A 288,358-nucleotide genomic window follows, 5' to 3' on the forward strand; every position below is an offset into this window, starting at 1 on the left:
TTTGCACCTGATAATATTAATTCAATTCAATGTATCATATTAAGAATATCTGTTTACTTTTGAATGAATGAGGCATTTATTTATGAAGCATTTCAATACTGTGTCCAATGTAAAATCTGAGTCCTGAAAACCAGTTGAGAAAAACTGCTAAACCACAAGAACAAACCTTATAGCGTGTGACACCGGATTTCCGTCATTGCATGAACGAGAAGACAGTGCTTCCACATGTCATGTTGTGTCATCTTCTCATCTCCGAGGTACATGTACAGAGGATTTAATTAATAAAAATCATTCCCTCCCATAACAGAGAGATTACTGTTATCCCACAGAGTATCGCAATACATAGACAGATAGATAGATAGATAGATAGATAGATAGATAGATAGATAGATAGATAGATAGATAGATAGATAGATAGATAGATAGATAGATAGATAGATAGATAGATAGATAGATAGATAGATAGATAGATAGATATGTGTCTGGAACTGAGCTCAAAAGCCAGACCAAACTCATCATTTTTATGGAGCCATTTCTTGTCCTTTGGAAGAGAGATCTGTTGCCATAATTTGAAGCTGTAACACTTTCATTCACATCTGCACTGCCATCATAAGTCAGTCCAGCATTACGATGTCATTTAGCACTGCACGGGTCACACAAGCGTCTCAGGTCGGGAGATGGCTTTACACACCTTACACACCACTGACATGAAATTTATACACACTCTTAAACAACTCCCAAGAGACCATGTGTGTGTGTGTGTGTGTGTGTGTGTGTGTGTGTGTGTGTGTGTGTGTGTGTGTGTGTGTGTGTGTGTGTAATGATGTATTGTTTCAGACAGAGGGGGATTTCTCCAGAGAAACGTAGCAGTCAGTGTCACACATACTAAACATTGGGACGGCAGAATACAGATGCTGAATTCAAATACTTGGGAATAAATATAAATACTGAAAAAAGACCAAGTCTCCATATATTCCAATAAATATGTATATAAATATAGTGAGCACTACCTGACATGAATCTGAACTACATGAAAATAATCTCAGTTGTTTCTAGATATCAACAAGATTAAATGGAAATCAATTAGAGACTTTTGCAAAGTCTCCTGCTTCTCAAACTATTGTCCTAAAAATTATCCTAAGTAATAATCTCATATGTGTCTCTTCTAGTGTTTCAGACTAAATCTCAAAGTCTCCAACTGAGCACAGACTGGCCAATATCTGCAATCAAAATTAAGATATCTCAACATTATGAACTTATAATATCTCTCTTTCTTTTTTTAATTGTTAGTAAAAAAAACCCCAGCTGAAATAAAGTATAAATATTAGATGTAAACTTAAAAACTTAAATGAAAAAAGTTGTCTTGGCAAATTACTTAAATGAAATAAGTTGAAGTACTAAAATAAATAATATTTATAATAAATAAATTAAAGCTAAATAGAAAAACACTAAAAATGACTCAAATGTAAACTATAATATAAAAGTATATAATATACTTAATCATTATAATACTAAAAATTCAAAATATTACTAAGTACTATAATAGCATAAAAATAAATAATTCATAGCTCTATACTTTTACTTTTTTCTCATTGAGCCTCCAAAGGAATAACTTAGAATAACAAGCAATTTGGAATTATCGAGACAGTTGATGATTATCAGAAACTTAACAGAGCATTAAATATTCCTCTAAACAGGTATGCAAATGAATTATTCATCAGTTTACTGTCTTACATTATCTGGCCCTGTATTATTTCGTATTGCATAGTGACTCAGAAGAACATTATTATATCCAAAAACAATCATTTTTAGGACTGGCTTAGTTGTATACTGTACTTAAAAGAAAATAAAGCCAGTGTTGAATGAAAAATGTTGTTCTTCAAAATGTTCTTTATAACACCTCTCCCCCCAGGGCACATTTAGAGATGAAGTGACCTTAAAAAACGAGCAGAAAAACAATTCGTTTGGCCCTTTTGACCTTCCACCTTTAAGCTTGGGCAGAGGGATTTGGAATGATTTAAATCAAGCAGACAGATGGAAACACACACTCCCAAAACAAAGCCACACACAAACAGGAACTTGAATGGTTTAAGTGCTAGAGACTGCAGCGTAATGATCGGGGATGGCCAAATATTTTCATTTCAGAGTTTGCGCACACTTGCATGCTAAAATCATGACATTACAAGGACGCATCAAGAAAAATGGAAATGTGACATGACACAAAAACAAACATAATTAGCCTCACTGCTCTGTTTATAATAAGTAGATCTCATCTAACACTCTCATGTGCAGGGGTTTACACACAAACTCCCACAGATAACCGACAATAAGTTGTCAAACAAGCATCTGGTCACACAATCAGTACAATCACCAAGGGACACATGCATGCCTCACACTACTGAGGTCGATTTCTCATTTTAGCTGAGCAGGAAATGACACGCTGATTCATAGAGGGAATCGAAGACATCATCTGTCAGGATAGGGGAGCCATCTAGTGGGACGCGAGTAATTCATTTGGCTCGTTCTGTGGGTTTTTCATTTGCATCAGTAATTGGTGCTCTCCTAAATGATATTGTCCTGGTTCTAGATTGAGACAAATGGATTCAATCAGCTCACGACCACTAACCATAAACAAATCCAGCTGCTTCTCAGTTTCAATTTTCTTGCATCGCAAGTATCTACTGCACACTAAAAATGCATACTACAAAAAGTATATACTTATGCAGTTTCATAAGGCTTTTTACCACATCAAAATAGCATTTTCAGAATACTTGTTTACATATTCCTCTGAATCTATCTAAATATATATATATTTAATAAATTATTAATTAATTGTATTATTATTGTAGTATATTAAAATTAATTAATATATACATTGTGTCATTAAACACGCACGCGCACACACACACACACGTTTCCTTACTGGAAATTATGTAATTTCTGAAGAAATAAACATAAAACGCACAAGCCAATATAATGACATGCAATAAAAGATTTGAAAAGACAAACTGATTCTTTATTATATGTTGGAAATTGAGTAATCACTGTCCCAATGTGTAGTGAGCCATGGTCCTTACCGGTGCCCTGATTCGTATACACCAGGGATAGGCAACTCCGGTCCTGGAGGGCCACTGTCCTGCAGAGTTTAGCTCCAACCCTAATTAAACACACCTGAACAAGGCAATCAATGTTTTCAGGATTACTAGATGGATACAGGCAGGTGAGTTGTTATCAGGACTGAAGCTAAACTCTGCAGGACAGTGGCCATTCCAAGACCGAAGTTGCCTATCCCTGGTATACACAATATTCATGAGCTCATTGAGATGCAACCATGGTCAAGATGATCTGCTAAAGTTCACACTGAGCATCAGACTGAGGGAAGAAAAGGGATTTAAGTGACAAGTTTGAACGTGGCATGGTTGATGGTGCTAGACGGGCTGGTCTGAGTATTGCAGAAACTGCTGATCTACTGGGATTTTTACACACAGCCATCTCTAGGGTTTACAGAGAATGGTCTGAAATAAAATCCAGTGAGCAGCAGTTCTGTGGGCAAAAATGCCTTGTTGATGCCAGAGATCAGAGGAGAATGGCCAGACTGGTTTGAGCTGATAGAAAGTCAACAGTAACTCAAAAACATTCAGATGGGAGGGTCAGACTTTGGCATAAACGGCATGAAAACATGGTTTCCATCCTGCCTTGAATAAGCGGTTCAGGCTGGTGTTGGTGTTGTAATGGTGTGTGGGATATTTTCTTGGCAAACTTTGGGCCCATTAACCACAGCCTACCTAAGTATTATTTCTTACACATCTTCTGATGGCTACTTCCAGCAGGATAACGCGCCCTGTCACAAAGCTCAAATCATCTCTAACTGGTTTCTTGAACATGACAATGAGTTCACATGGCATCCACAGTCACCAGATCTCAATCTAATAGAGCACCTTTGCAATGTGACGGAACTGGAGATTCACATCATGGATGTGCAGCTGATAAATCGGTTTCATGTCAATATAGATAGACCAAAATCTCTGAGGAATGTTTCACCTTGTTGAATCAACACACACATAAACATAACATGTAAAGTGTTAAAAGAAAACAGTCTAAAACTTACATTTCATCATATAATGCATGGAAAAGTATAGCAGCCAAGCATATTTTTCACGCTTTTTTCAGCATACTATGATTTCAGGTGCATACTAATAATCCAAATCCTTTCTATTAATTCCAGGAATAATGGATAGTATGCAAAATCAATTGAATGCAGCCTATCATCTTTTCAAGCACATAGTATGCATGTGTTATGCTCTAGCTCCCTCTAGTGGAGAAACACATTCTATGGACTTTATGCATCATTCTTTTTTATCAAAGATTTTCAATCGTACTCTCATAAAGCTGACAGCTCAATCTACAGGCAATCTTGTTGAACTTTAAGTCTGTCTCTAAGGACAGCATATTTTCAGTGTTGAGGAGAATTATTTGCCATGTCTTGCTTTTCTGCTTCAGATCGTTTTGAGATTTCTGGGACCACAAGATGCCACATAAATCTAGACAAAGGTGAAGCCATCTTGTCCTTACTACAATTCTACACAAGAAAGAAAGTCAGAGGTTTGAAATAACATGAGGGTGAATAAATGATAAGATAATTTTCATGTCATGCTGGATGACATGGATGGATCATCAGGTTTTACACAAACTTTGTTTATGCCGGCTGTCATTTTCAGGAAAAGAAGGGCATACTAAATACTAGCACATTTGGAAATCCACATTAATTATAACTCTTCACTCAAACTGCTAACACGAGCCATCACAACAACATCTGACAACATGAGCCATAGTATCACATTTTATATTCTGTAAATGGATCTCCTGTCAGAAAATCAGTATTTTCCCAACATGTTGTGACAGTCAGTTCCCTGTCAGAAACTGGACCGTCAATCAGATTTTGAATCGTAGACTGACCTGCTGTTGAAACTGTGTATATTTTACATTCACTCCCAGTGCTGCATCATTAGGATGGTGTCAGATTCAGCTCACTTTGACTGACACAAAAAGCCCCAGCAGGAAGTGTGCATCACTAAATACCTCCCACTCTATGCAAACACTCCATGACTATTCATCCTGCCCATATCCGGAAATTTCAAATTCCATCAGATTACACCAAACTTAATATTTAAACACTGCCACATAAACACGCAGAAATGCCAGACATCAAATGCATCGAGTGTAACTAATATATTATTTTGTAATCAGCTCTGCTGCGCGGTATTTGCTGTGATGCATACAGATGCACAACAAAAGCAGATAAAACATGAATCCTCTAATCTAGAACATGACATGCAGGTAAATAATACAATTTGTAGCATTTAATTGATGGTATTAAGATGTGTTCCCCATATTGACACCCAATATAAACATAACATGATTTGGTGCGCTTAGCACCTTCCCTTGGTACCGCAGCATGGGTTTTCAGTTACTGACATCTGTTGGGTCTGTGAGGCAGATGGATTCATGCACACACACTCAGCGGCATGGCGCTATCTCCACTAATGCAAATCCCCTGCTACTGGAGCAGAACCTTCCAGAACAACCCCTCTTCCCCAATACTCACCGGACCACGGCATAGCTATACTGTCAGAGCCTTGTACTTGCTCATATCTTTTACCCTGTACTAAACATCAAGGAAACAAACTGTAATGATTGCACTCAGACATTGTTTACATGACTAAATGGGTGGTTATTTTATGTATGTGATTTAATTTTTAATGATTTAAAAAATATATAGTCATTAAAAAATCGTGCAGCTTATGAAAACCTTTTCATAATATTCTAACTTTGAATTTGGGGTTTTCATAAGCTGTAAGCCATAATCATCAAAATTATAACAAATAAAGGCTTGAAATATCTCACTTTGCATGTAATGAGTCTATATAATATATTAGTTTCACCTTTTAAGTTGAATTACTGAAATAAATTAACTTTGATATTCAAATTTTTTCGAGTTTCACCTTACGTATAGGCCATTAGCAATAGGCCAAACGACACTAGCATACAATTAGCCAATCATTTTATGTATTGCATACATTACATAGCAAATCTGCTTATTTTGGATTCTTGTTTTAATAATTTCAAATTAAACCTAATGCACTGTAAAAAAAAATGTTTTCATGATTTCGCATAACTTTTTTTCTTTTGTCAATTCAACTCAATCATTGTATTAACTCAGTTTTAATTTCAATGAACTATGAATTTTAAGACAACCAGATAACTTACTTTAAGTAAACCAACAATACTTTTTACAGTGTGGAGGAAATGTCCTGTTTTAATCTGAATTATGATTAATTTATACCGTTTACAGCATTTTTTTTTTTTTTTTTTGTTTTTTTGGTAACTTATTCTCTGCTTAAAGAAAACAAAGCATTTTATACATCTACATGCAACATATGTTTGATTGTTACGTGAATGCTTGAGGTCCGAATTGATTTCTCCTCATGTCAGAGGGCTCAGGCAAAACGTGTCGGATGTTCAGTACATTGCAGTGAGGGAGTTTCAAAAGTTGTCTGAAAATATCCAAGTCAATCGCCCACTTCGAATCCCCCCTGGGTTTGGCGCGATCTGTGTTTTCATGTGTAGGCAGACTAGTGGGTGTCTGAAATGGATTGAGGCTGTATTTACTGATTACCGAATTTTCCTTTCTATGTTTCTTTCCTTTCACACACACTTGCTTATTTTCATTTTACAGAGCACACTTTACTACGACGCACACGTACACATTCAATTTCTCTCTACTGTCTGTCAGGGTTGATTATGGGTTGTTGGCGTCTGAAAGGAGACCAGACGAAATGGCAAAAAATCCCCAAAGACCTTCGGTGCCACATTGTGTCTGTGCATCTGTGTGTGTGTGTGTTTGTGTGGCTCACATGTCTTAGTGAAGATCATATCTCATTATACAGGTTTTAATTGGCCCCTTATGATCAGACCTTCTTTGTGTGCCAGGCTAAAGTGATAACCTTGAGCCCTGCCATTAGTCAAGCATGAAACAGCCCACAAAGAAATGACACTCTCTCACAAACACACAACAAGACACAGAAATACCATAACGGTATTAATATGTATAGGATTAACCACAGAAAAAACACATGTGCACAAACACCAGAAGTACTCCATTAATTCATGAGGCTCGAGTCATTCAGTGTACGTCAAAAAACGTCAAAGCTACTCCCACGGGATTTAACTAACAGGCTAGAGTCAGTCTGTTTCCTTTCCACTTGTCATCTATAGGGACTGCAGACCTCTTACAATGGCACAAACTGCAATCATTACTAATAACTAGTGTCCTAATCACATCCTCTATGTACTGAGAGCTCCCCTTAAAGGGATAGTTCACCCAATAATGACAATTCTGTATAATTTGTTTATTCATCAACACATCATTCAAAATGTATCATTCAAAAATGTTCACACTGTTCTTGTCCATACAGTAAAATCATAAGACTGAAGCAGATAATGAAGAATGCCTTGCTTAAACCAGAGCCCATTAATTCAAAGATGTAGAGAAATAATGAAATATACAGCATATATATATATATATATATATATATATATATATATATATATATATATATATTTTGCAGTTCAGTGTGTCTGCGTGTGTGTTGCTGTTGCTTTATTTTATCTCTAAGTCAGCATATAGAGTCAGAATAATCCATTCAATTACGTTTGCTATTATTTCTTGCTGACTGTGCTGAAATTGTGACTCTGGATACACAGAAAAAGTTCAAGGCTGTCTGATCAGAATGCATTATTCTAGTACTAACACCTTGTCCATAATAATAAACCCTATAAATAAACTCTGTCCCGTTTGGCTGATCTGATCTAATCTTTCTCTCGGCCAGCGCTGTGAGTCATGGATATTAACCTTTCTCTTCTTTTCTATCTCGGATGCAATTTCTCCTCTCCCTTGCACTTTCTCATGTGTATGTACTGTACATACCCAATGATATTTTTTCAGAGTAGACAGTGGAGGTAACAAAACAAATACAGTTGTGGTCAGAATTATTGGCATCCCTGGTAAATATGATCAAAGATGTCTGTAAAAATAAATCTGCATTGTTTATCCTTTTGATCTTTCATTCAAACAATTAACAAAAATCAAACCTTTCATTGAAGAAATATAATTGAAAGTGTGGTGTGGGGTAATAAGTATGGCCACACGTTGGCCATAATTATTAGCACCCTTTTATTAAATACTTTATGCAAACTCCTTACACCAAGATAACATCTCTGAGTTTTCTCCTAGCCTAATGCTTGATGAGTTTGGAGAACAACTGACAAGAGATCAGAGACCATTCCTCCATACAGATTCCCAGATCCATGTTGGTGCTTCAGTTCACCCCACTCATTTAACAACTCGCGTCTCCCAGCCTGTAGAATTCAACCAATCAGAAGACGACTTCGAAACTCCTGAAGCGTTTCCAATTTTGTGTGCCATACGCATCAGACGTTCAGCCAATGATCCGTCGGTGTGATGTCTGAGGCTGAGACTATAGTGTTGGTAATATTATTAGTTGCTTGTCGATAGTGTAGATTAAATGGTGTTCCATAAGCCTTTGGCTTGTAAACATCAACTGAAACTGCAACATGAATTTACACTGGACTGAAAATTCACAGAGGGTACTTTGCTTAACCATTTCAAAAGTCCACCACTCCATTGGCTCTACTCAGATCTGTTTGGTATTAAAAAAAGAGTCATTCCGAATGCCCTACTAACCTATCCTATTAACATGTCTCTGAATTTGTTTGTTCTTTCATAATGTAAGGAAAGAGGTAATAAAAAAGTCTGTTTCTACTGCAGAACTCTTAACTTTAAATTTGAACTGCTTCCACAAATATGCATAAACACACACAGTCTGCTCCTGCACCTCTCCGTTTAGGGCTCTGATCAGCGGGAAGATGAGGTGAGATGGATCTGCAGCATTAAGCAAAAACAGTGTGTTGTGTTGTTGCTTTTTGCACAGTTGGTGTGAACGCTCAAAGAGCTCGCCGGCAGATGGGATTTATAATTATCTGTGGCGCTCAAACGTTTGGGGGTCCAGGATTTTTGCAAACACTCATGGTTGTAGATACACACTGGCACATGAGAATATACACAACACACATGTAAAAAAAAATAAGGTGTGTTGTATTGAATACAGGCAAAAACCAACTGGAAGTGGAATATCTTCTATACCCACAAGCAATAAGAACGCTGAACACAACCTAATCCACATAAACAGTTTAAACGGAGAGATGCGCTGTTGCTTTTTAAGCGGCTGGATTTAGGATTTTCACCAGGTGCATGAAAATGTATACTTTCATTGAAGGGGGGAATTGAGCCATATCTAGAGACTAAAAGACACATACTGTATACTTGGTTTCCATCCAACTATTTGTCTGCAAAATTTACATTTTTGCTTGGGAAATTGAGAATGGATATGCTTGGTGTGTGCATTAACTCAAAAACTTATTACGTTTTGCAAAGAATTGTCTCAAAAACCTTTTTACAAAAAAAGAGAGAAAAAGACATGGGTTAAACATTTGGGCACTGATGAGAAATGACAGCTTTATAATAATTAATCTAAAAAAAAACAAAAAAACATGTTTAACCCAAAGCTACTTTCGCACAATCCACCAGAAATGTTTTGAGCACTGGTAGCGTTCATTACGTAAGCTATTTCACTCATTCTGTGCATTTAAAAACACTACAAAGAAATGCTTCAGTATTGCAAATTCAGCTCTCTCTGAATAAAGGAGGTCATTTCAGATGCTCCAGTGACACAATAAAAGGGTTTGGCATTACCTTTATTTGGAAGGAACCCTAACCTTAATCAATCCAATCGAGAATTGGGTCGGAACCATCTAAAGACAAAGCTTTCTCGTGGCCATTTGATTGAATTATAAACAAAACAAAAAAAAGAAGAAGAAAAAAAGAATACAAAATAACAAATAAATATATTTTTTTAAATGCATAATAATAATAATAATCTTTCTCATATAAATTTTTTGACAGGAATGAAAATGAGGCTGTGAGGGACAGAATACAGTGTGTTCAATGGATTGTATTGTTGTTTAACAACACCGATTTTTCACGAAACGTCTTTCAAGAAAAAGTTCTATTCCTCATTTGTAAGCCACTTTGGGCAAAACGATCTGCTACGTGAATAAATGTAAATTCAACCTAGCAAACACCAAAAAAACCTAGTAATGCCTCAGCAGCCGCATAACAATAACCGATTGTGGTGTCACTGTGGCAGTCAAGTTATTAATTTAATCATTTACATTTTTACAAAAATAATGCATTTAATTTCACAAGTGCTGTGTATTTGACAAATAAAACAAATACAAGTTTTATATATTCCCAAATCAGTATCAACCTCTAACATTTCCAACAACATAAACACACTCTATCCATTCCTCTTCCTTTCTTTGCCACATTAACTCGCCATCTTCCCTCCAACACACAAACACAGTAGGACAGGACAAACCGCCGCATGAGGTGAGGGGTTGAGCTCCGCAGTGCAGGGAGGAAATCTATAAGGTGTATAAATATAGAGTCACAGGAAACAGCACCCCATTGATCATCTCAATTACGGACAGTGATATTTAATCCACAGTCTCTGCTGCTTCATGCACACAGATTAATATTGATCATTCCTCAGAGATCAACAGCCTCTAGCGATCCTGCAGCAATATCATAACCTCCGTTTTATTGAAAAGTGGCACATCCTGGATGGATTTGCTAGCGGGATATGAGCTGACGACTGAATATAGAGATTGGCAGGTTTATTACAGGGCAAAATCATTAATTATATGCACACACTGTATACATTTTAATGAGGAGGAAGTTTTATTTGGTTCACAGCAGCATGGGGTCTCACAGCAGTCTTGTAGCTGTGTGTGTGTGTGTGTGTGTGTGTGTGTGTGTGTGTGTGTGTGTGTGGGGGGGGGGTCTACTTCTCAATACTGTTATAAATCACCATCTCTCTCGCTGTCTGTCTCTCTCTCTCTCTCTCGCTCTCCCTCTCTATCTCTCCACTTAGACCCTCTGCATGATGTCATTCTGCAGAATATCAAGTATTACACACACACACCCAGGTCAGGACCAGGACTCTCAGAATACACCAGAAGCATGTGCAGTTGTCTATTTCTACTTGATCTGATCACTAAAAAAATACTTTTAAATTATTTGTGCTTCTAATGTTTTTTTATTAAAGCCCTTAATGTTTATCAACATGTTAGATCATCATTCTTGTCACACTTAAAATCATTTCGGAGCTGCAAGCTACTCTAAAAATAACGTGATGTGACAGACGTAATGTCACTGGTAACCTAATATTGTCACACTGATTTAGTCATATATTTAAAGGGATAGGTCACCCAAAAATTTTTTTTTTTCAGTGGAAAACAAAGTAAGTTATTGTCATGGATTTTCAACTTTACAATTAATATGACCAGCAATGGAGGCTGTCGAGAAAACTTACAAAGTACCATAAAAGTGACTCATTTGACTTGCAGTGTTATATAATATTATCGTGTATATATATTTTTTTATTTTGAATTAGCTTTTATTTTTAGCTTATATTTTTCAGGTTTTATTTTAAATTTTGTTTCTTTTTTTTTGTCATTTTTATTTAGCTACCGAGGTAAAATGTCTCAAGTAAGTTTTTCATCTAATATTTATATTTTATTTGACTTCATCTTCAATTCAATAACTGAAAATTAATTTGATTAGTTTTAGCTTTAGTTAACAATAACAACACTTATGACTTGTGTGTCTTAAGTCTTTTAAAGCTATACGCTTTGACCAATAAAAAAATATTTTTTAGATTGTTATTAGCTAAAAAACTGTGTACATTAACATTTAATGCCATTTTTTTAATGTATTATGAATTAGATTTGAGAACAACAGTTTGATCATTACAAACTGTTTGTATGACTGGGAATGTAGAGCATGAACCGTATAGACCAGAATACACATTTTTGGGTAAACTATACATTTAAATCATTTTATCAACTTGAATAAAAGCAGTTACTTGGATATTACCATATGAAATATTTTTTTTAGGTTGACCGACAAAACATTTCACACTCACAGTGTAGACCAGACCAGCTGCAGTCGGACCAACAGGATTTTACATACATTATATACTCTCTCTCCTCTCTTGGTGAAGTACAGTGATGGATGTCCTGTTTGAGAGGTGTTGTGCTTCACTGACCTCAATATATCAGATATGTGTGAACACACACACACACACACACACTCACAGGGGTGACATCATCGATAAAGCCAAACAACGGAAGGACAGCGCAGTAATAAGCTCTAACATGATTAAAAGTGAACGTGGCAGAGACATCTGGTGTGTATGTGCGGCTCTGATCTCGCATGTGTGCATCTCAAACCTAATTTTTCCATTCATGTCCCGTATGCAGCCAGTTTAATGAGGTTAGTGCAGATTCAAGGGCTGTTCTTTTGGAGCGAGAGAGAGATGATCCATTCCTCTCCATTAGCTCAGTGTGTGAGCAGACTGCATACTGCTAAAATGAAGATGCAGAGCTCTGTGCTGCTTGCATTTAATGTACTATGTGTAATGTACAACATACCTAATGCACAGGTGACATCATCAGAGAGATAGCAAGTAAAAGTGTAAAGGTAAAAAAATGGTACGTATAATATTGCAGTCAACATAAAAATGTTCAAAACCCATTTAAATTCCGTAATCAAATGTATTTCAGAGTAAAATAGGATATTACATGTATTACAATAGACAGGGACTTGATTTTATGCAATGGGAATAGACTGGACTGAAATAGTTATGATGTTTCAAAATGGAGATAAATGGTCGGAAAGGAGAGCTTGAAAAATGAGATGGACTGGTGACGTCAGCCAAAAAGCACATTTGTTTCAGGTGGTCAAGAAACTTGATTTTAAAAATTGACACTTTGTTTTTTTTTACAATATATTATATTTCAATATGAAAAAAAAATAGCCTTAATAGCCCAACTTGGAAAGATGTCATTGTTCTCACAATGATTAGGTTGATTCTGTTGCAGAACGCATTTGATTAAAAAAAATAAAAAATTGATTCCCAGACTCCAAAAAAACAAAACAAGACTTTGTAAAAGGAATAATAGGACCCCTTTAAAACAACTTTGTTTCCAGATAGAATGATACAAAACCAATCAGAGAGTCAACCGATCAGAATCAGAGCTGGCGAGTTCATCGAGCTCTGGGCATTGTTGTGTTCTGTGAAAGGACTGTTACGGTAGGCGGTCAGTGGGCGTGCTGTCTGAAGCTGACACTAGCTTTACAGCTTCTGAAAAATTATAAAGTTAGAACGTCTCCAAAGCAAGGGCGTCCTTTACACTCACAAGAGACACTTTGAGAAAGTGCTGTTATAGAGCGGCTGACACACTTTCTCTTGTAGAAATGTTTCAGTGAAGGATGGCGTCTCTCAAGCACTGCACTAAAGCCGGTAAGACAGAAAAGAGGTTATAAAATAATAAACACAGGAGAAAAAAGTAAATGCTCGCTCATCCTAACAGCTCCCTGTGGACTATATAACTGTTTCTCTCAGAAGAGTCTCAACAGACAGCGCTCAAGCCCACAGTGTCCAAACATCTGAGCAGGTAGAGCAAGTTTTTACTGTATACCTTTTACAATGGACACTAGATTCTGCCAAAACAATTACTGTTACTACAGATATTTATCTATACCCAATTAAAATTGAGTGAACTTTTCAACTGACAAATATACAGTCAAAAAAAATGTATTCAGACACCAGATATATATTTTTTTTACTAGTGGGTAAAGGACATTTATGTTAGTGTTCATTTATAGATCATTTATAGAAATGAGGATAGCAAAATAAAGTAAACTTCGACATATTATACCCAAAAATTACTGGACTGCCAGTAAAGATTGTAAAAATTTGGGTCCAAAAATTATTCAGACACTTTGACCTGACAATGTTTTTCTTTAATTGCTAATGCAACCTTTTTACACCACAGACTGAACAAAAGTAAGCATTGCTTGGTAATTTGTTGACCTAAATTGGTATTATCTAATTGTGTACTTAAATTTAACAGCGGACAGCTATTGAACCTGATTCATTTGTGAGACAGTCTAACAGAAGGATGGCCAAAACCAGTGAAATATCAACTGATTTGATAACTCGGAGTTCTTGTCATATTTTATTACCATTTTCTAAACTATAGTGAATAAACTGTGATAATATGAGAAATGTTGAAGGTGTCTGAATGCATGAATACAAAACGCTGTTGAATTTGCAAAATTTTCAAGCTAAAAGCCCATGTTTAAATAATTAACATTTTATGGGAATCTTTTCAACACAAGAAATCTTTTCATTGGCAGAATTTGCTTATCTCATCACCTTTGCCACTGCACTTCTGGGCCAAATATGCAAAATGCTACTCAAGGCCAAGAAACTGTCTAGTCCTTTTAAAAGGTGAAATACACCCAGCATCCTCTGTTGGACAGCAAACAAAACTCTCCAATGAAATGTGGTATGCAGCTGATCTTTTATGACAGAAGGCTAGAGAGAGGAAATGAAAGAATGGGGAAAAATATTTTTTATATATCCTGAGAGGTTCCCTGCTACATTTATGACCATTTTTAACTGTCCAAAATCCATATTTAGGCAGCTTCAACTACCTTTAAGAAAAATTCCATAAAGAATAATTTATAAACAAAGCTAAAAAATGAAACACTTGTTTTAGACAAAAGATCATAAGACATTTTATAGACACAGACAAAATTAACTTCTTGTAGATAATCTGATAAAAGTATTCAATTATTTTACCAGCTCTCCGATTATGCCATTTCACTGCTACTTTGAACAATTCACTCACATTTACATTACTTTTATCAAAAGTGACTCAAAGCTCAAGCTATACATTTCTTTTTTCAGTTCATCCACATGACCTTGAAGTTGCTAGCGCCATGTGCTACTGTTTAAGCTACAGGAACGCTAGTCACACAACACAAATAAAAATGCCAGCCCAATACCAGAATGCATTTAAAACCACTATCTGCCGCCGTAATGAGATTCTGTTGGTCGCAGAGCTGTGCTGAACATCCCAGAGGACCTCAGACAGATAAGGCTATTGATCTAGACACAAATAGTACAGAGCAAGAGATATGGGTTGATGATGGAGCACAGTGCACGCAGATGCCGATTGCAGTTCCCATAAGGAACAGATTTTACCAGAATGAAAGCTTGCATTGTTAGGCAGCATACACTGCGCTGGTGATAACATGATAAGACAGCAGGATACTGAAACTAATAAAGTATTCATCAGAAGAGAGAGACGTGTGATGATGAGTAATTGTCAGAGCCATTGTAAAAGTGTGTAAACAATAAATAAAATATTTTGACAAAGCAGACGATATGAGCCTATTAAGTGAACATCTTCAGTCACACAGGCTGTTTCTGTAAATTGATTTAGTTTGATGGCAAGATGGCTAAGGAGGAGCTGATAGGTGGGGTCGTACACCATTTTGTAACCATGGTAATCGAACAGATGGGTTAATACAGGAAGCGCATGCTGTGTGGGTGTGTCACCATCTGAGACATTGTGTCATAAATCCATGAATTCTGCATTATCACATGCAGGTGAAATGCTAAGTGCTATTGTTATTTATATTCGATTGTTTAAGACGAACAGATGCCAATTAGATGTTAATGTTGTCCCAAAAAATGTATTCACAGTATTACAGAAATTAATACTTTTATTCAGTAAGGATGCATTCAATTGATCAAAATTGATTGTAAAGATGTTTATAATGTTACAAAAGATTTCCATTTTAAATGCGGTTGTCTCTATTCTTTAAAGAATCATGAAAAAAAAATCTATCACGGCGTTACAAAAATATAAAGCAACTGTTGTCAACAATAAAAAATGTTTCTTGAGCAGAAAATCAGTATATTAGAATGATTTCTGAAAGATCATGTGACACTGAAGACTGGAGTGATGATGCTGAGAATTCAGCTTTAAGGAATAAATTACAGGAATACATTATATTTTTAAATATATTACAATTAAAAAGTTATATTAAATTAATATTTTCAAATGTTACTGTTTTATTTTTTATTTCATCATTTCATAAATGCAGCATTGGTGAGACTAATCAAGCTTTCCAGCAGATTAATTAATTCATAAACATTCAGCAACCCCAATCTCTCTCTGTGTGTGTGTGTGTGTGTGTGTGTGTGTGTGTGTGTGTGTGTGTGTGTGTGTGTGTGTGTGTGTGTGTGTGTGTGTGTGTGTGTGTGTGTGTGTGTGGAATCACCCAAAAAATGTCCCATGATGTATTCAAATTATAAACGACAAATAAAAGAATCCAGTTTACTGCTCAGATCGAGTGCCACGTCCTGGGGGGAAAAAACTGCTAAATATGTTCAGTTTTACCTTTTTTATTTATGCATTCTACAGTATTCTACAGTACCACAGTCCCATGATGCATGCAAATCGTAAACAGCGAAAAAAGAGGCAGTTTTCGGGTTAATACCGTGTGCATAATTTGCAGCATCCCCCCCAGATCAACCGATAACTTTGAAGCACAAAAACCTAGACGGTAAAATATGATCAAAGGAAACCGATGTGTGCAGTGATGTCACCGTGACATTGAATCATGTCTGAGTGTCTCAGAGAAATGCAGGAGATGAATGAAAATATGAAGTGTTTACTGCTTTTATTGGAAGACTAATGAGAGCGAGAGGAAGGAGGCCTGGTTGGCAGGCATTTACCCTCAGATGTCTCCCTCAGAGTGAGAAAGAATGAGAATGACACAGCCATAGTGTTTCCCGTGGATTCATGCTTTGGTTTTATTGTGGTTTCTTGCCTCTTACAAATGTCAAGCATCTTAATTAACGTTCTGACTGAAATATTAATGCTCACTGCAGATACATCATTAATATTCATCCAAAAGCAGCCCAAAACCATGTTAATATTTCACGTGTTTCCAAAGATTAAACATGATAAAGTGTGTACTTGAATGTGCACTCTGGCTTTATAAAAACATACAGCCACTGAGGCAGTATAATGAATAAATGCAATCATCTCTGCCTAAAAACAAGGAGCGATGAAGAGCCTTTAGGAATACTCAACACGTTCAGCTGTCTATATTTGGAATGGGGTTTATATGTAAACGCATGTGCGAATGTGTATGTGTGAATCATCTGACCGTCCTGGCAACATTTCTGAACGATGAGAAACAGAGAGAGAGAATTTCACAAGGACAAGGAGAACAGAAGATATACTGTATAAACATCTTGATTTTTAGAGATAGATAGATAGATAGATAGATAGATAGATAGATAGATAGATAGCCCTAACTAAAAGCTAAAATCAATAATTTTAAATACTACAAGTGAATTTAGGCATAACAACATTCTAATGTAACGCCAAAGGTCATTTAAATAAAACAAATCCAGGAAATTTTCATGGACAATTATCTAATTTCATAAAAAGATGAATTATTATAAATAATTAATTTATAATTAATAAGGTATGGATATATCGTTAAGATTTTTCTGTTCAAACAACAAACTATGCCGGCATACAAAAATAGTTATCCGCAGTTATCCACAATTCTTATTATTTATTTTTTTACTGTATATAGATTTTTAATTATAGTGTGCACAATGCGTTTTAAAACGACAAACAAAACAGTACTTAAAGGGATAGTTTTCGCAAAAATGAAAATTGTGTCAACATTTACTCACCCTCAAGTTGTACCAAACCTGGTATGAATTTCTTTCTTCTGTTGAACACTGATGATATTTTGAAGAATGTCGTTACTCAAACAGTCGATGGACCCCATTGCCTTCCATAGTATGTTTTTTCCTACTATGGAAGTCAATGGCTACTGTCAACTGTTTGAGTAACGACATTCTTCAAAATATCTTCTTTTTTGTTCAACAGAAGAAAGAAACGAACACAGGTTTGGTACAACTTGAGGGTTGTACATTTTTGGGTGAAGTGAACTGTCCCTTTAAGCTTTTTGTGCATTTCATATCAGTAACAGCCCAAATTCCTATATCACTGCAACCCTGGATGGATCTTCTGAAGCAATTGTGGATTTGGATTTGATTCCGAGGTATTCTGAACTCCAGTGTCAGAGGTGATAGAAGCAGATAAAAGAAAATGAGAAATAGAAGATGAAAGCTTATTTGCAGAGCACTTTGCTCTCTCGTTCTCTCTCTCTCTCCCTGTCTCTCTCACCGTGGCCTATCACCATGGAGACAGACAGCTGTTACAGGTAGGGCAGAGGGGTGAGGCGAGTGACATGCGTTCTCCTTGTCTTTCCAGAGGTGATCCTACACCAGTCTACGCCACACCCCCTCTCTCTTTCAGCTTCACAACCTTTCTCCACACCTTTCAAAAGCACAATAGACAAACTCAACGGTGTTGAAACAGGTGCACACGATCAATAATCATCATCCACCTGATTTCACACAATTCCCAGATTTTAAAAAAAGAAAGAGGCCAAACACCTTATTCAGCCAAACAGGTTGAGCGCGCACACGTACACAAAGTCAGCGAAACAAAAATCAGCACTAATAAAAAGAAGCCCATCGTGCAGTAATAAGACCCCAGTGTTTGAAAAGCACACTCTGCAAATGTGCGTCTGCTGAACTCCAGATTTCTCTCAAAGCAGAGGTAGTTGTACAAGAGACGACATACGGCGAGGGTTTGTTCCTAGATGCTGATGTCAGGGCACCTGTCAGAGGTTTTTCACTGCAATGTTAGTGTGGCGTGCTGCAATTCGGTGCTGCAGAGTGCACGTGCTACTGCTTTTGTGTGTGTGTGTGTGTGCAAGTAAAAAAAAAGAAAAGAAGAAAGACTGAGCAGCAGTCAAACCCATAAGGTCAAATGTGACAGATAGTTCATAAAACTAAATCCCGAGGGTGTGTTTAAGTGTGTGCACGTGTTTAGAGTTGGCTCAAAGAGCACCGTACTCACCATAAGCAGGCAGACTGCAGATTCGGGCATCAGTTGCACAGCCATGATGTCTATACTGCAAACAAGCGTTTAAGTAATGTTCAAGTAGCGTGACGAAACCCTAAAGGCAATCGTCACGCTCTACAACACCACCAAAATTGTCCAGGCAATGTTTAGTTAACGCTCAAGAAATGTATTGTATACTCTTTCACAGGAAACTGTACAATAGTTTCCCGTTCCCGTACGCTCCCTACTTCCTCAACGTCTTCCCCTACGTTCAGAAATCCCAAAGCACTGTTCAAGCTCCGTCCTTCATCCAAATGAAACGTCTCTTCTTTGATCTCCAACAGCCTGTTAGACTCCCTCCTCCCTGAGGACGGACACACACGCACACACATACGGTCCGAGAGGAGGCAGAGACTCCCGTTTCAAAATGACCAAGCAGCACTGCAGACACACATGCGCTCTCACGTTCACAAATCCGACTGATACAACCAAACACGGCAATGAGAGAGAGAGAGAGAGAGAGAGAGAGAGAGAGAGAGAGAGAGAGAGAGAGAGAGAGAGCCTAGAGCCCACCCATCAATGAACACCGAAATCATATCAAGTACCATGAGGCCACTTAGGATACAAGCAAACACACACACCTTCCCTTTCTCTAAAAGGATTGATTTGTAAGTGCCAGTAGACAGTTATAACATCACTTTGCCTAAATTAAAAGAAAAAAAATGAATAATGCAGAAGAAGAATGAGTGCTTGCTACTGCATTACTATTGTTTATACTTAATGTAAAGGATTTGAACAAACCATTTAACTCAACACATTTTATTTGTGCTTTAAATCGGGGTATGGTAGTTTTCTATGCGATCAGACTGAGGCATATCTAGACTAAATAGACTTTTGAGCCTTTAAGCAACCCCTTAGTAACCACCCAGAACAACCTAGCAACTACATAACAATATGCAAAAAACTCATCAGATTATCTTAGCAACTGCATAGTAACACACTGCCAACCACCTAAAACACCATAGCATCATAGTAGTGACTTTTCCACAGGAAAGCTATCTATCTATCTATCTATCTATCTATCTATCTATCTATCTATCTATCTATCTATCTATCTATCTATCTATCTATATCTATGCAAGCATCACATTTTCTTCAGAAACCGTAAAAATCTAGTTCTAATCTGTGCTTTTGTTCTTGGTCCAATGAATGAATGAGAAAGAAAAGAAAGAAAGAGCGATAGTGAGAGAAGCCTCAGGGGACCTAACATACTTTCCCCAATCCCCAAACATATGATTAGATATAGCAACTCTCCCTCCCGCCTTTTTCACACATATACACAATCCACAAGGTGAGAAGGCAGCAGTTTTTTAGAGTCTGCTTTTCCTTATGGGATCTCGTCCCAAATGACACTACCTCAAAAGGGTTAAAAGCACTATCCCTTTGAAAGGATTTGCGTTGTGTAGTTTTACAGAAGCTCACACACCTGGGTCTCCCTCTCTCTCTCTCTCTCTCTCCACACACATGCACACGCGTTTTTTTCCTTGGCTGGTTCTTCCAACCCACACAGGACTAATTATCCCTCCAGAGCAGCAGTGGACTAACAAAGATAAATGAAGTCACACTCGCGGTCTGACTGACTGACTCGAGACGGTCTCGAGACTCAGGGTAGGGGGCGTTCGGGTGTGGCAGAGGGTCTGTGTTGCCAGGACAGAATCAAAACCCATGTACATTTTTTTTTTTTAAATAACTGTTTAATGCCAAAACAGTGCATGCTGAGATTTAATTCATGTGACTGTGGTACTGTGGTCAAGATACACCATTAGGAATACAATTGTCCTTGTTCTTTTGAAATAAAAGGATTCAATGCACTACCTAGTTCCAGTCTAGTGCAAAAACTATCAAATGCTAACTGCTAAGCTATCTACTGCATGTCTCCTTATTTTTTTACTTTCTATGCTCATCTCTCTTACTTTTTGGGCAATAAGCACGATATTTGAAGAGCTTGTGCAGTCCATCCTGTATTGACTATCTTTTAAAAAGCATACCAAAAAGATTACTTTACACTACTGTCAGTCAGTAAGATTTCTAAATGTGATCTCTTATGTTTGATCTCGTATGTTCTATCTCTTATGTTCACCAAGGCTGCATTTATTTACAGAAGTTATAAGCAAATATATATTTTTTTAATATCTCCTGATCACACTAGGTGGCACTGTGCCGAAACTGAGCAGGTACCCTGAGGTCATGGTTGTCATAACACACACCAAGTTTGGTCTGAATACGCTAAAGTGTTGCAGAGATATACCTCACGTTCACTTTTGCATGGTCTTCGTAGAATTCGTTCGCAAGTTATTTGAGAACGGTTTGACTAATCAACTTGAATTCCATGTTTTTTTGTCGCCATGGTCTGAAGATGATCTGGTTTGATTTAGGAGATGGTCTATAGGCGTTCGAAAAAGTAGTTTAAGGAAAATTGTAAATGGCGGAAAAAAAATTATTACGAAAATTATGTCATGCAAATCGAATCATCTTGAGCCAAGGAATCTGAGAAAAAAAGTTGTTTCAAGCTCATATGGTTTAAAAGTTATTAGCATAAACATGAGTGCAAATTCGGACAGTTGGTGGTGCTACAGGGATTGAGTTAGAGACTCCAAAATTGTCCAGAAATGTTCAGACTGTCCTCTATCTGTGTGCCAAATTTGACTACTTTTACGTTTTATGGGCTGCCATTGACTCAAGAGGAAGAAGAAAAAGAAGAAGAAGAAGAATTACAAGACGACAACTAACGATTGCAATAGGTGCTTACTTTGCTTAGCCCCTAAATAACTGTATTTTTTATTTTAAATGTAATTTATCCCTGTGATGGCAAAGCTGAGTTTTCAGAAGCCATTACTCCAGTGTTACATGTCACTCTTGTTAGGCTCTTACTGGGGACTTACAGTGTGTAGTTCAGGTAAGAGATATCCTGTTGAAGACCTCTGGGAATGTTCTGTCCTTTTGCCTTCATCTCTCCTCTCTGTGGGGGTGTTAAATGTCAGATGAAGAAAAGATCAAAAATCCCAACCAGAAGAGGGCAAAGGCCAATCTTGATACGCTTGAAGTCAAATCCTGCTGCCGTTTTAAACTGTCTGGAAAATAAACAAGATGTGTCACATACATGAGTGGAAAAGGTCTCATTTACATAAACGATGCAGCTTATATAAACACATTTTGGCATCTGATTTTATTAGACTATAGCTAAACTCACCATAGATGTATGCTACCTGAATGACACCTCTCAGGTTGTACTATTACTTTTTATTTTATTTTATGATTTTGGACGAGTTTTATGCAAACAAAAATGTAGCTGCTTTTTAAATTGTACAGTGATTACACACAGATTGTGGGTACATAGTACTACATTGTAAAAATAGCTGTAATAGCACATAGATTTGGGCAAAAATCCTATCTGTGAAAAGCAATAAAGCAAAATGCATGTCAGCTGCTGGTAAAATAATTTGTATACAGTATGTAAAACATCTTCAGTGATGATATATAAGACTAGCATACAATCACCGCACCAAGCAAATAAATAACTAAAATTCAAGTATATACTTAAATTAAATCAACCTAAACCAGCTCAGAATATAAAGCATCTCCCATGGGATCTGTAAAGACTACAAGTGGGAGGAAAATCAATACCGTCTAGGACTGCAAAACGATTTTAAGACAATACCGAATCAATACACAGACGCCAAGTATTGATTTTAATTATTATTTTTGTTTGCCAAATTATGATTTTTATTGTTAATATAATGCAAATCCGCTACATAACTTAATTAGATAAGTGAAATGTGTTATGGTTTGCCAAATGAGTCATACTGAAGTCAAATATAACAAGATTCATTAATGGCAATGCATTGCAATTTAAAGGATTTAGACTATAGCAATAGAATACATTAAAAGAATGCAATATGCAATATGTTCTCATAGTGTCAGCTATGAGAGAAGAGCATTTAAAGGTCCATCATGTAGCCATTTGTAGCCAGATCTGTATTGATCTTGTCACAAGACAAATAAATCATTCACACCTAGCCGCATAATAGCATGTTTGAACTGTGTTATATATATATATATATGTATGTTTCAGAGAAAAACTGTGAAGTTGGGCATGCTTATTTAGAATGATTCATGCTTTAACATTCTCCATGCTTGGGAAAAAATATTGAAAGTCCAATTCAGATTGTATAAAATGAATACTTGAAAGGTAGAGTGTTTATGTGTTTCTCCCTGATACATTTATTGTAAAAACTGTGGGCTTCTATGAACAGAGAAACTTCAGCCCTAAAATCACTTTAACACGATAGAGTGATAGAGGAAGAAATAACCCTGTGCTAGAGTGATTTGCTTTCTGTGCCATATTGATTTAATAAAGCATGCAGCGCTCAAGTGAGAATTCAATAATAATATCACACAATAAAGTTGAATTGAATTGAGTCTCAAAGCGCTTTTATTTTGAGTGGCTGCTAAAGGACATGCTTTTCAAAACTCTGTCTGTGCAAAGTGGAACCTTGTGCATTTTAATAGCAATAATGCATGACCTTATCTTAAAAATTCAGGATTTAAAAAAACTACATTATTTAATCTCAAATCAGACTGATCACCTTGACATGTTACAATTGTATAATTGATAGCTAACATCATCATCATCATCATAAATAATTATAAACTATTACTGATTTTATTACTATTATACAAATGGAGTTTTCTAAAGTATATACAGACACAAATAATAATTTTCTATTATTGTTGTTAATAATTGTTATTAATAATAATATTCATGTTTTTTTTATATATAGATGGGCAAAGTTCAGATACAAACACACCAGGAAATGAAAAAAACAAACAAGGATACTGTGTACTGTATGTTTTGTATAATGTTAACTAGCCTACAAATGCATGCATTTTTTAAATAAATTTTGCTGCATTTTGTTATATTTTTGTAATTTTGTAATCTAATCTAAAACGATTGATGAAACAATAAAACAAAAAAGATCCCTTTTCTCTAATTTCCTTTAAGTGGAATTCTATTATTTTAGAGAATACCGGTAATACTGGAATACATTAAAAGGCAGGCAGATTCTACAAATCAACACAACAGTGCCATCTGCTGGAATTGAATAAATTAAATCTCACACACTAACCTACTGTAACTGCAGTGAGTGGCCAGGTAAATCTCTTTATTCACAGCCATTCACACAAAGCTAAGCAGTAAAGAAAGGCATAGCATAATTACAGGCAATATTCACATATACAGGCACTAATAAGCAAGCAGTAAAAAGGTTACTAGAAAAGAGCTTCGAGTACCATTACAACATACGGTCAATTCCAGAACTCAATCCCGTCTTTCCCAGACCAGTCCTTAAAGAACATTTAAAATAAGTCACAACAATTTCCACGACGCATTAATGACTAGCGACATTCAAACCGATGCCCATAATTTGCCTGGTTACAATAACCAAATGCTGGTTTGCAAATTCCAGGTAGGCCCTGTAGCATCCACCACACCTGCTACAAGTAGTAGGCTACAAGTTGTGCACACTGTCAAAAGCATATTATCTCAAAAAGTCACGTAACACAACATTAGTTAGACAAGCTACAGTACTATACTGAAATATTACCAGTATTATTATTAAAAAGGTAGTCCAAATGTACTTTAAAAAGGTAGCCTACATTTCAAAAGGTCCAAAACAACAACATGGTTTTACAGGTTGAAAAATGCTTTAGCCTAAGTTAACTGCAGTAGGCCTATTCATTCCCAAGTTGCACGTGCAGGTGTCGAATGTATAACGACAGTTTTCATCGCTGACAGATGATACAAGCTTTTAAGGTTTTGTTTCAATTGACTAAATATCCACTTAATCCAGCCCTCTTATTGATTTATGTGCTATGCGTCTCTCGCGCTACTTTTCTGGGGCCTCATTTATAAAACTGTGCGTAGTTTTATAAATATGAAATATGAAATACGGATGTGCCATTTAGTAGCCTATCCTTGCCTTGTTTTTGAATAAATCAAATAGTGTAAAATACATTTCAGAGAAAGTTTTTCTCAATCTTTTCCACTGACCAAATAGTATTTTTAATTTATTTATATTTTTAATGGAAACAAATAGACCTTGTTGTGCATTATATTTTCACAATCTGCTATTATCATAAGCAGCAATTATCTCTGTAGCTAAAACAATAAAACACAGTATGCCCGAGGAAAAGTGTTTAAAAGCATTGCATCCACAACAAATATTTATAGGCTATATTTATTGAATATACTTTTTTTTTTTTTTTTTACTTTTCAGTAAATTTCATGTAGTTTAAGTGTTTAACTCAATTAATGAGATTAATCTAAATGTTTATATCAGAAGTAAAACATAGTTTAAATCATTATTTTATTTAAACTGTTATTGTGAACATGCAATGTATTTATGATTGGGACTCATGATGAAGATTTACGGTTTTACTTCATCTGCCGTTAGATAGGATATGAGTCAGTTTCACTAAACGGCCCAACGCGCTCGCTGAAGAAGGAGTCCTATCGGGCCTGGTTGGCTTGTGGGACTCCTGAGGCAGCTGACGGGTACCGGCAGGTCAAGCGAACTGCAGCCCGGGTGGGTGTGGAGGCAAAAACTCAGGCCTGGGAGGAGTTCGGTGAGGCCATGGAAAAGGACTATCGGCTGGCCTCGAAGAGATTCTGGCAAACCGTCCGCCGCCTCAGGAGAGGGAAGCAGTGCCCTACCACCGCTGTCTACAGTGGAGGTGGGCAGCTGTTGACCTCAACTGGGGATGTCGTTGGACGGTGGAAGGAATACTTCGAGGATCTCCTCAATCCCGCCGTCACGTCTTCCATTGAGGAAGCAGAGGCTGAGGGCTCAGAGGTGGACTCGTCCATCACCCAAGCTGAAGTCACCGAGGTAGTCAAGAAACTCCTCAGTGGTAAGGCACCGGGGGTGGATGAGATCCGCCCTGAGTACCTCAAGTCTCTGGATGTTGTGGGGCTGTCTTGGCTGACACGCCTCTGCAGCATCGCGTGGCAGTCGGGGACAGTGCCTCTGGGATGGCAGACCGGGGTGGTGGTCCCTCTTTTTAAAAAGGGGGACCGGAGGGTGTGTTCCAACTACAGGGGGATCACACTTCTCAGCCTCCCTGGCAAAGTCTATGCCAGGGTACTGGAGAGGAGAATACAGCCGATAGTAGAACCTTGGATTCAGGAGGAACAGTGCGGTTTTCGTCCGGGCCGTGGAACACTGGACCAGCTCTATACCCTCTACAGGGTGCTGGAGGGTTCATGGGAGTTTGCCCAACCAATCCACATGTGCTTTGTGGATTTGGAGAAGGCATTCGACTGTGTCCCTCATGGCAGCCTGTGGTGGGTGCTCCGGGAATATGGGGTCCGGGGTCCTTTGCTAAGGGCTGTCCGGTCCCTGTACGACCGAAGCAGGAGCTTGGTTCGCATTGCCGGCAGTAAGTCAGACTTCTTCCCGGTGTCAGCAAGTTGGACTCCGGCAGGGCTGCCATTTGTCGCCGGTTCTGTTCATAATTTTTATGGACAGAATTTCTAGGCGCAGCCAGGGGCCGGAGGGTGTCGGGTATGGGAACAACATGATTTTGTTGTCCTCTTCAGACAGGACCTTCAGCATGCATTGGGACGGTTTGCAGCCGAGTGTGAAGCGGCTGGGATGAGAATCAGCACCTCCAAATCCGAGGCCATGGTCCTCAGTCAGAAAAAAATGGCTTGCCTACTTCAGGTTGGTGGAGAGTTCCTGCCTCAAGTGGAGGAGTTTACAGTAAGTATCTTGGGGTCTTGTTCACGAGTGAGGGAAGGATGGAACGGGAGATTGACAGACGGATCGGTGCAGCTGCTGCAGTAATGCGGTCGATGTACCGGTCTGTCGTGGTGAAGAAAGAGCTGAGTCGCAAGGCGAAGCTCTCGATTTACCGGTCAATCTACGTTCCTACTCTCACCTATGGTCATGAGCTTTGGGTCATGACCGAAAGGACAAGATCCCGGATACAGGTGGCCGAAATTAGCTTTCTCCACAGGGTGGCTGGGCGATCCCTTAGAGATAGTGTGAGAAGCTCGGTCACTCGGGAGGAGCTCAGAGTAGAGCCGCTGCTCCTCCACATCGAGAGGAGTCAGCTGAGGTGGCTCGGGCATCTGTTCCAGATGCCTCTTGGACACCTTCCCGGGAAGACTATGTCTCCCGGCTGGCCTGGGAACGCCTCGGTGTCCCCCCGGAAGAGCTAGAGGAAGTGGCTAGGGAGAGGGAAGTCTGGGCATCTTTGCTTAGACTGCTGCCCCCGCGAGCCGGCCCCAGATAAGTGGAAAAAGATGGATGGATGGATGGATGGATGGATGGACAATAGGACGGTTATTGAGTGAACATGAATGACAGAAGATAACACTGAACTCGTTTATTTTTATTTTTATAATATGCAAAGTTTAACCATCATAGAGTGAAAGTTTATAATTTGCATGCGTTTTAAGTTCTGTCAGTTTAAACATCAAGCGTAAGAAGTGATCTATCCAGTGATGAAATGTTTTCTAACTGCGGGATAATCACACAACGTGTGCCGTGGTCCGTTAATGACACGTCCGATTCGCGAACGAATGACCTTTGAACCGATTCACTGTAATTAATGGTTAAAATAATTTATCTGTCCAACACTGAACTCACGAGACATAACAAATCGGTAACACTTTACAACAAGGTTATATTTATTAAACTTTTAACTACATTAGTTCACTATGATGTATGCTTGCAAGTTTTGCATTTGAGACAGTAGAGATTCCGTAGCTATAGTGCTGGGAATGGTAATGGGAAATGTTCGGGGGTTCAAAGACAGACATTCCGTCTCACGTGTATTCCTTTGAATAGATACATCACAAACATTAACTATTAATAGTTTCTATGCAGATTTGCTCCATTACAAAATCACCTCAGTCATTCAGATGATTCATTCTTTCCAAAGAGAGCTATTCAAGTCATCTGGTGAAATTGTTTTCATATCGCAATATATATTGCAGAAAAATAAAATATTGCAATGTAATTTTTTCCCAACATCGTGCAGCCCTAGTGTGGTCGTTGTAACGTAAATATAATAACAGGTGTCAACTCAGCTGATATTGAATCAAGATCGGAATCAAACCACAAAAATGTAATTGAAATTGTAAAATTTGTATCAAAGAAATAATAAAAGCAATAGCCTAACGTTACCAGTCATTGCACCATGTAAACATGGTAATATGCTGTCACTCACTAAACTTAATGAAATTGTTTAGTTAGGCTACCAAATGTTTTGAGTTTTGACAATCAATACATGCCTACACTTATTGTGATGCAATTTCATGAGGATGTAATGTGTTCTTATGTCTGTCTTATGTCTGTCAATGTGCCATTAATGCCATCACAGTGATCTAAAAAAAAAAAAAAGTGTGCCTTTGTCTGTCTTTTAGGGACTGTTATCATGTTTATGTGGTTCTTAACATTTGTGACCCTTATGAAAATTCCATGTATTATTCAATGTATTATCAGAAATCTTGTTTTTTTATGAAGTCCTTAATCTTCACCGGAGCATTTGCATTGAAGACACTCAGGTATGAACATGCCTTCATTGTCTTTTACTCTATAGTGTAATATTAATTATCTATTATGGCTTTACCTTTCTAAAATATGGTTAAAAATTGATACAATGCATTCCTGTTTCTGTTTCTGAAAAGGATTATTTCAGGTCTTGGTTTGTTCCTGATGTGGTTGCATTGCTGGTCGACTGTGTCCATTTTACTGTGGTAATTGTATTCATCAGTAATATCACTCAAACTGATCAAATTGAAGAGATTCTTCTTACACTATACAACCAATTCACCACAGGGGCATGTTGGCGCTAGCATTAGGCTACTTCACTGGTGGTGGCTTCGAAGTTGGTGCGGATAGTCATGCTTGTGAGGATTCTCAGTTTGATCTGTTGTAAAGCTTCTGAGATTCTGCTTTGAATTGGGAAAGTGTAAGTTTCAGCACAACTCACCATCATGCAAGATATGATCAATGGCAATATGTAGACACAATTTGTTATGAAACTTTCACATATGGGATTGAAGATAGTATTTACAGTAGCACTTTACATTGTTTCAAAGCTTGACTTTATAAAAAATTAAAAATAAAGGCTCCAATAAAAAGGCTGTCATATTAAAACTTAAACAAAGAAGGACTTGTTATTCTCTAATTTTTAACCATCTATGATCTGATCATTTAAAGGGATAGTTCACTCAAAAAGTAAACTTTGTCATAATTTACTCACCATCATGTTTCCCCCCGGGTGAGTTTCTTTTTTCTGTTGAACAGAGAAGAAGATTATAACGGCTCCTGAATGTTTTCTCCAGACCAGAAAAACTACGCTTCAACTGATGTCTTCCTCTCAAGAATCAGGACAATCAACATCACAAACATCAAATGGACACAATGGAAAAAACTGAAAATAAACCAAAATTACAATCAAATTCGTGATGAAGTGATTTTGCCATGACGTCGTTCATTTAGCTTATTAAACTGAAATCAATACACACAGTATAGGCTACCTTAAATTAGTGATGGCAATTTCAAAAAACTGCTTCATGAAGCTTCGAAGCCTTTACGAATCTTTTGTTCCGAATCAGTGGTTCGGGACGTGTATCAAACAGCATGAGTCACGTGATTTCAGTAAACGAGGCTTCATTATGTCATTACTGTCTCGAAACACTTGTAAATTTCAATGGTTCACCACTGGGGGCGATGATCTCTGTCAACCCATGAATCATGAGGAGTCATGAGAACCAATGAACGGTTTTACCTGATCTCTGATCAGTTTTATACATTTGTAGACGTTTTAATTAGACATTAGTAGGCCTATAAATAAAATTAATAATGGTAGCTAGTTAGAGTCTTATTGGCCTGTTTAGCTGAGCCATTCATATAACAAACAAAACAAACCATGGCAATTGATAAAATAACATACACTTGATAATCTTATAAGATGATCTGATAATTCCAATTGAAAGATTTTACTTTCAATAATTTTTTTTGCAATAGAGTTGTAAAAAAATGTTTTTGTGCATGTTTGGCCCGGGTTTTTGTTGCATTTACACTGTTCTGGCCACTAGGGGTCGCCGTAGAGACGTGCGTGTGTGTGTTTTGAATCCTCGACACAATATGGCACATTTGCTTCAACTGTTTTAGTGTTTCACGAAGCCTCGATCTGCCCACCACCCCCACCTTAAATTATAAATAAATGATAACCAAGATATATGCAAACATACCGTGTGTCTTCCAATCAGGATTCGGGAGACATTAGGAGACATTTTTTTTGATCAAACACTTCTCAATTTTACACCTCTCAATTCGTGTGACACCTCGTGTTTCTCTGTTTTTTCGGTGTTCACGCAAATAAAAAAATCACATGACCAGTGTGTCTTATGTTACTCATATTCTCCAGTAGGTGTCACTGGCAAACTATCATGCAAATCAAATTCCCAAATAAGTATTCAAGTATTATACAACATTTATAAAACAAAACTTTCAAAAGGTGACACAAATGTTCAGCAAGAAAATACACTATCTGTGACAGCTACGGTACACTACCACCAAAATTACAAGGATTTGTGTCAGTAATATTTTGATCAAATCAAATAAATCCTTCAATTTTCCTATAAGCTGTTACTTAACTTTCATTCATCTTTCAACACCTTCACAACCAGTGTTATTTTACCTTTATTTGAATGACACTATTTTAGATGTCAAAACGAATTACCGGTAGTCCAATCCCATTTTGTGGTTTCACTCATAGTCAGAGGTGGGTAGTAACGAAGTACATTTACTTCGTTACATTTACTTGAGTATTTTTTGGGAAAAATTGTACTTTTAAGAGTAGATTTAAATGTGGGTACTTTTTACTTTTACTCGAGTACATTTCTAATAAAAAAACGGTACTTTTACTTCGTTACGTTGAGCGATGTTCCTCTCGTTACTTTATTTTAATGCAATACGTGTTGTTAAATGCGTAGTTTATTCCAAGCGCGCTGTATCTTTTTTCTGGGCATGAGCGATGCTCAATTCACAAATGAATCACTCTTTTGAGTCGATTCTGTTCAAAGACTTCATCAAACAAGTGGGCAGATCTGTCTAAATCGGTTCGCGAATCAGTTTGTATGATCTGTTCAGTTTCCTGCACGCACTGAATCGTCTGAAGCGCTTTCAATTCACACTCGACTCGGAGTCGTAACAGGAAGATTTAAGAACATCAAGAGCGTTGGATGAAGTGGCTGTGGACCTACAGTACAGTCAAGTGAACGCAAATCTGCAAATGCATAATTTTTGCCAGCGATGAAGATCTCTATTATCTTCGTATGCTGAGGACGATATCCTGTGGAATATCGTTCCACAGGACGATATTCGATTTAATTTCATTCAGGTAATACATTTTACAACCAAACAGATTATTACGATATGATAGCACTACTTCAAAGTATGACATTACCCGTTTTTTTTGGACACATTACTTTATACAATAAATAAGCTACCATTGTCCACATATGAAATGAACACCCGCCATCCCGCGGTAATGTGTGTGTATTGCGCAGTCGCGTGCGAACTCAACTTGAAAACGAATGCCTTTGCCTGCCTTAGACACTGTTGACCAGTTTAAACATGCTTGCAGAAATATACATTTGATTACATTTTGGAGAACAGACAGAAGAAGATCCGTCGATGTGCGTTTGATCGTCGTTTGTGTTCAGATGCTCATTAGCGGTCAGCTCGAGTACATGAAGAGTTTTAACTCTTTCTTCTCTGTGTCAATGTTTCCCTTTACATGCCTTTAAATGCAAAACTCTGCAGATACACTATATTTCGACATTGTCTAATAATCCAACTTGTATAAGTTACTATTATACAAACCAAAGGACAGGCAATGATTTTCGGGCTACAGATGGCAGAAATAATGCTCGTCTCTTCTGTTTTTGTGGCAAAGATAGCCTATCTAATTATGATAATAATAGTCATTTAAATAAAAAATATCTAAATAATATCATGTTTTATATATATATCATATATATCGGCCTATGATCCGAAGTAACTAGTAACTAACTACTTGAGTAGTTTTCTCATTGGATACTTTTTTACTCTTACTCAAGTAACTATTAAGATTGTTACTTTTACTTTTACTTTGAGTAAATATTTCTAGAAGTACTTGTACTTTTACTTGAGTACAGTTTTTGGATACTCTACCCACCTCTGCTCATAGTTTAAGAGTTGTTTTCAACTATTACTAATTGTTGGATTGGACGCTCCAAAAGGGATAGGCCTATGTGTGTCAATTGCTCACCCTTTTTTCCTAACTTACTTTGTCCCATTTGGAGTTTAACCTTTCGCACGAACCCATCATCGTCTGCAGTCTGCACTTGTCTCAACGACTCTAGCTAGCCAGAGAACATTGTCCTCTTTGAGAATTACTACATCTCCAACATGAACATTTCTTAGGCGTGTGCCACTTGTCTGAGGCTTACGTTGGCCAGGTATTCTTTGCGCCATCTGCTCCAAAACTGTTCCGACAAGTACAGTTGCACTTTCCTCCATCTTTTCCTAGCGTACAAATCTTCACGGACAAATTTGCCAGGAGGAGGAAGAGGCACTGAGGTCTTCATCGTGAGCAGATGATTAGCCGTCAAAGGCTCAACACTCTTTGGGTCATTTATTGTGTTAGTGTTAAGCGGCAGACTATTTACAATTGACATTGCCTCGTAGAAAAATGTCCTTAATGAAGTGTCATCCAGTCTTCCTTTAGCTTGTACCAGAACAGCGTTCATCACACTCCTAACAGTCCTTATTTGGCGTTCCCACACACCTCCCATGTGGCTTGCTTCAGGAACATCCATAAGGAAGTCACATTGTTTGCTTGCAAGATAGGTAGAGATCCTCTCTTGGTCCAGATCCTTCAAGCCTTTCTCCAGCTCATTCTTAGCCCCCACGAAATTCGTGCCTTGGTCGAATCTGATCTGATCTTCTAGCATCTCTAAATGTACAGCCCTGGAGCTCAAGCACGTAAGAGAGCAAGAGAAAGTTGCATTAATAAATATTCATGCTAAAGTGTTACTTGGTTAAATAAGTTCACACTGAGATCAGTTTTATCGAACTGTTTGATTCACTGTTTGAATGTGGAGCCTCCTCAGCTCACAGTCAGGCTCCTTTAGTCTGCAGTCTAGCTCTATAGGCTCCTTTAGTGTGCAGTCTAGCTCCATACACTCTAAAAAATGCTGGGTTGTTTTAACCCAATTTTGGCTCAAATATGGACAAACCCAAACGTTGGGTTAAAAATGTAATTTAAAAATGTAACCCAACGGCTGGGTTTGTCCATATTTGACCCAAAATTGGGTTAAAACAACCCAGCATTTTATAGATTGTAGGCTCCTTTAGTGTGCAGTCTAGCTCCAGAGGCACCTTTAGTGTGCAGTCTAGGTCCATAGGCTCCTTTAGTGTGCAGTCTAGTTCTATAGGCTCCTTAGACCCCTTTAGTGTGCAGTCTAGCTCCATAGGCTCTTTTAGTGTGCAGTCTAGCTCTATAGGCTCCTTAAGTGTGCAGTCTAGCTCCATAGGCTCCTTTAGTGTGCAGTCTAGTTCTATAGGCTCCTTTAGTGTGCAGTCTAGCTCCATAGGCTCCTTTAGTGTGCAGTCTAGTTCTATAGGCTCCTTTAGTGTGCAGTCTAGTTCTATAGGCTCCTTTAGTGTGCAGTCTAGTTCTATAGGCTCCTTTAGTGTGCAGTCTAGTTCTATAGGCTCCTTTAGTGTGCAGTCTAGTTCTATAGGCTGCTTTAGTGTGCAGTCTATGTCACGGTTCATGAATTCACTGTTTCCTTCTTGACCTTGTGTAGTTGTTGTTATGTGTGTGTAGGTGTGTGCGAGTGGGCGTTACCGCTCGTTCCAGATTATCAGCGATCCAGCTGATCTCACTACTACGCTTATAACTGTCCAGTAAAAGGCCAAGCCCAACAGTAAGTATGAGGCTACTGTCGGGTGGGATCTCCGCTGAGAAGACCTCATCAACCTCTATACGCTCCTCCCGGTAAGACAAAGATGGTCAGTTCACAATCACGACTGTCAAGCACTGGTGGATTCCAGGGCTGAAGGTAATTTTATGGCCCGTTAATTTGCACACAGATTTCAAGTTCCCCTCCTACCTCTCACCCGCAAGATTACTGTACATGCACTCAACGGTCACCGGACCCATCACACTCATCACGTCAGGCAACCACAATGAGACCCTTTCTTTTTACATACTGGACTCTCCACTTGCACCTATTGTTCTTGGACACCCCTGGCTCATCGATCACAACCCTAAAATAGACTGGCAGCAAAGATCAGTGTTGGAGTGGAGCAGTAAATGCCATGAGTCCTGTCTTGTGTCTGCCTGTTCGTCTGTTTCTGTCTCTGTGTTTCAGGAGGGGGCAGTGGATCTTTTTTGTGGGGAAGAAGGACGGATCTCTGCGACTTTGTACCGATTACAGAGGGTTGAACAGCATCACGGTAAAGAATACCTATCCTTTGCCGTTGATGTCTTCAGCTTTCGAGAGGTTGCAGGGAGCGTCTGTCTTCACTAAATTGGACTTGCGTAATGCTTATCATTTGGTCTGCATTAGGAAGGGGGATGAGTGGAAGACTGCTTTTAACACCCCTAGGGGGCACTTTGAATACTTGGTCATGCCTTTCGGGTTGTCCAACTCCCCAGCAGTCTTCCAGGCACTCGTCAATGATGTGCTGCGAGATATGGTCGACCAGTTCATATATGTCTACCTGGATGATATATTGATCTTTTTATCTTCTCTCCAGGAACACGTGCAGCACATCCGGCGAGTGCTTCAGAGGTTGCTAGAGAATGGGCTTTTTGTCAAGGCGGAGAAATGCGCTTTTCATGCACAGTCTGTTCCTTTCCTAGGATACATTGTGTCGACTGAGGGAATACGTATGGATCCCGAGAAAGGTTAAGCTGTGGTGGAATGGCCAAGTCCAGATTCCCTTAAGGCCCTACAGAGGTTTCTGGGATTCGCCAATTTCTACCGGCGGTTTATTCGCAACTAGCCTCACCTCTGCCTTGACCTCTCCCAGAACTACATTCAGGTGGTCAGACGCAGCTGAGGCTGCGTTTTCCAAACTGAAGGGCCGCTTTGTTTCAGCCCCCATCCTCATTGCCCCTGATACTTCACGTCAGTTCGTGGTAGAGGTCGACGTGTCAGAGGTGGGGGTAGGTGCAGTGATATCCCAGCGTTCTCCCACAGACGACAGGATGCATCCATGCGCGCTTTTGTCTCATCATTTGTCCCCTGCCGAATGGAATTATGACATTGGTAACAGAAAGTTGTTGACATTCAAGTTAGCGTTGGAAGAATGGCGTCACTGGTTAGAAGGGTCAGGGCAGGGGTACCTTTTATCGTTTGGACCGACCACAAGAATCTGGAATACATTAAAACCGCCAAAAGATTGAACTCCAGGCAGGCTCGGTGGGCACTTTTTTTCGGACGTTTTGATTTTACTCTCTTGTACCGCCCGGGTTCCAAGAACCCTATTCTTTATCGTGCATTTTTGACTGTTCCGAACGCCCGTCTACTCGCGAGTGCATTTTGCCCGAGACACTATTTATCTACACACTCGTATGGGAGGTCGAATCGAAGGTCAAGGCGGCCTTAGAAGAGGTAACGCCTCCGCCCGGTTGCCCAACAAACCGTTTATTTGTACCGGAGGGATTGCGGTCTGACGTCATTCAGTGGGGGCATTATTCCAACGTGGCTTGTCATCCAGGAGTTAGTCGCACCAAGTTTTTGGTCAAGCAACAATTCTGGTGGCCACTCATGGCTCGTGACGTCCACAGTTTTGTTTTGGCTTGCTCAATTTGTGCCACTGGTAAGACTTCCAATCGACCCCCAGATGGGTTACTTCAACCGCTGCCTGTCCCTTCAAGACCCTGGTCCCACATTGCGCTAGATTTTATCACTGCCCTCCCACCCTCTCAAGGTAACACGGTAGTTTTGACCGCGGTGGACCGGTTCCCCAAGGCGGCCCATTTCATTCCCTTGCCCAAATTACCCTCAGCCAAGGAGACAGTGTTGACCGTCGTTGATCACGTCTTTCGCTTACATGGCCTCCCGACAGACGTGGTTTCCGACAGAGGACCCCAATTTGTTTCCAAATTTTGGCAAGAGTTTTGTAAATTATTGGGAGCGACTGTCAGTCCTCAGGGTTCCATCCCCAGAGCAATCATCAAACTGAGAGAGCCAACCAAGATTTGGAGAGAATGTTTGCGATGTCTGGTCTCCAAGAATCCTTCCTCATGGAGCCAACAACTGTCAATGGTGGAGTACGCCCACAATACGTTACCAGTGTCGTCCACGAGCCTATCTCCGTTTGAGTGTAGTGTAGGGTACCAGCCACCAATTTTTCCTAGTCTGGAGTCTGACGTCGCGGTTCCCTCCGCTCAGCCTTCGTCCAGAGGTGTCATCGCACTTGGACTAGAGCCCGGGAGACTCTACTCCAAGTGGGAGCAAGCACCAAGGCCAAAGCCGATCGCCACCGGTCTAGGCGTCCCGTATACGTTGCTGGTCAAAAGGTGTGGCTTTCTACCAAGAACATTCCTCTCCGCTCCGTCTCTAATAAACTTGCTCCCAAATTTATCGGCCCGTTCACTGTCACCAAGATCATTAGCCCGGTGACAGTCCGCCTCAAACTCCCTCCAGTGTACAGGACGATTCATCCCGCCTTTCTTGTATCCAAAATAAAACCTGTGTTTCGTTCTCGTATTAATCCACCAGTCCCGGTTCCTCCCCCTCCGCGACTCGTAGAAGGGGAACCCACATATTTGGTTAATCGTTTTCTGGACTCAAGGCGGAGGGGACGCGGAGTCCAGTACTTGGTGGACTGGGAAGGTTACGGTCCGGTGGAAAGAAGTTTGATACCTGCTAGAGACATCCTGGATCACTCTCTTATTGATGATTACAATCAACAGGTAAGGGAGTCTAGGAACCCCAGGAGGCGTTCCTAGAAGGGGGGGGGGGGGGGGGGGGGGGGGGGGTTGGGTACTGTCACGGTTCATGAATTCACTGTTTTCTTCTTGTCTCGTGCAGTTGTTGTTATGTGTGTGTGGGTGTGTGCGAGTGGGCGTTACCGCTCGTTCCAGATTATCAGCGATCCAGCTGATCTCACTCCCCTCACCAGCTGCAGCCAATTCACTCACCTACGCTCTCCTCTCTTTGTCAGATCGTTGTTTGATGTCCTCCGTGTGTGTTGGTCCTGTTCCAGTCGGCGTTTCAGTTTCGTGCTCTTGTTCCTGTTCTTTGTTCATCTGGCTGACGTTCCTTGTCTGGACTTCATCACAATTCACCGACATCATCACCTCATCACTTCATCGACCGGTATTACTGACCATCTAGTCCCTGTGCCACCAGCCTTCCAGTGAACCTTGTCCTTCTCTACCATATTAATAAAGAGTTTACTTGCATCCTTGCTTCCGTCTTCTGACTGAGTCTGTTTCCACCTGAAACATAATTCCACCACAAACATGATAATTACAAGTTTTCTGGAGGCTAATCAAATCACAAAAAGTTCCTTGACTTCCTACAAACACAATACTGTAATTTATGTCAAGGGTTTTAAATCCTTACCTTGTTCACATTTCTTCTGAAGCCTATTGAGGTAGAGGCTGTGAAAGTTGTGGTTGAGGTTGTGAAAAATCCTACAATTAAAGAGATGTGTAAGGGCCAGTCCCTGTTTTATGCCACACATTCAAATGTTTGTCTTAATAAAAAGCCCATGCATTCACCTCAGCAACTGTCTCAGAACACAGACAGAGTGTCTTCATCATTTCCTCCACCCTAATAAATAAAAGTAGGCCAATATAAAGCATAACTGTTATAAAGTATGTTTCCGGTGTTCTGTATGCTGCATCCTGACCCCTGTGTGGGAGACTGTGTGCATGTGTGCTGGCTTCAACAGGGACACTGCATTTCCCTCTATTGCAGAACATACAGTCAGCCATATTTAAAACTTAAAATAGTAATGTATCGCACACGTACCCAGTGTTACTTGCTTAGAGGAGCCAGCACCAGGGTCAGATTGACTCAGATTGTACAGCACCTGTAATCCCATTACCGGCCGTCCCTTATTGCTACTCAGAGCCAACTCAGTGTATTCTGGAAGAGTGGCCCTCCACCGGTTTTCTGAATTTCACTCTTTTTTCGTGTGTTTGTGATCAAAAATAATAAAAGGTTGTGTGTAAATACTTACTACTGTGACGATGTTCGGCTGGATTGCCCTCGAGTGCCACGAGAGGGCGCTCCACCTCTTCACTGCCTTCCCTGGGACTGTTCACGCACACACCCTGGACTGATTTCTCACACACCTGTTTCCACTGATCACCCTCACACCTGCATCTAGTTCCACTCACAGCTCAACACACATTTATACCCCACTCTCACGATTACCAGAGCCCGTCTACGGAGAGCCTGTTCACTCCCTATTAAGTCCTATTGTACCGAATTTTGGTTGTAGTTCCACCAGAGTTCCACTGGGGGCGATCGTCCCCGAGTGCAAAATGAATGGGAGTCTATGGGGCTAGACGGCTAAATTTGTCCCTTTCAGCCGATTGCCGTTGAGAAATCTCAGATTTGATTGTAGGTTTGGCAAGTTCAACATGGGTTATAGGTCGAAAATTTAATGAACGAGTATTTATTTCTTTTCGATTTCTTACAGGTTTAGTTGTTGTTGCCCATAACACGCTAGCATTCTGCTAATGAACGCTGATTGGTCAGTGAAGGACTGGTTACGACCAGAGATACCGCTCGATGGCATCGTGGTATCTGAAGCGGGAACAGAATGTATTCTAGCAGAAACTCTTCTAGCCCGTGTGTTTACCTGTGTCAGCTGTGCTGGCGATGCCTCGAGAGAAAAGAAAGTGCAGAGCGCGAAAGCACCACAGTGACTGAAGGATTGCCGTAAAGCAGTATCTCTGGTCGTACGATGTGTATGACGTCATTGACATTTTGAAAGACTTTTTAAAGCAAATAAGTGACTCTAAAAAATCTAACACCCAGCAATGTGCAATTTCTTTGCATCTCCTTTCGAATACAACATTCAAATTACTAGACAAAAAATTATATCTTGAGAAAAGTGGATTTTGAGGGGTATAGCTCCATAGACCTCCATTCATTCTGCACTCGTCCTGTGAGCGCCCTCATATGGAATCAGAGTGGAACTGCAACCAGTCAGAAGCCGGAAGTATAGCGAGAGTGAACCTTCTCCCCTTATTAGACATTCTCTGCTATTACCCTTGGTGAAGTCTTGTTTTGTCACGCTGCATAAAAAAAGCTGGGGGGTGTGCGTGGACCCCATTTCCATAGCCGATCAGAAAAAAACTCATGAAGTGATATGTGTAAATTGAAAGGCCCCTATGTGTGTGTGCGGATTGGTCATCCCATGCAGATTGGTCATCCCATCAGGTGTTCAGGTCTGAATTACACTGCTTTTTTAACCAGAATATTTAGTCAACAAGCTGATGTTTCCATAGACCACACACATAGGCTACCACATTATTTAAGAGTTAATATGGCATGCTTACTGTATGTCAAAGTAACATAAAGATAATGTGAATAGATTAAAATATTGAATTGGAAGAGACGATTGAACAACAACATGATGTGATTTAAACCAGCATGACTTTTTTTTTAGATCAAGCTTTCCAGCAGATTAATTCATTCATAAACATTCAGCCAATCAGCAACCCCAATCTCTCTCTCTCTCTGTGTGTGTGTGTGTGTGTGTGTGTGTGTGTGTGTGTGTGTGTGTGTGTGTGTGTGTGTGTGTGTGTGTGTGTGTGTGTGTGTGTGTGTGTGTGTGTGTGTGTGTAACCTTGCAGTCTCTCGGAAGCATTGGGAAGCTGCAGACACTACCTATAAGAGGCTTTCCTACCGCAATCCCCTGCAACTGTCACAAGCACTCAGACTGTCACTAACAGATGAGACCTTTCATGAGAACCTTAATAAATAACACTGTCTCCTTGTTGATGTCAATGAGGGTATTCTGGGTTGGCTATACTTGTGAAGGTGAAATGTCCTGTCCTCACTAATATAGTGAAATATAAAAACCAACTTTAGTTAAAATGCTTGAAAAAAAATCAGCAAAGGTTAGGTTTAACAATGAATTAGTTTTTTTTTTCTTGGTTTCCAGTAAAATATCTATATGAGGTAAGAAAAATAGCTTATTTTAAATTGTTGCTCACTCAAAAACGACAAATATACTGTATATATATACCATTTTTTTCTATGGGACAGAAAGAATATCTATATAGTTACTTTTCAGTATAACGAAATGAGAAGATGGTTAAGCTCTAACATGATGAAAAAAAAGTTGCTTACATAATGAGAACTTCAGTTTTTGTCTGTTCTTTACACACAAATCTATTGTATGATTTCAGAAGACTTATAATATAACTTATGGAAATATGTGATGGAAAGTGGTCAGGATATTCCTAAAAATGCCATACAAAAATGAAAAAAATGTTTTTCCTAAAACCTAATGCCAGTCCTCAGGAAGTCTTATTCAGAACATACTGAATTATCATTTTTGGGTAAAACGTTCCTTTAAGATATAGGGCCCTATTTTAATAATCTCACATGGTCTAAGGCGCAAGTGCAATTAGGGCGTCTCCGAATCCACTTTTGCTAGTTTAACGGCAGGGGAAATGGTCGGAATGGTCTAAAAGGGTTGTCTCTATTCTCTTGATGAGTAATAGGTGTGTTTTGGGTGTAACGTGAAACAAACCAACCAGAGTCTTATCTCCCATTCCCTTTAAAAGCCAGGTGCGCTCGCGCCATGGTGGACTCGCTATTTTCATATGGAATTTGAAAACGGAGAAACTGAACGCGTCTGGAGAGCGCAAAAGGATCTCCTTGTGCGCGAGGTTAAAGCCCATAAAAGAGACAGATTAAAACACCAGATGTAAACGGTTATGTGTCTACCTCGTCTACTTCTGATCGATCAAAACGCATCTTAAAGGGGTGGTAAAATGCCCTTTTCACAAGATGTCAAATAAATCTCTGCTGTCCCAAGAGAGTGTGTGTGAAGTTTTAGCACAAAATACCCCACAGATATTTTTATATAGCATGTTAAAGTTGTCACTTTTTGAGCGTTTGCAAAAACGCACCGTTTTGTGCCTGGCCCTTTAAATGCAAATGAGCTGTGTGTGTTAGCAGCTGCAATTACCTCACGCAGACACACTAAAAGGACAGAAACTGTTCTGCCTTTAATGTTAAAAAGGAGTCGGACAAAGATGGAGAGACTCAAGAAGAAGTGACAACATTTAGAATGCAACAGGACGTCTCTGAATGGTTAGTTGATGAATTTATGTTGCTGATGTGGAGTTAACTACCTTCAATTAGGATAGGGTTGGTGATGTCACTAACCCGGGAGGAATGTCGTGTAGTCCATACCATCCGTTTGTTGTAGTCCTTTTCTTTAAAAGCAAATATCTTCCTTTGTTTGCTTTGAACTTTTGAGCGTTGTAACTTTGCAGATGTTGTTTATGCTCAAACAGCAACATTATGTCACAGGTCGAGGTGGGCCAAGTCAGACTGCACCCACCCCTGGACCAGGATCACCCTGAGGAGCGCGTCAAAGGAGGAGGCAGGAGACAGAAATAAAAGAATGACAACTTTATTTAATGTCTAAAAACAATTTGAAAATCCTATCTAAAATCCTCTTCCTTCCTCTTCCTTCCTCTTCCCAAGGATCCAAGGCAACGCCGTGGCAAGTTTATGGACAGGGCTCACTTCCTTCTGGCGCTGGTGCCAGACTCACAGTGGTGAGTGACGAACAAGGTGGGTATCCCCGGTGAGTAGACGGTCGGAGCTCACTTCCTTCTGGCGCTGGTGCCAGACTCACAGTGGTGAGTAACGAACAGGTGGGTATCCCAGGTGAGTAGACGGTCGGAGTTCACTTCCTTCTGGCGCTGGTGCCAGACTCACAGTGGTGAGTAACGAACAGGTGGGTATCCCAGGTGAGTAGACGGTCGGGGCTCACTTCCTTCTGGTACTGGTGCCAGACTCACAGTAGTGAGTGACGAACAGGTGGGTATCTCAGGTGAGTGGACGGTCGGAGCTCACTTCCTTCTGGCGCTGGTGCCAGACTCACAGTAGTGAGTGACGAACAGGTGGGTATCCCAGGTGAGTAGACGGTCGGAGTTCACTTCCTTCTGGCGCTGGTGCCAGACTCACAGTAGTGAGTGACGAACAGGTGGGTATCTCAGGTGAGTGGACGGTCGGAGCTCACTTCCTTCTGGCGCTGGTGCCAGGCTCACAGTGGTGAGTGACGAACAAGTGGGTATCCCAGGTGAGTAGACGGTCGGAGCTCACTTCCTTCTGGCGCTGGTGCCAGACTCACAGTGGTGAGTAACGAACAGGTGGATTGCAGAGCTACAACAGACTCAAGTCACAAGCTGAGCGGGGCTTTCGCTGGGGCAGACAGCATAACACTTCAAGCAGAGGTAAACCGTTCTCACGTGTGTTGCAGGGACAGAGTCACGAGCTGAGCGGGCCTTCACTGGAACAGACGGAATCACCACTTCAAATAGAGGTGAACAGCTCTCACATGGGTGGCAGGAGACAGGGTCACAAGCTGAGCAGGGCTTCCACTGGGACAGACAGCATAAAACTTCAAATAGAGGTGAAAAGCTCTCACATGGGTGGCAGGAGACAGCGTCACAAGCGGAGCAGGGCTTTCACTGGGACAGACAGCATAAAACTTCAAGCAGAGGTAAACAGTTCTCACGTGTGCTGCCGGGGGCAGAGTCACAAGCTGAGCAGGGCTTCCACTGGGACAGACAGCATAAAACTTCAAATAGAGGTGAACAGCTCTCACATGGGTGGCAGGAGACAGCGTCACAAGCTGAGCAGGGCTTCCACTAGAACAGACAGAATCAACACGGCAGATAGAGGTGAACAGCTCTTATGTGTAGTGTACACACGGGGGCTTTTCCTTCTGACATCCAACAGGTGACTACAATCGATCTCACTAGGCTCTTATGATGAACGGTAAACCAGCATGACACTTGGGGAGTGCACGGCGATTAAAAGATAAATCTTCCACACACACACGACAGTCTAACTCCAAACATGCAACGTGATGGGAAACGTCAATTCCAGCACTGCAAATCCACTCTTCAAAGTGCAAAATAAGGCCAACACTCACCCAGAGGTCTCGACCTGAAGAGCCGATGATAGTCAGAGTTGGGACAGATGTGGTAAATAATTTCCTCACCACTACAAGCAGGCTTCACTTCGCTGTTTGCAAAGGTCAAGGGAGAGGCTAGAGATCGACAAGGAATCAGTATATTTCACTCAGTGCGATGTATACAACGTGATCCGAGCACTCCAAACCAGTATCCAATTTAGTGTAGAAAACATGCGTTTATGAGATTCAATTTGTCAATCACTCATCTCACTCTTTTCCAGTCCAGGCGACGAATTCCACTCTTCAAAACTGCCCTCGGATCCCACAAGCGACACTCCTCTTCTTTCACGATAATCCTTCAGCTGCAACACTCTACAAACATTTGCCAACGGGAGAGAACCACACCAGATCGACGGGGGAAGACAAAGAAACAACAAGCCCACACGGCGAGAGAACACTCCAGATCAACGGAGGAGGAACCACCCCAGCCTTCTCTTCCCCTTGTGTTTTATCCTCTCAAAATGCTGGCGTGGCCTCAATCAGACACTCAAAGTGAAGTCTCCGCACCTGTTGCCAATCTGCCGTTTAGTTGTCATGACAACAGACACACACACACCGGCCCGGGGACAGTGTTACACTGAAAGCGCCCCGGCGGGAACACTTCTCTTGTGGAATTAGTTCCGGGGATTATTTGTCACCCCGTGACAATTACACGCTAACTAAAGTTAAAAAAGTGAAATCATACTCAACCACCCCTTTAATACCAAGCGTAAACAGGGCCTTTGTTCCTAAGTCAGATGGAACTTCACGCTTCTGCACAGATTATAGAAGAATCCCACAGAAATTGTGCAAGCCCGATAGTTTTAGTGCCTAAAACGGACGGCTCCTTACGATTCTGTTTGGATTATTGCAAGGTGAATGCTGTGTCGAAATTCGACAAATATCCAATGCATGGCAGCATAAGACTTGTTCACAGAATATTTTGCTGCTCGGACAAATGTATCTTGTTTTAAAAATGTTTAGAAAATGTTTTCCTGGCAAACAAGATATTGATTGTTGGCTGTTTTTCAGTGTACTTCAGGTGCCAAGACAAAACAGTAATAAAAATACAACAATTATACCTTGTTAAAAAATGCATGTGTCCAATTATACGCACCACATCATCAACACACCAGATGATCTGAACACACCAGATCATCAATCGTTAAAGCTACAATATGTATTTTTTTTCGCCGCTAGGGGTCGCTAACCTCTTACAATAACAGAGGTGTAGGTTATAAGCGTAATTATGGAACTTGTCGTCAAGCTGATGGATCTAATAATGTTTATGGATGAGTGAATACATTGATGTTTTTAACATGACTGTGGTATGAAGCAGGGCGCGATTGCTAATGAGAGACAGATATCAGCGCCACACGCGAGTCCCGCGGATATAAAGGAATGAGGACATTTGATTACTAACCGCAAGTGCTGAATTAATACTCACACAGGTCAGTTTATTCGACGAATGAAACTTGTGAGGTAACGCAGCGCTGTTTCACTTGGTCTGCACTATCACACTAAACAGCATTTGAGTGTGTTGAAAGTTATAATGTTATTCTGTGTGTTAGTTTGTTTGCTATATGAGACTAGAAGTAAGCTATAATCCAAAGAATAACATACAGATATTCTAACATTTCATCATGTTAAGCTATATAACATTGATTCGTTTTATACACATTTTCTCACCTGTCTAATGAAGTACATGCAAGAGCGGTATCCCTGTCAAGTCGTGACTCGTGAAGCTCTGTCAAGTCGAAGTTAATCGTGGACGTGGTGCTCTCGGCATCTCGATAACGCCACGCTGATATTGATCCTCGTTTTAGTTCTCCTGTTGTCCCAAAGTCTGCGTGCCATGGTCCATAATGTTTGAACGAAACAACAACAGCGTGAGCGTGCCGCTAGACATAACGCAGTTGTCCACGTCTGTCGCCATGGTTACTATGGCAGTACGAGCGGAAACCAGGGATAGCGTGGATATTACGCCATTGACAGGCGACAAGTGAACAGAGAGTCAAGGACGAGTCATTATTTAGAATGTGAATTTCTCTGAAATTAAAAATCATTGGGAACTTGTGGGATATAAGTACACAACTGCAGGAAATATATCACACTGTGCAAGTGATTTTTGGATATTTTGTTACAAAAATCGTACATATTGTATTTTTAATCAATTTCTACAAATACACACCCTGGCCTGTTCTGCTGGAGGTTTGCCAGACGGTGGCAGTGTAGGAACAATTGCCTTCCTTACATAAGTCTGTTAATTCTTCCTGCTTAGTGATGGAGAGACGCACACATACGTCAAGGAGATTTAAATACCTGGCTGACTTGTTGACAACATAACATTCTGTGAGACAAACACACTTGTCTACCCATAACCCATTTCTCCTCCTCCAAAACATTTCCACAACACACTGACATTCACAAACCCCTACACAACTTCAATCACAAGCTAATTGTATTTTCCTCGAAATAAATAGGTCGACACAAGTGTCTGATATAGGGAAAGATGCTTGTTTGCCTGTGCACACAAACAAGGGGACATGTTTGTTCAAGTCACAGTTTTGCCAGAGCTCTTCTTGTAGAGCGTCTGCATGTAATTAGTCCGTCAAGAGCAGTCTCTGCCATTTCTGTTGCTCTAACCTGAAGACTCTCCAGGGCTGAGCACTCTCCATCAATGCACACTGGGATTTGACTTTGTTTGTGAGAAAGCCGTTTCCAGGCTATCCATTCACATAGTGATAGAGGTGTGTGCGTGCACACACACAAAATAATGAATATGATACCCAAATAAACTGATAACACTTATTTTAATTAACACAAATGCATGCTTTTTATAGCCACACAAACTCTCAAATGTGCACTGCAATGTTATCTTTGGAGAAACGAGGTGGGGCATGTAAAACCCATCCCTTGCCCTTCACCCCATTGCTGAACACCATGCAAGCACTACAAGTTCCTCCCCCTGTTAAAGCACACACACAAACACACACATGCACACTTAATGCTGCAATCCTCTTTGTGAAAGTGACGCGCTTCTGTCAGAAACAGAGCTTAGCTGAAGTGAAACAGGGAGAGAGAGAAACAGGCTCATTCAATTTCTTCTTGACTGCCATCCGGTTAACTACTGTTTGGTCCTGTCTGAGTTTTTGTGATCTGGTTTTTCTTGAAGGTTGATCATTGGGACTACAAAAGACACAACCCACCAGAACTTTTCTGCCAGTCTTATCTCATCCTGGACATTTTCATTTTGGGATTGCCAACTATTGATCAGAATCTGTCCAACTTCTTTTGAATTGCTGCCTGCAGATAAACTACTTTGCACTCGCACCATTCTACAACTTCGGCATGTGGTTTGGAGGATGCTAATAGCTTATGCAAATTGGATACAAATCTAACTGAGGACACCCATATCAAGCTCTTATTATTATTTTATTTTGTATTATTTTAAACTTTGTGGAAGAGTTTAAATCTAAAGTACAACCTGGTGTATGAGCAAGCAGCAGAGACTGAGAGGTGGTCTCAGGTGAGGGGTGTGACTGTGAGACAAAAATTTGGTCTCCTTGGAAGGGTCAGTCGGGCTCAAACAGAGCCACGGTGGAGGACGACCCACTGGGTTTCGCTGATATGGACGGGTATGACCGCTATGGGGATGGGGACAGGGACAGCTACCAGATTGACTACAGGCGTATTGTGGGGGACATGGAGCCGGCCAGGCCACGGATGTCGTTACGAGACTCGGAACATCACTTTCATGGCCTTTTTACCCATAATACACTACATGGGCATGGGCATGAGACGGCTGCCCAGCGTTACAATGCCACCCGGATACAGGCAGGGTATGAACCAGAGAGGTGAGAACATAGTGCAAGTCTAAATGAATGAATGAATGAGCACGTCTTGGTTTCTTTTTCTCAAAATTATTTTTATTATTTTTTTTTATTAAAATTTACATTATTATTATTACAAGATTATTTGATCAAATACAATAGAGATGGACATACCGTATTAGAAACAAATATATATATATATCATGTTTATGCCCATTATATATACACTATGAATATATTTATTTATTTCAGGCAATAATTAAAAAATATTGACCACATTATATATATATATATAATAAATTATTACAATTATTTATAAATTATTATGAATAATTTATATTTGACCCATTAATAATTAATACCGTTTTGGGGATAACTAATGTTGATTTTGGTCCCCTTTTGTGTACGTATGTGAATTATTTATTTATATTTTAAATTTGTGTCGTGGTTAATATGTTGATGGAATAATAGAAAAATAACAGCTGTAAATAATTGAGAGAAGGAGGGGACAGCTCTGTTTTTTTCTATTTTGACCTGTATTTTGTCCAGTCAAGTGAAGATAGTCATTTATTATAGTTCACCTGTAAATGCAGAATAAATCAATATAATGATATATTAGTGAACAAATAAGCATTTTATTGAATCGTGGTTTATGATTATTATAGTGTGTATTACTGTAGACTTAAGCTGCACATGTATGAATGGCATTGCATTGCAGTGGTTCTGAAACTGTGAATAAAATAGACAAAAACATTAAATTAATCAACTCATAACAATTAATTACCTGACTGATGTTATAATAGTGTTTTGCAGCATAACAACATGACAGTTAAAGGGATAGTTTACACAAAAATGACAATTCTTTCATTAATTCCTCACCCTCGTGTCGTTCCAAACCCGCAAGACCTTTATTCATCTTCAGAACACAAATGAAGATGTTTTTGATGAAATCCGAGAGCTTTCTGACCCCCCATACACTGCAAAGTTATTACCACTTTCAAGGCCCAGAAATGTAGTAAAGTCATCGTTAAAAAGTCCATGTGTGACTACAGTGGTTTAACCTTAATTTTATGAAGTGACGAGCATACTTTTTGTGCTCAAAAACCAAACAAAAATAACAACAATTTATTCATCAATTTCTTCTCTTCCGTGTGAGTCTCCGACGTTGTCGACATGAGCACCAAGACGCATGCATGTGCTGCTGACGCAGGAGCCGGCCAATACGTAACCGTTCTAACGTAGAACCCGGAAGCGCTGCAATGTGTTAAGCAGCGTCGGAGACTGACAGGGAAGAGGAGAAAATTGTCTACAGTATATTACAGTATTATTGTTTCATAATTTTAATCCCATCAAAAGTGTGTTTGTGCTATCATTCATTAAAATAAATGCCACTGGATTGATATTTTGTTTCCTAATATAGTGACATTTGTGCATTTTTAAGTTCGATATACTGTACTTTTTGGTCTCACAACGATTTAATTTCAAACTAATAGTTGGGAATATCCACAGCAACATCATGTGATGTTGTTTTGACTCAGGATACTTTTTCAAAAACCCCATGTGTGTTCAGTTGGATCTGGCATCACAGTTTATTACCTCATCCCAGCCTTGACACTGACACCTGTAACTCAGGTGCTTCTCTGAGGGTCTCGTCTCCCCAATTCTCATTGTCACCTCTGCGGTTGACACCTCTGCCCTCAGAGGTTTACTAGTATTTATCTGCCACAGAACTGCAGATCTTTAGCTTAGCTTGGCCACAACAAGGAAAATATGACTTTTAGAATGTAAGACATGACCAAACAATCTACAGTGTGTCTGTATACACTATTCAAAGCACCTTTCACATCTTCTATGTTGTGCATCATCTGAAATATTCTCTACTAACTGTGTCATGAAGCTCAGATGTGAAACGTTGCTGTACAACAAATGAAATATAGATGTCGGCTCTTTTAACAGATGAGAAGAGAACTACTTTGGATTACATTGATAGAGCACTCTTTAGGTCTAATCTGCAGTATAAATCCCGTAAGGAAAGAACAGCATGTCTGTATATGTTGAGAGGGCAAGATTAAATGTCCATCAGGAATAAATTCAACTGTCGGCATAACCACTTAGAGTCATTTGGGTGTTAGACGCTGCCTATATGTTCAGAGAGCCTTTAATGGTCTTTAATGGTTCATGGTTCATGGTCTCTAAATCTCTACATCTCGATTAAAAGAAGCTTTGAGTATACTTTGAAGATGAAATAGCATTTCACTTTAAAGAACTTATTTAAAAAAAAGATTCAGTGTAATGACATAATACGTAATTGCATGTTTTACTGTTTCCTGACATTCTGCCGTAGTTCCAGGCAAGCGTAGATACTGTACATAACGTTGTTCATTACGGGGTTCCGATTTAGTTTTATAAATACGGTCATTGCATGTGCACCAATTAAGTTTTTGCAGACATGATTTTACAAAAAAAAGGTCATTTAGATGTTATATAATTATAATCCTTATATTCATTAAACTACAATTCAGACATGTTTAGAAATTAGCGGTTCAATCTCTGCGTCCTTATTTGCATACTATAGGCCTCTCCTAAATAGTAAGCCTATGTTAGATTTGAATAACTGTGTCCGAAAGCATATAGTAAGAGTAGCCTATTCCAAAAGTCCCTGCAGGGGATGATTCTCCATGGATGATTCTATTTCTGGTAGATTTTCAAAGTGTGGATCCATGCACACTCTAACAGCTAATATTGCCCACAACCCATTGCGCTTTGGAGGAGGATTCGGTTCAGAACTACACACACAAATAAAAAGTGTTAAAAAACTACAAACTAATATTGCCCACAACCCATTGCGCTTTGGAGGAGGATTCGGGTTTACACAAATAAAAATGTTTAAAAAACTACAAAAATGGAGGATGTAGGACAAGTTTAGAGAAAGGGGTTTGTTTGAGTGACTAATAATCAATCTGCAACAATGTTAACTTTTTAGAAAGAGTTTGGCAATTAACTTTTAAAGACATCATAGGCAAAAAATAAAAATAAAACACGCAATTTTTTGACTTGACAGTAAGCTATGTCCAAAACTCTATTGCTACACACTCAAAAGTATGTTTTTTTTTCCTTCACAAAAAGAGTACATTTGTGTGAGTAGGCGAATAGGGATGTATAGCATCCAAAACCGCTTGAATATGCAGTCCGATTCGGGAACGCATTGCTCAGATCCGTCTTGTAAATCGGTTTAATCGAAATTCGACTCAAAATAACGACTTGTTTACGAATCGTCTAGCAAGAAACCTGCGATGTCTGTCAGGAAGAAGGCTACTGAACATTTTATGCGTTGGACTTGGACTACAAAGTCGCTACAAAGTCACTACAAAAAGTGGCGTAGCCTATGAAAATTCGGTATGCAATTAAAAAAATAATAATAATAATAGCCTACATTTCTGACAAAAAAAACAAAAAACAAAAAACAAACAAACAAGGTTTGGGGAGTGTTCAACGAACCAACCTTTCCTCTTCCCTGAGTGTGTTCAGTTAGCATGTGACTTGTTCACACGGTTGAAGGTCTCTGGACACACGGGCGCGTCTCATGACACTCTCATCCAGAGCAGATTCATATTCACCCTCCTCAGAACGCTCCTGTACGGAACTAGAAACTGCTGTTCCCCGCGTTGATATGTAATGGACTTTAATATAACGTTAGCCGTCACCATGTGAGATACTGTTCTGTACACGAGGGTGAATATTCAGCAGAAAGAAAGGAAGTGTTTTCATAATTGGTCCGAAAGAGAAAGTACTCGAACCTGTAAGTGGATTCATATTTGTTTTTCTATCTAACGCGCTTTCTCGATGAGAATGAACGGCAAGTTGGTCATTTTTAATTCTTGCTTCTCATTTTGAATACATTTCCATTTAGTATTTTTGACTTTTATCTCGCTTAACTGTCAGCCAGGCATGGTTCCTGTTATTGTGCTTTATTTCCATCTATCTATCTGGTATTTTCCTCTATACTATTGCATGTTACACTGCAGGACACAATTATTTCTGCTTGACATGTCAGTTGTTGTATTGGTTTATGTAGGACGACGTTGTTGTCAGTGGAGTGGATGGTTGGCAGTGCAATGAGCTCACGACAAAGTTGAAATCAAATTTTATTTGCATGTGTCACAACCTCTCTTTTGTGTGTGTGTGTATGATTGTAGCATGGCTGATTACCTTATCAGCGGGGGAACTGGGTATGTGCCAGAGGATGGACTCACTGCCCAGCAGCTCTTTGCCATCGGTGATGGTCTCACATACAAGTAAGTCTAAAAGATGAGGATCATGTGCATAAAAATCCTTTAGATTCCCTGCTTTGTAATCAGCAGATGTATACGTACACACACGTACTGTCATACAATAAGTCAGATCGACAGGGACAGCGTAATGTCAAAGCAGGTCCTATCATGTGTAGTTTCACTTTCGCACACACATGCACTCTAGGTAGGCATCTCTCTGGACATCTGTCAGTGAGATGGCTCTCAGCTCCATGGCAACCCTCTGTGCATCTCCATAGCAACGGGGAGCTCAAGTGTTCGGTCCCAGCACATGCAGCCCATGTTTATGGGACGATGCAAAATCAGAGTGCATGTGTGGTCCTTTTTGTCTCTGTTTTTCTCTCTTACTCATAATCTAGATGTACTATCATGCTCATCGTGTGCTTTAATATCAATTACAAATACAGCATGGGATTTTATGAACATTAGTCCTTTTTATATGCTGTACGCCACTGCATTAAATGATCCTGTTTGTGTGTGAATACAGGCATGTGCTTTCCCAGCCTTTTAAAACCCCTGCTAACAGAGCAGTGGTCTCCGTGTCTATTTTTATCATGCTGGCTGGAGTGTTTAATCTGGTCTAATGGAGGTTTTATGAGCGTTAGGCCACATGGGACGAGACACTGAACTGTGCCTTCTTCTCACACATCCTCCCGAGACAGATAAATCCAGTCCCTATCAAAACATTATTGTGTTTTAAAGGGATGTTGTTTTAGCACTTTCTAATAATAGCCATGATACACAGTGCTTTTAACTGTTATATCTTAACAACATTAATAGCATGCTTTTGTATATCAAGTACCACTGGGTACCACTTCAGATTTGGGGTCAGTAAAGAATATTTTTATTTAGCAATGGTGTATTAAATTGACTGTAAAGTACTACTGTTTTTACTGTATTTTTGATCAAATAAGGCCTGGTGACTGGTGAGCATAAGAGACTTTCAAAAACAAAAAAGTATTACCAACCCTAAACTTTTGAATAGTGTCTCTGTAAAATTAAATTGTATCTCTTGTCTTTTTAGTTTGCCCTCACTTTTTCAGTACACGACTGCTGCTTTAGAAAGAGGCTACGTGTGTGTGCGTGTGACATTGGTGATACGGTTAAGAACATTAACAGGACGTCTCTGTACGCCTCACCTTAAGTAGATTATATAATTCCTCCTTGACAAGATCAGAGACGTACGCATACAAGTGCATCATTTGTGGCTGCTCAAAGTATTCATGCTACAGGCAAACACGAATATATTCATTTATATATTCATTGTGGAAACCATGATCATTTTTTTCATGATTCTTTGATGAACAAAAAAGTTGCAATATAAATCTATTATACATTATAAATGTCTTTACTGTCAACTTTGATCAATTTAATGCATCCTTGCTGAATAAAAGTGAATTTCTTTTAAAAAAGGAAAACATATTTACTGACACTATATTTTCAAAAGGTAGCGCATAGCAGTCATACACATTGCTGTCATGTTTGCATAAACTAGCAATAATTCTGAATTAACCTTGGTTTGTTTTATGCTTGTTTTATGCTGGTTTCACAGACAAGATTTCAAGGGATAGTTCACTTACTCACCCTCAGGTTGTTCCAAACCTGTATGAGTTTCTTTCTTCTGTTGAACACAAAATAATAAAGAATGTTGGTAATCAAAGAGTTGACGGTAGCCATTGACTTTCATAGTAGGAAAAAAATATATACTATGGAAGTCAATGGCTGCCGTCAGCTGTCTGGTTAGCAACATTCTTTAAAATATATTCTTTTGTGTTCAACAGAAGAAAGAAACTCTACAGGTTTGGAACAACCTGAGGGTGAGTGTAAGCCGGCTATTCGGCCCAATTTCCGGTTTCTCGAACAGCCTCGAACAGCGTGTTCAAGTCTTTCCAGCGTCTCAAAGGAATTTTGGTTAAATAAGACACATGTTCTCATATGCAATTATCTCGTTTTAATCTGACTCCATGAATTAAAAAAGGTTCAATGTGCAATAAGGTTATGTTTACACTTAAAATAGTTACAACATGATGCAAAGATAATTTAGACCATTTGTACCCAGCATAAATGTAAAATATTACCTGAGAGAGAAATAGAGAGAGAGAAAGAGAAAGAGAGAGAAAGAGAGAGAGAGAGAGAGAGAGAGAGAGAGAGAGAGAGAGAGAGAGAGAGAGAGAGAAGCAGAGAGCCTTTCTCTCGACACCGGCCCAGCATCCAGAGCAAAGAGCCCCGATAGAGCAAGCACACCTTCCTTTATACTGTTTGCCCAGGTGATATGGGGGATGGGGAAAGCCACCCTCAAATGGCTTTCCCAGTTTTCTCTAAACTTCTATCAACCTTATTACCTTTTATCTATCTGGATATGAGATATCTGTACCACTCACTTTGAGACCTTTCAAATGACACCAAAAACATAAGTTATTGATAAACATTCACATTAAACCATGTTCTTGTGTGAGTTCTTCGTTGTTTCTGAGAGGAAGTCAGGCTGTATGGGGGAAGTCGAATGTTAATTAGCTAGCAGGGCCATTTTGTCTCAGACCAGGGCCCCAACCAATATTTTCAGTCTTACAGTGAGTAAATGATGACAAATCATTTTGCAACTTGCACTGACATTTATCTCAAGATGCACACCAATAATGTTTTTTTTCTAAGGCACTTTTCGAAAAGGACTTACAGTGTAAATGTCCTAATTTAACTAATGCCTACTCCTGGCTTAATCTAAGTCCGGTCTGTGAAACCAGCTCTGTGTTTTCCCTTTTTTTGACACAGATTTGAGTGTTTGTATAAGCTTTCTGTAATTTTGATAATGTTCTGATTCATAAATTGCTGATCTAAAGGTCATTGTTGCCTAACTCTGCCATCTGCCCTTCCTCATTCAGTGATTTCCTGATACTGCCTGGCTTCATTGACTTCACATCCGATGAAGTGGTGAGTACCAATGCTTAGCAGAGGTTAATGACAAATTGCACTTGTATTAGTAGACAATTTAGTGCAAAGGGATCATTTTTGATCACTCTGTCGATGGAAAAAGAGCTGTTCAACTATCAATGAGGCGGAAGATCTGCAAAGGACAGTATGTGTTAACATGACTGTGTTAGCATCCATATAGTCCCTGGTGGGTTGGGCATGTTGTCACAGGCAGTGAAGCCCGGCGTGTGTGTGTGAGAGACAAGGACAAAACAAATATCAATCAATTCCCTTGGAGCCACAACTTTAAACACATTTTTAATTAAAGATGCAGCAAATTCACTTTCCAGCGATAGATTATTAGCAAATAAATTAGTTAAACTGGAAATCGCATCAATTTAATTGGGAATATTAATTGGGTTTGTTGAAAATGATTATAATTTTTTATAAGATCGGTTTAGGGTTTTATTAACGTATTTTTGTGTTTGCTTATGGCATGTGCGTGATGTTATTTTACATTTTTGTGATTGTGTAATTGGGAATTTAGGAGTCTAGTTAGTGTTTGGATATTTCCCAGTAGACCAGGTGGATTCGCTTCCTGCTGATGTAAACGCAGATACACAACGCTGTTTGTGATTTCTTTAAGCACTTCTGAGAATTCTGCTGAGCTACGGCTAATGATGGGACGCAGGTGTTAGCGAGGAAGAAAAATAAGACATGGCAGTGTCTACAATTCAAAGGAATCAATTGGCGGGACTCTCGGAGTCAGTGTTATTTATATATTATAGTGTAAATTAATATTTTGAATTAGCTTTTATTTTTTAAATGTTAGTTTTAGTTTAAGTTTTAATAATTTTGTGTGCGCATGCATTTTTATTCATTTTTATATTTCTATTTAGCTTTATTTTATTTTTTATTTCAGTTAAATTTTTTGTAATCTTAGTACTTCAACTTATTTAATTTCAGTTAGTTGCCAAGACAACATTTCTAATTTTAGTTTTTCATATAATATTTCAGCTTTATTTCAATTAAAGAAATATGTTTAATAGTTTCAGTGTTAGTTAACAATAACCACACTGCCCAGTTCCCTGTACTGTAAATGTTTAGTTTAAAGAAATTGTTCAACCAAAAATGGCATTTTGTCCTTATTTGCTCACTCTTACGCTGGTCCAAACCTATATAATTTTATTTCTCTCATGAAACACAAAAGGTCATTTTTAAATAAATCGAAGTAGTCACCTTTATTAATATATACTGTAGCTTTATGCAGTACAGATTGTTTCAAAGCAGCTCTGCAGTGATAAACAGGAAACAAATGATGCAAACAGAATTCAATTCTGCTGTAAAGCAGCTCTAAAAAGAGAATGGCGAACAGTGATTATTCAGCTGAATTTAGTTCAGTGTTGATTCAGTTCACGAACTGTGTAAAGTTAATTGATTATTGAATGAGTTCTGGGGAAAACAGTGATGTCATCATCCAGCTCAGTTCAGTTTCATCCAATAGTGTCAGTGCAGTCAAGTCAATATTGCCGAATATTAAGTGAGGAACCCAATTTCCCATTGGTGACAGAAATGGTGGAGAAAAAAATCAGGCACTGTCAGGGGGCCGGTTCTTGGGTCAGTTCTTAGTTCTATCATAAATTAGTTGAATTACTCTCATGTCTGTTTACATAGACACTTTGCCCCCTTAGATTTTTCGTAATGGTCATGTGTTATGATGTCAGGATTTGACCTCTGCTCTGACCCGGAAGATATCCCTGAAGACGCCACTCATTTCCTCTCCCATGGACACAGTCACAGAGTCCTCCATGGCCATCGCTATGGCTGTAAGTAACACTCACAGAAACTATATATTTAATCCAGTAAAGTTGCGATTGCTTTTCCATTTCATTCACTGCTTTGTCCTGTAGCTCATGGGTGGAATTGGAATCATTCATCACAACTGCACACCTGAGTTCCAGGCCAACGAGGTCCGGAAAGTCAAGGTCAGTCATTTGATTGTTGAGAGACGCACTTTTGGCGGAATTCAATACAAATGTAAAAGTTGTATTTTGTAAATCTGGTCAACTGTTGATGTAAAATTCACAGGCTTATTTGATTTTTTGGTTCAATATATACTTATAAATAGCAATAACTGAAATGGTTTGTATCTGTCATACTGGCAGAAATTTGAGCAGGGCTTCATTACGGACCCTGTAGTGATGAGTCCACGGCACACTGTCGGTGATGTGTTTGAAGCAAAGGTACGGCACGGTTTCTCCGGCATCCCGGTTACTGAAACCGGCAAGATGGGCAGCAAGCTGGTGGGCATCGTTACATCACGAGACATCGACTTCCTGTCAGAGAAAGATTACGACAGGCCACTGGAGGAGGTTTGTGATTCAAATTGTCTAATTTAGCTTTAATAATTTGAAATTGGATTCCAATTTAAGTGATGTTTCATAATCTAAGCGTTAATTTAACAGGCACATTTAAGTTAAACTGAATGTTGTGCAAAACTTGATCCATCAAGATTTGATTGAAGTTTTGGCCCACTACATTTTTTTTAAAGAAATTAATACAATTCTGAGATTTTCATTAATTGTATTAATTAAATAAAACTCAACTCACCAAATCATTTGACAAATAGTCATATCACTAACAGGCTAATATAGCATTACATTTCACTTTCCGTGCAACTAATTCATTACGATGACATAAAATAGTGTGATCAAACGTAAAGGTAATACAAAAACTAATTTATTAGCTGATATATAATTTATATGATTTGTGAATTCCATACCCTACATCTCTAGATGGTGAAAACAACATCTCCCATAGTTCCACTCTCCTTCATAGCGTCATCAAGCTTCGTCTTTGTTATTGTTTTGAAAATGCGACCTCTGGCGGCAAAAAAAATACAAATTGTATCTTTAAGAAAAATAAATTGGGTCAATTTTGAGTTCATGTTGACCTTAAACACTCATAATAGTCCTAAATGCTACTAATATCCGTGAATGATAATAGTTTCTGAATGATTCATCTTCAATCCTCCAGGCAATGACAAAACGAGAAGATTTAGTGGTTGCTCCAGCGGGTGTAACGTTAAAAGAGGCAAATGACATCTTACAGCGCAGTAAAAAAGGTATGAGCGTGAACTTCTATCCTGTCTGTGTTGTGATGTTTAGCACTTGCTGATCACATTCCTGTTTTCTCTTTCAGGTAAACTGCCTATAGTGAATGACAGCGATGAGCTCGTAGCTATAATAGCTCGTACCGATTTAAAGAAGAACAGAGACTATCCGCTAGCCTCCAAAGACTCTCGCAAACAGCTCCTGTGTGGCGCTGCCATCGGCACCCGAGAGGACGACAAGTACCGGCTAGACCTGCTCATGCAGGCTGGAGTGGATGTGATAGTTCTGGTGGGTACAAAGGTGAATGGAGTGACATTAAACTTGAGCAGTACTCAGTCCTATTTCTGGAGATTTAGCTTCCTGCAGCTCATTTGCTGCATTCCATTCAACTTGTGAACTTGAAATCAGAATTTCAATTTCTCATGCAAAAATCCATAATTTGTTCTGCCGAGATGCAAATTTAGCAACACCCAAGGAGATGAGAAACATTCACTTTTAAGTAAAATGCATCAGCGAGTCAAATTTCAAACATTAGATGACAAAAAAACTGTTTAGCACATGTTTGCAGATGCAGACAGATGTGTCAAACATGGTAAATGATAATCAAACACACACAGAGCAAATGCAGTGGAGACTTTGCTAATCAAACCTACAAAGCACTATACCATTGCCATTTTGTTTCTTTGTTCCATTTGTCAGGTAGGGGGACACAGCATGGACCAAAGGTATTTAGAATTATAAATAAATTAAATCAAGTGAACCAGAGATGCTTTCCTAATCAAGTTATTCTCACAAGGCTGCATTTGTTTCAATCAAAAATACAGTAATATTGTGAAAACGTAAAATGTTTTACTTTTTTTTTAAATTTTAAAATGTTATTTATTCCTGTGAGGTCAAAGCTGGCATTACTCCAGTCTTCAGTGTGACATAATCATCATAAATGTCTTTACTGTCACTTTTGATCAATTAAATGCATTGCATATGCTGAATAGACTAAATTACTGACCCTAAACTTTTGAATGGTAGTGTAACCATATACATCGCTTTTTTAAGTTTGCATACTTTGTATTGAGTCAAGGGTCAATTAATCATGCTTGTATTGGTCAAACAAATTTGCAGGTCAGACATCATACGCAGTAACAGGTGTTGTTGATGTGTTTGCCAAATATTGACCTAATTGTCTGAACGATGGATCTGATTTTATAGCTTGCAAATGAAAGTAAAAGGACAGACGTTATGGATGTAAAGTATCTGCAAAGCTGTAGCCAAAAGCTACTGTACTGTCACACCTCTTGGCTAGATCCGTAATCAAACATGCCTGAACAAGTTAATACATTGTTTGGCTTTACTAGAAAATGTATAAGCTGCAGGGTTGAAAGAAATCTTTTACAATTTCCAAAATGGATCTCAGACAGCAAAATTGTGTCAAAAATCGTACATAAATGCACACAGTGTTTGACCCCTTAGCTCTTAACACAACATGATATATCGTTTTTTCTGTTGTTCTGTCCCAGGACTCTTCTCAGGGTAACTCTGTGTTTCAAATCAGTATGATCAACTACATCAAACAGAAATACCCAGAACTACAAGTGGTGGGAGGAAACGGTGAGGCTTTTCTGCCCTTTGTGGTGCTTCGGTTTCTATAAACTGAGGGTAGCTTGAGTAGTGATATTAGACATATTGAAGATTGTGAATGGACTTGATTTTTCTTAATGAAGTTTCTCATTCTCTTGTCTGCAGTGGTGACTGCTGCTCAAGCAAAGAATCTTATAGATGCTGGTGTTGATGCTTTACGAGTGGGCATGGGCTGTGGATCCATCTGCATCACACAGGAAGGTGTGTGTGCACTTCTTACTGACTTAGGAGGACAAAACTCCTAAGTGCACAGAAGTTGGTTAAATATGGAAGAACTTTATGAGGACGTACTTTAAAGGAAAAATGGTGCCTTTATTCACTTCGAAAAATGGATTTATTTTATTATATTTTTTTATTTTATTAAAAAATTAATAAAAATAACATATTTATATAGCAATGCAAATGTGTATATGTGGACATACAAATAGTGCCTTTATTCATGTCTAAAAATGGCAAAAGTTTTATTTTAGGGTTTTTGGAATTGCAATTGTCATCTATTTTATATAGAAGCTCGTTTCCGCCACTGAATAAAACATTTTAAAAGATAATTGCGACTTTTTATCTCACAATTGTGAGAAAAAAAGTCAGAATTGCAATTTTTATATCTTGCAATTTTTATATCTTGTAATTCTGACTTTATAACACGCAATTGCAAATTTATATCTCGCAATTTTGACTTTTCTTAGAATTGTGAGATATAATCTCGCAATTGCTAGTTATAAAGCATATCTTGCCAAGAACAAGATAAATAAATGAGAATTTATTTAGCAATTTATGTGTGTGTGTCATTAGTGATGGCGTGTGGGAGACCGCAGGGCACGTCTGTGTATAAGGTGGCTGAGTACGCCCGGCGCTTCGGGGTTCCAGTCGTTGCAGATGGTGGCATTCAGACGGTTGGGCACGTTGTCAAAGCCCTGGCGCTGGGAGCATCCACAGGTGTGTTTTTATCTGAGTGATTTGCCTGAACGATCATTGTTATTATTGGCCGGGATTTGTTTGCCTAAATTTTAATGTCTATGACCATGCCCTTCCCTTTGGCCTGTTTTTAGTTATGATGGGGTCATTGTTAGCGGCAACCACAGAAGCACCCGGGGAGTATTTTTTCTCAGATGGTGTACGACTGAAGAAGTACCGTGGTATGGGCTCTTTGGATGCTATGGAGAAAAACAACAGCAGTCAGAAACGTTACTTCAGGTAAACCAGTCTTATGCTCAGATGTCTGCACGTGTACATTCTCTTCAATTATAAAAACAATACATTTTGGCTCTGTGCACAGTATTTGTTGTTGTTGTTGTACATTTAATTTTTTTCTCTGAAAGTAATGAATATTTTCACCAGTGTCATTTGCAGCACATCTCAAATGTGTTGAGCATCCTATGTGTTGAGCATAAATGTTTAACAGCATCCTCTGGTGGAAATGAGAGTGATGGAAATTAAATTACATTTTTAACTCCTTTGTCTTGCTAAGACTTATTTTATCGCTAGCATTTTAATTATCCTAAATACAAGCAATTAAATAAAATAAAAAAATAGAAAAATGAATATAATATTTTTATATTAATAAATATTTAAATGGTTCGTGATTATTTAACTCTTTGTTTTGGTCTTTGTGTGTCATATTTTATAGTAACAATTCATTTTAAAGTCTGAATAAATATAAATTATATTTACCTTGATTTTTCTTTATTTTCTTCGTATATCACATGCATCAAATTTCATTTTATTAGGGGCGATATATTTGTTGTGGATGAAATGATACCAAAGTAAATGGACAGGGCTGACTTTTGAAAGATTGTTATACTTGTTTTTCATGCAATAAAATATTGAATTGTATAGAGTTTAGGTCTGAAACTATACATAAATAGTAAAAATAATGATGAAATCATTATTTTAATGTGACCTTCATATAACAAAAATATATATTTTTTTACGGTAAAAGTGTATAGTAAAAATCATAAAAGTGCACGTATTTGAAACACCTCAATAATATACATATCATCTGTTATGTTTAAAACTTTTGTATTCTATGCATTATATAATGTGTGTGTATGTGTGTGTGTTTTCCAGTGAAGGTGATAAAGTGAAGGTAGCTCAGGGAGTCTCTGGCTCAGTTCAGGATAAAGGCTCGATACACAAGTTTGTTCCTTACCTCATCGCTGGAATTCAACATGGCTGTCAGGATATCGGTGCAAAGAGTCTGTCCATTCTGCGGTAAGAGTGGCTCTTTCTCTTATAGACATCTGACAAGCTTGACAAAAGTGACTTTTGTGTCTTTTAATTCATGTTTATTAGCTTTGAGGCCATCTATATGTGAGTATGTGCAGTATATTAGTCACTTTTAGGGATACTCTAGCAGATAGTAAACTAAATTAACTTTTAGCAAATATACACATACACAAGTCTGTCTTTTGTAGACCAAAATGGACACAATTTTTAGTAGATATACACATTTCAAAAGGTTTTTTTTTTTTCTGGAAAATTTTTACAAAAAATATTGATACTCATTCTGCACTAAAAAAAATTGTCCAGTAATATTCTCTGGAATGAGAACATCCCCTTCTTTTGAATTATAAATATCACCTACATCCAACTAGCAGTAGCTAGTATCAGCTGGTTCACTGTCTTCAGTCGTGCTAATATTTCTACAGCATTTTCTGTCTCAAATATCATTTCATTCTGAAACTGTCCTCATTGTTTTCATCCATGGTATCTGATTTTGCCAAGCTGCTGTACACTGTAAAAAATGATATGATCAATAATTTATGACAACATATAATTTTACATTGCGTTAACTCACCAAAATAAGTTAAGCAATTTTCCACACTGTACATTTTTTTATTTATCACGTTTTTTCTCTTGTCAAATCAACTTAGATAATTCATGTGGTTCAGATAACATAATATTTTGAGTTTCTGTTGATTAAACCAATCTCCTTCATTGTATGAACTCAATTTAAAATGTAAAATTTAAGGCAACCAGGTTACTTGCTTAAACCAACAATATTTGTTTACAGTGTTAAGTTGAAATGATTGTTGAAGTTGATTGTACTTAAAAATTTAAGGCGGAACCTAGTTTTTACAGTGAATGTTAACCAAAGGTTACTGTCTATCTATATAAAAAAAGACAAGCTCTTTAATATGTCTCGCCCCAAATTCCACAAACAAATTCCATATAATTCCGTATAATTTCTGTTTTTATGTATATCTGCTTAAGTCTCACCTTCGTTACATATAGATCGATGATGTACTCCGGAGAGCTGAAGTTTGAGAAGAGGACGATGTCTGCCCAGGTTGAGGGCGGAGTTCATGGACTGCATTCGTAAGTCTCCGCCCACTTACTTAGCCCCACCCACCTGACACACTATGTTCGTGTCTCTTTCCTCACAGCACATGCCCTTAAAAGAATGGCAGTAAACACATTTCCTGTCCTTAGAATTCTTATCATTAACATAAATCTAAACGTTTAGCAATTCCTCCCAGAGACCCTTAAACCATCCCTTCTTAAGTTGTCATGGAAAAGTAGAGTTTACATGTGAAAATGTCTTCTCTTCCTTTCTCTTATGCTGTCACCATAGATATTCTTTTGTGCCATGTAAGTACTCATCCCTCATGTCTCTTATAATAACGTTGAGTTCTGGTGGAGGGGATTGTGTTGTAAACACTGGTAAGGTCTGGACTCTTTAGTGGGCATAAAATGAGACCATTTAGTTTCCTTTTGCTGTTGCATCATAGAGACAAACCACTGTCCCAGTGTCCTTTTGTGGTTGTGTACTCGTAACACTCTCTGTGACTTGACTTTGAAAGGGAGATTATCTTAAAAAAATTCCACTCCTACTTTTAAAGGGATAGTTTACCCAAAAATAACAATTCTGTCATCATTTATCCACCCTCATGAGATCAAGAATTTTAGAACTTTTCTTTTCCATTCTATGGATGCATATGGTGGGTTGGCAAGCTTAAAAAAAGACCATGGAAAGTAAACTACCATTCAAAAGTTTGGGTTGGTAAGATTTATTTTTTAATGTTTTTGGAAGAAGTCTCATATGCTCACCACAGCTGCATTTTTTTTTTATCAGTATAAACCGTAACATTATTACAGATTTAAATAAGTGTAAAAAAACAAACAAAAAAACATTTTCAAGTATAATTTCTTAGTATTTTCACTGCTGAAAACCGTTGTGCTGCTTAATATTTTTGTGGAAACCATTGATGCATTTTTTCAGGATTCTTTGATGAATATACATTTGAAAAGAACACCATTTATTTTAAATATATTTTTTAAAACTTTATAAATGCCTTTATTGTCACTTGATCTTACTGACCCCAACATTTTCATTGTGTATTTTAGTCAGTGAATCAAAAACAAATAATCCAAATTACTTGTGCGCTATATTTAATATCTTCTGATACCTTATGATAAATTTGTGTGAAGAACAAACTGAAATTGAAATTGAATTGAAATTTGACGTGTATGAGGCGAGAACTCATGCGTCTCGAAAACCGATTGTGATATGCACATTTAAATATGTGGCTGAATAATCATTAATGATTTAAATTGAATCTGTTCCTTACTCAAATGAACTTTTATGACATGGTGCTTTTTATTTTAATTTTTGGGCAAACTTTTCCTTTAATTGGCTGTGCTAATATGTTAGTAAAAACCCTTAATTTGGACTATCACTTTGAATGTTTAGACAATATAACAACATTAATTAATGTTTCTTTTCTGTTTCTGGCAGTTATGAGAAGCGGTTATATTGAGCCGGGCAGCAGGGGGCACATGAGAGCAGGACCCAATGTCCCGTCACCAGCCGTCACCAAACTCAGCAGCTAAACGTCCTTTCTGTTATCCTCACCCCTGAGCTTTTTCCTGATGACTCTTGACTCTAGATCAACATTAACAAAATGTAATAAAACTGTCTGCTTGTTAAAAAAGCCAGCAACAGAATGTACTATGGACTGTTCTGATTCTCTTTATTTATTTATTTTCTTCGGTTCTCCCTGTAAGAAATTAAACTTGGCAATAGAGAGATTATTTTCAAAATCCTATGAATGTACTACACCATCTGAAATATGAGGATGCTACATGTGTGTATATGTGTGAGAGAGTGTCTATTGAGGTTTCTGATATGCGGTATATATGGTATGTTTTGTCAAACTGTCCTGTTCAAAACGTTCTAATTAAAATTGTCTGTTGGGTTATTAGCAATAATACTTGTCCTGGTATATGAGAAAATCTTGTGCATACCACATTGCCATTAGAGTGTTATGAGTTAAATGTAATCTGAGAAATGTATTTGTTTTCTCTTTTTTTTCCAGAAGGGCAAGTTTGCAGGCTGCTTGTGTCACAATGCTTTTCTGACTATCCAGTTAGTCACATAGCACTAGAGCTATTTATTTTATAGCTCAGATTATTAGTATCAGCCTTAAAATCAGGGATTGTGTACTGTTACTCGCCTTACACTAGTCAATAATTTAGACAGACATTACTCATTTTTTAAAGTTTATTTTCATAGTTTCACACATTTGCATCATTTAGATATATCAAACATTTTACAGTATATAAAAGTAAGCAATTGAGGTTTTACAAGGCCAGAAGTGAAGGACAGTAAAAAAGCATTTGCTGTGAAAGTGACACTTTAAAATGTGGGCTCCATTTTGTAGTTTGAAGACTGTTGTGTTGTCATTCTGAATATAATACAGTTTAAATAATAAAGAATGAGTTTTTTTAAACTGCGTTTCGTATTGTGTTCCTGTAGTATCAGTTTCAGTCTATAATACTTTGCTTAAATATTATGAATATGTTTAACAACATTTTTATATTTGAAATATTTAAATTACATACACTTTTATGAAGACAGAAGCATCATTTTAGGAGAAGCTGCCACTGGGTCATTTACGAAGCACACAGAGAAAAAGCATATCTTAAACATTTGCAAAAAATAAATAAAAAAGTCAACAGTGAGACGATCTTAGAGAACATAAGCTGCTCTGTCTTTTAGTCTTTTGCTTTTTATATTGAGCTCCTGCTGTCAATCACAAAGATGTGCACTAAAAAATACGGAAAAGGAATAAGCTGTCACAACTTCATGTTATTACACATCCACCACAGCCAGCAGAGGGCAGTGTCTTTGCACCAATATGTCTCAGGCATTATGGGTACAGTATATTTTGCACTTTATTTTGTAGAGACGGAGGCTGTGTTCAAAATGGACTACTAGCATATTGCTGCATACTGTGCAGTTTTTATATATGTGAAAGATATGCATTATACAACAAAATAAATTCTTTCTGTAGAAGGCTCTGCTCCATTGTTGTCACATGACCTTTATTATATGTATAGTACAGAAAATTCACATACTGCAGAAACAATGCATACCTTATACTAGCATGCTATTCCGAACATAGCCACAATATGCAATATGCTGCATGTGAATTTGCAGATAAACATTATTTCAATAAGATTATGTGACATGTACACGAAATAACTAATTGACATTTAGTATTTAAAATGAAACTGCAGGGATTTTTCTGTTTTTCATTGTTATCTTCACACTGCCTTTTGCTAATGACATCTTTCCCATAAGTCTATGCTCGAGCAGAACACGTAAGCCTCATTCCAGAACAAAATGTTACCCAAGTAACAAAGCTGCCACAAATAAGTGTGTTATGATAGTGCTGCAATGAAATGCAAATTAGTTCTATAAGGATGTGTCTCTATACAGTAGTAACGTTGCCAAATGAGTGTTTAGGGGATCCATGCTGCAATAGCAAAGCCAAAGACTCATCATAAAACATGTTCATAAGTGCTAGCTTTATTGCTGAAGGGTAAAGTCTTTTGATCAAGTCAAGCAATTTCAACAAGATTATATGTGATTTGTAAAATATGGGATGTGGGTTTCAGGGAGTTTCTCACATTGATAAAGAAAGAACATCGGTCTTTCAGTGGTTGCTGTTTGTCGTTTTGTCCGTGCCATGTCTCCTAAAACAGCAATTTCCTCTCAGCATCTACTGTATCTTAAGAAAAGTTCTGTAGGAGTAGTTAGGGCTGAAATGACTTAAGGGTGTTGGTTTAGTTGATTCAGAGACTTCTTCCCCTATAGGTCGATCGTATCACTGCTGATACTGAGTGCATCTATCTGCCTGCAGACGTTGATGAATTCGGCCTGAACGGCAAGCTCATCAACATGAGAAGTTGTCTCCACATCCACGCTCCCTCTGGAGGATGTAGATCCCAAGACTGTGTATCGTCTGTGGAGTTGCTGCCCAGACTGAGAGTCTCTGCGTAGGCTGCTCTGAGACTGCTGTGCTGAGTTTAACCCACTGCAGTGGACCGAGACCTGGGCTGGCCTTCCAGATATAGTGCTCCATTGCCTGGGTCGGTTGGGTACAGTAGCGGGGTCCACATCCCCACAGGAGGCAGTGCGGTATAGGCTGGGGTCAGTGGAGATTCCCCGACAGGGTTGTCCATCCGGGGGTCCGCGGGTGCTAAGAGAGAGCCTGGAAGAGCCGAACAGGCTATGCTGGAACAGGGCCTCGCTGTTCAAGGCCTCGTCGATGCTTCGTCGCAGGTCGATGGGTGAAGGGGGCCGAAGGTCTGCTGTGGAGTCCGCGTCCAAACTGGCAAAGGAGGACGCATGTGATTCTTTGCTCTTCTTTGCGGTGTGGGAAAGCGGCTGAGGGCTGCTGGGATAGTGGAGGTCTAAACCATCAGATTCGCTGTGCGGAAGCTCCACCAAGGTGTAGAGCGGCACGCTTTCGCTTTCTCGCCGTATTATTCCCTCACACAACCCCAGCTTCTCGGCGGGCCGTAGTGACCAGCCACACCGACTTGAGAAGATGGGTTTACCCAATGTGGTTCCTTCTGTAGGTTGCTTTTTGAAGAACCAGCTGCAGCCACCAGGTTTGGAACGGGGCACTCCGCAACACAGAAGGGGGTGAGTGATTACAAGAGCGAGGGTGAGACATACCCCTGTTTCACACACTCGGCAGCTGAGCTGGAATCCCCACCAGGGCCAGGGCATCAGGCCAACCATGACCCCACCGGTTAGCCCTCCTGCGTTGAGCATGGCATAGAGTCGGAGACTGCCACATGCTAAGAGAAAGAGGGCAGAGAACACCCCAGCCCTGGCTGCCCTTTCCCACATCTGTGCCTCTGTGAATGGACACCTACTTGCGTGGCACGATGGCCGCTCAGGAGAGCTCTCGTTCAGCCGGTAAATGTGCTTGATGTCTGGCCGGGCGCAGCAGTACAGAAGCAGGTACGTGAATGACAGGAGAGAGGACATCAAGACGAAAGCTGCAGGCGGTAATAGAGGCACAACTTGCAGGGTGGGAAAAAGTTGCAGTATTGCCATGGAAGCCAGCACTATCGCTATGTGCAGCAGCACTAGGGCAGCCAACAGGCAGGTGCTGCGCTGCAGGGTGTTCTGGGAAAGTAGCTGGGTACAAGAGCGAGCAGTTAGCAGTAGCAGCAGTAGGCCAAAAGATGCCGTTAAACAGGGATAGGCAGCTTCGTGAAGCAGTCGTGCCCAGACAACGGGAAGGCGCTCTTTTTGGCCGTATGGATCGTAGAGGAGCCACAGCGCTCGGCTGGAACCTGTCAGTAGCTGGAGAAGGTGGAGGAGGCTGAAATGGGCACATCCAGAGGGCCAGCGCAACGGCAAACACATCAGGCTGAGCACAGAAAGCACAGCCACAAGCGAGAACACGCAGCTGAGCCCGTATACCTGTAACTCCCAGGCCAGGCCCCACGTTGCCATTGCAGCATTCCAGTCAGTCAGTAGAGGGACTAACAGAGGCGGAGTCAGGGCTTCGAGAGCTGGAGGTATGACACCAGGGGGTGTGGTTTCATAAACAGGAGGTGGAGTGGACAGAGTTTTGTTAGTTGAAGCATGATTCTTCGAAGAGTCAGGTGACTGACAGATCCCAATGCCAAACAGGTTGCAGTCCGGAAGTGTGGAAGACTCACGCCAGTCGCCACCTGGAGATCCTGAAATACACCATAAAGTTTAGTTTAATTAGTGTTATTAGTGTATATTATATTTCAACTTTTCAAGTGACTTTTTAAAAAATGTAAAACAATATAGATAATACAATATTAATATTCTAGTTTACTTATGGTAAATAATTGAGTCTGACAATGTAATCCAGCTTTAAAGTCTTTTTATGTACATGAGGTTATATTCACAAAACACAAAATGTTCTCCACCAGCAGCTAATGCATTTTTTTTTTGTTTTATTTCTTATTTTTACCGCATATAAAAAAGTTACACTTGAAACAGCACAAGAGGTATTTAAACCACAGAGAAAACACATAACAAACCACACACTGATGTATCAAAGAGAATCCTGTATCTCGAAGCATACAAATCTAAAACAGATAAGTAATTTACGTGCTCCAGTATGAAAGGCTTTAAGCATTAATATAAGAAAATACACCATCAGCCATAAAGTATATAAAACAATGACTATGTTAATTAGCTAGGGGAGATGTGGAAGTAGGCTGTTGTAAATGGGTCGAACACTTCATCCCTGACACACATTCACATGAGGCACAGATAAGAGGGCATTGACCCTGTTGCCGTTCTCATGAGTGAGACTATTTAAAAACTAGAAACTGACACACTTTCATGACATTACATCTGATAAATATGCCTGCATGGAAGTGAGAAGAAGGGGCTTATCAAGTGTGTTTCTGAAAACTGCTTCTTTTTTTATAAATACAGTAGCATGCGCTTATTGTTGATCGAAAGGCACTATGTTGTTTATTGCAAGGTAAATTTATTAATATAGAATACCAGTCTTGTTTTCTTTTTTTTTAACATTAGTAATGATCCAGAATACACTGGGGCTGAAACTCTGAGTCAGCATTGGTCCAGCATTGGTGTGTTAATTAAGGTCAGAGGATCTGGCTTAACTTTCCCCTCTAAAGATTGAATGATTGACCTTTGTTCACAGGAAGATATTTTTGTAATTTTCTCATGATAATTTGTTTCAGTCACGTAAACAAATAGTAATTTAAGGCTTTATTTACCTAAAAAAAAAGCTAGTCAATGTCCATACCTAGTCAGTATAGACGGGTTTATCACAGAGATGCGTGTGCAGCGGCAGAAAGCAGCACTCTTTACAGCATTTCTAGCAGAAACAGAGATGACACGGAGATGTTGTGCTGTTGTGATGTTGAACTACACTAACTGCCAAAAATATGGATTAAAAATGTAAGAAATCAATACTTTTATTCATTAAGGATGAATTAAATTTATCAAAAGTTACAGTACATTTATAATGTTAAAAACGATTCTATTTCAAATATGCTGTTCTTTTGAACTTTCTATTCATCAAATAATCCTGAAAAAAAAAACATGTTTTATCAAATTATTTCTGAAGTGTGACACTGAAGACTGGATTAATGATGCTGAAAATGCAGAACTCGGCATAACTGTTAGCGGTTTTGCCTCTTGAATGTGCATGCGCGCATCCAGTATTGTTTGTATACAAGAAACCCGTCTACACAATTCTAAATATGAATGATAATTAATTGTATTATATGTATTCATTTTTTTTAAACATATTGTGAAACATTATTACAACTTTTTATTTATTTGAATATATTTTAAAATGTAATTTATTTCTTGTGAGAGTAATTAGCATTACTTCAGTCTTCAGTGTCACATAAACCTTCATAAATCATTCTAATATGCTGATTTGGTGCTCAAGAAACATTTCTTTATTATCAATGTTGAAATTAGTTTTTGCTGTTAATTATATTATATTATATTATATTATATTATATTATATTATATTATGAGAAAGCTGTGACTTTTCCTTGAAATTTTGTTTTGTTTTGATTCACCAAAAATAATTGCGTCATATGAGTAATTTGTGTGTGAATCGGACTACAAGTACCATGTTGTATGTTTGTTTTTGCGTGGTCTAAAAAGAATAGCATCATAAGAGGCTAAAAGGGGTTACATATGCAATAACGGGTTACATATGCAATAATAATGAACCCAAATAAAAGAGCATACAGAAGACCTTGAGAAGCTTTGTAAAGCACTGGAAAGCCATTGCGCTCTGCTCACCACCAGTAAAATATAATGTGTTAGAATAGAGGTCATTCTGACAATGAAGGCTTCAGTACCTGCTTTAGGATAGGTTTCAGTGACCTTGATCACTGTGGTGGTCGATTGGCTATTTTGTTCCTTTTCCATTTGGTCAAGACCCTCACGTTCTTCTCTTTCAGGGTCAGATCTTGTCATATTGAGAGTCAGCTTTGTCAGACTGTCTGAAAGAGAAAGAGAAGATTAGAAACCTGTTCTTTAAAAAGAGGAACAGAGAGCTAATGCTTGCTCAAAAAGTTACCTTACCATTTTTCATTTCATTTAACCTGCTGTTGTTCTCATTTTTTACCCATTAACCTCAGCTAAACTTTAATTTCAATAGCTGAAAAAAAAACTGTAAATTGCATTCAGTTTCCCAATGAGTCACTAGAGGGCTTGTATCCCACTCACATCTGCAGTGATGAACGGCTTGTTCGCTGCTGGAATACTGATATTTTCACTGCAGCTTGAGGAAAAAGTGGATGCACCATTAATGCAGACATTATACAGAAGTTTTTATGCCAATACAGCATTACCAAAGAAATGCAATAGAAGTGCAATGATACCGATATCCCTTTATTACAGACAGTCTATGCATTTGGCAGACAGTCTATGCATTTGGCAGACGCTTTTATCCAAAGCGACTTACATTGCGTTATCCTATACATTTATACATAGGTATGTGCAATCCCCTGGGATCGAACCCACAACCTTGCGTTATTAACGCAATGCTCTTACCACTGAGCTACAGGAAAGCTGTGGAAGAATTTCCACATTCTATTCAATTTAAAATGTGTCACAAACATTTTTCTGCAGCGCCGTTGATCCGCTAAGATATCATGCCTGAGTAAAAGTGAATTTACTGTCTTAATTAAATGTGATGCAGTAAAAAGACCATGTACGGTGTACCGCAAATAATGACAATATAAGTAATTGAAGACTGTCTGATTCACGCACAAATGACTCTGAAGAGCCAATTCTTTGTGGTGAATCAAAGGCTATCCCTGCGTCTCAATGTCCTAACAGTAGTTATGTGCTATTAAAGGGGTCATGACATGGTTTTTTTTATTTTTTTATTATGTTCCCTTAGGTGCAATTATAGTATTACTATAGTTTTTTTTACAAAAAACTTTTAAAATGTAGTGATTTATGACCTTTTCCCACCCTGTTTCTCATCATCTGATTCAAACAGTCTGTTTTGGGGGTATTTCCCCTTTAAGAGTTCAGTGTTAACGCCCACTGCTATGATTGGCTAACGTCAGTGCCTATGCATCAATTATTAACGCCCCCAGCCAGAAGGTTTGCGGATTCGGCGCAACTTTTTAATAGCGGGTGATGCATGCGAAGCGATGGCTCTTGCAATGATAAAACCTTATTATGTTTGAGCCGGAATCAGATGAGGAATCACCACAAAATGAAGCATCACCACAACAACGAAGACTGGATCAGTCCGTGTCCACATGGAAAGTGAAACTATTTTGAATTAATAAAAAAAAATGAACCCGAGACACTTGAAAACGGATTATTGTTGCATACTTATCCTATAGCTTAATTTGCTAACAGTTTAACATTATTTAACTAATTCCAATGAAATGATAGGGTGTACCACGGACAAAAATGCATGCACAGACAGGCCATCTTTGAAGATGCAGCATTGATAAAGGCAACATTTTTGATTTTCTATCACATGTAGGCCTACTAGAAAGGCGACATATTTTCAAGATTCTCTTATACAAATGTGTTTATATTAGCCATGGTAAAAAGTAAGTTTGCGTCGTCGTTATTGAGCCCAGAAGAGTCGGCACGGACTTATCTTTGAGCAACAGTTTTCTGGCAAAGCCATCATCAGGATTTTTTCCTCAAAACAGTCATCCTTAATGTATAGAACACTGCCGTGACTGGGACGTCCGCAAAAAATAAAGTGCATCCATTTTTCCCTGACGACTGGATCTTTCAGCGTATTTAAAAAGTAGTTTAAAGTTTTAAATACATTACTTACAGTTTGCGTCGTCGATGTTGAGCCCAGAATAGTCGGCACAGACTTATCTTTGAGCAACAGTTTTCTGGCAAAGCTCAAAACAGTCATCCTTAAAATGTATAGAACAAACGCTTAAACTAACACTGCCGTGACTGAGACGTCCGCAAAAAATAAAGTGCATCCATTTTTCCCTGACGACTGGATCTTTCTGCAGCGTATTCAAAGATGTTGTTTGTCCACAGCCAGGAACAGCACATCTGCGGCATCGTAATCTCCCTGTACACAGACCCACTCGCGCTGTCCGTCGACTGAACACTTGTGAGGCGCGCGGCGCGCGGGCGCGACAACGATAGGAAATGAGCGTAGTTGTCTTGCGCTTTAAGCGTAGTTGTCTTGTTCTGGAGGCGGTCATATGCAAACGCTGGTACGTCACTTCGTACCGTGACGTCACTTCTTACCATGGATCCAGAACGAGCTGTATTTAGAGCTTGATTAAATAAATGATTCGTTTATAATGGGGAGGACGTCTTAAGCTATGAAACTTGCAGGACGTTTTAATGACACAAAGACCTCTTATATACCAAAAGATCAAGGCAAATTTGGTTTCTCATGTCATGACCCCTTTAAAAGAAGTGTGTCCCAAAAGCATAGTAGCCTATGTTGAAAAGAGTAGGCTATGCTGCCAGAAGTCCCCGTATGGTCTACTATTTCCTGTCGATTTTCGAAGTGCGGATCCGTGCACTCTCTAAAGGCTAATATTGCCCACAACCCATTGCGCTTTGGAGGATACAAACACCAGACAAACACAGATAGTAAGAGACAAACCCCAGTAAAACGTTTAAAAAAAAATACAAAACATGGCGGATATGCGTGACCGACAGTGAGAGGTTTAGAAAGGTTTGAGTGACTACTGAAAGTTTAACCTGATAAAACAATATTTAGCCTATTTCATGTTATCCGTGTTATATTTCATCTGAAATAACAATGTGGACTTTTATAAAGATCCGTTTGACCATTAACTTTTAAATTAACTGAAGATCAACGTGCAACTGTATTTGTCTCGAGTATGGTGGGAAATTAAATTAAATGAAATGTGCCGTGGACGATTTTAACTGAGACAAGATAAATGACAGGCCAGTGTGACAGGATGCGACCAGATGGATGTGACAGAGAGCAACCGTTAAAGACGCAATTGTACGACGTGATAGTATTTGTCCAAAGCTTGTGTACTCTTTTAGCCTGGGAAAACCCAGACCACTTCCGGCAAATTTATATTTGCTCTGCAAGTGGGTCTGGCAAAGAACCCATTGAAACCATAAACAGTATATAAGATGGACACAGCGACCCCATAGATTTCAACGGAGAAAAGTGAAGCCCATTTGAACATAGACAGTATATAAACTGGACACAGCGACCCCATAGGTTTCAACGGAGAGCAGTGAAGTCAATTAGAAGCACTTACTTCCTGATCGCAAGGCGAACTGCGCAGGCTCAAACTGAGCTTGACGACGTAGATGTGACGTGAGCAACCTGTAGGTCTTCTAGTAGCTGTACCGAGAGAAATCTGAATCATTCCCTTCCGAATCTCGCAGAGACGGAGAGCGTGGGTATTTGCTGTCCATGAGCTAGCAACGGGAGCAACTTTATCACTGTCTATGGGCTTCTCCCTTGACTTTATGCCTCCACGTCCTCCCGATTGCTTGCGAGCTTCTCTGCCTGTCCATACGGTAATTTTTCGACTTGTGCGACAGAGTCGCGCGGGTATGACGCAATCGTTAGCCTGTTTTTACAAAAACTGCTTCTACGGGGCCATAACGTAAGATACAAGGTAATGGAGCCTTTTATACATTTTCGTGTTTCTTTAGAAATAAACAATGGACAAACGGTGTCTTTAAACGCCTCAGATGTAAAGTTATTCGCTGTCAAAGTGACGCCAAAATGAATGGGAGTCAATGGAATGCTAACAGCAGGTGGGGGTCCGCTAGCCAATGGCAGCGCCCAGGTCGGCTTCAATATCTTTCGGAACACTGCCCCCCTGCATTTGAAGCACTTACTTCCTGATCGCCAGGCGAACTGCGCAGACTCAAACTGAGCTTGACGACGTAGATGTGAAGTGGGTCTTCTAGTAGCTGTGCCGAGGGAAAACTGAATCATTCCCTTCCGAATCTCGCAGAGACGGAGAGCGTGATTATTAGTTGTCAATGAGCCAGCAGCATGAGCAACTTTATGAATCTCTATGGGCTTCTCCCTTGACTTTATGCCTCCACGTCCCCCCGATTGCTTGCGAGCTTCTACGCCGGTCTATACGGTAATTTCTCTACAGTGCGACAGAGAGTCGCGTGGGTATGATGCAATCGTTAGCCTATTTTTTTACAAAAACGGCTTCTACGAAGTCATAACGTAAGATACAAAGTAATGGAGCCTTTTATACATTGTCGTGTTTCTTTAGAAATAAATAATGGACAAATGGAGTCTTTGGATGCTTCAGATGTAAAGTTATTCGCTGTCAAAGTGACGCAAAATTGAATGGGAGTCAATGGAATGCTAACAGCAGGTGAAGTTCTGCTACAATGGCGGCTCCCGGGGAGGCTTCAGTTTCCGGCGGATGGATTACCCCCTTGATTGAAGCCCATTTCCAATCCGTCGAAATCGCGGCACCAATCAGAAACGTTGGGGCGGGCTTTACACGATGACGACAGAGCAGAGACGGTGACGCAGATTTTGTACATTACAAAGATGGATGCCGCCGTGGAACATCACAACATCACTCGTTCGAATCAGCTATCGCGTCTGTTTCAAGCGATTTAAAATGGTCATTTTGGTTAACACAAACAGAGAATGGCTGAGAGTCTCGAGATGTTTCTCCGTCGCTCTGCATACGTCATGTCATTCATCGCTCTGATTGGTTTTAGATCTATCCGACGTCCGTTGGTGACGCCCCTGTGGAAATGAATTGTCTATGGAGGTTTGCCAGACCCTTACTCAGTTACAACTGAGAGTGGTCTGGGTTTTCCCAGGCTAGTACTCTTTTGGTACTCACTCAAAATTATCTACTTTTTCTTCACAAAAAGAGTAGCCTACATACTTTTAGGGCGTAGTATAAGTAGGCGAATTGAGCCGCAGCAATAGCCGAACCAGTCCGATTCACAAACAAATGACTCTCATGAACCGGTTCTTTTTAGTGATTCCTAGCATGCAGCGCCACCAGAGTAGTCTGATTCACGAACACTCAAATGAGCCGGTTCTTTTTTGTGATTTGTGAATCAAATCATAAAGTGTTACAAGTATAGTGTAATTACCGAAAAATTACTCATATAAGCCGGTTTAATATGGCGAGGTACCGGTTCAAATCAGTCTGACAAATCCTTCACTGAACAGAATCCAACAGAATGCTGAATGAATCAACATCTGAGTCTGACTCACTGCAAGTTATTATTATTTTCAGCTATACTAAATTATATTTCAGCTTTACTTAAGCATTCTAGTTTCACACACACTTAAAGGATAATTCCGGTATTTAACACCTTGAGTCTATATTGTAGTTTGTTTTGGATGAACAAGAGTGGTGGACAACATTTTTTTTGACAATGGTTCCTCTCTCGAGTTTTTGACTATAAAAGAATTGGCCATGGACCCATTTAACATTGGAGTCAATGGGCATGTCCGAAAATGTCATTAAAACAACCTTTAACATTAGTTTTCAAAACTGTGCAACTCACCGAGTGATTAGTGATTTAGTTGATGTTCCAGAAACAAAAAGTGTTGCGAAATACAGCTTCTGTCGTGTTTTATTCGTCATTTTGTAAAATCCCATTGAATTCTGTTGAAGGACTGAGTGCTCGTTAATATAAATGCGCTACCGGAAACGGAAAGGGGGCTGTTTACATTTGGTCGATGTAGTCTTTTTGCTCGCTTCCGTTTCTCATAAGGCTAGCGAGCAGAGCAACTGTGCTCCGGGAGAGTAAGCGAAATAAACAAACAAAACAATAACCATATTGAAAGACGTGACCACTGACCAGTGCAATATGAAGTTGAACTCGACTGTGACCGTGAGTGTCCCGCGAGACATAAACATCGGTTATCGCCATCAAGTGGTCGGGAGTGTGCTAACGCTTCAGATTCAAATATTGAGCGGAAGTTACACGGTTGTGAAGTGTCTGAAAAAATAGTTCCACTATAGCAAAATAAACGGATTGGAATCATATATTGCGACGATATATTGTTTATAATCATCAATGAACACCACTAACCACTCGGTGAGTTTAACAGTTTTGTAAACGAACATTATTGGCTGTTTTAATGACATTTTCGGACATGCCCATTGACTCCAATGTTAAATGGGTCCATGGCCAATTCTATTATAGTCAAAAACTCGAGAGAGGAACCATTGTCAAAAAAAATTTTTTGTCCACCACTCTTGTTCATCCAAAACAAACTACAATATAGACTCAAGGTGTTAAATACCGGAATTATCCTTTAAGCATGGCTATGCTGTGTTATTGCACTAGACCAGCATGGACCAAGGCTACAACATAATGAAATTCATCATAAGTTGTTTTTTTTTTTAACAAAAAGAAAATCAGTTCATTGAAATACTCGCATTTATTTTATGAATAGATACTTTCACACGCTATCAAGTTCTGTCGTGACACGGAGAGTTGGCTTTGATGTATCATTAATTGGATTACCTGTTGGAGCATCTGTCAAATCCCTTGTTTCTTCAGATGGCCGCAGATAGTCTATCAGCCCTCTTGGCAAAGTGGTACCATCTAAGGTTCCTCTGGCATATGGTGTTTGGGTAGCACTTGAGGACTTCCACGGTGTCTGGTAGGTGCGGAATCTTGTTTCAGCTTGAGTCTGAGGTGTATTTGTCTCTGTATTCCAAGCATTTGGTGTCTTGGACTCTGTAGCCCAGGCCTGAGAATGAAAAGGCTGCAGTGTTACCAGCGCAGAAGATTTAAGTGACTGGTCAGTATTTCCTTGCTTACTAAAAATTGGCCAATCAGGTGATTCCGTTTCAGGTCCCTCTTCATCGTTCTGAATGTCTGAAGGAATTTCAGTCTTAGTTGAAGTCAAAGATTTGATCAGTGGTGTTCTTGTGGCTGGAAGTCTTGATAAACCACGATTCTCCATTGTGACATAGGGGTTTTGTTCAACTAAAGGGTCCACCTCAAGGTCTCTGCTAGACTTCTCTGATTGTAGTGCATTTGGGGATAAACTGAGGATGGTTGGAGTAGTCGTGTCCATTTGTCTCGGTAGGAACGTCCACAGTGAGCTGCTAGCTGGCTCTGGGTCAGTTCTGGTCCAAGCTTTTTCATTTCTATTTAAAGATACAGCATACAGACAACCACACAGCGAGAAACTGAAGAGCAGCAGTAGAGCTTCACTGTGAGGGGTCATGCTGACGCTCCTCTGAAGAAGTTACAACTCACAAAGTCACCAGGTTGTCTCCATTTGACTTTTACATTCTGCGCAAGTTCTGAAAATAAAAACAAAACAAAAAAACATTCGCACGATATAAACAGCTGGGTCACTGGATTCAACCGGAAAGTGATTTCAAATAGGTATGCACCAATATTAAAAATCTATACTTAATTTGAAAAATAAAGTAATAAAATAAAAATGTATAAATTAGCATACATCTATAATTTTCTAAATCCAATACTATTAAAATTAGGGATCCACAATAAAATGGTTATCAGTCTATACCTGTAATTTTATTAAATGTATGACATCATTTGATAATCAGTATGGTCCTGATATGTGATATGATATTGTTGTGAATCTCTAATGTCAAATAAATATCTTCACATGGAACTGAACATATTTTGTCCCCCAACAGCGGCACACAGCTAAACGTTGAGTGTGGCAAATTACAGCCAGAGCTCTGAATTTACACAGCATCAGATTATAACTCGATCCCCTCGAGTCATGTGACCCAATTCAGAAAATTGTACCTAGAAGAGGACGGCAACCAAACACACACAAACACTTTCTATATTAAACAATCCTCATTAGATTGCATGTTATGTTTGCAGTTTGCAATTAAATTAGATTTATGTCAAATGATCTGACAGCTGCTGCAGTGCTCACTGCTTCTTAACACAAACCTTTTCGTTTTCTTGCCTTTTTGCATTTTAACTCATTTCTCAAGACTCTTTTCTCTTATATCTGTCTCCTGGAGTGGATGCAGCATTTATCATTAATATCTGAGCAATAGAGAGAGAGAAAGAGGAGGATGCTATACATTCCCAACCAGTGCAGCACTGTTTAATGCATCTTCTCTTCAGCAGCAACATCCAGTGACACATTTCCACACCGAACAACTGAACTTACATACACATACATGCATAGACATAAACTTTAACTGTGCTAGAAGAATTGTGCTCACCACGGGACGCATGGATGAAGTGTCTTAAACGGGAGTAATCCCTCTCTCCCTGTCGTCCTGCTGCGGAAAGATTTGATTCTGTCGGTGCTTGCGGACGCCTGTGTGTTTTAGTGCTCTCTCTCTCTTTCTAACACACACACACACACACACACACACACACACACACACACACACACACACATCTCTCTGCTTTTCGCATGGACACACATGCTGCCTGACACACCCCCTTTAAGTATCCCATCCTCTCTCTCTCTCTCTCTCTCTCTCTCTCTCTCTCTCTCTCTTCTCTCTCTCTCTCTCTCTCTCTCTCTCTCTCTCTCTCTCTCTCTCTCTCTCTCTCTCTCTCTCTCTCTCTCTCTCTCTCTCTCGGTGTCTGATCCCTCTCTTCTGATTCAGTTAAGCTGCATCTCTAGTTTCCAGAGCTGGATTAGCCATGTTAGGTGTTTGACTTCCTTTCTCTTACATCACTGAGCACCAGAGCAGGTCATATATACTGCAGTGATGCTGCTAAATAGGAAAACTAATACATTTGTACAGTACGTTCACAGCTGTAAATACAAGAGGATGAGCCTCTCCTCCCAAATCAGTTAAGGCAATCAATATACAATATTGAACGCAATTTTCTGAATCCCACAGAGAGAGTCAGAGATCAATGTGCAGCAATAAATCAGAGCGCTAAAAGCACTGCTACTCAATTTTTCATCATGGTGGATTGAGATAAAGCATTATGCCAAGAAAAGCCCAACCAGGCTACTTAATCATTTAAACTGGCAAGACAACCTTGGACAACCAGCTTCACCCACAAAACAATGTGGCTAATGCTTCTGTCCACCAAGCTAGACCAGTACCAAATCAGAACGAAACCAGACAAATCATTACTGTATTTTCTAAATTGGACATTTCAACATGGATAGACCCTACAACTGAGGTTTACTTCAAGTGTAGCTACACATAGCATGTACCATTCAAAAGTTTTGGGATAGTAATATTTGTATTTATTTTTGAAAGAAAGAAAGAAAGAAAGAAAGAAAGAAAGAAAGAAAGAGTTTAAGCAAGGGTGCATTAAATTGATCAAAAGTCACAGTAAAGACATTTATAATTGTCTATTAATTGAAGAATCATGAAAAAAAACCTATTGTGATTTCCACAATAATATTAGCACACAACTGTTTTCAACATGGACAATAGTAAAAAAAAATTATTGGGCAGCAAATCAGTATATTATATTGATTTCTGAAGGATCATGTGACACTGAAGACTGGAGTAATGCTGCTGAAAATTCAGCTTTGTCATCACAGGAATAAATTACATTTGAAAATATTTTTCAGAATATTTTTACACTTTTAAAGTGTAGAATTTTTATTTTATAAACTGCATATTATATTTTTTACTGTAATACTATTTCACAATATTTCTGTTCAAATAAATGCCACCTTTGTGAGCATAAGATAGCTTCTTTCAAAAACATTTTTAAAAATCTTACTGACCCCAAATTTTTTTGATGGATTCATACAGTAAAATTCACATTTTAGTTAGCTCAGACGGCAGTTGTGTTTTTTTTTAAATAATGGCTACACATTTTCATTGGCTGATCCTGATGGCATACAAATCTATGTGGGTAAATGAGTGTGTAGCTGGGCAAACACTTTGCTTCCATATTCAGAGCATATAAACACTCAATACATATTTAAAGCCATTCCCCTTCAGTGAATCCAGGATGGATGGTCCATTGGGACGCACCAGTGTGTGTGGTCAGACAGAATGAGCAGGATGTAGATCAATCCTTATTAAAACAGACCCCGAGAGAACACAAACTGGGGCAGTCCCATAAAAAACTAGTTGTGAGAGGACTAGTTAGGGATCAGGGAATATAAATGGATGGATTAATATATCTGAGTAACACATTATGATATCTGGTGATCACACCAGTAGTAATACAATTAAAGTAATCATATGTCACAATTCATCAGAGGACATTTTAATTGATAATCAACCCTGAATCCACACAGTTTATTATAAATTATATGCTTTAGGAATTTTAATGTGTTTTCACATATTCACATGTACTATGCAAGCATTGCGCCCTGCATTTGCTTATAGTGTGTGTACAGGAAGGTACCAAATGAGCTGGAACTAAAAGGGGGTTTGGTTAGGAACAATGACCCAGATGAGCTGATCAAACATATGACATCAGCATGGCCCACAGCCAGTTCCCCCCAGGCTAGAGGATGCTTTTACTGCCCTACCAATCATCTGCATCAGTGCTGCTGAGAAGGGGGCTTGTTGGGGTGGACCCAGCAATGCTGACTTCTGCAAACAAGACAGCAGCAACAATTCACAGATTCTGCAGAAACAGTTCAAATGGATACTATGAAAGATTAAAGAAACAAATGAATATTTCTCGTGAAGGGACAAAACTGTCATTTCAAAAGGGAAATAGGCTGTTTAGCAAAAACAAATTGAAGGTCCAGAATGATCAAATGAAGACATAACCCCAAGCTTCAGACCCAACCCGGTCAGTCCAGAAAAAAAAGCAGCAAAAAATGCTGTTGTACTGAAACTAAACAATAAAGCTTTCACCTTATTTGCAATTCTAAAAAAAAAAAAAAAACATTTCATTTTCCTAATAAAAAGAAAAAGAAAACAAGGCACAAGTTTGCAAAATGTAAGGCACACTAAAAAAACACAATTTGTTTCATGTATTACCTTTTTATGCTGTCTTTTGAACATTCTATTCATCAAAGAATCATAAAAAATTAATTACGGTTTTGACAAAAATATTAAGCAACATAGCTGTTCATCCATCAACATAATCACTTACAGTAATATATTGTATACACTTCTACTGTCACTTCAGGAGGGTGACTGTCATGTATGATAGTGATTTCACTCCTGTGGTTAATTTCTAATTGTTTGATAGTGTTTGATACAATGTACAGTAGATAGGGATTTCTCTCCACATGGTTTGGACACACCTATTGATGGGTTCAGCTGCAGCGTGCAGGAAACTCATTGAAATGATGACAATAAACAGCCTTCTCAGCTAAAATGGGCCATGTTTTGGTAAATTACTTGTACCACCATCAAATAAGCTATATGCATGAGATCTAATGATATTTTTTTTTATAAATTAGCATGGATCTCTTAAATATATATATCTTTTTTTTATGTGAAAAAGTTTAATTGATTTAAAATTATGAGAGTATCAGCATACCTTCTTGCCACGGCACAACATTCAGGTAGGCCAGCTGTTCAGTTAAAATGGGCCAAAAAGAGAACAGCAGGTCATTTCTGCTGAAATCATTTTATTTTTAACAGTAAATTGACACTATTGTCTTTGTGCCATGTATTTCATTAAATAGAAAGTTGAACAAATATTTCATTAAAAATAAAAAATGAACTGAGCATGTTGTATAGGTGTGTGTTTCTGTACATTAGTGTCTTTTGTGTGCATGTACTGTATGTGTTGTCAAATATTTGTAAAACATTTTGTTAAAGATTAGAAATCTTTGACAATAAAATTGTGTTTAATGTGTTTCAGTCTAAACAGGACGACGGGATATCAGAATTACGTAGGTTAAAAATAGGGTTTTTTTTTCAGTCCAAATGAACCATTCCAAAGAACCGGTTTAGAGAAATGAATTGGACTTTCCCATACTGTCTATGGACTTTCCTGATCTTTCAAATCAGCTGGGTACAGCAGAAACGACAAGTCTCCTCCGCCACCTGTTGGTGGCGAAGAACATTACAGTGGGCACCTAATACCATTTTAAACTATATCACTTACTACTACACAAAGAGTAGCTACTGTGCACTAGCCTTATATGTAATTATATCAGTATATGCATGGTTTAGTCAATAGTGCCCTATTTTTTTGGGCTTTGCTTGAACTCGCCTGCCACAGATGTTCACGCGCAGAGCGTCACCGATCAACTGGTGCTCGTGCACTCCAGCATCTGCCCCAGCTGTCGAGTCTTGTCAGCATCAGGTAAGAAACGCCCTCATATACATGTATTTATATTCGTATTTGCACAAGTTTTATCAAACATAGTCCCATTTTTCCCTTTTGTTGTTGTTGGTTGCTTTGCTAGTTTGCTTGCACGCTCGTGTCTCATATTTCATAACAGATTGTCCCCGATCGCACGATCCCACGCCAGCATCTGCCTCAGCTCGCGAGTCCTGTCAGCAGCAGGTAAGAAACGCACTTATATCTGTGTTACTGACGTTTTTTGGGATACTGTCATTAAACGTAAAGTTTGTTTACACATAGACTGACCAGTAAAGATCTGCGACAGTTTACATACCCGCATATTTGTTTTGGTTTTATCCTTTAGTTTGGCGTTGCTAACATGACTGCTAGCCATGCCAACAAGTAAGTTAACGTTACTACTAACGTTAACAATCTCTTAAACTACAACAGGCTGCTCAAAATAACTCGATATGCACGGATAAAGTGAAGCAGAAGTCCAGGCTTATTTTCCAAACGTTTTCCTAAAATTGTGTTTTGACATTTATATATAAAAAAAGGGCTGTAATGCGGCTAATTATGTTAGCTGCTAGCATATTTGAATGAGTATGATTTCATGTATTTTTCTGCAGCGTCTTCATCATAAAGTAAAGTCATTATCATCAGACAGCAGTAGATGATCAGGCTTGATGATGATCTGGGTTTATTTTAAGACTGGAGTTTTGTTTTGAATAGCATGTTGACTTTGACCTTGGAGCTCACGCATAGTTTACATAGATTGGATTCAGGTACAGTATGTACCCTTTTCACAGTCTGTGATGACGCGTTTTGTTTTAACGGTCAACAACATGTGAAATGTGAAAAGGGTCAAATGACCAAGACAAGCAGCAAGAAAAGAGACAGTATCTGCTAATCTTTGTACCATAAGCAGTACAGTTTCGACATATGGCATAATGCAGACAGAGCCATTTATTGCACCTTTTGACCAATTCGAGTTGGCCTTTCTTGATTATTTTCAAGGACATTGACAAAGGCAAAGGGGAGGGGAACTTCAATATTGATTAATAAACAGTGGTGGAAAGAGTACTAACAAATTGTACTTAAGTAAAAGTATTGCTACTTAAGTAATAATTTACTTGAGTACAAGTAGAAGTACTGAAAAATAATATGACTCAAGTAAGAGTAAATAAGTAGTTAACTTAAAAACTACTCAAGTAACTACGTTACAAAGTACTTTAGTATTATTTTTCTATTTTTACCCAACATGGGGAGATTCTAGCGATATGGAGCGTTCTGTTTCATTCATACTGGAAGCCCAGTACTAATCAACATTGTAATTTGTATCATAGAATTTAAGAAAATAATATATTCTCACTCTGTGTTAAGAAGCAACATGAAACCACAGAAGTCATTTCAAACACGATTGACATGTATTTTGATTTTGGAGCAAAACATGACATTAAACTCATAAAATGTAGTGTTTGACGGTATGCTAAACAAACATACTAGCTTTCCCTGTTGTCAAGAGCAATTGTTTTATTACTAATTTTGAAAAGTAAGATAATTTGAATGTTTTAATTTAAATCATTTTATAATTGAAAGCAAAGAAGGTTAAGTGAGAGGTCAAAAAAGTGCCAGTAAAAAAAAAATTAAGTAAGGTATGGTTAACATATTATTATTATTTTTTTCGTTCTACCGAAAATGTGCTGGGAGCCCACTGTTGCTATAGTAACGAACTACACTTTTACATGCATCTGATTGACAGAAATAATAAATGCGATCTTATTTTACTGTTGTCGAGTTTTTATCAACTTTGTACAAAGTTTGCTTCGTATATTTAGTTTAACTGTATTGGTAAAGAGGGCGAGCTTTACCATTAAATTAAACTGTGTGCATTTAAGACACTTACATTGTTTTTCCTCCGTCCACGCAATAACTGCGTCCATGTTATGAGCCGAGTTTTTTACTTCAACTGCTCAATGCTCTGGTATTATCAATGGGATGACCCATTTCAGGAGTTGCCATAATTGAAATTTAAAATCAGAAAATGAGCATAGCTCAGTTACATTCACTGAAATATTGAAACGTTAGTGATATTACTGATTCAAAACACGAGCGCCAGTGATTGAATGTCAAAGCGCCCTCCAGCCGAACTGGAAGTTTTGACTGGTTTTGCACCCGAGTCAGACCTGTCAGTTATTGGCTGAACTGCTTCAGTTCTGTCAGTTATTGGCTGAAGCGCAGGGCTCCACCGCAGTGTCTGTCAATGTCAGCTCACCCTGTTGCTCCGTCGGCAGACTCGGCACCTTTGTCAGAGTACTTTGTACTTTTGGTGAAAAATAAATGTAGCGAAGTTGAATCCTTTATTTTTATTCTACTCAAGTAAGAGTAAAAGTACCACAATTTAATTATACTCAAGAAAGTAGAAAAAAATCGAAAAATCTACTCAAGTACTGTAACGAAAGTATTTGTAATTAGCTACTTTCCACCTCTGTTAATAAATATATTCAGTTTAGGGTATCTAGTACTGTTATTGACCCCATGGGAAGATATATTATTACAAGGTTTTATCTTATGTAATTGGAACACTGGACTTTCGTGAATATTTATGCACCAAATTTTGATGATTATTTATTTATGCAAAAAAAACAACAACCCAGTTTTCTGTTGATTGCTCAGGCACCAGGCTGATCTTAGTGGGTGGAAATATTTTTTTTTGTATGGATACAAAACTGGAAAGAGGATCCTCATCTTGACCACATCCCATCATCAAAGCTCTTCAAGATCTTTATGAAAGACTTCAAAATAATTGACATTTGAAGGCAGACCCAATCTAGTGACGGGGACTATTCGTTTTTATTTCCACCCACATAATACACATACAAGAATAGATTATATAAAACGGTTAGTTCCAGTCCTTGACTCTGATTGGGCTGTGTTTTATTCACGATAAAACACGGCAATGACCGCTTCACCCTTATGGAGTTTCCTTTGTGTCTTTATTATTCAATCAAACATACTGAGTTTGAGAGTAAAACTAATTATTTTGTAATTAAAAAAATTAAAAGATTGCAAAAAAGTCTTCTTAAGGCTCAAAAATAAAGAAGTTGATAACAAAAGTATTTGCAGTGCATGTAAATCTTTGAAAACCTTTATTTTTCTTTGTTCATTTCGAACACTTTTCATCACAAACGCACAAATTTTGCTCTCCTTTCTGTGGCCTTTTTTGCAGGTCTAAATCTTTTGCTTGCGAGTTGAAAAGTTTTGCATGCAAATTGAAAAGTTTTGCTTGCGAATAAAGCTGTGTCTCAGTGGGCGGTCTCTACCAACCAGGATGGAAGGCCCTTTTCTATTGGTCATCCTGGATCCAAGTGACAGGTTGACCACGCCCACTACGTTTTCCCGCTGCTGCCTGCCGAGCAGTGTCTGATGAGAGTTGCCAGGGTAGCGGTTTTCCCGCAAAATGTATCCGACGTTGGTTCGTTCATTATCAAGTTAGGCTGTTTTCACACATATTTCTAGACAGGTCTCCCTTGCAAAATAGGTTCTAACCCCAGGGGCTCTTCTCCTGGTTAAAGGGTATAATATAATAATAATAAATAATTAGTAGCCTAAAAACTTCCGTCTAGTTGTCATGGATACGCAACACTCCACTCTGTAAAGCGACTGCTTGGGTGCGGTGACAAAAAGCAGATGTGACTATGAATCTCCCCCCGGCGGTACATAGTGGCACGCAGCAATGGTGGTTATTACCACCGACTGCCCTTTGAAAAGTGAATCGGGTTTTTTTATGTTTAAGGTCCATTGCGAACGATTAAACTAACTTAACGCCGGTCCACTGATGTAAACAAGACGGCAACCGGAAACGAAGTACCCAATTTCCGCCCTCAAGCCGGAAGTTAGCATTTTTCTCGTGCACAGAGCGAATTGGGCTATTTTAAAAAAGGAGTTGCGGGAAAAATTACGGAGTTGCGTTTTTTTGGGCTACATTGTACCGTGGCTGCAAAAAAAATTAAATTAAAAGGGAACCTTTTATTAGTGGGTGTTGTTGACCCGGGAATGAATACTTGGCAACAACCACTGCTGCTCATGAGACGCGAGTAAGCGCGTCACATTTTGACTCAACATCACAAATCAAGCATCATCACGTCACTCACATGAGTGTAGAGAAGAGCGAGCGAGCGAACTTGTAACATGGCGAGCAACAGGTCCTTTACTGAGTAACTGATTTAATATCACTGTGGCGAGCAGGACGAGACCGGTGGTGTGATTACTGACGAGCGACACTTGCGCGACGTCTCATGTCTCTCACGGAGGAGCAGAAGCATAAGGGGAGGAGCGACGACAGTGAAGATGGAGAGGACACATTGTGTTTTGTTTTATATTATATGCTACAACAGTCGTCTGTGAGGGACTGCTGCCTTTACTTTCGTTTTGTATTTATTTATAAATTAAAGTCTTTGAACGTTCGCCGGTTTCCGCCTCTTCCTTCTCACAATGAATAACGAACTGTGTTACACAATCACAAACCCAGTGACAAGTGAATTATTCTCTTCTTATGGTCTCCCATTTAAATACTTAACGTTGTCTAAACCAGTCTGTAGTTCGTTTTACCGCTTAATAGATTGTATTAGCCAACACAACATGCAGAGCCACAGATACAAAAACTGGTTTATTCCAGACATGATTACGCTCGACTTCACTGCTTTAGCCAACGTTAATTATTTAAATGGTAGAGCATAACAAGAGAATAATTCAGTTCACTTGTCACTGGGTTTATGATATTAAATCAGTAAAGGACCTGTTGCTCGCCATGTTACAAGTTCGCTCGCTCGCTCTTCTCTCAGACACTGCGCGGCAGGCAGCAGCGGGAAAACGTAGTGGGCGTGGTCAACCTGTCACTTCGATCCAGGGTGACCAATAGGACCTTCCATCCTGGTTGGTAGAGACCGCCCACTGAGACACAGCTTTATTCGCAAGCAAACCTTTTCAATTTGCATGCAAAACTTTTCAACTCGCAAGCAAAAGATTTAGACCTGCAAAAAAGGCCACAGAAAGGAGAGCAAAATTTGTGCGTTTGTGATGAAAAGTGTTCGAAATGAACAAAGAAAAATTCATAGGTTTTTCAAAGATTTACATGCACTGCAAATACTTTTGTTATCAACTTCTTTATTTTTGAGCCTTAAGAAGACTTTTTTGCAATCTTTTAATTTTTTTTAATTACAAAATAATTAGTTTTACTCTCAAACTCAGTATGTTTGATTGAATAATAAAGACACAAAGGAAACTCCATACACCCTACGGTTCTATGTATCACTTGGTGGTGGTTGGGGAGAGATCCCCTGATGAACAGTAGTACTTATGGAAGCGCTATAAAAATGCCCTATATTCATAATAAGAAAATCTGTTTGAATGTCTGCTGCGATATATTGTCCTTTTAACAGTTAAAGGGATGGTTCGGAGTAATTTCAACCTAGGGTCCTTTGCAGCATGACCTCGAGCCAAACACCCCCCCAGAAGCTTTTTTTCCCTTGGTCGAACATTATTAAAGTTAGAGATATCAGCCGAATGGCTAGGCGCTAATGGTCCAAGGTTGTATCTCGTAAATTACTCCACTAATAATGCCTGGAATGGTACCAAACTTCTACAGTAGTGCAAATAGGTTTTGTACTCCTAAAACGAGGCATTGGAAAGTTTGTAAGTACATGCCGTTAGTACCATTTTATTATTACCCTGTGTCATCTATGCTATTGGCTTATAGATGAATAGGCTACCACACCTTTCCTCTCTGTCTAGTCCTGTTGTGTCTTTATCTTTGCCTTGTATAGTGTGATGTATAACTGTTCAAAGCTAAAAAAATAAATTAAAAAAAGTGGTATAAGGCACTGAAAATATTAATTGTTTACATTTTTGTACTGTACCAATTTTTGTTTAATGGAACCATGAACTTGACACAGATGAATTCATGACTGCAGACACAATGTTTTAGATACAGACAGGTTAATGAAGCATCATATCATTTAAGGTGGAATGAAAGGCGTCAATAGCTATAAGTAGCTGGATTAAGCCTTGTGAGAGCATGTGTTGAAAGGTCATGTCAGCTTGAATCATGGAACGAACACATGTTTGTTTTGACGTGCATCATAATCCACATCTGTGTTTGTTCTTTGACCTTTGATCACATTTCTCTAAAGATCTTTTCTCAATCCTACTGCTGGAGTCCCCCATTACTCACTTTTATGTCTGCTATGACGTGAGATTTTTTTTTTTAGATAGGAAAGAAATTCTCATTCATTAATTAAATATTAACAAAATGTGCATAAACATGGAAACATTAGAAACTGTATCTAAATGTAATAGTAAATAAATAAGTAGTAGTCAATGAACAACAAGCTTAAGAGAATGTATTTTTAACATAGCAGTCTTACATACTTCACCTTTATATGCAGGCCAGGGTTACATTTGAACTTGATAAAGTCTAATGGTGCAACACTTAAATATTTAGCGTTTCGTAAATTGAAGATTGCAGTCTCCCAGGAGAGGGTTTCTGCACCATGGCCTGAAATGGGTCTGCCAGATATGAAGATATAAAAATGAGCAGTTTTAGAGGAGCAGGGCTGTGAAACGCACTGTTTTAAACCGATTCAGACAAATGCAAGGATTCAGGCAATACAGCATGTCGTTCATCCAGAAGATTCGATTTTTCCTTAAGCGGCAGATTTCTAGAGTTCAGGTGTCTTTGAGCGGATTTCTGTGGCGGCCGAGGACACGTGAGTAAGTTGGAGCCAGCTTTGAAGTTTTGTAAAAATTAACTGCTGTTGTTTCCACTGTGTTCTTTCTTTAGCTCACCTGCTGTCATGCTTTCCAGAGCGGTCCCCGTGGCAGGGGTCACTGCGCACAAGATCAGTAAACACATCACCTACTTCGCCAGTGACGTCGATGGGACTCCTACGGCTAGCTTTCCACCTGGTTACCCTAAACCTATATTGCTGTTACTGCCGTGGCTGGGCTCCAGACCGCAAGCCATTGCCAAATACTGTGAGATTTACTTTCGCACAGGCTTTGATGTACTCGTAGTGGAAAGCGAAGTGAAGCAGTTCTTGTGGCCCCGTTGGGGGTTGGAGTACAGTGGCCGTGTGCTGGAATTATTAGAAAGCGAGCGCTTCTCACAGCGCCCCCTACTGGTCCATGCTTTCTCCATAGGGGGATATACGTTTTCTCAAGTGCTTGTTCATGTGGCCAAAGATACCCAGCGTCATCAAGGCCTGACAAACAGGATCAGGGGTCATATCTACGACAGCCTGGTCATAGGATCACTGGACCATATGGCCACCGGTATGTACAGAGATTTATATATAAACCTTGCAGTCTGTACTGCTAACACGGAAGCCGGGGACACACTCAACGACTAGCTGAAACATTCTATCAAATTACATTCATAATCGGCCTTACAGTCATTAAGTGTGCCCCCAGCTTTTGGGGTGGATGGTATGATCAGAATCTTGCATTATGGTATGACTATTTTTATATTATGTATATGAACATTTATATTATTTATGCTGTAAATTCAAGTGCTAATGTTTAACAATTGAACTCTACAGTTCTACGGGAAGACTTTCACTTCCTGATCTGCATTTTCACATTACCCCTTTTTTCTTTCTTGTGTAATAAATAACATAATAGCTACATTAATGCATGGTATCCATTACAATATTACAAATGTATTGCAATTTAAAATAACTGTTTGAATATATTTTAAAATGTCATTTATTCCTGTTAGGGATGCATCGATCCGATATTCAGTATCGGTATCGGCTCCGATACTGCCATTTTTGCCAGATCGGGTATCGGTCAGACGAGGCCGATCCAAATCCGATATTGTGCGTATACTATTCTGTGCTATTGTTAAGCCCCACAAAAGGCACACAAACATTATAAAGCACCATAAAGTTGTCCTGCACTATATTATAAGTGTTCGGAAGCCATTATATAGTATAATGTGAGATAGAAATGAATATTTAAGTCATTATATTCAAGATCACTTATCCCTCCGCTGCGGCTGTCAGTCATTCTCCATTCAGCATCAAACAGCGCGTCGCGTTCGGTTACGAGTCAACACGATGAAAAACTCTCTCCAAGATGATTCAAAGTTACTAGAATTATACTTGATCCGTAGATAAAGGTCTATGGTTTATCTTTATCTTGCTGAACTTTATAGCTGTACCTTAATCATGTTACTTTCTACCGGGTGTCTCTCACAACACTGGAGTCAGAGCATTATAATTGTTCTTCACGCGCACAGTAACTGACATTTAAAACTTTTAAAAGAAAATGCTCAATAAACTATTGCATAGATAGATACTGTATAATACACTACGCATCAATATGTCTTTCCTTTGTGATTTGAACTTTTTAATGCGGACTCGAAGCGCTGCGCGCTGTGACTCGTGTTGCTTCAAGCGCATCATTCTGCGCTCGGGATGCGCATAAGCGCTGTGTGCCGCACTGTATTGGGGACTTAAAGGGGTGGTTTACTGCTTTTTTTCTTTGCATGATTGTGTTTATGGGGTGCAATATAACATGTCTTCGTCTTTTTTTTTTTTTTTTAAGCCTTATTTTTCATAAATTTGACCTTTATTGTAAGCCGCTTTCTCCTCTGTCATTTGAACGACCGGTTGACTTCCTGATTCTATGAAACCACTCCCTCAGACACAGGCATGGGCTCAGATTGGTTAGCTGGGCCGGTGTGTTGTAATTGGCTAAACTGCGTAGTGCACGTTCTCCGGAAACTTCACGCCCATCACCTTTACGGGCGAAAGTTGCATGTGCTCCGGTCAAATGTAAATAATGGTGTCAATACTGCCGTACAGTTTGAGCCAGAGTCAGACCCAGAAAGCGGCAATGAAGAGTCAAGCAGAACCTCCCCAAACACAGCTCTTACAAAACGTTTCTGAATGGTATTTTTTTTATTAAATTATTATTCTATTATTATATAATAATTTCGATACGCTGTTACTTGAAAATGCCACTGCTGACACTTGTTAGCTTTTGAGATACAGTTTTCTCCTGATTAAACATTTAATATACCAGAATAAATGACTGAGTAATACCGCAGCTGAAGTGTGCTGTTGCGATTACATATATTTTTTTAAACTTTATACACGTTTGTCTAGACTTATACACACAAAATAGCATCGAACTAACTGGCTACTATAAACAAACAGCTTTGGCATTGGTTTACGTTCTTGATCAAATCGAAAAATTACTTCATAAAGTATACATGGAAAATACATTTACAAAATTAGTACATAATTACAAATTGCAGGTTCAAAATGTTTGTACGCGTTTGTCATAGACACGAGCATAACTAAGTGGCTAACGCGAGCGCTGGCATTTGTTTACGTCCTTGATAAACTTACGTCTGAAATTATACATGCAAACATTTAAAATGAGAGCTACGATTGTAATTTTCAGGAACATAATAAAACAGAAATTTTAGCCATTGTTGACGAACTACAGCGTCCATAGGAAGCCCGAACACCAAAGACATGACAGCTGGGTGAAAATAACACACTTTCGACGGCATGGCTACAGCTCTCCACTATAATTCTTCCTCTTCCACAACGCCGCAGAAATATGGCCACGCCCCCTTTTTTTTGCTTATTGCGGAGGGAGGGTTGATGTAAATGTATGGGTTAGCTACGTATAAAACCCGGGAAGTATCTCGTTGTAGTCCCATTCCAGTCGTTTTTGTAGGCATTAAACTTCCTGATTTTTAAAAGACTATATCTCTGCTTACGTTGAACTTTCAGCGCAGCAACTTTGCAGATACTGTTCATGCACCAACAGCAACATTACACACTATTTAAAATGAAAAAAGTGGAATCGCAATCAACCACCCCTTTAATATCATAATACAGTGACGCAATGAACGATTAATAATAGCCTTTCTAGTTCTATCTTAATGTCTTAGTTCTTAATGTATTTGAAATGTACTGTATTGTTATTTTGAGACAGCTTCAAGTATACTAAATGTTGCCTACTTTTATATGTATTCAAGTTAAATTAAGGTAATAGTAATATATTTTATTATACTTAATTGTTAAAATGGAACTATTTTAAGTACATTTAGTGTAAGTTAATAGCACTTTAAATTCTATTTTTAATACATTTTAAATTTACTTTAGAAAACTGGCCTTGGGTATATTTTAATCTTCACAATAATGTGTTCCCAGTATATTTTAAATTTAATATCAGCTTATTAATGTATTAGAACACTAAGACCCACTATTAGTATATTCAAAATATATTTTTACAAAACCATTCAGTATGAAAATAATATATTTTAATGTATTAAAAATAGTAAAAATTATAATTCAGTTAAACACAGTAAAAACATTTGTATAAAACACACACACTCTTTGATAGTAAACTTTAATGCACTACATTAGTACAGCAACATATGAAAACTAAACAAAATAACAATGCATTGATCTGCAGAGGTATTAAACAGAAAGAAAAAAAAACTAACAAGTAAAACAAAGTGAAATACAATAGCTGCAAACAGTCCTTCATCCTTCAAGTGAATTGAAGTGATTAGTCTTGGAGTTTGCCTCATTGTTGCATTTTCTTCTGATCAGTGCTCGCACCTCAGACAGTGTCGTGGTCGGAAACTGTTTGATCAAAGTATCTATGAAAAGGGAAAAAGATTATAATTTTTTTGAATATTAAAGCAAAAATAACATCTGTTTAAAAAAAGTCACTTTTACCCAAACTGAATAATTAAAACAAGTTTAAATGGGTACATTTTCTACAAATATTTTTGTGTTCATTTTCTTTTCTGATATCGCATATACTCCAGTTCTTGTTAAAACACACTAGACATGCAAATTCTGTGCATTTAGGGCACTTTTTGTGTGAAATCATATCTATTTTGTCCATCAAGCATGCTTTCACTTTAATTGAGCATGAGCAGCGCAACAAAAAAAGCGGCGCCGAAACCCGCGCTTCACTGCTCACGCAACTCACTGCCAGTCGCCGGTCATGGTCGATCACGTGAAAATCGGCCAATTCCGGTCAATCGGTGCATCTCTACTACTCTCTTCTTCGCTTGTCTCTGCACTCAGATTTCTGTGTTTCTTCTATAGCAGCTAGTCTGAAAAGACAAAAAAAAAAAGAGATTTATATACATACACACAAACATATAAGGCAGGCAAATTATGATGAATGATTAGTTTTGTTTTTAAGAATGACAGTATGCCGAGTACAATGTACTTGGTGGGTAATATAATCAAAACCCTTTAGACAGACTCAGCAGTTTCAGACGTATGCTCTCTTATAAGCATTCCTTTTAACAATTTAATCTTTTTACTTATTTGTAACTAGAAGTATATATATGAAAGTAATCAAAAAAGCAATAAGGTTGTCAAGCTTGAACAAATATAAACACCAATCAACACACACTACCCTAATTGGCTGGTCAGCTTATGTTCATAACATGTTTTTTTCAAACTTTTTAAAGATAATTTACATCATAACAATGAAGCCAAATTGTTCAGGAAATCAGAAATAAATACACAGCTTCATTTTGCAAATAAAAATGATATTAAATGTAATGTACATATTTTAACTAATTCAGTTTTTTGCAGATGCATTGGGCAATGTTTTAAAGTTGTTTTAAGACAGATAAATGTCTCCACATAGATTTTAAAAAGATTCATCAAAGACTTTAGACTTTGACAGCACAAGTTGCTAGAATTCAGTGTCAGCATCATGTTACAGCGGTTAACGTCAGTATTTCACGTGCAAGTCATATTAAGCCGCGTTTCCACCGAAATTACCCGGAACAATTTGTCCCAGGAACTTTTTTCCCAGGAACTTTTTTTGCCCCAGACCGGTTGCTTTCTGCGTTTACACCGCGGTCCAAAGTACCGGGAAGATTATAAACTGCGCGCGACTGCTCCTCCCAGTCTGCGACGCAAAGTAAACAGTTTTGAGCGCCATATTTATAATAAGTATGGAGGAGATTCAAACTGTGCTGTAGTTGTATTTGTGATGTATTGCGGACATTGAATGTAAGACGCATCAATATGTCTTTCCTTTGTGATTTGAACTTTTTAATGCGGACTCGAAGCGCTGCGCGCTGTGACTCGTGTTGCTTCAAGCGCATCATTCTGCGCTCGGGATGCGCATAAGCGCTGTGTGCCGCACTGTATTGGGGACTTAAAGGGGTGGTTTACTGCTTTTTTTCTTTGCATGATTGTGTTTATGGGGTGCAATATAACATGTCTTCGTCTTTTTTTTTTTTTTTTAAGCCTTATTTTTCATAAATTTGACCTTTATTGTAAGCCGCTTTCTCCTCTGTCATTTGAACGACCGGTTGACTTCCTGATTCTATGAAACCACTCCCTCAGACACAGGCATGGGCTCAGATTGGTTAGCTGGGCCGGTGTGTTGTAATTGGCTAAACTGCGTAGTGCACGTTCTCCGGAAACTTCACGCCCATCACCTTTACGGGCGAAAGTTGCATGTGCTCCGGTCAAATGTAAATAATGGTGTCAATACTGCCGTACAGTTTGAGCCAGAGTCAGACCCAGAAAGCGGCAATGAAGAGTCAAGCAGAACCTCCCCAAACACAGCTCTTACAAAACGTTTCTGAATGGTATTTTTTTTATTAAATTATTATTCTATTATTATATAATAATTTCGATACGCTGTTACTTGAAAATGCCACTGCTGACACTTGTTAGCTTTTGAGATACAGTTTTCTCCTGATTAAACATTTAATATACCAGAATAAATGACTGAGTAATACCGCAGCTGAAGTGTGCTGTTGCGATTACATATATTTTTTTAAACTTTATACACGTTTGTCTAGACTTATACACACAAAATAGCATCGAACTAACTGGCTACTATAAACAAACAGCTTTGGCATTGGTTTACGTTCTTGATCAAATCGAAAAATTACTTCATAAAGTATACATGGAAAATACATTTACAAAATTAGTACATAATTACAAATTGCAGGTTCAAAATGTTTGTACGCGTTTGTCATAGACACGAGCATAACTAAGTGGCTAACGCGAGCGCTGGCATTTGTTTACGTCCTTGATAAACTTACGTCTGAAATTATACATGCAAACATTTAAAATGAGAGCTACGATTGTAATTTTCAGGAACATAATAAAACAGAAATTTTAGCCATTGTTGACGAACTACAGCGTCCATAGGAAGCCCGAACACCAAAGACATGACAGCTGGGTGAAAATAACACACTTTCGACGGCATGGCTACAGCTCTCCACTATAATTCTTCCTCTTCCACAACGCCGCAGAAATATGGCCACGCCCCCTTTTTTTTGCTTATTGCGGAGGGAGGGTTGATGTAAATGTATGGGTTAGCTACGTATAAAACCCGGGAAGTATCTCGTTGTAGTCCCATTCCAGTCGTTTTTGTAGGCATTAAACTTCCTGATTTTTAAAAGACTATATCTCTGCTTACGTTGAACTTTCAGCGCAGCAACTTTGCAGATACTGTTCATGCACCAACAGCAACATTACACACTATTTAAAATGAAAAAAGTGGAATCGCAATCAACCACCCCTTTAATATCATAATACAGTGACGCAATGAACGATTAATAATAGCCTTTCTAGTTCTATCTTAATGTCTTAGTTCTTAATGTATTTGAAATGTACTGTATTGTTATTTTGAGACAGCTTCAAGTATACTAAATGTTGCCTACTTTTATATGTATTCAAGTTAAATTAAGGTAATAGTAATATATTTTATTATACTTAATTGTTAAAATGGAACTATTTTAAGTACATTTAGTGTAAGTTAATAGCACTTTAAATTCTATTTTTAATACATTTTAAATTTACTTTAGAAAACTGGCCTTGGGTATATTTTAATCTTCACAATAATGTGTTCCCAGTATATTTTAAATTTAATATCACCTTTTTAATGTATTAGAACACTAAGACCCACTATTAGTATATTCAAAATATATTTTTACAAAACCATTCAGTATGAAAATAATATATTTTAATGTATTAAAAATAGTAAAAATTATAATTCAGTTAAACACAGTAAAAACATTTGTATAAAACACACACACTCTTTGATAGTAAACTTTAATGCACTACATTAGTACAGCAACATATGAAAACTAAACAAAATAACAATGCATTGATCTGCAGAGGTATTAAACAGAAAGAAAAAAAAACTAACAAGTAAAACAAAGTGAAATACAATAGCTGCAAACAGTCCTTCATCCTTCAAGTGAATTGAAGTGATTAGTCTTGGAGTTTGCCTCATTGTTGCATTTTCTTCTGATCAGTGCTCGCACCTCAGACAGTGTCGTGGTCGGAAACTGTTTGATCAAAGTATCTATGAAAAGGGAAAAAGATTATAATTTTTTTGAATATTAAAGCAAAAATAACATCTGTTTAAAAAAGTCACTTTTACCCAAACTGAATAATTAAAACAAGTTTAAATGGGTAAATTTTCTACAAATATTTTTGTGTTCATTTTCTTTTCTGATATCGCATATACTCCAGTTCTTGTTAAAACACACTAGACATGCAAATTCTGTGCATTTAGGGCACTTTTTGTGTGAAATCATATCTATTTTGTCCATCAAGCATGCTTTCACTTTAATTGAGCATGAGCAGCGCAACAAAAAAAGCGGCGCCGAAACCCGCGCTTCACTGCTCACGCAACTCACTGCCAGTCGCCGGTCATGGTCGATCACGTGAAAATCGGCCAATTCCGGTCAATCGGTGCAGCTCTACTACTCTCTTCTTCGCTTGTCTCTGCACTCAGATTTCTGTGTTTCTTCTATAGCAGCTAGTCTGAAAAGACAAAAAAAAAAAAGAGATTTATATACATACACACAAACATATAAGGCAGGCAAATTATGATGAATGATTAGTTTTGTTTTTAAGAATGACAGTATGCCGAGTACAATGTACTTGGTGGGTAATATAATCAAAACCCTTTAGACAGACTCAGCAGTTTCAGACGTATGCTCTCTTATAAGCATTCCTTTTAACAATTTAATCTTTTTACTTATTTGTATCTAGAAGTATATATATATAAAAAGTAATCAAAAAGGCAATAAGGTTGTCAAGCTTGAACAAATATAAACACCAATCAACACACACTACCCTAATTGGCTGGTCAGCTTATGTTCATAACATGTTTTTTTCAAACTTTTTAAAGATAATTTACATCATAACAATGAAGCCAAATTGTTCAGGAAATCAGAAATAAATACACAGCTTCATTTTGCAAATAAAAATGATATTAAATGTAATGTACATATTTGAACTAATTCAGTTTTTTGCAGATGCATTGGGCAATGTTTTAAAGTTGTTTTAAGACAGATAAATGTCTCCACATAGATTTGAAAAAGATTCATCAAAGACTTTAGACTTTGACAGCACAAGTTGCTAGAATTCAGTGTCAGCATCATGTTACAGCGGTTAACGTCAGTATTTCACGTGCAAGTCATATTAGCAAATGCATAGCAGACCTATCCACCTAGGAAAACTAAACAGTGAGCTAGTTATTTAAATGCAAACAGCAACTAAAACTTACCAGTAACTTCTGAGGCAGTATCTTCATCTCTTCGAGTCTGCTTCGACTTTGACTTGAAAAGCTTGGCTCTGACCGCACGCACAGCAACTGAAGCTCCGAGTGAGCCGTTCAACGCCTCTGGAACCAATCAGGACTAGTCACGTGTGTTATGCGCATTGTTCAAATTTAAACAAGTACAACATCTTTTTGGAAATTAACATTTAAACATCTTTGGAAAATGTATCTAATGATGCTGAAATCCTTGTGGGAATTGCAGTTAAACATCTTTGGAAAATGTATCTAATGATGCTGAAATCCTTGTGGGAATTGCAGTAGTACACACATATCATGTAATGGACAACAGCTTTTTAAGTAGCCTTTTACATCAAACAAGTAAAAGTAAAAAACATACATTTTAAGCTTATTGCTGTCACAATACACTCCGGAACAGGTACGATGAACTCAGGGTTTATTTATAGACGAGATGCAAACTCAGGATATATCAGATAATAAAACAAATACTCAGATTAGAATGTCTCTCAGACGATATATAAGGAACCAGGAATCAGTGACGTGGTGACGATATCCCACCGTGAGCTGAAGTGAGACTGGGAATATATACAGTGAGTTGATCAGAGCTGATGAAGTGCAGGTGCAGGATAATCAGTGATCAGGGAAAGTGCATACAGGTGTGGATCCAGGGGAGAGCTGGGAGATGTAGTGCGGGACAAGACCAGGGGAAACCGTGACATTACTCCCCCCTCCTGGAAGGCGCAACCTCGCGCCTAATACGAAATGTGCCCCACGGCATAGAGCTGAGATGACCGAAGGCAGTGGTGAAGCCCGAGGGATGGCTGAGCGGGCCGTAGAAGAAGGGGTGGAGGGCTGGAGCGCAGCGGACGGTCCGTAAGATAGGCGTGGTGAGGACAGACTCAGGTGGAGCAGAGTGACAGAGGGAGGCTGGCGAGCTCGAATGGCTGAAGGTCCGCACTGGAAACGAGGGTGGGACGAGCGTAGGTGAGGGAGTCAGGGAGGCGGGACGAGGAGGAGTGAAGTCCGCCGAGGTTGTAGGTGGAGTAGATGGCGACGGCTCCCAGCTGACCCGTGAAGGATCCGAACGGCTGGACAGGGTGATGGATCCAAGGGAACGGTGGGAGACGAGTGGAGGAGAGGGAGGCTGGGTGGGAATTTTGAGCTCGGTTCGGTGATCAAGATGCTTACGGTCTCAGGCTCAGCTGCTTCGAAGAGATGTGCAAATTCGGTAGGACAGATGAGATACGTGTACTCAGCTGGGCATTCGAGCTCCGTAGGTTTGGCTGTGCAAACGACGTGCGTGGGTTCAGCTGGGCAGACGGGATGTGCTGGTTCGGCAAGCCAGGCGGGATGAGCTGAATAGATGGGATGTGCTGGTTCGGCTGGGCTGGTGTGGTGAGTAGGCTCGGTGGAACCAAAGCGGAAGGGCAGTTCGGAAGGGCGGGTGTGAGGAGTTGGTTTGGTGGATCCGAACTGATACGCCGGCTCGGCAGGGCGGAGACGGAGGATGAACTGGGTTGGGTTGACTTGCGGAGAAGGAAGAGGTGCTGGGGATCGTAGGGCTTGTAGAAAATCCAAAAGAACGGCGTGGAAAGAGTCTTGCATCGTGTGTGGTCGGATATTCTGTCACAATACACTCCGGAACAGGTACGATGAACTCAGGCTTTATTTATACTCGAGATGCAAACTCAGGATATATCAGATAATAAAACAAATACTCAGATTAGAATGTCTCTCAGACGATATACAAGGAATCAGTGACGTGGTGACGATATCCCACAGTGAACTACTTCTTCTTCTTCTTTTCGATTAATGGCAGATTGCAACCATGACTATAAGGTGCATACCGCCACCTACTGTACAGGAGTATGTAACATGAGCTATATTTGACTATATCAAAAAAAAAAAAAAAAACCTAAATCCTACTATATAACCCTATATTTTTAAAATATTGTACCACTGCTTCCGGAGTATCATTAACCCCATCTCCTATTGTTCCTATCAAACCTTCAATATACCATTCTCTTCCTGGCTGTCTCATTTTTAATTTTAGACTCCTTCTCTCCTCCCTATATTTCTTACAGTGTAGTAGGCCCCCGTGAACTGAACTGAGACTGGGGATATATACAGTGAGGTGATCAGAGCTGATGAAGTGCAGGATAATCAGTGATCAGGGAAAGTGCGTACAGGTGTGGATCCAGGGGAGAGCTGGGAGATGTAGTGCAGGACAAAACCAGGGGAAACCGTGACAATTGCAATGCTAATAATAGTTGACAAATGTTTTTAATACATTATAAGTTTGTACATTGTGTAATTTTTTTTCTTCAAAATATTAAAATGATAAATACTTGCAAAGTACTTGTACACTTTTTAGAAATATATTTAAAGTATGCTTGTAATTAGCATATTTATTAAAAGTATAATTAAGCATATATTTATTACCAATGCACTTCTAGTATATTTTTTATGAATATATTAAAATGCAATTCAATGTATTTTAAATTCACTTTAAATAAGCATGTTGGAAATACAAATGTATTGTAAACATACTATTTGAATTTCAAATATATTTTTAATACATTTAATACTACTTTTTTTTCACCTGGGGATGCATCGCTAATAAAATACTGAACATAATAAGAGTCATAATATGCTGACCAGACAATGGAAATCAAGGGTGCGAAGTCACAAAGATTGAGAATAACTGGAGACGACTTATGAGATCGGGTAAAGACAAAAAAGAAGGAAAAACGTACCATCCAGATCACAGATCACGAGCTTGGCGCTTGACGAATGATCGCGTTGAGATGCTAGGATATACTTGATAAAGCCACTAGATTTATGCATGAAATAAATGTGTTAGAAAACGCAGAATCTGCCGTTTGTTTAATAATTGTTTGCAGCAGTTTCAGTTTTCACACAATGTAACGCAGCTCACTTGGCTCCCGGTCGAAAAATCACTGGCGAATGCGTCACGTGTTTCTGTTCAGTGAATTGTAGTGTAGTGTATCATCCATGTTTAAAAATCTGTTCAGATTTTAAAAGCCGTTTAGTGTATTCAAGCCTTAAAGGAACACTCCACTTTTTTGGGAAATAGGCTCATTTTCCAACTCCCCATAGAATTAAACAGTTGAGTTTTACCGTTTTCGAAACCATTCAGCCGATCTCCGGGTCTGGCGGTAGCACTTTTAGCATAGCTTAGCAAAGATCATTTGAATCTGTTTTGATCGTTGAAAGTGGCGTGTTCCTTTAAGTAACCACATATCAACACTCTAGCAACCTTCTATCACATTTCTTTTCAAAGTATTCAAACTACACAAGGCCTAAAAGAATTCAGATATAAATGTATCCTGATTAACTAGAATTATCTAGTTGTCACTGAAATCTCTTGCTCAATTATTTTGGATTTGTTGTTTGTTTTCCAGGTCTTGGTAAAACCATATTTCCCCTGATGGAGGGTCTCGTGAAAACGGTTGGCCTTCTGTACTTCCGTGTCTTTAAACACCAGACGGTTGACTACTTGAACTCGGCGATTACCATTTTCTGGAACAGTCCTGTGAAGGCACCTGCTCTCTTCTTTTACTCTGAGAACGATGCAATGTGCGATTACAGGAGCTTGGAGAAGAATATGGAGTTATGGAGAAATCGAGGCATATCTGTCGAGATCAAGAAGTGGAAAGAGTCTATTCACGCAGGGCATCTGCGCACACATCCTCAGGAATACCTGTCCACCCTAGAGAACTTTGTGATGTCTCTCAACATGGTGCCTCTAAAGGCCAAAATGTGAACTCTGAACGGCCATCACCTGCCTCATCAAACATTAGAAATTGCCTGAAGTGCCTGGTTTGACTGTTATATAGACATTCTCTTTGGTTTTAGGTCGCAAAATATTATTGTTTCTCAAACCTGTTTAGTCTGTTGAATTATTTATGTGACTACATATTTAATGAAGATCATACCACTGGCGTGTTGAGAATGTGTAATACTACATACGATATATTGATATGTGACCGATTTGGTTTGTTGCAATACAATGTGAAGCTCCTGTACTTCGGACCTCAAAATGACTATCTTGAAATACACAACTGTGTATCATTATTTTGCTGTAGATATTTATGATAAACAGTAAAAGGTTTGAGAGACCTTGCATGTAATGAGTCGTAGCTTACATGGCAACTTGACTTAACTTTTAACAACAATAGTATGTTTATTTGAATACACTGACTGTCCATCTTGGATCATTGATCTGTTTGCTTTTGCTTTTCTTTGACTAATTATTTGTTTTCGAATTAAGAAATGACCTAGCTATATGAAATTTGCTACTAGCTATATAACATTTGAATTAAATGTATAATATACCATTTGACACAATCCTGGTAAACCTATGCATTGTTGTCTCTCTAGCAAAGACACGGGAACAATAGGTTGTGTTCAGGTGAAGATTGTCGGACACTTAGGTTTTTGTTAGCCTACATTATTTCTATACTTTTATTCTGTATAGTGTAATGGAGATATGTACCTATTTAAAATGATATTGTGCAGGCCTAAGCCATTTGGCATATTTTAAAGCAATGTCCATGACAAATCATCAAAATGTCCTACTTTACCTGTATTCACCTTGTTTATCAGTGCAATAATGAAGGTTTTTACTTTTTTGTTTAAAATCAAATAAATAATTCTGATTAATAATTAATTGTTTTGTTTAGTGTAGAAGTCTCACAAAAGGGTTGTTTAAGTTGAAACATAATACACAGGCTGCATCGTAAATCGCATACTTCAGTATGTGACAAAAAGTTACATAGTAATTCACAGTACTCAATCCGGTGAGTTTATGAAGTGTGCATGTTATGAGCCCATGGGAGAGGATTTATGAATGGCATTGAAGCGATGATTATTACTATGAAAATTTAGACCCATCTAACCTGACTAGTTAGAGCAGGGGTGTCCAATCTTGCTCCTGGAGTTCAGCTCCAACCCCAATTAAACACACCTGAACCTTAATCAAGGTCGCAGGTGTGTTGAGGCATGTTGCAGCTAAACTCTGCAGGACAGTGACCCTCAAGGAATTAGTTTGGACACTCCTAAATTAGAGAACCCATCTGGGCCACTAAGCCCCGTCTATTTCATTCATACTAATTGCCATTTTCACTTTATGAATTAAAATGGTAGATTTGCCAGTTACCCATCACATTTTCCTCTGTAATTTCCCATGACAAAATAACCTCATGACCATTTCCTCTAACAATGTTTTCCTATGTCCCATTAAAAGATCAAATATATGTAAAATAACTCCCTTTGTGCGGCTCAGGCCAGAGGCATGAGTGAATGTTCTGCATCTGGGGAAATGAGAAAGGCCTTTCAGGCACTGATCATGAGTGCAGGAGGTTGGGTGGTTCAGAGATGATCCGCTCCTCATGACCAGAATCCCTCTCAGTCCCACCAGCAACATGGAAGACTTCAGCACACGCACCAATGGCGCGGACAACACGCTGTTTGGAGAGACTTTAACGCGGGTGAGAGAAGCAGCGTTACTTTTTTTTTAAACGTTTTTTTTTTTACATTTTATAAAAGATAGGTTTTTATTGTTTACTTAAGTCAGACAATCATGAGCAGGTGTTACAAAGCAGATTAAAGGGATAAATGAGCATGCACAATATTAACTTGGATCGGCCTACGGAAAGATGTAGTAAAAATAAAGTTGTTAAATTGACAATTTAAGCGCCTGTATTTGTTCATGTCAACTTTTGTTTTCTTTAAGCACACAGTTCTTAACCTGGCTTTTGGTGGACTCGCTTCTCTGATAGTCCTAGTGAGTATTGGTGACACCCACACACACACACACACACACACACACACACACACACACACGTTTGTATGGCTATCTTTGTGAGGACATTCATGCAATCCCTTGCCTTAACCTTCACAAAGTGCTTAACCCTAAAACTAGCCCTTGTTAAAGTGGTGTCAGAGAGTGAAGACCGGCCAAACACTCACACTCTCTTATGTGGACTTTCCATAGACTTAATGGATTTTATACAAACTGTATTCGACCTTCTGCCCCATCACAGAAAACTTTTATTTATTTTTAAATGTTTTTGTGGTGTTGGCCCTACATATATCTGCAATATGACTGATTACTGATCACTTAAACTGCTAGTTGTTCTCTATTTTTCCTCTTTTTCAGGTAACTGTCATCAGTTCATTTGTCTTCCCTACTCCTCCTCCAACAACAGCATTAAATATCTTCTTTGTTGTCTGCATCATCATGATCTGTTCCTCTGTATTAGTGCTGGTAAGTTTATACAGTGTTTGTGTGTGTGTACTACAGCACTTTAGTACAAATGAATGTGTATATAATTTATTAAAAATAAGTGTCTCTGTTTGTTGCAGATTTTCTGGTATCGTCAAGGTGATCTGGATGCAAAGTTCCGTGGTCTGATTTATTATTCCACTGGTCTCATTATCATTCTCTGTCTGTGTGCCAATCTGTACTTCCATGATGTTGGAAGATGACATGATTCAGGCACACCACTCATACTGAGCACCACCTTAATTCTCTCAAGCACAATAGTTGTAAAATTAATATAAAAAAGGTAGTTTATCTGTCAGAAGGGATAGTTTTGATTGTGTACATACATAGGTGGTCTATCTATCAGTTTATTTGAACGGTCTACCTTGTGTTTATGCTGAATATTTGTGTTCATTATTTTCTGTTGCTGTCATGCTAAATGCTGCAGTTTTTCAGTAGTTACTTGTATAAAATATTGTGATTTTTGTTCTGTGAACAATGCTGGTGGTACTAAAGGACGGAGCCCTGACAATGAATAAAATATAGTAGGCTACACATGTACCATGGAAGTTAAATGTTTTGTGGGTTGGAGACCATGATGACATGAGTCTGGTTTTGCTCTTCAAGAAGATCAACTGTTGAATGATTATGCAAAAAACACTATGAACCATCAAACCAAGTTAGCATGCAATAATATTATTTAGATCCAAAAAAAATTTAACATCGGGATTTAAAGTAAATAATTATTTGATCGTTTAAGAAAAAGTATATATTTTAGGTGCTGTGACAAGTTATTAATGTGAGGTTAATAGTCTACTAATAGTCTATAAGATCATGGAAATAGCATATTTATACAATAATTATTAGAAAATGCCGTTTAAAATCATTTTAGATGCAGCATATTCCACATTACAGAGCACCAATTTCTTTAAAACGACTGCCATCTAGCGGTGTGCAGATAACAATAGCAAACTCTTTTAATGAATTTTAGTGAATGTAAAAGTAACTTGTTGAATATTCATCTTGTTATCAGAGTAGGCCTATTATAACAGATTTTTTATTAATGTATTTATACGGTGTGCGAATTATACAATGAATGTGATGGTCACCCTCAAAGTAGCCTATGCTGCATACAACAGGTGAGTAGAAATGTAGCCTAGGCTACTATTTGTAGGCTACTCGTTTGGGTCTAATTTAACACATGTGTGACGTCATTTCTAAGACTTCAAACCGGCTCCGTCAGATGACGTTATCTGTTGACGTCGCTATCTGATATGATGGGACTGTCCCGTCATTCCGTTCAGCAAGCGATGGAGCGCACGAGGAAAAACATCGTCCACCACCGAAGGCGTTTTAAACTGAACTGTACAGCATGGTTATGTTGTGTTTTAATCCTGAACTCGTCCACGGGGTCTTCCGCTCAACTGCGTCAGTGTACAGAGGTGAGAGACTCATGTTTTTGCAATACTTATGGCGTACATTTGCGTTTTATCAATTTGTCCGGTTCATCATGGATCTATTTTTGCACGTCTGTGGGTTTTTTAAAGCATTCGTGGTTGTTTGGCATTTGTACTTTTGGGATCAGTCTCTTTACTGATAGCCTATGTGCAGCAAGATATGTATTATCACACATTTTTAAACAAAGTAACAGGTGCATCATCAGATACACAGATTGAATGGCCGTAACCAATCAGAACTAGGCGGTTTTGTTTACATGAAAAGGGAAACATTTAAATGCTCAGTGGTAGTAGTTTAATTCGATTTCATCTGTCATGGAAAAGTCACACTGACAGGCAGAGCCTTGAATAATGTCTTTAGAAGTTCTTGGAATGGTTCCTCTCATTATCCTGTCATGAGAGAAAGGGCTTTTGAAGTTCCTTCATATTAGATATTTGAGGCATTTTTAGAGCTCACATTGAAGCTTTTTTGATATAGCCTATTGGAGCATTAAGTTGAATCTTCACTGGGTTTCTCATTAATCTATATCCATGTGTATGTTGGTGTTCTATTAACAACTTATTTGTGTGACACTTTTGGTATATTCTGGTAATTTTCTGCTGAGGATATGACCAAAATGAGGGCTTTTTTGTTGTCTAAATTATTTTTTATATGATTAGTGTTTTTTTCCCCCTTAAATAATACTTGGTTTTATTTGAAGCAGAATGTCTTTTTGGTTTTACAGCATATCTTTTAAAAATACAAAATGTGCATGCTTAATATGGATCTTTATTTGTTATTCATAATGGTAATTTTAGCTATCGCTATGGTAATTTTCCACAGATGCATGATCATGTGTAATTTGGGCCTGTTAATTGTTGGATTTTAATGTTGTTTGTTTTCGCGGTGGTGAACAAACTGCATTGCCATAAATGTGTACAGTCAGATTAGAGTCATTTAAGTGCTCAACAATTTAGGATATCAGATTATTCTTATGTCTTTTGTGTGTTTGATAGCCTACTAATGTATGTTTACTTGAACTTTTCAGCCTAAATATTGATTTAGAAGCTGATATGCTTTTTGTCTAGGTATATTGATTGGTGTCAGATTGCGTATTTTGGGATGGGCATCCCATTTTAAATATATCTCATCTCTGAAATGATGTGTTAGAAGAATCTAGCCAGAGTATGTGTTTTATCTCTTATGATAAAAGTGTTGTGCTGATGGATGAACAATTATACAGTGGAGTGCTAAGCTAAGATGATCAGCCCTGCGTGCCCATCTCAAGAGCCTGGTGATATGATGCTAAGAATAGCAAACCTCAAACCGCTTTCACAGAGAGCTCAGCAACTCGTCTGGCCTTATTCCATGGAAAAAATTACTGTTAAGATCTTTATGTGTCCCATAAACCAAATGATTGACTGCAGTTCTTGTCTATGAATACGAAACATTATCGCAGAATTGGGCGTGTTTGGCTTAAATGCATTTATAAAAATGAGAAGGTAGGCTAATTGTACACAGTTCCCGCAAAGACACATTAAACGTGTGTATATCCTTATTCAATGTGGATGTAAGACAAATTATTATATCTGTTATTCAATAATGTACTTAATTGCTTATAGGGGAATTACAGGCATTGGGAAGTGTGGGGTAACACATTTGATTCCTCATTAGACCAGATCTGATTACCAGTAACCTTAATTGCATAAGCACCGAAATATTACTCTTTTGTGATAAACTATAAGCAGAAAAGATGATTTTTTGCATTTTCTCATACTCATCATCATCAGTTGCACATTATTAATATAAATGTATATAGATATATAGCCTATTAGGCTACTGTCATGTGGAGCACAATAGGCTGATTATATGCATATGGCTTGTACGGGTTTTGTATGGTAATGTGTGTAATATCAGAGACTAGATCCTGTTTTCAGTGTCTGCACTACTGTATGTTGACCCACAGGGTTTTATTATCAGCTTCCTCCTGATGGCAAGTCTTTCCTTCCCAATCACTCACTCTGTGCTGGAGGACCTGTAGGAATGTGGTGGTAACAAGATGATTCATTGGTTTGGCTGAACAAAATGGTCACATCTTATCAAAAACAATAAATCAGTATATTAATGTGCAACACTTTTTGGGTTCGTTATTAACCTACGAATAGGCCTATCTTTTCTTATTTATACTATAATTGGTCTAAGCTGAGTTTTAGCAAAGTATTTTAAAGATTTAACCCTCAGACGGTCTTCGTTTCGGAGTCACCTCCTGGGCCTTCCCGGTCAGAAGTGACCGGACACCTAAAAATTCAATTTCCTCCATCCCAGTAAAACCAATGCAATTTATTTTTGTTCTATAATATTTTTTCTTTTTAATTTTGTATTTTGAGAGAATTTGATTGAATTTATTAATATTTATGCAATATTTATGGTCTATTTTTGCCATTGAAAATAATACACATTTTTTTTTTTTTTTTTTTTTTTAATGCAGTATTTTAGTTTAATATAGAGTCTAGGCCTTCAAAAAAAAAATGGTTGAAGCAGATTAGCGCCATCTGGTGAGAGTATGGAGAGAAAGCGTAGAACCATGTTGTAACCACTAGATGGCATAAACAGCACTCTATGGAGAGGCATGTGACTTCCCCAGCTGTTTAATGGACACATTTACTTTTTTTTTTTTTTTTGTGGATTTGAATATATATTTAAACAATCTCAAAAACTATTTCTTATCAAGTTTTTTTTTTTTTTTTTTTTAGAAATAGTGATTTAAAGTGTTAGTTTTTGCATTATGATTAGTCAAACCTAAACATTGTGTTAGAAAGCCTAGAAAAATTATCCTAGAGTGGAAATCACACAATCCACCTAATATGTCATCATGGCTTAGTGATATAATGATGTTTAATATAAATATAAATATATATTTTTTTAATATATATAAAAAAAATAAAAAAAATAATGAATTTTTTTTTTTTTTTTTTTTCTAGATGTTTTTTAGAGCGTCACCCCTTTAATGCTGTGTACTTAAAAAAAATGTAAAAAAAAAATTTTGGGTGAATTTTTGTGTTTTTGTCAATTTCCCATTCATTTCCTATGGGGGTCATTTTTGACCAAAGACCACAAGTGTAACTATTTTTTTTATGACCACTTAACATGCTCGGATCATGACCTCAATTTTGGCTGTGATTTTTAAAAATTACAAAAAATATGTTTTGAATTTTTAAAAATCACAGCCAAAATTGAGGTCATGATCCGAGCATGTTAAGTGGTCATAAAAAAAATGAGGTCATAGAAAAGGTCATAGAAAAATTCAAAAATTCTCCGCATTTTTGTGTGTACAATCCACAAATCGGATTGTACACACAAAAATGCGGAGAATTTTTGAATTTTTGTAAATTTCCCATTCATTTCCTATGGGTCGGTCATTTTTGACCGAAGACCACAAGTGTGACTATTTTTTTCACGACCACTTAACATGCTTGGATCATGACCTCAATTTTTTTTTGTATTCACATACCTAATGCCATAAAAGTCACCAAGTTTCATAACATTCCGATGAAGCTGTGATTTTTAGAAATTCAAAACAGAAAATTTTCCGGTCATAAATGACCGAAGACCGTCTGAGGTTAAAAAAGTAACTTCACCTTTCTTGTTTTCCTTCAAACCCATTATTCTGTGTTTTAAGTAGACTCTTGCTGTAAGATGCTGATTATTGGCTCTTTTTTTTTTATTCATCCCAGTCACTCTTTTGAATCTGAGGAGTTTCTGCAGGTTGTGCTTGTGTAGCCAGGTACAAGGGTATGTGAGTGTATTTTTGTGTATTATAAGTCATTCAATCACTGAAACAAGTAATTTTATCCTTTATGCACATTTAACATTTGTGTGCCTACTAATCTACTAGAAAGAACAAAATATCTCTTTTCATTCAGGAATGAGTTGTGTCTGAGTTTGTTTTAATGATGGCAAAAATGTTGTTCAATTTGTTCGGGAGCCAGAAGTCGCAGTTTATTCACAAATTATATCTGTGCAAATTCACAAAACACGATGTCCAAATCTGTTAACGAAAATGTCGTCCCAGTTCTTTCACCAATGACATATGTCAGTTCGCTCCAAAACGTCCCGGTTTGTTCAATTTGTTCAGAAATGAGAATTTGCAGTTTGTCCAGAATATTTTTCTCTTGTGTTGTTTGAGTTTAATTCAACATGCTTGTTCTGTAGGTCATTGCATACTGTAGATGTGATGAGAATTTGTTCAAACATTAAACGCCAGTGATGCTGATTTGTGGAAAGGAAAGGGTGCAGCCACAGCAGACTCAGGACAGATGACTCATGCATTTGTTACGACCTCCTCTGCATTGTCCACACAATACTCAAGTGTCCATGTGCTTTACTCTTTTACAGTCTAACTTCACACACCCACAAACACAAGCATTGTCAAGATCCTTGCTAAATTTAGACGTGTTGTTTGTTTTCACAGACGGACTACTACTTTCAGTACACGGAGTGTAACAGCACCGGGTCCAGATGGAGGGTGGCCATCCCTCTGAATCCAGGAGAGTGTACAGGACTGCCAGACCCTGTGAAGGGCACCGACTGCAGTGAGTTCACTCAGTGTGTTAGTCAGAGATGGATGTTTAATTTCTGGGAGGGTTGTGACTCAGATGGGTCTTTCGGAAATGGAAATTTATGTTTATTTGGATGTTCATACTTGAATGTGTACACTAATGTGATTCACTGCATTTTGAATGGCATGAGTGTGTGCGTTTAAACTGTTTTTGTCACCCCTTATCAGCCCAGAGGAAGTTCCTCTTAGATAGAATGTTCATTGACCCTGAATAATGATTCCCCAAACTTTACAAAGTCCTCGGTCAATGTATTCAGTTTTAGTCGAGTAGTTTGGAAGAACCCAGCAAAAGGCATGCTGAAATCAAAATTGACCCTTTTTACTTTATTAATAAATATAACCAATAAAAACAATTTGTCACAATTTTCAATGAGATTCCTGTGTAAAAATGTGTCTCGCCCACTACTTTATTTCTTGCTGAATATTCTTTCTCAATTGGAAATTAATTCAATGAAAAGTAATTTATTGTAAATTGATAATCACTCTGCAGTTGATATGCAACTATATGATATTAGTTAATTTTCCAGAGTAATGTTTGTTTGTTTAGATTTATTTGTTTGTTTAAAATGGCCAAAGATGCTGGCATCTTGGTAAAAAAAGCAGATTTTATTTATTTATTTGTTTTGTTTGCTAATTTATTGTTGTTCATCAAATGTCTGGATATTAGATCATTTTACACATAGACATGGTACACTGCCTTACTAAATACTTGGATTTGGTGATCGCTCTGGTCAATTTATTTTCCCAATGACATCTCATTAAACTGTATTGTACATTTGTTTACATCCTTGTCTGTCAGCATTCTCGTGCAAGGCGGGGGAGTTTCTAGAGATGTCTGCTCAGGAGTGCATAAAGTGTGCGGCTGGCACTTACTCCCTGGGCAGCGGCCTACGTTTCGATGAGTGGGACAACATCCCTTCCGGATTCAGCAGCCTAGCAACCTCCCCTAATGACTCACCCAACCGACAGCATGCATCCACCTGCAGGAGGTGAGTTACTTTGAGGTCTTCAAAACAATCTTTTATAAATCTTCTTCATTTGTTTAATTGGACTTCTCCAATTCTTTTTTTCTTTTCGTTGTAGTATATTTCATATTAATGCGGAAATTCGGTGTGGAACATATTGAAATGCTTGTTCTTTCTTTCTTTACTTTTTTCCTCACTTTATTTAGATTTTCTCCACATAAACAAAATGCATCACACAATTTCAGATACCATTTGAAATATCACATTTATGTATTTATAGTCCTTAAGTATAATAATTCCATCTCTCTTGTAAATAAAAAGGACCATGGAGCAAATAAGAGACAGAACAAGGTTAATTCTAAGTTAAGAAATAATAAAAAGGAGATATACCATTTTTGCTTTCTATATTTGGTGTGTTTAAAAGGTATTGAGAAGAATGCATTATCTTCATTGGTGGAACACTAAATAGAGTAATACTAAAATCCTAATGCACATACATAATGTAGGATATGCATATTATTTTCAGTTGTATTAATAGCTAGTCAGATGTGTCTAAAATGACTGTTCCCAATCAAAGTTCTCATTTTTTGGTTCTCATCAAAGCATTTGATTTTTGCCCCTTTATTTGTATCCCTTTATTTCATTTATTTAATATTAAATCAGCACACGTTCAGATTAAAGCATACACTAAGACTTATTTGTGCAGGCATGCACACACTTCCAGAGAGATGAAACAATAAAATAAAAAATAAAAAATCCCGTTATGCATCTGAAGACTAGTCACCGTTGTGTGTGTGCCTTGTGTATTTGTATGCTTTTAGTGCAAAGTGGGTTGCTCAGGGCTCGTATCTGGAGTCCAACAGGGATGAGTGTACCGTGTCTCTGATCTACACTGTTCACTTAAAGAAGCCGGGGTCAGTGTCCTTTGACTACCAGTATGTGGATAACAGCATCATCTTTGAATTCTTTGTAAGTTTGGATTCCATTACTACTGTGGAGACATGTTTGTTTGAAAGATATTTTAAGACATCAAAAGCAGCTATTCTGTATTGTTCAAATAAAAATATTTTTGGACAGATTCAGAACGACCAGTGTCAAGAGATGGACCAGGATTCAAATAAAAAATGGATCAAATTGACTACTCATGGAGAGTGGGGAACACATAGTGTAAGTCCGAAACTCACCACAACTTTTTTGCCAGCTGAACCTCTTTGACCTAATATATTTACTTGAAGTACACCTGCGATTTTAAGTTAATAAGTTCGGTCAATAATAAATATATATGTGTACAGTATATACATTTTAAGTTCACGATTCTCTAATGTTGGTTAATGGTCACATGACATGCAGGTAAACAAAGATTTTTTCTTTCTGTAAATGTTTTATTTTGATTTGTTTTTACATTTTTTAATTATTTAATTAAAAAAATTATGGTTTAATTACTTAATAACTTTCATTAAACTCACAAACCCCCTGTAGTTCCATCATGAACTCCAGTGAAACCCTGACATAATGTAATATATAATCCACTTCATGTTGTTAACAAAGAATTAAATATATTTTTTTTCTCTTTATATTTTTTTATCATTATGGTACCTAAGATTATCCTATTCAAATCAATGTGATAAATGAGTTCGGTCAAAAGTAATCTAAAAGTAGTCAGATTATATTACCGTAAATGTGTAATGTAATGTAACGGATTACGTTACTAACTACAATTTTTGTGATGTAATTTTGAATCAGTACCGGATTACAATTTGTAAGTAGTCTACCCAGCACTGTGTGTGTATGTAGTGTGTATGTGTGTATATATATATATATATCTCTGTATACACAAAGCAGAATTTTTCAGCATCATTCTTCAGTCACATGATCCTTCAGAAAGCATTCTAAAATGCTGATTTGCTGCTCAAGACATATTTATTATTATTATCAATATAGATATCTTGTCAAAACTGTATTGAAGTGTTTAATTCTTTGATCAATAGAAAGTTTAAAAGCATGTAACAGCATATATTTGAAATGGAAATCTTTTGTAACAATGTAAAAGTCTTTGTCATTTTTTTAAATCAATTTAATGTATCCTTGCTAAAAAGTATTAATTTCTAAATAAAAAGTTTACGTTATTGTACATACTGTAGTAATTTTCAGTATGCAATTTTATCATTGTTCAAAAACACTCAATGCCCAAATAAGTAATCTTTACTGTATTTAAGTAATATCTACACAGTATATGATATCTTCCTCATATGATCAGGTTAACCTGAATTCTGGCACTAATATCATGTACTGGAGAACTACTAGAGTCACACTCGGCTCTAAAGCAGTCAAACCAATACTCCTGAAGAACATACGGATAGAAGGTGAGGGTGCGCTACCTACGAGTGCATGTTTTTCATTTTAATTTGAAAAATGCTCCTTATTGAAAGATTGTATGACGTAATTTTCCTCTCTCAGGTGTGGCGTACACCTCAGAGTGTTTTCCATGTAAGCCTGGGACTTTCAGTCGCACTCCAGGCTCCTCCACCTGTGTGCCCTGTCCACGGGACACATATTCTGGCCGAGGGGCCAGCTCCTGCACAACTTGCAACACAAAAACACACTACGCCTGTAAGTGCATACAGGCATTTAAATACCATATAGGCTGGTTTCTAGAAAATGCAGATATATGTGGTTGTGGTAGGACTTAAAAAAAACAAAAAAAAACACATAAATTGAAAATATTATTGTGTGTGTGTATATATATATATATATATATATATATATATATATATATATATATATATATGAATGAATGTGTGTTATACACTGGGTATTCAAACAATTGTTATTTATTTTAATTTACGTATTTTTAAAGTGTTTTTTATAGTTATTATGTTTTTAAAATAAACAGTAAATATTTTACTAAAGAAGATAAAATATATATATTTTAAAATTAGCTGATCTCTACATTAATGCATATTATATTTTTTATGCACATATTTATGCAGAGAATGAGCCATTTGATTTTTAAAGGAATAGTACAATCAGAAATTTGATTTTTATGTGATCATATTATGTGAAATTCATATGAATATTTTTTCTTCTGCTAACACAAAAGCATGTTTAGACAAATTTACCTTCATGTTTTTTTTAGTTGTCTAAAGCACATTCAAATATTTAATTATTTCTGTTTGCATTAAAAATATTTATTGAATTGAAATCAAATTGTTTATCGAATCAAATTAAATTCTGATTGTACAAAAATCACTTTTGAATTAAACCTACATGAATTGTAAATCGAATACGTTAGCTATAAACCCAAAGATTCACATAGCTAATGTGGACTGAGTAATAACCACGGAATGAGGAAAAACTCTTTGAATGGTTTTGCTTGTGTTAAAGCCCGTTCTCACAAGTATGGATAACTATATTAGTATCCAGACCAGCATACAATATTATGTTTATTCCAAGCGTGCATTGTAGCATTGTTGTCTTCCGCTTTAAATGCTCGACATTCTGAAAGTTATGCCAACGATATTGAGAAACAATAAATATAATATAACTCTGCCGTTATCATTATAGTTGTGGTTTGGACTATTCTTTTATATTTAGAACAATATATTTATAGTTATCATCCTTGATGTAATGTGAGATATGATTCTTCTGTATCTTTAACAGCAGAAGGTTCTGCCATGTGCAAAAGTAAACCTCCATGCTCAAAGAAAGACTACATCCAGACCTACAGCACCTGTGATAAGGATGGAAAGGTACGTACACACTTACGCACGCACACACACGCACGCACAAAACAACTATCTGTGTAATAAATGGAAATTATTCTTTTCTTAATATTTAAAGTAAATAATTGAATGCATAAATGTCTCTTTCTCATAGACTCGGGTCCTGTATGAGTGGCTAGAGCCTCGGATTTGTTTGGAGGCTGCTGCAGGTGCAGTGAAACTGCCACCTTCTGGTCAGCGTAAGCCGTGTCCACCCTGTAATCCCGGTTTCTATAACAACCACACTGCCACCTGTTCTCCCTGCCCACCCGGGACTTACTCTGATGGAGTCAAAGGTGATAAATCGTCCAAACATCTTAAGAAGGACATATGAAACATGATCATCATCAAAAGCATGCACATCATTTTAATTACATAGCCAAAGATATTAAACATGGATTGTGTGGCATCTGTAGCATGCCAGTCTTGTCCAGCTGGCACGGAGCCTGTCCTCGGGTATGAGTACAAGTGGTGGAACGTGCTGCCTGCCAACATGAAGTCATCCTGCTTCAACGTGGCCAACAACAATTGCGATGGCTTGAATGGTGAGAGATTACACAAGAACGCTGTGGGATATGTCACAGCATATGGTTGTAATGCTTATTTTTTTCTGCTAGATGTCGCTGTTGCGTCACTGATAAATACAAATGGACTTTTCTGTACATTCTATATGTTCTTCACATTTGTGCATAATACCTTCATATCTTTTCTCTACTTTTTGTGTCTTTTAGGTTGGGAAGTAGCAGGTGATCACTTACAATCAGGATCAGGTCGTTCGGATAATGATTATCACATATTAACTCTTAGAGTGCCTGGATTCAAGTGAGTCTTCAAGTAGGCTACTTGTCCTCCTACTCGCAGCTACACTATTCAAGTGCCGCCCACAGCATGTTACGTTCATTATAGCTCATTAAAAACTTTAAACGGTGTACCTCTGCTGTGTGAGTTGATATTACAAGAAGTGTTTCCTTACATAACCTCGGTTCTCTGTGTAATAATGAGCCTGTATTGTTTCTATCAGGTTGCCCGTGTCTGTTCAAGGAACATCTGGCAGTGAGTACGGACGGATCACTTTTGAGTTTGAAACTAGCTGTTCAGCTGACTGTGAGTTTTACTTTATGACGGTAAGTGTGTTTATGATCTTTTTTTTTTGATAGATCATTTTAATCTGCTTTTAAATGTGCATAAAAACAATTTACATCTAAAGAATGGTAATTTTGACATCTACACAGTTTCATGGTGTTTTGTATTGTAAGACTTGGTATGAAATGAAGTCGTATGATGCTGTACAACCTGAATCAAACAAAACCTTAAAGGGTTAGTTCACCCAAAAGTTAAAATTCTGTCAGTAATTACTCCTCCTCATGTTGTTTCAACCCCGTAAGACTTTCGTTCATCTTCGGAACACAAATTAAGATATTTTTGATTAAATCTGAAAGCTGTCTCACTCCTCCATAGGCTTCTATGTTATTGAAACTGGCCCAGAAAGTCAGTAAAGAAGACAATGTTTAAAATAGTCCAAGTGACTACAGTGGCTCAACCATAAGTTTATCAAGCGACGAGAATACAGTCATGGTCAGAATTAATGGCACCCCTGGTAAATATGATCAAAACTGGCTGTAAAAAATAAATCTGCATTGTTTATCCTTTTGATCTTTCATTAAAAAAATTGCCAAAATTCGAACCTTTCATTGAAGCAAGAGAATTGAAAGTGGGGCTAAATCACATTATGAAATAAATGTTTTTCTCCAAAACACGTTGGCCACAATTATTGTCACCCTTTTATTAAATACTTTTTGCAACCTCCTTTTGCCAAGATAACAGCTCTGAGTTTTCTCCTATAATGCCTGATGAGTTTGGAGAACACCTGACAAGAGATCAGAGACCATTCCTCCATACAGAATCTCCTCAGATTCCCAGATCCATGTTGGCGCTGCTTCTCTTCAGTTCAGCCCACTCATTTTCTATAGGGTTCCGGCCAGGGACTGGGATGGCCATTGCAGATCTTGGTTTTGTGCTCAGTGACCCATTTTTGTTTTGATTTTGATATTTGTTTTTGGATCACTGTCCTGTTGGAAGATCCAAACATGGCCCGTTATAAGATTTCTAGCACAGTCTGTTAGGTTTCGATTTTTTATCTGTTGGTATTTGATCCAATCCATGATGCCATGTATCTGAACAAGATGTCCAGGACCTCTGGCAGGAAATTAGGCCCACAGCATTAAAGATACAGCAGAGTATTTCATTTTACACATGGGGTACTTTTTTATCCCTGTGTGCACCAAACCCATCTTAAGTGTTTGCTGCCAAAAAAGCTATTTTTTGGTTCCTCTGTCCATAGAACGTTTGAAAAGTACCTGACACTACTGGAACTTCAAACGGGACGGGTTCTATGGTCAGATGAAACAAAAAAAAATGCTTTTTTGGCAGCAAACACTTAAGATGGGTTTGGTGCACACAGGTATAAAAAAGTAATGTACGTAGTGTAAAAGCTAGAGATGCACCGATTAAAATTTTTGTAACTACTTTACAGCACACACAAATAAATCGGCATATATCGGCAAAAAATCGGCATATGTCAGACTGGTGACTTCCGGTCACCAGCCGATCATATGCTGGTCAAATGCACTCGGATGATGAACATTGACCAACATCAGCATCACAAGTTACGCACATGTAGGAAACCTTGTGAATTATGGCCGTTTCACACCACAAGCGTGAGCGGCGCGTATTTTTTTTCCGGTGTGAATGCACTCATTGATTAACATTCACGCTGAAAAAAATATGCGGGGCAGGAGCAGGAGCACAGCGAGAGTGACTTTTGGGTAAAAGTATATGGTGTTTTATAAAAAAAATATATATAGAAAATAAATATTTGTGTGTGCTGTAAAGTAGTTACAAAAATTTAAATCGGAATCGGCAAGTCAACTCAATGAAAAATCGGAATCGGCCTAGAAAATTGTAATCGGTGCATAAAAGCTCTGCGCTTCTGTGTTGTATGTCAGAACGTAGAACAATGTATCCTAAGGTGACTTACAAATGAGAATTGCAACAAGTGATCTTAAAGAGGCAATAATCACGAGAAGTGCTAATAATACAAAGTTTAAAAAATTGTCCTGAATAGTACAAGCTAGAACAAGGAAAGCTTACAAAAAGCTTAATTCCGTAACACAATTGTATTTCCCCCACACATTTACCCTTTTTGCCAAAATAAATAGGTAAAATATACATAACATTAGGTTTAGGTTCAAATTGTAACAGCTTAGATTTACTATTGCTATTTTGCTATAAATAATTAATTAATACAATTGATTACAATTTCTCACGAATCTGGCTAGAATGTTTTAAAATGTATGCTAAAAAGGATAAAAAAAATACTTGTAACACTTTACAATGTTTAATTTTTTTAACATTAGTAACTACATTAGTCTACATGAACAACCAAAGAACAATACTTCTACAGCATTTATTAATCTTAGTTAATGTTGATTGTCCAGTTCTTTACTAAGCTACCTGCTATAGCTCAATAAACTCCCCACTGGAAGGGTTTCAGGACAAGTACGGCGGATACAACTCGAGTCACTTTGAGCTTTTATTGCGCACACACATACACAATACTCATCCACAAACTAGGTAGCCTGCATGCTATCGCTACGTTAGCCTGTCAGTTGGATATTTTAGTGACGTTAGTTAGTTGGGTTAGGTTGTAAACCTGCAATGAAAACACAAACACCAGAATTACCTAATAAAATAACCCCAATTATGTGACATTAATTATTTATCTGAAATACTAGCAATGCTAGTTTATAGTCACTCACCGGCAAGGCATACCAGTCCTGAACATCAACTAAATGAAACTGAAACCTAAAGGCGGAGGCGCCTGCGCACTAACTAATTAAGCATACACAGACAAATAGCCTAGAAAAATAACCTGGCGACCAGTAATAATAATAAACAAACCTTTAACCTAGTAAGAAAATAACATAAACATCCATCACTTGTAATATATATTTATATTTAACACTAGTTATACCTGCTGGAAAGTTCTACACCTCCCACTTGGTCTACTGATTCTAGAATCCAAGTAGGCCACCATAACCAAAACAGTTAAACTTCTAGATATCAAATTATCCCCATGACCATGCAAATAACATTGCATACTTGGATATGAATGTACTATGTCACAACACGAATAACTATCTCTTCAAGTTAGCTTTAAATGTCCATAAACAATACACATTGTCCTTGATGACATTACAACCTCCTTTACCGAAACACACCACCAGCCTTTGGAAGGATGGTAGCGGGGAGAGTCTCGATCCTTCACCGAAACACACCATGGTGGGGATCCTTTACCAACCGAAACACACCATGGTGGGGATCCTTTACTGCTCCTCCACTGGAAGCAGAACCACCAACCTCCTAACGTCCCTGTGGAGGATGGTGGAGGGATAGTTCTCCATACCTTGGTTTTTCTTGAACCGTCCGCCGACAACTGGACAGCTTCGACATGTTCTCACTCTCACATCTCGTACTACGCCCTTCACATCAGGACACACCTCCACGACTCGACCCAGCCTGAACTGGCCCCTCAACGCGTTCTGATCAGCTAACCACACCAGGTCCCCCGCTGCAACATTTCTAGCAGGCGCGTGCCATTTCTGACGGATGTAGAGGCCCGGACCTGCCAGCTGGCTCCACCGCTTCCAGAACTTGTTAACCTCGATCTGGATTGCTCTTAGCCGCACGACGGGGTAAGTTGGATACTTAAACCCTCGGGAGTCCCCACTGGGTCCTGCTCGACCAAGCAGAAGAGAGTTGGGAGTGATGACTTCCACGGTCTCATCCTGTACCTGGGCTCTGGCACCGATTGGTCTCTCATTTGACAGGTTAGCAGCAAGGTACAGGAAGGTCTGGAACTCCAGTGCTGTCAGGTTATCTTCTTTACCAACACTGCTTAACGCTCTCTTGAGAACACGGACAGCTGCCTCAGCTGCCCCATTTCTGTGGGGAGAGTCCGCCGGGTGAAACACCCACATCCAGTCGGTTCCTACAGCTGCTGCCTTCTTCTGGACCTGATCCTTGTCAATGCCACTTAGGAACTCATAAAGCTCCTGTAATACTGGCCTGGCGCCCACAAAGTTTGTCCCTTGATCCGACCAGAGCTTCCTTGGGTGACCCCTGAGAGCTGTGAAGCGCTGGTATGCTTTCAGGAATCCTTCCGTCGACAGATCTTCCACAATGTCAGCATGTACTGCTCTCGAAGCCATACAACTGAACACTACACCCCAGATTTTCATCTTTGTTCTTCGTCTTATCGTATCTTTAACAACATATGGTCCGAAAAGGTCCAATGTCGTAAACTCGAAAGGTGCAGCTGGTTCAGTTCGTTCGAGGGGAAGCTCACTCATCACCTGTTTGCACATTCTCGCTTTGGTCTTTCGACAGTGCATACAGGAGTCAATGACCTTTCTGGCAATCCTTGGTCCCAGTACCACCCATGCTTTAGACCTCACACGGAGGAGTGTGCCAGCAACACCTTCGTGGTTAACCTTATGAGCCTCTCGAGTGAGAAGGGTGCTAATCCACGCATTGTAGGGGATCAGGGGCACACCGGTATCTCCCTGGGTAACGACCTGGACTCTACCATGGCATTTTAGGAGCCCTGAAGCCTCATCCCTGCTGACGACGAGTCTGTTTAGCGTCGTCACAGGAAACGTAACTCCCTTCTGGGCGGCTAGGCACAGGTCTTGGAATGCAGCTTTGCGTTCCTCTACTGTCAATACTGCCTCCCACTTTGCTGGTTTAGAGGCCCTGCCTACACGGGCCAACCACTTCTTCACAGCTCTGCGGACATAACCAACTACTCCACAAAGCTTAACTAGAGAACTGCACCTAGTTGGTTCCACTTGGTCTATGAGCATGGCTCCCCACAGTGTCTCTGTTTCTTTGGTCTCAGCTAAGGTCAGTTTCATCCCATTTTCTGAGGACGCTGAAACCCCGCTAACTCCATCTGTAGCTATTGGATCTTTACCACCAGGACTGTCAGGGTTCAACTGCTTCTTGGCTTGAGCTCTGGTGAGGACTGCCGAAAAGGCCTTTCTCTGGAGTTTACTCACCACCTCCCTAGCATCAGCTGCCACTTCTGAAGCGGACTTCATGGGCCAATCCTCGACTGGACTAGACAGGAACTCAGGACCTTCCTGCCACACAGAGTTCTCACCCAGCAATTCAGGAGAGCACCCCCTCGTGACTAGATCAGCGATGTTGACCTCGCCTGGTATCCACCACCAGTCAGTTACGGGTCCAGCCTTCTGAATCTCTCCGACTCGGTTCGCAAAGAACGTTTGGAATCCGTAGCTCTCTCTCTGGATAGCCCCCAGCACCGTCTGACTGTCAATGAAGTGGTACCACTTCTCCACGCCTACCCGTCCATGCTTCAATACGTATCCCTTTAGACGTGTGGCAAAGACAGCCCCACATACCTCAGCCTTGACTGCGTCACCTTTTTGGTTGAGGGGGGTTAACTTGGCCTTTGACTCTACCAGCCGGGTGACCACGCCATTTGACGTCTCCCACCGTAAATACAGTACAGCGCCATAGGACTCACAGCTCCCGTCAGAAAACGTGATTCCCCAGGGTTTACCCCTCCAGTCAGAGGGCTTGAGGCTTCTGTGGAACTTAATGCTACTCAAACGAGCGTACTCCTTGAACAGTTCAATTGCCTTTCCTCTGAGCTCGTCAGAAAGAGGTTCATCCCAGGTGTCTTTTGTAAGCTTGCCAGCTTCCTGGAAGGCTCTTCTCACAAGGATCACTCCTTTCTGTTTTACAGGTGTTACTAGACCGATCGGGTCATACAGCCCAGCGATCTGGCTCAGTAGAACACGACGAGTCAGTGGGTTTGGTGTCTTTACCTCCACTTCTTCTTCAGTGAGGTCATTCTCAGTTCTCATTTTCTTCTTCCTTCTGGAGAAGTTGATAGAGACCATCACAAAGAGTCTGTCCTCTTGCACGAGGTAACCAACCCCCAGGGCTTTGTTATCTTCCTCACTCAGCTGGTTGGGCAATATCAGAGTCATTGGTTTGGACACTGTCCCGTCCCGCCTCCCACTTTGACCGGACCGGACCCAAGGCTTGAGGAAGAAGCCTCCTGCTTTCAGTATTTTCTCTACTCCCTCTTGGATCTTGTCTAGACAGTGTGGGTCATCGTGGGATGTGAGGAGATCATCGACGTAGGAGTCTTCCTCGATGACTCTTCTTTCCTCCGTCATCTCAGAGAACTGGGGCAACTTTGCGGTCTCTCGCATGGCAACCTGTGCAATGCACCCTGCTGGTTTGTCCCCCATGTTCACCCTCACGACAGCATAATCCTCAATCTCATCCTCCGGCGAGTCTCTCCATAGGAACCGATGCACATGGACCTCTTGTTCCTCCAGCCAAACCGAATTGTACATCTTGGTGATGTCCCCGATGGCTGCATGTTTTCCTTCCCGGAATCTGAGGAGCACCGCCCTGATGGGATTTAGGACGTCTGGGCCTTTGAGCAAAATACTATTCATGCTCACCCCCCTGAATTCCTGGCTGCTATTCCAGACGAGGCGCACCGGCGTAGTCACTGAGTGTGGATTTGGAGCGGTTAAGTGGCTCACCCACCACACAGCACCTTTCCAGCCGTCCATCATGTCCTTAGTGAGCTTAACAGCAGCTCCCCTCCCCACCATCTCATGGACTTGCCTCATGTAAGCCTCTTTCCACAGGGGGTCTTTCACGAGCCGCTTCTCAGCTCTCAGGAACGTTGCTTCCACCGCTTTCCGGTTGTTGGGAAGAGAGGCTGGGTTTTCCTTCCAGGGGTACTTCGCATCCCAGTGTGGCTGGTCGCTGTGGGCGTCTCGCTCCCTGAAGGTTAGACCTGCCTTTATTATCTCCAGCTCTTTCTCATCAGCCAGGGACATCTCCTTTCCTCCCGGTGAGCACTTTCCACAGCGACACCCTCCACAGGTAGGGTCACAGGCAGCACCGATGCTGTCCCATTTTAGCCACTCAAGGATCTCTTTATTGGACACTGCTGTCGTTCGAACTCCTACACTGCCTTCTTGCTCCAAATGGCTTCCTGGCCTTCCCACAAAGTGTTCTTCAACTTTTAAGGCTACCGTCTTCATTGAGTGAGCGAAGTGCGTCTCTGACTGCCATGTGGTCACCTCCACTTCCTCGAAGAGGTTTGGATGCACACCGCTCACGATCTTGCCCAGAGGGCCATCCCACAACACCAGGTCGCCGACCCTTTGCAGCCTTTGGGGAGCTAATCGACCTTCTCGAGTACTAATCAATAGATCGATCTTCTCTGGGCGGGCCAGCTCTCCCGGCTTAGCTTCAGGGAAGAACTGCTCTAGCCGCTCTGATCTCACCACACGATCCACTTTGGCGATGTCTTCCATCCCGTAGCAGATCATCTCGTGAAACTTCAGGGTTCCTCGTGAGGTCCACACCTTTATTGTCACAAGATACCTTTTTGTATCAACTTTCACCTTCATTGTGCCGACACCAAACACGACGAGGGAGATTGGTTCACCTGTCAGCCCGAGCCTTTCTGCAGCTTGGTGTGTAATGTAATTTGTGTCAGAAGCGAGATCGACTAAGGCCCCAAGACTGTCTCCTCTCTTTGTCGTGACAGGTACGAGCATCATGAGGACTGGATGTTCCTTCAAGCCACTCTGTTCTATCAGGCCCTTGCCAGAACACACTGTCGATGTTGCCTTGTTAGTACAGGCTCTGCGGACAGCCTCCAACTGGTGGGGAGTCAGTCCCAACTCGGCGAACACAGCCTCTTGCTCCTCTGTCGGACCACGAGGTCCCCTCTTTTCCTCTTTGTTCTCCCTCTTAGCAGCATCCTTCTTTGTTGACGCCTTAGGGCAGAGGAAATAGTGGTGGTCCACTGGAGTGTCGCCTTTCTTACACTCCTCTTTACGACAGAGGAACTTAGGAGTGCAGCCACCATCGACCCCGTGGACATCCAGGCACTTTGTACATGCTTTTGCCTTTTTTACCAAAGATTTCTTCTCCGACAGACTGGCCTTCCTGAAAGTTTTACAGCGAAACAGTTTACCTCCATGTTCTTCATCACCACACGCAGCACATGGTAACTGCTTGGAGTCTCTTTTGACTTCACTTGCCGTAGTCTTAGTGAACGACTTCTTTTCTCTCCATCTGTCACCTGGTTTCTCCCGGTAGCTTGGCCTCTCAGGAACATTAGTAGGCCATGGCTTGCTGGGCAGCAACTGCTCCAACCTCACGAGCAATGACTTTTGGTCTTCCAGGAACAGCAAGAGTCTGTCGAAACGGTTTCCTGGATTCACGTTGTTGACAGGGTTTCTCACACACATAAGCCACTCTCTTTTCATAACATCAGGGAGTTTACTCTCCAAAGACCGAATCACCAGCTGATTCTGTACAGCGTCTGCGCACCCCAGGTCCGTGAGGTCCAATGCTGCCCTCTCTACCGCTAGGATTAACTCTAACGTCTCTCGTGGCTGGTGGTTCTTTACAGCAGGTCGTGATTGAAGCTCCATCACAATCTCTTCTGCCGTTTGTGCTTTGTCACCATAACGGTTCTCCAATTCCCTGAAGATATCATTTGCATCTCTGCAACGCAACAGTCTGAGTTCACTTTTCACAGACTCACCTATACTGTCTAGCAAGTGAAGTTTCTTGCATTCCCTCGACCCCGTTGGTTCCGCTTGCGCCTGGATACTCTCCCATTCAGCCTTCCAGCGCCAATAGTCCCTCCTGTCCCCAGAGAACTTAGGCAAACTTATAGGTGTGAGTCTTATTTTTGGACGGGCCCATTGAGAGCTGTTATCCCCACCAGCGTACGAACCAGGGTTGTTATATGGTGTGCTACTACCTTGTCCCAAGCTGTGATTGACAGGCGGAGCGGCACGAACACTCATCAGTTGTGGCGTGCTGGCATGGGTTGGAGGTTGGGCGAAACTAACACCAAGCCCACCATCAGACCGTCTTGACTGCAGGTTTGGCTGTAAAGTCTGTTGGGGTGTACCGTGTGTGGTAGCTGCTACATACCCGCTCTGAGGTCGACTAGTGACCGTAGCACCTTGAGCAGCACAGGAAGAGATGCTTGCTCTATCAGATAACATGAATGAAGGAGAGCTCGTACCATATACCGTTCCCTGCCTATCAGTGGGCGGATTGATGACAGCAGGCCAGGTGTCAACAGGTGGAGTAGCAATAGCAATGCTTACTGGTTGGGTAAAGGTGATGTTATCTGCGGCTGTAAGGTTGTCGATAGCTGTTGTGACAGGCCCACCGACCGCATCATCGCCTCCGACGTCCTCATCCTCCTCACCTCCATCTACATCATCTTTTTGTTCTGTACTGTTCCTCTTCATGACCTCATTATCACGTCGGCATGTCCACTCATCCATCAGTTGCTCCTTGTCCTCTTTCAATGATAAAAGGAGCATCCATTTATCCTTTCCATGTGGCCGATAGTCTCTCCAAGTGTACACAACCTCCCTGAGTTCATGGAGTTTCCTATCCAGTTTACCACTTTCGACCCCTTGCTGCGTCCATGGCACTACCTTACTTTTCCCGAGCGCCTCAGCCCGATCAAGAGCAGACTTGAACTGTGTTACAAGAGCGTCTATATCTGGCGCTGCATACTTGGACCAAAGTATTTCCATGATCTTGCTCTCAGTTTCAAGGAACCTTTGCTCACTGGCATCTCTCTTCGCCAGGGCATCCAGTGACTCACTGTCGTCACCCATAGGGTCTATCTGGCTCAGTGCATCAACATATTCATTACTGACATCGAGAAGTTTGTCATAATCATCCTTCAGTCTTGCTAACTCTTCTGACAACTCAACTTCACGCAAACGGCCAGCACTAACATTAAGGCGGTTTATTCGTGTTGTAAAGTTTCGTTGCGCATTTGAGCGTTTCCGCTTTAAGCTCTCCAGATCTGGCTTGTCATCTGCCATTTTGTCTTTTTATTTTTTATTGCTTCTTCTTTTTCCCCTTTTCTAGTGAACAGAATCTCTAAAATCACCTTTTAGCAAAATGACTCGTTCAAAAGAATCATCCAAAAGAATCGTTCAAACGAATCGTTCAAAAGAATCGTTCATCCGCGAACAGACGTCTTTGCCAGCTGTTATGGCTTGTAGCGGCGTTGTTTACAAAGTCACTATATCAGCCCGCGGCTGTCATCATTATCCACACAGTTTTACTCACGGTTGTGGAAGTTATTCAGCCCACAACGGTCCCGTTAGCCCTTGACTTCGGCTCTTCCGTTGTAGTGGTGTTGTTGACGACCGCTTCAGAATCTGATCTCCGATCCCGGCGCGGGTCATCAACAATGGCTCTCCTCCGCTCGGGAGTCCGTGTATTCTCTAGCACGGCTCCTACCGCGGTTTACAACTGTCCAGTTCTTTACTAAGCTACCTGCTATAGCTCAATAAACTCCCCACTGGAAGGGTTTCAGGACAAGTACGGCGGATACAACTCGAGTCACTTTGAGCTTTTATTGCGCACACACATACACAATACTCATCCACAAACTAGGTAGCCTGCATGCTATCGCTACGTTAGCCTGTCAGTTGGATATTTTAGTGACGTTAGTTAGTTGGGTTAGGTTGTAAACCTGCAATGAAAACACAAACACCAGAATTACCTAATAAAATAACCCCAATTATGTGACATTAATTATTTATCTGAAATACTAGCAATGCTAGTTTATAGTCACTCACCGGCAAGGCATACCAGTCCTGAACATCAACTAAATGAAACTGAAACCTAAAGGCGGAGGCGCCTGCGCACTAACTAATTAAGCATACACAGACAAATAGCCTAGAAAAATAACCTGGCGACCAGTAATAATAATAAACAAACCTTTAACCTAGTAAGAAAATAACATAAACATCCATCACTTGTAATATATATTTATATTTAACACTAGTTATACCTGCTGGAAAGTTCTACATTGATCTCAACATTTATTAATACGTTTTAAGATCAAAACTTGCATCTGTTATCCTTTCTTCACTGTGAACTAACGTGACATATATTTTTTATTAACAAAGGTTATAAATACTGTAAGAATATATTGTTCATTTTTAGTTCCTGTCAGTTAATGTATTAACTAATGCTGACAAATGATACCTCGTTGTAAAGTGTTACCAAAATACTTTGTGCACCTTTTTCCTTTTTGAAGTGTAATTGAGTTTGTTGTCGTTCCAGGATGTGAAAAAAAGAAGCACAAATGTAGTTGAATCATGGGATGGGAGTAAAACCAAACAGAGTTACACATACATCATGACTGAAAACTCTACTTTTGCGTTTACCTGGGCTTTCCAACGCACCAGTCAGGCTAGTGATGTCAGTAAAAATGCATATACACGCAGTGATAAATATGTTCATGTGTTTATAGAATGACTATAGTCATAATGGTCGTTGTCACTGTCCATCAGGTGCGTCGGTATGCAAATGACATGGTGAAGATTTACTCCGTGTCTGTCACCAATGCCGTGGACGGGGTGGCGTCAGCGTGCCGCGCGTGTGCCCTGAAGTCTAAGCAGGCTGGCTCCTCCTGTGTGCCATGTCCAGTTGGACACTACATTGATAAAAAGACCAACCGGTGCCAAAAGTGCCCTCCCAACACCGTCCTGTCTGGGCAGAACGTCTACGGCAAAGAAGCGTGCCAGCCGTGTGGGCCGGGCAGCAAAAGCAACAAGGTATTTCAGTTTTTCAGTTTTTTTTCTTCTTTTTTTTTTATGTAGTGTGTGTCATCCCTATATATGCATTTGGTAACAATAATTTATAATAATGTTAAATTAATTGTTTACTTTCAAGTTTTTATTTTATTTAATTTCCAATAAATAAATGTTGTTCATTTCAATTGCTAAAAAAATAGACAAATTTAAAAAGTGTTATGTTAATAATAACTGTAATAAGTGTCTGATGGTTCTCTCTTGAATGTTTAAATTTGTAGGAGCACAGTGTGTGTTTCAGCGACTGTTTGTTCAAATACACTCACCAGAATCAGATTCTTCAGTATGACTTCAGTGCTCTGACGTCGGCTGGGTCCATCATGAACGGGCCCAGCTTCACTGCGAAAGGCACAAAATACTACCATCTCTTCAATATCAGCCTGTGTGGAGCTGAGGTACAATACACACACCTGAAATGAGCAGAAATGACATCACATAATATTATTTATTCCATCATCTGTCTTTTGTCAGGGTCACAGGGCTGCAGTCTGCAGAGATAATATCACAGATCTGCCCAATGAGGATGCTAAAGGTGGTCAGCTGGGCAGTTCAGTGGAGGCCTTTCTCTGTCAGTCAACGATTATTCCTTCCGATGGGCGGGGCTTACGAACAGCTCTTTCCTCTCAGTCCATTAGCCTGGCCGACACTTTTCAGGGTGAGAGGAATCATTTCAAATTTCAAACACTTTTTTTTGTTGTTGTTGTTGACTTTTTGATAGTGTAGCAGATGTGATGTCCACATTTTATTCATTTGAAATGCTTACTAATAGGGATGCCAAAATTAATGTTGTATCTTATTAAATCAATTAATGTTTAACAGACTTTCCATGATCAGTAAATAATGGAGAAAAGTGTCCTTAATGGTTTATTTTATTATAAATTAAATTAATACTTTTAACTAAAGTAAAGTAATTTGCAGTTTAATCACCAAAGCTCAATAATATCAATAACGGGCAAAACACATTGTCAGTGCTGCTAACGTTAATGAGAAGACTACTAGGGGACTGTGGCAATTATAAAACATCTTGATGCATTATTTATTTCATTTAGTCTTTACTATCTGAGTGCATTATACACCTGTGATTTATATTATGAAAGGATAATTATACAAAATAATTTATGTATATTTAAAAAACGGGATGAAATACAGTGTTTTTCACACACTTTTGTGCATAAGTAATCATGTTACACCCCAACACTCCTGTCAGGAAACAATATATGATGTAATATTTTATGTTTATATTTTGATGTAATTAATTAAATGGGAAAGTATTATATTATATCATATTATAAAAATATATTTAGGTAACTATAATATAATATCTGAACTGGTTAGGTTTGTTGAGTGTCACATTTGACTGCATGTTAGAAATATGGCAAAGTCAAAAGAATGGTCCAAAAAATAGAGAAGATCTCATCACCCTTCACAAACAAGGAACAGGATTCAAAAATATAGCGAAGGCACTAAATGTTTCTAGAGACACAGTTGGAAGCATAGTTCGCAAGTTTTAAGTTAAAGGAAAAGTGGTTACACTACCTGGAAGGGGCAGATAAAGGAAGCTGAAGCTTGGGCGTCACTGGACCTTCCAACAGCACAATGATCCCAAGCATACCATCACAGTCACCTGGCTTGAACCCCATAGAAAATCTCTGGTGGGATTTGATTTGAAGAAGGCGGTTGCAACACGCAAACCCAACAATATTACTGAACTGGAGGCCATTTCTCATGAGGAATGGGCTAAGATTCCTCAGAAACGCTGCCAGAAGCTGGTGTCTGGTTATACATCTCATTTGCAGCAGGTCATGACAGCAAAAGGGTGTTCTACTAAGTACTAAAGATGCTTGCCAAGAAGGGGTTGAATAATTTTGAGTCTGCAGAACTCATTAAAAGTTGCATTTTCAGTTGAATTTGGGGAAACCACTTGAAACATTTGTTGTGTTGAGCTATTTCAATTACTTTTGTTTGATTTGTTCATTGCAAACAGCTGAAAGTCTGTACATTTTGCCAATAAACCTGATTTGCAATTGGGGTTGCATACACCTTTTACAACTGATTACAACTGTATGTTTTCCATTACAAATATGTTTTCAACATTTCAGTGAAGGGTTATCAGCACCTACATGGAATGCAGTATTTATATAAAAGCACTGGTTATATGTTCTTTTGTATGATTCAAAAGTGATCCAATTTTTTCATTAAAAGATCATAATGTCCTGACACTTGGAAAATTCACACTTCATAATCTATAATATTAGATAAGTATTAAATAAATTTGAATAACTTTAAAATAGAAAACACTACATAGAATTAAAGTGTTTTAATTCACACTCTTAGTTATACAACTCTGCATATCTAAAACACGCCTTTTGTTTAGTGATAAATATGATTAATTACTCAAAAAGGGTGGTCCTATTTACTAAGCACTTCCTGCTGTGCTGTCACCCACATGTGTCCTCTTAAGACTGGTTTGTGTGTTTGTGCCACAGGAGCCACAGTGGAGAAATCACTTAACGGAATAACCGCCAGACCAGAACTATTTCCATCTCCACCCAAGAGAATCCCAGATGTCCACTTCTTCTATCGGTACAGGCAGTTACGTCATCAAACTTAAGTGCCTCTCACAGATGGTTGTTTAGGGTTTTAGTTTTAGGGGTTTTGAAATAAGATATGTGGTTTGTTCTTTTCCCTCTATCATCCATTATGTGTTTAATGGTGTCTTTTATTTATAAAGATCTCCACAGGTCACAACCTCATGTAAGAAAGGCAGAAATGCAGTGGTTTCACTGCGCTGTAACCTGGAGAGAACTGCGAGGGGAGACATATCCGTGCCCAGGTGTGTACGTACGCGCACACGCACACTGCCAATTCAGTCTAAATTTGACACTGGGCATCTCTCACCATGACATATCAAATCACGTCACTGCAGGGCCACTGATGGGTTTCGTTTTATTATTATTGTTTAATCGCAAAGGTGTCACTTTTATAGTATTATATTAGAATTATTATCATATTTTCTAGACTATATTCATATTCTAGAAATAAAATTATATATATGATTAAAATATCATATATTATATATTTTTAATATCTTAACTATAATACAAATTATGAAGACACCTAACTTGAGAATTATTTTAGATTACTCTATTCTTATTTTAAAAAATTTTGCATTTTAAAAAATGCAATAAATACTAGGTGAAATTTTAATTTAAAGGGGTGATGAACTGAGAAATTACATTTTCCTCATACTATAAGAATATCCTATAAGTTTCAGAACTGAAAACATCCTTGTTTGTCCAACAAAAGCTTTTATTGACACCAGGCACAGCGAACGACAGGTTTTTCAATGTGGGGATCTATGACGTCAAAGGGTATCAAACACCGCCTCCGCAGAAGAAGATCAACGCCTACTTCAACACTGCCTGTTTAGCCCCGCCCACCGATTCACACATTACATGCAAAAGCTAAATAACATAGGCCTACGAGGTGATGATTGCTCAACCGGATCGAGCTACCAAGCAAGCAATAAACATGCCGTTTACGAAATATTGTGCAGTGCCTGGTTGTGGAAGAAGACAGTTGCTGCATAAGCTTCCTTCGTATTCCAATATTAGGAATGCATGGTTAAACCTTATTAAATCAGTCACAATTTCCGAATCCGACACAGGCGTTGCTGGCAGATCCTTGACGTAAAAGTCTGTTTGCAACGCCTGTGTTGGATTCGGAAATTTTGACTGATTTACTGCCACAAACATGTAAGGAATCATGTTTATTCAAATGCCTGATCTGTGATCAGTGATTTCCGATGTGTAATTATTCAAGTTCAGATAGATTATCTTTCTCTCAAAATCGTTCAATACTGTTTATGCATCAGTGACTAAACGATCAACTTCACATCGTTTCTCTTAGTAGGATGAAAATAATCTTATTTAAATTGTGGTTAAATTATATACAGAAGATGATCAAAAAACGCTCCCTTTTCCAAATCACCCAAGTTTTTCTGGACAATCAATGACGTTGTTACACTGCCCAAAGAAGCTCTTACTATATTTACATTGTGTTTGCATTGTTATTTGGTGAAGGCATTTGTGCAAAAATTGCAATAGATCATTATTCACGCGATCACGCTCAGTGCTCATCACTGCAACCTTTCATGTGATGAAATAGATTTCAATATAATGCTTTAAACAATACTTTTCACGATTTGTTAATCTCGATAGCTGTAATAGTAAAAACGTAGTAAAAGTTTGAGAGAGTTCCACATGTAATGCTATCTATTTCATATGCAATATGCAATATGTAAGCCAATCACAGCAGCGGGCGTTTATACTAAAGTCTCACAGCAGACACGCCCCTTAAAACAGAGCGTTCAAATTAGAGGCTAAAAATGGCGTTTCATTCTATATTATGACAATTTTTTTTATGTAAAAATCATACTAACATTATAAGGACATCCCAGGCAACACTATAAAATATTAAAACAATCCAGTTCATGACTCCTTTAAAAAGTGACTTAAGTGACTTCCTTGGAGGTCTTTTTTCTTTTTTTTTGGCTTTTAGATTCTATTATAACCGTTGATTTTAATTAACCTTTCGAACCAAATTCTTTCTTCTACAGTGTGATAGAGCATGCTAAGATGTGTTTAGTTTAACTTTTTCTGTCCTGTGTCAGTACGTGCCCTGCTGGGACCTGTGACGGATGCTCGTTCTACTTCCTGTGGGAGAGCTCCAGTGCGTGTCCACGCTGCACTAATGCCGACTACCACGCCATTGAAGGAGCCTGTAAGGGAGGAGTGCAGGTACTCTCTTTCATTAGTTCTAATAAATATATATATATATATATTATTGACTGAACAATGTGTTATAATAAATGTGTGTGTATGCAGGCACCAAATGTCATTAAAATCGGCTTAAGCAGGGAACTTCATTGTAATACATGGTTTAAATCAAATAGTAAGAATAATACCGGTAGTCTGATCCTCGCTGGTGTAAGTAATAAAAGCTATTCAAATCAATCTACTGAATTTATCATCAGAAATGTATCTAGGGTAAGTTTGTTTTCTCCAGAACTCCAATTGGATTATTCCTCACCTTAAGCCACCTAAACAAAAATTATAAACAAAATCATAGTGTGTGTTCACATATTTGTGGCAGGTGCAGTTTGAAAAATGAAGACTAGCTTGAATATGATGCTTTGAGTGACACAAATGACTTGCTCAGTTTTTTCCCTTTTATATTTGTAACAAACTAAGTACACTGCTGTTCAAATGCAGACTTGGTGAGCATAAGCGACTCTTTTATTATTATTATTTTATTATTATAAATTATTATTTATAATTATTTATAAAAACTATTAAAAAATGTTACCGACTCAACTTTTTAACCTTTTTGCTTTTAGTTTTGGTAAGAAATATTTGTCATTTTTATCAGTTCACTCTCCACTGACATCTGTGATTTAAATGACAATTTTGTATAAATAACGATGTGATTTTCATTTTAAGGACACGGTGTATATGTGGACTGAACCTCGGCTGTGTACTGGCGCACTGACTCTCCCGCTGAAGAGAACGTCTCCATGTGAGGTGGTTGATATCTGGCTGAAGGTGGTCACTGGGCTTGGGGTGTTCTGTGCTGCTCTGCTTGTTTCATTGACCTGCTACTTTTGGAAGAAAAACAAAAAGTATGGTTCCTGTGACTATTCAAGTTTTTGGAAACACAACATTTTCTCTTTATTTGTTAATAAGGCTCATGCTTCTTTGTCTTTGTGCTCTGATAGACTGGAGTATAAATATTCCAAACTCGTGATGACGGCCAATAAAGAGTGTGAGTTGCCGGTGGCGGACAGCTGCGCCATTATGGAAGGAGAAGGGGAGGAGAATGAGGAAGAGGATGTAGTGGTTTATGCCAACAAGACTTCTCTTTTGGCTAAGCTAAAAGCGATCACTACCAAGGTTAGCGAAACCACAGTAGGTGTTAATTATTTTCTTAAAATGAGCTTCACAAGTTAGTCGGGCTGCACGATTTGGGAAAAATATAGATTTTTTTTTCCTTTCTGTTGAAAATTGCATTTAAAATATGATTTAAAAAAAGAGATTTGCAAGGCAGCACAATTAGGCAATTATCTTTTGTATATCAATATGGCGATATAAGAATAAGAAATATCTAGCTGCAAGCAGCAGTTATCGGGGCCAAGCACAAAGAACACGATAAGTAATTTACATATAATAATTTAGCAGACGCTTTAATCCAAAGTGACTTACAAATGAGGAGAGCAATGAAGCAGTTATGCCAACTGTAATGGCTGGGAGTGTATGTAATATGATTTAATGGTTTATCACTTTCAACCAATAAGTGGCGCTGTTACAAAATTGGTGTGGTCAGAGTAAAGTGTCAATAACACATGCAAAGTTTGGTGTCAAAATAACAAAGCATTGCAGAGATATAGTCATTTTGGCATAATTCTATCAACTTTGTTGATGCGGTAAACTAAAACGTTTTCGTCTATCGACATGAAATCCATAATATTTTGCTGCCATGATTTGAAGATGATACGATTTGATTTTGGTGGAAATCTGACAAATGTCTAGGAGTTAGAAAAAGTAGGTTTTTAAAGAAAATCAAAATGGCAGACAGGAAGGTTGGCCAACTATGGCACAATTTTCTATGTTTTTGACATGACCCAATGAATCTATTAAGATTAGATTCCTTATTCATTACAATAGGTTAATTTAATCAAAAGTTATTAGCATTTTTGGAAATTTCATCCAAAATTTTGACCATAGCATTTTATGACAAAATTCAAAAGGGCCGTTGTGGGAAAATTGGGTATCGTTCGACTCTGCATGCTGCACCAAATCCAAAGAGATTTTTGAAATTTGGCTAAACGTTTCAGTAGTTAAAAGCAAAAATGTAAGTTTCATATCTCCTGACTACTAGGTGGCACTTTGCCAAAACTGTGCAGGTAACCTCAGGTCCGGTTTGCCGAGATATAGCTTCAAGTTCATTTTGCCGTGTTCTTTGTTGAATTTGTTGCGCGTTATTTGAAAACTACTTGAATTTCTATAATTTTTGGTCACCATGGTCTGAAGATGACCTGCTTAAATTAAGGTAAAAAGTAGTTTAAAAAAGTAGTTTTTTTGGAAAATTCAAATTGGCGGGAAATTTTTCTTGATGGAAAATGACGCCATAGGTCGAAATCGAATCGATCTTGAGCCAAGAAATCAGAGGAAATAAATGTTGTTTCTAGCCCTTATGGTTCAAAAGTTATTAGCACAAACGTAAGTGAAATTTTGGACAGTTGGTGGCGCTAGAGGGATTGAGTTAGAGACTCCAAAATTGCTATGGTAACTAGGGGTGTGCCGATCCGATAGTCTATCGGTATTGCTCCAATACTGCCATTTATTGCCGGATCGGGTATCGGCCATCTGAGATCAAAATCCGATATTATGCGCATCTAAGCGTTTCGTGCTGCTCTGTATTGGAGCCTTTCATATTACAATACTTTTGCTCAATAAAAGTTTATTGATAGCCTTTCTTGTTCTCTCATATTTATCATATGTTGCTGCTTTATTAAAAAGCTGCGCTTAAAATTTTAAAAGAAATGTCTGTATTTTATAGTATACATATTGTTTATCGTGAATGTGAGTCATACTACATGACCGTCGGTCTTCAGCCGTCAGTCTGAAGGTCTGGCTACACGAGACCATGAATGGAGTCGGCCTGATTCCTGTTTATTTTGAATGTCTACCAAGCTAGTGAAGCTATTTGTTTATTTACAGTTCCTGCACTGGTCCACAATTAATCAATAATTCACTACATTTTTGTCTTTATATTGTTTTACAAAGTTAGGAAAATGTTTAAGTCAAGCCTGATGCCTTTCACAAAAGAATAATCACAGTCTCTTCCCCACAGTGAGGCATACATACAGATACAGTTTATTAGGTAATTCAGCACTTTCAATTTGTTTTAATTGTTTTAGTATCGGAACGCTACTCTGTATCGGCCAATACTGAATCCCAGCTATCAGAATTGGTATCAGAGGCAAAAAAGCAGATCGTACCAGCCCAGTTCAGACTGTCCTCTAATAAGAATAAGAAAAAAATTAATTCCTTTTAATCGAATAGCATTATTATTGAGTGTATATAGTAAATATAATAATATTAGTTATTATTATTACTAAATAAAAATATAAAAATCTTGAGAACTCAACTGTATTTTTTTTTATGACTGGAAACTGTCTTCATTTTTTGAATCTTTCCTTAGTTTCTAGTGTCACTCTGTCTCTTTATTACACAAACATAGTAAAAAGAAAATAGCCAATTCTGAAACTTATGCATTATCACCACTGAACTTCATAGCCATACAGCTTTTTCAAAAAGGTGCAGTGTTATGTTTCTGTGCCACTAGCAGCACCAAGCAGAACTGCAAAAATAATGACTGTTATTTATTTAGTTTGAGCTTCCCTGTGGCTCGAACAGTAGTGCTTGCCACTAGCAAGGCCAAGGTCATGGGTTCAATTCCCAGGGAAAGCAAGAACCGATAAAATGAGTACCTTGAATGCTTTTTATAAAAGCGTCTGCCAAATGCATAAATGTATTTAGTGACCTCTACTGGTCATTCACAGAAGTATTTTAGAAAAAGTGCTTCAAGTTCTTAATAATTCTCCCTTTCACGGACTGCAGTTTCTTCATAGCCTTTCAGTTGAAATGACCTCAGCTCAACCCTCCCTGTACTGTTTATTTTTTTTCTTGCTTTGCTGTTTTTTCTTTGTTTTTCCCTCTAGCAGCGACTGCATTCAGAAATTTTAGCTGAGAGTTTGCTTGAGGGTGGGTGTGTGTATGCCTTTATGTTTAACTCGGGGCAGTTGAAGGAGCCGCTGAGGGACTTCTAGCAACATCTGTAAGATTAAAGACTGTTGAGCTGCATTGGCATATGTGGTGTGTCGCACTGTGTTCACAGCCAATTAGAAGGGAGTTTGAGAGGAAGAGCATTGTATTCAAGCGTCACTCTTCAGAATTTCCATTGTCACTTAAAGTCTCGAGCGTTTTCTCCAGGAAGATGCCGTACGAGGGATTCCCGTGGGAACGTGCTCAGATTTCCTGCGGTATATGGAATCAGTTTTGGTCCTGCAATTTTCAGGGAAGTTAATTAAGAGAATCCAAATTGAGAGGAATTAATCAATCATGTTCCTAGTGACTGGTTTGCTTTAGATAAACCCTGCTGAAGAATAATTAGAAAATGCTGGTGTCCCAGCCTGGTTTTAGAGGGGGCAGCCAGCTTACACACCAGCTTGGCCAGTTTGAGAAAACAGTTTAAACCAGCTATATATATATATACGTCTGAGGGGACATATGGGTACACGTGGTCTGGCACTGTAAGGACTATCAGCTGTCTTTCCCGTCTCCCTGTTGTGCTGTCTTACGCGTCTTACATTACAGACAGTGCAGTTTATTGCTTTGGCCACATCTGGAGTCATCATGCCTCCTGCCGCAGGACTATGGCATGTTCACACCGGGTGATCAGGGACCCTGGGCATCTTTCTTCTGGTGTTTTTCTAGAGTCCGTAGAAAGGTCTATTTCCTTATTGGAACTGTGACATTAATTTTCTTTCGCCTTTAAACTGTTAGTGTCTAAAGGACTGTTCCACAGGTGGATGTGTAATAATTGTATATGGTTCAGTGAACAAGCATGAAGCATTGTTTAAACACTTTCCAATAATGATTTGTAAAGACTTCCAAAATTATCTTTAAAATACAATATCCTCACAAAAAAATGGGACGTTTCTCTTTTATGCCATATGAACTTTGTAAAAAATAATAATAATTCAAATACATTTGTGAACTGAATTTGTTTAAAAAAAAAACTTTTACTTTGGGTTTTAAAAATAATGGTGAAATTTAGCAACCTTAAGTGCCCAGCATTGCAATTTTTCAGCGTTCTGTCTGGACCACTATACTATACTATACGATTGACAATTAGCATATAGTTTGGATTGGCGGTATGGTTCCGTTCTGGGAGAGAACTCCCTGCGCATACATGCAGCCTAGCATAATCAGGATTTTAAAGTACAACATAATTCGAGAATTTATTCTGATTCAAGGGGAATCAGAATGCCAAATCCTGACTGACGAGAGGAGGAGCTGGGGATGGAGGAGGGTATTTAGCTCCTGAGAAATGCGATAGCTGCTGATAATACTGAAGGAGCTTATATATGTATACAGTGATAGGCGTCGCATTCCTAGGTAGACGTGGATCAGCTGACAGTCAGCTGCTGCGAGCCTGACTAACGTGACCTGCCAGAACTAACGCTACACTTGATTTTTCCCAAATTATCCCTCAATTAAAATTTTGTCTAAGATAAAAAATTAAAATAAATTATGAATATAATAAAATGGGTGGTTTAAGTTTTTGTTTTGTTTTTTTCTTTCTGAAGGGAATTGTTAACACTTTTCACACAGCGATTAAAAAAATAAAAAAAGCCACCGCCAGTGTTTTTGATCATTTTTATAAAATTTTCATGGTCCTCATAATATTTTGTTGTATGAATATCTGAACATGCAATATATAAAAGAAGGAACAGACCCTCTGCTTTAGCTTCATGCTTTTATCAACACGTTAATGTGGGTGAGTTTCATTTAAAAAAAGCGCAACATTTTAAGCAAAACTGAGAAAATCATGTTTTTGTAAAACACTACATCTGGATCGGATTCAGAACGATGAACAAAAATGAGATGGAGTAAATCGAGTCCATCAACACCCCTAATGCCTGCAGTCATATAGCTCTTCCTGGGTCAACATTTCATTCAGTAACATTATAGGCAGTTTTGATTTATATGCTGATTAATGTTGATGATCACATTTTTTTTACATTTGCACATAAGCTTGTTTCTGCATCTTCTTCACATGTTTTGTTTGATCAGGAGATTCAGTACCCTTTCAAAAGATGTGTCATAGCTCCAGTGCTTAATTTGTAACGTGGGAGGTCCCGGAAAAAAAAATTACACTGCCTAGTGCTTCTCAATTTTTTTTCAATAATAATTTTATTTTTAGCCAAGAACCCCCTGACCGACCCCAATCATTTGAGATAGAAATAACTGATGTGCCATCATTATGAGATTTATTAAACAAATAAAAAACATTTGCAATAATAAACATTTGCAATAATAAACAATGTATCATTACCGATAACTGATCGTGCAGTTTAATTACCCCTTGACTGGCCCCAAACATGTTTGATAAAAGAAACAGGCTACAGTGTGTATATATATATATATATATATGCTGCGTTACATTTTAGCTCAAAAACAATTGTAATAAAAGATAGGATCATAAGATGTGCAATATATCGGGAAACATTTTACCACTTAAGTTTTGTTTTGTAAATCGCCAGACATGATTTTTACCACTTCATTAAGTTTTGCCATGTAAAAAGCATTTCTTTAAAGTTAATTTCGTTTTGTATAAATTGTATCTTAATTTTAATAAATGTTTCATCAACCAATTGCATGTATTTAATAAATAAAAAGCAAATATAGCAGATAATAACCGTGACATTGAGGCGCCGGCGCGTCGCGTTCACTTGCATTGTATTGTTAACTGGAGCGCATCTCATCATAAATGAATGAAACTCAGCGTAGGCCTATGCCTCATACATTATCATTAAATATCTTTGCTGCATCCTTTCTAGAACAGACAAGGGCTTTCTCGCGGCTCGCATCAGCAGAGCATTGTATCGTCCATATACCGCAAAACAATCAGCGAATGGTGGACGGGTGCGGCTTTGAAAATTGAATGTCAAAAAACTTTGGTGCGGATGATGAGTTTTGTGATGCGGTTGCGGATGAAATAATACCCCATCTGCGCCTCTCTATCGATAACAACATTGAGCACTACACAAATAATAATTCAATTTTTTTAATTTAGGTGATTAATTTTCCATAGTGACATAGGAACGGGCACCTTTTTTAGGTGCCGGATCCAATAAAAAAGGTTCCGGATCCAACACCGGAGGTGCCGGAACATGTTCCGGCGTGTTCTGGCTCAAATTAAGCCCTGCATAGCTCCCCCTACCGTATAATAGTGAAAACCCGGAAATTTGCGTCAATGGCGGGGAAGCGTTTTCCCACAAATTACAGAAATTTCTGTCAATGGCGGGGGAAAGAGTTAAAGTGAGTGTATTTGGTAGTGAAATCGTTTCGAGTTATTAAAGTTAGTACAATGTGTTTTTTTTTTTTGTGTGCAAATTTGGAATAGGCCTACATACAATTCTCATGAATAATTCACAGTAAGACCAGGATTGGAATGTGTATTCATAAAGTAAAAAAGGTAAATTTTGTAATTACGTTCGTTGACTAGAAGTTAGCATGTTGCTAAGCTAACAACACAATAATAAATAGACTTTTAAAAAATAGATACAGTCATGGCCAAAATTGTTGGCACCCCTGGTAAATATGATCAAAACTGGCTGTAAAAAATAAATCTGCGTTGTTTATCCTTTTGATCTTTCATTCAAAAAATTGCCAAAATTCTAACCTTTCATTGAAGCAAGAGAATTGAAAGTGGGGCTAAATCACAATATGAAATAAATGTTTTTCTCCAAAACACGTTGGCCACAATTATTGGCAAACTTTTTGCAACCTCCTTTTGCCAAGATAACAGCTCTGAGTTTTCTCCTATAATGCCTGATGAGTTTGGAGAACACCTGACAAGAGATCAGAGACCATTCCTCCATACAGAATCTCTCCAGATCCTTCAGATTCCCAGATCCATGTTGGTGCTTCTTCTCTTCAGTTCAGCCCACTCATTTTCTATAGGGTTCAGGCGAGGGACTGGGATGGCCATTGCAGATCTTGGTTTTGTGCTCAGTGACCCATTTTTGTTTTGATTTTGATATTTGTTTTTGGATCACTGTCCTGTTGGAAGATCCAAACATGGCCCGTTATAAGATTTCTAGCCCCGGCTGTTAGGTTTCGATTTTTTATCTGTTGGTATTTGATCCAATCCATGATGCCATGTATCTGAACAAGATGTCCAGGACCTCTGGCAGAAAATTAGGCCCACAGCAGTAAAGATACAGCAGAGTATTTAATTTTACACATGGGGTACTTTTTTTATCCCTGTGTGCACCAAACCCATCTAAAGTGTTTGCTGCCAAAAAAGCTAATTTTTTGTTTCATCTGACCATAGAACCTGTCCCGTTTGAAGTGCCAGTAGTGTCAGGTACTTTTCAAACATTCTATGGACAGAGGAACCAAAAAAATAGCTTTTTGGCAGCAAACACTTAAGATGGGTTTGGTGCACACAGGGATAAAAAAGTATACCCCATGTGTAAAATGAAATACTCTGCTGTATCTTTACTGCTGTGGGCCTAATTTTCTGCCAGAGGTCCTGGACATCTTGTTTGGATCTTCCAACAGGACAGTGATCCAAAAACAAATATCAAAATCAAAACAAAAATGGGTCACTGAGCACAAAACCAAGATCTGCAATGGCCATCCCAGTCCCTGGCCTGAACCCTATAGAAAATGAGTGGGCTGAACTGAAGAGAAGAAGCAGCAACATGGATCTGGGAATCTGAAGGATCTGGAGAGATTCTGTATGGAGGAATGGTCTCTGATCTCTTGTCAGGTGTTCTCCAAACTCATCAGGCATTATAGGAGAAAGCTCAGAGCTGTTATCTTGGCAAAAGGAGGTTGCAAAAAGTATTTAATAAAAGGGTGCCAATAATTGTGGCCAACGTGTTTTGGAGAAAAACATTTATTTCATATTGTGATTTAGCCCCACTTTCAATTCTCTTGCTTCAATGAAAGGTTAGAATTTTGGCAATTTTTTGAATGAAAGATCAAAAGGATAAACAATGCAGATTTATTTTTTACAGCCAGTTTTGATCATATTTACCAGGGGTGCCAACAATTTTGGCCATGACTGTATATATTAGGTAAAATAATGCAATTTAAACTTTTCATGGAAACATTTCATAAAATACAACATGTACATTTTTAATCTACATTTCTCTCAGCTCAAGTGATCCACCATCTCGAATCTTCACTCTGCTCGTCGCAATGCATTCTCTATGTTTGTTTTTGCCAAAAACAAGATGTCTTAAAGGCAAAATTATGTTGCTGGCTACCTTTTAGAGCAGCTTTTGCGTAGGGAGCGTGCCTATGATGCATTCAAATACGTTTTATGTAGGCAACTGAGGTTTTGTGACCAGGCTTCTGTGTGAATAACTGTTTCTTTAGCGTTCCTGAAATCCGTACCGAGGCAGTTGCAGGTCATTTGTCTTTCTGTTTAACAGGCCTAGCTTACCGCAACTCGCTGTTTGATTTGCACACTGGTTGTCCTAGCAACGTGCAGTGTCCGTGGACAGTCCTTGGCCTTCGCAGGGCAGGCTTTTCAAAGGGAGGCGACCTTGACGAGGAGTGCGATTCTGCACTCTGTTTGTGTACATTTGTCGCGCCTGCGTTCAGTGATTTGTTCCCGTTTTGGCTGCGTTTTCAAAACCGTGTTTCTGTTTCTAGGGCAACAAGAAGAGCGACGAAGCCGTCCAACTGAAATTCTCCAATACAGAGAAGTCTGTGTGGGGATAGAAGAGTGAAGAGGGGTACCGAAAAGAAAGGGATGAATGGAAGTTCCTTTCTCTTCGATATCACACGCAGTGGCCTTTTAAAAAAAAAGGAATAGGGTTAAACAAGCCTGCGACACCTCAGGAACTCGGACGGACATGCTCATTGAATATTTCTGTCATGATGTGTCACTATGCAGTTGTGTATGTGTGTGTTTTCCTATTGTAAATGTGTACCAATCCTCTCCCTCTCCAGTCCAGAAGCTTTTTGGAGCGTCAGCCACGACTTTACATGAGTCTTGCTTGTCAGAGCGAATGTAGCCAAGGGTCAGGGTGAACACACAAATACACTCAGACGTTAAGCTTCACTGACAGGCGCTTCCAATCCCAGCTAAACAGCGCTGGAAAGCCATGTAAAGTGTGTTGTGTTCAAGTATGTCCAAAATAGCCTTTTTTTTTTACTTAAGTAACCTATTTGACTGTGATGGTGACATTCCAAATGAAATATGACATGAATAAAGTCTATGAATAAAGAGATTACAGCAAAGCAGGAGTCATTTTTGTTCAGCTATTTTTATGTTTTTTTGACATACCTCTGCGTCATTCTGCTTGGCTTACAGTATTAAGACAAACACAGGAGATTAAGGAGAAACGGTATTCCTTCAGAACAGCGACGGCAGACTGAGGTGATTAAACTTTCACTAGATTTGCCATCTAATTAAAGAACTTAATGAACCGCCGGTGGGGTTTTATTCATGAAATTTTAAGACCCATCGACGTGAAATCTGGGTAAATGATCTGTTGAGAGTCCCATATTGATTCTGAATGAGGTGTAAACCTACAGTTACTGTGCTGCTGGGATTTAGTTGTTTTGTTTGGTCCACTGTTACTCTGAAGTGTTAGATGTTGGCAATATTATTCACATGAATAATTCTGTGATTTTTTTTCTCTCTCATTTTGTGTGCATGTTTACAAGGAAATAAACCTGTAACTGCGTTCAACTGATGTCAGTTATGTTTTTATTTATTTATATAATTTATAATAAACTATTGTTTGAATTTAAGCACAAAAACTCCCAATATGGTGAAAAAGTATGATGGATTTTTTATAACTAAGTCAGCATAGTCAGCAGTGTTATTTGAGTATTAGTCATCTAATATATATACTATGTATTAATATATCAAATGGGCTTTTATCTGTAGATCTTCAGTTTTTATTCTAATTTTAGTTTTAACTTTTAGTAATTTTTATATGATTTTTTATGAGTTATTTTAATATTTCTATTTAGCTTTTAGTCATTTTAGTTTTAATAATTTTAGTTTTATAGGCTTTATAGCTGTATTGAACTCTACATAGCAATTGAACCTAAATTAATCAACACTGAATTCCGCTGAATAATCACAGTTTGCATCATTGAATCATGTAATGTATCATATGTAATGCTGTATCGGTGCAGCAAACGCTTTGTACGTTCCTCATTAGTTCTCTCACTACAGTATATCTGAATGTCACATCTCACTTTCTTTCATTCTGACTCTCCCTCATTCCTGTGATTCGTCGTCTCCCAGGGCTTCAGAAATATTGTTGTAGGTGGAAGAGTTCGTGTCTAACCTGGAAAAGTGCAGCGGTTCTGATATCTCCCATAAAAGCCTTGACTCTGTGCCACAGCCATTAGAATTCCACAGAGGACAGAAGAAGGGTGATGTGTACAATTCACCAAAAAAACTCCCTCACTATCTCTATCCCTCAGCCATCACTTTACCTCCCGTTCTCACGCTCTCATTCATGCCGTTCTCTCTCTCTCTTTCTCTCTTTCTCTCACCTGTCCTCTCTCTCCTCAGGCGAACTTATGTGGCTGATAAAAGGAAGGGTTTTCAAAGGCTTCAGCACTTCAGCACTTCCGATGTATTATTCTGGCCAGAAAATCCCTGGCAAAAATTGCTTTCCATTTTCCCTACTCATAATCTCTTCTGCTTCATCCTCTTTAGAAAGCCAGAAGCCAGCTGATTGGATGTCAGCAGAATAATTTAGTAGAAGAGAGAACACGCGGGGACGTTTTTATTTTGTCAGTGAGGAAATGCTCGTCTTTGTGAGACATCTGAATCCATCACAGTCACTGAGACGTTGAGCGTTTAGAAGGTATGTCAACGGGTGTTTGTGTATGTCTGAAGTTTGATAAAGATTTACTGTCATCCCACAACCCCAAAATGAGGAAAAACAAAGACAATTCATCATTTAGTTGATTTATTGTGATGTCATAATGTCCTTTTTTATTGCACACTGCACCGTGGGTACTGTTCTATTGCTTTTGTGTTCAAACCGAAAAGTTCAGTGCCTTCCTAAAGTACGGTATACCTCTTTTACAGATCTGAAGGAGATTGTTTTTTTTTTGTGAGAAATCTTTTTAACCCTTACATACAACTTTGAAATCACCCCAAATTGTTCTTGATACATCCAATGAACATGCCGTTTCAGAAAAACTGTTTGAAAAAAGTATATGGGATTGAAAAATGTACTGTTATTACTAACATATTTGACTCTTAAATAACCTCTACATACAACAGAAAAGAAAAAAAAACTATCCCATTCTCAAACTCTCAGGCCCGCGTGAAAGCAGTTCCGTGGATTTTCACAGAATTGGAAACCCTGTCCTTCATAAAGTAATACGCACCCCTTCTGTGTTCATTCAATAAATATTTTGGCTAATTTGATGACACATTTTTAGCTTCCAATAAGACAGAATCCGTAATACAGCTCTGTATAACACAATTATGCAGATGTTCCTACCAAAAAAGTACAGAAAATATGGGAAAAGAATGTGCAGATACCATTGGGACCTGGCCTTGAGTCTTGCCTATAACCTTAGTGATAAATAACCATAGTAAACATCAAGACTTGTTTGTATTATGTATGTGTTATTTGAATTTAGGTTTTATTCTAAATATATTCTATATAAAATATTTTCACAACTACCCCCCCCCACACACACACACACACACACACACACACACACACACAAACACACACACACAATATCCTCCTATGCCCAGACACTGAAAGGAATAGTTCACTCAAAACAGTCATCATGTTCTCATCCTCATGACTTTCTATATTCTGCAAAACACAAAATAAGCTAATTTAGAGAATGTTGTGGGGCTGTTTTGAAAATATTTTCTTGTGTTTCACAGAAGAAAGATCATACAGGGTTGGAAAGACATGAGGGTGAGTAAATTATGACAGAATTTTCATTTTTGGGTGAACTATCCCTTCAACAGGCGTTTTGTAGCTCTCTGATCACATGCTACACTCGTCGCTAGTTACTGACTGTAGTTCTGCTCACACATCAACTGAACTTGCTCTGAAAATTCAGATGCGACTCCTGTAAGAGTCAAGTAGTCAATTTGGTTGCCTAACCTGATTTAACCAAAGTGCAACATGTTCCTGGATCAACATTACAATCAACCAATCAGATTTGAGGGACAAGTTTAGGCAGTTACAGTAAGGGTTTGATGCTTCTACATCAGTCTTATTCACCTGTGATTTTGGGGATAACTTAGGGGGTAGAGTTAGGTTTAGGGGTAGGGATATGGTTAGGACAAAATTTTCGGACAGGAATGTCAAAATATGTTGACAGGAATGCGTCTAACTCGACTGGTTATAGGTTGTCTGTTTCTTTCACAACCAAACAGGACTGACAAGCGTATTCTGCCGTGGTGTGTGCAGATTTATGTCAAACATGAACATTTCTATGAAAGTTTTCTTTAAACTTTTCCACACAGTGACTCGTTTAGACACAGCTGGCTGATTCTGCAGTAAGACTCTCGATCCCCACTCTGACTTGAATGAAATTGCTGCAGTGGGTGAGGGAGGCTCGCTCTCGATTTGTGTTTCTGCGCAGACTGCAGTCTCGCCTCCCTCCTAAACCGTTTCTAAGCCACTCAGATGAAACCGCCACATTTGACTTTTTCCCTCTTCTCTCAAAAACATTCTTAAAGAGACTAATGCTGGAATGAGGACCCCTAGCAACTTAACGTGTGGAAAGAGGATGTGTGCAGATTTTGGGGTGGTGTTGCCTAGCCACAAAAGCACAGAGTTGCTGAGTATCATGCTGGAGTTTATGGGGCAGCAAACTGCTTTACATAACTCCATGATGTTTTTCTCCTATACAGTCACTTACTTATTAACTTTCTTTGTTTGTTTTGTAGGAGCAAAGTATTGTAAGAATTTGTAAGACATTGCCTGTGTAAAAGTGACCACTATAGTACTGGTTTCCAGGGTGTTGCTATGCATTTGCTAAGGTGTTTTTTTTAGCATTTAACTTACTATGCAGGTTCTATGGTGTTAGGGTGGTTTTTAGAATGTCATTGTGCTAGGATGTTGTAGGTGGTTTCCAGGGTGTTGCTAAGGTTTTCTAAGTGGTTTTTAGCATGTTACTTACTATGCAGATGCTAGGGTGTTCTGGGGGCTTTTGGAATGTCATTGTGCTAGGATGTTGTAGGTGGTTTCCAGGGTGTTGCTATGCAGTTGCTAAGGTGTTCTACGTGTTTTTTTAGCATGTTGCTAAGCAGTTGCTTTTATTAACATTAACTCATGTTACTGTACCAATGCAAGGGTGTTCTTATCATTGTGGGTTTTATCATTACTCTGCAGTTGTTAGGATATTCTAATCAGTTTCCAGGGCATTGCTATGCAGTTGCTAAGGTGGTCTGAGCGTTGTTTACCATGTTACTAGGGTGTTTTGGCTGGTTTCTAAGGCTTTGCTGTCTAGGTAGTCCATATCTATCCTGATCCATATAGATATGGCTTTAATTCCTACTTCAATGCTAGTCCAATGGATGTTTACAAGATTTAATAATTTGTCAGGCACAAATTTTTAATTTTAATTACATAACATCATTTACTTTAGGATTAGGTTTGTTGAAATTTCTAAACCTTCTTTTCAGCAGTATTAATCACTAATTAGTGAGTGAAAAGGGGGAGAAAACTGAGGAGTGAGGAAGCATATATATAGTAGTCTATATATATGGGTTTGGCTGCATTTTGATTGTATTTGTGTTGGAAGACTAAATCTGTCATCGATTGGCTGTTTTTCTGTTATCTGATTTCTTTGCTCCTGCTGTGCATGTTCACCTCATGGTACAGTTAACTGACACACAAATGATTTCCTTTGCTGCCATACGGATGAATTATGAATGTTGAGAGCTTTAGCATTTCTAGGTTACTGTTACATATTTGTTTACTATATCTCTTCATGACAGGCCAAGAATGGATGATCCTTAAATTACATGATAGAATTTGACACTTGCATTAGGTAACGTGATATTTTACAGAATCCCTTGCGAGCAAAAAACATTAAAACTCTTAACATTTTAGTGCTCCATAAATCGTCAGCTTGTCGAAGAACCCGAGCGTCCCTCTTTCTTCCATACGAACCAACAGAAAACATAGAAATGTATAAAACTTCTGAAATGTAAAAAAAGATGTCTGTAAAAAAAATGGCCCGGTTCCCTCTCACCAAAAGGTTCCGAGGAACCTCTCGTATTAAAACTATAGGACAAATGATAAGGCACAACAAGCCGATATCGAACAACAGAATACATTTTACATTCACTGCATCACAAAGCATTTTCCACGTCAGAAACGTAACCGATCATTTATTTTTCCACTGAAATGGTGCCGGTGCCAGAGTTGGGTTAGCAACATAATAATAGGACATTTCTTGAGCAGCAAATCAGCATATTATAATGATTTCTGAAGGATCATGTGGCACTGAATACTGGAGTAATGATGCTGAAAATTCAGATTTGCCAGTACAGAGATAAATTACATTCAAATCAGTTCTTTCAAATGATTGTTGTTTTTACTGTATTTTTTATCAAATATGTATATTTTCAAATACAACACAGTTTATGTTTTTGATAACAGTTTTTGGAGAGGACATTAACCTATTGTTTGCCATTTGACAGTACTGTTTCCTGGTTTGTCACAAGCCGGTTTAAGGGGCTTTTCTTTGGCAAATCAACTTTTATCCAATCGAAAAGTGCAGGACGGCAACAGCACCATGATGGTAGAAAAGGGGTAAGTGTCAACTTTGTAAGATTCACTTTACCTCACATGCTCATCTTCCAGACTTCCCATCCCTGAAGGCTACTCGTCACAGGCAGTGTAAACATATATAAGGAGACTGCATATCTGTGCTGCAACATAAACATGCATCACAGCCATCTCAACGTAATGCTTATGAGATGCAGTTAATGTAATATGTTTTCAGATGTCATGACAGTTTACTAAAATGGTGTTGTAACCTCTGGTATCAAGCCACTGCCTGTAATGAGACGACGTGAAGTTTGAGGCGCGAGCGCCCACTCGATGGTTTTCCTGCTCTGGCCCTCATGACCAGCGTAATACTGTCGTCGTGTGCTGTTAAAACCATCGGTTAAGATTCTGTACAAAATGTACAACATAGAAATACATACAGTTTAGATTATTACAATGAGGCCTACAAAAGAAAACGACCACAAATTGTATCCAGTATTGCAGGCGGAGCCATTTCTGTCAGTCTCTACTGTGGCCCAATCAAAACTGGTTTGAGTTTTACATCATCACATCATGGCCGTTTACAACATACATAATAAAGCTATCAAAACAACAGTTTCCAAAATCTCTCTATAAAGGATTTTTTTGTTCTTTTGTTTCTCTACAACAATGTCAGTTAATATTTACAACGAGCCCTAAAAATAATTTAATAATAAATCATAATCATACACACTTTCTACACGTTGTAGGCAGACCTAGTTCTTGGGCAGAGCACAATGTGTGCTGATTGGCTAACAGTCGCTAAGGAGCAGGAGTCTGGAGGAGGGGGCGGGGTCACAGAGAGGAAGTGGTGGAGTCAACAATCTCTCTTCCGTTGCACACCGTCGGAACGAAGTTGGCGCTCACGGATGCTTAAGGAAGAAAGAGCGAAAGGAGAATTAGACAAATGCAAAGAAGGTAAGGATAAAGGGATGTACAAGCGGTCGGACATAATATGAAGTCATTTTTTATCATGGTAAAAGTATATACTAGTGGCCGTCAAACCATCAAAACATGAGGAAAACATTTCAAATATGAGGGAAGAACAAAACACTAAACTTGGTTACGGCATTTATCAAAATTATTTGGCAAAAAATAACATATTTTATTTTAATATGCAAAAACAGGAAAAAGCATACACTGACTACAACATAATCAGTTATACTATACTAATACTTTGTTGATTCTGACTTATTTATACATGCGTTTATAATTTAATTCTATGACAGCCAGGCCAAAATATAATAAATAAAACAATTAACTCCTAGCATAACTGTGTAATATGCTTACAAAACAATTTTTAAAATAGTATTTGAACAAAGGGTGAAGATGTAAATTTTCCTAGGCCGGACATCACTTTTTGCCACTACTGTGTAATATATCATAATGTAGTTATGTTTGCAAGAAATTGAATCCAAAAATGTTTTATATATTATATAACCATGCAGTAATGAATATTTTTTGATTAGCTAGTTCTTTTACATTTATTTATGTATTAATTTCTGTTATATACTGCACATTTTGACATATGGTAAGTAGTAGGTCATCACTTATCAAGGTATTCCATGCATAATTCATATTTGCATACTGTGTAGTGTGTGCATGCCATATACCGCAGCAAAAGTGATAGTATGTTAAAATGTGACTCTGCCACTGATGGCCAACTTCAAAAAGGCACCACAAACTTTTCACAAAGTTTACCGACAACTTTTCCCTCCATTTCATTCTCTCATCACCTCCCTCCCCCTCTTTTCCCTCCTAGCGTGTGACTGTATGTGATCTCTGCTCTGCACTCCGCAGCGTCTTCTCTTCTTTGCAGTGTCTGTCATGTTATTTATTAGATGAATAAAATGTAAATAAAGATGAAACTGTTTACCTGATCTGTTTTTGTGCTTGTGAATAATGCATCAGAGCAGAAGCTGTTGTCTGTGCACACATGGGCTTATTACCCACCATCAGGCGGCAGAACGGCCTCTCCCTACCGTACCTTTCCTCTGTGCTCTTACACAACCGCTCTGTGTGACAATGCTGACATTAAAATCCTCAGTGTAAATTGGCATATCAAAGGGCTGTAATCACTACAAACCGCCTGTGTAAGCACTGCAGAAAGTTCAACATTGACAACCAGTTGTATTTAGAGCACAACTAAATTGCTTTGCAGCATTTTCTCAATTTATGCCGTTTCTGTTTTTTTTTTGTGGGTCGTGTCATCATGGTTGCAATTCTGCATGCTTGTGTATGTTATACATTATCACATTAGGCACATAATGCGATAACCATGATGACAATATGCACAACAAGAAAACTGTGGTCTGAGAGGTTGCTATGGCATTGCTTGTGTGTTTTGAATTGTTGTTAGTGTTCTAAGCATAGATATGTAAACGCAGATGCTACATTCGACCGATCCAGACACGTCATTGGTCACATCTGCTGAAGTATATTGCAGATATTCATACATGGGTCCAAGTTTAGCAGCCCATAGACAGTCGCTAATGAGACATCCATGTTTATATATATATATATATATATATATATATATATATATATATATATATATATACATACATACAGGTGAAACTCAAAAAATTTCTATATTGTGCAAAAGTTAATTTATTCTCAGTTCAAGTTTGTTATAATTTTGATGATTATGGCTTACAGCTATATGAAAAACTTTTCACAATGTTCTAATTTTGAATTTGAGGTTTTCATAAGCTTTAAGCCATAATCATCCAAATTATAACAAATAAAGGCTTGAAATATCTCAATTTGCATGTAATGAGTCTATATACAGTAATATATTAGTTTCACCTTTTAAGTTGAATTACTGAAATAAATGAACTTTTGCATGATATTCAAATTTTTCGAGTTTCACCTGTATGTATGTATATATGTGTATATATGTATATATATATATATATGGTTCTAAGTGTTTAAGCCAGTGTCAGAATTGAACTATTTGTATAAATGAGCAATATTTGCTAGTTGCCAGGTGGAAACTGTCGTCTGATTGTTCAGAACAGTAAGTAGGTGGTATAAATAATAAACGGTCTCTCTGGAAAATCATTATGAAAAAGAGATAAGACAACTGATGATTGCAGTGAATTTTCTCTGAATAGTGGCATTATTTATACATAGTATTATCTGAAAGTTTTTGTATTTATTTTGTTATTATTTGGTAATACTTTAAGATGTTTTGTTCATTGTTAGCTCATGTTAGTTAATGCATTAACTAATGTTCACTAATGATGAAACCTTATTGTAATGTTAGTTAATAAAAATAGTCGTTCATTGCTTGTTCATTATAGTGCATTTACTAATGTTAACAAACAGTAATGTATTAGTAAATGTTGAATTAATTTAGATTAATAAATGCAGTTGAAGTATTATTCATTCTTAATTCATATTAACAAATGTAGATAACTAGTGAAACCTTATTGTAACGTGTTACCAATTATTTATTTATTTTTAATCAAAATTCCAATAAGAGACTCTGGGGGAAAAGAAAAGCATGGAGATCAATAAAGGAATGTATAAATGAACAGAAGATCTCTCCTCAGTAAAACCCTATTCAGATGGGATTAGTTTAACATGGAGAGGTGGGGTAAAGTAATTGTTACCAGAGCTTCTCAGTGATTTTAGTCCCGTTCGAATGTGCCGTCACAATAATCATTATGGACAATGTCAGTAAAGATTACGGCGACTTTTACCTTCTGTAAAGAGGTCCATAAAAATGACCTCAGGTAATACTAATCCTGTGCGAATAGACCCGCTGTAAATATGTACGTAAATGTTCCGTCATTTTCTGTTTAAAAGTAGTTTTCTGCGTTTTTTCAAGTATGGAGTTGCTTTAAAAGGCATTCAGTTGCGCTCTACACACCATTCAGATCAAAAAGAAGGTTGAAAGCACTTGTCAGAGGCATCTTTTAGTGTTAGGTAAGTACCTATTACCAACATAAACCTGAATTTAATTAATACATCGTTCGACCAGACCAGATTTAACAATCTACCCTTGTTAAGATAATCCCGTCCGAATAGGGCTTAAGTCACACAATTTGCTGTATTTGTGGCATAAATGTAAAGTAAAGGCAATACTTAGTCAATGTTCAAATGTTTCTATCTAATATACAGTATCTGTTTGTTTGCGTGTAGATCTCACCATGGGACGCGTAGCTTGTGGCCGGCCCGCTTACACTGAACCGGTTCATGTTTAACCGATGACTGGTGACGTTCTTCTGAGGCTGGAACATGATGATGTGGACTTTGGGGGCAAACATGCAGCCCAGCACCACAAATCCGCTCAGACTGACAGATATACACATGGTTGTGGTTTGGACCTGAAAGAGAGAGGACAAACACAATTTATTTCTCACCCAACATTGTCTCTACGGTGACTCATTTATTCCGATAATCAGAAGCTATTAGTTGTGACTATCAAGAACCCCTTGGCTAATAAAGAGGTAGAGCACGGGGGTATAATAACAGTGACATTTAGCAAAGTGCGGCGTAAATAGCATTTGATTAGACGTAGTTGAATGTCTCCCATTAGCAACAATTTTCTTCCCAGTTTTAGATCTTCGTGTTGTTCCCCGCAGTCCCCCGTCAAGGCGCACCGCTGTGAGTGAAGGGATAAGAGGGATCGGATATAACAGTAAACTGAACAGGGATCTCTCAACCCCAGGGGAACACAACGCTGTTCCGCTTAAGGAACAATTTCACAGGGAGCTAAATGAATGGTATGATCTGTTTCAGTTAGACCTTTATCTCAATATGAATTATCAGTGGGTTTAAATACCGCAAGTTCCCTATTCGCGTAAGTTCATGTCCTAAAAAAACGCGAACCGATTAGCTGTTCTATTAGTCTTGCTCATATTTTCTGCAGTGTTATCAGCGTGGGCCATCTACAAAGCTGTCCTTATTCTGTTGTGTTGTACTCGGGTTGATTGGTGGCTCTGATCATGCGGCTGCATGCATTTGCACTCGGGTTTCTATATCTTTCAACTATCCTGCGCTTCCACAGGCATCAGCATTGTGGGCGAGTAGTCTCTGAGGGCCATGTCTCTTGAGCAAAGAGCCTCTTTTCGCACTTCATTGACTGCGGCCTAGTAAGACCCATTTTTGTCCTGCTCCCTGCAAGAATTCCTCCTTGCGTCAGCAGGCCATCTACGTCTGGCAATGCTGTTTGGGTACTTCAAGTTTCTATTGGATTCACTCGGTGTGGTGAATGACAAGCTCAGTTATAGACCCGCTAAGACACTGTCACACTGAATCACTCTATATGTTATATATTTGTTGCATCAACGAGCTATTGAGAAGTTGTCTGTTGGGGCTACGTGTTTGCTGAGGATTTAAATTTGTCAACAGATTTCTATCTGACAGTTCTGCTTGCTTGGTGTAATTCCTAATACACGTAACAGCTATCTGAACAGCAGGCATTTTGCAGTCCCACAAGCACGGATACAAGACAACATTGTCTGTTTTGCATGTTAATGGATTTTTTTTCTGGTTCCGCTTTTCAGCTCAGATCAGTTTGATTCATTCTCACTAAATTAGATTAAATCTAGCTTTGTTCAGTTAGCTTCAGGTACTTTAATTTGATTTGAGCAGAGTTTCTGCTTATGTCAGACAGGACTGGGCAAAGTAAAGTTATGTTAGGAATTGGTTACTTTTAAATTCATGAGTTGGAATTTTAATTAATTTGGCCAGACCCCAAAGGAGAGATAAATTAATTTAGAATTGTACAGTAACAAATATGGTTGTAATTTAAGTGAAAAATTTAAGAACGAACCCCCAGAATTGGGGCAGAAGGTCTCAAATGGCATTTCATTGCTGGTGTTTTCATTAATATAATAATCTTTAACATTAATAGTCATTTTTTAATTACTCCAAGATTTAGATTTGGCATATGCTGTATAGAAAGATTTTTTTTTTAAATTTCCTTTGGGTTTCATAGAAGAAAATAAGGCCCTGTCCCAAATGGCACACTTCATATGCACGTCTTGTGGACTTACAATGGCTGCCGCATGCGCGTGTCCGTTATGGTAGGGCATCTCATTTGTCATTTTAGGTTGCAGAAGGGTGCTCACTAGTGCCCCCTTTGCGGTCAATATGCGCCCTCGTTTTTTGCCAAACCGCACTGATGCAAGCTCTTCTTCCCAACAGTCAAAGCGCGGTTACTTCACGAAAGTGCGGACTCAGAGGAATACCTCTAGTGTTTAGGGTGCTATTTGGGACAGGGCCAAAGTCATAGAAGTTTGACACAATGTGAGTAAAGGGTGACCGAATTAAACATTTTGGGTGTCTTGCCCTTTTAAAAGTCACACTTTTCTTTGAATTTCAGTTAATTAGAATTTTACAGAATGTTTGTCTCAGACGTACCCTGTAGTCACTGGAGGTGACGTAGAAGATGGGCAGAAAGGCCAGCCAGATGATGCAGGTGGTGTACATGGTGAATCCGATGAACTTGGCCTCATTGAAGTTCTCCGGACATTTGCGGGTCTTGAAGGCATAGACCGTGCAGAGGACCACCAGAACCACGTTGTAGCTTAGCGAGAGCAGCATGCTAGAGTCCCGTACGTTACACTTCAAAATGACAGTCTGACGTTTCTCCGGCGTGGTGAACCGCCGCGTGCCGGGAACTTCCACTAGTAGCCAGACGGACACTAACAAGAGCTGCACTGAGATCAGTGACAGACAGATGAACACCTGTGAGCTGGGACTGATGAAGCGTGGTCGCTGAGCCCCGCCCTCCTTCACGCCGCTGAAGATGCGAGCGATTCGATTGGTCTTCGTGAGCAAGGCGGAGTAGCACACTGCGAACGAGGTACCGAGGCCTAACCGCCGCAGCGTGCACACGATAGGCGACGGTTTCGCGATGAATATGAAAGTCATGACGTACGACATGAAGACACCAAGCAGCAGAATGTAACACAGCTCGCGACCTGACGCTTTGACCAGCGGTGTGTCGTTGTGCCGAATGAAAACGATGAAGACCATTATGGTACAGATGAAGCCAACGCATGCAATTGAGATGGGCCCGATGGCCCAAGCGTCCTCCCACATGATGTAGTCCTCAGGAAGGTCGTAGCATCCGATCAGGTCAGGACGGGGCCACTGGCCAGGTGCGCAGGGCATGCATGTGAACTCATCTGGCAGGTATTCATAGGGCTCGCAGGGAGTGCAAATCCAGCAGCAGTATTCACCCGCTTGCATCTTCTTCATCTCATTAGGAGCGCAAGGGTCGCTGCACTGAGACGTGGGTACGTCCGCTCCTCTTGGCCAGCCGATCAAGCCCTCGTTTAGAGAAAGAATCTCCGCCCACTCTCCGATCTGGATATAAGTGAACTTGTCGCTGCCTGGCACTCTCTGGTAGTTGAAGATGTTGTAGCGACCCATTCCGTCACCATATGCGTCAAATTTTACTTGATTCTCCAAGCCGACAGGGGAGAATGGAGCTAGAGAGGGAGTATGAGAAAGAGGGGGAGAAGTTATTTCACACATATTAAGTGGGATGAAACACATTAACTCAAGAACAGATAGTTCCCTTTATGACTGTCTTTGGTTATTATCAGTAAGTACGTAAACGGCTGCAGGCTCATGAAGCAGGCGAAGAGAAGTATCATCGAATCTCTAAACAAAATGACTACACGATGCCATCCGACTTCAAGCAGAGAACATATCAAGGGTTTGAGGAGGAATCGGGCTGTTTTTCTGTCAGGGTTTATGTGCTAGGTATTGGTTTTATCGCTCATATGAAGTCTCCCACACACCTCTGTAGTGTAGCTCGGGGCTCTGGGAGGAAGCGTCCTTGGTCAGCACATTGCAAAATAAGACATGGGCAAATGAGCACAGAGGAGCTGATGCTTCTGTCTCGAGTTTTAGCCTCAGGGAAAATGATATATTGTGAACCGAAAGAGAAGACAAGAAAAAAATGTCCCTCAAGGGATGATGGTGAAACTGTCACTACTGATTGTACAAGTGATTATTTTTCTATAGCGGCAAGAAAAAAAAAGAGAAGAGAATTGAAGTTATGGAGATCTGTCTATCTGTCTGTTTATTGTTTTATCTATCGTTCTATCTGTTGTTCTATTGATCTATCGTTCTACATGTATCTATCAATCTATTGTGTCCATCTAAAAAAATTATAGTAATACCATGTTATTTATTTACTTTTCTTTTCATTTTAATTATATGTAAACACACAAATAGTTGCCTACAGCCACACCTGGTGCAGAATGTTTTCTCTGCATGGTGTAATTGCTCAGAGGGTCTCTGGAAGCTTTCTGCTGGATGATGATTCATCAGATAAGGAAAACAGGTTAGAAGTTATGAACCCCATCATTCACAAAGATAACGTCAATATCAACTTCAACCCCCATGCACTCACAGACCCCCACATACGCATGCAGCTGAGGTGCGATGAAATCCACAAACATCTTGCTGTATTCGAGAACTTCATAGTGCGCTGGATCAAATTAACCTTCTGTGGCCCATAGTTCATTTCTTTGTTGCTCATCTGTTCATTCCACGATTTGATGGCAGGCGACTGACCTCGGTAATGTGTAATCATCCGTCACTGGCGGCAGATGCCGAGCACACCCCTGTATTAAATAATCAACATATGGTAACAGGATAACTATAATATAATTACCCGTTACAAACACTAATTGCAGTTAATTATCTTGCGCTGAGCCTCCAAGGATATGGACACCATTTGTGGAACAAATACATTTGATATAGGATTCATAGAGACAGTCTGATGAATGGATGGAGATAGGATCTATCTATCTATCTATCTATCTATCTATCTATCTATCTATCTATCTATCTATCTATCTATCTATCTATCTATCTATCTATCTATCTATCTATCTATCTATCTATCTATCTATCTATCTATCTATCTATCTATCTATCTATCTATCTATCTATCTATCTATCTATCTATCCATCCATCCATCCATCCATCCATCCATCCATCCATCCATCCATCCATCCATCCATCCATCCATCCATCCATCCATCCATCCATCCATCCATCCATCCATCCATCCATCCATCCATCCATCCATCCATCCATCCATCCATCCATCCATCCATCCATCCATCCATCCATCCATCCATCCATCCATCCAACCTAAAGTCCTGCCGTAGACAAAAAAAGAAAAAAAGTAGGGTATAATGTATGATCCATCATATTGTTTATCTGATACAACATTAAATACCTATGGCTCATAATCAGTGTCAATCACAATATATCTGTGCATCCCTGACAGATGTTTGCATGTTTTGTCATGGGATGACACAGATGCAGTAAATCCACAAATCAGGCTTGTAGTCTGATGCTCTCTTAAAATAGCTCAATTGATCTGAACAGGTTGCACAAGACCGGCAAGAGCAGTTTAACCTGCAGTTCTGTATTATTGCTTGACACAAACCACTCGGACTGCTCATGGAGCGTAGGGACATAAACTGACTGAGGATGAACATGAATTTATAATTTACATCTCTTTCACCGTAGGGAATTCACAAAGTTGTTTACATTTGTTTTGACACATTAAAAGGGTCATCGGATGCCCATTTTCCACAAGTTGGTATGATTCTTAGGGTCTTCATATAAAGTTTATAACATACTTTGCTTAAAATTCCTTTTTACCTCCTCAAAAACAGCTCTGTTCACAGCGACCCGTTTCAGTGCATGTCTCTCTAAATGATAATGAGCAACTGCTCACCCCACCCCTCTCTTCCATGGGGGGTGTCGACACAAGGCACGTAAAGTGCTGCCATGACAACCTGCCTTGGTGGACAGTATACAAATGGCTGAGGGCGGTAATATGCTAATACCGGACAGTCCGTCAGCAGTCGTGGGCGGAGCATGAGCAATATGACATCATATTGCTCAGAAAATCCAAACGGCTTGATTGTTGAGAGTATTTAGACGTTTTGAGGATTTAAAAAAAGAGTGAATTGTTTTTTTTATTGTATGGTGGTTGTGTCCACACTGAAAAGACACATTTATATGCAAACACCATATAAAAAATAATTTTGCATCCGATGACCCCTGTAAGGCATATAGATCATCATAGGCATAACATATGCCTGTATCAATCAATGTTGTTGAAATGAGTGTAGTTGATATCGGGTGTCATGCACTTATTTTTTGGAAGGAGAACAAATATTTTAATACCATAATACTGTAGTCCTATAAGACATTGTTCTGCTTGTCTGTGTTTGCGTGTTCCAGATGAATGGGGATTATTCAATGACTGTTTCTGCAGGTTATGCCAGTGGGTGGTGACAAGTGACTGTCTTTATGAGTGAATCATTAATTTAACACCTGTTTTGTTGGGGGTTTTTTTGTGCATTTTTGTCTTTGTTATGATGAGACAGTTAGTTGACAGGAAGCGAAGTTGGAGAGTGAGAGGGGGGCGGGATCGGGAAAGGTCCACAAGCCGGGACTCAAACTCGGGAGCCTGAAACACAAACTGTGCTATATGTCGGCACACTGCCCACGAGGCTATTGGCACCGACAGGCAACACCTTTTTGAAAATTTGATGGTAGAGGTAGATGAAATGAAAACAAAAGCTTCTAAGTAGTTGTACACACTAACATTACCTTTTTTGCTCACCAGCCACTGTCGCTATAGTGGTTTTCCAAAGTTACTAACCGCTCAGCATTTTCACTGGCCACAATTTTGACATCGATACCATGGGCAAAAACTATCACTAATTGACCCTTCGCTAAGCCCCGCCCTCCTTAGTTACTGTTGCTACGCCTGACAAGCTTTCGTGCCTGCCACGTCTATTACAGTATGTGCACCGGTGTCAGACATTCCCAAGGAGATAATTAGTCATTTTTGGCGAACAGGTGAAATATCTGAGAGAGTAAGACAAAAGGGACTGCAGTATGCATTCAAGGGATATATCCACGACATAATATGCAACTGATTAGAGAATAATTTCATCAAAATTGAAGCTAAAGCCTATAGGTCGCAGCGCAAGAAGCAGACGCCTCATACGCTGACCATTCAAATGGGAAACACACAAATTGAGGAACAGCTATGTACATGCACAGCAGAGTAAGGTCTGATTGGATTGGGGTAAAGTTACTTAGGGGTAGGCCGTCGATTAACAAAATGCTGAAATATATTTTAAAGTCCGTCAGTGAGCCTCCGTCTTGTCTTTAATCGTCTTATTTTACGTTCAAATATATGCATTATGAACAAAGAACCATTAATCCTGTCGACATTTAGTTGTGAATGGGGCGACCCACACTGCTTGATCCACGCCCAGCATTTCTCCCCTAAGTTTTTGGGTTTCGGGAAGGGAAAATATTCCACCCCACCGTACTTTTAGGATACCGTGTATCAGATTTGCACAATCCATACGCACAACGCTTTGGCATGTTTCTCTCGCTCAAGCGAAAGCTTGCCAGACCTCCAGCGACTAGTTACGGTTGCTAAGCCGCGATTGGCCAGTGACGGTTTTCGGGCGTGACTTAGCGAAGGGTCAATTTGGCAGCAGTTATATTAGGCTGTTGTCACTTTAATTAAGACCTGATGCATTTGGACCATTTTGACATTGTTTTGTGTGTTTGGCTGTTTAAGTACAAAAATATAAACTCAATTAAGTACTGATAGACGGCTTTATCTGCGCAAAATTATGGTGTAAGCACAAAATCAGCGGGAATGAGTCAAATGATGCGCAATACATGCAATACCACGATTGAATTTTTAAAATATATTATACATAAAATTCAACCCGCTAAAGTGGCTTGTAGGAGTAACTACACGCCACTGCTGAAGTCCACCAGCATTTGGCGGCTTAGTGAGTGTTCATTTCAAGACCTGCTAATAATGACACTTCACTGAATGGCAAATTTAATTTGTATTAAAATAATTAAAATAAATAATTTGTATTTAAATATTTCCCCCCACACAGAATTTAGCATTTTATTTTGATACATTTCAACTGAGGATTTTGCATTGTTATTTTAAATACATTTTCATGTATTTATGCCCATCTCTGATTGTATTCAACATAAAACTGCTGCTGGCTTCATTTTCTTTCATTGTAGCAGCTTGTGCTGTCTATTTCTGTCTCTCAGGTAATATACGCATGCCAGTTATTTTTTAAGCTCCATGGTAACGTTATTTTCCGTTTTGACAGAGACACAGAAAACTGGCAATGTGACATCACCACTGAGCATGATCCGCTTGACTCAGGTAACACAGCATGTCAGTCTGGCGTCTGAGACGTTTCCAAAATTCAGGGTTTAAAAACAACATATCTCTGCCATGCATACCTATGCAACTGACAGTCGCCATTCAGACACAGCATCCCTGGCGAGGACACAGACGCACATCCGCAGAGCTGAGTTTGACAGTTTGAAGAGCTTCTTCACAGAGAAAGAGAAAGCAGAAAGAAATGATAAAGAGGTGTGTTGTGAGTTGATAGCAATAGTGGAAGACTACAGTTATTTTATTCGAGTTGCACATTTAAGGATTTGTGACTAGCTTGACTAAATGAAGAAAATGACTTCGACCAATGACTCAGGACTCTACTTGAACTTGTAAATGACTCAATGTTATGAAAATAAAATATTTTGGAAAATGATAGTCACAGAACCACTAGCACCGCTCATCAGAGTCTGCAAAGTGCACAAACATGCAGAAGGTTGCCATTTATTGAGTTTCTTTTTCACTAACAATATCTGTATGTTTAACAAAATTAAATGTAAGACTTTTTAAATTCTTTTAAAATAATTTATTTTTATTTTTAACTCAACTCATGCATACAGAGTCCAAATGAAAAAGTGTTACCCATTAGTAACATTAAACCTTTGGTTCTTGTGTATACACGAGTTGATCAATAATTTCATTTGATTTGAGAGTGAATGACGACTAAATATCACTGTTCATTATACAAAGTTATCATATCACTACTTAAGATTTACATTAAACTGCTGGAAGTATGGATTGCTTTTATGCTACCTTTATGTCCTTTTTTGACCTGGAAAATGTTGAACATGATTGACTTTTATTGTGCAGACAAATTTATTGTACAGACAATTGTAGCCTTAACAAACGTGTGGTCCGAGACGATTTTTTAAATAATTTATGCTATAATACTCACCAAGACTGCATTTTAAAAATAAAAATACAGTAAAAACAGTAACATTGCAACCGATTATAATGTAAAATGTTTTCTGTTTTAATACATTTAAAAATGCAATTCATTCATGTGATGGCATTTATTATATAATATATATATATGTATATATATATATATATAAATATATATATATATAAATATATATATATATATATATATATATATATATATATATATATATATATATATAAAATATATATATTTGTAAATAAGTCTGTACTGTGACTTTTGATAATTTTAATACCTCCTTTTTTTGTTATTTTGGATTTCTTTGCATCATGAGTACTTTCAAAATGTTCTTTAATCTGAAGGGTTAAACATCAAAAAATTTTGTGATATACCGGTACTGCTTCCTTGTAACATTTATCTACAGCTGATAGAATCCGTTTTAGATGTAGATACATGTAAATATACAGTATGTACTGTAAATGTAAATATATTTTTCTTCTCAGATATTTATAATTCATAAATCAGAGATTTAATTTCCAGGAGGGAAATAATATAAGGCCCTTTTTTGAACGATAACATTACTTGATTCTTAGCAGGACAGATTGCACAAGGTGAGCCCCTGACTCGACATTTGTGTGAACTGTAGACTCAAGACTTGCTTATGGTTTAGTCAAAAACACATCCACAACTTTTTCCAGCTATATACTGTAAATGTACAGCAGTTTGGACACCGTGTTGTCAGTACAGAGATGCTATCCATGCTTTCACATCACTGTTTACATGACAATAAATCTTCCATAGAACAACAAATACACAAGCTCTTCTTTCTGTCGTGCCTGTTCAGTGTGTGTGTGTGCGTGCGTGTGTGTGTGTCTGTGTTAATGGTGGGTGGATGAGCGATGGCTTTGCTTCACAGTGTATTATGTTGTTGTTGTGTGTGTGTGTTAAGAATGTAAGCAAGGTAAAAACTCTTCTGTATCTTCTCAGTGTCAAATGATTTCGCTGCTCTGAAAATACACCATTGCTAAAATAATAATGTTGTGAGGCATGACAAATATTTACTCCAGATCTGTGAATTTGAGAGGCGGCTAATTAGTTGTAAGTGATCTAGTGGCTACAGATGGAGGTGATGGTTAAATCTCAGCATTGTGTGTGTGTGTGTGTGTATTTGTATGAGTTTGTGTGGTGATGGTGGGCGGACGAGCAATTGTTTTGTTTCATGGAGTGTGGGTTGAAAGTGTCTGAGAAAAGGAAAAACACAAATATCCGATCCTATTGTGTCTGTGTGTCTCTCAATAGCTCTTTTCCTAATTCTAGTGAGCTGCCTACCTACCTATACCTATACCTATACATCATTGGAGTTCCTGACAAGAAGACTGCTCCAAAAGGTTAGTAGCAGAATAATGCTGCCCTCTATATACCTGTGGTATTTTTTTCTTTTGAAATAAATAAATTGTCTTCATCACCAACATATTAAATTGATCAAAAGTGCAGTAAAGACGATTTCAATTTCCAATAAAAAAATCTTGTGTTCTTGTGAACTTTCTGTTCATCAAAGAAAAAATAATACTATATAAACACACCGAGTTGTGGTCAGAAGTATTAGCACCCCTGGTAAATATGATCAAAGATGGCTGTAAAAATAAATCTGTATTGTTTATCCTTTTGATCTTTCATTTAAAAAAAAAAATCACACTACTCTAACTTTTCATAGAAGTAAAAGAATTGAAAACATTGTGAAATGTTTTTCTCCAGAACACGTTGGCCGAGTATAATAATGAAATGGGTAATATAATAAATGGGTGCCAATAATTATGGCCAACCTGTTTTGGAGAAAAGCATTTTATTCATAATGTGATTTCAATTATTTTACTTCAATAAAAGTTTTTTTAAATGAAAGATCAAAATGATAAACGATACGGATTTATTTTTTACAGCCATCTTTGATCATATTTAGAACAAAATTTTGATCAAAATTTACATCCTCAGGGGTGCCAATAATTCCAACCACAACTGTACACATTTTTGCATCGCAGTGTTAGTGCTTTGTGCTTTCAAGAAATAGAAAGCCAGTATTCAAAATGGCTTACAGTAATACTATTAGCAATAGTGATTTTTAACTTACCCAGCAGAAAACAGCATATGCCAGTACTGCAAGCAGGTGTTGTGCAGCAGCGTTAGTACTGAACTCTTCAACATGTGACACTTTCAAAACTGCCATTTAAAAAAAAATTAAAAAAGTGTTCAAGAAGACAATATAAGCTAAATCTTAGTTTTGGTGATTTGACTGAACGGCTCACCAGTAGCCAGCACTATTTCTGTGGTACGTACAGTTTCCAGATATATCACTTATTAGATTCAATTTCGGATAGGATGTTACTTTAAAAGGTAGTAGAAACTTAGAAAGCAAGGCAGATCATGCGGTTTTGGAATAATCTAGAATAAGGCTAATATCTAGGCTTATACTTGTAGGCTAACATCTACAAGTGTGTGTTTGTGCTTAGTGTCTAAATGAGTGTGACTCAAATAGAAGCACTGCATCTCTCTATCTTGCTTTCTTTTTCTCTCTGTTGACAGAACACCCCCCTGTAACCCTACTGGATTACCTCACCACTTGATGCCATGTGGCGACCTAATTGCTATAGCAACGGCATGTTGCCACAGTGTGTTAGGGTATTCGAGGAGTCAGGCTCTTGGAGATGTGACAGGCTCCTCGCAGCACAGAAATGCTCTGACGCAGAGGGTGAGGTTTTTACACAACACCACTGACAAGAGGAGCTGTCTGTGAATAGCACTTTGTGACATCCAGCTAACCGTTTCTAACACTTTTAACATGCAATAAACCATAAACAGTTCCTGCTGGAGGAAGGTTCCAGAAGGTCGTGGAATATTCCTCTAGGTAAACCTGGTAATATTAACATCCATCTTTAGGTGATTCAATCACAAATTATCATATTTCACAAAATAGCATATTTTATGCTTCACAGTACAGTGTTTAATGTCATCATAGGTTTTTTTTTTTTTTTTTGAAATTCTAAATAATTTTAAAGTTGTAGTAATTTAGTTTTTGTCATTTTTATTCGTTTTTTAAATGACTATTATTACATTTTTATTTGTTTCAGTAATTTTAGTACATCCACTTAAACTAAATGTTTAACTAATATATATATATATATATATATAGTTATTATATATTTTATTATTATTAAATATATAATATCGTGAGATATTTTATTATTATTTCAGTTGTAGTTTTTTTATATTAATATATATATATATATATATATATATATATATATATATATATATATATATATATATATATTAATATAACAAACTACAACTGAAATAATAATAAAATGCATAGCACACACACATACTGAGTAAAATAATCATGTATAAATGGATTGTTTTACTCCATATTTGTGTGTGCTATGCATACTGATGCTTAAGAGAACAGTGACGTCAAAAAATATAATTTTTTGTTCCACTGAAGAAAGCCATACATGTTTACAATGACATAAATAAATGCGTAAGATATCCTTTTAAAGAACAGACTCTATTGCAAGCTCCCATATCAATAGGTTTTGGAACAGAGCAAATGTTAATATCAAGTGTAAACGGGCTGCCACTGGTCATACAAAATAGCAAAAGCATCCTAGCTCTGAAAACCAACCAAACCAATGACAAACAGAATCTGGGATGCACCAAAAGCTGTAGTGTGAAAGCACCCTCACTGACTCTCCAAAGGCAGAAAGAAAGCTAGAGAAGGGCCAGCTGTGTGAACTTTGTGAGTCAGAATGCTAGGAAGCGCAGAGGGACTTAATTCTTAACCATAGGGAGGAGAATGTGAACTGTAAATCCTTTTGGACTTCTCTCATCTCTTCCATCTTCCATCTGTCCATCCATACCAACATCCTTCTTTTGATTCCAAGCACATCTACAATCATTCTCACTCTTCCATTCTGTCTTTTCTCTCTCTCTCTCTCTCTCTCTCTCTCTCTCTCTCTCTCTCTCTCTCTCTCTCTCTCTCTCTCTCTCTCTCTCTCTCTCTCTCTCTCTCTCTCTCTCTCTCTCTCTCTCTCTCTCTCTCTCTCTCTCTCTCTCTCTCTCTCTCTCTCTCTCTCTCTACCTCCTTCTCCTTCTCCTATGTCTGCATGATGATGATGTTTTTTCCTCCTTTTCTCCTGCATGGCTTGCCTCCTGCCTCCCTCTCAATCGCCCCAGACAGCAAACCCCACACGTCTTTGATTCTGCGCTTGAAAAATGAAGATGGTGAACTTCAAAGAGAATGTTCTTCTGCTGATGCGTACCAGCCCACTCAACCTCTCTCCCGTCATTTTATCTGCCCGATCTTTCTCTCTCTCTCTCACTCACTCTTTCCATCTGTCTTTGTGTATTTCTCTCTGTTCTGTGTGTGAAACTAGCGCTACCTCCCTCTCTTGCTCTGCCTTTCATATATACACATGCACACATATGTACTGTACTTACAAAAAGTACAGTGGCGGTATATAGATAGTATCAGATGTTAATACCATGGTATTTTGATATATACTGTACCATGTAGGTTTTGTGGCACTATTTTTCATGTAGTTTTTTTTCTTCCCATTATTTTAGCATCCAACTCTTACTGAACTGCCTGAATAGAAGGACGTTGTCTGTTTGATTTGTGCGAAAATTAATGTGTTGGTGTGTGAGGTTCACTATATATATATATAAATCTACACAAGAATTTCAGTACAAAAATAAAACCCTTTTTATTCCATCAGGTATAGTTAAAGTACTACCATGATTGTACCAGGGTGCTACCACAGTTTTTTGAACATGGTACAATGAACTTAAGGAACATAATATTACCATCTGCTACTGTCATTGTACCATAGTAACGCCATTGTACTTTTTTGTAAGGGTATGCTCGGCTATATACCATGGTATACATCACGCAGCCTCTCTTTTCTCACATTATGCAATTTCAACTCAAATGAATATTTAATGTCCATTTATTTATTTGGTAAGTGTTTGTGTCATCAACAAAATTATGCACGGTCCGCTGGTAATTATTGCAAAATAACCCCCTTCATGATGATATAAGACCACTCCTTTTCAAGTGTGGGTCCTGATTACCCTATCAAGGTTTATTTTGCAGCTCTACATTATTGCGCTGCTTATGTATAATGCAATTGTGCTGTTGTACCTATTAGTTCCTATCTTCTCTGTTTGGCGTCATCAAATTCTCTGCATCTTTTCCTCCCCAAACTTCTAGCTACAATTTGCTCTCTCCCTCTGGGAGTTTGTCTTTAAATGTGTTTGTGCATAGCCACAGATAAGTGTGGCATAATCCCATCTATACTTGCCACGCCAACCTGAGCATGCTGAGCACTTTTACATAGTTTATTTTTACCTGCCTCTCTCTCCTTCAGCTGTCAGTCAAAGCCGAGCTCTCAGCCACGCTGACAGAAGACGCTCGACTCCTGCCTCATTCTCCCTGTCGCAATCAAGACACACACTGTCTCTAATTACAGAGCCTGTAAACCTGTCGTTTCAGAACCACAGTGTGACACAGATACGCGACGGATGTTGTAAACTCTTACAGTACTAGTCAGTGAGAAACCGCTAGGAGAAAAAAAGCAAAGCAGGTTACCTCTAAAGTTGACGTGAAGCAGAAAGTCCCGGTAGAGTTTCCTGCCATCGAGACTGCGCATGGCATCGCACAAGCGTGTGGTGTTGGCGCAAAGAGTACGTTGCATGCGGTGCAAGGCGTGCGCCATGGCGTACACGGCGTTTACGACAAACATAATCTTTGATTCTGGCTCAAAATTTGAGCTGTCCACAGCCAATTCTGGGTCACAAGGTGGCTTTTGGGTTCCCGCCCCAGCTGCCGAAACCCAACCCAATGAACACTGAAACTTTTGCTCCCAGAAGTCTTTGAACCATGGGTTGCGATGATTATTAAGGGGTGTAAGGGTCTGGAAGTAGCGGTTGAAATCTGGTAAAGGGTGAGCCGCAAGCTCCAGCGTGATCGCCCCATCCGCCGAGATTTCGTTCCCTTTGACGATGCTCTCTTGCGCCCCCCAGCCGTCGCTTGCTACCCAGAGGAAAGATGCATTGAGACGGCCGGCGGCTGCGATGAGTTCTCGAGCGTCGTCGCTACGCAGAAAAAGCACGGCCACACGGGCTGTGGGCTTCTGTAGGAGCTGACGAACCACCGCCTCGTAAGAAGACCGTTTCGCGCTTGATCGCCCCACTTTTTCCGAAGTAGCGATGCAGATGTTTCTCAAACGGGCTTGCTGCTCAAAGGCTTCGATCCCTGTCTCTCCGTAGTCACCCTCGGAGGCAACAGTGGAAACGTAAGTCCAGTTGAAGGCACGCAGGATCTCCGCCATGGCCTTGGCCTGGTAGAAGTCTGGAGGGACGGTGCGTGCAAAATAGTCGTAGCGGGTTTTGTCGCTGAGTTTGGCACTGGTACTGGCGTAGCTGATCTGAGGGATCTGAAATAGCCGGAGCAAGTTGGCAACCTGGGAGAAACACACACACACAAAAATACAGCATTGCATTACAAACCCTTTCGATCAATAAGTCAGCACCTTATGAATTAATTATCCAAAGTCTATGATACATAAAATATTCTTTTTTTAGTCATTTGATTGGATCAAGCCACATTAGCCCAATTAAGAGGATGCAGACAGTCTCAGCAGGGCTGAGCATCTTAGAAATGTTTTTCTTTGGTGAGACTCAGCTTGTCTCTTCCATATCACACTCTATGTTCTAAATGTGCAGAAATGCACAGGATAGTGTCTCCTTTCCTGCATAACACAGACACTGGCATGATTCAAAACCTTTACGTCAAAGCTAGAACATCAGTTGCCTTTAAGTCCTGCTGTATGCAATGAGTTTTTTTGTGTGTGTTTTGGGATGCTAACAGATATGTTCAACATTTGAACGTAATGAATATTTGCAAAATGCTCAAAAAAGAGTTGCTGTCACTTTGTTGATTTTCAGGTGTAAGTAGAGGTTAAAGTCAACATGAAATCCATATTGATGAATAAATTACGTTTTATGTCAGCATGATTAGAACATTCTTAATGCATGTTTTTGATCTTATTTTGAACAGTTCATCAGGGCATGTTATTCCAAAGAAAAAAATTTGTCTTAGTAATCTCAAATCAAATTGTAATAATTTATTTCATTGCTGACATCACTGTCATCAGTCCATGTGTGCTATTGGATAATCAGTGACCAGTAGCCAACTAGCTATTTAGGTATTGTTTTTAGCAAACTTGCATTCTGTCCGTCTTCAGTCTGGTATGTAACACCCAATTTACCAAATGAATAGGTTTTTTAAAAAATAGGACAGGACTTGTTTCAATGACACGCCCCTTTCACACAGAGATTCCAGAAAATACACGGATACGGGATCATTTGATTTTGGTTCATTCACACTGTGATTTTCCGGGATCTCTGAGTGCGTTCACACACATCCCGTTAAGATCCCGTAAAGACACGTGACGTCAGGATGAGACGTGTAACGTATGCGTCGAAAACATGTACACTAACGCATCGCGTACCGTTCCACAAAGCTGGCGAACGATCTCAGATTCAGCGGGAATAGTAAGGAGCTCCCTTGTCTCTGCTTCGTTCCAGCTTGCACACATTTTTTCGTTCTTTCTTTGTTGATGACGAACACAAACTTTCTTCTTAGAGCAACAGAGTCAAGCGATGGCACGTGAGTCATCACTAGGACACACCCCTTACGGCATTGAACCCGGCAATGTTACTAGGTCCCCAACCCAGGATCGATCCCGGCATCAATCCCGGGACGTGTTTGCATTCACACAGAAAGCACTCTGGAAATTTTGTGGCAATTTTGCGGGATCAATGCGCTGTGCGAAAGGGACTTCTGAAATACACAACCATATAATAGTTTGAAGTCTGTAAGATTTTGAAAGAAGTCTCGAAGACTCATCAAGGCAGCATTTATTCAAAAAAATTAGTAAAAGTAATATTGTGAACTGTTTTCTATTTGAATACATTTTAAAATTAAATTTATTCCTGTGATGGCAAAGCTGAATTTTTAGCATCATTACTTCAGTCTTCAGTGTCACATGGTTCTTCAGAAATCATTCTAATATGCTGATTTGCTGCGCAATAAACATTTCTCATTATTATCAATGTTGAAAACAGTTGTGCCGCATTAACAGCCGCATTAATTATTTTTGAACTGTTAATGCGTTATTTTCGCGTTAACTTGCCCTAAATTCGGCACGAGAGATTTTCTTCACACACAGAGTTGCAGTCTGAGACGTTTTTCCAAACCCTTTTGATTGACAGAATATAATCGACCTTGACCATCGGCTGTTTTTAAACAATCGGCCGATGCGATAGCTTTAACCGATACCGATTATTGGCCGATATATCGAGCATCAAAAAAATGTCATGGCCCCGATAATATTTTGTTGTATAAATATCTGAACATGCAATATATCAAAAGAAAGAACAGAGCCTCTGCTTTTAAAGCTTTATGCATTATTCTTCTAACCAGCACTTGAATTTGAGTAATTTTCATAAAAAGACAACATTTAAAAAAAAAAAAAAAAGCTGAGAAAATCGTGTTTTTTCAAAGACTACAATGTGCATAATCAATGCTTTATCGCTTGTTTCTGCTGCTTTTTTTTTTTTTTTTTTTTTGCATGTGCTTTGATGTGCTTCTCTTTCAGAAGATACATATTTGCACCGCCCACCGTATAACAGTGAAAACATGGAAAGCCGAAAAATTCCTTAAATGGTGGGGATTCGCTGTCTCATAAATGACAGAAAAATATCTCAATGGTGGAGAAAGAGTTAATGAGAAGAAAAGAAACAAAATATTTCAGGATGTAAAGAAAAAGCAATGTCTGAACTTAGTTTATTGTGAGGAATCCCCCCAAAAGAAAAAATGACACTGATTTTCAGTTAATTGGAAAGTAACCCTATTTTATCCCTTTGAACTCTAAAAAAATAATGTAACTTAAAAGAATATGGAGGAATAAGGAAGTGTATACAGAATCTCAAGAGAGAGAGTCTGCCAGAATGAGGGAGGCGGGATGTCAAACAACAGCCAGTGTCGTGAGAAAAAAACAATGCCCAGTCGTTGGCGATGAAAGGAGAGCAATGGATAACAATGGTTATCTAAAGAGAGACCACTGTGAGGTCACAATTCTCTTAGCTATTTGCCAGAAACAGAGCAATATCGCTAAATAAAACTGCAGGGAGATGGGGGGAAAAGAGTGACAGAGAACAAGAAAAAAACAGAGAGAGGGAACAAGAAGAAAGGAGGGTTAGACAGATTACGGATTTTGGAACTGATAGAGGAAGTCAGCATTTGCTGAGCCACAAATGGGGAGAGGGTTATGCAAAATTATGCAAATTCCCATGGCTCTGTCACCAGTGATACTAGAAAGCAACAACGCACAACACACACAATAGCATAGCTGCAGTGCTAATCCGTGCACGTACATGAGGAAAGGAAAGAGCAAACTGGATTTACAGGGGCGAAGAATGGAAACGGGGGTGGCACAGAGTTTTATTTGAGGGCGGCCCTTTAAATAATGGATTGGGTTCTTTATAGTTGGTCAGGAAAAAGAGCTGTGTTGTTTTGCCAAGTGGGTTTCTGGAGGGTAAAGAACAAATTTGTGATTCACAAAAGCTGAACCCGCAAATAATTCAGTAAAAGTAATGAATTCATCCAAACTTTACACAAATAAAAGAGATTTATTTAGGTGACTGTACTCAAAAAGTGAACTTGAAGATCTTAAGGGAGGTTATGCTACAAAGACTGGATTTTCTGTTTCTTGTTCAATTAAAATAAGCTAATGAAACATTTTGTTGCTATCATTTTAAATTTATAAAATGGAAATGTATTTAATCCATTTGTTTTGGGACTATATGGAAAGCAATATAAATCATTTTTAGAAACACATTTTTTTAATTAACTAACTAGATCATGATTTAAAAAGAACTGTTTGTTTTAATTCTATTTCAATTAAATTTAATATAAAAATAGAGTAGTATTTCTTGTTGAATTCCATAATGTATTTATTAAAGGAACAATTTATTATGTTTAATTCATTCAAGTACACTTTTAAGATTTTCAATTGTATAGTAAAATTCCATCAAATTGAATTGAATAATTCTTATATATTATTCATGTTATGGATTAAGAAGAATTTTAAGTGAGTAAACATGTTGTATACATTTTAATGGAACAACGGAATGGACCATTTAGTTTATGTGATTTGTATTCATAAAAAAAAAAAGTTTAAATTTATAAAATAATTATGAATGAGTTGAATCTTGTATAACTGCTAATTACTATCATTAAAGTAATGTAAAACATATGTTGTTGACTTTTTTTTTTTACAGTGCAGAAATTGTACAATTGTTAAGGTCTTATGTAGAAATATAGTAATATTTTTAATACCTTGTTAGAAAAGGCTGATGCATGTGGTCTGATAAGCATGTGCAAATACGTTCCAACAAATAATTGTTTTGGTTTAGTTAAATCTAGTAAAGCTTTTCTCATTACCTCATTAATTATTTGTAAATTTTTTGTGTATCATTCATGACTATTTTAGATCAAATTGACTGGTTCTAACCTGTATAGAGACGCTGCTAAAAGATCCCCCAATGACACCAGTTATGGCCAGCGGACTGTCTTCCTGAAGTGCGTAGGAACCATCGGGACAGATGAACTCTGTATCATCCACTTTTGTAAGCGAGGCCCTGACGAACTCCAGCGCCTGTTCCAGAGCGTAGGTGTCCCTCGAGCACGTGTCCAAGATGTGGACGCCCAAAGCCACGCCCGGCAGCAGACCTACGTCCTGGTTGATCTGATCTATGGCAAAGAGCATTGCCTCAAGCCGCTGGATGCCACGGTCTTCGTTGATCCGGCCACATTCGTCCATGCCCATGCCCTTCTCATGGATGGGGAAGAGGCCTCCCAGAACCAGGTCCCCATCAATCTTAATTTCCCTGCGGGGAGTGTCTCCGCTGGAAAGCAGGATCTCGGCACCCAGCATCACCAGGAGCAGAGCACGGACCGCGGACCACATCATTTAAGGGAAGAAGATTGAGGAGGTGTTACGGTCAGGTGGGGAGATAGAGGGTGAAAGGTGGGCGTCAAGGAACTGACAGAGGCATGAAGGGGCAGCAGGGAGCTCTGTCTGGTTACTCATGGAGATCCGCAGCACTGGGTTCAGCTTTTGAACTGCTGACAAACAGACAAAGAGAAGGAGACACTATCAGGCTGTGAGCATTGAAATATAAATATGAGAAATCATCATTTTCAATATGGCTGCTGTAGGACACCCCTTCTTTCATAAAAAAAAGGAAGTTGCTATTTTGAAAGTTTGTTTACTGAAAGCACATAAACTCGACCAGACAGGTGGAAAAAAATACAGGTGGTTGTTAGCCTAATTTGAGCTAAAGAAGCAAAATATGTAAGTGACGTAATCATGACAAACACTTTTGGAGATTTCAGTTATTTATTTATTCATTTATTTGGATTTTCGGATGGAAATCCAGAGGGAACCCGTGGGTGAAAAATGCTAATTCTCTACCTGTATAGAATATCAATCTGAGACGGAGACTTTAACGTTAGACATTTCAGGGCTCTCCTGTGCTTTGCAGGGTCAGTGACAGTAGTTCTCTGTAATCACAGTGTTCTGTTCTTATCTGCAAAACCAACTTGCCAACAGGCAACCAACAGGCGCGCTCGCACAAACGAACTTCAACAACACACAACGCCAACTCCTCCGCGTTTTCCGTACCCTTATGAACAGATTTGTCAAAACAGATTCTCAAGAATGGAAAACACATGAGAAACATAAATTAATCAGCACAGAAGCTCAGACAGAAGATGCAACTGTTGAGCTGATTGAAGAAAAAAACAAAAACATTCTGTTCACTGATAGTGCTATTTATTATTTCATTATTTAAATTGGTATAAAATTATATATTGTATATATATATCTATTCACTAAAGGAATTAACGCTACTCAGCTAATGATCAATATAATACATACACAGGTCTCTTTTGAACAGATTTCCAAATAGTAAATTACAGCCAAATAAAATATTTGCTGCTTGTTCAATTTACTTTATTAAAATGACCTAAAGCAACACAACTTTTTAACATTACTCTTAAATTAATACATTTAAATTAAACATAATGAAATTAAATTTACAAAAAGTTCAAAATAGTTTTGCTTAACAGTCAGATTAAATTTTATGTAATCTAAATCAATATATTTTTTCCCCCTTAGTTTCCCTGGATTAAGTTTGAATAAATCCATTCAACTATGCGGAATAATTTTATGACGTTTAAGACCAGCGCAGGTAGTGCCTGGTTCTGAATTTGTGAGCTGCCAGTAAATACAATTTAAACACAATAAAATAAAAACACAGCGATATGGTGAATTTGGAAGAGAAAATCATGTTTGGGTGAGAAACTGTTGTAATGCTAAACCCATTATGTTCTAATATCTAGTATCTCTTCTCTTCCTATCCTCAAATGAGTATTAATGTTTCTTTGTTAGTGCGGAGTACTAACCCCCCTCGATAATGGAGCTCAGATAACAAAAATATGAAATCCTAATTAAATCCTGCACCTACAACATATAGAAAATGCTACAAATTTAGCCGCCCAATAAATAGCTTCACAGAGAGCAAAGCGGAAAGCACTAATTGTCAAATCTGATGCCGGGTATGTGCCTCTCTCCATTTGAAGTTAAGTTCTGAAACCGTGCAAAAGGCAGCCTTGATATCTAAGCCTGGGTTTTGATCTTAGGGCTTGGGAAAAAAAAACGTCCCTAATCTGATTTCCTCTTCCACGTTTGCTTGCAGAAGGGTGGGCGAGCGCAGGCGGCGGCGGCTGCGATGGGGGGCAGATTTATGAGGTGTGCGAGATGGCTTGCTGGGTTTCCACGGCTCTGGCAGCTACACAAAGCCTCACAGCCTGGCCAGGAGATGGCTCAAAGGCTGGATAACACTCAACTGCAATGATGCTATCTCCACCGTGCAATGCAACACAAAGCAAAACACGCAGGCCTCTGGCAGCATCACACTAACGGCAGCTTTCCTCATTATCTTCTTCCACCGTTATTCAGTCTGCCAGCCAAACAGCAACAATGGTGCTCTCGCTGGGCAAAAGCTTCGCTGCCGCCACCGGTTTAAAGCGTCTCCACTTGCTTGAGTTCTTCCTCTCTCTCCTGAGAGGTCAGTGGGAGATCTGGAGGGCCGGAGGAGAGGGGAGGGTGAGTGCTTTCTGCTTTGATGACAGACTCTTGGACTCTTTAGAAGTGGACTGGTGTTGTTTTAGCACACTGAGTCTCTGTGGCCACACCGGGTGAGAGGAAATTCAGGCCGCTTCCCCCCTCACACCCTCACAAACTGAGTGAGAATGCGAGGAGAATGTGTGAGCGGCCCTGTCAGACATCATCCACTAGTTGAAATGTGGCGAATGGCATGCACTGTGTATCCAGCAGGGTTGCACTTTCCATCCATCCATCCATCCATCCATCCATCCATCCATCCATCCATCCATCCATCCATCCATCCATCCATCCATCCATCCATCCATCCATCCATCCATCCATCCATCCATCCATCCATCCATCCATCCATCCATCCATCCATCCATCCATCAAACCCTTGACTTTAAAGGTTTTAAACTTGTCAAAAAGTTTAAACAAGGCTTTTTCGTGTACATTTAAAAGTTGGTCAAACGTTTCTAGTTAAATATTACAGTTGAATCTCTTTGCATTTTAATTAAACTTTCTTACATTCATTAAGAATTGTAATTTAAAACGCATTCTCAGTTCAATTCTGTATGGCGAATGAGAAAATAAGGAGGTCTCTTTATGTTTGTGATAATTTCATATTTAAAATGCTGAGGAAATAATGGGGATTTAAAAAAAAAAAACTCAATCAAATGGAACAAAGATGCTTGAAGAAGTTATGCACGATTCATCAGTGCACATCATTTCAAAGAAAAACATCTAAATGTAATAACTTTCTCTGCCTCTGAAAAGACATTCCTTTTTGTTTGACGTCAGTCTTTTTTTCCAGCCTCTTTCCTCCGACCACCTGTCATATAGAGAGCAGTTTTCATGTTCCAATCAATTCCCGATGGATAAAAGTCCAGCATTATTTTCTTGGATATCCTGCTTCTCTCAGAAATGAGGTATGGGTTTGAAACATTATTTTGTGATGATTTTAAACATGACACACATTCAACATTTTGTTAAAAATCAGAGCACAACAATGTAACCATGATTATATATTCTCCGTAAACATGTCTGTCTTAAATCAGTGGAAAAATAATAACCAGCTGTATGTTATTGTACACAAAGGGAGCCCCTGTGCATAATTTGTGCTAATGAATTATTTACATTCTCTGCTAAGCTGGATTCTAATTTTAAGAACAGGTGTTGGCATGTAAAAAAAAGTTATCAGAGTAGGCAATTATGCATTTCATAACCATCTGAATTTTAAAGAGAAAATCTTAGTTTTTCTCATTAAAAACCAAATTGTAAATAGTGCATATAGTGCATCACTTGGGTCATTTTCTCATGAGTGCCGTAACTCAGTACAGAGGCATAAAAAGTGAACCACAACAAAATCTGCGGTCAAACTAATCCTCGAACATCTTAAAGTTAGTCGTGAAATTAATCTAGATGCTCAATATCAAACAGGTCTGATTTGGACATAGTTCCCCCGACTGCATTAACTTCTCGGTAGTGCGAAGTCGCAGGCATTTTCGTTCCTTCCCTCAAACACCTTCTGTAGCCTATCTTTAAGCAGTTCCTCTTGGCTAATCATGTTAATTAGTTAAAAGGGGTAGGACAGAAGAGTGGTACGGGGCGTTTTTGGGGTGCAGAGAGGCTCAGGATTTAATTGGATTTTGCTCGCAGGCAGTTCCTTAACAGCATGCTTAAATCAAACAGCAAGCTCGAAAAAATCAATTCCAAATTCCTGTGCCAAAAAAGGGAATGGAAAAAATACTAACGCTATCCTTTTTTCATAACAATGCTTGTCTTCATCCGTGAAAACTATGAAATTTGTTTTGCTTGCTTCAAGAGACACAGAGAATATAGTGAGTGTGTTGCAACGTGTTTTAAAGAAGAACTCTTTTGTAGTGGTGCAATTATGTGGAAATAGTCTTTATTGGAGAGAGTCTGGATCCTCCTGGGACAGCATACTTTCTATTAAATTGCATACTTGTGCTTGTATAAGAATTCAGAAATAATAGCAGGGCTCAACAGTAAGGGCGCGAGTGTGAGAGCGTTTCAGACCGGTTGACGGAACTGTCATTTGCCAGTGCTGCGTTGTCACTGTGTTTTAAGTTTGTTGATCATGTGCGTGTGTTTTTATGCCTTTCAAACTTAAACATTTGCTTTTCTGTGATGTATTGTAGCTTTGTTTCTGTAAATTAAATATGTCACCAAAAACATTATGTTGCTGGCTTACACAGATGAGGCATTGTTGAAATTGTGAGAATGATTTATGGTACCATGGATGGTGGAAGCATCAGTTAGAATGGGTTGAAAATGATAAAGTATATATTGTAAGGCATTGTTTTTCCAGCAAAGCTGTGTTTATAAATATATAAATGTAAAATGATTACTTGCTAAGATTTATTTTAACCCTCTGGGGTCTGAGGGGGGTTTGGGGCCCTGGAGATGTTTTGACATGCCCTGACATTTGTGCTTAATGAGCTCAGATGGGAAAGATTGTATCTCTCGTTGATTTCATACAGATTACATTATCAGAGAATAATTGTTGTTCTTTTTTTGTTCTTTCATTTAAAAGTAGACAGCGTTCTATAGACAAGTTTCTCATGTCTGTGTGGCAAGTATTCGCTGAGTTTCGGTTCTTTTTCGTGACGTGTTTCAGAAAGAATTTCACGGAGACTGAGATGACAGCAAGCACACTCTGTTTGTTTTCTTTATTTTACAAAAGCACAAAGTTTTGTTGATATTATGAGTGTATACAAATACAATAGACCCTTTACAAATGATGCATTACTATTATCTGCATGACCAATAATGACATAGGGCCCTATTTTAACGATCTGAAACGTAAGTATCAAACGCGAAACGCAAGTAACTTTGTTAATTTGGCGGGATAAATGACTCTTGCGCCGACTCAAATCTAAAATGGGTTGGTCTGAAGTAGCTACATCACTCATAGGTGTGGTTTGGGCGTAACGTACAATAAACCAATCAGAGTGTCATCTCACATTCCCTTTAAGAGCAGGCGCACTTGTTCCATGGCGGATTGCTATTATTTTTTTTATTTTTTTTTGCCTGCGGATTTGCCTGCGAACGCAACTTACATGATGGTATAGTGATTTCGCAGTCTTCAGAATTTTGTTTCCTGGTTCTTGACGGACAACCCACTTGCCTATTTCTTCACATCTTCATGGACACCACAATGATTTCCCTTGTGTGGTAATATTTTTCCTTGTAATTATGTATGGTTTGCAAAAATATGAACTGCTGCGTCTGTGTAGATGAGAGAAGCAAAGTGTATGTGCGTTGTGCACACGCTACATTATGGCCAAGCATGCGCCCTTAAAATAGCACCTGAATATTGCGCCACCGACTTTAGACTAGGTTTTTCCTGGTCTGTGGCGGAATTGTTTTCTGAAACTGTAAAATGACAGCAGGAAACGTTTGCGCCGGAACACATCCCCTTTTTTTGCTGAACCGCCCCCTGGAAGCGTAATTTCATTCCCTAATTTACCGACGTGCATCTGTAGAGGGAATAGTCCGCTGTGCGTCGGGTGCAAAATAGGAATGATACATACGGTGTACAAAGTCATTTGCGCTGGGTGCAAGATAGGGCCCATAGTATTTTAAGTTCTTTTTGCTGTTATCAGGAAGAAAAAAAATCCAAAACTTTCCTTTTTTTTATACCTAGAATGTCAAGAGTTTAAAGCTGAACCAACGAGACGACTTTACCATTTTTAGAATAAAATATTTTACACATTCAGTTAAGCATGTAGCGCAAGCAAATACCATTTTACCGCAGCTAAATGAGAGCTCATGATTGGCCGAGACATTTGACATCTTCCAATCATCTGTCAGAACTCCCATTTGCAATGTTGTAATGTGCACCAGAGGCTTTGATGACTCGTCCTTTCTTTGAGCAACTCCTCTGATGATGAAACGCACCAAAAGAGGCACCGGAGAGTCTTAACCAGCATGCCAATCGATTCATCTGCCAATCAGCAAAGCAGATCAAGGGAGGACATTACCACTGCGCACTACATTAAGCCAGCGCATGGTTTTAGAAATGAAGAGGAAGAAAAATTACGCATGGAGGACGTATCACTCACTGATGTGTCTGATACCAGATACAGCTCATTAAGAACCTCTGTTGTCATCTGAATCTCTTTAAAGTCACCGTGTGTTGATCTAGTTGAGGTCATGTACAATTCGTCTGTTAGGTCTGTTGTTTTTAGAAAAGATCTGGGTTGATACTGAATTCTCACTGTTGTTAAGCCCAAAATATACTTTGGCCGTCCACTGTCCGTATGAAGTCATTTTAGTCATCAGCAAGGTCCGTGGACATCCGCACACCCCGCCAGTGTGTAGCCCAAATTTGTCGCACCGAACGCGTCTTTCCGTGCTCACGGCCAGAAGAGAATTACTGAAATGAACGTGAGACGGAGTGGAACGCATAAATTGAAGGTAACCTGGGCCTTTATGGCAGACACTTGACTTCAGGCTCACCTTTGACCTGTAATGGGGTGAGTGGTGCTTGCTTGTGCAAAATCTTGCTGCTAGTGTTAGGGTTTTCTGTGGTTGCCAAGGCATTGCTATGCAATAGTTAAGGTGGTTAGAGTCAGGGCATTTGGCAGATATTTTTTTCCTCAAAGCGACATTATTTTCTTTAAAGTGATAGCCTATATATATATATATATATATTATATATTTTTTTTTTTTTTCTTAGTGTTAGTACCGCTATGGTGTTATGGGTGGTTGCTTTTTTGCCAAATGTTTCCAAAAAAAAAATACAAAAATATTTGAACAAAAATGTTTAAACAATACCTCAATGGGTGTTCTGGGTGGTTGCTTACTGAAAACAGTCTCTATGATATTCTGGTGTCTACATGATTGCTAGCACTTTAGTTGGTGGATGCTTTGTTGCATAGCATCCACCAACTAATGCACTATGTAGACAACAGAATGTCATAGAGACTGTTGACTGTTTCTGTTTCTAGGGTGTCGCTATGCAGTTACTAAGGTGTTCTCTTACTAAGGAGTCATTTTTAGCCCATTGCTATGTGGTTGATATGTTAGCAGTAGGTAGTTGCTAGGGTGTTGCTGCTAATGTGTTGTGAGATTTTTTTTTTTTTTTTGCCAAATGTATTTATTGAAATGTTTGTCTAGTTAAAAAAAATACAATACAATATTACAATCCTAAAATATTTTTCACCTGTTTTATCATTCTCCAAGCAAAAGTCTGAGCGGTAAACGTGTACGACGAGTTAAACACAGAGGTTTAATATTTAAGGTTAGGTTCAAAGTATTTGTTTGTGTTCTATGTCTCTGTATGTTATAAGAGTTTCTGTAGGAATGCATTCACAGTTCCCACTATTGAAGCGAATCGTTAAGAAGGACTAAAAGATCCACTTGAGTTCTTCATAGAGGGGGGTGATACTAAGCTTGAAACCTGGCACCACAACACACTCACATGCCCGATGGACCATGACCATCAACCCCCGCTAAAGGAAGTAGCTATTCAGAGCCAGAGAGCTCTTCATTTGTTTCACATGCTTTAAAATAATCTCGGTTGTGTTTAGGATGTTTGTAGCTTAATGGCTCTGGTCTGCTTATTAAAAGACAGTAGGTTCAATCTCAAATCACTTGAAGATGCTGCATAAATTGTTGTGCAAAAAGGTCTCTGAAATGTATTGTAAATTGTTTGAGTTTTGTATAGTGCTAAATGCCAAAAGCTAGTGTTAAAGCAAGCAACCTTAAGGTAAAGGATTTGTTCAAATCCCTAATCCCTAACCATATATGACCATGGTGATGCATGCTTTAGGAAATTACAGTTTGGAGTGTAAATAGTCCTGCTTTGTTCATACAGCAGACATGAATGATACCTCAAACTGTGCAGCTTGTTAATCACAAGTGTACTTCTCACGATATAAGGGTGAGTATTGACAGAAATGTAATTTTTGGGTGAAATATCCCTTTAATGAGTGAATGAAACATTAGCTCGCCTCCCGTTCAACAATCACATCAAGCTTTGTTACTTAAAAAAAAAAACTGTTTCACCTTTAAATTGTGTCATTTTTTTATAATTTGTTATCAAGAAATGTAAATAATAAATACCGTTTTGACGCTTCTTGTTTTTGCTGTGTCGTGATGGATCGCATCAGTTCAACCGACAACACTGGGGCGCACGTGCACATTTGGCCACTTCCACTTTACTTCTAGCCTATAGCAAATACACATGAATGAACATCAGAACAGAAAGGTATGTTGAAAGATATAGAACAATTTACTGAAATGTATAATCTCTCATGTATTCATGTTTCAACCGATGAAAGACAATAAAACAGCTTGTAAATACGTCATACTGATACATTTAGGCTACCTCAGGAAGTCATTCAGTGTCAGTTAGTTAGCTAAACTAGAGACTCGAGATGTGCACTATATTTATAGATTCATTATTTACCTGTTAAGGTAATGTATGTTTTGTTTGCCCAAATCTATCTGTCATTAAAACAAATTTTCAAGACTGCCACCACTTAAATGTTTATATTTCAACGAATTGGAAAAAACTAATTCACATGGAAGATTGATATAAAAACTGCCTTATGTGCAAAGTTGTAGCCTTTACTTTTTTGTAGTGCTGGATATTAAATCAAATATATATTTATACAGTACTAAAACATTTTAATACATATCAATTGAATTTAGTTTGGACTCTGTTAATTTTAACATTTAATATTAGAGTAGGCTAACGTAAATGAGAGGGTTCACTGTAGTTTATAGCTAACTTTATAGTAAAATAGATTTTTTTTACCCTTAATAAATATTGATACATTTTATTTTACTTAATGTTTAAAAATTAACTTTTTCCAAATTAATCTACATGAATCAAGAGATAAAATCTATCTCAAATGTGCAAGCTTTCCTTAAAGCTAGATTGAAACAATCTGTATTGTATAAAGCGCTATAAAGGTAACTTGAATTGATTCAACATTTTCTTTACAAATTGTAAAATTCCAGTTTAATATGTTGATCGTTTTGATGACACATACAGTAGTATTTATATTATTTTATATTATATTATATTGCTGAATCCTTTTGTAAGATGCCATAGGGGAGGGACACAATTAAATATTAAAAGTGCTCTTCTAACAGCTGTAAAGCCACTGATCCATAAACCCGACACTGAGGTATAGCCGGGAAAAACTCCAAACGCAGCAAATCCAGAGAGCCGTGCACGGGGACGAGTCCTGCAAGACAGAGTGACCTACACAACGTGTTTTATTAAGACTTTTGCATGATCTGAAAGCAAACCACATTTCCTGAGATACAAAATGGTGTTGAGTAAGTTTGCTATTAATCGCATTTTATGGATTAAGATATTCAGAGAAGCCGGAGAGAGCAGAGAGATAAAGTGTATGTCAGGATGTTGGGACTCAGCGGGGAAAGTGGCCCTGCAGTGGCGACTTAGAGAAGCGCTGTCAGGAACCATAGACTGAAGCTGATAAAACACATCATTTATTTAGACACATACACACACACAAAATAGATCAATCTCCTGAAACAATCATCAGTAGACTCCTAAAAAAGTAGTTAGTTTCGTTTTGGGCTACATGCCCAAACTTTTTCTAGTCAAACTGTGATCCCTCCTGCCAAGCCATCGCTGTCAGTAATTACTATCATTAGAAAGTCTTCATTCCAGTCTAGGAGAGATGTGTGTTACGCTATGTTTAACATCTCGTTTCAGATGTAGTCTGCTTCAGTCACTCAACATGCGCTGAAAGGGAATTTTAAGGCAGATTCTGAATCCCCTGTTCATTGCTACCCCAAAACTGAACTATGCTGAATGTACTAGGGCTTTTCCAGTAAATAAGCGGTAACACATTAGTTAAGGGTCCAGTTCTCACCATTAACTAGTTGCTTATTAGCATGCCTATTACTAGGATATTGGCTGTTTATTAAATATCTACCCAATACCTAAACTTAACAACTACCTTACTAACTATTAATAAGCAGTATTTAGAAGTTTACTAAGGCAAAAGTCATAGTTAATAGTTAGTTAATAGTGAAAATTGGACCATAATCTAAAGTGTGACCAAATAAGCTATACTGGGTGAATCTTATTGTTTTTTAATCTTTAATACTTTGCAATAAAAATGATTTATTGATTCACTTATTTTAAATAAACTAATATTCCCTTTTGTGTTTCACAGAAGAAAGAAGACCAGGTGAGGGTGAGTAAATAATCACAGAATTTAAAAATTTTAATGGTACTAAAAATAAGATTACATTTCTTTTTACAAGAATATGTACTGCTTTTCTTGTTTTGAAATGTGATCTAGACATTTCAGCATTGGAAAATGACATGAGCCACCTTCGCAACTCAGGATGTGCCACAGCGCAATGTATCAGCGCAGGCGTTCGTTGGTCATGTAAGTATATTTCCAGGATATAATTCTAGGACATAATGTTGCATCCATACACCTCCATGAGTTGACCATAAATATCAGCGAGCGTTGCGCTGCAGCATTGACTCTGCATATCTTAGTCTTTTCGGGTCCATTGTTTCAGCCTTCTTGAAATTTATTGTACTGCACCAGAAAGGATTCTGACATTATTTCCAATCCAGAGAACATTGATCTGGTGCTATTTAGAGCTATTTTAATTTCCTTGATGTTGTTACAAACTCACAACCATGAATTCAAAAACAGACATTTAATTTTTTTTTACTGGTAACTCTTTAGAATTACAACTAGCTGGATCAGTCTGATTTGTGAATGAATCATTCAGATCGGTTTTCTGAACTGATCTAAATAAAAAAAAACAAATATGTCACATGTCAAACTTACTTTTATGGTATTTATTTGTCATTTTTGTGGTTGACAGCTTGACACTTTCATTATAGTCAAAAACATGACCAGGATATTCTTCAAGATTACATCTTTTGTGTTTTACGTAAGAATGAAATGTTCCCACACGAAAGGTTGTTGTATTGCCCTTGTATCTTTTTCCACCAAAATAATCTGTGGCTGAATTTAAGCCTAAACCTAATCAACATAATTGACACCCTCTACTGTTGGGCTGCACCAGGAAAAATATTTGAATATTTTTGTCATAATAATGTGTTAGCATCTGGTTTGAGACTCAGTTTGCTTTGTAAATGTGAGATTGTAAAGCTCTGTAGAGTGTAGAAGTGTTCTGCAGCAACGCTGCTCCTCCAAAACAGGGAAAAAAAACTACAAAGCTGTTCTTTTTGCTCAGAAATGGATTCACTTGGCAGCGAGTGGGACTGCCAGACTGCTGAAATCTCTGCATATCACTATCACTTTCTCTCTGCATGCACACAGACAGACAGACACACTCAAACATCTCTTTATTGATTTGATGCACGACTTATGCAACAGAATTGTTGTTTTGAAGGAGTCTGAAGAGGCTAGCCTACTTTATAAATCACTTTCAGCGGGAGCGCCACACTCTGGCACACACTCACACTGCATTTGCTCATTATGATCTAACGCTACTCTTTTGCTCATTCACAAGGATGTCTTTCAAAGCAAATGTAATATTTTAGCATGCAGAGAAGAGGGAAACACTTTGGAATTGTGCGTTTGCACGCGTGCATGTGCAACAGTGCAGCATATACCTGTGCTGCGTTTGTGAGAATATTACAGTGCAGTGATGGCATCTTTAGTTTTCAGCTCCATACTCTTTCCATATTAATGAATATGAAGGCAAGGCTTTTGAAAGCTTGATGGGGCCTTGGAGTCTCTTACTAAAGCAGAATTTCTAACAGAGCTCTGCACCCATGGGCTTCGTCGCAGGGAAAAACGCAGTCTAACAAAGGTAGACTTCCTAAGCGGAGAGAGAACACATGCGTAGGAGGAAGAAAAATATAAGCACTCAGGATGTTTAACGCTTATGGAGATAAACAGCTTCTGCATCACTGAACTCACAAATACTTTAGCTGTGTTCACTGTGGCTTACATGGCTGCCATTTTTGGCTTGGGATAGTAATGCTGTTTGTTGCATGTTGTGGGTTGTGGTCGCAAAATGTGATCACCCGAAAGCTAAATATTCATACTTTGTTTACTTTGTCATCTTCTGGAAGTTATTTTTAATGCATTTGTAATAGAGTGAGATCTCTGTCTCATTTAACGCTCATCTAACTGACAGATAGCCAGCATACGTGCGAGTCTACTTATGCCGTACTGGGCTGTGGAAGAACTTGTTTGAATGCGCTGAAAGGACCACACTATTGAAAGGCAAATTATTACTGCACAGCTATTTACCTCATCATATTCAGTAAATGTAGCACCGTCAGGTCTCATACAAGGCCTTCTTGCATCTTACTAATTTAAACTCCCACACATGCACACGCGTATACAAAACTGCCCAATGCACAAACATGCATGCCGATGGAGAGAAGCACGCTTGTGCACACATGCATAAAATCACGCAAATCCCAACAGACATTTTGAATAACAACTTTGACGCATGCTAATTATCAAACGCTATTGTGTGCACATGAACGTGTGCAGTTTTATTATTTGCTGTGAATTCCATGCACATACAGTATGCACGGTCATAGAACATATGCATTGTAATCTTTACACACAATACACTCTCAGGCATTTCAACAGGGTGGTCCGGTGTATTCAAGGCCAGCTACTTCAGTCCAATAACAATGATTTCTTTAGCACACCCACATTAACACACAAGCCACACATCCTCAACTGTTTTTCAGTCGTCACAAAATGTGTTGCAATGGTTGAAACTCTTGGTCACAGTGAAAAATAGAGACAAAATAAATACATAAACATATATATATATTTGTTATATTGTAAACAATATTTGTTATTTTTCCATTTTTAAATACTTTTTAGTATTCTTATAGAAATTTATTTACAAAACATAGGTGCATGAAATGGGTGCATCATTTATAGACCTTTAATGACTCACTCTCCAGTGCATCCCCGGACGACACAGATATTCTTTGCTTTTATCAGTGGTTGAGTTGAAGTGAAAGTCCCTCCACATGTGTGTACTCTTTTCTGTAGTGTTCTTCAGGTTAACTACTTGTGCTAATTATCATTCCAAACGAGTTAAAGCCACACCTGTGTTGCGTGCAGAATATCAGATCATCATTAGGCTTTACAACCTCACATCTCACTATAACATTCATTGCTCCAGCCTAACGCAACAGAGATATTAAAATTCAGCGCAGACCCCCGACGCAATAAATTATGAATCATCCTGGTCTTTTCTCTGGTTATCTTACAGATCCAGGTGAAGTCGAAAGCACAGCTGCCACACTGCTGAAGCTAACAGCATGGATGCAAAAAAGAGACTAATTGGAAGTGAGTCTATTATTTGATATTTATTATCCAAAGTGATTTACAGGTAAAGGAATGGGGACATTCCTCCTGATGATACCAAAAAAAAAAGACGTGTTTTGATTAAGGGCACAATGATTCATGTTCAAACCTGCAACCTTTCAGTCACCAGCAGCAACAAACCCCATAAGTTCAGAAAACCTTTACAATGTAAGGGTTTTAAATGGGATATTTGAACTAAAGGCAACGCTATCACTTTATTTTTATTTTTTTACAAAACTTCTGGACATTTTTTTCAGGAGTATCCCCATCAGTTTCAACCTGCAATCTGCCATGCTTTGGAACACTGTAGTATTTTCTTGATCAATTTGTGGCATGGCATTTAATGCATAATATTAAACAGAAATATAACATTTTACCCCGTGTGCTTTGATTCACTTTGAAGTGCAAAGTGGTTAAAGACTTTTACGCGTGGCATGTGAACTAATTATGTGAACTAATACGCATCACTAAAAGACATGATTGTGATGCGCTTAACTTTGCGCTTAATGCAAAGTTTTCTCTTACAATCCTGCTGTTGGAAAGTGTCGTTTTAAACATTTTAAACCCCATATGTAAGTTTGAAACGTGCAAATATTGTTTTTGCCAACATTTTTATGCATTACCGTATGACCATGAATGACTGATATCAAATCAGCCCTGTTTTATGAAGCCCAGCTCTGCACTTTGGCTTATCTACAACATCATTTCTTTTTATTTTTTTGTATTATTTCCCATTCCATCTCTTCAGTATTATAAAACAGCAGCAAAGCTCATTTAAAATTCTATGTGAAAAAAATGCCTTACCTCTGTTAAATATTCCTTTTCATGCCAGTCTTGTATGTTTCCTCTTCTTTGGCGTATTTCAAACTGTTCCTTAACTCCGTTAGTGTGGGTCCGCACGCGGGAAGCGCAGCAGAGAGGCTGACAACACTGTCCTCACTCATCGCAGAGTGAGCGAGCGAGTGAGAGAGAGAGAGAGAGAGAGAGAGAGAGAGAGAGGAAGGGGAAACCAGGGATGGAGAGAGAGAAATAGTGCCGTTGCTGTAGTAGAAAACACACACGTCTGGCGTTCGGGATGCTGCCTTGCCTCGGGATGCTTCTGTCTCCTAGCAACAACAATCGATCTGGAGAGGATGCATTTTTTATTGGCCAAAGAGATAAAACTCACCTTTAAACAATTAATACGAGTTGCACGCTCAAACGGATAAAGATCAGCTACCTAGATAATGCATTTGGGAGGGGGGGAGGTAAAGAGAGAGAGAGTTCAACAAAAATTACCTATAAGAGCACATGGTCAGGGTCTCAGGTGTGCTATGATTCTGTCCGCAGTCATATCAGTCATAATTGGGCGTTAGCTATATTAATGCATAGATCAATATTATGAATTGCACATAAACTTTGCATATTATCTACGATTTTTCAGATCTATTAAATGCATGTTTAAATGCACCAAAACACTGATGGGTTATGAGTGGGGGTGTCAGCGGCTCTGCGTGAAATGAGCTCAACCCACCGACATCAGTGCGCAGTGATGTTAGATATGCAGCCAGATCATTTTCATTCTGCATACAAACACATCTCCGAGAGTATTTGTCATGTGCAGAGAGACCATGGCCATTTCAATTTAAGGTAATTGTTTAGATAACCCATTTAACATATACAATCTGTCATCCTTATTGTGTGTTGCTACACTCCTGTCTCATTATGCTCACCCTATTGAGACGTCCGGACACTTGTAAACGCTTGAGCATTTTGTGCTTTGCAGTGGTAGTTGTGCAGTTAGATTCCTGTCCTTCAATACTAATCCATTCGGTCTGACGTGATGTCAACGAGGTCTGTCGGGTGTCATTAAAATGCAAGTTTTTAAGCCTGTGGTTCCCCTCGAATGGGCTGCAATTGGACGGGGCAAAGGCGCATGCATGGCTGCACTTGTGTGTGTGGCACTCTGCTTTGTCCACTCTTCACTGCATGAAAAATACAAAATGTTCATTTGAGGTGGAACATTTTAATAATTGATTGACTCCTAATTATTTATGCCTTTTTTTTAATCGGTAAAGTGTGTAGGGGAATTCTGAAATGTGGATGTTTAATTTCTGTATTGTAAGAAACCACGTACTGATTGTGTGTGTGTGTGTGTGTGTGTGTGTGTGTGTGTGTGTGTGTGTGTGATGAACTAGTTGGCAACGCACAGAGTGATGTTTAGCTAATGTTGTACAAGCGCTGATGTGTGCTAATAATGCACACAGATCACAAAATAAAAACCCATTTACTTTGCTAAATGCGGACATACAACAGACTTCTAAATACATTAATGATTTAATTAAGTAATTAATTACAAATAATATAATTTATATTATACACACTATATATATATATATATATAAATATGTATTTAAAATTCTTTGTCTCTGTCTCTCTCGCTTTCTCTTAACCTTAACCCTAAACAAAAGCCACTGGGTACTTTATGTATATATATATATAGCCACAGCATACAGCCACACACAGAAAACCCCCCACCACACACACACACACACACACACACACACACACACACACACACACACACACACACACACACACACACACACACACACACACACACACACACACACACACACACACACACACACACACACACACGTCAGCTGTATTAGTCAGTCCATGTGAGCTTTAAATGATTATATCTTTTTGTGAAGGTGTTTTGTGTTCAATGTTTTTTTTTTTTACATTAGTGACATACATTCGTGATTGATGTTTTACATTAGAGTTAATATTGTGCAGTTTTGCGTTATAAAAACGAGGTAACAGTCCATGTTGAGTATATCTTTATGTGACAGCTTTAAATGAGTATATCTTTATGTGAAAGTGTTTTTGTTTTTTTTGCTCAATGATTTTTTTTCTGTTATTGACATGATTTACATCTTTATATGTTTTTGTAAATTATATTTTACATTAGAGTAAATATTATGCATTATTACGTTATAAAAAAGAGGTAAAGTGGGGTCCATTCTTGAAACAACCTTCATGCCATTTTAATGGTGACCTCCAATAGTGTGTTTTTTTAGATGAGTAATGCGCATCAAGGGAAAGGGAATAGGCAGCATTTATTAATACTACGCCGGGTCTGCCACTAAACAAATAAGACTTGAGAGGAATTATTTGAGTAAGGACCCTCTGGGGTATGCTGTTAGACCTCCCCCCTCCATTTCCCTCTTTCTTTCTATCCTTCTTTCTCACTCTCTCTCTCTCTTTTGTTCTCTTGTTCTGTCCTCTAAAAGTGACAGATAATCTAACAGGCCGTTTACAGCTACATATGAGATTTACAAATGTGCCAGTGATATTGCATGGGGATACATGTTGTTGGGAATGAGTAGTGACTTCCAGATGGAAGACTTTTATTAGTCGCCTACCGATGTGAATTATGTAACCTCTCTGTCATTGCTTAATATCTCTATTGAGGCATGTAATCGCCAATTTGATAAGTCCTTGCCGGGTGTTCTGAGGTGGAATATGTTGTTTATACAAATGAATATGTGGATACATGCATAATGATCTATAAATAGGTCTTTGAGCAAAGCATTATTAATAATACAGTGCATATTACTGTGACTAATGAACATGTTTCATCTCAGATCCCCATTATATAAAAACTGGAGTTTTGTAGCTTTTTAGTTAATGAATGTCGGTTAATTTGGAGGTATGATAGTGTACTGCTTAAAGTTAACTAAATGAATGTTATATTAATTTTTATTATTATTTAATTTTTACAGTGTGAAGAGCAAAAATCACATTGAGTCTGACTTGCATACGAAGAAACCAGAAATTAATTGGATCAATATTTTTGCAATGTGACGTCTGTGTAAAAGGTTAAGGTTTTTTTACACTGGATTTCAGATCAGAAATGGGCACTTTGGTTTACGATGTAGTCGAAGAGTGTAAACAACAGAGTGTGTGTGTGTGTGTGTGTGTGTGTGTGTGTGTGAGAGAGAGAGAGAGAGAGAGAGAGAGAGAGAGAGAGAGAGAGAGAGAGAGAGAGAGAGAGAGGGGTCATTGGTGTGGGAAGTATCTGAACATCTCAGCAAAGCGCAACAATCAGTGCTTAACTGGATTGCCCTTGACCTCCCTTCGCTTCATCTGAATAGAAGGGAGTGTTATGATCAGCCTGTCAATCAAAGCAGTTTCCCAGTGTAGTTTCTCAGAGCCCTGCTGCTGGTACTGCAGCTTTGATGGATGCCTCTAAAGCAACAGCCTCCTCTCCACACTGGGCCTCTGAAGAAAAGAGGCTTTGTACGTTTGCATGCATGTATGCTGGACAGAACTGCTTTGTTTGGTCACCTCCTTTCTCTCTTTCTCGCACACACACACAAATGTACACACAAACACCCACACACCGTAAAACCAGATCTTTTGTGCCGGGTGCCTATCCATATTGTCCAGCTGAGGTGTTGGTAAATGACAGGAGGGAAAAGGAAGTAATGTGGAATTAGGAAAAGGAAGTGATTTGTGGAATTAGAAACAGAGGGAGGAGGGGAAGAGAGAAAAGGGTAGAAAAAAGGAAGTTGGAAAAGTGGATATTTGGTTGCCAAAGGAATGGACAGATAAAATAAAAAGGAGGAAAGGAAAACTACATAAAAAGGGCAGGGAAGGAAGGATGGAAAAAGAGGGACAAGGAGAAGAAGAAAGTGGGAGGAGGGAAATAGAGGAAAGAGTAGAGAAAATGAAGTTGGAAAGGAAAGGTGGAAATTTGGTAAGAAAAGGAATGGAAAGGAAGGAAAACAACATAAAAAGGTAAGTAAGGAATGAAAAAGGTGGACAAGGAGAGGAAGAAAGTGGGAGAATGGAAATAAGAGTAGAAAAAGTTGGAAAGGAAAAGAAATGGGGAAGGAAAGAATAAATGAAGGAAAGATATGAAAAGAGGAGGAAGGAAAGCTAAGTTATGTAAAGAAAGTAATGAATGACTAACGAAAATGAAGGAAATGAAAAGGGAATTAATGTTCAAAGTAATGAAAAAAGGAATGAATGACAGAAAGAAGAAAAAAGTAGGAGGAAAAGGAATGAATAAAGGATGAATTAAATAAATGAAGAAAAGGAGGAGAAAGCAAATCAAAGTTATGTGAAAGAAAGGAATAAATGACAGAGAAGGAAATGTAGGAAGCAAAAAGGGAGGAGGAAAAGGAAGGAAGGATGATAGAAATAAATGAAGGAAACAAAATGATGAGTAAGGACAGCAAAGTTATGTAAAAGAAAGGGTGGAGGAAAAGAAAGAAAGGAACAAATCAAGCAAGAAATTAAAAAACAGGAAGAAAAACAAAGTTATGTAAAAGAAAGGAAGAAATAAATTAAGCAAGGAAGTAAAAAATTATAAAATGAAGGAAAGCAAAGTTAAGCCTGTATTGTAAAGTTATGTAAAATAAAGAAAGTAGGGAATGGTGGATAAAAAACGTACTGTAGGAAGCAAGAAAATAAAAGAAAGGAAGAATTAGTAAAATAAAGGAAATTAAATGGGAAGCAATGGAAAGAAAGGGGAAGGAGAAGCCCTTCCTCTCACACGTCTCCCCACAGACGTTTTCATGTGCAGAATTAGAGTCAGTGTGAAAGAGTAAGAGCGAGAGAGAGAGCAAGACAGTGAAAGAGAGAGTTTAACACTTCCCCCACATAGGGTGAGTCCATCTGTTCCCCCTCTGTAGACATGCATGGCCTTAATGTTCAGCGCAGTCCATGTATTAATACGATTATCAATGGCTCATTTATCAACTGCACAATGCCAGCTATGCTCCACTGATTGATTACTGTTCAGTGTATGCACACACATACACAGTCACTGAGGCCTTTCAGAGCATCAGATCCACCATAACCTAGAAGCTAAACCTGAAGGCTTTTGAACATGTTGACGAAATATTGAACTGTGTGCTGTTTATTTCAAGTGATACAAGTTACATGCCACCACCGACTGAAGAGATGACAAGATTAAGAGTCACCTTGACTTCACAAGATCTATGAAGGACAATTTCTGAAAACGTACACTATCTCAGTGTTGACTAACCTAATGTGTCCAATGTTCACAAATGAATATCTTAACATCTTTAACTGAGTGGACAAGATCTCTAAGCATCAAACATACACCTGTTGCTGGCTTTGTTTAGCTGTCTGTAGCCAGGGGTGTGTGAAGGTGAGATGCCATGTGTCTGGTAATTTAGGGACTTTTTATGGCAATGACTGGGGGGCTGTACAATAATTAGTTTTGGTAACGGAGGCATGGACACCAGATTGAGGCTGTAAAACTCACTAGCTCTCAAAGTATGTCAATGACCTTAAAGAACAGATTTTAAGCTTGTTTCATGTGTCGTGTCACATCTAACTTTTTTACTCTGTGGCATTAATGTTGCATTCTTTTGTCTAGATAGACAGACAGACAGACAGACAGACAGACAGACAGACAGACAGACAGACAGACAGACAGACAGACAGATAGATAGATAGATAGATAGATAGATAGATAGATAGATAGATAGATAGATAGATAGATAGATAGATAGATAGATAGGTAGATAGATAGATAGATAGATAGATAGATAGATAGATAGATAGATAGATAGATAGATAGATAGATAGACAGACAGATAGATAGATAGATAGATATATAGATAGATAGATAGATAGATAGATAGATAGATAGATAGATAGATAGATAGATCTTATGCTATTATTTATGAAAAAAAAGGTTTATGCAGTGTTAGGTCTAATTAGGAAAGGTGTTTACTATGGCTGCGTTCACAGTCCCTTTTTAGTATTAACAGCTTCAACTGCATACTAGTGTGGTTCCCGAAATGCTTTGTTCATTCAGGAGATTAAAGTAGCTGCTTTGAATATGTTCATTCAGCTGTATGATCTAACAGCTGATGTCACAACCCAACGTGATCTCATGAGAATACGTGTGTATTTTTACGTAAAGTGTAGTTCTACCATACGTACATTTATTTGCGTTTTATACAAACAGAAACGTATAATACTGACGTATTTACAGCACTAAAGCGTAAATTATTTACATATTGAAGGCACAAAAACGTAATTTATTTACGTATGAACGTACAAATTTGTACATATTCCTATTCATATTAAAATCGTGGCATTCGTGTTTTGACTCTTGAATTCAATTGTCTTCACGTTTTCAGTCGCATTTATTAATGCAGTTTACTCGTAATGCTCATGAATAATAACATTCCGCTCTGTTCGTGCCTTCTGCTGCAAACTTGTTTTGGATTAGCCTACATGGTGTTAAACAAAAATACACTTTAAAACCTTAAAAACACCTTCTTTAATCGTTTAACTATTTTGTAATATTAGTTTATTTACCATGAGACACAAAAGGCGTTTTCTCATAGAGGGTTTTCACCAACGTCACGTGCATTGCACTGTGTATGTACGACTGAACACATTGTTGCACTAATAAACCACAGAAAAAACACGTGGAAGCGGCGAAATCATATAGAGAAGGACTTAGTAAGCAGGAAAGAGTGCAACATTTTTACAAACTAACGTTAAAGTTAATATGTGGTAAAAATCCGAACGAGCTAGCTTCTCTAGCCCTTACTGCAATTCTTCCTTCTATTTTTTTTTATCCCGACATAACGTTAGGCTACGTTCAGATTGTCAGTCCAAAAAAGCACATGAAATCCATTTCAAGCTACATCCATATGTGGTTTGAAATCCTATTCAAATCACATATCAGGACATCACCGTCAGTCAGAACGCTCTGATCGGATTTTGCGTGGTACGTGGTATGACTCTCACGCCATGTAAAATGTAAACGTCAGACATTGTTATAGGAAATATGCTGAAAGTCGCTGCCGAAATAATGCTGTGTTCTTGCAAAGTGCCGGGCGAGCAGAAAATTATTATTTTTGAAACCGGCGCAGACAAGAGTTTGGAAAAAAGCTGTACATAACAGCCTCCTACAGTTCTGCCGCTCAAGACGCAGTAGTCCAGCGTGGCGACTACACATTTCCATGTTGTAAAATTTAAATAAGACAACATTTCAACTTGAACATTAAATCTATGAAAATGGATATTTATTTTAAGACTTGCCACAAATGATACATTTGACAGTGTTATTAAATTATTTGACATCAAATGCAATCATTATCAGCAGCGACGCCCATTGGCTCTCTCACCTGCTTCATCACAGATTGTAACATGCCGTGTTTCAGTCGGTGACGTGTACTACATTTGAAATGGAGAAGCGCTCGTGCCTTCACAGAGCGAAGCCGGATTCACATTTTCATGGATTATTAACTTAAAATTCTGCTCTGTACCTCATACAAAACTATTATACTGCCAGATAGGACTGCGACTGCAACTGCAAAACATCGTCATGTGAACGACTTTTGTTACCGGTTTTGACATTTTCGCAATAAATAAAGTATTGTGATTACAATTTTCTGTTTTTCTTCATAATTTGTAGCCTAACGTTACGTAGTTTTAAAGGGTTAGTTCACCCAAAAATGAAAATAATGTCATTAATGACTCACCCTCATGTCGTTCTAAGCCCGTAAGACCTCCGTTCATCTTCGGAACACAGTTTAAGATATTTTAGATTTAGTCCGAGAGCTTTCTGTCCCTCCATTGAAAATGTATATACGGTATACTGTCCATGTCCAGAAAGGTAATAAAAACAATCAAAGTAGTCCATGTGACATCAGTGGGTTAGTTAGAAGTTTTTGAAGCATCGAAAATACTTTTTGGTCCAAAAATAACACAAAATAAGACTTTATTCAGCATTGTATTCTCTCCCGGGTCTGTTGTCAATCCTTCACAGTTACATTGATGGCGTAACGCACAGGTGTGAACGCACAGTCAGTCTATAAATGAAGCTCGGGCGCACCTGATAACACGTCATCAGCGTCTTACGCCATCAGCGTAACTGTGAAGGATTGACAACAGACCCGGGAGAGAATACAATGCTGAATAAAGTCTTATTTTGTGTTATTTTTGGACCAAAAAGTATTTTCGATGCTTCAAAAACTTCTAACTATAACCCACTGATGTCACATGGACTACTTTGATTGTTTTTATTACCTTTCTGGACATGGACAGTATACCGTATATTCATTTTCAATGGAGGGACAGAAAGCTCTCGGACTAAATCTAAAATATCTTAAACTGTGTTCAGAAGATGAACGGAGGTCTTACGGGCTTAGAACGACATGAGGGTGAGTCATTAATGACATTATTTTCATTTTTGGGTGAACTAACCCTTTAAGAGATGGTTACGGGTAGGTTTAGGAGTAGGAGTAGGATTAGTGGCTCCAAATATCTTTTTACACATTTCTGTCCATGGGCGTAGGTTTAGGGGGGGACGCTAGGTACTAGTCCCAATCAATATTTTATAATGACAAAATTGTCCCCACCAATATTTACTCCTTTTTCCTGCATAGAGAATTACGCCGCTGTGATATTACATGCGCTTCCTGAGGGCTGAGGCACACGCGCGCGGTCTCTTGCTCTCTCTCCCTCTCTGCCATGCACGCGCTACGTGGTTTGGAGCACAGTCTCTGTCTCGCGGGCGCGCTCGCTCTAGATTCCGTGAGATTTTAACTAATTCGCGGCCATCAGTGAGCCGCTATCAATATGTGGGAGACTCCCGGGATGTCTGTATTTCTATACTGAAATAATATCTGCATTATAATTATTGATTTTCATTAGGCAATTTTTTTGGTGCCCCCTCAGCTCTTGGTGCCCTACGCACAGCGCGTGATGCGTGTGATGGGAGCGGTGGCGCTGAGCATACATTTAATAAAATTAGGGGGAAAATGCCCTTCATAAAGGTAAAACATTTTTATTCTGATAAGATTGTTTTCCAACCGTGACGTAATGAAACATTGACCATTTAAGTTTGAAGAGAGTAAAGCCTCGTAGGCTATTAATGAAATGTAATTTTGCCAAAAGAAGAACTTTTATTTTAAATAAATGTTATTTTTAAATCACCCTACTACAGTGTGACATTTTACCATATTATCATGCTTAACACTGATCATTTGAATAATTGTAATGTGATGATCAGATATCTAAATCAGAGAATATCATAGGTTTGGGCGGGTGGATTATTTATTTTTAACAGCGGATTCTGGTGACTCAAAGTGCACCAGATTAATGAATTTATCTAGACTGGCTAACGCCAGACCCAATTCTCGTTGAGACTTGGGTCTGGGAACCACATGTGCATTTTCTCGTATTTGAGGCGTGGTTTACGAATGCGCCGGCGCCGTTTATTGGGTGCTAAGAATGTCTATCAAATGCACCTGTACGTAGCTCATAGCCAATCGTTTCCATTATACCAGATGACGTATGTAGAGAAATGGTTTAACGCCAAACGCTGCTCTTTTTTCTAAATAAAATTGCGATCTAAACTACTTAGAACAATATCTAAGGCTGCATCAAAAGGTAGCTTCGCGTCTGCTGCCATGTTGACTCCATAGATATAAACAAACTGCTTAGTTGTGTCGCAAAGATGTCGTCATCGTCTTGCTGCTCCCTCCCCGTTCTGTGATTGGTTCCCTAAACGAGGCGAAAATCAGGTCCATGGTTTCCAGACTGCCTTTCAGCGAGAATAAAATCGCGCTGCGCAAAGGCAGTCTGGGGAAACCCAGGCTAGAATTTATCTTTAAAATGTACAAAATTTTCTTACGGGTGGGCATGCCCCCAGACCCAGGTACCGAGGTCCACCCACAAAAGTACTGTGGAAAACACAGTAGGCTATATGTTGGTATATGAAAAATACAAGTTAAATTTTATTTTTAATAAAATACATCATCAGAATTTTACCAACTCCGCCTAGTTTTGAGCCAGGAAAAAACCCTGCTGCAGCTATTGGATCGATTCCGACGGCCAGGACGAAGGAACGGCGTCATTAGATTGGCTGAAAAAATAAGGGGGTGGTGTGGGGGTGGGATGTCCCCACCAAAGCTGAGACCAAACCTACGCCCTTTTATATTATAAAATGGGTATGTTTAGGTTTGGGAGTAGGATTAAGGGATCTTAAATGTATCTACAAAATTGTAAAATGGAAATTATACAGATATCTTTGTGATATGAAATATTCATAAATAGTTAACGTTTTGTAGCTGTAAAATGGTAATAATGTTACGTTTAAAGGGATAGTTCACCCAAAAATGAAAATTCTGTCATCATTTACTCACCCTCTAATTGTTTCAAACATGTATGAGTTTCTTTCGTCTGATGAACACAAAAGAAGATATTTTGAAGAATGTCGATGACCAGACAGTTGATGGACCCCATTGACTTCCATAGTAGGAAAAAAAGATACTATGGAAGTCAATGGGGTCCAGCAACTGTCTGGTCACCGACATTCTTCAAAATATCTTCTTTTGTGTTCATCAGACGAAAGAAACTCATACAGGTTTGAAACAACTTGAGGGTGAGTAAATAATGACAGAATTTTCATTTTTGGGTGAACTATCCCTTTAAATGTTGCAGATACGTCCATATTATACGTTTCAGCATCTATCCAAACGTACAAATAAGAAGGTTTTCTATCTTTGAAAATCACGTATTAATACCCAAGTATTATCAATGAGACCAGGCTGCACAACAGCATTCTAACTAACCATAGACGGTATTAAACATGGCGGTGTCCATAAAACCTCTAAGTTTTACAACAGTTGATAGCGCGTTATTTAATAAATTAGTTCATTTGAGGCACGAGTTCATCCATTAGATATTTGAAATTGCCAACAGCAGTGTTACATTCTTTGTAACTGGTTGCAGAGAGCCGTGCTTCTCGCATCCTCGCAGCTACGGCAGTTCATACTGTATAAAGCCAAATGCTGTATGAACGGAGCCATATTAAGCACAAAATATGGGATTGACAACCATATAGTGCTGATAATTCACCACAACAGTCCAAATACTTGCGCTGTTGTTTTGAGGTAGGAAAGCCCTGAGATCTTTTCTTTTCAGATGCTCTTGCTTAGAATTTGTGCTACTGTGGTAGACCTGTGCTATTTCAGTTTTACAGAGCGTGCAGAGCACCATTTTTTTTTTGGTCTCAGTTTAAAAAATGTCCACACTTTAGATCGACATTTTTCATTGGGGATGACCATAAACCGCGCAACAAATCAACGCATTCCATGCAAATCGACTAACTTACGTAATCGATTACGTTGACTTGACGTTCCAGCCCTACTACTGACCCCAACCCATCATTCTACTACCCCTAACCCTACCCCTAACATAGTTTACTAATGGCGCTTTTCCATTACCAGTACCAGCTCAACTCGACCCGGCTCGTCTCGCTTTTCGCTCCGTTTTCCATTGCAGATAGTACCTCCACAATAGTACCTGGTCGTCATAGCGACGCGACACACACCCGCTACCCACACACACAGGACAATGGAGGAAATTGAGTGTATGCTGTTTTACATAATATTAGTAATGGGTATATCACGCAATCTCTGGCAAAACTATTTAAAAATGTCGGGGTTATTCAGGATACTCCGTCTGGCGCGTGCAATGATGACGCAGTGAATAGTGACGATTCTCTCTGACCAATCAGCAGTCTGCCGTGTTTTACGTCACATTTTAGTATCGGCTCAGCTCGCCTCAGCTTGGCTCGCTCAGAACCGCGCCAAAGGTGATACGAAAAAAAGTAGGCCTACCTGGAAGCAGGTACCGGTACAACTTTTACACAGTGGAAAACCAAACAAAGGCGAGTCGAGGCGAGCTGGTACTGTGTAGTGGAAAAGCGCCATAATACTCCACTAACACTTTGAGAGTTAGTTGACATGTAGGTGGAACATTATAGAAAAAGTCTTAAATTGATGTCTATGCACAGCCTGTGTCTATATTTGTTCTTCATGCAAGTGCTAAAACCCCGCTTTTACAAAGGTACATTGTCGAGAATGGCAGTAATGTGGCACGATTTGCTAAGGCAGCATAATCTGCATGCAACCTAATCTATCATATGCAAATGTTATTTTAGGTTGGGGTAGAGCAAACCGCTCCACACCTTATCAACCATTTAGGAATGGCCTAGCAATCCCTCACAAAACATGATTGCTAGGGTTTTGTGTTCATGATTGCCAGACCATTACAATATGTTTTGTGAACACCTTAGCAACCATATACAGTAGTAATGGCCATATAGCATGTATACAGAGTGTTTTTTGTGTGTGTGTATATGCAGTCTCTAGGATTCAAACTCAAAGTTGTCATGGTCAAGCCTTGAATAAAAACTTGTGTATCAAAATTTGCTTTTTCATAGCAAACAGAGCAACATCCTCTTTGTGTGTCGCTGGCCGTCCGTATGGCTGCCTTTTAATAAAAGAACAACTGAAACCAGGGTCCCAAAATCCTTCAAAGTTGGATTAGGATTATTTAAAGAATGTTGTTCCCTTTTTAATGAAGGTGATTCCAGTGTTTCTCAAAAATGGGGAAGTGGAGTGTGAAGGGCCTCATTTAAACAGAGCCACCAGACACGCTTCGATGAGTGTTAATATGGTCTTTCATGCCACAGCATCTCTCTCTCTCTCTGTCTCTCTTTGCCATAAGCTAAGAAGATGTCAGCTTAACTGTGCTGTCTGATACTGTGCATCTTTTAGAAACACACTGGCAAAAATGCATAAAACACTTTCATGCAATATTATTCATGCAGTTAAAAGTACAATATGCAATTTTTTTTGCCAAAAACCACTAGAACAATGTTACATATTTTGTTGACTTGTGTACAGTTTAAATCTAGATAAATCCACAATTTTAACCAGTATCTTTGCATCGCCTGCCAATGGGGTCATATCCCCATCAGCACCAGTTCCTTCAGCTCCACCCACTCATTCACGATCACCCAAATATTAACTTCATCAACTCTATCATCCCTTACATGTGTTTTATTTAACTGAATACATCATAATAAGCTAAAACGTATGCGCGGGTCACTTTACTTCCTGAATAAGTGCGCACCCAAGTCCGTGTTGCTTTCACATTAACGCACGGTTCGGGAGCAACCGAATTCAGACCACCTCCTCCAGGTAGTCTCTGGTTCGATACCCCAGTGCACACCCGGGTCCGCATGACAGCATTCACATTAACGATTTTTCATGCGAACCGTGCCCTGTTCCGAACTAAACTGCTAGTGTGAAAGCCCCCTTAGATTAAACCCTCTGGGGTCTGAGGTGTTTTCTGGGCCCTGGAGGTGTTCTGACATGCTCTGACATTTGTGCTTATTTCAGTTACTTGTAATATTTCCATGACTAAAGTCTGATTACACTGCCACAAACTCTGCTACAATAATATGTCAGCAGCATGTATGTAAAAGTTTGTAGTTTTGAGAAAATTACGTTTTGCTCATGTGGGTGTGGTCACATTAGAGCTAATGAGGACGCGCTTGAGAAACTGAACATCTCGTTGATTTCATATGGATTATAACAGAGAATATCTGTTTTTGATATGATTTATACAATTTACAAATAGAGTAAATTAAGTTTTGTAAAGACGTATGTCTCATGTATGTGTGGCAAGCATTCGCTGAGTTTTCTGTCGAGTTTCAGACTGAACTTCACACTGAGAGAGACGGCAGAACGCGCATCATGATTATTTTATTTATTACACGAAAAGCAAAACATTTTGTTTTTATTATGAGTGTACACAAATATAAGTAGACAAGACATTTAACAATAATTTTGAATTATGTATAAAACTTGCCTGTACGACAAAAAATCTAGTTATTTAAGGTCTCTTTTGCACTGATAAGAAAAAAGCAAGGTGATGGCCAGGATTAGGAAAAGTTGTTTTGGGACATTTAAGTAGCTTTTTTAAATCTACCTTAGATAAAAAAAAAACATTACTGGTGTGCATCGTGAGACAGAAGAATAGTACTGACATATTTTAAAGGGAGTCTTTTTTACGAAGTCTTAAATTTGTTTTTGTGGTGTACTAGAATATGCTTTCATGCTTGATTTAAAAAAAAACCACACAAAATTTTTCACATATTTTACATTATTTCAGTTACTCTCTCCCCAGTCTGTCCAGAACACGTTGTTTAGTTCCGGTTTCTTCTTCTTTCTTTCCGAAATACGAAATGTGCTGTGATTGGTTAGTTGGCCCAGTGTGTTTGGTAGCGCTTAGCGTGTGTAACCCTCCATAGCCGCGAGTTCTGCTCTAGTGAAAATATAAAAGATGGCTGCAATTTCAAACTCAATTCAGACCCTGACAATGTTAATAAACAAGAGGAACATTTTGATTTTGCAAGCACGGATTTCACAGGACGTTTCAAAGTGGTATGTTTTTCTTGTACATTATAGATACGATGTTATCCACCATTTAATCATGATATTTGTCGGAAAACTAAGGTTATACAAACAGTAATCGATCACAAAAACATGGTTAATTTCCCTAAGGGGCGGTGAACAGCCTTACAAAAGTGAGAGCTTATAAAAGCTATAGTAAACAACACTAAATCATCACCAGCAACAACATAAAACTTATAATTAGAAATATAATTATTAGGACTGGGGGAATTAACACGTTTATCTTTGCGATTAATTTGAGATGTTTAACGCGTAAAAAGAATAATGACGCACAGCACTTTTTTTGCCTCGTTTTAATGACTTCCTGTTGCGGCTTGAGTGTGCCGAACTAAGTCAGCTTGTCATGATGGAGAAGGACAAGGATGGAGTTTTAGGAGGAATGTTTCCATTTAAAAAGTTGCCCGATGGCGCATTTGACAAAACAAAGATGCTGTGTACAATTAGCAAAGCTGAATTCAAATATAGAAGCTGGATGCACCGAATTTTCAGCCGCCGAAAATTATCGCCCGAAAATGGCATTTTTGCTTTTTGGCCGAAAGAGAAAAAAGGGCGAAAATATAGGGCGAAAATATAAGCCGAATATATGCCGCCCCGGCCCTCCGCCCATCAGCTTTCACAGATTGGTCTTTTCCGCTCCGTGTGTGCGCCGCGCTCTCCGTTCCGTGTGTGTGTTGGCGTGCTGCTGTGCTCTCTGCTCAATGTTCCGCTCCGTGTTTGCGCTGCGCGTTCTACTCTGTCGTTAACAGCCCAAATGCTCCAATCATGTACCGATCACGCACTGGAAAAGCAAAGTCCGCTCAAATAACGTGACATTTCTCAGTAGTAGACTTCTGTTTGAAATAGCCCTGCTGAGCTGGTATATTCATGCTGGGCCAAAATGGTAAAATTACCTGCTCTGGTATTAATAGCTTTGTAGGACTATACTTTATTTTGATAATTAGTAAAAAAAAAAAAAAAAAAAAAATCTGTTAAATCATTCAGTTGCAAGGAACTGAATGAAGAATATATTGATATATTTATGTTTAATATTATTTTAATATAGGGCTATTTTCTGTTCCTTTTTTCTGTTGTTTAATTTAATTAGGTGATTCTACGTTTAAATATTGATGATAACAAGTTTGGAGAAAATGCTATTAATTGCAATTTATTACAGCAAATTGTGCAATTAATTTGTACATTTTTATTTTTTATAAAATCGATACATTTTTATCGATTCCCAGCCCTAATAATTATATATATACTACAACTATATATATATATATATATAAACTACAAATAATAAGACATACTTACAAGTTGTAATCCACAATCAACAGATTGTCTAGACAAAGTGGAAACTGCTCCATTTCAAGAGAAGATTTTGTGTGTAGCCTGCATCGTGGTTCTAAGCTGTTCTCCTTAAAATGTGCAGCGCACATAAACGTTGGGATTATAATTTTCAGGGACAGTTTTTAAAATACATTTTACCCATTCTAAGTTTGTCAGCCTTAGGAAGGTCAAACAAATGAGTTGTGGAAAAAAACAGAATCTCTTTGACATAGCAGCAGCTCACCCAGGCATCGTCCGCTTTTCTGCACATTTGGTGGGCTGAGATTATTTAAATGAGGAACATTATGACTTTATAAAGCCCGGAAAATTTGCGTTGTAGACTAAATGAACTGTTCGTTTCAGTTCTTGGAAAGTAGATTCTGTTCATTAAAATATCTCCCCTTGGAGTGGACTTTGAGCTTTTTCTTTTTTATGCACTAACACTTTTTATTACAACACTATCTAAAGTTGAAAAAGTTAAAAAGCATAATATGACCCCTTTAAGTTATATAAGTTGCTTTTAGTTAAAACAGCTTAAACATTTTAGTCTGGGACTAGGCTTAAGCCTCGTCTGTGAAACCAGGGGAAAGACTCATTGAACGGCTTGACATCACTTATCTGCTTGCCGATCTAAACTGTCTGTGAATTAACCTGTTAATTAACCTGTTAATTAACCTGTACATTTTTTAGTTTAAGCTTTAATCATTTATTGTATTTTATTTTATTATGTGCTTTTGTCATATAATTGTTTTTTTAATTTTTATATTTACCTTTTAGTAATTTTAGTACTTCAGTTTTATTTCAGTTTTTAGGCGAGTCAACAGTTCTAATTTTCTAAGTTTAAGTTTTTCATCTAGTACGTTTTTTTATTTCAGCTTTCTTTCAGTTAACAAAAACTTGAATTGTATGAGAAAGACCTGTCTAACATCTTTTGTTTTCCACAGAAGAAAGAAAGATCATATAGGTTTAAAATGACATGATGTTGAGTAAATGATGGCAGAATTTTTATTTTTGGGTGAACTATCCCTTTTTAACAAACAACGAAAGGGTCACTTGATTGGGAGGAAAACAGTTGTTTTCAGTTGTTGTATTCATTATAAAAAAAGTGAAGTAACTACTTTAAATTAACTAACCAACTGTGACAAAAAGTATATACACTGATAATAGCCATAAGGCTGATACAATGTTGGAGAACATCCGTTTGAAATGTTGTAAACAAGAGAAGTAAATTATGTTTTACTGTTAGAAATAGGCCAAATGAGTGTGTTTTACTGTACATCTCAATAGCCAAGAGCGCCTTGCTGGATAAAAGATGTAAATGTGCTCCAACCATACTGTGCACTTCATATGTTGCACAAAGCAGGTTAGTGTGCACGTTTCAGGAGTTGGTCAGTCTGTGTCTGCAGTCCGCGTGCCGTCTGCCTCTTTATCACGATCGAAACAATCGTTCCCGCTGCTAACCGGCACGACCACCATTCATTAGTGCTTGACCAATGGAGCTCTGCTCATCAAACATTAACTCTCCATACTGAATTATTGATTGATCAGCGGTTCTGATACAGCAACTGTGCACTGCTACAATTAGAAGCGTAGAGAGGATGGTATACACAAAGCAATGTAAAGAACTTCTTTGATTTGTCGCCACCACTTGGGTGCGAGTTTGTGATTTCTGTGGGGATGTGAGCGTGTCTGCAGGTAAGAGATACAGATATGCTGACCGGCGTAACATGCACTGAGGGATCGTGGCTGAATTGAGGAGATTTGTCTAGCTGTCCAAGTTGTCTATGTTCTTTGCTCACACAGATCTGATAAATTTGTCCTCATGCTGTGAGGAGTTTACAGGCCACTTCTTCCGTGCCGCAGGGTTAATGCGCCACCTGTGGTGGAGCGGTTCAGGCCCAGAGAGGGTCATTAACTTTTGGAGGTGACCCACAGTGTGGAGGCCTGAGCTGGATGCTCAAGCCTGGAGAGAGTGGGCTGTGCTGGGCTTGCACGGCTGCCTCCGCTCCTCAGATGCCCATGGAGGAGGCATCTGCCACCCTGGCTGTCTTCTCTTTTGCTCTCTTTATCACTTTACCTGAATTTTGATTGTTAACTTTATGGACACTTCATAGATCTTCAGACAGATAGAATGAACGCTAGAATTTTCTATCTGTATCCATAGATTTATCGATCATTCTATCTTTATCTCTATCCATCTATCTATCCATCTATCTATCTATCTATCTATCTATCTATCTATCTATCTATCTATCTATCTATCTATCTATCTATCTATCTATCTATCTATCTATCTATCTATCTATCTATCTATCTATCTATCTATCTATCTATCTATCTATCTATCGTTCTAGCGTTCTATCTATCTATCTATCGCTCTGTCTATCTATCGCTCTATCTATCGTTCTGTCTGTCTATCCGTCCATCAGTCATTCTTCCCATCATTCTACCATTCTTTCTATCATCCGTTAATAAGGAATTTCTATACAAATATCATCTCGCACACAAAAATTACTCATGCACTAGTGTAGCAAATTAGCAAATGTAAGTGTAGCATACTGTTTGCACATTGTACTATGGTAATACCATGTTTTTTTGGGGCATGTACCTCACTAAATGCTTAGTTTTCTTTGAATTATCTTTTAGTGCTGTTACTTTAGTACTTGTATAAATATGATAATCATTTAGTATCATAATATTGTATGGCATTACAATGTAATACCATCACTGTACACTACATTTCTTTAAAGGACATACACTGTATGAGCAGAATCATAAAGCTGTTGGGGTACATTTACCTCAGTGTTATGAAACAGTCTTTGAGTGTGTGTGTTTGAGTGGGTGTAGTATGTCTCTTGAGTTCTCCTGTAGGTCAGAAAGAGGAAGTTAATTCCCCAGGTTGGGCTCCTGACTGCCTCGTCTCTTTGATAGTGTCACTCTTCTCTCTTTCTGTGAGCACTGCCTAAGATCTGTGCCATAGATACATCCTCAATAGCGCATCACAGTCGCAGCTGTAATGGGGAAAATGTCACACAGGAGAAGAAGCTTCTAGACTCTTTTCAGCTCCTCTACTGAGCCTTTGTTAGTAACAAAAAGAGCTGCTGACATATTTTATAATATAAGCTTAAAGCTCTGCCTGAAATAACTGAAACTTCTCATTCAACTTCGCAAACAAAGATTTGTTTGAGTTTACCAATGGTGGTTCTCACAGGCAAAAAATATGAAGATAATGAAGGCTGACATAGTTAGGGAGATTTTGCACGCGGTTTGTAGCCAAGATTATTGCCTGCCGCTGTATTGTGTCACGATGTCTCGCTGTCTGTCAGAAGTGTTGAAAAGTGTTCTGGGCTGAGAACAGGGGAGAGCACAGTTCATTATCCATCCTTTTAATATTTAATTGTGAGATTTGATAAAAAATGATCTAACATTTATGATGCGATCTATCTCATTGTAACATAGTCACATTCATTTCATCTGTGGTGGCTTCCCTCGGGTCAGAGAGACTCTTTCCTCACTTTCCAACCACAAGACTTTTTTCTTTTCCTTTTTCGTTTTGTTCCTGAATCATATCTATTCATATCGGAGCTAAAGGCACACCTTAAGAAAAATGTGCTTTTTACATCGCACATGGGGTAAAAGGCTCACCAGCATGAGGCAAAAAGTACAAAGTATACAAATACTTTAGGTAAAATAATGTTTTAATAATGTCTGTAACGAAGTTCGTTGTTATGGGAAGAAAGGAGGCGGGAACCGGCGAACATTCAACAGACTTTAATGACAATAAAACAAAGCACAACAAACTCAGGCCTGTTCCTCTCTCGATCTCCACTGTCGTTGCTCCTTCTTTTATGCTTCCGCTCCTCCGTGAGAGATACGAGACCGCACAGGTGTCACTCATTATCAATCACGCCACCAGCCTCGCGCTGTCCTCCCACGGCCCTCGACCTCGTCCTGCTCGCCACATATCGCCAACGCCCCTCGCAGGCCGCAGGAGACTGCGCTCTTCTTGAATGAGATCCCATAATATTTCATTTTAGCTTAGTAACAAGTAACTATGATATTCTATTATATGATATGATTAATATCATATAATTTTTAAATGGTTTCATTATAAATATGGTGATTATCTCTAAGGTGGACACCCAACTTGATATATGATATTTACCATCTGAATCTATCCATGTAAGGTCAGCAAATGGAAAAGTCAGCCAGCTATTTATTATCACGTTAATTATTGATTGTTCATATGTGAATTGTGCAAGCTTATTTTGTCCTTTTGGCCTATCTTTAGATTAAAAGATTGAAAAAAAAAACTCCTACATTTACTTGCCCATAGACATACATACCCTCCCCTCGAAGAAATCAGGACAGAAGTGGTTGAAAGTAAACACCAGGGTTAAACGGGAATGTGTCTGCCATAAAGCATATATTTTTTCATGGTGAACCAAAGTGTTTTATCTGAATTAAACATGGACATCACAAGATGTTACTTTTAAAACGGTACAATATATATTCTCTTTAATCTTGAAATATCTGTTAATATATTTCTTAATGCGTTTGTTTGTTTCTGTGTGTGTGCTACAAATTGGAGTCATGACCATAGAAGTGTTAAAGAGTGTGTGGTAAAGCATATGGCTGAGCTGATGAGCTCTTTTTGGATGGCTCATTCTCAGCAAGGGTGTGTGTGTCCTTGTATGTGAGAGTCAGAAAGCGTGCGGTGCTGTTCTCAGGGTTTCAGATGTCCACTCTGTGGTTGTCTTTAGCGTCACTGTCGCTTACTGTCATTTGGGACAGTTGCACAGTCGGACGCAGACGGCTAATTAAATGGGCTAATTATTATACACCTCACCCTACGATATCTATATGCCAGCCAGCGCTTCATATCCTTTCCTTCCTTTTCTTTATCTCTCCTTCAAGGGAAAAGGGGGTCAGCTCGCTCACTCTTTAGCTAAAAGTTTCGACTTGTTCCCCTTTGAAAATGCTCTCCACTGAGTCATTTCAGTATTCCTTATCTCGCTCCAGCTTGGCTTGTTCTCTCCTCTTTATGTCATTATGAGCCCTGCTGTTACGGATTCAGGTATTAAGAAATCTTCGGGCATCTTTATCAGTCGGACGGCATCCAAATTGAGACGTTCCAAGCCTGTCTGTGTTGTAAACATAATTTTGGCATTGTACTTTCCAAAAGTTAGCAATGTACAGTTCAAGAGTGCAGCAGTTATTTAGCTAAACTTTCACATGTGATGTAATGCCATTGTTTCGGTTGTTCGTTTTCTGACGTGGAGGAATTGAGTTTGGAATAAGGATTGTCTGCAAATTAGCTCACTATTTGCTCCATTGAGCCTTTCTGCATCTGTTTGTTAGTATGTGTGTGTTTTTATTTACTGAAACTGCTCAAATAACAGCTGCCCTGCTGTGATCCAAAGAATAATTTAAATAAATAGTTCACCCCATAAAACATTTCTGTCATTATTTACTCAATCTTATGTTTTTCAGAATGCTGTTATGTAAGAATCAATGGCGTTTGATGTTGTCAGTGATATTGAACTTGCTGTACCATGTTTTATATGCATAAATGCAAATGTGAAAGTTATAATGAATTCATGTTTAGTCTTACATTTCATACAAGCTAATTTCATGATACCTTATGGTACTTTTCATCATAATGGCACTTTTTATCGAGTTTGACAGCTCCCCCTTCCTCAGATGTTTGGAAAGGCTCAGCCTGAAACTGTGCTAAACATCTTTTGTCTTTCAAATGCCATGAGGGTGCATAGACAGTATGAATTTTAATTTCATTTCACTTTGTTATGATCCATCCATCCAATTTGGTAAATATTTCCAACAAACATGCGTCGATCCCGTGGATGCTCAAGCGCAGCAATTTTTATTATATTTCTTACTGTGGCACTGTAGTTTCAGGGATGAAAAAAAAAAAACAGACATAACTGAAATGCGGGACACTATACGTCTTGCTGGACGTGTGACAAAGCTCCCAATTTCAGGACTGTCCCGCAAAATGCGGGACGGGTGGTCACCCTATCAGTATATGTTTTTCTAATTTACATAAGATGTAATATAGCTGATGTTGTTTCATTGAATTGTTTGATGCATAATAAGGTTGTTCGTTTCAGAGAAATTACATAATTTACCCTTCCATAAGATAACATAAGCCCCACCCAACTTAATCACTTGTATTTTATGTTTTATGCAATTTATTTCTTTATCATTCATGGTATTAATTTAGTAGTTGTGTTAGTTGTTCTTGTTTATCTTAAATAAAATAATGCATTTTATTACACTTGTGTCTTCCTTGTGCTGATAATACAGGATCTCGTCAATCTTTCAGATAAATCAGTTGACCAAGTTTACATTAATTCTAAATGATGGGAGTGTTCTCATAAAGCCAAGGTAAAAGTCCTTGACTTTTGCCCCAAACTAAGAGGGGGGAACTGGTCATGTGATGTAGTCCTAACCAAACCTTAAAGCTACACTATGTCATTTTTTAAGTTGATTCTTAACCACTTTGTTCTTTCAAAATTATATGTGCTCATTAATGTATAATTACTTCTACCAACTAATCAAGTATTCTCATAAGCGTAGAATCTGCCATTTCTAATACATACGGATGAGCTACTCGAATGGCGGAACCCATGTTGCGCCTCCATCTTGAAAATACATTAGCCAAAGAGCGTCATACCTGGAAATTCAAGCTTCGCCTTTCGCGTTTTTACACTAAGTGGCACCGTGACGAATGTGAGGGAGAGATTACTCGCAACTGCCGGCAGATTTGAAATAGCACGGCCACCGTAGGAGTTAAAACGGCCTCGGAATGGGAGGGGCTAGAAAGTAATATTCAGTTGGTAGTCATATATAATTTCACCGCTAGATGGGAATAATTCTTACACAGTGTGGCTTTAAGTGACGTGTGATCCAGAAATTACAACATCAGTGGTGACGTGAGTAACAATTACTACATAATTGGCGTCCCTGGGTGGATGAAAGTAAAATCTCTACATATTTGTTTATCAACAATGGTAGCTAAATTAATTAGTCAGATAGTTATCATGGCGTTATATGAATTCAACGTTTGTGGTTAGAAATATATATTTTTTTAATGAAATAAATACTTTTGTTCAGCAAGGACACATTCAATTTATCAAATATAACTTTTATAACGTTACAATTTCCTTTCATATAAATCCTTTTCTTTTTAACTGTTATCAAAGAATCCTGACTAAAAATGTATCACAATTTCCAAAAAAAAATAGTAAGCAGCACAATTGTTTTAACATTGATAACAATAAGAAATGTTTATTTAGCAGCAAATCAGCACATTCGAATATTTTCGGAAGGATCATGTGATACAAAAGACTGGAGCAATGATGCTAAAAATTCAGCTTTGCCATCAAACCTCTGCTCTTCAAAACATTATGTTAAAAATCTTTAGTGTTTTATGGAACAAAAGCATTCTTATGGGTTTCAAACGACATAAGGGTGAGTACAAATATTTTATTTTGTGGTAAACTGTTTGTTTAAAAGAGATGGCAGCGAACAAAACAGTCAGACATTTCTCACATTGTTAGTTGGCTTTGTTTTGTCTGACAAAGAAACTTTTGCCCAAAGCCATGGCAGCACTAACTTTCTGTTTGGAACACACACACACACACACACACACACACACACACACACACACACACACACACACACACACACGCAGATTTCTCAAGATTCTCGCTAGATGGACACTGGCCTCTCATGTCTTTGTGAAAACTCAAGCTGCTCCCCATAAAAAGAGGCTCTCCACGGCGGAAGAGAGGTGGAGGAAAAAAGCTGATTCCCTCCTTCTCTCTTTGCCTCCCAAATTCAGAGTGCTGGACTCTTGCAATGCCCTGCGGAGGTTCACAGAAGAGAAAGCAGTATTGTTTCTCAGGAGATGTCTCTTCGATGTTCCACTTACACTCTGCATGGACAAATGCTCACGTCAAATGCACACAGACGCACACACTGAGACGTAATGGGTTTATAACAGTAAACCGACCCTCAAAAGTGGGTGAAATCCTAAATGGATGATGGATTACTATGGGAGGCCATTCAAGACATTTTTCAAACTTTACTTACACACACACACACACACACACTATCAAACTCTCTCTCATACACTATTATACTGTCTCTCAAAACTATCAAACCTTTCACACACACATTATCAAACTCTCTTGCGCAAACTACCAAATTAATTCACACGCACATAAACAATAATGGCCCTCTTGCGCATATTATTAAAATCTACATGTGCAATCAAACTGTCTCTCGTGAGTGATTAGTGATGGGAAGTCCGATTAATTTCTGTAAACCGTTCTTTTCGGACAGTTCGTTTCAACCAACCGAAAAGCTGACTTTCTCCTCAAGGTGTGATTTGTTAATTTCAAAAAGGTTCTTTGACACACTCTATTTGTTCGCAAATATTTTTGAATTTAAAAATGACACAAAATTCTGTAGGTTTATAAATATTTTATTCAGACACAGCCATTAACGTTACAACACATTAAATCCTTGATAATCCTCAGAAAACTTCAACAGTAGTTGAACCGTCTCAGTTCTTTATGATTCGGACATGACCAAAAAGCGCGAGATAGCGTTTGATAGTGCATGTATGAATGACTTTGGCAGCATAGTGTGTGTGTGAGAGTAAAGTTTTAAATATGTTTTGAATGGCCTCTCAGATTACAGCTTGTTAATTTATTTGTAATTATAGTTCATAGACTCACTCAAAAGCACAAGAGTTTAAAATTGTGCACAGTTGTGTGGTCAGCATGCCTTACACACACACACACACACACACACACACATACACACACACACACACACACACACACACTCTGAGATTTTTTTCCTGCTTATCAAAGGAATGAATTTCCAATTTGACAGTGATTGATTTCTAATAAAACTTAGCCAAGTCTCATTATCGGTTTAGCATGTGATATGAAAGCTTTCATTTCCTGTGAAGAGGGGAAGTGGATGCCAGCTCTGCTGCTTTTGATGAAATCTGCAGATTTTTTCAGTCAGTAGGTTTTTTTTTTAAAGGCTGGTTCTGAATTTGATGTTTAGGACAAATATAATATATATGATACTAAACTAGATGTTTTTTTTATTTTCTGTGCGGAACTCTACTACTATGATTGATAAAGTGATGATAAAGTGCTGTGGGTGTTTGCCATGGTGTTTCTTTCTTTCTTTTCTTTTTTTTCTGGGATATTCCTGGGTTATTCCTTGGTGTTTTTTATTTATTTAGTCTTTTTTTTTGTTAAAATATATTTTATTTTATTTTCATATTACACATAATATCGTGTTGATAAGCAGTTGCTATTTTGGAAATGTTTTTAATATATTTTTTCATATTTTCTATTTGTTCTTTTATCATTTCTTATTATAAAAACATTTTTATTTGATTTTTCCCTGTATATTTTCTTGTGTCTGATATCCTGGTTTCACATGACTCAAGCTCTTCCAAAGGATTTATTTTGCCTTTATTGTCCGCCAGGCAAAAATCATAAAAAAAAAAGTAATGGCATACCTCTTCTCAACAAGCAACATGATTTGAGGTATCATTCAAATTGTTTGCTATATTAAAAACACAGCGCACCTTATTAAAAACAGTATACTGACAGCAGTGTAAGAGTCAATAGATCAGTATTAGAATAGCATTGCAAAGTGGTCTTCCAAGACTTGTAAAGGTTTAGGAAATGTTATTCCAAGAATAATTATTGTTTGCCGCATTAAACTTTCCAGAAATCATAAGAAACAGAGGCACGGATCACGATGCCGCTGCTGTTTTCCAAGTGCTCCGCATTCATTTGAAACCGTGGGCTGTGTGTTCTGTGCTGGCAGATTGAGACGCCAAAGGCACACACTGTCTCCTTTGGCAGTCAGTTCAATAGCAGTGACATAAAAGCATTTAATAACATTCTAATCACACGCTCTCGGCCTTGCCAGAAAAACATTTCACAGCTGAAATTAGCGCAAAATAACAAGAGAGTCCTCAAGAATCTGTTTAGCAAATCTGTTGTGATGCAGAAGAGATCTTCATTAGCGTTATCTCATTTGAAGATATCCGAAAAATCATAAATAGGTCAGGTATTAAATGCGAGAGCTGTCTCAGATAAGCTGTATTTGTAAGAAAAGAAAAAACAGGTGAAATGTACCAGACAGAACTCTCTGAAAGTTAAAAAGGCAGTGTATGGTCCAAAGTTATTACTCCAACTAACAGTTAAAGCATCTTAATTGTTACTATGGAGTCGTTTTAATCAGCCAGACAACTGGTTTCGAGCTGCAATGCTTTAACTGCTTCTGTTTCAGACACGTATTGATCTACAGAAGTGAGATAAGTAAACCTTACACTGGATTAGATGCACTGGGCTTTGCACAGACACTTTACACACATAAAAATTCAGAGGAGGCGGGGAAATCTCAGATAAAATGGGAGCGTTTGTTCTGCAATGACTTCAATTGTGATACGACCACAAGTCAAGGGCAAAACAAGAATCCATGTGTATGTGTGAACAGAATACAGCGCTCTTGCGTGCCTTTAAACGGCCTTCCTCTGGCTTATCATCTTAGCAGTTTATCTTCTCGGCCTCTGGAATGGCTTCACCTTTAGATTGTGTGGTGCACTGCGTGTATTCCCATCTATCAAGCTGCATTTGTTCCTTTGTTTATCATGTTTTTGTCCTGGCTTAAAGTTGAATATGTTTCTGAATTAGACTATCAAAGCGTGCTGTCGTGTCCAATCAGCCCAGTTTTTCCCTGTCATCCTAGTTCATGTTTAATTCCGTTTCCGCTGCTGGCTACGCGAGGCACACAGCGGGCATTAAGTCTCTTCGTGATGTTATCTGGGACGTCATACATTAATAATCTCAGCATTCAACTGTGGAACGGCACATTTCCCTCATGAGCTGATCATTTACATAAATAAATGGAATGCACGGCCAATCAGATCAAAACTCAATGTCCCATTAATAAAGAAAGTTAATGTGATCAACGGGAGTGTTTATGACGGCTGTGCTCAGCCTGTACTTTGGAGTTTATTGCAAATGCTTTCCTGATTAATGAGATGGCAGATTTATGAGCATTTCACGCCACCGTTGTTCGGTAATCTTGGCTTGATGTACAGTTCTCTATAAACTTTAAGCTTTAAGTCCATTTGCTCATCAGTTGTATAAGTGCCATTCATTTATGAATATGCCTCTCAAAAAGATGAAGTGGGTGAATAAAAACTGTTGTGATTTTTATTCAAAATGTGCTCTTGGATCAATTCCTGGAGGATAGATAGATAGATAGATAGATAGATAGATAGATAGATAGATAGATAGATAGATAGATAGATAGATAGATAGATAGATAGATAGATAGATAGATAGATAGATAGATAGATAGATAGATAGATGGATGGATGGATGGATGGACGGATGGATGGATGGATGGATGGACGGATGGATGGATGGATGGATGGATGGACGGATAGATGGATGGATGGATGGATGGATGGATGGATGGATGGATAGATATATAAATCTAATGCTATTATTTATGAAAAAAAGGTTTATGCAGTGTATACACAGTTTTTATTTTATTTTATTTTTTTATGTATTTATATGTACCCAAATTACATTTTATGACTTTCTAGCCTTACTCTAATTTGAACCAGAACATGGTTGAACTTGGGGCTCCATTGTGGTTTTTTGGACCTTTCATGGCCCAGATTCATATATTACTTCTGTAAAAGTCATTCATGCAGAGAATACGCTGGTCACTTTCTAATATATTGGCTCTTGTTGTACTCTGTTGCTACAGTGAAGTATTTTGATTGGTTCAATACTATTTGCTTTGGCTCATTTTTTTTTTTTTTTTTTTTTTGAACATTGTGCTTTTTTTTAAATCGTATTTTTGGCCTAGTTGAAATCTTTAGATGCAAATAATTTGAATGTTGTTGAAGCCCTAGCACCGATCCTAAACTTAATCTTAAAATCTGAGAAGATACTGATAGACAGACAGATGGACAGACTGACAGATCGATCAATAGGAATGTTGAACCAGGACCAGTAAGGATTGTTGATCCAGGAACATGTCCAGCTTTGCAACGTGTCATTTACCACATGTATGCGATTTTCTGTTTTGTCCCTGAATGAGTCAAATTCATCTCCGCATCCAAGTTTCGACAGCCAAGTGAATAGACTTGACTCACGGTAGATGTGCGCTCCCTGATTCACTAGTCATTCTGACTCTGTCTGAAATGAGTTGGAAAATACAGTTCTGCACAGCCTTGAGTAAAATCAGTCATGCGTTTACACAAATAAAATGGAGAATATGGGATAGGGGGAGGAGTGTGTGTGTGTGTGGGTGTGTAACTAATCAATACACCATGGAGGCTATCGTTAGGCTTGAGTGTATAATACAACAAATCTTTTCATGGCCCTACACACTTTAAGTCTCTATCTATTCATGTGCCTGTAGAGGGTGCCTTTAAGCTTACTGAAACTCTGATAAGCAGACATGTGTGTGTTTGTGTAATCGCCCACAGGAGAGCCGGTCTAACAGCTCTTAAAGTCCGCAGTGGGCGAGAGTGAATAGTATGAAAATAAAGCAAGAATGTGAAAACTGGCTCGCTGTATGTCACATACATGCGCACGTCGTCACCTTTTAGAGTCAGCTCTCTGTCTTTTCTTATCTTTCTGAAAGCCGCTCAGTAGCCACTTGACTTACTCTCTCTTTTTCTCTGTCTCTCTCTCTCAATCTCATGACCACTATGCTAAACACAGTCATTTTCATACAATAATGTGCATAGGCATCAGGATGGGACGTGACACAATTGCCACAGCACTATTTGCATGGTGCAAACAACACTTGTTTAGAAATTACATGGGTAATGTATAGCCAGAAGTTCATCCACCAAGAAAAATATTCCTACATCAAAAAGCTCTACAGCTCAAATTCACTTACTTCATATTTCTGGTTATAAACTCTTCAGAACATTTCATTGCCACTGCAGCTATTTTTTTGTGCTATTTATTTATTTTAAAATGTAATTATTTTTAGTGGTAATCTGCATCATGCCACTATGCCAAAGCTTAACTAGCTTAACTCTGTTGTCAATTACTCACTATTGTGTCATTCTAAATTAGAAAAAACACACATAGATGATGCTATTCAAACGTTTGGGGTCTATTACTTTTCTTTCTTAAGAAATTAATACTTTTATTTATAAAGTATGCATTAACTTGATCAAAATTGACGGTAAAGACATTTATAATGTTTCAAAAATGTAAACCAGCCACAAGTCGCATGGGTATATTTGTGGCAATAGCCAACAATGCATGGTTGTATGGTTCAAAATGATAGAATTTATGCCAAAAATCATTAGGATATAAAGTAAATGTTCCATGACGATTTTTTGTAAGTTTCCTACCGTAAATAAAAAAATTGTGACTGGATGCAGCAAAATTGCGAACATAAATGGACAACGATTTTCTCAATGTTTCAATTTTTTTGCACCCTCAGATTCCAGGTTTTCAAATAGTTGTATCTCGACCAAATATTGTCCTATCCTAACAACACACCCTTTATCTTCCACCGATCCCTTCTCCTCAGCGTCTGGTCTTGTCTATGCCTGACACCACAGACTACTCACCTCAGACTCCTTCAGTCTGAACTACCTGAGATTCCGTTCTTCTCGTCATCACCGATCTTCATCACCCTGGCTCTTCCCATCGTCATCTGCCCACAAACAAACACATCTTTAACGTCAGCTAAGTCCCCAATCTCCATCAGTTCAATGATCCCTATCCATCGCATCTGCATTCTGCATTCCTTCCCTGCATTGCTCTTCCATCTGCACATCTAAATAAACTTATTATACTCACTAAACCTTGTCTGTCCTCTTCTGATTGTGACTATAAATCTCAATGTAAAAAAATGTTACCCTTGTTGTGACTGGTTTTGTGGTCCAAGGTCACATTTGTTTTAATAACAACAGCAGCAAAAAGATCAAATAATGATGTAACAAATGATATAATAAATTATATACAAATAAAGATCAAACAGCCTTGATGAGCATAAGAATCTTTTGCACAAACATAAAAAAAAACATTACCAATATATACATAGGGGTGAATTCAGGTTGATTGGGACATGTCTTCTTAATGACAAAAAAGTGTCATAATCACCCAGAATTCACCCTATAAATTTACAGTGGTGGCCAAAAGTGATGTCCGACCTAGGAAAATTGTATAAACTTTAATTAAAAACTTTTTTCAAATATGTATTACATTTTTTTTTAAACATTGTGATGCTGTCTGGGGTGTAAAATGAATGTATTCGTTCCACCTTTCAATCGTATCATTTGTCAAGATGAAACACACCGAATTGTGTGGACGTCATTTTTGGCATTCTTGCACTCAGTATTCCCAGCCTATAATTCAGTTAATCACTGCGTGGCAAGTATTAGCTATTTTATTAGGTGTTATTTTGTGGGTGCATTTCAGTGCAAATGGCCAGATGGAAGGAGTCGTCATCTGCAACCAAGGAGGATATTGTTAAAATGGCTAAAATATTCCTCATGTGCAGGATGTGAATGGTCACAATGTCCTCCGAATTATTTCAAAGCACATTGAGACCACTACCTTGCTGAATGTAAAGTGATGTGGCTGGTCAAGGAAGACTTGAGAGCATTTTGACAGGAGGAAGAATATCACTTGAATGTGGGACCACCTTAAAACACCATCTAAAGACCCAGATAAGACTGTAAGCCATCGGCTATAAGAGGCAGGATTGAGAAGTTGTGTGCACGTAAATAAACCATTTATGAGTTTTATCTACTGCAAAGAAAACACCTTGCATTTGCCAAAGAACATAAGGATTGGAGTAAGGAAGATTGGAGCTGTGTTCTGCAGTCCGACAAGTCAAAATTGAACATCCTAGCATTGGATGGTGTCAGGTATGTTCACTGGAGAAGACTGGAGTGTTTTAATACCAAATGTATGCGTTGTGCAATTAGGCACGTTAGGGGAAAACAATGGTATTGGGGACGGATGTCTGCAGCAGGTGTTGGAAGGATGTACAATGTTGCTGGCACATTGAAAATGGACCAATCCTTGGAAATCATGCTGAGCCCTTTGTAGCCAAGTATGGAGAATCTGTTTGGATATCAATGTGTATTTTCCTACATGATAATGTTCCCAAACACAGCACACATGCAACAAAGTTGCTCGCAATGAAAGTGTTTGTGCTCAGCATTTTGAAGTCTTTAAGTGGTTCCTCAATTCCCTGACCTTAAAGCCATTGAAAACTTTAGGGAAAAATTCTCGTCGCTTCATAATATTAAGGTTGAGCTACTAGTTACATATTTCAACAATGTTTTTACTACCTTTCTGGGCCTTGAAAGCTGCAATGCCGTTGCTGTCAATGGAGGGACAGAAAGCTCTCAGATTTCATCAAAAATATCTTAATTTGTGTTCCAAAGATGAACGAAGGTCTTACGGGTTTGGAACGACATGAGGGTGAGTAATTAATGACAGAATTTTCATTTTTGGGTCAACTATCCCTTAAGTGTCATTAAAAGCAATTGTTCTATATTAATGAATGATAGCTAACTCCTTTTGTTTCGAAAGACATGAGAGGAGTAATTCTAATTTTTGAGCGAACTATCCCTCTATAAACTGAACTATTATAATAAAATATAAGCCTGATTGTGCCAATAGTTATAACCAAAGTTTATCTCTCTCTGTTGCTCAAGCAGTCCTGGCTACAATACATTTCTAAATATTTGTTTATTCTTCCTCTGCTATTCTGGCTTTGTGGAAGGAGTGTGGGAGTGACTGATAGCAGATGAGTGAGTCAGGAGAGAAACTCATACCCTGATTTTCATTCTCTCGCCTGTGTGTGTGTGTGTGTGTGTGTGTGTGTGTGTGTGTGTGTGTGTGTGTGTGTGTCTGTCTGTCCTATGAGTGAGAAAAAGTGCAGAATTGTGTAAGATTGGGTGGATTCGTCTTCATGCAGCTTATTTTGAGGAATAGCACTACACACACACACATAAACACACACATACACTCTGGTGTTTTTGATCTCCAGGGATCATCTTCACACATCACTTGACATACAAAAAGTAAAGTAGGCTTCAGCCAGAGGGACATGGGTGAACCTGCTGGACTCGTGTGTGTATTTGTGCAAGTGCACTATATGTGCATGAAGTGTCTCAAGGGGATAGACTGAAGTAGTGATTTAAGGGGCCACTGTTTTTGAATTTTTGCCCCTTTGTGCTTTCATACACACATATATGCCTCAATAAATGTTAGTAGACAGCTACTAGATACTCTCCTTATATCCTATCCAATTTAGTGTCAGTAATATTGCCCAAAATGTCACACGCACAAGTACAATAAGTGAGACCTATAGGAACTGTTCTAAAAAAGTGTTGAATATTCATAGTTTTCATGTGACTTCACACTCTTGTGTAAACGTCCATCTGGAGGGCAAAACAAGGCTTTCATTGACCACCAGCATTTTTTACCAGGTTTTTACCAAGTACAAATGTAGTAAGACAGTGATATTAAAATAACAAATTCCATATACTTCTTATTAACGCTGCATACTGTGGGCACGCATATAAAAAGACAGTTTCTGATTAAGCAGTTTTCCATTGAAAACCATTATAAAGAAAACGCTTAACCATTTATGTTGTGTTCATATTCTGCTTTCCTGTATATCGCATTCATAATCAGTAAGGTGTACTGAATTTGATAATACCGCAGCAGGTGCAGTACATGGATCACAGGTGTGTGTGATCCAAAATACAAAAACTTGTAAAAAATACATTTTGTTCTCATATTTTTTTCTTCTTTTGACAGGTGATCTAAATATTTGTGGAAATTTGACAGGCCTGTGCTGCAGTTTTACATTTGTGTTGCCCTCCAGGTTTCAGCACCAGTCACATGACTAAAAACTATGAATACACAATAAGCAACACAAAGAGCGCTTTTAACAATTTGCTATTGATTCCAGTAGTTTGATGTTAGCATGTTGCTAAGCTAACCATGTAATAATCTAATAAGGAAAAAAAAAACACAGTTTACACACACACACACACATATTGTATTTAGAACTACATCTTATTAATAGTTTTTGTAAGTGAATGAAATATAAGTGCCACGGGTTACACGGTATGACTTGCAGCTTGGTGAGTTCAGACCAGGTTCAGGTCCAAATGCTCGCAAAGAGTTTGAAGTTCTGTGACGAGAAAACTTCTGTGAAATGGGTTTGGGTGTTTATTCTTAGTTAGGTCCAGAATTGTTTGTGATATCACATTTATTTGTTTTATGTGAGGTAGGCCTAAACAAAAACTGAAACCAAGACTAAAACTATTGGTAAAAAAAACAAAAACATTTTCGTAAACTGAAATAAAATAGAAATTTCAACATAAATAAAAAACTAAAACAAAACTAAACTAACAACGGTTACTGAAAAACTAACTAAAAAATAATAATAATAAGCAAAAATAAATTATCGTTTTTGTAATTAATAAGCTCTCATCCTGTCGCCTATATACTGGAAAATCAAGTTTTTCCATTGGACTGCGCTACTTTATTTTTTAATGTAAACGCGCTAGACGGTCATGTATGAACATTGCGTTCACGTCTTTTGCAGCGTCTCGTGCATGACACGGCGCTCTAAAACGCGGCACTAAAGTTAAAATAAGTTAAACTTTTAAAAGACGCGTCTTGAGACCTTGCACTTTTATTTGCCATTCCACTGCCCGCGCTTCGCGTTTTTCAAAGCAAAAGCGTTTCAAAGCGCTTCTGTGTGAACCAGCCTTAAGCGGCCGAAATGTATGGGGTTAAAATTGTTCCATTATTCCAAATAAATAGATTGAGATTCACAAACAATGTAAAGAGATTGACAAAAATTGATCAAATTCACAAATAATTAGATTAAGATCCACAAATAAATGTAAAGAGTTTCACAAAAAATGATTAAACCCACAAATAAATAAAATGAGATTTGGAAATAAAATCAAATATTTACAAATGTGTTTTATGTCAATAACACAACTCTGCCTGGCATTTATTTGTGAACCGGTTTCTGTGCCTTTGTAAATCGCTGCACGCATTTGTGAATTGCTTCTTGTGCATTTGTAAATCCCCTCACGCATCTGTGGATTTTGCAACACTTCTAGCGTCGATGTGCATCCTCCGTGGGGCCAAAGGTGAATGGTGAGTTGTTGCTCACCATTGCGGTGAAATCCTCTTTTGGACTGTCCGCTGGAAGGCTGGTGATGTAAAATACACAGAGCGCGCAATCCGGGTAGTGAGTAAGGCAGTCCAGACAATTGCTAGGTTGGCAGTTAAAGAGTTTTCTTTGCAACTAACTCCTAATGCACATATTTAGAAATCAATGGCTTTAATTAAGGAATTAAATTCCCTCTGAGCACTTCAATAGCTGCCGATCTAACTCTGTTGTCACAAGTGTATTGTGTACAAGCAGTTTAGACAGGCTTAGATGTTCACAAAGAACACGTTTTTCCATTCCACTGCGTTACTTTTCCATTATTTTTCTGTAAACACATAGACAGACGTCTTTAACCGTTGTTCTCGGGTCTTGCGTCTTTTGCAGCGTCTCGCACATGACACAGCGTTCTAAAAGCGCTTTTTTAAACAGCATAACCAGCGTTCTATGTGAACCGGCCCTTAGAAATGAAAGAATGGGGCACAATTCCCTGACCCATCCGTTACACAGGCCTATAAATGATCATTGCTTTTAGAAGAGCTTGAATGTTCCTGGAAACAGGCTTCCATTAAACCATGAGCAACATTACAGATGCATCTAGGCTCCGCTGAAGTAATTGCCAGAGAAGCGAGTGGCAGTCTTTAAGGTCATTGTGAATAAATGAATTTCCTGTTACTGTTATAGGAAGTTGTCAAATTGATGAGGACTTGTTCTAGCAAGTTTGATCAGGCTTCCTGTTGTCATCACTCTTTACTGTCTTCTGTCTGATATTATTGGGTTTAGATTATTGTTCTGAAGCCTACTGTGACAAACAGTGATTACAAAACTAGTTTTTGCCTTTATTTTTGACATACAGTGTATTTCTGTATAACTTATGCAAAGTGTGAAAGTGTTTTTGTATGCATGTTGTGCATGAGTGGTTTATAATCCAACCTGTGTCTGGCGAAGGTCATATTTTCATGTGTAACTTTGGGTTTGCATTGAGTTTTTGTAATGAAATAAAAATGTGTATTGTTGGCATGAAGGTGGTTTGCCATAGGGAATACGCCACTGACCGTATGATGAGCAGTTTCATTATGTTCTTTTGCTCTGACGTCACAATGACAGCAGAGATTGCACATAATGACACTTCCCTCCTCATATCTGCTCTCTATTAACTATTTAAACTCAGCTAATCATTAATCTGTCTAGCTGCTTATTAAGTCAAATATTTATTAGGCCCAATGAGGAAATCCATATTTCAGATTAGACTTCACTCATCTTTTCTGCTGTGCATTAAATATTCATGCTATTACACATGACAAGTTGACTTGTGATGTGAAATCAGTGATAGCCTTTTCCCTGAAGACTTTCATTCAACTTTTGAAGAATCTCCCTGTATCTCTGGTCTTCTGTAACTTCCCTTCGGTTTCTTTATTAGCTCCTTTTGGCAGTCCTTTGTTTCATATTTAGCTTCAGGAGCCTAATACTGTCATTCTCCAAAATGGTGCCATTTTATCCTTCATGGCCAGTGTCCAAAGGTTGGCATCTGTAAGTTTTCAAGATTGAAAAGAACAACATTTATTTATCTTTTGTAACATTAAATGTAATTTTGATCAATTTAATGCATCAATGCTGAAAAGTATTAATTTCTTAAAAATAAAAATAAAAATCGTACTGACTACAACAATAAAAATGTTGTAAAATTGTCTTTAAAAATAAAATAAAAGTTTTACCATTGTCATGAAACTGCACATGGAACTGACAGTGGTGATCCAAACACAGGCTTTATTGAGAGGAAGATCCAGAAACAGGTACGAGATAACAGGCAGAAGTCAAAACCAGGTAAGCAGTCCAGAACAGCAATCATACAATGCAGGGATAAGGCAAACGGGAAAACCAGATACAGGCAGGGAGTCCAGGAACTGAGAAACTAGGAAACACTAAGACACAAGGAACTGGGAAAACGCTCAGCTTGCAGTATGACACTAACAACACTTAGCAAAGAGACAAAGGAAAACCAAGGCTTAAATCAGAGAAGCTAACAAGCATAATCAAAAACAGGTGAAAGACATAAAGCATAATCAATCCAAGTAAAATCATAAGAAGGAATGAAAAATAGAGGAGTGCCCCCCAGTGGCTTACGCGGGCACTCCAGCCGCTGATTGTCACAACCATATTAATATAGGTATTTCTAAACACTTTTTTAAAACTTTTTTTAAATTAACTTATTTTATTAATCATTTGTTATTCATATATAGTCTACCTATATTATATAGGTATAGAAGTAAAAACAATTTTTTTCCCCAATATTGTTAGACTAGTGGATATTCTGTGTTACAATCAAATTCTTTGGTCCTTTAAAGTAATGATCTGTTCCATAAAAATAAAAAAACGCAAAAACATCAACCTATCTTCGTTGGCCGGCACGATGCGATTTTGTAAAGGCACCTTATATTTCATGACCTTGAATAATAGTGTCAAAGCTGTTACCTTTCATAGAATTTTTTATAGAACCTTTCATGGCACTCATTTCAATGACCCTGCTAACCTTTTGAGGATGAGAAGCTCACTTCGCATGCAGCAAATATTCCCACGTTCAGTCCAAAATAAACAAACCATTTGTGAATAAGGCAGTGCGCTAATGCAAAGAGGAAATATTCAGCCTGTGTAGTCAGTTGAATAATTGTGCTCTGACTAAAACCTTGACATGTCAAAGCTTCACACTTAAAATTGCATTCCGATTAGATAGTGGTTGAATGAAATAGAGAGAGACAAACAGAAGGGAATTGAGAATTGTGGGTAATTAGAGGTCTGGAGAGGCTTTATCAGTGGCCTAAAGTAGAGGCTACACTGCAATGTTCCACAGAGCACTGGAGCATGGGAACTACCTCGGTCTCTATAGTTCCTCAGAGGAGACCACTTCTCCAGCCTGGTATCCTCAACCCAACACAATACCCACAGCTTCTCACGGTGCTCCATCCCCTCCAGCCATTCCCAAATCCTACCACAAACAGCCGCGAATATCAATGCCCAGATTAGACGGATTCATTCACCGTATTCTCCATGCACACATTTGAAGAGCCCTGGGAGAAACTCTCACAAATGTATGAATACGTGTCACATGGTGAGAAAACTTTCCTCATAGCGTGTGTGTTTGTGTGTGTGTGTGTGTGTGTGTGTGTGTGTGTGTGTGTGTGTGTGTGTGTTCTAACAGATGGATGATTCATCACCATCCTTTTTCAGAACAGAGAGGATGCACTGAATTGATGCCTAAAAGGATTGTTTTATTTCCACGATAGCTTCTCAATTTTGCACAGCACTGTAATCACAGCACTAAGTTATCTTTGATTGTAAAACATATAATCTGAAGTGTGTAGCCTATTTTGTACTAGCATCTCCAAATGTAATTGCAAAAATAATTACTATATTCAAACTGGTTTCCCTATCTGCCATCGGTCAGACAAACAGATCATGCCATTGGACGAGTAAGTGTTGCTAATTGGCAGTGGCTGACAAATGACTTAATTATACAATACTGATTAAAATTTGGGGTCATTTATTCAGCAAAGATGCATTACATTATCAAAAGTTACAGTAAGGTTATTTATATTGTTAAAAAAAATTTTTTTAAACTTTTAATTAATCAGAGAATTCTGAATGTATGTATATATGTATGTGTGTATATATATATATATGAGTATAATGATGCTGAAAATTCAGCTTTGCCTTCACATGAAAAAAATTAATTGTAAAATATATTAAATAGATACATTTTTATTTGAAATTGTAACAATGTTTCACAATATTACTATTTTTACTTTATTTTGATCAAATAAATGCAGCCTTTGTGAGCATAAGAGACTTATTTCAAAAACATGAACAAAATCTTACTGAGCCCAAACTTTTAAAAAAGTAAGAAGCTGTCACTTTTTGTGGAACCACAATTTGTTAAAAAATTTTTTAACCTTTAAAGAATGTTTAGAGCATGGCACAGAAATGACATGCTTCACCTTTATGTAGCCTTTTGTGGCTTAAATCTGCTCATAATTGTTATTGTGAATGTGGTTTTTTTTTCATCTCACAATAATACAAATGATACATGGCAAATTATGCATTGGCTCTGTTCGCAGAATTCTCTTGGATTGATCCCAGTGTTATTTTGGCTCTGTCTCCTTTAAATAACAGCTCGGCTGTTGTGGAATCTGCTCAATTGATATGAGATGATAAGAAATCACATCGCAATTTCCTTGACCATTATTTGAACACTGAACTCAATTAAAATGCCAATCTCCCGTCCATTAGAATATTAAAAAGAGATAAAATCCATAACCCTTACAATTACGAGCCAAGAGAATGCATTCAATACGACTGCACAGAAGTATGCAGAGACAAAGACATCTCTGTAAAGATGTTACATATTTAGAAATTTAGTTATTTCATAATTATGAAATGTTTGTATACCAACATTATGATTTTTTTATGTTATTGTTTTGATATTTGTTTGAATGAACTACCTTGAAGCATACTTATAAAAATGATTCAGTGGTGAAGTAAATGCTACAGAAAAACAAATGTAATTTGTACATGAAAAAGTTTGGCAAGAAAACGAACTGTAAATTCTATATTAGTACTCAATTCAATTAAATAAAATTAAGTAAAACCTACTCTACGTTTTTAATACTGGTGTTCCCATCATGCACTGGGGCATGAATAATTAATATGGTTGATTTTTCACTGGTTTCCAGCTGTATTTACTCTGTTTTATCATTGCTTTTGTTGTTAGGTTTGGTAACTTGCCATTTTGTGACATCTGGAGTTCATTTTCAAAAACACATTCATTCTCAAAAATGATCTATCGAATGTTAGTGTCATTGTGTATCATGTACCAAGTATTGCGATCGCTTTATTCAGGTGCCATGTTCCACTAGATACAATATAGAATCTTTATAATATATATTGTATTATTTACTTAGATGTTCAGAAGTGTTGTTTAATTTAGTGTTATATTGTCTGTTTATTGGGATACAGCAGATGATCACTTCACATCTGATCATCACCATATAATTAACTGTCATACAATCATAGGGATATTTATGAAAAATAATTGTGCTGCTGTATGTTTTTATGAACCAAAGTTGCGTCAGTTAAAGGGATAGTTTAAGGATTTAAGAATAGAAAAAAAAGCTAGTTTTCAAAATATCCTCTTTTGTGTTCCTCAAAGGCAAGAATGTCATACAAGTTTGGAACAACATGAGGGTGAGTAAATGATTCCTTTATTTTGAACTAACTATAAATGCATTGTTATGAATGATCATTTCCATTTGCTTTGCCCTCAGCCTGCATTGAACATGTTACAACTTGATCTATATGCAGTTAACAAATCCCCTCCAGAAAGAACCTTATCAAATACGACACAAAACTTTATTGAGACAGATCAATATGAAAATCAAAAGGCATCATAATTTACTGATTTGCAATTATTCTAAGAACGTATTATTTATCAACCCTTGTGTTAAATCGATAAGCACTATTCTCCAAACTTTATCAGTATTGATTTTTCACTCTTTGTAATCTAGTTACACTTTAGCATTCCTCTCTCTCTCTCTCTCTCTCTCTCTCTCTCTCTCTCTCTCTCTCTCTCTCTCTCTCTCTCTCTCTCTCTCCCCCTGGTTCTACAGTATTTCAGATGTCTTTTTTTTACTGGTAACAGTTAGAAACAAGATTGTGTAAAAACATATTACGCCAAGAGACAGTCCATCAAATCTTTTGGGTTCCACTGAAGAATGAAAGTCATATTGGTTTAGAACAACATGACAGTGGGTAAATGCTTACAGAATCCTTTTTTTTGGGTGAACTATCCCTTTAAAAACCTACAAAATAATTGTAACTGGCTTCCAAAAGCTTACGATTCAGCACCCGTTATGATTTGATTGACTCATGCCCTTCAAAACCAAAGACAGCAGCCGTACTTTGCATTTATTTACACACTTAACCTTTCACAACACCAAAGTAGGCACATTATAGATCAGAGAAATGAGCGAGTGGCGGGAGAAGAAGATGCTAATATCGAGCAATGCTCTCTGATAGGGTCAAGTGCATCTGCTCTCTGAGCAAACCTGAGCATTACTAAAACACTCTTTTTCATGTAAATAAAGGTTAAACAATAAGAGAATAATCACAAGAAGGTCATTCAGTTGTTTTTGCTTTATTTTGTTTTGTAAACAAACAATAAGAACTTGAAACATCATTTTAGTTATAACAGCCTCAAGACCTTGCTCCGATCTCTGAAGACATCTAACAGATAACAGACATCTGGAAGACATCTAAGAGATCCTGAGAAGATGTCTACGCTCAAATAATAATGTTTTGTTTGTGTTAAGTCAAGATAAAATGAATGGTTTGGATTTACTATAAATAGAGCAGCGCGAATGTGTGGAAATATATAAGCTTCCTTTGTCTCATGGCCTATTTGAAAAGAGATTTAATAGATATCCAAATCCTCATTTATTCCTTTAGACAAAATAGAACACAACACTAAACTGTTCAGCAAACGCAGAGTTTTTGGTGACAAAGTTGTTTCAGTATTTTTAGCACTTCTTTATTCAAGGAATACCTTAAATTCATTTTTTACTTTTTATGATTTATAATATACAAGGTCACTCACATAAAGCACATATCCATTTTAGCTGATAGAACAGTAAAACTCACTAATACATCTAGAAGCGACCCACCTGCTGTTTAACACCAGGCCCCAAGGCTTGGCAATTTATACTTTTGACAGCTAAGAATTACATCTGGGGACACATTTGCAGAGGAATTATGAGCGGTAAATGGTATAGGTGATGAATAATGGCCTTTATTCATTTCTGCTTTTACCCAAACAATCCATTAAACAATATGCAAATGAGGCTGTTTGTTTGGGTATATAAGAAGAGATGAGCAATAATTGGCCTGTGCTTTAGTTCTATTGGCGTAATGAGCTGCTCTGAGGCTTTTGGCGAAATCCTAATGTTCATTTTGTTTGCCCTTCCTTCACTGTCAATTGTCTCATGACATTAACGTTGTAATGTGTGAAGAGGGACGAGGCAGAGAGAGAATCCAGATGCAAGCACAAGTTTAATAGAGTAACATAAACGCAAAATAATCCAAGAACAAGAGTAGGCTATAATCCACAAAGAGAAGCCAGGAAAGCAACGGCCGACAAACAAAAACTGAAGCACACATTTTTAAATAGAGAAGTAAACAAGGGGCTGATGTGTTGATGATTTGTTTGCATGGGAACTAATGAGGGTAACTATGGCGACAAACAGGGTACAAGTCAAACTGGCGACAAACAGGGTACAAGTCAAACTGGGGTTGCGTTCCAGTCCAAAATTCTCATGCCCTTCACTTGCCAACTTCCCTCCGCCTCGTTCACTCGGATGTACGTCATTGCTTACGTCGCACGAGTGCCCACTACTGGCGAAACTGCAATGGGCTGAATTGGAACGTCCTAAGCCCTTGATCACTTGGAATCAATTTTCCCCTTTAAGACTTTGTTTAATGCAGCATCCAAATGTATATAGGTGTGCTTGGGTTGTTTTGAAATTAAAAAATTATAATTAATATATCATAGAGTTGTTTGTTGTGGTGGTGATTAGACGGGATCTGTGGTGACGTCACAATCGTACTGCATTGTGGGACATATAGGTGTCTGAAGTGTAAATATGACTCACTCCCTCGGTCAAAATCGAGGGAACGAGGGTCTATCCATATAAACTTCCCTCGTCCACTTCACGAAGTGAAACGCACTTCAAAATGGCGGCAGGGATTCCCCCGAGGGGAAGTGCTTAGGGAAGTTCGTATTTTCCTGTACTGGCGCATGCCTGTGACGTAAACGTGTACGCGACGAGAGCCACCGTGAGCAGATCAGTGCCTTCACTGTCTATAAGACTTTTGCGTTTTTACCCTTTAGACAGGAACGCGATGGTGGAGCGTTTTTTAAAGATTTCCACTCTGGAGGGTGGTTTCACTTTTAAGCCCCAAAAACGCCGTCGCCGTCTAAACGAAAGGCACATCTGATAAAATATTTTTACGTTTACGCAAGCATTCTCGTGTAAACAGGGCCTAAATAAGACCACATGTTCTCCCTCATAATGCTTATCTAAATACCCTATTCCTTTATTAGCCCAGTGAATCCAGAAGTAAGGCTCTATATATTCGTTACTTGATGTTGTGCCAAACTGAGGCTCTAGTTGTTAGCCATGAGTTTTGTTTTGAATCTTGGTTGGTGATGCATTTTCCAACTTTCTCTAGAAAAACTGGATTTTGGTCTGGTATTGATTGAACAAGAGGAGAGGGGGCAATTAGTTATTTTTCAATATGCACATGTGGGGGCTTTGTTGATTGCCATATTGTTTTTAGCCAGCTGCGAGATCGAGAAGGACCAATGATATACAGTCAATTCTGGGAAGAGAAAGTCCACCTGATCTTTTCAGTCGAGTTTACTGTGTCAGGTAAAACATCCACCAAGGTTTAAAGTGGTTTTAGAGTTTAGTATCAGGGCAGCCATGTCCTTCTTGAGAATTTCCTGTTGTTTATCTAGTTCAGATATAAGTTGCGTCAATGACAGAAATCGTCCAAGCTTCCCACCAAATCTTGATTTTATTTTGAGACGAAGCAGCAGCCGTGCTCACTAGTTTGTTATCTTCGCTGGCCTTTTTCGACGTTGCAGTGATTTTCTGTTTAGGATTACTTATTGAGCTGAGATTAGTTTGTAACCTCTTTCCTTGTTGTTTAATTGGGTTTAAAACGTCTTTTAAACGTAGAGAGACTGTCCGTTCAGCTGCGTTCTCTTACATCACCACACCATAATTACGTACGTATATATTATTTATATTCTGCAAAACCGTTTTTTTTAAGAGTTATGTTTCTTCATGCCATTATACTTACAATGAAGTAATTCCCTGTATTTTCTTCCACGGTCCGTCCCTGTAATGTGTTGTCATAGTTGTTTAATTTACAACAGCTCATTGTTCAGCCCTCCTGAACTATTCATTGCTCCAATTCTGATAAAACACGAGCCAGCTTGGAGGCGTGCAGTCGGACTAATGTGATTCTGTTTCTAAAGAACTAATTAGAAGCAGGCTTGCAGAGAGATGTTCAGTTTCAGGCCTGTAAGAGAAGCAAAATGCTTGCATATTGTACCATCAGGCCTGCATTGGCCCCTAAAACAATGTGTCAGTAGTCACCTGGGCATTGCTATGTAGTTGGTAAGGGATTCTGAGTTGTTGTTTGCACATTGCTGAGTGGTTTCTATGATGTTTTGAATTGGTTGTTAGCACAATTCTATTTGGTTGTTAGGGTGTTACCAGTCGTATACCTGTAGCAATGTTGCTAGTCAAAAAAAGCTATTCTGTGGCCGAATTCACAAAACATTATTAAGAATAAAATTCTACTTAAATGCCAATTTCTTCTTGTTTTCTTACTTAAGAAAAAATACAAGAATAATTATATTCCCAAAAACTTCTCTTATGAATGCTCTTATCTTTTTTTCTTAAGATTGTTCTTAAGATAAAATGTAAGACGTATTCATATTCCCCGAATATGTTCTTTAAAATCACCATAAATAACTTCTTAAAGTTAGGATAACCTCCAACCTAAATCCCCAAATGTAAGATGTTCAATGAATTTATTGGGTTGTTTCAAATATTAAGCATTTCAATAACCCTAGCGTAATATAATACAAATTACTGTCAGGCATGTGGGCAAGTACTCTGAAGTGACTCCAATTGATCATGAAAACAGTGATAACTAGAACTAGCGAGGCAGCACACACAGATACAGGACGCATTCACTCTAGAGCAAGTAAGACTGAGCGCAAATGAATGGGAAAGGTCGTTCCATCTTAAGACAGGCTCTTTTAAAATAACTATTTTAACTTGACGCAGTGCATTAAAAACACGATTCTGAGTGATTAATTCCCGTCAAGCCAGTCGCGACAAATAGTCTGCATGCTTATTATGTCTACAGTGATCTGCAGGCAGTGCTTAAAAACGGGCTTTGAGGTGTTTTTTATTCAACGACGAGTCTTCAGCATACCTGCCTTCAAATAACACCAAAGCCTTTCATTTTCTGCTTAAAGGAACATGCCAGCATTTGGGGACTTTAGCTTATTCACTGTATCCCCCAGAGTTGGATAAGTCCATACTTTTCATCTCTGTGTGTGCCATAACTCTGTCTGACGCACCCACCGCTAGCCTAGCTTAGCACAAAGACTGGAGGTAAACGGCTCCAGCTAGCATACTGCTCCCAATAAGTGACTACTGTCAACGCCGGTTGAATAACACCAAAATTTTCCTATTTACATGTTGTGATTTGTATAGTCACAGCGTGTACAAATAACAAGGTCACATGAGACACAGCCATCTTCCAACCGTATATTTGGGAACTATATTCTCAGCTACTTCTGTGGAGTGATTTGCTCGCAGAACCGTGGTGAGGAGCAGAGAATTCGCTCAGAGTGTTGCGCCTTCTGAGAATATAGTTCCCAGTATGTATATGGTTAGAAGATGGCTGTGTCTGTGACCTTGTTATTTGTACACGCTGTGACTATACAAATCACAACATGTAAATAGGAAAATGTTGGCGTTATTTTGTCACTTATTGGGAGCAGTATGCTAGCTGGAGCCTCCAGTCTTTGTGCTAAGCTAGGCTAGCGGTGGGTGCGTCAGACAGAGTTACGGCACGCACGGAGATGAAAAGGGTATGTATGGACTTATCTAACTCCGGGGGATACGGTGAATAAGCTAAAGTCACAAAAAGTTGCCTTTAAGAAAAAAAGGAATATGTGAGAACTAATATAATCTTGATTTCGATTGCTTAGAAAAGTTGTAGCTCACCTCTCCTCAATTCACACGATTTTAGCTCTCATCCCGTATGGACAAAAAAAAATGTATTTGGATAATATAGATGTACATAATTATATTATATTATGAAATATATTTAGTTATATAAATAATTTTGCATTTACCCAGAATGTGTTTTAAGATTGAAAATTTACTTTCCTGCCCCTTGAACTGTTTTTAATGTATTATGCTCTCCATCTGCCCATCTTCAACGGTCCAGAAACTACATTTCCCAGCATCCCTCCGGCCCCTCACCTGCACTAACTCGGCCATCACCCGCACCTATTTCCCAACAGCACTCCAATCTGCACCAGGTTAAGAGCACACAACTCACAGTAACTCTTTGTCTGGTCTCGCTTACGGACTAAATACTATTTGCCCGCTTTACTTACTCCTGAAGTCTCCTTGTGAATCTCCAACAGTCTTCCTGTTTCTCCAGCGATTTCCTGTAAACTACTGTTTGGAATATTATACTGACCTGTCTTCTCAACATACTCCAGGTGTGTGCTCTCAACTCTTCACACTCCATTCTTCCTCAACCTGGTAAAGGAAAAGAGACTCAGTTATTAACATATTCATCTGCTCTGCAACTCGGATTTCTTCATAGTCACCTGCATTACATACCTGTTAATATTCTTTGTCTCTGACTCACTATTTTGACATTTGAAGGTTTAAAATATTTCCTTAAAGCTGCAGTCCGGCACTTTTTTGGGTTTAAAAATATAAAAAAAGACATTTTTGAAAAAAAACTTAACCAGCCAGTGTTCAAAACGATCTGCTTGCCTTACCTCGATTCAAAACGGTAAGCTTGTAATAATGATTTTAATTCCAGTGGTACTGGTGGATTTCCGCGGGAATTTCGAGCATGTCTTTGCGTCATTACGTCACTTCTGTACACATAGAGAAGGAGTCCCCGGCTAGCGTGTGTGGATGATGGAGGTGGAGATTTAGCTTAGCACTTGGTATGGCGGATCCCGAAAGTTTAAAGCGACAATCACCAGTGACAACTGGAGATTCACCAGTTGTAAAACCCAAAGACTTCGGACTTCAGATTGGCTACAGAAAAAATATATTTTTCACGTTTTGACGTGATATAAGCAATCGTTAGATTTAATCAGCATGATATAGCTACTGCAATGCTTCCCCCCACCCCCCGAATTTGGTCAGAACAAAAGTGAATGTTACTTACTTGTTCAGATGACATTTTCCGATGAAAATTCTAATGTTGACACTTTCAAAAAGTATACTCTGAGATTGCTGATGACAGTAGCTAAGCGGCAGCCTCAATACATTGTGTTCATCCGCGCTGTTTCATGCCGATTTACTACCCACGCACAGTTAATAATTCCGTGAATAACTGCAATTGCAGATTTCTAACAGAGATGGCGACAAAGAGGAAAAACAACGGACTGCAGCTTTAAGCATTGCAATACATTCAGCATTTTATCATTTAAAATTCTGTCAGAATGGGAATTATTCACTGCACAAACAGTGCAGGACAAGTTAGCCACTGAAATGTAATACTTAGTTTGATTAAAATAGCATGATACTGTCTACAGCGAACGTGACAGTTTTCGAAACAGCTTGAGGCTGTACATCTACACTGGACGCAACAAAGTGACCGTTGCAAATCCATTTGTCCTTTGTGTCAGAAGTACATGATCAGAAATGGAAAAGCGCATTAGTTTACTGTTAGGGGATTTGTGTTGTGCTGCATCTTATCCAGTGTAGACAATATCAGTAATTATAATGGGTTCTTTTGATGCGTTGCACCACTCGTGTCTGGTGTCGGTGGTGTAGATGTAGCAATAGTTATTTAAACTTTAGCGATCACCACAAACTACTTTTTAGTTGCTAAAATTCTGGTGGAACATCAGTGAAATGGCTTCATACACAACTTGAAGTGGGTGTATAATACTTCCATTGTGTCCACACATTATTCCTGACCCTGGGCAACCCGGATCACATTAATTCATTACCTGGGCTAATCAAAGCCGTGACAGTGAAACACAAGCCTGTGATGTGCTAAACAGGAGACTTCCTCATCTGGACATTAATTAATACGGACACTTACCTTCTGTAAACTAATTCTGTGCTCTCCGTTTCCTATTTTCCTCTATTCAAATAGAAAGGCCCTCAAGGGTTGTGTTTTGTCTGGTCCACGAAGCTGGGACGCTAATGTTGTTGGGATACGTGCAGTGTCTTTGTTTAGAAGAGTAGCCACTCAAATCCGTGAAATAAATAGCTCTTTTTTTGCCGGCTGATGATGTCGACAGATAGAGCTGGAAATTCTGCAGGTGTGGGACTCTAGAGGTGTCCTCAATAGCATCAATTGTGATATTAGCATTATGAGGTTCTGTTGTTTTTGGTTTTGCATTATCTGTCCACGCCAAAGCACATTATTACGACAAAACATCTGATGCACCTGTGGAAATTATACCTACATGTCCAGTGCTTTGGTCATCCAAAAGCTCTGATCTGTTTAATGTATTCCAGCATTTCCCTATGAAAAGGCATGTTTTGATCATTTCTGCAATTCATTCGGTGGAAGAGTGTGCAGTTGGATGAAATTACGATATTACACGGAGTAATTTTGTGCACTCCATATACATTTACATTCTTGGCAGACGCTGCATCAAATTACTGGAGAGTCTGTCTATAATGTAAGTGACCTACTTCAGGAGGTAGCTCTATAAGCACTGTACATCTGTGCAGTAGATTTATCTGTATACATTCAGTATAAAACATTGTTACACAATTCGAGCAGTACCAACACTTATAGGTGATTTATATTTGTCCAAGTTTACACGTGACAGTCAAGAGTTTTACATTGTAAATCTAGTTCATATAAATGCTGTTCTTTCAACTTTGTTCATCAAATAATTCTACATAAAATGTATCATGGTTTCCACAAAAATATGAAACTGTTTTCAACATTGATAATAAGAAATGTTTCTTGAGCATCAAATCGTCATATTAGAATGATTTCTGAAGGATCATGTGACACTGAAGACTGGAGTAATGCTACTCGGCCTGCCGTGTTGATATAGAGCCATATCGCATGACTACGAGTGTGATATTTCTTGTATTATATTTATTATATTGGTAACACTTTACAATAAGGTTCATTAGTTAACATTAGTTAACTACATTAGTTAACGTTAACTAATAATGAACTGCTCTTATACAGCATTTATTCATCTTTGTTAATGTTAATTTCGACATTTACTAATACTTTATTAAAATCTTGTTAACATGAGTTAATGCACTGTGAACTAACATGAACAAACAATGAACAGCTTTATTCATATTAACTAACATTAACAAAGATTCATAAATACTGTAACAAATGTATTGTTCATGTTAGTTAATACATTAAATAATGTTTAATAAATGAACCTTATTGTAAAGTGTTACCATTATATTATATTGGCAGATGGGGAAAATGTAAAGGAAGTCTTAAAAAGTGCTTTTTTGAGATTCTGTTTGGAGATGCTAATGGTCACACTTTAGAAATCACACACTTTAAAATGCAAATCAAATAATAGTGCAAGTAGCCTACTTCAAAATAAGTTGAGTATTTTTTGACAGTTGAGTGAAGTTTGAGACTGTACAGTTTCAATCCAGTGAGCCACATTTGGCTGTCTGCAGCTACTCTTCTTTCACAAGACAATGAGAAGATGTCCTGAAACACCTCAGGCAGTAGCGTCTTGGCTCTGTGTTTTTTTTACGGGCATTAGATAAAGCAGCCTGGCCTTGTCAATCTCACACTCTCCCCTTCTGCCTCCTGCTAATCTAAATGGGATCTGCTGTAGAGGTGATGGTGAAGGGGAACATCATGATTGATTGATCACTGATATATAGAAACTCCATTAAAAAAGCACTAACTCATTCAGACACAAATCATTCCTATAGGAAACAGCAGTGTATATCTTGCATCATCTTGAAATCTCTTGCACCGAAGCGCCTTTTGGATACATCACAAGTGTTTTTAAATTCACTTTATCACAGTGCCGATTGTGGTAATTAGTGGAGCACATGTGAGCAAAGTTTGCCCCAGCTCTCCAAACACATTCATACATTTTAAACTAATGCTTAGTGATGTTTACCCAGTTCAGCCGTTAATGAATTATAGATGTGCCCCTTTAGTGATCCAGTGTAAAGAGGATCTGAAACCACACTTGTGTGGAGAGAGGTGGATTAAACCCCTTTAGATGGATTCGAATGGCCTGGTGGCTGATCATAGCCTCAGGCGGATTACAAATGTCAGGCAGGTAAGAACTTGATGGGTCTGATTCCGTTAAATGCTTTTTTATTTTGTACCATTTCGCAGCATATAATTTGCTCTCACAACAGCACAGAGTGAATGTTGAATAATGCACTTTAACTGTGTAGTAACTTAAAGGGGTGGTTGATAATGATTTAACTTTTCTAACTTTAGTTAGTGTGCATTGTTGCTGTTGGAGCATAAACAACATCTGCAAAGTTCCGACGCTCAAAGTTCAAAGCAAGATATTTGCTTTTAAAGAAATTGCTTTTTAAGGACTACAACAAACGGCTGGTAGGGATTACACGACATTCCTCCCGGGTTAGTGACATCACCAACCCTAAAATGTACATAAACCCTGCCCCAAGAACACGATTTATAGATTATCATGACAGAATATGCTAATCAATGACTAGAAGATAACTACACATAAACTACATACAATCATTAACTAACCATTCAGGAATGTTGTTTTCATGTTGTCACTTCTTCTTCCATCCTTCTGACCCCGGTTTGAACATAAAAGGCTAAAAGTTTTTGAAATTTTCAGTGCATGTCTGTGAGGTAATCGAAGCTGCAAACGACAAGAGCTGTTGAAGCTCCGCCCCCTGTGCTGGGAGCAGCAGCTCATTTGCATTTAAAGGAACAGACACAAAACAATGTGTTTTTGCTCACCCTCAAAAAGTGACAACTTTAACATGCTATATAAAAATATCTGTGGGGTATTTTGAGCTAAAACTTCACGTACACACTCTGGGGACATCAGCTATTTATTTTACATCTTGTGAAAAGGGCATTATACCACCCCTTTAAATAACTATTGGGAAAGTATTTCCTCAAAATATTATGACAGAGCTATGTTTTGACACCAAGCTTTGACTTTTTCATAGCTTAATTGAATGCATTGCTTCTCATGATTGTTGCAGCAGTCTTTGCCATTTGAGAGGGAAGTTATGAAACTCATAAAAGTCAATGTTGCATGGCTGCACAGATTTGAGTGCAATGAGATATGACACCACTTTTGAAGCGTCATGTCATATGAAACTGCTGCAGCGGTAAAAAGAAAATGAAAATGTTGCAGAATCATTTTGCAATACTATCTCTATTAAATGCATCATAATATGATTTGTATAGCCTATCTGCAGTTAGCTTTGCTCAGAGAGGCATCAAGCTATTTTTTTATACTCAAATCTGTTTTCAAATATTTTATACAAACCAGATCTAAAACTCTTCACTCTTTATCTCTTACACCAAGTAATATGACCAGTAAACCAGTATATCCTTGAATGCATAAAATGCCTCGCTCATGTCGTCTTATGCACTTTATGAGTTCACCAATGTGGTGAGATGTCATCATAGACATAAGAAGCAGCAAAATGTTTTACTTACTCTCTTTCCACACGGATAGCTGGCGCTTATATCATTACCATAGCAACTGATACTGCAAAACCTTGACTATAGTAGCCTATATTTAAAAAAAAACTAGATTTCATCACCTGCAAAATGACAGTCAGTACTAAAGATTGCATTGAACAACCAAATCGAATTTGCTTGCAGTGCAAACAAAGATTTATATGCTAATTTTCTTGGTAGTGCACATTTTTAAGAATTAATCTTTTTAGGGCTTTAGCTCAAATCTAATGGTTGTTAATAGAACCCAAGTGAACTAATTGTACTACTCATTTAATTTACATAGACTGAACAAAGTTATTTGACACCAACTAGCCCTTTGAGAAAAACCAATTGTACTCTCCTTATATTAACCAAATTAAAGGGATAATTAAAGACAGCTGTTCCAGCACTGCCAGACTTCATTACAGCCACTCCTGTTCTAAAGCTCACTTAGGCCCCGTACATGGTTATTTTGAAAAACGGAGACATTTCCCCACGTTTGTGCCCTTCATTTACATGCAAACGGAGAATTCGCATCTGAAAACAATTCTTTCTAAAAACTCCGGCCAGAGTGGAGATTTTGAAAGTTGAGAGTTTTAGGCAGCCGACGTCACAGTATGCGACAGAACTTGCACATGCGTCAAAAGTGCGACGTATGATGATCCTGGCGCGCCATCTTTGTTCAAAAGAGAAATAGGAAGTGATTCGTTGCTGTTGTTGCTATTTTCGGGATTCTGATTGGCTAAAGTAGGCTTGAGCATCTCATTACACTGCCACCTACAGGTTTGGTATGCTCTTGACGGCATATATACGCGGATTTGTGTAAACGAACACTTTTCTGAAAACTGACAGGTGTGCACAGTGTTATTTTTGAAAACAGAGAGGGTGAAATGTCTGTAAAATAGCCGGCCACATGTAAATGTAGCCTTATATTCCTTATCATGTCAGGCTTACCGAGTCAGGTTACTAGCTTGAAGATGCAGTCATGGGTAATGCTCAAAGAAAATAGACAAATTTGAATTTGTCAGTGTGTAAAGAGTTACTCAATCAGTCTGGTACTCTGCGATTCAATTGAACCACTCGGTACCTCAGAATGGACTCTTGGAACAGTAGCAAATCTTCCCAGGAGAGGCTACTCTGCCAAAATATCTTCCAGGAGACAGCATAAAATCATCTAGGAAATCAAAGGTTCCTAAAAACATTGCTACAAAAAAAATGCTTTTCTTGCCTCAGCTGGTTCTGAATATTAGTTTTTGACTGAGGTTCACCACATGGACTCACAAGTTGCATGAGACAACATGAGCAAGCCATTTTATGCATTTAAACATACTGGTCATTAGTTTACTGTGAGAGTTAAAGAATAAGAGTGTATTGGTACAAAGGAATTTGTACGATTTGTCTAAACCCACGTGATGGGTAGGTTTAGGGGCGGGGTCAGGGGTAGGTCATTCGTACGAATTCATACGATTTTGGCAACTCGTAAAATATGTACGATTTAGCAAAAATCTTACAAATTCGTAGGAGTGAGGTCGTATGAATTGGTACGAATACTTGTGTAAAATGTAGCTTTTTCTTTTTAACAAAATTTGAAATGGCCTATGTTCAGAAGGGGAAAATGGGAAAATTGGTTATAGAAATTAATCAAAAAGAGACCAGTTTTATGATTTTTGGACAAACCATCAACTAAACTAAAGCAAGACTCTTGAACTCTGATTTCCAGACCCATACAGCAAATGTCTCGGTTGGCTTATTCTCCTTAAGCTGTTCTCTCTGATACTTGCTGACAGATCCTGTCAGTCATCTGGTGCTTCTTCTAAGTGCATGTTGGGTGTCTCTAAAGTCTCCTTCTGATGAAGAGATGTGCCTTTTCTGCTCTTTTTTTTCTCCGTCATCCTGCAGTCTTTAGATTTTCACACTGAAATGTTCCTCAGGTGAAACTGATAAGAGTGGGTGCCAGTTGGTCACCCATGGCCCGTGCTCTTGACCTTCTCCAAACCCTTTGGGTTTCCTTTATTATACACCTCATTGCTCAGTAGACAGCTTTAGCTCACCTTTAATGTTCCACATCAGAGATCTGTGTCTCAGCTGCAAGAAAGGACAGCCCTAATCGAGAGGAGAACCTTTCAGGGCACCCACAGTAAAAAGAAAAAAGAAAAAAGCAAAGTAAAAAAAACGCCCCTCTGCAGACTTCAACATTGTGACTGATACATTGTTTTGGGTATCCAGTTTCCTAAAACAGTGAGAGAAAAAGTTAAGTCATATGCTTGGCTGTTTAATTCATTAATCCAGCAGTGGAAAATTCAAGCATATAATACCAAAAATTGGATTGCAGTTCAGTGAGCTCTTAAACTCGTTCTCATTACAGCTCAACTTATTTGCATATTTGTTTCATTTAGACTGCAGTGTTTAACTTGATATCTATGACAAGAACATCATCAGACACTGAGCAAGAAAGCACAAGTTGTTGATGATTTTTTGTTTTTTTCATATGTTGTTTTGTGAATTTTGTTGTTGTGGGACTGAGGACAGATTGTTTTCGCTGACTGAACATGCTGAATCGACGTTAGAATAAATGAGAAGCATTGGTCTGCGTCTGTCGTTGCAGTGTGAATTGGCCTCGGCAGTGCCAGAACAATATTTAATGTGATTTCTGATAATTATAGACTTTTGAATAAAGTTAGGCATTGCATGTCAAGTTCACAGCAGCAGGTGACCATCTCCCATTACTGTGAGTTACTTTGACCCAGACACATTTTACGTTTAACAGTAAAAAAATAATATAATTACTTTAATTTTTATTTCAGTGCATCAAACTGAATGTGTGACTCAAAAGGAGCTGGAGCTGGTCACATTTGTTTGTTGCACCTTAATACATCTTATTTTTTTTTAAATCTAACTTTTGACTCTCAAAAGAAAAATAGTTTGAATGTTAGTCTACTAGTTCCAACCAGCTTGCTCATGGTACGTGTACCAGCCAATGACCAGTTTGGACCAGCTACCATGTAAAAACATGTAGAGAAAAGAATAACATAGATTTAGCATATGATATCATGTCTCTGCCATAACTACTTTAATTAAATGTCCAGGCTGTAATCAGTGTATGACATGGTTCATCATGACTTATTAGCTATAGCTCATAATAATATGATGATTAATGATCATAATCCATCAGAACAGTTAAGAGTGTCCCAATTTACCTGGAACCTATTTCTCCCTTTATATAATTTTAGGCTAAAGTGGGACAGTTTTATAAAAGACCATCACAAATAATTAAACACTTTAAACACTTAAACATTTTAAAATATATTAAAATAGAAAACAGCTATTTTGAATTGTAATAACACCTACACAATAACTCAATATTAATGTTTGTGCTGGATTTTTGACCAAATAAATGCATATGCAATTTGTGAGCATAATCAATCAATAAATAAATCATACCTTTTGTTTATACGTTTTATGGTTTTTGTTACTGACCATTCAATCATAATTTAAAACCAATTAACCTTTATTTTATTTTAATTATGTTTTTAAGAAAAGCATTCCCACTTTTCTGTACTTGTTGAGAACTGAAGATGTGTTCCACTTTTCCTGAGCACACTCTATTAGTTTTGCTAACTTTAAGTGTGATAACATCACTAATTGTAGTGAGAACAGTTGCAATATCCGCTCTGCTGTCAGATGCACTATCGTTCAACTAATATGTTAGAGCTAAGGTCAGTTAACGTTGTAATAAAAAAATTCATAACCATTTTGATAAGTATATATTGATCCTCTGATATTAAGCACGGGAAGGATACAGCTTATAATAACACTTAATTTTCTTCTACAGTATATAAATAAATGCGGAGCCATCTATAATTTGAGCACAGTGCAGTGTTACACAATGAACAACAGCAGCACCTAGTGGTCATGTGTGGAGTTTTTATATGTGACGTGTAATAAGGTGTCTGCAAATCAATTCCCCTATTTAAAATTCTGTAACCATAGAGGTTCAAAATGTTCAGTGACTCTCTTTCTGTCTGTCAATCCAACTCTGTCCTTGAAAGAGCACCTCACTGAACAGCCATCTATACAGTTAATGAGAAAACTCTTTTACGACCCACACGGAGGGAAACATTCCTCAAATTCACAGGGTTTCTGTAGATATCCATGGAGACAGTAACACACTCTTTGTGGAGATTCAAAAGCAAAGCACACATTTAACTGAAAACACACGGTGAAAACTAAAGACATGGCTGTCTGACAGTCATTCAACTTTGTGACCAAACATAGCCCTAATACATTTTTAATAAAATGCAATCCTTTTATAGATATGTATTTCAATGTGCTTCCTGCATCTTTTAGTTCTTAAAGTCAACATGAAATCAACAGTGCCCTCATTGAATAACCTGCTTTACTCGGATATACGCATAATTTTAGATAAGCAAAATGGGAAATAATGTCATTTCATTTTGACTTTTAAGGGAGTTCACCCGAAAATAAAAAAAATTCTACTCTCCCTCATGTTACTTGGGTGATTCTTATTAAATAACTACTTGAATTTCTTTATAAATAAATATTTATATGAACTGTTTTTTAAATGGTCTCTTTTGCGGACCAAGGCTGCATTTATTTGATTAAAAATACAGTTAAATTATATTATATTAATACATAGACTATTATTTATTCAGGGTTTTTTTTTCTGGGGTGGCAACGCTGAATATTCAGCATCATTACTCCAGGCTTCAGTGTCACATGATCCTTTAGAAATCATTCTAAAATGCTGATTTGTTCGGAAAAGAGCAGCTCAGACATTCTGCTAAACATCTTATTTTGAGTTCCACAGAAGGATTTTTTTTGTCTGAGTGAAATAAGATGAGTAATAGATGGCAAAATGTATTTAAAAAAACTATCCCTTCAGCAACACAAATGTTTTCCCTCCAAAACATTTGTTAGATTCTGTATCAAGCCACTAGAGGGGAGTCTTTAGTAGCTTTACAAGCACAACATAACCTGTCCTGCACCCATGATGCACTGAAACATATTTAGAAGTCACATGCTCCTGAAATGTCCGACAATATATTTACTGCTTGACCGATCGGTGATGCAATGGCCAGATATATTCATACTCATTTCAATTTACATTAAATGTGTGTATGTCAGGAAACCTGTGCTTTGGGAGCACAGTTAGGCCCTGTTTTTTTTTGTTTTTTTTAACGTACAGGGTGACGTTAACTCCTCTGTTTTTATCTCTGATGAGTAATATAATTAATATTCCAGTCATATATCTTTCTCTCCTCTAGCAACTCAAAGTCCTCTCATGTGTGGGTTTAAAGTCTCTTAGAATAGTCTCACTCTGACTCACTCTGAGTGCTTCCTCTGGTCCTGTGATGAGGCAGCTGTAGATATCTGCTCCAGGCTAACACACACACACACACACACACACACACACACACACACACACACACACACACACACACACACACACACACACACACACACACACACACACACACACACACCTGCCTTGTTTCCCCCTGACGCGCTGATACTTCAGGAGATTTGTAAGCTCTTTTGTTTTTGAGATCCTGGCGAATGCCGACTACGGCATGCCTGATGTCCTCGTCTTATAGGAAGATGAATGGGACGGTGCTCAGTCTGTAAATTTACCTTACCGCTTCTGAGATTTTAACCCTTTCCTTGACATTTAGGCCTGTTACTATCATTAAAGCCTCACTTTGCAAGTCTGCACTTCCTCTACACGTTTATAGATGGCCGTGCAACTCCCATGTGCGGATATCGTAAAATGGTGATGAGAATGCTGATAAAGGTGAATGGGTGTAAGATTGATGGCAATTCGTGTCCTCTCTCGAGGCGGCCCGTGGCATTATTGCATACTGTATTTTATGTTATGCACTACACGAGGGGGTTGTGGAGTAAATTTAAGACGTGAACTGCACTACACCTGCAGTTCAATATCAAACGCAGGAGATTAATATCCTTCTGGAGACCATCCCATTGCCTTTTGATGTCCATTTGGTCATCTTTCTCCCTCTTTTTCCTAGTTCGCTTACACTCACTTTCACTATGACTGTTTTTCTTTAAGGTTTGGATTGCAATGTGTATAATTTACACTTCATTTTCTGTTATAGTTAGATTTTAAAGAATTATGTATACACTATATTCAAAAGTTTGGGTCTGTAAGATTTTTTTATGTTTTTGAAAGAGTCTCTTTTGCTCATCAAGGCTGCATGTATATGATCAAAAATACAGAAAAAATATTTTGTGAATAATTGTTATTTTTCTATTTCTATTTTCTATTTTTCTATTTTAATATATTTTACATTGTAATGTAATTTGTTCCTTAAAAAGCATAATTACTCCAGTTTTCAGTGTCACATGATCCTTCAGTAATCACTCTAATATGCTGATTTGGTGCTTAAGAAACATTTCTTATTATTATCAATGTTGAAAACATTCTTTACTGTCACTTTTTATCAATCTATTGTGTACTTGGTGAATAAATGTATTAATTTCTTTCAAAAAGAGAGAGAAATACTGATCGCAAACTTTTGAATGAAGTGTTTGTACACTTAAAAATGTGTGAATTCCATTGCATTAGATACAAAATATGAAACAGTGGCATTATTGCAAAGAATAGATATTCAAAGTTCATAGTTAATTTTTGAAGAATGATGGGGTCCAAAACGCATTGGAACTCATTGACTTTCAGGTGGTTATATTTTAAAAATATCATATTTTGACTTCAGTAGGGACATTTAGGTGAGGAATTTTAGGGATAATTCACCAAAAAAAATTACTCTCTAGAGTATTAATGCTTTACCAACCTAATGATATTTAGACTAAATCTGATGTACTGTACTTCTGATGGACGTATAAGGCCTTATGATACACAATGCAAGCTATAAGAGATATAGACATGGATTTAAAAATAGACAAGATCCACCTTGGCTTGATTCATTATCAACCTGTTCAAACCTTTATAAATGGAGAATAATGTTTTGAAACTCAGAAGTTTGAAAAGTGTGGACCACAGTCTGTCTCTCCCTCTTTAAACTTTGTCCAAAATATTTTCAGGCTGTGCTTGTATTAAAAAAAGCAACATATAGTAATTATTGCCTCAGTTCTTGCCAAGCACACCTGTTTCTGGTTAATAATGAGAAATTTCAAGCCAACATAGTCCAGTTTATGTTTTTGCTTGAATGTCTAAATGGCCCCTAAAATTACTTGGTATCCTTTGAAGAATCGTGGAGTTTATATTGGCGCAAGTGCAAATTATCAGTAAAGATCTAAATGTAAAAACCTGCCCAATGAGAAAGATATAGACATAGATTTCCATGTACGAAAACATAAGCCTTGTTGTTTTATTATTCAAGTAATTTGTCATAACCTGTGGACATTTTTGTTGATAGTTGATCATGTTGTGATTAAATAGAAAGTGAAATCTTTGGATAGTGATAATACAGTAAAAGAATATTTACTCTCTAATGGTGTTCTAATGTCATGTTTTGAGCTGGAGAGATGATTTGGCAAGAGTGTGTTTGAATGCGGTGTTACTGCTCGAAACCCTGCTGCTTTACTGTCAAAGAGATTTTCCTTTTCGTAGGCTTAATGCCAAAAACAGTTGGTTTTACACACACACACACACACACACACACACACACACACACACACACACACACACACACACACACACACACACACACACACACTTACCTCAGTTGTGGTTTTTATCAGCCCCTAAAACAAAATCTTTTGTCTTTTATCATAATGAGTACAGTACTTCTATAAACTTTAAATAGTTCAGTTGGACTTTTGTGGCTTAGTGATCTGTCAGGGACTGCGGTTGTAACAGTTATATTCAGTAATTCGTTTAATAGACCGTAAATGAGATTGGTCATGGCCTAACGAGATCCTTCGGCACTGAACTTTTATTAAGTAAGTCTGTACTTTGAGAATAAGAAATTGTATCTCTAAATGTACGTTTTCCATGTTGTAGAAGTGTTCTGTAGAACATTTTATCTTTTAGATACGAAGACATTTCAATGAATATATATTTTTTATGTGGCATGTTGGATTCTTCATGACTTAGTGGTAAATAAGCTTGTATTGTTCCCTCTAAATCAGAAATCACATTAGATTGCAGTGGCCTATAGCAACCAGACAGAACATTCTTGCAAACAGAAGACACTAACTACCACCTAGAGTGCCCTAGCAACCACCCAAAACATTCTAGGAATCATCTACTGCCCTTGCAGCCTCCCAGAACACCATAGGTAGTCACCCAACCCTAGTAATAACCCAGAAGCCACTTTTCCACTGTCTGGCCAGTGCAAGCCAAGGCTAACAACATGCCGGGCAGGGCCAATAACCTCGGACGTCGAGCTGTGAGCCAAAAATGCATTTCACCTGTCGGGCCAGTAGACCTGCAGCACTATGGGCTCTATCTTGCACCCAGCGCAAAGGACTTTGTACACCGATGCATGTATCATTCCTATTTTGCACCCGAATGAATTTGCGCTACCGGGGGCGGTTCAGCGAAAAGACGAGGCGTGTTCCGGTGAAAACGTTCCTTGGTGCTATTTTGCAGTTTGAGAAAACAATTCCTCCACTGACCAAGAAAAACCCAGTCTAAAGTCAATGGAGCATTATTCAGATGCTATTTTAAGGGCACATGCTTGGCCATAATGTAGCGTGTGCACAACGTGCAAACACTTTGCTTCTCTCATGTACACAGACGCAGCAGTTCATATTTTTGTAAACCATACATAATTCCAAGGAAAAATATTACCAAATGAGGGAAATCATTGTGGTGTTCATGAAGATGTAAAAAAATAGGCATAAATCTAGCTTACACATTTACCCAAATTATTCAGGCTAATTGTAGTAATGACGGATCAAACCTGTTTGATCAATAGTGGCAAGACACATAGGTATATAAGGACATCTGACAAAGTGGGTTGTCCGTCAAAGAACCAGGAAACAAAATTCTGAAGACTGCGAAATCACTATACCATCATGTAAGTTGTGTTCGCAGGCAAATCCGCCGTTATAATAGCAATCCGCCATGGAACAAGCGCGCCTGCTCTTAAAGAGAATGTGAGATGACGCTCTGATTGGTTTATTGCACGTTACACCCAAACCACACCTATGAGTAATGAAGCTACTTCAGACCAACCCATTTTAGATTTGCATCGGGCGCAAGAGTCATTTATCCCGCCGGTATAATAGCAACAGCGCCCGGGATCCGCCCACAAAGTTACTTGCGTTTCATTTTTGATACTTGCATTTCAGAAATAGGGCCTTATACCTTAACACGCCTCCATAACAACATCACACAATTTCACTAGCATGAAGAAGGTAGCTGAATGAAAATTAGCTATATCACAAAATAAACATGACAGATGGGGATGTTTGTTCTTTACTTAAAGACTCCAGCATCTATATTTAAACAATGATTTATGAATCAATGATTTTGATGACATCACCTTGCACTTCAGCTTCTCATTAGATTTTATGTCCAATCAATGCTCTCTAGAATCCCGCCACTTACATTATAAACACAAGCTGCGGCTAAAATTGGTCATTTGTCACATGCGCACCGCAGCGCCCACACTATCTGCTCTGGTCCAGAGACACGATAGCACAGGGCGGATCATATGCGTGAGTCGCCACAGACCACAAAACATTTGAATTCTACACAGAATGCTATATTTTAAAGTGATGGAGGAGATTACGGTTAGACTCTGCATTAAACAGAACTGACGAGCAGAAGTGATAACAGTGAAGCCATGCACCAATATAAATTACACACTTTTCAAACTACACAGCCTCAGCACTCTTGCTTTAGTAACAGTTTCATATTAAATATAAATGGGGAATCTATTAGACTAGAGAAAAATATGGATTAAATATATGTTTACGTCACAGTTCTTGAACAAACATTTCTATTAATTTTCCAGGAAATTATGCGATCTGAGGAGGTTTGAGACATCTCTTCTGTCCCACTATGTTATCCTTTCAGCCAGAGCAACAGAGGGAGCTCATGAGCAGAAAACAGATGATTAGTTATAGAAGTTAATACAGTTATATATGATATATGCGAATGCATTTGTCCGTTATCAACAAATATAAATATATAATCATGATTTATCTAAGTTCTTCAAGCAGTCTCTGGTATTTTTCATTATCATTATGTGTATTTATTATGACAATGGTTAGCATAAGTAGCACCGCATATAAATATATTTCTGCCTCCCACGGTGAGAATCCCCATCGGATGAAAATCGGAAGTTATTTCAGACACTCGCTGTGTCTAAAATTTAGTTTTGAGATGAAAATTGTTTTAATTGTCTTAAGCCCCCACATCTGAATGTCGTGTGGTGCATTTGCACGGGATAAGGGAAGTCTGTGATTTTACTCAAATTTACTGACTTATCTCCCGGATATGATGTAATGTCTTGTCGTTATAGGTCTAGCTGTATGATATATAATAAACCGAAGAATGTTCCTTACCGCATGCTGCTATACATGTCATCCATCTCCATCTAATCATTCTTTTTGTTTTCACACTTCTGATGGTTTTCAGCTTTCTCTTTTTGCTAATTATATAGGTGTATAGTGAAATGACCAAGCACCCAAAATACTTTCAAAACACTCCAACGCAGCCTCCATTCTTTGCAAAAGATGGATAAAAAGGCACACAGGAAACAAAAACCTTAAAAAAAATTATATACTACCCTGCCAATTCCTTGCCAAATGACAGAGATGCCGCTTCGCACGGGACTAATATTATCACACGACCTCGTTGTTCCCCGAAATATGGTAGGTTATTTGCGGGGGAATTTTGACTTTACAAATGAAAGACAAGACCGATTCGCACGGGATTACGATCACAGACAACCTCCGCAATTATTACAAATGATTAGAGGTCACCAGGTAGCCTAATACTAATCCCGTGCGAATAGGGCTTTAAATGTAGAGGTTAGCTGATAGCTTGATATGAAGACATGGGAAATAAGCAGTGGTGTTGACCATCTCCTGACTCAGATAAACACCTCTGTTCATTACCACTCCTCAAGCCAGGTTTTGGACCACTTCATTTGGCGGGCCACAAACCCCTGGCCGTTGGCCCCGAGGACGCCCTGATGAGGCCCAATCAAGCTTTGGAAGTGACAGTGGAAACGTGACTGGCCCTGGCACACTCGCTTTTTACCCGACCGTAGAAACGCGGCTAGTGTGTTATAGCAACCACCTGGAATGAACTAGCAACCACCCAGCACACCAGAACACCTTAGCAACAACCCAGATTTTCGAACGCCTCTCACATTTCATACAATTTAAAAAGTATTGGATGGGTTATTGGACACATGCACGTCTCTAACTCAAATATAACTAGTTGAACAGGACTGGTGTTAAAGAGACGTTAGAGCGTGGGTTGTTTTGGAATCATGCTATCTGAGAGATATGGCTGTAATGGGCCTCTTTGGTTTGGCAGAAGTGTAAGTGTGAGGAAAACTGAGACTGTCGTACCTCACAGAGGGTCCTCTGCCCTAACAGATCTTAAACTGGCAGGGAAACAAAGTGTGGCTGTTCGCGTTACATTCTCATCCAAGTTTTATTATTTATGAAAGCCATGACGGTGTTTGATTTCCTCCTATGTTTTATCATTATGTCAGCGCTTGCGTATGAAAACACAGAGGTTAACGGGAAAGTGGGAGAAGTGGGTTACCTTTTGTGACGCAGATGGGCCGTGTTTTCCTACTGACAGCTGGATTGTGTGTGTGTGAAAGAGAGCAAATATAACTTGTTTGATCTGGCGGTAGTTTGCGTCCAATCAGCATGGCCTCTGAAGCCACAATATGTCATTTAAATGAACCATGCCATCCAACAGGGCAAGCTACAAGAAAAGCAACAGGAGAACGCCCACCAAAAGTGTGTGTGTGTTGGACAAAGGGTAAGAGAGATCAGCACGGTCACCCATCGGACAGGAAACAGACTCGTGACCTTGTCAGCATGTATCATTGGTGCTATCAGAGATAAACACACACCCATTACAAAAGTAGTAGCTAGCATAGTAGCTATCCAAAGTTCTCCATTTCATTTCATTGAAATTCTGCAGTATTGCATGGTTTCTCCTATGCAATGAGTCAATCTTTTGACACGTACAACGAACCAGTGCGATCATTCTAGGCTGGTCCCTGCTGTGTATAAACAAACTGGAGTGATTATAGAGTTCAGTTTGTGACGTTCGCACCAAATTGAAGGACTGGCTGAGTGGCTGTCATTTGTTTGCCTGAAACATTTTACTGTATGTTAGAGACTTTTAAATCTTTTAAAAAAGTTTACAGATCGTATCTACACCCTGATGCCCATGGCAGCAACCAAAATAAACAAAATCACCTAAAGATGGTTGATTCCACCAATTGTTGAAATTAAATTTATATTACTTAATATTTACTAAATTTTAATTTACATGGAGGTTTTATGTAGTCTTCAAATGCACACTTCAGAAGATCTTAAAGTTGGATTCGACTAAGTCTGCAAGGTTTGTGAAATCACATGTTTATAAGCTATTAATGATATAAATGTGTATTTGCTGAATGCTGATGGTAGATAAGAACATATAGTGTTTGCCTTTCTGTTACTAATAATTGTTCTAGATTATTTTGGAAAAAAACAAACATTTTCTAAAAAATACTAAACTTTTTGTTGACGCTGATGGCATCAAGTGTGCTTGCTGTAAAGTGTGGTGTAACAGTGTAATGTTTTTCCATCTCAAAATAATTGTTTTCGTGTGAATATTATCTTAATTTGCGTTTTTTGAATGCAATAAAAATAAAAACTGCAATAAAAAATATATACGCAGTCAGAATGTAGATTCATGAAATGAAGTGTCATCATTTTTGTCATGTTCGCATGAATATAAATAATAATATAAATAAAAACAAAATTACTGTATATATGTATGATTGCGAGAAGTTGTCATGTGATTTCAACATCCAACGATATCTCACGACCAATGAATTACGAATTAGCCACCTCGTAAAATATATCTCATGTTTTTGTCTCTTGGTGACAATTTTTTATTCTTTTTTTGCAGGCCAAATCAATTTGGCTGCAGCAGTTTTGTGATACATACATACATAGAGCCATAATTACAATTGTATATCCCAAAATTCAGATTAGTAAACCATTTGTTCGCCCTAATCTTGTTTATTTAGTTACACCCTTGGCCATACAACTTTTTTTGCTAGCCATCACATTTAGAGTGTGACTGAAAGGTTGCCACCTGGACAACAAGAAGTAGAATGCATGAGAGGGAATGGAAGAAGCCTGAACGTTCAGTGGAAAGTCTTCAGTCACTTCCTGTACTCTCAAAGGTGTGTTTATCTGTCTAACAATCCAGTCAGCCAGTCTAAGACCACCAGAGCTGTAACAACTGCATCAACACTTCAAAAGCCAAGGCTGCCATTCTCTCTCTCTCTCTCAGTCTCTTTCCATCTGTTTCACTCTGAGTGGCTGGCAGTTGGTTTTTGTCTCCTCTCTGAGACAGGGTTTTAAACAAAGGGCTCAGGTTAAACGGCATCACAGATGTATGGTGATGGTATAGGTAAACGCACACATGCTTTCATTTACTTTACTGGTCTTGCTTTACTACATTGTTCCAGTATGGATATGTAAGAGAAAGCCGGAGGTGTGTTTCTTATTTGAATATTTCAAACAGGAAGGATTATTGATGACTTTAGCAATGAGACGTGTGCAGGATTGTTCGGACGTGGACGTGTTTCATTGCTGATAAGTAAGAATCTTATAGAAATACTTGGCTAATCACCAACTAGATGTTTACTTGTATAACACACAAGTTTAGTCCTGCATAGTTATTTTAGATGGATGTGATAGCGTGCTTTACTGAGACTATCAAACATTCTTTTGCCTGAATCAGCTCTTTAAAATGCTTTTAGACAAAGTTAGTTTGTCCAAACCGTGTGTCTGGAGATAGTAAACGTCCCGTTGTAACATTTGTCCCCATAATTTGTTCTGCATTTGATGAATCAAAGCTGCCATGATCAATAATTGTTTTGACAAAAACATATTTTTTAACAGACTGCAAGCATATTAATATTGCTTATTGATAGATCCAGAAAATTATTTTTGATGCCTATATGTTTGCACTGCAAAGAATGACACTGACTTACATCACACGGGTATACATCAAGTATCCACCAAGTTTTGGAGTTTAAAACACTGAAATTGAGTTTTGTTTCCTCCTTAAAATTTTCAGAAATTGCTCTTGGTGACAGTTGGTTTTTAAACCACATATTGATAATGGTCAAGAAATTGAGTGTGAGGTTGAGTTTCTATTTTAGGCATTGGAAGTAAGTACTGTATAAAGCATTTATTACCGTTCAAAAGTTTGAGATCAGCTAGATTTTAAAGAAATTAAGAATTAAAAGAATTGTTTTATTCAGCAATGACACATTCAATTGTTTAAAGTATAAAATTTATCTATTTCAAGTAAATGCTCTTTTGAACTTTCTATTCATCAAAGAATCCTGCATTTTTTTTAATCATGGTTTACACATAAGCAGCACAAGTTTTAAACATTGATAGCAATAAGAAATGTTTATTGGGAACCAAATCAGCATATTATAATGATTTCTGAAAGATCATGTGACACTGGACTGGCTGCTGAAAATTCATTCATTAAATTCATTACAAAAATATTTTAGATAACTGCAGCTTTGGTGAGCATAAGTGATTTCTTTCACAAGCATTAAAAACATTTGTTATTTGCACAAAAGGGATATTTTTGAATGGCAGTCAATGGAGAAAGATTTTTGCATGCAGATGCTATACAGCATCCACCAGCAGGGTAATGCTAACTACTTTTGCTGCCAATTTTTCTCTTTAACACATTTAATACTTGTCCTTAATTGTTTGTAATGTTTATTGATGTATTGCTTTAAGCTGTAATTTTTGGCCAGGTCTCTCTCTAAAAACACATTTGGATCTCAAGAGACGAAATTGCATAAAACGTTAATATTACATTGTCCTTTGGACAGGTGTGATGTATCACACCCAACTCCTCTGTATATGCATGATTATTATAATGGGTTCCAGAAACCACCGCAGCGCTCACAGGAAGCTAATCAGATGAAAAAGGAAAGATCATACAAATATAATTGATTATGGAACCAGTAGAGCAGACCTCCAGTGACACTGAGGGGAATTGAATTGGCCTAGCGGATGTGTCCCATCATCAGTGCTAGAACGGGAAGCATTTGTCCTGTTGGGCAGTGACAGTATTCTTCAGATGTCTGCTGGGAGTTATAGACAGCAGGTTTTCCCCTGAGCAAGATGGATGTAAGGTGAAATGTGCTCGTCGGCCATTAAACAGAAGTGCAGACGTTAGGTCATGCAGTCTGATCCGCTCGCTCTGAACCCTGTAGTGACGGACTGCTTGGAGAGAGGACTTTTGCCAGATATAATGTTCTGAGATGGTGTGGACAGACTGCTAGAAAACATAACAACATTCCTAAAATGCAAACACAAAATCACTAAAAACATTCATAAGCAATAAAACCTTCAGACGGTTTAAAGGAATAGTTCACCCTAAATTATTTTCCATCACTCTCGTGTCATTTGAAACCCTTTTTTTTTTTCTTCGATCTGTCAGAGACACACAACTAAGACATTTGTTTGGGTGAACTATTCCATGAACAATTGTTTTTAATGAAATCTGGGAATTAACGTTGATGTTTCCTGCCCTGCCCTGCCCTATTCATTACATTTTACATTCAGGCAATTTTACTAGTATGACAGTATGTACTTATCCATATGTAGTTGGGTTGTCTACTGCAGTATATTAAAGTTTTTAATTTCATCTTTCTCTTTATGGTGGTCCTTTATGATGGTGGTCCTTTGAGAATGCTCTAGTTGAGGTTCATACAGCTGTGACGAACCGAGGATGACAGTGGTCTCTGTACTGCTCCGGGCAGCTGATGCTGGTTTTAATGCAGTACGGAAGAAATATTGACCAATTAGACTGTTGACCTGTCAGATCTTGCCTGAAGGGTTAGTGCTGGATGCCCTGGGGTAACCCGTGGCAATGAGGGGTCATTCTACAAAGAGGCTCTCTTAACGAATTAGTATATTAATGTCAGTCTGGGTCACTGGGTGTCATGTCCTGACCTTATGGTTTTCATGAAATTCTGTTTAGTTGGTTTGGTGAAGTTAATGTACAGTGAAGATCAATCTGAAAATTTAGAATGAAAAAATAAATAAAGTTAGAAATATCTAAGAATAAGAAATATTTATCTGAATATCTGCACCGATTCTAGGTTGCTAATCAAATAAGGGAATTTGCTAACATTCATGTTAATTTCAAATTTGAATAAATTTTAAATTTTTATAAAATTTTCTGTTAACACTTGAAACATTATGAAATTGCAAACTATTATTTTCATTAGTGGTCTCAGACTTTAAAACCCCATGGCATATGTAAATCACATTCATTTATTATTCAAAATTAAGGTTCTTCATAATTGTGTACAATGTAAAAATTGATAAACTATAATTTTTTGCCTATAATCTAACCTTTAACATAACCTGGTGTATTTAAGTTTATTCAGTGCTGTTAAATACTTCTGACTTAACACATATAAAATAAATTTATTTAAATGTTAAAACATAAAGCAGATTTTTTTTAGGTTATTTTTTTTGGTGAAGTAACCTAAAGAGTTTACTCTTCCAGAAATGTTAACCTAAAAGAAGCGCTTTATGCGGTAACATTTCAATACATTTTATAGAGAATTTGAGATTGGAAAGTTCTTTGAGGAACTGCGGAAAACATTCTTTAAAAGGCTGAAAAAACATTTTTGGTACTAATTGGAACCTTTTCAGAATTACATCTTGAATTACAAGTGCTTACATTTTTTTCTCATTCTGACTCTTTGATATGGAAATAAGCATAGTGCGTTCACATAGTAGATGCATGCATTGAACACATTATAATTAATGCTAAGAGTAAAAATGACAGTATAATTGCTGTTTTCTATGGAACTGCCTCAGGATGTGTGTGTGTGTGTGTGTGTGTGTGTGTGTGTGTGTGTGTGTGTGTGTGTGTGTGTGTGTGTGTGTGTGTGTGTGTGTGTGTGTGTGTGTGTGTGTGTGTGTGTGTGTGTGTGTGTGTGTGACTGGAGCAGTGTGTCTTCTCTGAGCGCTCTCTCCCCTGGGTTCACTCTTCACAGGTGCACTGAGCTTAACCCACACTGACCCCTCTTAATGAAGCACTCTGGGGCTTCCTGTGACCCCTCACCTCTCTCTCTAACCTCTTTCTCTCTCTGCACACACACAGTGGACATTAGCATGAAGAGCCTTGAGGATACAATAGCTTGAAAACAGCAGGACAGGAAGTTTGTGTGATCTGGCTAACACAGTCTCACCCCAAAACGTCACATACTGACGCGTCTTGACCATTCGGCAACATACGACGAAAAGGGTACCCTTTAACGTCCATATGTGACGATTCGGGAATGGTTGGGTTTAGGTATGCGGTAGGGTACCGCTAGAGGGCGCTGCTGGTGCGCTTATGTCTGCGTCTCATATGGACGTTAAAGGGTACCTTTTTCGTCGTATGTTGCCGAATGGTCAAGACGCGTCAGTATGTGACGTTTTGGGGTGAGACCGGGCTGATCTGGCCAATGATATGCTCTAAAAGAGCATAGATGCTTTTGATTGAGATATTTACACTTTGATTACTGCAGTATCTATCTATCTATCTATCTATCTATCTATCTATCTATCTATCTATCTATCTATCTATCTATCTATCTATCTATCTATCTATCTATCTATCTATCTTAATCTAATCTAATCTAAAATAAACATACTGTTTCCAAATTAGTTACAGTATATTCATTTTTGCAGATATCTGAGCTTGGAATGGAATGCTCCCCTTTTATACAAAACTTATAAAGAGTTAATCCTGTATGTCAGTTTTTTTCTACTTAGTCTTAACGGCATATGGAATTCTACTTTTAGTTTTTAAATTATGACCCGTGCTACAGAGAGAGAGAGACATTGAATCTGGGTTGGTTAGCAGGACTGGTCTGATTAGTTTGTGGAGATTTACTGCGGGACTGCTGGTGTTGTTAGTATGACCATGTGGCCCTTTCTTTCCAGGGTACTTCTTGGTGTGCAGCGGTAATAAATTTTACGCATTTCTAATGAGGCCGGTGTGTTTTTAGATCTTTCATATAGGCCACTTTCCTGTGATGTGTGACACACACACACTTTTACCATTTATAAGGTTTTCTGCAGCCATGACATCAATAACAGAGTTGACAGCTTAGTGCAGATGGTATAAACCTGGAAATGAAAAATAAGGGAAAACTTAAAACATAAAAAAACTATTGTTTTACACATAATGCGACCTATCCATCCATCCATCCATCCATCCATCCATCCATCCATTGTATCGTTTTTTTTAAAGTTGATTTTTAGCAAAAATGACTTTGTTCTTTCAAAATTATATGTGCTTATTAATGTATAATTACTTCTACCAACTAATCAAGTATTCTCGTAAGCGTATAATCTGCCATTTATAATACATACGGGTGAGCTGATCGAATGGCGGAAGCCATGTTGCGCCTCTATCTTGAAAATACATTAGCCAAAGAGGGACATACCTGGAAATTCAAGCTTAGCCTTTCGCGTTTTTACACTCAGTGGCACCGCGACGAATGTTAGAGAGAGGTAACTCGCGACTGCCTGCAGATTTTAAATAACACGGCCACCGTAGGAGTTAAAACGGCCTCGGAATGGGAGGGGCTAGAAAGTAATATCAGTTGGTAGTCATATACAATTTCACCGCTAGATGGGAATAATTCCTACACAGTGTAGCTTTAAGAATGTAGCGTTCTATCTATCTAGCATCTATTGATCGATCTAGCGGTGTTTTTTCCACATTATATATTGTTTCCCTTACCAGAAGGAAACAAGAGAAGAAAACAAAACAGTGCCTTTTATACTTGTCAGACAATCTCTCAACAGTACATGAAGTGAACTTGTGAACTGGAAAGCTGTATACGTGGTGATTAGAGCCCTGCACATGTAAAGGGAACTTTAACGGTGGCAATATCTTTCTGTAATGAGGCTGATAACAAGGTTGTATTTGTGCCACAGACCTGCATTACCTGCACTGTGACTTTAACAAGACTAAATGTGGCACCAATTTAAACCACAGGGTCTCTAACACACGTATATGGTTAGAAACCTTTTCATTGTATTCAGCATTGCCTGGAAATGCCATTATAGGGCCACTTTTTAGCTATTTTATTTTTCATGGATGCTGCTATAAATGTTCTGCACTCTTTACAATGCATCCATTATTTCCTAGTTGACACTGAAAAGTGTTATGCATGGCAACAGTCAGTAGGCCTGACATACACCACACGTAATTAACCACAGCCAGTCCTTAAAATATATGGCCCTTATGGCACTGAGAGTGTTAACACACACCTTTACTAAACCAGCCTTTCAGTAATGACCTCCTTGGAGACAAACAAATACACACACACACACACATCCACTCTGCCCCCACACCGCTAATGACTTTGGAATTGTTCATAATTGTTTTTCCATTAAAGTTTGCTTTTCAAATGACTGCATCCTGTGGATGGTTTCTGGAGCAAAGTGGTCATATGATTAATGGAATTATTTGTATGGCTTTCTGGCAGTGGTAGTATTGTTTTGTATCTTTTCAGAACAGCAGCTATAATTGCTCAAATCTTTCCATTTATGACGTATCAATTTATGTTTAAATAATTGTAACATTTATTGAACTTATTGAGAAGTTAAAATCTGGACATTTTGGTAACCTTATTTATTTATTAAGTATAAGTACGTAAATCACTAAGAGTTTACACACTTTATGCATTTGCTTGTGTTTGCTATTTATTCTTAATCACTTCATACTCCTGATTCTGACTTCTGTATCCATTTAGAATTTGTTATTGATTTATTCCCTAGGATGCAATGCAATTGCAATCACATTACTAGAGAGATACTTTGCATGATTATGCTTTTGAAAAATGTCTTAAAATATAGCAAATTTTCACTTAAAAAATAATAATTGGTAAGTGCTTTTTGGCAAGTGTTTTTTTTTTTTTTTTTTTTTACTGCTTCCAAAGATTTTACTGAAGTTACAAAAAGCATAGCTTTAGCTTTCAGTCTCATGTCAGGTTTTTGTTAGTGACACTGGCTTATGAATCTAAACTTGTCTTTGAAATAAATAATGGGTAAAGGGTAAATACTGGCATAATTTCATTGAAGGCTCAGACTTAAAATGCACGGGCCACCACTGCTTTAAAACATGCATATTTGTGCCTGGTGCTATACAATTTAAATGACCTCTGTCAAATGTAAACATGCATGCTAAAATCGCAAAAAACAGAGAGTTGAGTGAGATTTTACAGTATTATTGTAAATAATAAGCAAGACATAATCAATGAATGTAATGTTAAACAACATATTTTCCCCTATAATTTGCAGTGAATGTAGACATATTTCATTCATTTGACAAATTCCATTAATTGTTCGGCTAAATGAGGACCTGAAGATCTAAAGTTCAGCATAAATCACTTTATCACTTTTCACATAAATCACTTTTGGTTATACTGAGGCTGTAAAAATACTATATGGGACACGAGCCATGGATACACACTTACACATGTATTAACATGCTCAGACGTGCACAACTATTTCGGTCTTTAATGACATTTTCTGGTCAGACAGAATAGAAAGGGTCATCTCTAAAACAATTCCCCCCTGACCTGTTGAGTTTACTTAACCAGGGACAGACAGTTTATCGCTGAACAGTTCTCCCCACTCCACTGAGCACAATTACAAACTACCGTCATTAGAGCCTCTCACAGGATACAGCTAGAAGTCCAACTGATTCATGTGAGGAATGTGGAACACACACACATACACAGTGCATTCAGAATTCACAAACACACACATGCAGGGTGCAGTCATTTGTGTTAATATCAAACATATTGTCAACAGGCACATTGCAAAAAAACAACAACAAAAAAACACCTGGTCTCGTTTTCCAGTAAAACAATTATAAATCAAGATATATTTATTTGAGAAGCAAAATGACATAACATTGTTTTTGTTTTCTGAAAGATTTAGCAAGTGAGTCAATACTGAAAACAAGAAAATGATCTGCCAATGGGGTAATACAAATAAACTTTTCCACCCTTTGAATTAATATTATTTTTCTGACCCCATTGGCAGATATTTTTTCTCGGTTTAAGCATGACCTCACTTTATTTTTAAACTTTTTTTTTCTCCAGAAAACAAAACTTAATGTGCATCTCCAGTATATGTATCTTGATTTAAGAATGTTTTGATATTTGTACTGAAAAGCAGTGATAGGAAAATGGTTCTGCTCACAAATTTGTTACTCCATACTGTTCTGACTTTAAACATAAATAAACGCCTGAGATTTACCTATGGGATCAATGACATTTTGATATTATTTTAGGAAAGAAAACAAACCGACTGGGGTTATCACACTCAATTTACAGATCTGGTTACAGGTCTGATAGGTGCTCGAATGTATTTTACTGGCAGGCAGCAGTATGGACGGCCTGTGGGGTCCTGTGCAGTTTTCCTCTAGAGTACAGATGGTTGATAAGGGGGGAGAAGCATACAGCAGTTAGACCGGACCACAGGCATTGTGAATACACTATGCTCCATTCTCTCTCTCTCTTTCTCATTGATGCCAATCTCTGTGGATGGAAGAACACTGTAATAAAAACACATATTCCAGAAAAAGGAGAGAGATTGGTTGGTAGGCTGGGTCAAAATCTTCTTATCTTGCTGAGTTATTAGTAGAGTTGACTCTGTAATGAAGTCTCAATGCTAAGATCACTCCACCGCAATATACTGGCCAATGACAGCTTGCCTTAGGCAAAAACTGTGTTTGCAATGAAAAATTAATAATGTGTGTTCCAAATCCTTGCCAATATAGATCACTTGGGCCTTGAAAATATTTGTAGTCTTTAAATGCGGGGTGTAACTCTTGTCCTTCAGATCATGGAGGATTATTATGAGGCAGAAGAACATAACAGCATCATATTGTTAATTGGAAGAATATTGTTTTTTCAGAGTGTTCAGAAATGAGACAACTACATTGGAAGTATTGAAGGATTTACAAAGCAGATATGGTGTCCATTTCAGTATCCGCCAGGATTCACACTCATTTTGTGAACTCTCTGACCATTCTTTCTTAAGAAACTAACACTTCCTCCACTATCTTGTCCTGCAGTCATCGTTTAATGTGGAAACTTAACTTGACTCGCCTCAGACTTCTTATCTGTATTTGTAATTGTCTTTTTTTCAGTTTTGGGAATTTGTCAGATGGACATGGAGGAAGAACCGCTATTATTACCTAAACCAGCCGAACAACAAAGCTATGACATCAAACCACCTTAGACTGTTTAAAATCTGCATGAAACAGAAGTTACAATAGTCTTTTCTTCCTTATTGTGATATATATTACAGTGAAACAGCTTCTCAAACAAGGAAGACGGTTTTGAATTGGTTGAACTGTTGGGTGGTTGTGGTTTGCTATTGCTGTCTGTGTGACAGGTTGTTCAGCCCTCGCGCCAGTAAACACGTCTTCAGAGAAGAGAAGATTTGTCATTTCAAGATGGAGGGTAAGTTATGATTTAAGATTATAATGATGTGCACGGATAAATCATTGATAATAAATAGGGCAATGTTCCATAATAATAAGAAGTGTACATTTTGATTTCCTAGTGACTTTAAGGTGTGTTTTTTTTCTTCAGGTTTTTGACTTGGATTTGTCATCTTTGCTTTAGCTTCCCCTCCCCCCTCAGTTTAATCTGTCCATCATAGCAACGCCCAGGCCACAGAAGGGCCAGCAGACAGTAAGTGCCAGTGGGAGGAGGACAAAGCCCAGTGCTGTCTGTCAGTCACTAGGCAGGAAGTGGCGATCCCATGTTTCTCACCCTCGTTTCCTCTCTGTCACAAGCTGTGGGACTTTGACCTAATGCCACTCCAGCCACACTGCATCTGCACAGCTGCCAGTGTGACCGGAGAAGAGACTGGAGGAGAAGGAGAACAGAAGAAAGGAGGACTATTCTATTGTGCAGTATACATTTTCATGATCCATCTGTCTGTCTTTATATTCTGGATAAAACATTGACAAATTAATTAATCATATTTTTTTTTAATCACAAATTACAGTTTAAAAAAATGACAAAAAAAGTTTAATATTTTGTTAAAAATTTCAGTTAATCCATCCATCCAATCTTTCTCTAATCCAAATCTAAAAGTCCTGTATTATTTTAATTGTTAATCAATTTATACGTGTTTCCTTTGTTTCCCTCAATATCAGTTTTCATCATTTTTTTATATTCCTTTATTATTCCTTTAACTTACAAATGTTATTCCCCCAAATTCCAGTTCCTTTGTGACACCATCCTCCAGGAATTGACATCATTTTAGAAAGAAAACTGCACAAACATAAGTAGGTATTAGCAATTAATTAATTCTGATCCTTCTATTTTCTTGCCAAATAATCAATTATAATGAACAAATAAAGTGTCTGCTCTTGAGCAGAGCATATTTCTGAAAGTCGACAATACAATTGTATAGAAATGCCATACAGCACAAACACGCTGTGTTCACTTTGTAAAAGTTAGAGAGTTCAATAGGTACTGCATACCAGGAATGACCCAGGAGTTGTCTCATTATTCTGATTCGAAGAGGCCGGGGAAACTCAAACTAATTATATGGAGGTGAAGACTTAAAATGATTGACATTACGAGATGTCACACACACACACACACATACGCATGCACGCACAAACACACCCTAAACCGGGAGGTTTATTTCAGTGGAATACCATTGCTAGCAGATCATCTCAGGTTTTGTGCAAATGAAATTGAATACCCTCAGCTGACTGGGTAATTGAATCAGCTAGCATGGCTTTTTATATGATTCACAAGGAAAATTGTCCATTGGGTTTCATGCCAAAGTGGAAAAGCCCAAGGCATGGGTGGAATCAGAGCACAAGAGAGAGGAAAGGATGGGAAGGAAAGGTGAAGACCCTGGCTGACGTGTGGGGATTGTGGGAACATTATGGCAAGAAATATACATTTTTGTCTTTTATTCAAAAGGCTGGAGGGTTAAGTTTAGCGTGAGGACACTTTAGTTTGAAATGTGTGATTTTAAAGGTTAAGTGTGAAATTTGTTTAATGATAAAATACGCCTGTCCCAATTTAACAACTTGACCGACAGCAAGAAGCAAAGTAAGTTGATTCCCAATTTAAACAAAGCATCCCAGCCAGTCCAACATTGACTCAACCAATAGAATGAGTTTGGGGCGGGGTTTCATTTTTGTCCAGGCCAATAACAGTCAAGTGGTGTGTTTGGGAAACTGTTTGTCTGTTTCAAAACAGTCAGATTTTTTTGCTGTTTGTGCCGACATATACGCTTCACTTTTAATCACTGCAATGGAGTCATATTTATAAGAGATAGTTATTTTTTTATGAAACAACATGTGCATGTGATTATATTTGTGCTCCTGCAAAAATTCATAGCTGTTTTTCTTTTCTTTTCTTTTTCAGTCTGACAGCTTGCGTTAATACCCAGGGCTCTATCTTGCACCCAGCGCAATTGACTTTGTACACCGACACATGTTTCATTCCTATTTTGCACCCGCGCACAGCGGACTTTTCCCTCCACAGACGCACGTCGGTAAATTAGGAAATGAACTTGCGTTCCCGGGGGCAGTTTAGCGAAAAGAGGAGGCGTGTTCCAGCGCAAACATTCCCTGGTGCTATTTTGGAGTTTCAAAAAACAATTCCGCCACTGACCAGGAAAAACCGGCGTGTTCTTCTGCACCGAGCGCCATTTTTAAATTCAGAAGTTCTGTAAATTTAGAAATTTCACAAAAATTTACTGTTTTTCCAACTCGATAAGCTCCAGCTCCAACATGATCCGCTCTCTTTCAGTCGCCATTGCTTGTAGTAGCCAAATCAAAACAGCCACGAGGAATCTATACACAGTGGAACATTAAAACCCGCCAACTAGCGTTTCGGCGATGTAACTGCAGAGCAACGCAGACATAAACGCAGAAGTATAAATGCTCACGACGGCGTCGCCTACGTGCGTAGCCTACGACGTACACTACGGCGTACACCCGACGCAGAAGTATAAATCAGCCTTTAGTCATATGCTATTTTAAGGGCGCGTGCTTGGCCATAATGTAGCGTGTTAACACGCATACACTTTGATTCTCTAATTATAATATAAACAGACGCAGCAGTTTTCATTTTTGCAAATCGTACATTATTACAAGGAAAAATATTAACACACGAGGGAAATCATTGTTGTGTCCATGAAGATGTGAAAAAAATCTATCTAGATTAAAAAATAAATAAATCTAGATTAGGCTACACATTTACCCAAATGATACGCCTGTTTAACTAATTACTACTAGTTTAACTACGCCTGAAGCTAATTTGGGTGGGTTTCTCCCATCATCCCCAATGTCACTTCTCTGTGTTTTACGGCCCTGACGAGAACGTCGGTCTCCTCGGCTGTGAACCGCTCCTGGTGTGCACCTGGCAAATCTGCCGTTATAATAGCAATCTGCGTTGGAACAAGCGCGTCTTAAAGGCTATGTTGCAGGTTAGAGTACCCAGTGAGCCAATGTATAGAAAAATATTGTAGGAACTATATTTAAATATAAACATATACTTATAAAACGCTATTTAGGCTTCTGGAGTCGTTTTTGTGAGAAAATTTTACTTCCGCATTTGAAAACCGCCAAACCGGAAGTGACGTGACGGCAGGGAGAGCGGTCAAAGTAAACAATAGGAAAGCAATGACAGTTCGGACGCTGAGGAAATTGTAGCCTAAATGTTTACTCGTATGACGGACCTCAGCCAAATAATTATGTGCCTCATATGAAGCCAAGAGAGTAGACAGGCCAGGATTAGACAAAACAACGGTCAGAGAAGACTGAGCTGTGGTCTGAGGAGAACAGGGCAGGGGTCTCGGTGACGGAACAGTGTTAGCTTATAGATGTATTCACGTTAGCCGACGATATGTATAACACTATGCTCAGATCACAATATTGTACAGATTATTATCATGTATCAGGCAAAAGTAAAGCTATTATTTAGACCCTTACCTGCATGTGTTGTGTATGTCAGCCATTAGGAGACAGTTTCAAGAGGAAGAGGGACTTTATTAAGGCTTTGAATAGCCCCATTTGGTGACAATGAGTACAAAAATAATCACAATCACAACTGTCTTACTGTATAAAAACTTTATATGTAGAAACAGCCAACACAAACATTAAAATTTGGAGTACAGATTGGAAATGAACTTAATATATTATATTTATAATAAGAAGTGTCGGCTTCAGACTAATAACAAACACATAAATCCATTACATTACAAGTTTATGTAGGATATGTTAATTAAATTAAGACAAGGCACATTAAGACAGGTACATGTATGCATTTTGTAAAACAGATGTACAATAAGTGATCTCTGACGGATCCGTGACCGTCATGTTTCCCGCCGGCGGCCGAAACACAATCTGACGGCGGACCGCCGGGCGACCCGATGAAGGAGCCGGGACAGTGTGCACATATCGCCGTCATCATATAACTCCATGTCGCCGAAATTATAATAATCCGGTCTATAGTGAACGCTACACACTACCGCGTTTTTCAAAGCAGATGCAGAAGTGAAGTCCCGTCTCTTACCCTGCACAAAACGCGCACGGGAGATAGCACCGTCCTTTTTCTTGTTCGGATTCTTCGGAAACCTGTGGACTCGATGTCCTGACAGGCCATAATTCACAATCATTTACCACGACGATGATTAATTGAAATACAATAACCACCGAAAACACACTGAATCACGACCGCTTCAACTGAATACCAACCTACTCTGCACTGAGCAAACGCACAACGCAGAGCTCGGCGGCAAACGACTACCTGTCCTGACGTAATATGACGCGATGGTGAAAAAAAAGCGGTTTTTCAACACGGTCAAGGAAACGGTCACGTTTTCTACTAAATTTGTGCCCTTATGTCTTGCAAAACGATTTTAAATCCTGCATTTACTTTTCATATGGTATTTCATACAAGGTTATATATTCATTTTGGAAAAAAAAAAAAACCTGCAACATAGCCTTTAAAGGGAATGTGAGAGGACGCTGTGATTGGTTTATTTCACGTTACGCCCAAACCACACCTATGAATAATGAAGTTACTTCAGACCAACCCATTTTAGATTTGCGTTGGGCGCAAGAGTCATTTATCCCGCCGGTATAATAGCACCAGCGCCTGGGATCCGCCCACAAAAAGTTATTTGCGTTTCGCGTTTGATACTTGCGTTTCAGAACGTTAAAATAGGGCCCCTTAGTGTCTCGGTGCAGACATTCATTAGTGGTGTTTATCTGGACGAGATCGGATGCTGTTGTTGCAGTTTTGACCATAACCCTAAAGCAGAATTTAATACAAATGAATGATTTTAGGACATATTGTACATGTCTGAACCGGTGGGCAATTCCTGTCAGTTCGTACTGTATGATCTTTCAAAACACCCCAAGCGTATATTTAAAGTATCAAAGCCAACGTTTTACTTACAGTATGTGCTTAATCCTTTCCATGTGCACCATGGAATAGTTTGCCCATATATGATATATTGCATGCAGCTCATCTCTCTTCTAGTTAAATTACTGTTATTAATGCGAAGGCATTCATTTTGAGCTTTTATGGTTTGGTTTTTATTGGTCACTCATAGTGATGTTAAGCTAAACATGTTTTTAACACCTGCACCATTACTCAGAACACATTACAGCTTTCTCTGACTTATTTTAGTGGCTTACACACACACACACACACACACACACACACACACACACACACACACACACACACACACACACACACACACACACACACACACACACACACACACACAAAGGTTCCCCCTATCGAGGCACAAGCAAGAGTGTGTCCACCAGCTGGCTATTTACACTTTAAACTTAACATTTTCTCTACAACTATTTTCCAAACATCTCCTGCAGGTCAGAATCAATCTCCTGTCTGTTGTCTCCTTTCTCTAGTTCTCCTTCTCTCTTTCCCCCCAAAAATTTAAATATCACATATAATATCGTATTTTGTTCCACATGCACCCAGACATCTCATTCTGCGATCTATAAAGTCTCTCAGAGTCACTGAAGGATTTGATTTATTCAGCTCAAGTTACATTTGATTTTTTCAAAGCTGCAAATGGACAGAATGGAAAATTGTATTGCTCACAGGTTGTTCTTTCATAGCTCAGTGGACTCTGGTTCTCAGTTATGTTTCATCAACGTTGTCTTATATTTAATATTCCTTAGGAGAAACAAAGATACAGTAGGAAAAAATTAGACAATTGTTGGCTTACAGTAAGAATATAGAGCCAAACTGTAAAATCCACGTGGATAGCTCAGCTCAGGCCCCATCAAGACATTAATAGAATTCCTCTTGAAACTTTTGATTTCTATGTTGTTGTTTTTTGTTCTCCATTTTATCTAATTGCTGTCTGGGAGAAATACTTGAGCTATTATAATAAGCTTTTTGTTATTCTTTAAGGAAGCAGACGAATAAATCCAGCTTATAATCTCCCAAGAACAAACAAACGCTTGCAAATGCACAGTGTTTACATTTGGATTTTGGAAGATGATTAATGGGAACTCGGAGGAAACTGGTTTCCTGACAGATATCGACATGTCATTGCTGTGGAATGTGGATGATACAATATGACACATTGTAAACAAATAAACACTGTAGTTGGTATGTTGACTTCAGGTTTAGGCTATATATGTTTTAGCCAAACCTCATTTTAAGATGCTGTCAAAACACATATGAATTAGATTACTTTTGTGCGTCGTCTTACATTCAGATATAAACACACCCGTATAGATGTATTTCAGTTGTTTATCTGTTCTGACATGATGGCAACCAGAGCAGACATACTTCTGAATGTCACTACTATGTACGTATATGTGTGTATGTGTGTTTAACTTCCTTGCGTGTTTCAGATCTCTGCCGCTCGGGACGACAAAACACCTCGGCCACACCAAAGAATCCAGCTGTCTGGTCTCTAAGAAAAATAATAAATAATTCTATGCACAGACGCTTGCCAATCGTGAAAAAGCGACGGGGTAAATAAACACAGTACAGAATGAGAGAAAACTTTGCTCGGCTGATTACATGTTTTTAGTGCAATTGTGGCTAAATGGATTTTCCCCGTTAAGTGTTTACCTATGGAAGAGTGAGACTATGTAGACTGCCACACTGTTTATTTACAGGGAATTCACTCAAGGCTGGTTGGAAAACGACCTGTGTTCGGTTGCATTTGTCTGAAAAAATACAAACAGCAGATATCAGGGCATCTTTCTGCCTGCTTTGTCAAAACAGTAATTGTTTTTAGTGCAATGCCACAGAGGAGGGGGCGACTGGTCGGGTATCTGAACCAGCAAAATTAAACAAAGAAACATTAATGTTCTGTTCAAGCTGTGGAATTGTTCTGATGGTTGTCGGTGAGAATTAGTGCAGGGCGTGAATTTTGCTTCTGGTTGGATGGAACGCTTTTAACGGTCCGGTCGTGAAGAATGCTGACATTTCTTTTCAATCTCATGGGGAGTATAAAGAGGAATGTGTATACTATTGTGTGTCCATACATTTCTAAATGACTCATATTGTACAGCAGGGCTTGACATTTACTTTTTTTGCTCACCAGCCACTGTGGCTAGTGGTTTTCCAAAGTTGCTAGCCACTCAGCATTTTCACTGGCTCGTTCAATTTTAACATCGATACCATGGGGAAAATCACCATATAGATATTTTTAATAATATCTCATAATTTGACAGCAGGTGTATTAGGCTCCTGTCACTTTAAGACCCATTATGCTGTATACGTTTTCACACCTGAAAGTCCGCACCAAGGTCCGAACCAAAGTTCATGTTTTGATACATTTTATGCATTTGGTAAGTTTTGGTTTGGTTTCACATTGTAATTATGCGAGTGCGCTAAATAACTTTACATTACATACTTGTAATGTAATACATACTTGTGGGCTGCATCTTGACATTTGTTGGTTTGTAAACGGACGTGCGTCTGATATCAGCGTGTTTTCAATTCGGCAGGGTAACTTTGACAAGAATGAATAAACAGACGCATATCGTTGCCAGAACTTGCCACTATACTGTTATTATTACAGCATTACTACCTGCAGCATCAACTATACTCAATTTCTAGTTCAAACATTTTATCGTCGCCGGCAAGAAAGGAGGAGAAGACTGCAAGTAATCCTGCGAGAAGCACCGGAACTTCCTGTAAATTGTCTGAAAGTCTGAACCATACAAAAAATGCTTTCACACTAGAAACAAACCAAACCTTTCTTCAGTTTGATCCGGACCGAGACTACCTCTTTTCATCTGACAAAATTTCGTCTGTTTGGTCCGGACCTTGGTCCGAGTGAGGTTTCACACCTGTAAGTTTGATTCAGATCAAACTGAAAAGTCTGAAAATCCGGACCTAACAAGGTAAGTGTGAAAGGGCCCTTACACATGCGTTTTCTATCTCAACTGTTTATGTTCACACTGTAAAAAAAAATTACATCCCCAAGTCAAAATTTTCTAGTGACTGGTCTCATCTAAATTTTTCAATTAGTCTGACATATTATTTCTCATTGAGCCAATGTTAACAGACTATTGCAACAATTAATTAAATTTATTTTACAGAATTTCACTTGGGCCAATTTAAAAATTTAGATGTGACCAGTCACTAGAATATTTTGACTTGGAGAGGTTACATTTTTTTTACAGTGCACTTAAAACATAACTGACTGTGTTTACATGAATACATACATACAGTATGTGTGATGTGAAATGAGAGGAAGTACAACTAATGCTATAATCAGTTTGACGTCTTTGTTTACATTGTAAAATTACCCTGTCCTATATGCACATGCACACAAACCCTGTTCACATGTCAAGTGGGGAAAAGGGCAAATTGTCCAAAAGATGGGCAGTTTATTAAGATTTAAAAAAAAAAATTAAAAAAGAGAGAAAAAAATGATAAATTCATTCACATTTTCAACTAATCTGCATTTCCATAGTGTCAAGGCCCTTTCACACTGGACGCGATTTTGACGCACGAATAATTCGCGCGATGGTTTTATTTTTTGATCAGCTGTTGTGTAATGAGTGCTTACACACCGAACGCGAATGTGCTGCGGCGAAAAAACGACTTCGGCTTCGATGTCGATTTTTTTTTTACTTTTGCGGCGACAGAAAAGGCTTCAGCCAATCACACACAGTGGATTGTTTATTTGATTGCATGTAAACGTAGCCCTCACCTCAGCAGACTGCCAGACGCTGCTCCGGACCGATTGGTTCCCTGAAGTTAGTGGTTTGTCTCGTCAGATGCGGTGCCACTGTCTGAACGAGCTCCTCAAATTGTCCCTATTTCGCACGCAAACTATTCGCTTTTTCGTTTCGCTTTTTCGTGTACGCGTCCGGTGTGAAAGGGCCTTTAGACAGACAAACGCTTCAGTCAAGTCAGGATCTTTATTTCATATAGTACAAAGACATTCCTTGTAATATACATCCAGATTCTTAGTATGTAATTTACACATATATGAGACAGAAGGGGAAAGACAGATGGGGGGGAAAGACTTACATGACCATCATCCCTATGTGCACACATACTGTATTATCCAAATAATGTGGTATTGTGTGATGTGCAGAAATATATATTCATTGTCCTTGTAATGCAATGATACAAAACACAGACCAGGCAATGCTCAACTCACATAAGAATAGAGTAGAACATGCTAAAGAATTGAAATCACTACATGCATTATTTGGACATAGTTGCATTATTAAATCTAGCATTATTAATTTTGTATCACACCATTGTCTTTGATTTACTGTACAGAAAACATTTCCACTCTCTTTTAATGAATTGCCTACATGTTATAGATGGAATATCTGTGTGTGGCATGTTTCGTCACCCATTCCAAAAACCCCCAGTGGACCTTCATGGTTGATAAAACCCCCACAATTCCTCAAGTAGTTACTCGGCGTGATTTCATTATTGATCCTTATCCTAATAATTGATAAGGCTGGATTACATGGCCTGCTGCATTGTGGGAGTGCTCAGCCAGAGGCCTGGCTCATAGACTCCACTAATGGCATGATTGGCTAATCGCTCTTTCTCTCTCTTAGCACTAATAAGTTGTTCTGTGTGGGGAATGGGAACTAAAAGGTCCCTTGGTGTAGCAGCGTGTTGGCTCTGGGCCCGCAGTAGATCTCCACTACAGATTACTGCAGAAATTACTCGCAGATTTCTCTCAGCATTCTGGATTTCAGCTACGACAGGGATAGATGGAAGCTGAATTGGTTTGCTGTTAATAAATGAAGACTGTTTTATATCAGGATTTGAAAAAAGTTACTGCACTTCCTAGATTACACATTCAAACACTAATGTCCAAATCCTATTCTATGCAAATATCTAAATGTGAACATTTCAAACTACAGTATGCACGCTCAAATTGTTGCCTTATGAAATGCATTCCCATCACTGCATTGCTACAGAAAAGAACAATCACAATGAGACCTCTGTAAAGTCTCAATTGTTTCTCTTAGACATCAATTAGATTAAATGAAGTTCAAATTGAGACTCTCGATTGTCAGGAAAAAAAGGTTATATCTCAACGTCTCAAACTGATTTGCCAAGATTTGAAGGTCTGACTGTCCACGTTAATGTTATAGCGCTATACTCTTACTGTATGTCAACAATTGTCTCATTTGTGTCTATTTTTCTTATAGCACTTTTGAAGAAACATCGGAGACAACGTTGAAAATTCAAAGTAATACAACTGAGAACCCCACTAAGCCTCATGAGATATAAACATTTTCAAATGTATTTCCTATGGATGCAAGATAGTCTACTATCTGGTTTAATGGATATTTGAAGGTTACTATAATTGTCTCCTTTAACTAAAACTAAAACCATAAAAAAATTATTCATAGCTTAAAAAAAGTTTTTTTCTTGTCAGTTGAAACGGCAACATTTCTCTCTCTCTCTCTCTCTCTCTCTCTCTCTCTCTCTCTCTCTCTCTCTCTCTCTCTCTCTCTCTCTCTCTCTCTCTCTCTCTCTCTCTCTCTCTCTCTCTCTCTCTCTCTCTCTCTCTCTCTCTCTCTCTCTCTCTCTCTCTCTCTCTCTCTCTCTCTCTCTCTCTCTCTCTCTGTGTGTACTAAAGTGACTAAAACTGAAATTAAAATGAAAAATAAAAAAACATATTCAAAATATTAATGAAACCTAAAATGACACTGTCCCTTTGAGTTCCAAGGTTTGTTACTGTAGCACTTGCAATGCACTGGGCCTGGCCAAGCATTCACTGGTTTGTTCACTTGGACTCTGCTTCTGGCCTAACTCACACACAGAGATGTACGCTTATAGACAATACACAAAAGGTTCTTTCCAGGGGAATATTCCACTTATTACGTCTTTGGCAGCATTTTGGGACAGCAAGCCACTTTTCTCAACAACACCCAGTTGTTTTTACACAGACTGTCCTGCATTTTATCCAAAGCACATCCCAAAAAGGTCAGTGAGCATTCAGCGTAGCCTTCAGTTTTTAGGAGTTTCTGCACCAGATTAATCACAATATTTCAGTTGCTTACAGTATATTTTGCCAAATAATACAACTGCATGTTATAATCCCCATCAAATGAGCTTTATGTTTTGATTGATATACCCAGCAGGGTAAATATCACTTTCTGAAGTTCTTTGAGTGGAGTATGTCATGATGAATTCATGGGAAGGGGAAAAGTATAGCAGAGCTCAGTTTTAACCACATGTGTGTAATGGTTCTCCAAATGTGGAAGTGAAAAATCACATCAATTTGAGGGGTGTCATTGCTCATTGCTCTCTCTCTCCCACTCTGGCAGTCTTGCTGGCCAAAGGCTCATACAATGACTGAATTGTGCCTTGCATTCTGTACAGTAACATGCTTCTGAATTTATTGTATGTGTCAGCCTTCATAAAGAACTGTGTAAGTCACAGCACAAATGAATGACATTAGCTATCGTTAATGACGTATGCAGCCAGAGAGGAATGACTCATATTGGGACCTCGAGCCAGCCTTGATTTTACAGCGCAGTATAGTGACCCTTTCCCCCCTGGCAGCATTGGATCCCAAATTATTTTCCCCATTAATTATAAATTATAAAGAGTTATAAAAGGTAAAAGATGGTATAGAGTTTTTAACTGGGTATGCTGAGTACCTCTGAAATGAGACAGGCCAACCCAATCTCACGGCAATTCATACGTATTTTACTAGGTGGTTAATTCGTCCAAATTCGTACGATTCTAGCTAAATCGTACATATTTTACGAGTTGCCCAATGACCCCGCCCCTAATCCTACTAATCACTGAGGATTAGACAAATCATACGAATTGGTCGTGAGATAGCATTGGACAGGCAGTGTTTTTGAATGAATCTCTTTAAGTCGCATCAAGTTAGCCTACTTTCAAAAGGTGCTTTAGTGTATTTTGATCATTACCGTAGACATCAGTGTTTATAGCCAAGCTATAAGCTTCCAAACACTCAAAAAAGTAAATCTTGGGCCCCGAGAATTTTTGTTATTGTTAAATAACAAGTTAAAGCCACACCTCGGAACTTTTGCGGAACTTTCACGTCTAGCGCCCCTAGAGGCCACAAGCGCCGCAGCACTGTCGCAAAAGTCTAGAAGACATCCACTTAATAAATGGACGGCCGTAAAGCGATACGTTCTCCAGGTCACATGACCTGGCCAACGACGGTCCGTCTTCTCCAAACTTACATTGGGGGTATTTCAAGAGGGCAGCCCCGCTCGGAGCATTAATAGTGTCAAACGCTGTATATTGGCCTGAGGAATCATTTAAAATAACTCGTATGTGTCAACTCTTTAGGTCACAAAGTCCACAGTGTGGCTTTAAATAATTTTTTTGTAAATTGTAAAAAAAAAAAATATATTACCACTAAAAAAGTACATATTTTTTCAGTGGATATGAATAAAAAAAGGTAAGATCAGATAATTTCTCAGGCTATTATTTATTTTCTTTTGTTTACATTTAGACACCTACATATATGGATATGGCTCATAGAAGGCCTTGGGACTGAGAAAACATATGGGGGGTGCACAGTTTATCTCTTTTTTATATTTTGCTCAAAGTAATAAACTAGGCTACTAAAAACAAACAACGTACATAATCTAAACTCTCGTCATGAGCACAAAACAAAGTTAACTAATTTGAAAGCTTTTTGTCTTACCTTGCCATCTCTAAATCATTTTCCAAATTATAACAAAAAACTAAAGTTCTGAATGGCGCCACGCGTTAACTTGTCACAAACCTGATTTAGTTAAATGGTCATCTGTATGACATACAATCTATTTGCTGCATTCTCGTTTTCTGCAGCGTTTTAGCAAAAGTATCTATATTGCTGCTGCTCACTGTGTTTTTGCTACTGTTGTTAAAATAACCATGTCATCTGCAGCTCTTAATGTGTCGCTTTACGTCTTTAGCGCGCGAGAGAGAGAAGCAATGCGCACAGAGCGGAAATGGCTTGAATGAAGCGTGTTAATTGGTTCAAATATTAAAGGATGTAGCGCCGAAAGATCATTAGTTACTGTAAACGACCCTGAGCTCATGAGGCATGTAGGCTACCGCTCAGTTCTTTTGATGCACCGCTCACTTTAATCTGTAGAAGCGGTAAAATTGATCAATTATGTACCATGGTTCGGCCATACTGCCGAAGTAGTCTGCCATTCGAATGTCACTGCCCTATATAGCATAAAAACTTATATTATAAATTAAGTATTCTATAATAAAGTAGCCTATTATAAGACAAATATAATTAATTATAATAAATATAAGTATTGTAAATAAAAAATTTTTATATAATTGGAAAATGCAAATTGGTGACTTTAACAAACGCATACTATCAATTAACAACCTCGGATTACAGTAGGTGTAGTAGGTCCGTCTTTAATGGTTTATCAACAGCTCTTTTTTTCCGCCTCACGGACATCACATGATTACTTTATATTCACAAAATGGCAGTAACTTATTCACAATTGATTCTCCCTAATTCTTCTTTTTTATCTTTTAAATTTTACTTTCCCAAAAGTTTTGTGGAATTGCACACAGAGATCGACCACTAGTAAGGTGACTATAATTTCATGGAAAATTGAGATGCCGCAAGACGACAAACAGAAGGGACCGGATGACATAGAAGGTCCTGGAGGGCATGGTGGAGCCGCAACGACGAGCAGCAGAGGTGGACCCAGGGTGCCGAGGACTGAGCCAAAGGCAAAGCGACTGAGGACCAAGGTGTAGCTGGAGAGAAGAAGGAGCCGCTGGAGCTGGAGGGGTGGAGGGATGAAGTCCCAAAAGTCCATAGTGCAGGTAGAGTGAAGATTTACCAATGTGGAACCGGAGGGACAAGGAAGCCCATTGGAGTTGTAGGGTAATGGGACTTGGGCTACACTTAATCCCCTCAAACTCCACCAGTATCCCTCTGGAATGGGCTCAGGCTGGTCTGTCCCTGGGCTGGTGGTGAACGGTACGCTGTTTTCCTCCTCAATCACGCAGATGGTAAACGGGGAACTGTTGGGGAGGAGTACCCAGTCCACGTACTCCTTAAATTCCCTCGAGGTCCGTCTCGTGGAAAAACACATGCAGGCAGTCGTCATCATAATGCCCAAGATGGTATATTTCAAGAAAGCCTGTCTCTCGAGGGACTGGTTCCCCTGTGAGAGGAGGAGAATTTTAACTGCCACTAGATTCATATTTTGGTCACTTCTTCTGTCACAGCTGGGTAGCAAATAAAGATAAATACAGGATCTAAATGTAAGCAGTATTAAGTTTTATTTACACAAAATATAGGAACAATGAACAGGAACAGAACAACCGGCTTAAACGTGACGAGAACTGACAATACACTGAAAGAAACACAGGGCTTAAATGCACAAGTGAATGAAGTGTGTGTACGTCTCTCTGTCTGTACTGTATGTGTGTGCATTCGCATGAGAGTATTTATTAAATGTAATTTCGTTTTTATCACATTGTTCGTTATATTTATTTTCTAGCCAGTGCATTTGTGGGGTTTGGTTCTTTTGGTGTTTTAGGCTGTAAGAACCTTTGAAATAACTGAAATAAGTTAAATGAAACTTGTCAAAACCTGCCCAGAACTTTATCTTACTAAAAAATAATTGCATCAATGTTCATCAACCAATCAGAATCGACAATTCAACAGCCCCTTGGTAGGCTATAGGCCAAAATAAAAAAAAATTTATAGCCTACATAAATCAGTAATGTTGCCCAATGCTGGTGGTCAGTCTCGCACCATCTTTTGACATCAAACGGTGCTTCTTGCTTGAGGTCGGGATTAGGCTAATCGGTCTAATCCTACTTCGAGCACCATTCTAGTCATTGTTTTCATGTAGTAGCCTAGGGACCAGGGCATAATTTAGATGTCTCCAACGCAGTATAATTCTCTGGCATTTGATTCAAACCGAATCAAATACATTTTTCATAATATAAATATAATTTATAGCTGACACATGAGCATTATAGCTTCTGGAAAATGTGTGAAGCCTATGTTGAAGCGTGCGCTGCTGTATCGCGATTCCCGCCCTCCCATTCCCTGCTGCACGCGGCGCTAATTGGTGCTCTCTGCTCGAGCCAGCAGACACGAGCCTCACAGACGCGGACACCTCAGCCAAATTCACATTGAGTCCAGTCACACTGAGAGAACAGTTCATTAGTCTTTTTATTTGTTTTCGTTTTATGTGTCTCTCCTCAATTAAGTTGAAGAGAGCTTAGTTTGTGAACAGCGGAAACATTTCAAGCATGACTTTGGATAATAACGGATTTTGAAGTGTCAAACTGCGCCTCAGACTTCCAGAAAATAACGACAGACACCAGCTCCCTCACAGGTAGGCTACTCTTTATTAATAATATTTCATTATTTTGTTGCATTTCAATGCTATATACTGGGAAGAAAAACACTAAAACCTAATCAAAACGCCCATCTTCTGCAATACATTTTGATGAGGTTTTAAGGTGCATATCACTCAGAATAAGTGACAGTTTGTGTTTTATGACGGGCGATAGTCGATAGTGATCATCTTTCCTTAGTTATATTATACATATATTATATTATGTTATTAAAGATACTGTTAGCAATTAAAACGGTGGCATGTCTGCTATGTGTGATGATACAGACTTTATGGTATAAAGTAGGCTATATTAGTGCTGACTCTCGTGAGGATAAATATTTTGCAGATATTCTTTGAGGTAGCCTTGATCATGTATGGCTCTCTCCTTTCTCTTCTGTTATTTTTAGGTGATAGGAAACATGTTTAATTTCAGAAGATTTAATTCTGCTTTATTAAACATTCTCTTACTGGCAAGCAACTTAGTGTAAAGCAAATATTTGACTTTAACAAGTGCATGTGATAAAAAGGCATCTTTACAAAAGCACAAATGTATTTATTAACACACATGCTTGCTATTGTATAGATTTTATTTGCATATATTATTATACATGTATTATTTTATTTATATATTAATTTATTTTAGATTTGAATTTATTTTAGATTTAAATGTATTTTAGTTTGAAATTTAATTTATAAATAATAATATATTGGTTAATTTATGATGGGCATTTGTTGCATGTGCGAAGGATGTCATTTTAAGTTTCAGGAAAGTGCATTCTGATACAGGCTCCATGGGGACACTACCAGTCTATGTGGCATTACGTCACTTAAATGTGGACTTAGAGGAGGAGGAGGGTCACAAAGGCTCAGGGCAGCATTTAAGGATCATTATCATTAAATTTACCTAATGTCAAAGTAGGTTTTTGTCTTAAATAGTCTTAAATTCATATCTGCTCACTTTTATGGATTAAAAGCCACAAAAACACCAATGGATGACTTTAAATTAAGGAAAAGATTAATAAGGTTGTGAAACCAGATAAGGTTTGTTTTCAAACGTCTGGCCAGATTTGCTGGTGAGGAATGTTTAATGGGAGTAAAGTGTGTCTGTTGTGTCTGTCAAGGGAATGAAAGATGGGAGATTCTCAGCCTGCCTCTGGTCCTCCTCACACGTCCACGCCAACAGCTGAGCTGGGATTGGCATTAACTCTTGACTCTTGAAGGGGACTAAAGTAAGCCAGGACGTAGTACTCGAGTGGCTTAGAGGGGGATCTTTCTCTTCCCAGCGGTATTTGCCTCGTGTTAACGGGCCGGATAATACCTCTCTATGATGCACGCAGACTTTATGGAAACTCTCACACACACACCCCACCGTTTTATGGGGTGAGACCAAGAGAAAGTCTCAGTCATAAGCCACAGATGGAGTATACACACAATTTATAGACTATGTGAGTGTTCCTTATTAAGTATTGACTTATTAATATAAATATTAGCAGTTCATTTATCTATATTGATTATCTATATAAAACATGAGCGTATCTGTTTTTATTTCATTTTCATGCACAAGCACACATGCCGTACAGTATAGTTGTACCTGTTTTCTCAATATAATGTTTTGCTTAAGCAAGCTGGACCTTTGACATAAATGTGGAGAGGAAAACATGATACCAGAGAGGGTGGGGAGCTGGATTTCCTCTGTGTATGCTGAAGAATCAAAGTAGGGCAATAAGTGGCAGTGTGATGGATTCTAGTTGCTCTGAATGTGTGTGTGTCCGTGTCTAAGTGTGTTTACTGTACGTCCGTGGAGCATAGTGCCACCTGGGTGTTAAAAGGCTCTAGCACAGAAGTGTTATTTCTTTTTTCAGACTTTTCTCGTGCATTTTCTCTCCGTCTGTCTCGCCTCACTGTCTCTCCTCACTACATCAGCAGTATATGAGGCAGTGAGACAAAAAAAGTAATTTCTTGACTCATTTAGAAGGCAGAAGGCGCTGCCCCAGGAACTTCAGTTTAAACTCTTTGACAGTCAATCCTTTTCTTTTTTTTTTCTTTTTTTAAAAAGCAGTTGAAACTGCAAAAAAAAAAATTCCCGTACAAATAAATAATTAGCAGCAAAAGCAGGGCAATTTATTTAATTTGGATAATGAGATACATGGTCAATGGCTTTATTCCATCAAATATGTGACCCTAGATGAGAAACAGTCACATGGGTCAAAACATTTTTTTTTTCATATTGAGATTTATACATAATCTAGAAGCTGAATAAACAAGCTTTCCATTGATGTATGGTTTGTTTGAAACCATACCATAAGGTACAACTATTTGAAAAGCTGGAATCTGAGGGTGCAAAAACATCTAAATATTGAGAAAATCGCCATTTATGTTCACGATTTTGCTTCATTCACTCACAAAAATAAATGTTTTATATATTTACGGTAGGAAATTTACAAAATATTTTTATGGAACATGATCTTTACCTAATATCCTAATGTTTTTGGCATAAAAGAAAAATCGATAATTTTTACCCATACAATGTATTGTTGGCTATTGCCACAAAGATACCCATGCAACTTATTATGACTGGTTTTATGATCCAGGGTCACATTTACGTCAGATTTTTCACAGCTAATTGGTCCAGTTTTGGTTTGCGATCTCTTACCCGGAATGAAACCTCCCCCTCCGCAGGTTAGCTGTGTAATTTAAGTTACCATGGCATTGAACTTCACCAAAAACCAATCCATCTTCTTAATCCCGAAAAAACTGAGTTTGCACAAATTAAACTCATACTTCGGTTGAACCACTAAAACTTGCTTCATAAAATAGGCCATAGGTTTTTGGAACAGAACTATTATGTTTTGGACACATATGCAACCCTTCTGGTCTTCCTAATAACTGGTGTTTTTTCTCTCTCACTGATACTGTTTTAAGTGTGTGAATGTTTGTATCCTAAAATGACTGATTGACATGTTGCGTTCAGCTTTGTCTCCCTCAAAGGGATTCTGTCAGCGGCCTTACACACCTGAACACCCTTGATAAAAACCCCAAACTATGTCAAACCCCTCGTCTCTTATCCATCCTTCACACGGCCTAAACCTTACACCATCCGCCCCCTCTTCACCTGTGTGTGGGTAACAGTACAGTTTTTAATCCGCTCACTCCAAACACAGCTAATCGACAGGAGGCATTATCCGAGCACTTTGTCTGCTCTCAATTACGGCTATGGAGGTTCCAGGATGGATTGAATTACCCATAATTCCCTAAACCTGTCACTCACTGACAGACAGACAGACCGAGTGTCAGGTATTCCGGGCACATAATGAGGTTTGGGAATGTTGGCAGGGAGGAATTTCTTCGCTCTCTTTCTGCTCTCTGTCATTAGATATGCACCTGGCTCTCCTCGAGCTAAGTGCAGGTATGAGAGCTACATGTCCTCCTTTAAAGATGAGAAGGGGGATTAAAAACATATCATTAAACATGGACTTGGCTCAAGCAAACAGGTCTAAAGAGAGAGCTTCGCCCTTTTTAATGTTTGCAGAACACAATTGAGAGCTTTTTTTTTTTTACTGTACTCTTTCCTCTGTCTAACATTGTGGAGATACTTGATATCTTTTTCATTACCTTTACCATAACAGGCAGAGTGCAATGATCCATTGATGATGATGATAACGGCTGTGGATATAAAAAACTGCCTCAAGTCAAATTTACAGACTGTAGGAAACAGTTGTTGAGGATTAGAAATTAAATTTGAGATTAAATTGTTATGACGTCGTCCTGCTGTGTGATTGGGCGTTTTAAGTTGAGGCCAAATGACTGTCCAAAGTGTCATGCGAATACTATTCAACGAGTTGAACTAAAGGTCTGCTTTTACTTTCGCTCCATATGTGAGCTGTCAGTCATTCAGTTATGTCCTAAGGCAAATATAATGTATTCACAACAAACAAGGGGAAATAAGATTTTACAAATGTTTCCATTATAGTTATTAAGTTGAGTTGTTTTCACATTCCGGGTCACAGAATCATGTATCACAGATTTGCAGTGGAATTATGACTGGAATATTTTTCATTTTTTTGTAAATAAGCAACATTTTATGTCAGTCTGTGTGAGCAAGTGGCTGCATACAGTGAATATGTCATTGCATTTATGTCTATGCTGAAAATAGTTAACTTAGAAAGAAGAGTAACAGCTGATCATCTGATCTCAACATGGGCACACGTCCCATAAAGGGACACCCCAGAATAAAACAGCTTCTAAAAGACTGACTGGAGTATGGAGAGTGATATCTGGATTCTGTATCTAATGTGAGCATCATTTTAATGATATTTCTTAAAAAATGTATGTCAATTTCTTCATATGTACAACATTTCTAGGAAAACTAAAAGCACCTTTATTGTGAAAATATGCTGCATGGTCTGCACTGTAGACATGAAAATTGCTATTAGTATTTCTGAGAAAACTGATGCTTGGGAAACCACATACACAATAAATACATTCAATAAAATACATTTAAACATAGTAAAAACGCTCACTTTACATTTACACTAGTTGGTGTCAGTATAAAGTCCAAGACCATATAGGGCTATTTAAAATTGTGCAAAATTGTTGACGAAGGATATTTTTTAACTAACTACCTTTACTGACCACAATTGCTTATATATTTTCCTTATGTATTAAAGCTACTAGTGTTGTCAAAAGTACCGACTTCGGTACCAAGTCGGTACTGAAATGTAAAAAATGTGACGCTTTGAGCGCTGTTGAGCGGAATCATAAACACCTCTGATTGGCCATTGTGTTCGCGAGCTCATCGGATATGTCTGTGATTGGCTACAATGATCAACGCACGGGAACGTTTGAGAGCACACGGAAGTGTTTGAAAGTGTTTTGAAAGCAGGAGCGTTTGAAATCAAAAGCCGGCGTCTATCAGCGCCAGTGGATCGATCCGCTGATAGACGCCTGCTTCCCGTGTGTATCTGTGTAATCGCTCGCTGAAGAGCGTTATTGATGTATATTTACAACATGTTTTTGAAGCGCTGATCATTGTAGCCAATCACAGATATATTTGATGAGCGCGTGACAATGGCCGGCCATTCTGAGGTGTTTACGATTCTGCTCAACAGCGCTCAAAGCGTCACATTTTTTACATTTCAGTACGACTTGGTACCGAAGTCGGTACTTTTGACAACACTAAAAGCTACAATATGTAATTTTAAGCTAGGGGTCGCTAACCTCTTACAATAACAAAGGCGTTGGTTGATGACACAGTGATAAGTGGAATGATGGAACTTGCTGTCATGCCGATGGATCTAATAATGTTTATGGATGAGTGAAAACATTCTTTTTTTTAACATGACTGTGGTATATAGCAGGTCGCGAAATGCTAATAGTAGACAGATATCACACGCGAGTCCCGCGGATATAAAGGAATAAGGACATTTCATTCTACCGAACTACCCGCAAGTGCTGAATTACTACTCACACAGGTCAGTTTATTTGACGAATTAAACTTGTGAGGTAACGCAGTGCTGATTCAAGTCGTTACTCGTGAAGCTCTGTCAAGTCCAAGTTTGTCGCGGACGTGGAGCTCACGGCATCTCGAAAACGCCACACTGATATTTATTTTCGTTTTAGTTCTCCTTTTGTCCCAAAGTCTGTTTGTCATAGTCCATAATGTTTAAACAAAACAACAACCGCGTGCCGCTAGACATTATGCACTACGCAGTTTTCTACGTCTGTCGCCATGGTTACTATGGCAGTACAGGCGGAAACCAGGGATAACGCGGATATTACATCATTGACATCAAGTGAACAGGGACAGGCACTTTTTAAAATTGTGAATTTCCCTGAATTTACAAATTCTTGGAAACATTTAGGATAATGGAAGGACACAATTGAAAGAAATATATAACACTGTGCAAGTGGTTTTGGATATTTTGATACAAAATTCTTACATATTACTTATGTTACTTACATTTTGTGTAAACAGCACCATGTGTGAAAAGCACCTTTAGGCTACACTACAACATTTCTTACAGTAGTGTAACGCAATGCAGTTGCTATTTATACTCGTGCAAACAGTATACTGTTCCACTTACCCTTAGTATAAATAACATTTGCTTTATTTGAAGTAATTCAACTTCAGTCATTTATGTATAATTAGAGTCATGTGGAATAATAAATGAATGCTGCCAAACTAACTTAGCTCCATTTCAGTTCAACCAAAACAATTATTTTTTACTATCTCTGGCAGCAACAAAACCATATTTCTGTCTCATAATAATATATATTTTTTAGCTTTTGAATTTTTTCTCTTAACAAAATACTAGTTGTACAGGTGGCGACCTGTGAGCTGAAACTCTAATATAACTAGCCTTTGGTTATATCAAATATTGAAGCCAGAAAATACAGCCATATATCCGCAGAGCAAAATTTTAATGGTTATTCTGAGGGGTCAAATGATAGGATATTATTTATCTTCTTTAAAAACCAGTGTTGTTCTTAGAGAGCCCAACCGTCACCTTGAACGTGATATGAATTTCATGTGATGTAATGAAGACAAATTTTCGTTGTATGTTGTGATTAGAATATTATGAAAACATAACATGGCCTTGGTGCCTGCGTGTTCTTATGTTGATATGAATATTATTTACACAGAGCAAGGGGGTAAGCCTTACACCCGACTATGACCACAGTGAAAAAACTGACCCCTGCAAAGAATAACACACATGCGGAACCCGAGCTCATAATAATGAACTTGCTCTGACATTTTGTAAATCTGAACGGTAAAGTAATATAGTGGACTATGTCTGGGGTAGGTGTAAGCTGTCCAGGAGATGTTTGCGTGCCACAATAGCTGTGATGTCAAATCAGAGGAGGAAGAAAACGTAAAAAACATGGGAAAGAAGTTCTATTGTTTGATATATGAACTTCCAAGACTGCTCTCTGAGATAGCTCCCTAAGCCCCTTTAAATCTGCCTTTACATGTCACAAATGCTTTATGATCCATCATAATCAAAGCTATCTGTGATGCCGCCTTGTTCTTTTAAATAAACAGACAAATCTGACTTATCTTTGTGTTGGAGTTATAGATATGTCTGCTGTGTGCATTCCTTAGTGGAAATGTATGTCTTTTGGGTAGCAGTTGGTCATTAAAATAAATGGACACTATTTGCATGAAATTCAGTATTGGTGATTAATATTCAACAAATAAAAAGGCTAAAAAACTGACTTGGCAATATATTGTTTTAATGCAATATGTATATATGAAAACAATGTCACCAGATGGAAAGAATGAATCATTCTAGAATAGAGTAGTGATTTTGTAGCGTAAATAAAAACAAACTAATTTCAAGCATAGATACATATAATAGAACAAAGATACAAATGATATAAAAAGTGATTTATTGTATAATCAAATGTAAAATAACACTGCATGGTCTTCACTTTAAAAATGTAATATAATTGATCTTTGTTAAAGCTACAAAAGTGTTTTTCTCTTTGTCTTTTGTTTGATTAACATTAATGACAGATGGCAGAAGGTATATTAGGCTGCTGTCACTTTTAAGACCTAATGCATGCATCCAAAATAATGACCCGCACCTGTTTTGTTTCTTAATTGCTTATGTTCACTTAAGACATATGCGTTTGGGAGGATATTCGTGAGATGGGTATTTTGACAATTTTGCGTGTATGTGTCTGTTTAAGCACAAAAAGTCGAGAAAGAGAACTGAAATCAAGTTCTGAATTAATTTTTTTATTGTTGAAGGTGGTGAATTTGTTCCAAAATGTGGAAGTTTGGTCTGGCCATTTGAAAAGGAGTGCTTTAAAAGATGAATTTAGAGAGGATTTTACTCAACATGCCAAAGCACAGCACACTGTCAACACGTTCAAGCCCTCACTGACAAGTCTCTTAATTAATTCCTTTAAAGCAACCCTACTAAAAATCGATGTAAACCCACTAGTTAGTTGTTGGACAACAACGTTGAAGCCTCTCTATCCCCTTTCATTCATTCATTAATTTGCTCATTCCTTCATTCAAAATAATGGGACCTTTTTGAGAGCCCCTGCTCTGGAGTGTGTGAATCCTTGTTCATAATGATTCCCTGCTGAAGGAAATGTCCTAATGAAGATGGACTACAACAGTTTTCTCTCTCTCTCCCACAATTTCACGGCACTCTGTTGACTAATGAAGCAGAGATTCAGACATGATCGTCACCCCAGCCATTCAGCTTTTACAATACTGTTTGTTGCAGAAGCAAGGAAGGGAGACGGGGACAGAGCAGCCGAGAGATGGTGTGAGAAAATAAAAGAAAGGCATTTGAAAGAAGGCTGAAAGTGGCTGCTCTCATCAAGCTGACCTTTTGTTTAGAGACAAACAGATTTAGAAAGAGAGAGAGAGAAAGTATGTGTGTTGGTGGACAAAAGAAAGGACTTGAATAGAGCAGCAGCTGATGCAGAGCTGCTAAAATGCATAGACATGCCTGAAAGAGACCACAGTAAAGCAGCTGAACATTTGTTCGGGATTTAACAAGACCTCAAACACACACACACACACACACACACACACACACACACACACACACACACCTCACACAAAGATGCCCAGCCACTCCCTTAGATGACTCCATCTAACTGTCCTCTCCATCACAGGTCCACAGCAGCAGAACTCTCCTCTCCCATCATGAAGACTGCTGGGGGGAAAAACAAAAAGCAGGAGAGGAGCAGACATCAGCATCTCCACCAGGTCGGGATGGGGCGGTTCTCCAGTGTCTGGTGGTCTACATTGATGATGCTCTTCTTCTCTCTGCCCAAGGTGGACTGCATGAAGGAGAGTGTGCCTAGAGTTAAACTCAGCAACAAAGGTAAAATTAGTCCTTATGTGACTTTTAGACTTTAACATTCTCTTTATTCCTAAAAGCTTTTAATTTGCTCTATGTCGACAATTTCTTTTTAGAATTATCTATTAAATCTTTAGTGTTTTGCTGAATTACCATGTATTTATTTGAAACATCTCTTGGAACGTTAGTCATTTTTAAAGGTTACATTTTGAAGTACATTTTGGAGTGTGATGAGAGGTTTACAGCTCACTTGTATGAGGTCAATATTTAGACTGCACATGTGACTGATTGAGTGTACATAAGGGATGTGCTGCATATCACAGTAGCAGTATGCAAGTTTTGTATATTGTATATACTGGGAACACACACACACACACAGCTATCTATCTTTAAACAGCTATCTGTTTTTATATGAAGCTATTTTTAATGGCTATATAGTTCAAATAATTCCTCAAAGAAAACTTGCATCTTTAGAATGATAATACTTATGCTTTAAGAATTTTTTTTGTTGCAAATAAGTATGTCCCCAATTTACATTTTGTACTTTAACTATAGATAAGTAACTTTCACACACGTATACACCATCTCATGTATTCAATTACTTAGCAATGCAAGTGAGCACCACTCGATAGGGAAAATCTGAGAAATTTGTCGATCGGTCGATATTTCGGATGATCATTTCTAGCGTGGTTACGCTCAAGGGATGTGTTGCTGCGCCGCCACGAAAGTTTGTATTTGCATGCATTTTTAAGCCTTGCCTGTTTAAACGTTGAAACTTGAAAGAGAATTCAATCAATTTGGTACTCACGCGCTGTCTAAAAGATGCTATTTTTGTTTATTAGGCTATCACTCGTAATTAGTTTCGTGGCAAGCAGAACGAGGCTGAGGGCCGTGAGAGAACGGCACAAGGCCGATGGCGTGATTACTAATGAGCGTCACCTGCGCGCCGCACTGGCCTCGTATCTCACGGAGGAGCTACGGAAGCATAAAAGGAGGAGCGATGGCAGTGAAGGACGAGAGAGGACCAGCCTTCGCTCATCACGCCACAGGCCACTCATTAGTTCTTTCACGACCCTTGGCCTCGTTCTGCTTGCCACACGTTTCTTTGTTTTTATCACTATTGACTTGTCTTCAGTAAGCTTGAGAGCTTGTTTACTTACGTTAGTTAGTATTAGTTTTTGCGGTGATATCAAAATTGATTGAACCAAAATATTTCAATGGTATCTAAAATGTTTATATCAACCTTATTTCAAGCAAAAATGACTATATTATGATATATATTGTTTTCATGAAATAAAATTACTCATATCGTTATGCCCATCCTCTTGCTTCATCAGAAATTCTAGGACAAAATTACCCTTTCATAATGAGAGGTTAAATAAGGCTATGGTCTGGGAATTTACCCAGTATGTCACTGTAACTGGCTGCATCTCTTGTGGTATTTGCTAACCACTGTTGCATGCTGTGAGCAAACTCACTCCCTCTACCTGTGGTTGTGTTTGATCGCTCGACTGCAGCTGCGGCTTCAAAGGTTTGATAAGTCAATAAGGCGTTAACGCTCTGATCTCAACAGTGATCCCACAAGCACAGCGCATTTTAGCTTATCGCTGGAGTTACTTTGACAACACCGTAGCAGTGCCACACACACACACACACACACACACACACACACACACACACACACACACACACACACACACACACACACACACACACACACACACACACACACACATTTAAGCTGTATTGGAGATAAAGGCAAGATAAACGTATGATGCTATAAAGTGAATGAAGCGTAAAATAAACATCTGTTAAAAGTAACAACATGTCCGTACTAATTTAAGTGCACTGACACATGGATTGTTTAAAGGCATGCATACTTTGTCCACAGTCGTAGACACACGATAAATCTGCACTGAGCTTTACAACGTCAGTAGCACCACTGATTAGATACCATGTTGTTCTAGATCGTGTTTTTGATAGTGCTGAAAATTAAAGTGTCCCTTAGACATTAATGTTCTTTCTAACCAACAAGCAGTGATGAAAGTCTTTTCTCCATTTCTCACTTCTGCATTCGATCCCTGCCTCGATTTGAGAAGTTAACTGAATACGCCGTTTGTTTTATGCCACTGAGGAAAATAAAATTTATAGCTCCCTAAAAAAGACCCACAGCATGCCAGAGCTACTGTAACAGACCCTCATCCATATCAGGAAACTCACGCCAATGCAAATACGAATGACTGTGGTGAGCCCTCTGTTTATTTTCAGTTTCTTTAGCATAAAAACCCTACATGCTGTGCTTCAGTTTGCCATATTTCAGTTGCTGTGCTGGTGAGAATGTAATGTGATTGAGTGGAAAGAACAGACAGCTGCCTGGCTTGTGCTATAAATTATGCTTTGTGCATTGACTGACCTCTGAAAAGATTTTGATTTAGCTAGATATGAAAATAAAAATAATAATAAAGAAACGTTTTATTGTATATCATTGTATACATGCATTTAAAAGTGCAAATAACCATTCATTTAGCAATTATTTTCCTTGGAATGAATATGGTTTAAACAAGATACATTTTGTGGGAACAACAACAAAACCGTGGCAATGGAACTTCTGGATTCTTCTGAAAACAAATCTTAATCTTAATCTTAATATTTTACACAATTCCCACCTTGCTTTTTTAGTTACTTTTACTGGAAAACAAAACAAAACAAAAACACAGATTAAGAAGTTATCAGTCTTTTAAAGCTGGCTTTAAAAGATGATCTAATCCATTTAGCTGCGGTGTACAGGTCAGTTTGATCGTAAACTTGCTGTTCCGCTCCATGTTTGGTCCTGTTGGAGAGGATGCAGATGTACAGTCTTTCACAATCCATCATCTGAGCAGATGCTCTCATAAAAGCATCGGCACCATTTCTGTATCAGTGCACTCCTTTAAAACAGAGTGTGTTATTATTCAGAAGTATGCAGCAGTGCATGCACACCTCAGGGCCGGTCGACTGTGTTTTTCTCTGAAAGGAAGGCTAAAAGGGGAACATCTGATCCGCATTAGATGCATCTCATAATGTTCTCTGGAGTCAACCAAACAATATCCTTTCTGTCGTTAACATCACTCCTAGATGACAATGTCCAGTGAAACACATCAAAATATTATCTTCAGGTTGTGTATATTTCTATTAAAGACAGACTCCCTGCATAGGGCTCCTGAGTGAGGGATATTGATTGTTTTATGAGTGGTATATTTTCTTGTGTTTGACGTAAAGTGTACATGCATGATGGTATAGACATGCATGCACGTGAAGCGTTGTGCAAACACAAAGCCTAATTTTGCAATAGGAAAACAGCAATATAAGGACTCAAAGTATAGTATTCAATGGATTTATAACTATATGGCTCCCAGTTGGCTGTGGCTCTCTAAACAGATGTAAAACAAGCAGGTCATAAATATAGTTATGCGTCTTCCTAATGTACTGTACACAGAGTTAGACTAGTTTCCACTAGTTTGGCTCTCTTCCCAAACCACAGCCAGAATATTGATTACACCTAAGAGTGTAATCCTTTACCGTCAGAGAAATCTTAAAAGAAGTC

The 288,358-nt window shown here is 38.4% G+C and overlaps 8 protein-coding genes and 1 long non-coding RNA gene across 24 annotated transcripts in view; 6 read left to right on the forward strand and 3 right to left on the reverse strand.

The window, feature by feature from the left end:
* The window catches only part of frmd4a (FERM domain containing 4A), a 167,927-nt gene extending 138,456 nt beyond the window's left edge, over positions 1 to 29,471 (reverse strand). The window contains exons 1-2 of one of the 2 annotated variants that reach the window (XM_079620351.1): positions 29,335 to 29,471; positions 21,945 to 22,133 (exon numbers count right to left, since the gene is read on the reverse strand). The gene's annotated coding sequence lies outside the window, so the exon portion shown is untranslated. Of the gene's footprint in view, positions 1 to 21,944; positions 22,134 to 28,935; positions 29,007 to 29,334 lie in introns of those variants that run through there. The other variant, XM_079620352.1, reaches the window with a different exon arrangement.
* A 16,892-nt stretch (positions 29,472 to 46,363) lies between these two features.
* Positions 46,364 to 64,850, forward strand: impdh1a (IMP (inosine 5'-monophosphate) dehydrogenase 1a). Of its 7 annotated transcripts, none has more exons than XM_079621664.1 (16): positions 46,406 to 47,167; positions 51,340 to 51,438; positions 54,333 to 54,381; positions 56,085 to 56,186; positions 56,271 to 56,345; positions 56,526 to 56,732; positions 57,397 to 57,484; positions 57,562 to 57,761; positions 58,988 to 59,078; positions 59,214 to 59,309; positions 59,901 to 60,044; positions 60,158 to 60,302; positions 61,176 to 61,319; positions 62,343 to 62,426; positions 62,683 to 62,699; positions 63,847 to 64,831. In XM_079621664.1, exons 1-16 carry the CDS (start codon positions 46,941 to 46,943, stop codon positions 63,939 to 63,941), a joined length of 1,863 nt encoding a protein of 620 aa, XP_079477790.1. In that variant the 5' UTR covers positions 46,406 to 46,940; the 3' UTR covers positions 63,942 to 64,831. The 7 variants fall into 7 exon arrangements, with proteins under 7 accessions (XP_079477792.1, XP_079477790.1, XP_079477789.1 ...); XM_079621663.1 differs by having other exon boundaries at positions 46,496 to 47,167; positions 57,562 to 57,773; XM_079621667.1 differs by lacking the exon at positions 46,406 to 47,167 and adding an exon at positions 50,664 to 50,942.
* Positions 64,824 to 78,890, reverse strand: prrt4a (proline rich transmembrane protein 4a). 2 transcript variants are annotated; one of them, XM_079621662.1, is made up of 5 exons: positions 78,579 to 78,890; positions 78,298 to 78,396; positions 76,876 to 77,666; positions 70,251 to 70,394; positions 64,824 to 68,099 (listed from the first exon to the last, which is right to left on the reverse strand). In XM_079621662.1, the coding sequence occupies exons 3-5, from the start codon at positions 77,585 to 77,587 to the stop codon at positions 66,205 to 66,207; spliced, it is 2,751 nt and encodes a 916-aa protein (XP_079477788.1). In that variant the 5' UTR covers positions 77,588 to 77,666; positions 78,298 to 78,396; positions 78,579 to 78,890; the 3' UTR covers positions 64,824 to 66,204. The 2 variants fall into 2 exon arrangements, with proteins under 2 accessions (XP_079477788.1, XP_079477787.1); XM_079621661.1 differs by lacking the exon at positions 78,298 to 78,396 and having other exon boundaries at positions 78,579 to 78,722.
* Positions 78,891 to 82,119: 3,229 nt separating this feature from the next.
* LOC307003363 (transmembrane protein 53) lies at positions 82,120 to 102,853 on the forward strand. 2 transcript variants are annotated; one of them, XM_079621670.1, is made up of 4 exons: positions 82,120 to 82,566; positions 82,706 to 82,770; positions 89,390 to 89,880; positions 101,589 to 102,853. In XM_079621670.1, exons 1-4 carry the CDS (start codon positions 82,483 to 82,485, stop codon positions 101,948 to 101,950), a joined length of 1,002 nt encoding a protein of 333 aa, XP_079477796.1. In that variant the 5' UTR covers positions 82,120 to 82,482; the 3' UTR covers positions 101,951 to 102,853. The 2 variants fall into 2 exon arrangements, with proteins under 2 accessions (XP_079477796.1, XP_079477797.1); XM_079621671.1 differs by having other exon boundaries at positions 82,471 to 82,566; positions 82,670 to 82,770.
* A 309-nt stretch (positions 102,854 to 103,162) lies between these two features.
* Positions 103,163 to 105,307, forward strand: tmem243a (transmembrane protein 243, mitochondrial a). Of its 2 annotated transcripts, XM_079621674.1 has the most exons (5): positions 103,173 to 103,328; positions 103,472 to 103,676; positions 103,922 to 103,972; positions 104,348 to 104,455; positions 104,554 to 105,269. In XM_079621674.1, the coding sequence occupies exons 2-5, from the start codon at positions 103,578 to 103,580 to the stop codon at positions 104,674 to 104,676; spliced, it is 381 nt and encodes a 126-aa protein (XP_079477800.1). In that variant the 5' UTR covers positions 103,173 to 103,328; positions 103,472 to 103,577; the 3' UTR covers positions 104,677 to 105,269. The 2 variants fall into 2 exon arrangements, with proteins under 2 accessions (XP_079477799.1, XP_079477800.1); XM_079621673.1 differs by having other exon boundaries at positions 103,163 to 103,676; positions 104,554 to 105,307.
* A 341-nt stretch (positions 105,308 to 105,648) lies between these two features.
* On the forward strand, positions 105,649 to 172,542 carry elapor2a (endosome-lysosome associated apoptosis and autophagy regulator family member 2a). 6 transcript variants are annotated; one of them, XR_013798491.1, is made up of 27 exons: positions 105,674 to 105,894; positions 110,361 to 110,481; positions 111,307 to 111,496; positions 112,294 to 112,441; positions 112,550 to 112,639; positions 113,730 to 113,835; positions 113,930 to 114,082; positions 115,133 to 115,221; positions 115,349 to 115,529; positions 115,650 to 115,778; positions 115,965 to 116,055; positions 116,255 to 116,357; positions 127,483 to 127,620; positions 127,713 to 127,976; positions 128,234 to 128,407; positions 128,484 to 128,667; positions 130,499 to 130,595; positions 130,744 to 130,845; positions 132,685 to 132,811; positions 133,514 to 133,692; positions 133,789 to 133,963; positions 144,564 to 144,714; positions 148,542 to 148,653; positions 149,361 to 149,568; positions 163,087 to 163,157; positions 164,347 to 164,512; positions 172,380 to 172,542. XR_013798491.1 is itself a non-coding variant. In XM_079620252.1 (22 exons), exons 1-22 carry the CDS (start codon positions 105,727 to 105,729, stop codon positions 142,598 to 142,600), a joined length of 3,093 nt encoding a protein of 1,030 aa, XP_079476378.1. In that variant the 5' UTR covers positions 105,649 to 105,726; the 3' UTR covers positions 142,601 to 143,574. The 6 variants fall into 6 exon arrangements, 4 of the variants coding, with proteins under 4 accessions (XP_079476378.1, XP_079476380.1, XP_079476379.1 ...); XR_013798492.1 differs by lacking the exons at positions 163,087 to 163,157; positions 164,347 to 164,512; positions 172,380 to 172,542 and having other exon boundaries at positions 149,361 to 150,399; XM_079620252.1 differs by lacking the exons at positions 144,564 to 144,714; positions 148,542 to 148,653; positions 149,361 to 149,568; ... (1 more) ...; positions 164,347 to 164,512; positions 172,380 to 172,542 and adding an exon at positions 142,532 to 143,574 and having other exon boundaries at positions 105,649 to 105,894; positions 133,789 to 133,978.
* On the reverse strand, positions 149,388 to 181,204 carry grm3 (glutamate receptor, metabotropic 3). Its single transcript, XM_079620255.1, has 6 exons — positions 181,152 to 181,204; positions 172,401 to 173,011; positions 167,411 to 168,284; positions 155,026 to 156,101; positions 152,807 to 152,984; positions 149,388 to 149,522 (listed from the first exon to the last, which is right to left on the reverse strand). Exons 2-6 carry the CDS (start codon positions 172,857 to 172,859, stop codon positions 149,446 to 149,448), a joined length of 2,664 nt encoding a protein of 887 aa, XP_079476381.1. The 5' UTR covers positions 172,860 to 173,011; positions 181,152 to 181,204; the 3' UTR covers positions 149,388 to 149,445.
* LOC307002544 lies at positions 181,191 to 216,863 on the forward strand. The gene is made up of 5 exons (XR_013798493.1): positions 181,191 to 181,296; positions 183,248 to 183,268; positions 183,377 to 183,466; positions 186,315 to 186,391; positions 216,682 to 216,863. It is a non-coding gene; the product is annotated as an uncharacterized lncRNA (long non-coding RNA).
* Positions 216,864 to 275,695: 58,832 nt separating this feature from the next.
* Positions 275,696 to 288,358, forward strand: part of sema3d (sema domain, immunoglobulin domain (Ig), short basic domain, secreted, (semaphorin) 3D) — a 50,466-nt gene continuing 37,803 nt past the window's right edge. Inside the window, exons 1-2 of the mRNA XM_079620006.1 lie at positions 275,696 to 275,947; positions 284,588 to 284,799. Of these exons, the coding sequence (XP_079476132.1) occupies positions 284,619 to 284,799 (181 nt within the window). The 5' untranslated portion in view covers positions 275,696 to 275,947; positions 284,588 to 284,618. The remainder of the gene's footprint in view (positions 275,948 to 284,587; positions 284,800 to 288,358) is intronic.

This window comes from Phoxinus phoxinus (genome assembly GCF_949152265.1).
Source record: "Phoxinus phoxinus genome assembly, chromosome: 8".
Classification (NCBI taxonomy): domain Eukaryota; kingdom Metazoa; phylum Chordata; class Actinopteri; order Cypriniformes; family Leuciscidae; genus Phoxinus; species Phoxinus phoxinus.

Bases quoted from the DNA above. Each gene is read 5' to 3' on its own strand.
- impdh1a (XM_079621663.1), top strand. From the start codon at position 46,941: ATGGACGGGTATGACCGCTATGGGGATGGGGACAGGGACAGCTACCAG. The intron at 47,168-51,339 runs GTGAGAACATAG...GTATGATTGTAG, and splicing joins GCAGGGTATGAACCAGAGAG to CATGGCTGATTACCTTATCA. The intron at 60,045-60,157 runs GTGTGTTTTTAT...GCCTGTTTTTAG, and splicing joins GGCGCTGGGAGCATCCACAG to TTATGATGGGGTCATTGTTA.
- prrt4a (XM_079621662.1), bottom strand. From the start codon at position 77,587: ATGACCCCTCACAGTGAAGCTCTACTGCTGCTCTTCAGTTTCTCGCTG. The intron at 70,395-76,875 runs GTAATCCAATTA...TTTCTCTTTCAG, and splicing joins TTTGACAGATGCTCCAACAG to ACAGTCTGACAAAGCTGACT. The intron at 68,100-70,250 runs GTACTGAAGCCT...GGTGTATTTCAG, and splicing joins TGAAACCTATCCTAAAGCAG to GATCTCCAGGTGGCGACTGG.
- LOC307003363 (XM_079621670.1), top strand. From the start codon at position 82,483: ATGTTCACGCGCAGAGCGTCACCGATCAACTGGTGCTCGTGCACTCCA. The intron at 82,567-82,705 runs GTAAGAAACGCC...ATTTCATAACAG, and splicing joins TCGAGTCTTGTCAGCATCAG to ATTGTCCCCGATCGCACGAT. The intron at 82,771-89,389 runs GTAAGAAACGCA...TTCTTTCTTTAG, and splicing joins GCGAGTCCTGTCAGCAGCAG to CTCACCTGCTGTCATGCTTT.
- tmem243a (XM_079621673.1), top strand. From the start codon at position 103,578: ATGACCAGAATCCCTCTCAGTCCCACCAGCAACATGGAAGACTTCAGC. The intron at 103,677-103,921 runs GTGAGAGAAGCA...GTTTTCTTTAAG, and splicing joins TTGGAGAGACTTTAACGCGG to CACACAGTTCTTAACCTGGC. The intron at 103,973-104,347 runs GTGAGTATTGGT...CCTCTTTTTCAG, and splicing joins TCGCTTCTCTGATAGTCCTA to GTAACTGTCATCAGTTCATT.
- elapor2a (XM_079620251.1), top strand. From the start codon at position 105,727: ATGATGGGACTGTCCCGTCATTCCGTTCAGCAAGCGATGGAGCGCACG. The intron at 112,640-113,729 runs GTAAGTCCGAAA...TCATATGATCAG, and splicing joins GAGAGTGGGGAACACATAGT to GTTAACCTGAATTCTGGCAC. The intron at 115,222-115,348 runs GTACGTACACAC...TCTTTCTCATAG, and splicing joins CCTGTGATAAGGATGGAAAG to ACTCGGGTCCTGTATGAGTG.
- grm3 (XM_079620255.1), bottom strand. From the start codon at position 172,859: ATGATGTGGTCCGCGGTCCGTGCTCTGCTCCTGGTGATGCTGGGTGCC. The intron at 168,285-172,400 runs GTTAGAACCAGT...TGTTTCTCCCAG, and splicing joins TTAGCAGCGTCTCTATACAG to GTTGCCAACTTGCTCCGGCT. The intron at 156,102-167,410 runs GTAACCTGCTTT...CTCCCTCTCTAG, and splicing joins GCTTCACGTCAACTTTAGAG to CTCCATTCTCCCCTGTCGGC.